Below are 288,358 nucleotides of genomic sequence, written 5' to 3'. Positions count from 1 at the left end.
TTAAAACTGTATTTGTTAAGTTCAATTTAGTTAACATATAGTGTACTATTACTTTCTGAGGTAGAATTTAGTGATTCATCAGTTGCAAATATCAGTTGCATATATCAGTTCCATATTATATCAGGTGCCCTCCTTAATGCCCACTACCCAATTAATTACTCCTTATCCTCACTTACCCTCCTCCAGCAACCCTAGTTTGTTTTCTATAGTTAAGAGTTTCTTGTGGTTTGTCTCCCTTTCTGATTTTTCCCTCTTCTGATTTTGTTTTATTTTATTTTTTCTTGTCTTTCCCTATGTTCATTTGTTTTGTTTCTTAAATTCCCCATCTGAGTGAAATCATATGATATTTGTCTTTCTCTGACTTATTGTTTCGCTTAATATAATACTCTCTAGCTCTAGCCATGTCGTTGCAAATGGCAAGATTTCATTCTTTTTGATGGATGAGTAATATTCCATTGTATATATGTACCACATTTTAATTTTTGGAATATTAATACTAGTGACAATTGTGAGGAATGTGGAATTATCTTATAATTCCTTGGTTTTGGAATTTCCTTGGTTTTCCTATGCTTTTAACATCTATATATATTCATTTACCAAAGAGTATGCCTGATTATCTTTTCCCAAGCTACTGTTATTTTATCATTACTAGTTAAATAGTTATTATTGAACTAATTATTGAATATATCATTAAATATGTATTATGTGCAAGACACAATGTTGCTTCCAGTAGATGATATAAAAGGCATATTCTCTGCAGGAACATACAACATTTTAATACTCAATTTTGTACCCCTTTCATGAGTTTTGATTATGTATTATTTACTTTAATCAGATGAAGAGTTGAAGATTTATAAAATGTATTTAATTATTTTATCAAATCCACGAAATAAAATATTTGAGAATAAAACAAAAACTACAATACAATGCAAAGTGAAATCATGGCATTGTTTATCAATGTAGGTAACATTTGATTTTGTTATAGTCTATTTATGTTTTCATTAAAGTAATTTGATAACCTAAAGAACTTTATAATAATACTTATATATCAGAGAACACACATTAAAAAAAACTTCTGTTAAGTGAACTTGCATTTATTTGTAGCAACACAAATTCACATGGTTAAAAGTGTAAAAGATAAAATTATTAAATTATCAATAAAGGTTTCAAGAAAGTGACAAGCATAAATCCGGTCATGAGATTGTAGAACCAACATATGTACATCATTTATTCATTTACACGAACCCTTTCTGTGAAGAAACTAAGTGCTAATATGGTTTTACAGAAAAAAGATAATATTTACCTTTAATACTTACTAATATTACAAACCTTATCCAGCTCAGGAGGAGCACAGTTGTCCAACTGATCATTTTTCACAGGAGACATTGAATACATTACCTAAATTATTACCTTAGCTGTGATGTATATATACATACATATATGTATATACATACATATATATAATCACAGTAGCATAGGTGGCATTAAGTAGGGCTTTAGGGAAGGTGTTACTAAGTTTGAATGATACCTGGAGACAAATCAGGTCAACTGACTTTTATTTTTAAAGGTCAGTTGCATCTTATATAGCCACAAACATCACCAGGGACCCACATATAAAAAACTCAAGGAATATCAGGGTGTGGATGTATATACATTATCATAAAACTCTTAGTACTCTCCTGTGTACAGTGAGAATGAACATACTTAGTAACATTAACAAAATTATTCCCCATAAATAACCAGACTCTAACTTTTTATATTAAATATAATTAAATTTGTTGCACATCCATTTTTATGTCACCAGCATGCCCTGATGAGGTCAGCCTTTTGGAGAAGTGAAGTAGGCAGCAAGTTTACATACCTGCGTGATGAGATTTGGGGGATATTTTCTCTTCGGGCCAATCAAGGAATTCAATTGTTGGAGTCACATTTTCAATGTTAAAATGTGTCTCTCTCTGGATAGGGTAGGGCTTGTTAGATATTGCCACCCTAGGATGAATTTGTGTATCAAATCTTTTCCAATTAATGGCTGGATAAAAACAAGGTGTCAACAGGCATATGTACCAAGGTGGGCCCAGGGCTTGAGGAAGAACAAGGAGCTCTCGTAATATGGAGACAATATGGTAAGGACAGAACAGCGCTGAAAGGGAGACACTAAAGACGAAATTGGCTTACGTCACGTCTACTAAGGCTGACCTTGGTTTTTACTAGCTTGTACTGTCATTACTTCCTTATGATGCCATTGATATATATGAGGTGGTCTCTGTGTGAGTAGGCACCATCTGCAGCTTGAGAGTGTAAACTTACCTGTGTGTCCACATTAACCTATTTCATCAATGCCGTGAAAGCATCTGTGGGAAAACTTGGATCTTCACAAAAGTATAATGAGTGACTTCCCATGTACTCTCAGGACAGCTGCTTGGACTCTTAAAGATTTTATCTTTTACACCTTTTGAATTTCATGTTTCTGTTATGGAAAGCTGCCTATAGCATCAATAATTTTTTTTAATATATATTAAACAAAGGAAGTGTAACCTTTGTGATCATCTTAAATGGTGAGTCATCAAATTACAAAATAGGACAATTTGATGTTGACCATTTTGACTATGGTATATTTTAATGTAGCCATTTTGGTGCAACTGTCTTGAGGCACAGCCTCTGTTTTCTTCTTCTATTTTTCGATCAGTAATAATATGTTCAGCAGACATTCCCAGCCATATCCCATCTCTAACCTCTTTTCAATTTCGATAGACTTCCTTTTTCCACTTTATTTTGTACTATTTAATGTTTATGTAATGAATATATATTCATTTCATACTAAAAGAGTGTTAAAATTTCACTGTAAAAGTAAGTTAACCTCTATGATCATTATCAGTTTTTCTTCCAGCACTACCATTCTAAAAACATTTTGCGGGGTTAAATACATGTGTGTGACTTTGGGAACAATCAGAAATTTAATTGAGAATTAAATAGTCTGTGTGTAGTCTGGAGCTTAAAATAAGGGACCTAATTTTGGCCTACTTTGCCTAACTGGTAATAACATGCTTAGGAAACCTATAGAATGCAGAGTGGTCTATTCCCTAAATCAGTGTTTTTGACATTTATAACTTGATACCCTTTTTTGAGAAACAAAGTTCTCAGTCTCCCATTCTACTCTTTCTGAGATTTTTAGGTCCATCCATCAAGAATATTTTTATGGATTTCACTTTCAAAAATTTGTGATAGAAGAACAATAGCTGGATTTTCCTTTTTTAACTTTTTGTAAAGATTTTATTTATTTATTTATTTATTTATTTATTTATTTATTTATTTGACACAGAGAGAGGGATAGAGAGAGCACAAGCAGGCAGAAGAAGAGATAGAAGCAGGCTCCCCACTGAGCAGAGAGCCCGATGCCAGGACCCCAAGATCATGACCTGAGCAGAAGGCAGACACTTAACAGACTAAGCCACCCAGACACCCCACAGTAGCTGGATTTTCTATGGCCTAATCTCAGACAGGAGTTTGTTTCTGTAAAAGAAAAACTTCAAATTCATATTTTGTCTTCACTAGTCTAATTGTTCTTATTTATGCTACTTTATTTGATATTTATTTAATATAAAGTCAGGGTGGTGATTAAACACTTTGGAAAGGTTGTCTGCTTAACACATTATTTGGTAATAAAATAGGCTAAGGTTTTTTTGTTTTTGTTTTTTTTTTTATTAGGTTCCACTAAAATGTTGTGTATCAATTAAATAATTTTCTTTTCCAGATATGGTAAGTGACTAATGGAAATTTTTTTTTTTTAAGTTCAGGTATAGGTCCACATTACCAAAATAATAGGAATCCCCTGACTATAATGGTTGAATATTACAGCAAAATGAGAGTCCTGGAGCATGTTTATAGGTATACTTACAATTATTTTTGAAGGACGGCAATCATTGGCCTATAGATGCTCATGGATATTGGATGATATCCCTGAAAACAAACATTTAGAAAAATGCAATGAGAACTCTATAAGAAAAAAGCAGTTTAGGATAACTATTTACACTATTCATGTATAAAGCATAACTGAATAGTAATGAAGCTGATATCTATAAGCACCAGAAGACAGTTTCATTTATATAAAATTAATGTAAAAAATCTCCAAACATCTCCAATCTCAAACATCAGCAGCTTAAAGAGAAAGTAAAATATCAATAAGCATTGTAAATGAACTGGCAAAATTATGATTCAAATATCAAGTTAAAACATTATTTCACATAAAATCATTACAAACCAGAATTATTAAATTGTTTTTTACCCATAGGTACAAAACGATACTAGAAGGTGGAAAGGGAAATTTGAAAAATCACCATTTCATATCAATTATTTTAAAAGTATCAATTGATATTTATTTTGTGATTTGAAAACAAAATTATTACAAATATTAGCTAGTTACATTTTTGTAGGACAAAGAAATTTGCCATAAGAACATTAATATTTAACATGTTTTAAACATAAGAAATGTCCTAAAACACATAAGACATGGCCAAAAATTTTAAATACACATATTTTCTTAAAATATAAATCTGGGAACCCACTCAGAACCCCAGGGTTGGTATAAAGATTATTTTAAGTTAAAGACATTTTGAGATTCAACATATAGAGAAAAAGAAAGCCTCCTCTGAGCGTCTCTTATTGAATAAAAGCTGCAATTTCTGAGAAGTGAGGCTATCAGAAATCCTCTCTTCGTAGAACTCTATGGCTCTGTAGAAGATGGAAAGACCACTCATACCTATACCTGTAGAGACAAACACTATCACAAACTAATCTCTTGTCTGTTCTCTTAAAAACCCATCTATCTTTTCTAAAGAAACCTATTTGTTTATCCCGGAGAAGTTGTTCCTAACTCCTCCCTTTTCCCCACTAAGTTAGTTATAGAAGTCTTTAAATTTACAATTAAACAAGCCAGCTGCTTTTTTTTTGTTGTTGTTGACTCCATATGTATATGAAAGAAACTTTTTCTCCTGTTAATCTCTCATTTGTCAGTTTAATTTGCAGTTCTCGGGTATAGAACCCAACAGGGTAGAGCAAAGGTTTTTCCTCCCCTACAAAATTAGTTCTTCCTTTCATCCAAGTAAATAAAATCAAGCAATGTAAAGACCATTAAAGTTATAAGAAATATGTAATAAATATTAATTATACTATTTGAAGACATTAAAATATTTTCTTAGCTCACAAATTTATCAATATAAGTTAACATATTTGAGGCATAATATCAAATACTCATGCAATAAATTTTAAAGTCACAATTTAAATATTTCAATGTGACTATGCTCTTAATCATTCAAGAGATAACAGACTATAACAGAAAATTGTTATATTTTTCATTCCTTTAATGAAAGAGCAAAGAAAGTAAATAAAAGTAAAAAAAAGTAGTTCTGATTTCAAATTAGTGAAAAACAACATGGGTAAAAGCTGTTATTTTAATATAAACATCAGAAAACACATTTGATATTATAAATTTGCTCTGGCATTTTCTTCTCTCCTATAGCTCTAAATAATACAAAGATTTATGAAATAAATATGTGAAAGCACCTCTTCATGAAATGATAGGGGATCTATAGTAAATAAAAATAATAAAAAATAAAAATAAAAGTAATTTCTTCATGAAAAAGGATATAAGACTGGTCCTACCTAGTATATTTCAAGAAGCAGAGGCACAAAGTTAATAATTTTTGAGCAATGATGAGACTCCATGCTAGCTGAAGCAAATGGCCAAGCTATTCTCTGTACAATAAAAATTAAATATATAATTGCAGAAAAGCATGAAATCATTTCAGTACATAGTAATGAGCTGTTCTACCTGCTGTAACTCCCACTTAATTTTACCTAACTGTAGAAGTGCTCTTGCAGGGAATAAGACATTTGTGGTCAGAGAACTACTGTCAATGGAATTACAGCCCCCTAGTGGTTAACTGTGACGATTGCAGTCAGAACAATGTGAGCTATGACTGGGATTGTGTCATTTATTCATGAAGGATTTATTGTGGGTTTCCACACCCTCTTGGCAGGAGAATTGAGATATAATGAAGCATTTATACTCCTTTATTTAAAAAAATAAATCTTATAGTTTAAAAAATGACTTCTATATCTATCAACCTAAAATATATTTTCTGGCATTCCCAACATTTTCATGTACATTTCTAAAATTTTAATTAATTTTGAAGAAGTCTGGAACACACTAGGCAAAATTAAAACTTTTTTCAATTTCTGTCTCTCTCTTTTTTTTTTTTTTTTTTTAATTTTTTATTTATTTATGATAGTCACAGAGAGAGAGAGAGAGAGAGGCAGAGACACAGGCGGAGGGAGAAGCAGGCTCCATGCACCGGGAGCCTGATGTGGGATTCGATCCCGGGTCTCCAGGATCGCGCCCTGGGCCAAAGGCAGGCGCCAAACCACTGCGCCACCCAGGGATCCCTCTGTCTCTCTCTTTAGCCATTGCCTCTGCCTCACTGCCATAGCACCCTTTACAATAATATTTTGCATCTACCATATATTCTCAATCTTTTTCTTTCAGTTATTTAGACATAAATCTGAGATAGATTTTATTATCAATATCTTGTCATTTCCAGTTTCTATCAATCTTACTGAACTGTTTTTTAAATATTTTATTTAAATTCAACTTGTCAACATATAGTACTGAACTTTTATCTTACTGAATTGTTACCTTTAAAATTCTCACATGACTTTCATAAGTTTTTCTCATTTGTAGGCTAGTGACTCCAGATAGAGAAGAAAGATGGTCACAACCTATATCTACTTACTAATCCCAACATTACGTCATTCTCTCCTACAAAAACAGTGCATACACTGTCTTTCAATTTCACACCTGTAATCATATTACTTCCAGTGCTATTTATAACTGATTTTTAAAGTGACATTAAGGGTAATTTTGTGAATGTTCAAGACAGGTTTTATCTTACTTTTTGTACAGAAATTATTTTTATTTTGCTTTCAGCCTACCCTCAGAAAGAATATTATAAAACAGTAGTTTCAGTTCAAAATTGTGCTTTAAAGGTCAAGAATCCTGTGAAGATTTAATGGATAAGTTTGCTGCTTTATTTCTCTTCAGCTGAAATTACAGGGAAAAAGCAGGCATTTAAAGCAGCCTGTCTATCAAAGAAATGCCTATCTTACTGTGGCTAAGAGTCATCATTAAAATGCCAGTACTCAATCCTGAGCAGAGGGAATACATTACAAAAGAGATTAATGTACTCCTTTGGAATGGCATGGATATTTCATATTTAAAAAGAAGGATGTCATCTTTCATTCAGGATTAAAATACAATCACATTCAAACACAATGGTCACCCTTTACTGACTACTTTGACTTCTACAAAATCTACTGTAATGAAGTATGACTTACATATAATAAAATGTACATGTTCCAAATATATTTTGCCAGTTTTGATGAAGATAATACATACCAGTGTAGTCCCTATGCCAATAAAGGCATAGAATGTTTCTGTCCTTCTGTTCCTTTATGGGCACCCCCCACAAACCCAAAGCAACCATTTTCTTACTTCAATCACTTTAGATTATTTTTGCCAGTTCTAGAAGTTCATATAAATGGGACCATAAGGTATGCTCTTCTCCTTTTGTATTTCTTCTACCCTTTGTTCAAAACATTTTTTTTCAGTCTTTCACTGAGTCTTATTAATAGACTATTTAAAGCACACATACCACCTTGCCTTATCCTGTTGATTTCTTCGTTTAAATTTTCTTAACTTTCTCTTCAAGTGCATTGAATTTTCTGATGTCTAGTATACTAGACAAAGATTTGTCTAATGTGATACTGCCTTTTAAACCTACTGTATTGTGACAAAGAAAGCAATGGAGTGGGCTATTGGTCACACTCGGAAGAACAAATCCCAAGTCCAACAGAACATGGCAAGCCAGAGGAGGAATTACAAGAGACAAAAATCACTGGAAAAGCTTTCAAATACAAGATAGTGCATTGTCTATTACATCCTCATATTTAGTGCAATGCAAATAACAAAAATGGTTATTTTGCATAATGTATAAAGCATATATGCTTCAGAAGAAGATTAAAGCATGCATATGGGGATGTAAATAGGATCTATTTATATATGTTATTAGATATGAGATTGCTTTAAATGGGAAGCATATTAAATAATATCATATTTTGGGTAGAAGGCCCCAGTTTTTATACTCAGGTTTCATGTCCTTAAAATTATTTGTTTGTTTGTTTTTTTGACATTGGCAGCTAAAATGGATACCAGTTGAGAGTTCCTACTAATGTGTTAGGCTATACCATCATTGTAAAAGAATAATGCAAAGCCAATCAGAATGAAAGACAATTTCGCCTTCATAAAAATCCTCTAAATAGGTGTGATTTTAAGAAGTGTTCCATATTAGAGACTTAGGAAAAAAATAAAAACAGATGGCAAGCTGTTTCTTAGGGCATTCAATGGCAAATAGCACATACCTAAAACTTTTCTGATGTAAATGCGTCCTTTCTGGAAAGGATAGTCACGTTTGGTAAGTGTTGATTGGATACAATGGTGAAAAAGAAAGAAATGGACTAGAAATGGAACTTTACTGAGCTTGAAACTAAAGTTTTCTGAAATCGACTGATTTTGAACAGAAGAGCTTTGAGCATGTCTTCCTTTTTATTGATTTTACGATACTAAAATATAGATGATAGAAAGTAAGATACAAAATTTTATTACATTCAGAAGTGTAGAAGAAATTAAGGATTTGCCCAGACTAATCAAAACCATATTACTAATCACAGATTTTCTTTTATTTGTCAACTCCTCTTAACATAAGACAACCTCTCTGACATTCCTAACAAGTACATCTTTCAAAAGTCTGCAGGTTCCAGAATAAGCAAATCTATAGAGACAGAAAGGTTTTCTGGTTGGCTAGAGCTGGAGTGGCTCGGGGGGGGGGGGGGGGAGGTAAGGTAGTCAGGAGTGACATGTAGTCATGTACATGTACACAGGGTTTCTTTTGAGGATGATGAAAACATTCTAAATCATGGCAATGGTTATACGACTCTGTGAGTATACTAGAAACCATTGAATTGTATACTTTAAAATGGCAACTTGAATAGCATGCGAATTATATCTCAATAAAACTGTTAAAAAAGATTTGGGGTTGAATCCATTACTTTCATGAAAAAACAGATCTTAAAATAACTTTGAAAGGTTGATTGTATTGTTAAAAATATACTGGGAAATACATTAATTTCACATAATAATCGTGTGATACTATAACATTTATACATCTAAGAATCATAAAAGGCCAGGATTTCATTAAAAAATAATAATGCTACTACCTTAAGCTCTGTATGTGTAAACAAAATGTGTCAACATTTTGTAGCATGTGGAAGCTATGACAAAATAGTAAGACAACTGAAGCACTATGAAATATTTTTAATTGAATAAGATAGACTCAAAGGTCAATTTTTATCTGGCCTCTACCTCACATCAGCAAATATTCAGTGTTTATGTATAATCAAAATGATGTAAACTTTTCTATTTGAGATGACTTTATTTATTTATTTATTTATTTATTTATTTACTTATTTATTTATATGAATATTTTATTTATTTATTCATGAGAAACACAGAGAGGCAGAGGCAAAGGGAGAAGCAGGCTCCATGCAGCGAGCCCAAAGCAGGACTAGATCCCAGGACTGCAGGATCACACCCAGAGCCAAAGTCAGATGCTCAACCGCTGAGCCACCCAGGCATCTTGAGATGGCTCTTTCTAAATCATTGATCTTTACACCAAATCATACATTCCAATGACTTCTCTGGTGGAGAAAGTGCCAAGTCTCTAAGAATCCAATAAATGATAAGTAGAGCTCTATACTTTATGTTTGGCAAAAATTGTGTTCAAAACTTCATTTTAGCTCCCCCATTCACAGTTGATATTCATTACAGGTTATTTGGGGGAGTTGTATACTCCGTCATGCAAGCTTATGGCTTCATTTCAGCCCTCTTTGTATTTAAATTATACTGGCATATGTACAACCTGTGATTTTCATTAACTTTTTTTAAAGCAAACAAAATCAGAATTCAGTTAAAAACTAGTGTGACAGATTCTGAATACTCTATAGGCTTTTGCTCTGAATAGCATTTGGAAACTGGTTCTTAAAATATTCTTAGATCACAGGTGGATTTGTTTGGTATACTTTATTTTTATTAAAAACCATTTAGTCACAATATTTACTCAACTGGAAGTGACAGGCTTCACTGTAAAAATTACAGGAAAAACTCAGTACAAAACATATTATCAATATACCAAAAGAAAATATTTTGAAGTTATAGACAGACATGAAATGGGAGCTTTAAACATTGACATTAATATGCTTTGCATTTAAAATGCAGATGCCATGTTTAAACTTAAGCTTGTTGAATTATGAGAATATATAACTTATATATGAAATTAGATGAAAAAAGAAGCACTTATGTTATGAAGCTATAAGAGCAGAATGGAATGTCACGGAATCTGTACTCAAATGTTTCCTGTGTTATTATGACTGCTTTTTTTTTTCCCTAGTAAATGTGATTTGGGGGAGCTTAAAGTAAATTTGTCTGGTCTTTTTTTTTATCATCTATTGAGAGTTTATCATGTGTTAATTTCCATGTGTACATTGTACATTATATTCTTAGAACAATATTGCAAGGTACAAATTATTATCTTCATAAACGAGAATGCTCAGATCCTAAAAACTAAACTGCTCTTCAAACTATTCCCCAAACTAAGCTTAGAAAACTTGCTTACTGTTTGGTAAAGAGTATCTAGATAACAATATTAACTAATATTGACCAAATATAATAATACTCCTCATTTAATCTTAAACTCCTTCTTCAAAAGCTTTATTTTATTTCCTTTACATACTCCAAATGTTCTTAATCACAAAGACCTCTAGTTAAAAACTCTGTGTCAGTTTTTTAATATTATAATTCATTTCTACCATTTTCCTATTTCATTGCCAATTACTATTATTAGATAACATTTTGCACGCGTTTTCCATCTTTTTATTCCTACTAGTAAATAATTATTCCTCACCACTAAAAATAAACTGAAATCTTTGAAAATACACATACTTGATTTGTAGAAGTTGATATATGGCTGGTGCCTCCTGACTTGTTTTCCATCTATTTAGTTCTTTGCAAACGTTGTCAGTGGCTGAGTAAATGCTACACTGATAGAATACTTTGAGCATGAGCACTTCGCATATTTTTAAAACTTAAGGCCGTTAATTCAAGGTACCATGGAAAAAGTTTACCCAACCTCTATAGTGAAACAGCCTTGGGCTGTTTCCTGGCTGCATCTTGCGTTAGCTATGTGTTTGGGCATGTGGCTTAAATTCTCTGTGTCTCCATATACTATTTATTAGGGCTGTTGTAAAAATTACATGAGGGATATACGTACTTTGTCAAAGCGGTGACTAGGATGTGGGTGGGGCTCAATATTTGTTAATTTCTTTTCCTTCTTCTCCTCTTTTTAGGACAGGTACCTGGCAACTTCTTTCCTGAACCACATCCTGACTCAGAGGTTCTGCTCTGTATTTACTAGATGGAATGGTAAATATAAGTAACAATTTTAGTAACACTATAGTTTAAAAGTAACAATGGCAGCAACATTATAGTTTAAAAATTCTGACAAAAGGTTGAATCAAGAGAAAACTGAAATCAATCAACAAAACCTACATTGCAGATTTTTTTGGGCTATGCATTTTCCTTCTGGTTACTGTTTCTGCCCGGGGAACTCCCAAATGAAAGTTAGCTGCTTAAAATTTGCTTACGAGATATACAAATGTTTCAATTTGGTTTCAAATCAATCCAGTATATGCAAGGCATACACGCAAGTGAATAATAGAAGAAGAATCACAGAAGTAAACAGACTTCATTCTATAAAATGTACTTTTTTTTTTACCTTTTAGATCATACCATTGAACTCATTTGATTGTGTTATGATCACATCTTTCCCATACTCTGTAATTCGCAAATTCATTGTCCTTAAAACCATATGAAGGTCACCGGTTTGTTTCCTTATAAAAATGACATAATGGGTTAAAGCTGGAATTCTGTAGCTGGTGACTCATGCTTGCATTTGTACATTTCAAGAGATGTAATTTATAGAAAGGAATCATCCAGCCTTGTGCTGTTTCAGATTTCAATTGCTCTAGCAAATTAAAACATAAAGGCTAACATAAATAAATGCACACAGCCTGTCAACTGGTCAGTCATCTAATTTGTACCTCAAAAAGTACTCTTATTTGTCTTTTACATGATTCTTTTTCTCTTGTTGTGAGTCATATATCATATACACATAGAATCTTTTACCTATGTCAGTAAGAATAAAAGTCATAATCTTGAAAGTATGCACATACTAATTTTCTGATTATCGAAACCAATAAACTATAAATTCAGTTTCTGTTTATTCTGGGTGAATAAAGCATGAAGCATGATGTGATTCTCAAAGACAGTACGATGTAGTCAAAATGTTAAGGGCTTTTATTTACTATGCCACATAGCCTTCAAGAGGCAGTAGACCATAGTGGAAAAGAACCTGATTTCAGATTTAAGAGATGTGGTTCTCTTTGTAAAGCTTTGCCAATAAATAATTAGGTGTGGGACCTGGAACAAGTCAGGGGCCCCCTCTAAGCCTTAATTTATTTATCGCTGGGACGCAAGCAATAGTAAGTCTGTTAGAAATGTTATCAGTATACTTAGGTTCTATTGCTTTACTAAAATGCTTAGTAAAAAAATAAATAAATAAATAAATAAAATGCTTAGTACCTAATGTGTTAATGCTTTCCTAACGTCATCCTTGTATTTTCAAATTGTGAAGTACTTTGCTAAGTACTTTCCTAAAACTATCAAGCTTTATAAATTATCTAATAATTATTAATGACTCTTTTGGTATCGAGAATTAATAATCACTTGATATTCAGACAATTGATTTTATCTGAGAGTTAAATCTACAGCTCATCATTTACTTTCTTGCAGTGTATGATTCAGGTATCTAAGGGCTTGCTAGTAAGAAATAATTCACATGACTCCTACTTGTAAGAATCTTACTATTTCCACTTGCATTGTTTGAACTAGCTTAATCCCTTACTGGACAAACATAAGGTGCTGAACTCATGTTTGCTAATTTATTTTTAAGTATTTATTTTTTAAGTAAGTTAAGAGCAACAAGATTGAGCATGAATGATTCCAGACTCATGGAGTTGTTTTTGTTTTTGTTTTTACAAAAATATTATGCATCTGAAAAGTTCTGTGAGTCAGTTAAAAAGAGATTTGTTCATGATATCTTTAGACAATACTGAACAAGGCACCTGAGAAAGTTTATCCAAATTCATAGTCCTTCTTTGGGCTTTGGGACAAAAAAGTTTTTATATCAGTAGTTTAATCCCATATAATTTATTTTTTGTCTGCTCTGTCCTCTGAACTTTCTCTATATTTAATTTATTTTCCCCAAATTCTTTATGTAGCATTCATATATTGGATCTCCAACTGGACTCCAAATTACTGGAGATCACAACTTTAGTGTTGTTTCCTCTCCTGGGAGGCCTTGGAGTACTCAGTCAAATGTACTGTTAAACAGAACCTTAGCAATAATTGAATGTAATAATGTATAAAGTTGAGGGAGAAAATCAGAGTGTTTCATGTTGAAGAATCTGAGAAAAATATGACTCTTAGATATTCCCCAAAGCTTTATGTAATCAATGTTTACTGTTTGGACCTCTGTTCTTTTCTCTCTACAACCTTCTCTCCCTTGGAAATTTCTGAAATTCAGCTAAGCCAGAATAGTATGGGTTGGTCCAAATTCTTTTACCTCTAGGCTTGATCTGTCTCCAGAAATCCAACATCATATTTTCAGCTGTCTGAAGAACACCTGATGGTGTATGTATATATTTCCTCTTGCCAATAAAATGTAAGTTCCTTCATGGTAGGAACCATAACAAACAAAAAAATATTCATTAAATAGTAACTTGACAGTTCTGTGACTCCAAGAATAAATGGTATATTCTCTGCCATTTTTTCTTACAATGTTGGTGTAATTAAGCTTCAAAAAATATTTTTAAAGTGATGATGATAGAAATACATGATTATCAATCATGTATTAATAATCTACATGATTATTCAGCTAAATCTAGGGTAGGCTTAAGGGAGGACCAAAGTTTGAATAATTCCTTTAAAAGTACTTTATGTCTACAGAAATGGTGTATCTTTAGATTCACTAAAGATGGTAATAAAGAAGCTAGATATGATTTTCAGGAGAAAGTAAATAGAAATAAAAATATAACACAGAAAAGAGTTTGGAACAAGCTATAAATGACCTTTCCTATTCTCTGTCCGACCATTTGGGGCCACTCTCAAAGACTCAAGAGTTCTGAACACAGATACAGTAAATTGAATACTCCTCCAAAAACAAAGGTTCTGATATGGGGGGAAAGGATAAGATGAAATGTAATTAAAGGCCTTGAGATGAGTATCTGCTCACAAATGTCCTTTTCTTTTGAAGCTCTTTATAGAGCTTATGTACCCAATTACATCTAGGAATATATTAAAGGAAAAGACACTTTGTAATCATGAAACTCAGTAATAAACTAAAGCATTGACAACACTGATTTTCAGCAAGATATTAATGACTTCTTGGGGAGGGACTGTAGCTTCAGACAGTTTAATTTAAACTCCCTATAAAGGGTTATGTTTAATTTGTGATTGAGAGCCAGTGATGTCTTAAATTTGCTTTAAGTAATAAAAGACGACAAGAAGGGACATTTCCACTCATTTAGTGATCTTTAAACACTAAGTCATTTCAAATTTAGGCCCTGGAGTGAAAGGGAAAGGGCAAGCTCAAGCTCCTAAGTGAGGTTTGGCTTTAAATTGTTTAAGGAATTCTTAAGTAGTTGAAGCAGAGTTATGACAATTATCTCCTAGACTATAAAAGTCAACTATGCGAGCATTATTATTTGAAGTGGATTTTCAGAACTACAAAACTGCTGGTATTTTCATAGATTGTAGCATTGGAAATGACCTTAGTAAACCATTCATCTGATTTACTTTTTTAACAGGTGAGACCATGGAGGCTTATAAAAGACTAGAATGCAAGTCATTTAACTCTAAATTTGTACTCTAAAAACCATTCTCCACAGTGCTCCTGTGATTTGAATATTAATTATTCAGCAAATATATATTGAAAGAACCCACAATGTGTAACGATGTATGAGAAGGGTAGTTGGGGTGGAGGTATAAACATGAATAATATATAATTTTGTCCTCTGTGAATTCATAATCCAATAGGAAAGATAAGACTCAAATTAAAAAGTGAGATGATGTGTATAAGACCTTGAACACTGTGCCTGGCACATAGAAGACAGACCTTGAAACCTAAAAAACAAAAAACAAACCAAACCAAACACAAGACAATGTGCTAAGTGCCACATAAGTGGCACAATTAATAATATCCATTTTTGTTCAGATTTTAAATTCAAATTTTAATAGTCTTATGTATGTGGGTGTCAACCTAGATCATATTTTTTAACAGATTTATTTAGAGACATAGAAGGTGTGAGCTGGGGGGAGGGGCAAGAGGAGAGGGAGAATCTCAAGCAGACTCCCTGCTGAGTGTGGAGGTTGACTTAGGGCTCACTCTCAGGTCCCTGTGATCATGACCTGAGCTAAAATCAAGAGTGGACACTTAACTAACACTCAGGAGCCCCAAACTAGATAATTTTTTGATATGACCAGTAGTCCCCTTACATTGTGTATACAAAATCATAACACATTTAAATTTTACATGTTGTGTCTTGGCTTTAAAATCTGTGTAATGCCCTTAGTCTCCTCCATAACCCCACCTGAATAACAGTACATCTTTCCCTGAATTAAGAATGTGACTGTTTGCAATCATTTCCTAATGTGACCTGTAACCTGGAGTTCATTATTTCACAATCCACCTTGCAGTCTCTTTATTTCACCTTGACATTTGGCAGCTATCTTGGCATCTGATTGCTATTAACCATACATCTGTTTTGCCCAGAAGTTGGGTAGCATGATTCTGTGGCACTGTGGTGCATGTGGGAGATGTGCAGGGTTCAAACATGCAATGGGGAGTCATCTGAAGTGAGCCTTAAGGCACTAACCCTAAGATTCTATAATCAGGATGGGAATGAAAAGAGGGGAAACTTTTGAGAAGCATTTTGTAAAAATAATTTAGACGCTTAAATTGATGGAATTAACTGAATATATATGGAGAAAGGTGATCCAAGAATGTCTCCAAGGCAGAAAGTACAAGCATTATTTAGATTTTCATGAAAAAATAAAGAAATATGAGAGGAGGGCTAGAGTATTTTTTGAACAATGTAAGTGTTGCCATAAATGTGTTCTGTATTGTGCTACAGTAATAAATGTACTTTTATTTGGTCTTGTTGCTTCATCTGAATCAAGAGACTCAGAATATCAACTATAGATATGAACAAATTTGGCTGCTTTTCTGAAAATTGTACTTACCCAAAAGTACAAAAGTAAGGTAAAAAATAGCAAATTATTTTATTTTATTTTTTTTAAAGATTTATTTATTTATTTATGATAGAGAAAGAGACATGAGGCAGAGACACAGGAGGAGGGAGAAGCAGGCTCCATGCCGGGAGCCCGACGTGGGACTCGATCCCGGGACTCCAGGATCTGCCCTGGGCCAAAGGCAGGCACCAAACCGCTGAGCCACCAGGGATCCCAGCAAATTATTTTAATAACAATATATTATCTTCTTAGGTTTTCAAGGTTTTTAACTATTAAATTCTATTTTCATTTGAATGGCAAAATCTGTGGGAGTTTTCTTCATATTCTTTCTCCTATATATATTCATCTAATTTATGCCTCCAGATTTGTAACCTTAGGGATGTATGTTATTTAACTTCAGTGGTTTCTGCATTCTTGTCTGTAACAAAAATGTTAAGTTTGAAGGATCCTTATAGAAAAATCACCTAGTACACCCTCTCATTTTATAGTTGTAGAAACTGAGGCTCAAGCAGAACAAGAAACTGCTGCGTTTTTTACCTTCATTTTTCCTGAATGGGAAGGTAGGAAGAGAAGAAGTTGATGTTATCTATACCATAAATTGCACAACTGTATTATTATTATTATTATTATTATTATTATTATTATTATTATAGGTAGAACGCAAGCAGGTGAGGAGAGGCAGAGGAATAGGGAGAGAGAATCTTATGCAGGTTCCATGACCAGTGCAGAGCCTGACACGTCTTGATCTCATGACCCTGAGATCATGATCTGAGTTGATATCAAGAGTCAGATACTGAGCCACTCAGGCACTTTGCAGAACTGTATTATTATATGGAATTGTCTTTTTGGTCTCATAAGACTATTAGCTTCTTCAGGGAAATACTGTGTAATATGTGTATCACTTCTCTAACCTCCAGTGAAATGTCAAGCATACAGTAGGCCCTCAACAAATACTTGCCAAAATTCCATAATTGTTATAAGTTTTTTATTCACCTTCATTATGTAGTTCACTAATTTGACAGATACACATTGGTCATGAATTTTGTCAATCTACTTACAAAATAATTGGCTGAGGTTTGGTAGTATAAGCAGGAAAAGTTGAGGTAGACCATTATCCAATGAGAGGAAGGTAATGAATATTCAAGGTAATGAATCAGCATGAGCTAACTTAAGATTTTGGAGAGCAAGAGTTATTGTATTAGACAGAAAGTATAACAGTGGTTGCCGGGGGTTGGGGTGGAGGAGAAATTGTTTAAGGAATATAGAGTTTCAGTTTTACAAGATGCAAAGTGTTAAAAAGATGGATGGTGGTGATCGCTGTACAACTGTGGAATGTATTTAATGCTACTGAATGGTACATTTAAACATGGTTAAGGAGGTAACTTCTATGTTATGTGTACTTTACCACAATAAAAATAATTTAAAGGAAAAAGAAGTAATCATCCTAATAGAAGATATCTTCCACAGTGGGAAAGAGGGGCAGCCCCGGTGGCTCAGAGGTTTAGCACCCCCTTCGGCTCTGGGTGTGATCCTCCCGATAGAATCCCATGTTTGGCTCCCTGCGTGGAGCCTGCTTCTCCCTCTGCCTGTGTCAGTGCCTCTCCCTCTTTGTGTCTCTTATGAATAAATAAATAAAATCTTTTAAAAAAAAAGTGGGAAAGACAGTCATTGTATCCATGAGTAGTTTGGGGGCTTATAATTTCTACCATACTTCATCAATTCTATCCATTTATTAATCGTGATTTAAAAAATAGGAATAGAAGCATGGTGGAAAGACTAGAGAAATAAGTCCATTGAGAAACCAGCTCATTTGTGCTTTCTTAAAACTTGGTTTAAAAAAATTTTATTGGCAAGACACCAGATCCTTCTTGTTTTACTTCCACCAAGATTAAAGTAATCAATTTCTCCCCTCATCTATTTTAGACTGATATTACATTTAATAATGTAAGATATGGGGCTATTAGGCCCTTGGGAATTAGTGACTAATCAACCAAACAAAAAAAATTCCAGAACAATCTATCTATAAACCACAAAGCATTAAAATAATTTTAACTGTTTTTCTAATCTAAGATTTTAAAAAAACCTGACAAATTCTTGATTTTGTCACTCATAGCAATTCACTAATAGTAACCTCTGATTATAAAAATTATAAAATCACATTATAAAAATGAATCAATAAAACTCTTGTATACAAATTTATTTGCTGCAAAGGCTTTTGGGAATTGTTATTTTAAAAAGAAAAAATTCTGCTCCACTCTGAACCATCAACCAATACTACAAAATGGGTGTAGACATTTGAGGGGCTACTAATTAAAAGCTAAAAACCGAAATTCTACAGCCAGAATATGGAATTTATCCTAATCACTGATCATGACTTTTACCAGACATCTATGTGGCCAATAGAATGGAGTGTCTCTTTCTCTCCTTTCTAGCTATCTGTCCACTATCATCTATTTTATATAATATTCATATATATTTATAGTTATATATATTTCACTCTGAACTAAAAAAATAAAACTGTATGTTATAGGGCTAAGCTTTAGCTATAAACTAGTTTAAGATTAATAATTTCTTAATTGTTGGAAAATATGTTGAAAGAGATGACATCACATCATTTCAGAGAAATCGGTTATTTTGTTAGATGCTTTGAGTTCTTAAATGTTATTGTGCAGGTGTGCTAGAAATTCTACTCTATTTCTTTCTTTCTCTCCTTTCACTTTAACTATTGAAACATACATTCCTAGGGGGATGGATGGATGGAGGGATGGATGGATGTAGATATAGATTGATAATATATATTATATAAATATATATAAGTATATATATAATATATAATATATATATATATATATAGCAATACAATTAATCAAGGTATGTTAATTGGTAACTTACTATGGGCAAGGGATTTGTCATATATGTGGGCTAGTCAGCAAAAGCTTTATGCAAGAGGTGGGGCTTAAACCAGACTTGAAGACCAGGTAGAACTTAGAGGGGGAGCACCACCCACAGTACTGAACTTCTGCATTTTGCTCTCTGTTTCTAGCAATAAATCATTGTTGAATTGCAAGTCACAGTTTTTATGTCATTAAAATGGAAGTAGTAAATGGAAAGGTTTTTTTCACCAATTAAAAAAACAAAGCCTTGGGACCCCCTGGTGGCTCAGCAGTTGAGCATCTGCCTTTGGCTCAGGGTGTGATTCTGGAGTCCCGGGATCAAGTCCCACATGTGGCTCTCCGCGGGGAGCCTGCTTCTCCCTCTGCCTGTGTCTCTGCCTCTCTCTCTCATTCTGTGTCTCTCATGAATAAATAAATAAAGTATTTATAAAAAAACAAAGCCTTTAAGCATACACATTTTTTTGTGTGTTCTTTTCAACTTTTCATTAACTATAAGTACTATACTCGGATACAGTCTTTCTACCTGAGTTCAGATCAGGTAGTCAGTTCAGACTAAAAAACTGACAATGACTTTCAGCAGTACCTTTTATCCAAGCCATGATTATCAAATTATTTCTCCTGATACCAGTGTGGAAAGGTACTACATGGCAAATGGGATCAGACAGTCCTCTCTGATACATGAGAAACCATCTTTAACAATCATTCTGTTCCCTCCAATCTCAGATCTCCAGGATGTCAATTTTCCTGTTTGAATTCCACATAGGCAACTGTATATAAAGGATTAAATTGGAATGGCCTTTGTTGTGATGTCACACGTGGGACAAAGCACACTCACTTATGTGTCTAACTCACTGTCGTGACTCTTCCCAGTCATCCTTTGTACATAACAGCATTATTTCCCTGATTTTATTTCAGTCTTGAAATGATCTAAGTCCCCTGAGCTTCACTCAGGCTTCCTGTCCTTCAGTCCCTCAGCATTAACAAGACTTTCTCATTTACTTTATTTTTTTCTTGGTAACAAATCTCCAGATGAACTGTTACATGCCTATCTTATTACTTTGCCAAACAGCACATTAATGATTAATGGGCACTGTCAGTAATAATATCCTCATGCTCACAGGCAAATCTGCTCTATCCAAAGACTAGTGGCTAGCATTAAAGATAAATTAGCCAATTCCTAAACGGAGGCAGTGAGTTTACTGCTTAACAGCATCGTCTCTCTGGAATCAAAACTGCTACATTTCAAGCTTGGTTTCAGTTAGTTTAAGTGGATTATTTAATCTCTTTGTGATGCCTCAGTTTCCTCATCTGCAAATTGTGGATATTAGTTGTACCCTCTCATGGGGTAACTATGAAGCTTATACATGTGAATAGAGGTGAATTTTTTATAAATCTGTCATACATAGTAATTTCTAATAAATAACAGCCATTCCTATCTTCTTTTATACCTCTTTTGTGAAGAATAATTACTTGTTAACTTGGGCAGGTCTTCCTTACCTCGATTATAAAAAGCTGGACCTGGAAGTATTAAGTCTTTGACTATTGAGATAAAATGAGAGATCTGGGAGTTTAAAATATAGTTATAAAAAATGTGAACGCTGTGACATTTACTCATAGGCATTCACTAATGACTTTAAAGACAGTCATTTTTTAGAAAAAAAGAAAAGATTAAAAGAACTCTGGTCAGTGTAGTGGTTGCTACTCTTCTCTAGATATTAGTTGACCTTGCCTTTGGTTTCAGTAGTGTTTAATTTTTATTTTTAAATTTTTTGTATTGAGCTCACCCCCATATCCTGCATTATAACACTGATTCCACTCTGAATGCTCACCCTCCCTTCCTCACTCCCAATCAAGCTGCTTCATTTTCTTGGGAAGGCTACCTTCACCTTTCACCTTCATTCTTCCCAGGCTCAGCTAGCCACCTTGTACAGTAGTTCAGGATGCACCAAGTTGCCTTGAACTAACTCTCCATCCTGATTCTTCTGTTGCTCACTCCTTTTATCAGAAATCTACTCCCTTATTGTCCTCCAGAGGATATTTTGTTCTTATAGTCACCTGCACTGAATAATGAGAAATGTGTAAGAATTTAGGGCAGATGAAATGGCCTTTGTTGACCACCTATATATCCTCAACATTTTTTCATGTGCCAAAAGAAATTTTGATAGAGGACTATCATTGGGGATGGGATGGGGAATAGGCTCGTGAGAACACTTAATGGAAAATGGGTTAGAAGGCAAGTGTGGTTATTTTAATAACTAATTTGAAATGTATTAGTAACAGTAGCCTGTCACAAAGGACCAATTTTTCAACATAAAGAAGATTAAAGAAGTTTGTATGTGGAAGGCAGGGAGCATGTAAGATATTGCAGAAAAGAGAAGACTATATCATGGATGAGATCTTTAGGATACAGAAAGCAGGATCCGGTACACAGAGGGAGAAGTTAATTTTGGAGAACAGGGGTTCTTATTTTTCCAAGGCAAAGCAAAAGAAGTAAGCACAGAAGTAATACATAGATATCTAGAGGTAGAGGAGAGAGAAGGTAATAAAGATGACATCTTTCTTATACATCTCCTTAGTTTCTGTTTTCTCTATGCAGTGTGAAAGTAAAATTACTGAAATTAATTTTCAGGGGATACAGGAATGGAATACAAAAGTTGGCAAGAGTTGTAAAAGTTTGGAACATGTATCTAGGAGTATAGGAAAGGGAGTTAACATGTAAACTTAGCATGTAAAAGGATTGCTGAACAGTATTGAGGGCCCAGCAGACGTAGGAGACTGTAAAATGTGTAGTTTTGTTAGTTTTCTCCAGTAGTGTTCAGCAATCAGAGTAGGAAATAGGACAGATTAAACCAAAAGGATGAAGGTAAAAGGCGGGGCAGTGGAAGGGCAATGAGGAGTGTATTGAGTATTGAGTGATGATGAGAAACATCGTAACTGGCATAAGGGTCAGACTAAGAAGAAAATGAAGCCAAGAGGGGGCCTGGCAAGTCTTGACGAGGTTGAAGAGCAGGTACAAAAGAAAGGTGGGGAATGGGTGGTTACTGAGTGTCATAATCTGAGCATAGTCTTTCTTTTTTCTTTTTTTTAAAGATTTATTTATTTATTCATGAGAGACACAGACTGAGAGAGAGGCAGAGACACAGGCAGAGGGAGAAGCAGGCTCCACGCAGGGAGCCCATCGCGGGACTCCATCTGGATCCCAGGACTCGATCTGGATCCCGGGACTCCAGGATCACACCCCGGGCAGAAGGCAGTGCTAAATCGCTGAGACACCCAGGCTGCCCCTGAGCATAGTCTTTCTGAACTTAAAATTTTGGAAAGGGGCATATTTTAGGTGTGTCAGGAGGCCTGAAGACAATGGAAAAATAAGAGGTCAAGGAATTATGAGGAGAGACTGTTATTTGGCAATAATCATAAATAATGGAGTCTCTAGAGAGTGGCAAGATTAAAAATGGACAGTAAGAAAGAACCAGGTGCCAAAAATGTCAATGAAGGCATAGACAGCAGAGACAAGAAAGAAATGTTGAAATGCTGTAAGCATCAGTAAAACATTATTTAAATAACAACAGAAGAGACTGTTTCTAATGTGTTGGAACTTAAAAAAAAAATGGCACTGGTAGAGATTCACCCATAGTGTTAAGCTCTTACATATGGAAAAGTAATAAGACTCATGAAGTGAGGAGAAGCAGAGGATAAGAATTAATGTATCTCCACTTGAGGGATCTGTCAGAAAGCAGGAAAGCTTCTGTAGGAGTAGTCCAAGTAGGAAAATTACAGATTCTGGTTAAGGCAAGGAGGTGAAGGAAGTGTTCAGTGAAAAAGCAGTGAAAATCCTTACTTTCCAAAAGAACTTTCTACAGTGATGGAGATAGTCTGTATCTGCACTGCACAATCACTAGCCACTTGTGATTTTTGAGTAGCTAAAGTGTGGTCTGTGAGAAAGATTAAGTTTAAAATTTTATTTAATTTCAGTTAATTTAAATTTCACTAGCCATATGTGGCTGGTGGCTGCTGTACCTTGCAGTTCTAAAGGCTGTTCGACAGCAGTCTATAAATGTATGCTTAGTTATTAATAGATAATGACAAAGGTAAGTTACCCCTCTAAGTGGATGTTTGTATTCAAAGGAGACAATGACTAAGGTTAAATCAGGAAATTCCTGAATATAGAATTTCAAGTGCTGTGGAAAACCACGAAAGCTACTAATCTGGGGGCCAGAAGGCCCTTCTAGTGCTTCTCAAATTCGATCGTATAAGTGGTCCTCTATGAATGAAGTTAAACCTAATGAGTAAGATTGACTTTATGAAATGCCAACTGTAGGTACAACATTGTAATAAACAAGTATCTTAGTAAACTGCAGATGGCACAGTCTTACACACAGCTGAAGGGAGGAAGGATTAGCTGAGTTGAAGTAGAGATGCTGGGTACAGGGAGAAAAAAAACATAATTAAGATTCCAACTCATGTACATCTCATTTAAACTCCTGCTTTCACTCTATCATTTGTGTATAAAAATGTCAGAAATGACTGCCAAAGAGTTGTTGCAGGTGAGCATTAGATTAAATCTGCTTGTGACTCGCTAAATGACAGTGCATTTTAACCTCTTGGTGGGTTTCAACGTTACTTGTTTAAAATGGAGATTACAAGGCTGTTTTGCAGCTATGTTGTCAGTGTACGAGGAGGCCTTAAAATGCGTTGAAGAAAGCCACCGATGGATGCATCAATTTAATGAACACTCATTGTGCTGGTGATTGGAGGTTTCTGAGACTCAAGAGTATACAAGTTGCAGATAAAATCACATAGGTATACTGGAACAGTGATAAATAAATAATAATAAACACATATGACTTTGTGCAATAACAAAATTTTTAAATGCTTACTACCCATGTGCTTCTTAATAATCATGTAGGATTAACATATTATTACGTGAATGCATAACATATTAATATATGTCATATATTACAATAATATATGTTATTAACTCTAACTTACAGTCAAGTTTTCCAAGTTTGCTCATGGCTATCCAGGTCGTTAGTGGTACCAATTTACATATTTTTCTCCACTAGACAACACTAGTCTTTACCAGATGCTCTAGTAAAATAATCTCAATACAAGCACTGTATATTCTCATTTTGTGAGGTATTCTACTTCTATAAGAATTGGGTGGTAAGAGGTTCTTTGATGATAATGGACAAATAGTCTGAAGCTTCTAGAGCCATTGTAACTCGGGATTTATTTGCCTGAAGGCTCAGAAACCAGCCACCTTCTTCCATCTCAGGCCTTGAGCAATTGGATATGTGTAGCTAAAGATACTTAATGTTGGTTTCTGACAATCTCACTCGTAAATTTTGTTTTAATTTTTGTGTGTCCCTTAGGTAGAGAGAAATAACTGTAACTTGAAGGAAATAAATGGAATAGTAAAATAACTGAGAATTTATGCAGGCTTCAGATTATTATTCAGATATAGGTATTCACCAGCTAAATTCAGAAACATTTCTAAATAATTAAATTCCAAATGGTAGTGATAATCTTGCAAATCTCCCATGATTTTAGAATTTATTTTCCAGAGCAGAAATCTACTACCAGTAAACTGCTAGGGGTGAAATACCCATGTTGCTTAAACCCTTAGTGGAATCAGCCCAATATTATATCAGAGATGCTAGGTTTTTAAGATTTTACTCGTATTGTTAAAAAACAAACATCTTTCCTCCAGGTAGTCTTGAAAGCACAAGTATTTTTTATTCAGTTGCTGTAAATTAATCTACAAGAATATCTTGAGAGATGGGAAGGAAAAAAAATCCAATGTTACCAGTAAAATGGGAGTATTTTCCTCATCCAAGGCTTATTATGAAGACCATGTGAAATAATGCATATATGCAATGCTCCTGGCTCCATGCCTGGCGTCTAGTAGGTTCACAAAAATGTCAGTTTTCACCCCTCTTCCCATGAATTCATACTGCACCAAAGCCTGTCATGTTATTATCTGAAAATGTCATCATCCTCATCCATGACAGCTCTAGATATAGACCACTCAGGAAAGCATAGGAAGGGTTAATAACCTATTCTATTTTATGCAGATAGAAAAACACTGCCAGTGTTGGCTTAAGCACCCCAGATCCTACCTTGACATTGCAATCACAAGCCTTATCCACCTTCAGAATTTCAGGACTTACCTTGGGCTTGTTGCTGTAGATGATAATAGCTAGTAAGAAAGAAATTACGTGGATAAAATAAATAAATATTTTATTTACTCCCCCAGAGGATTAGAAGAACATACTTAAGGGATAAAAAATTTAATTAAGTATTCTATAGCCCACCTTCCCAAAATAGGGGAAATAATTCCTGTAACCAGGGGCAGGGGTGAGGTGTGTGTGTGTGTGGGGGGGGGGTAGGGAGATAACTCTCAAAGATCAAGGTATCGTGGTGCAAAGAAATTAATAAATTATATTCTTCTTAGAGGATGATATTCAGGGGGACTTAAATACTGCAAAGGAAAAGCAATGATCATGGTAGAAATGCCCGCCCCCTCCCCGCGGTGGCCCTTTTCACTGTGTCTACACATATGTGGTCAACTACCTTGTTTCTACCGTGTTCATGTTTTGTTTGTCAGAATGGCTGCTATGTGGATAAACTTCTCAATCAAAATTTAAACTCTAGAACCCAGATGTCCTTTTGCACCATTATGTGTTACTCACTGAGCAGTGTCTCCCCCAACCCTAATCATTTTAGCTAAGTGCTAGGCCCCCCTCTCCCCCAGTGAGGTTCCCTCCGTTAGCCTGCCTAAAAGGTATGTGGTGAGGGGCATATGCACTTAGTGGCTCGGCAGCCAGAGGTTTCCTTGGACGGGACTTGTGATGATAAATATTAATGAAGAAGCTGCGTGGTACTGGCAGTGATTCTCGACCAAATTAGATATTCTCTAAGTGCCAAATGTCGCCCTCTGACTCTGAGTAGAGGAGTGCTGTCGCCTAAAATAAAGGGGTCTTGAACACAATATAAAATGTTGGTCACCTCAAGTCGCTTACTACCCAACAGGAAGCAAAAGGCAAAGGGCACGGCGCAAAAAAGAAACAGACACGCAGACACATTTTTTGCAATGACGAACTTTATGTGGCTTCGGGAACGGCAACCTGTTCTTACGCTTAGCAATTCCGAGGTACACTGTTAGGACTGCTCGTCAGGTTAAAGTGAGTAAAGGAACCAGAAAAAGAGGCAGCACAGGAGATTTTCCGCAATCGTCTTCAAAATATAGTGACTTAGGTAAACTAATAAAAAGGTTCGTTGAATGCCCTTATACTCTCATCTTAAACTTACGTGACCATTAGCAGCGCTGTTCGAATTCAGCCCACAGCTGTTAGACCCAGACACAGATCCGCAGTGTTCATCTCCCCAGTTACTGGTGTTCACTTAGACCCTCCGAAAACTGGGCTCGGTTTTCAATGAGAACATAATAGAGGATCTTTCTCCCCACTCTGCTGCCACTGTTCCAAGCCTCGTGCCCCCTCCCACTTGCCCGAAATCCGGTTTTCTTCAAAACGTAGCCCGTACCCCCAATTCAGTTGCACCTTCCGCAGCCCGAACCTCTACACGGAGACACCCACGTTCACTCTCCCCCCGCTCTCCACTTCTTGAGACCCCACGCCCGCCTCCCATTTTTCTCTCAGCAATCCGGGCGCTGGATTCTCGAGCGCCCCCCGCCCCACCCCCCCCCCCCCCCCCCGCCAAGCGCCTTCGTCTCAAGTCCCTGCTACCCAACCTCCTTTGAGGCTTCGGTGCCCCTCCCATGGCACTAAGACCCCCTCTCCACCCAGAGACCCCAACGTCTCCTGGAGCTGCGCGTTCAGAGTCCCTCCCTCCCCCCGCCCCCCACCTCCCGCTCCGGCCAGCGCAGTTCTGCAAGCTGCAACCATCCGGGACCTGGCCCCGCTCCCCACCCCATCCCCCGCCTAAACCGTTAGGGTCTCGGCTAGCAATGCCGTCCGGGGCTCCAACTTACCACAAGCGTCCGGGAGGAAGACAAGGCAACGGTCGCCGCGGCGGCAGCTAGACGAGAAACGGACTCGGCTGCAATCGCCCAGCGGAGCCCGCGGCAGTCAGTGCGCTGCGCTGCGCTGCGCGCCGCAATCTCGCGCCTCGGCGGAGTGAGGGGTGGAGGGAGCTCGGCGCGATAGTAAGCACCGGCGAGTCGACCTCCTCTGGGCGACCGTGCGCCCCCGGACAGGTTTGGCTGGTCTTGCTCCACTATCTTACTCTAGCTTAGTAACTGACCACCTCCAGCATCTCTGCACTATTCGCGTCTTCTTTCTTCTTCGATGGCCCCTAACTAACTACACTACTCTAAACGGACGAAGGCCATCACGCGAGCGCCACGACGATCTTGACGACTCCGACGACAACGGCTTGCAAGAAGGAAGAAAAGTTCATATGCAATCGCAGGTAAGGGGCAGCAGGCCGATGGAGCAGCCAAGGTTGGCAGTCTAGCTGCTCCAAAGGCAGGATCGGAAAGATCGGTGCGCATGAGGATGTGAGCTTCCTCCGCGAGCACCAGAGCGCCTACCCCACGCTGGCGATGCTGCACCGCTCTCTTGGGCCAAAACCGGAGGAGGGGTGGAGCCAAGAGCGACCAATCAGCGCTCAGCGTTACACTGCCCCCGGCCTGTTCGGGCCATCTCTTAGTGCCTCTGGAACCTGCTGGCAGGGGGCGCGAGACCCCACGGTGGTGGCGGTGGCGTTGATGATTAACTTGATTTATGAGGCTTGGAGGCTGGGGGGAACTGGGGCCAGTCTTGGGGGGGGTGTCTTAAGAATGTACCCTTAAAGATTCAAAAAACACCTCCTCCCAAATACACGCACATGCACACACACACAGACACACACACACACACACACCTTAACATTTCATAAGTCTCAAAAGTTCCAAGCTTTGAAACTCCCTCTGAGTTTCTCGGCTGCAACTAGTAACCCTTTCCCCAACAGGAGCAACTGAGGCATTCACAAGGTCAACCATATTTAGTGAGCAAAGGATGTGGCTCTAAGGCCCTCTTCCCCCCTTGTTCCTAACCCCAAATGCAGAGAAGGAAGAAAGGAAAGCTCTTGGCCTTCATGCCCCAGGAGGGCACAGCGTGGTTTCCTTCTTGACCCCACAAGCTCCCCTCTAGGTCCTCAGAAAGACACCCCGAGAGCAGCTTCTTTGGGTTTCTGAGGTGGGGCTGCACCTATTTCTCTGGTACAAAGCCCGAGGCCCACAGCCAGTTGGTTGCCCAGCCGTTGTGAGGGCTGCCTTGGCATGCTCAGGACAGCAGGGCAAGGAGCGAACTACAAAAGCTCCCTTTTGGCAACAAACGGGATGCCGAGCTGCAGCCCCGCGCGAGCAGAGCTCTTCGCCACCGGCTCCCCGGCGCCGCCACCGGGCAGGTGCCTGCGGTGTCCTGACTGCCCCTCAGAGAAGGGTGGTGGGAGCCACCTTGGCCAAGACCCCTGGGAGGCACCAAGATCAAATTTCGTAATGGGGAAGATCCCACTAAGAAGGGGGCAAATCAGATTCCTTCTAAGAAGAAATGAGCAAATGGGAATGGGGGGTGGCGTTTCTGGTCTTGGCTCGGTGGCGGTCTACCGAGGGCCGCCGGAGAAGTGGGGACTGGCTCCCTTCCGGTCCCAGGTAGCTACACCGAAGAAAGATCGAGACTCGGGGTCAGCTACTTGGGGCCGGATGGTAGAGCGCCGATTATATGAAACAGGCTATGCGGGAGGCGGTACAGCAGCTAGGAGGATCGAACCCCAGGGAGCGCAGAGGGAAGGAAGCGGCTGGCCGATCTGGGGACCTTTTGTCTCAGTAGCATCAAAAGTTAGGGTTGGGGAAGGAGGTGGGAGCCGTGATAAGAGTTGGGTCCTTTCCTTATTTCAGGTCACTTCTTTCTGTGCCTCGGTTTCCCAATTTGTAAAAGGAACTTACTGGTCTATTTCAGTAGGGGCTTTCGGGAATGCTAGGATTCCCTCCATTCCCACTGAATTCCGACACTCTTGCAGCGTTCTGATTTTAATTTGGCAGTAAACATACTGTCCACACCCAAGTTCTGTTTCACAAAGCTAAAACCGATCGCAATTTTCTTGAAGCATCTGTTGAATGCTACTGTATGAGGCCGCGCAGGTGGCGGCGACAGCGCTGCCAAGCCCACGGACTGCACAACATTCGCATCTTTAGAAATGCTTTGTTAGCGAACAATAATTTATAGATATCAAAGAGAAAACGTATGCCTTCTTTTTAAATAATTAAGCATTCATCTTTAAAAATTCCCCAAGTGTCCTCTTTCTCTATCCCCGTGAGCACAGAATGCTTCGTTCTGGCTTCTCTGGCGGGACTTACTTATTTTGTTGGAAGCTGAGACATTAGTTTTACTTAAAAAAAAAAAAAAAAAAGTAAATATAAACCCCCGTGATACATGCACCCAGGCCAAATGGACTCTTCAGAGCGAGAGCCTGGGAGAGCATCCACCAAAGCCCAGGACCTCCTGGAGCTCACCGGCTCCCTGGGGAGCTGGCTTAGCGCGGCTGACCACAATAACAACAACGAGGAGAAGTGTGTTCGTCATAATCGTAATCATAATGATTGTCACGGTTATTACTACTACTGTTACGTATCTCGCTCTTGAGGCTGTTCTCCTCTTCAAGAAAAGCAAAAGTGCCGAGAAGGACCCGAGGTGAAGCCCACTCAGGGCTGGGAAAGGTTCCCGGTTCATCACGGAGTAGCTAACCAGACGGCGGGCCGAAGCGCGCCTGGGCTTCCGTGTGCACACGGGCAGGCGGGTGTGCCTTTGAGCTGCGCTCGCCCAGTGGCCGGGAGCCGGTAAGGCTGAGCCGGAACGGGGGACGCCGCCGAGGTCCGGGCGCCGGTTCAGTCAGGAGCGCCAGCTCCACTCTCCGGGCACAGGCGGCGCGTACCGCCTCTTTGGGTTCTCTAGGTGGCGGCCTGGCCCAGGGCTGGCGGATCTGATGGGTTTGGGGGTTTGGGCAACACTAGCCCGGAGAGTATAGTGCAAGGAGTAATTGAGGGTGTACTTTTAAGATCAGGAAAGCAAACTCAGAACGAGTACGTGCCGGCGCGCTCTGCGGTCGCCAGAGAGGTTTTCTCGAATTCCTGCCTAAACTGTTCTGGGGGAATCAGCAGAGGATTTTCCTGGCTTTCCCTTCCCTTCCTTAGGTCTACATAAGTTGTCCCTGGAAAGAGGAGTCATTTACTGTGAAATCCTCAGCTTTGATGCAAATCCCCAGCAGTCTCCGGAACAGTTTCCAAAAACTTGCCCAGTTTCCTAAGGATATAGACATGCTTTTGCAACTTTCACATCAGGGGTATTCCCCTCACCTCAACTATGTACCTTTCCAAAACTCCAGATTTTACAATTCAGGAAGGATTTAAAGAAGATGGTTACTAGGTAGATAAAAGTTCCTTGTCATTTAAGACTTTGGGAATGTTCTTATAAACAATAGTAACCAACTGGAAAAGTTTACTGCTTTACTCCTTAGTATTTCTCCTCTTGACCAGAGAACCCTATTATAACAAACCTAAAAGATTATGCATTTATAGACTATGTATATAGTCTGCATACATAGATTATAGATTTATGATTGATTTAATAATAAGTGACCGGGTTCTTGAAAAATATTCCAAGGCAGATATTTTTGCAGAGCTAAGGAAGCTACAGAAAAAAAAAAAAAAAAAAAAAGATCTACCTGGAGATTTTTACCACAAGACATAAATGCAAAGCATTTTTGACATTCCTTCTGCTCATTTTTTTTTTTTTAGGTTTAAAGGAAATCCTGATAGAGCGTTTTTTGTAATTATACAATTGTACCAAATAATATATTCAGCATTTCATATTTTTGCTTAACTGAAAAAGCCCAGGATCATAGCCATAATAACGTCCATCATTGAGGCATGATATACAAAAATATAAACTTTCATATTATTTTACACAGTGAATTTCTCCTTTGCTGCTCCTCAAGCGGGGTCATTGAATAATAAAAAAATCTTAGATACAGATGGCTTGATATACATGAAATCTTTTCAAAGTTGGTAGGATTATTTTTAATGAAAACCAGAGCAGTTGAACTCTATGTGCTGTGTAGGAAGGCAGGGGGCAGTCTCTGATCATGTCAGTCTTTGAGTGCAACTTGTTTTTGGAAAGATCCCTGTTTTAGCGAAAAACAACAAGCAACTCTGGTTCTCTCATACTCTAACCGATGGTTGGAGAAAGAAACTGAAAACCTTTGGGGAAGATTTAGAAGGTCTCGTCTACATATTTTTCCCACTTCTCAGAATTAAAAGGTATATCAAGATTAAGAATCTGTGCTTATTATTATTTTTTGAACAAATGTTACAGAATTAATGTAATTGTATCTGACATTCTTGTGGTTGTGACTTCTAGTAATCAAGTATATATTTTTTAAAAAACAACAATATACATGTTAGTTTGAGTAGGGAGGGGTATGGATTCTAGTAGCCTCACCAAGGAGGAGAAAAAGCAACAAGCTACTTAGATGTCAGTTTTTTAGAGAAACATGTGTTGTCATGGAGCACATTCATGCTATGATAAATGTATTTTATATTAGGGACATGCATTTCACTCTTCCAGCACAGAATGAGAAAAAATGATGATTAGGGCCTTTTGTTTAAATTAAACTGAGATTGAAAGGCCAAGGCAACAGTAGTTTTTCTTTCATTTCTAGCCCCATTCACAACTAGCACTCTTCTATGTCTGTGTCTTATTCTGATTCTTTCAGACCACTCTGATCTCTACTGTGCATTCCTGTAGTAATTAGGACTATTACCATGCATCAGAGTATTTGCTTGTTTGAGAGTGGTCTCTGAAGTTCATGGGCGTGGCTTACCCGGTCTGTAAATCAACAATATTGCATTATTTCAAATGAGTACACCATTGTGTATTGCTAGCTATTTCTTCTTCTCCTTCTTCTTCTTCTTCTTCTTCTTCTTCTTCTTCTTCTTCTTCTTCTTCTTCTTCTTCTCTTCTTCTTCTTTCTTCTTTCTTCTTCCTTTCTTCTTTATTAAATAAGAACTATCTCCTCAACCAAATTATAAGTATCTCAGGGACAATGGTTTAGTCATATTCTTTTCTTCATTGACTTTGTTCCTATTTATCCTAATACTGGGCACAAAGAATTTAAATAACAATGGTAAGCCTTAATTGTTGACACAAAAGAGCTTAAGATGAAAGGCCAAGAAGGGCAGGGCTGGTAAAATCTGAATTTTTAAAACACTTGAGTATAAATATAAAAAGTGTATTGTTAAATTGGCCCATCATGCAAAGAAATCATGACAGTTTGATTGGATCAAAATAAAACTTAATAAAAAAAACTGTGAGATGCTGAACTTCAGGTACCAAAGTTCTGTGTACAAATTTTGGTCATGATGATTTTCAGTTGGCATCTGGATCAACAAGTCCTTATTGTGATATGATTGCCAGAAAACCAAATTTTATCTTGGGCTTCTGCAACTTTTCTGGAAAGAGATAGATACAGTTGGGCCCAATTTGGTGTTTTGAGGCACAATATTTAAAGAATGAAATCAGTAGATTAGAGTTCATCCACAAGAATGCTTGTGTCAGAAGGGGGTTCAAATCATGTTATGCAATGAACTTTGGGTTTGTATCCTCTGGAAGACAAGACTCTTGAGGTACATGTTAGCTGACTTCAAATATTTGAGAAATTTTTTTATGGAAAGGGAATTTGCTTTGTTTTCCAAAGTCAGCATTTGTACCTTCTTTGTGTTTGTTCTCTCAGTGCTTGGCACAATGTCTGACACACTAGACATTCAATGAATATTTGTAAACAGAAGGAAACTATGACACAAGAAAATAAACCTGGAATTAGTGGCAGACCCTACAGATTCTGGCTCCATAGTAGAACTTTATAACATTCAGAACTGGTTAAGGGTAGGGGCGCCTGGGTGGCTTAGATGGTTAAGTGTCTGCCTTCAGTTCAGGTCATGATCCTCCAGTCCTGGGAAAGAGCCCCCAGGTCTAACCCCTGCATCTGGCTTCCTGCTCAGTGGGGAATCTGCTTCTCCTTCTCCCTCTGTTGCCCCCCCCCCCCACTTACACTTGTGTTCTCCCTCTGTATCTGTCTCAAATAAATAAATAAAATCTTAAAAAAAATTGGTCAAGGGTAGAATGAGCTGTTTGTGAAGGTAGTGAGCTCTCCAATATATTGGGGTGTTCAATCCTGTAGAGGTTAATCACAGTGGGGATGTTATAAAAGAGAGTCATGTGTGAGGAAGGGGGAAAAACAGGTAGCTAATGAATATTTAAAGCTTTTTCTAATCCTAAATCTTGCAGAATACATAAATGTGGTCTTAATCTAGTTTTAGAGGATAAAAAAGAATATGGAACTTTTTGAAAAACAGACTGAGGAAGTTATGCACTGTATACTTGCTATAAATTCAACTTTGCTGCAGGAAAAAAACAGCTTCTTACCAAGACCACAAGACAGTTTTGCTGAGCCTGTTACACTTGCTAGCTACTGACTTCCATGAAAAATAAGCTTCAGGAAGCTTATTATCATGAAAACAACAGTATTATGTTAGGATACCAGCATTCATTGTAATTATAGAATACTATTAAAATGATCAGATTTAAAATATCAGGGTATGATTAAAGGATGTAAATTAAATTGAATGTTACTATGGGAATTTCAGGAATACTAATTGAATGTTAGCTTTACCAAAAGGAGAATTTGGTTTTTATTAACTGGCATAAAATGTGTGCATGGACTTTAATATTCTTCAGTACTATCTTTGTCTAAGATTCTTAAGATTTGCAGAAAGAAAATTTTCACTAAGAATTGGTATAGAGAACAAATTGAAGCACAACTGGAGATAATGTTTTGGGCAGCTTTTTGTTTTGTTTTGTTTTTCTACTAATCATTTTATGTGACTGTACAAATTGGCAAGAATTTCAGGCTAACAAGTATACCAAAGAAGCCTTTGAATTAAATCCTGATTATACAATCATTTTTTTTTTGTCAGAAGTGATGTAATTCATCAAGATATGATAAATAAGAGTGAAGGATAAGTTATAGAACATGCTCAGATCAAGCTTAGAACCTGGAGTTCAGGAGTTTCAAAAATACATACCTTATCATGTCGTCTTTGTATAACCAAGTGACATGCTTTTGTTTATTTGACTGTATTCCTTTATTCTTGTCCCAAGAGATGTTATTCATTATTAGTTTAGTGCTGCCAGATTTTTTTAAAGACAGAATTTAAATTAGCATTCAAAAATATTTTCTGGACTTCAATAAATAATTTTATCATCACATAAAGCTGCATTACAAGTGAGGCCATTTGTTCAGTACAATGTAAAGTTAAGCTTAGTTCAGAGAGCTGTTGTTTCTTGGTTTTCCTAAGGCTGCAATTAACTAAACACACTGCACAATAAATGGACATATACCATAATTCCAATATATGTATAAACCAAGCACACATCTAAAAGGTGAGAAAGAGCTCTTTAAACTAGAATTTGTAATTCAAAAGGGGAGAAAATGCTTGAGTTTATAATCCCATTTGAATGTTATCAACTGTTCCTTTACAGATGGGATAGCAAAGATAAAAAGGAATTTATTTATCAGTAATGTTCAAAATATGGCACTTTTTCCTTCCCGAAGATCTTCTATTGAGCTCTTTCAGTATTTTTGAAAAAGTTAAATTCCTCCTCTTTGTGTATTCTCATTAAACAAGAATATGAACAACAGGCTATATTTCACTGTAAGATGCTACCTACCTATCAGAAAAATGTTACACATAAAATTTTAAGCAATAATCAATTTCACTACAGAATTCATACAGCTATATTATTTTCTTGGTTTGATATCCATACACTCCCCAGTAAACAACCTAATCAACTAAGTTTAACTACTTCATTTGGATAACATGGCTTATAAGCTCCATATCCTCAGTTCTAATTCATCCGTGGTATCAAATATGTCATAGGGGTTTTGGTAAACCCTTAACATCTGCCATCTCCTAAAAATAATGTATATTAGAAGCCACTAGATTTAGTGTAGCAGAATCAAACCAGATATCAAAAACACGCTATTACTAACTCCAATCTCATCATCTTTTCCATTATCATCATTGAGAAGCTGGCCAACAAGCATTACATTACTTAGTTGATTAATAAGCATCATCATGTGCTTTGTTAATAGGTACTTCTCTTTATCAGATTTTGCCTCTCTCGCTTCTCATCATGACATGTTTACATAGAATTAAGACCTGCATTATTCCTTTATCCAAGTGACACTTCCTTCTCTCAGAATATCTTCTCTTGTCAGTTTATCAACTTGTGGTAGATTAATGGAAATAGAGCAGATATTTTCCTACCTGTCCTACTATGAATAATGTGTTAACTATGCTCATTTAATAAAATGTCTCAACTAGACTGCATTGGTAAGTATAAAGAAGTCTCTGCCACAGATTGTAACATTATGCCAATGAAATGAAGATTTTCCTTACTCCTTACAACAAGCTTGAAGGACTAAGTCTCCACACATTTCAAAGACTAGAACCATATGAGTTTGCTCAAGATGACACATTGAAAGCAAATAATAGCAAATGTTCTATATTTCAAGACTAAAGAAAAATTCTTAAATATTTTCTTAACACCAAAATTTTATATACTTTAAAAATTATGGACAAGTATAGAAGTCCTTTATTCTCTTGAAGTGGAGTTTAACTTGAAACAAAAGCCTGTATAGCAATGATTAGATGCCTATTGTCATGTAATGAGAGTCCTACAGAAGAACTGCCTGAGTCAAAATTTATTTTCTGGCCTTTTGATTTTTGAAGTGGTATCATTTTTACTCTTTGTGTGTCTTCTGGTCATTAGTAGGACGGTGATAGGTAAAAATCCTTTACTAGGTGATCTTTTAGTAGAGAGTAATGAATACTTACACTGCTGAAAGAGCAAAGCTAGGGGCAAGATTTGCTAGAGAATTCAACTTTGTTAGCATTCTATTTGGCCAGGAATCTTCATTTGCTAAGATATTATACAAAAATAAATTTTTATCTTATAAAGTGGTATACACAAAAACCAAGAATAACTTCTAAATTAAGAACTAAATGGTTTAACTTATCATTGTTAAATTTGTCTATGCATTTCTGACTTTATGATGACCTCAATCTTTTTGTCAATATAACTTGGCTGAAGTTTAAAAGATACAAGGAAAAAAGTTAAAGATGTAGAGAAGTAAAAAAAAAAAAAGATGTAGAGAAGTACTGATCATCATACCATTTCAAGCCAAGTGACACAGTGGGAAGGAAAATCTCTATTGTCTGGTTTGATTACAAATGATTGTGGCTAGATTATATCAGCAGTCTTACCTTGTTGAGAGTTTTTTTTTTTTTTAAGATTTATTTATTCACGAGAGACAGAGAGAGAGAGAGAGGCAGAGACATAGGCAGAGGGAGAAGCAGGCTCCATGCAGGGAGCCAGATGTGGGCCTCCAGTCTGGGTCTCCAGGATCACACCCTGGGCTGAAGGTGGCGCTAAACCACTGAGCCACTGGGGTTGCCCAGTTTTGTTTTGTTTTGTTTTGTTTTTTTTAATTTGTGATCAAGTAACGTGATATTTAAAAATCCCAACAGAGTCATTTGCAATTCCACCTCTCAGAGAAAAAAGCAATCCCAATGGGACATATGCAACTAAAAAGGTGGTTTCAAACACTAGATACTTATTTCAATGATCTTATAATTCATCAAAATAGTTTTAAACATCTCTTTTGATATTGCCTTAAGAATCTATGCAACATTTTTTTGAATTTGGGGAAATATTACAAAGTTCTTAACAGCTATGTCTGGTGATTAATGGTTTATGATCTTAATATTTTGTCAAATCAAGTGAAAGCACAAACACACTGGTAGAACAACAAGAAAAGTGCCTTACTTAGGTAATTTACTGAGTGATAATTTATCTCAGAGTAGTAGGCAAGAGTTTTCTTCCATTTGTTCTACCTTCCATATGTCTGCTCTGGTAGAAACCCAAATATTCCTGGTAAATTTTCCTGGTAACTTATAGTCAACAAAGATGACATTTAGGGCAATATTTCAAAAATTGAAGATAAATTATATTTTCACAGAACTACATATCACTAATCTGGCTATTAATGGTGTTAGTATAATAAAACTTATACAAGAATATCTCCTCACCTCCCCCTTTCTGGAAGAATAGATGGATTAATAATATAAATTAGAAATGCTGAGCCCTACTCAGCATTCACTCACATGCTGTGTAATCTGAAATATTTATAACTTTCACAGTGTAACCATGGCTAGAAATCCTTCAAATTCGAGAGTCTAAAAAATTATGTTGTTGCATATGGTTTACAAATGTGTGGAAGAACCAATACTATGTATATAATCTCTCACAAAGCTAATTAATAAAGTTAATTAAGAAAGCTTTACTTTAGGAAAAAATGAGCACTGGTGATTTAATGACCAAATCCAAAATTAATATACAAACTGACCTGCAATTTTAATCTTGATTATGCTGGTTGTCTACTGGTTATATTTAGAATGGAAAAGAGGTTTAAAGTACAATATTGGATTTATTAAAGAGACATTTTCTCTGAGAAAGTCATCTCTGTTATTGCAGATAGTGTATCACAATTCAATCATCTCTGCTCTTAAATTTTAAGAACTTGACTTCTTACTTTGTTGCAAAGTCTGAGTTCTGACTGCTTATCTAAGGATGCCAAAATATATGCCATGTGGTACAATAAGCTATTACAGAGGAACAGTTTGATCAGGTACTAGATTAAAATGCAAATCAAAGTAGACCCACCCTTATTATAGATGAAATGCAATCTCTTACTTTTTTGTAAAGACTCAGGAGCCTGAAAAGTTGTTAAAGTGAAAAATGCTAGATTATTGAAAAACTTTTCCTTTTTTTTTTTTTTTTTTTTTTTGCTTTTGTTCTGACAGTTGTACTAATGACTACTGGTGTAGACCTTGGCTCTACTGGCTTCATAATGTTTCTTACTACACTGGGAATTGGATTGTGAAATATTGCATAAGTGCAATAATTCTTAGTAATAGAAGACCTTGCTGGAGCCTTCTTATCATTTGAACAGTGAAAGTTTTATGATTTTTTGTGTTTGTTTTTGAAAATAATTTTCAAGTTAGAGCTGTTAGACTTGACAACATTCTCCTGAGCAGAATCTATTAACTGATACAAATGGTTTGTCTGCTCCTCATTTATAGCTAATTATATACTTACATGTCCCTTTGTTTCTTCAAGTCAAACTCCACAAAAAGCAGTAGCAATGTCTCATTTGTGTTCTATTCACTAGTGCATGAAAAGCACAATTAATTTTGCAAATTTAATTTGCAGTTATTGGAAGTTATTGGAAGAAAGTATATTTAAGACATTGCAATCAACCTAGATGAGAACCTAACCTTACATTAACATTATATTTCCATAGAAAGAGGCTAATAAAGTCTGGTACAGCAAAAGGTTTGTACCTCTGTAAGGTCTTTCTCAGAGGAATCAGACATTCATTAATGTTTGTGGAGGGTTTTTGCCTTAATATGAGCAACACCTATAAGATTCAGTGAAAATTCTCAGCTCTAGAATATTCACCAGAAAATGACAAGGAAAAAAAAAAAACATATGGCAGTTTTTCCAACCAAAAGCTCTAAAAACTTGGTATTCCTGATAACCTAAGATAAAGTCTCCATCCAATAACCAGGGCAGAAGTCAAACCTGACCACATTTGGTGGAGAATCAATTGGATGCTAAATATAAGCAACTTCAGATGTATAACTCTTATAATTTAATGGAAGATATGGGTTCTTTTCTGTGTCCAGATAGATAGTGCCAATCACATTTAAAAACCTCTAAGGAGGGGCGGCAAAACTTCAGTATCTTTGCTATATTTTCAAGTTTGAAAATGGGTGACTGTTCACACAGTCTTAACTTGAGATTGATTTCAGGAAGTGGAAATTTCAGTTTAAATTAAAAGTGGTTTCTGTTGATGAGGTCTTCCACTTATCATTCCATTCACCACTGCCTATCTTAAGCATCATGGCCTCTTTGTTTCCACATTGTCCTTTGAGGGTGATTTATGCATTTTCTGTCTTTTTTCCCCCCAGCTCCAGATTTAAACTTAGCAAGAAGAAGGTAAGTAATAAGAGCTCTGGAGACCACCTGGGGCAATGTTAATTTGTTCTTGGTTAATAAAAGTTTGACTCACTATTTTCTCCTATTTCCCCTCTCCTTTGCACTCCTCTTGCCCTCCAAATGATGACAGGGAAGGAAACTGAAGCAGCTGGTCTTCCTATTTTCTGTAATTTTGAAGATACTAACAATTAGGCCTAAATCATTTGTAATCCATCAAGATTTTACTTAAAAAAAATGCCCACATGTAAAATGTCTATAATGTGCTTGAAAAGTTTGTTGAAATAATCCTTATCTTTAAATTCATAAAAAAGCTGACAATTTTAATTTCTTTTGAAACGAGTACTCCATTATTTCTCCCTTGGGGAATATTCAAATGGGATTTTTTTCTATTGTTCTCAAACATGGTTTCTAAAATTTTTATTTACAGCTTTATTGAGATATAATTCACAAATAAAAAATAAAATGAATTTTATTATTGTATTATTATATTATTTATTATGATCTATACTATCATATAAAATATCACATAATTTTATATGATAGTATAGATCATATGCTAGTGGTTTTTTTAAAAAAATATTCAGTTTTGAAACCATCCCCACTATCTAATTCTTGTTTCTGAATTTGAAAATGTCACTTGCAGATGACATGAATTTTGGAAGCTTTCATAAAGATAGTTTATTTTAGTACTCATTTCTTCTTTGTTATACTGATATTCACCTTAGAAAATTGAGCTATAACTAGCAACATCATATTGCCTAAATTATCGAGTAGTGAGAAAACTACTGCAGCAGTTTCTGATGCAGAAAACTGCATAGATACACTGCTGGACCGTTTGCAAATGTACCGAGAAAAACCTGGTGACAAAGTTGCAGACAAGGGTGGAAGCATTTTTAAAAAAAACCTGTTGTTTGTTAGCTGTTTTATTGAAGACAACGAATAGGGCCTCTAGTGTTCGAAGTAAGTCCAAAGTTGTTGACCGTATTTGTAGTCTCTACAAGCTTACAGCTCGTAAACATAAAATGAATACTGAAAGAACACTTTATAAACAAAAGATGAATTCTTCTATAAGTATTCCCTTTATTCCAGAAACACCTGTAAGAACCAGAATAGTTTCAAGACTTAAACCAGATTGGGTTTTGAGAAGAGATAACATGGAAGAAATCACAAATCCCCTACAAGCTATTCAAATGGTGATGGACACACTTGGCATTCCAATGGAAATGATAACATTTTCAGTATGTACCGTAAAAAATACTAAATTCTAGAATAGTACAATCTTTAAGAATATTCAATATTGCAGGAGTTGTCCTTTTTAAAAATATCTTAAGTTTTTATTTAAATTCCAGTGAGTTAACATACAGTGTAATATTAATTTCAGGTGTAGAATTTAGTGATTCAGCAATTCCATACATCACCCAGTGCTCATCAGAAGTGCACTCCTTAATTCCCATTACTGATTTAATGCACCCCTCACCCACTTCCCCTCTGGTAACCATCAGTTTGTTTTCTGTAGTTGAATCTATTTCTTGGTTTGCCTTTCTTTCCACCATGTTTGTGGTCTTCCACTTATCATTCCATTCAGATGTGTTTCTTAAATTCCTCTTGTGAGTGAACTCACATGGTATTTGTCTTTGACTTATTTCACTTAGGGTAAGGATCTCTAGTTCCATCCATGTTGCTGCAAATAGCAAGATTTCATTCTTTTTCATGGCTGAGTAATATTCCATTGTGCATGAGCGTGTGTGTGTGTGTGTGTGTGTGTGTGTGTGTGTGTGTGTGTCTGCGTGCACACAGAGATCTATACGTGCAGGATTTGTCCTCTGGTGCATAGGAATGTAGTGTGTATCAGGTGATAAATAGGAATTTGGAGCATTCCACAGCACTAATGCTTTATCGAATGTAGTATATGGTGACCTGTTGCTTTAATCATGCATCTAGTCCCACTTGTGATTTGTCATTCCTGTCTGTTTCTTCTGGAGTGACACTGAACTAATTTCATCAATATCAGTTTGATATACTGAATAGAAGCAGGAGACACAGGCTGTCAGTCTTTAACAAGTATCACAATTTGTAGGACAGTTCAGAAAATGGTTCAAAGATGCAGTTAATCATTATTATTTTCATAATAGTAAGTACTATGAGCTGTGATAGTTTGGTCATTGTTAAGTGTGATGCAGAATTCAGAAATCTTTTTTTTTTTTTTTAGATTTTATTTACTTATTTGAGAGAGAGAGAGAGAGCACAAGCAGGGGGAGCGGCAGGCAGAGGGAGAGGGAGAAGCAAGAGCTCCTGATGCAGGGCTCGACCCCAAGACCCTGAGGTCATGACCTGAGCTGAAGGCGGATGCTTAACCAACTGAGTCACCCAGGGGCCCCCAGAAATCTTTTTCTTAGTTTACACGGGAAATATTCTCTAAAGAGAATAATATTAGCAGATATATATGGATGTGCTACTAAGACATTATATTAGTATATAGGTATTTATGCATGTGTTAATGTGGGAGTACTTCAGATGTGTGACTAGTGTAGTCAAGAAAAATACAATCATAATGAAACAGTAGAAACTGTACTAAATAAGCCATAACACTAAACTGATTTGTGTGACTGATAAAATAACAATGAAGTCATAATAATTACTGTAGTAATTCAGCATTATGTGCCAGGCATTTTTACATACATTGTAGCATTTAGACAGCACATGACCCTACAAGGTATGCATTAGTATCCTTTTAGAGATGAGAAAACCAAAGATTAAAGTTTATGACTTGACTAAGATCACCCAGGAAGTATACTGTAGAATCAAGATTATAAATGCAGGTGCATTTTATTCTAAGATCAGGTTCTTAGACACTTTTAAAGCAACAGACTTGATAGAGGTCATTTGAGGAGTCCTAGAAATGTAGAGTCATGTAAAGTTTTAGGTATTCTTGCCATGGTCATGTGTTTCTTTTTTTAAGAAATTTTTATTTTATTTTTTTTAACATGTGTTTCTTTGATACATTTTTCTGGTTTTGTTTATGACTCCTCTCTTGTCTCCACAGACTTAGGAAATAAGTTCATATGGCAAATAAGTCCATCCCACACATTTTGTTTTTTATATTGGTGGGGGTATGTGTTTGAGGTCCATGTGGCCTTTTGGTTCATGGAGCATTTTCAAGAAAAGCATTTTTCCTTTATTCACCATCTGCATTATAGTTCAGCCCATTTACAACACTGTAAAGATCACTTACATTTTAAAATAAACAAAACTACTACTTTTGAAATAGATCACCCATAAGATTTATGTTCTCTTATCCATTTCCCCCTTTGGAGTTTAAATAGGTTAAGAGGTTCGAAGTGGCCAACTTTAACTCACAATGACCAAACAGCTGTGTTTTCATAGGAAAAAACCTGCTAGAGATGTTCAAGAAGATGGTGAATGTCGTTACTGAGACTCAGTTAGTCAGGGGTAGCAACAGGGAATGAATAATATTTAAGTCAAGAAATCATTTTTCTCTTGTATTCCGATTTCCTTTTATTACCTATTCTTGAAATCAGTGGGTGTGAGGATGAGCAAGCACAAATAAATATGACCTTTAAGACTGCAAAAAATGATTATGTTCACCCTTTGGAATCATATAAAATGATTATAATTTATTAATATTTCATTTAAAACACATTTAAACCTCCAGCACTGATAAATTGTCTAGGTGGATACAATATCGGAGGTTCTAAAGATTGTGGGTGGCTGATGTTGCAATAAGGAATACAAATAGTGATTTATTTTCATTTTTTTTAGTACTACTCATTTCATTTGAGGTCTGTGTGGCTTAAAAATACTTTCAGATACTTTATCCGAAAATATTTAATCACTTTAGGATTCAAAGAACATCGTTTCAAGGGCAGTGCTTTGAGCTTTTAGTTTTGAGAATTCTGAACACTGTTTTATCACACTTCCATGCAGTTGGAAAAATATCGTGAGGAATCTAGTTTATATTTTCATGCTTTAAATTCATAAATATTGCTAAGTTCATAATTCAGTTAAAATCTAAAGTGTGTATTCAACAATTTTAAATTTGCTGATTTTTCCATTAGCATTAAACAGCTGTTCTCCATTTCCACTAAGGTTAAGACAAGAAAGAACAACACTTCCAGCATGAAGGATGTAGACTAGCATTAGCGAAATCCTCCTATCAGCTTAGTAAGATGCTAGACAACATTATCAAGGGAGTTGTTAGTCATCTATGCCAGAGATTTTAAAGAAGTCAATGGTGTTTCTGGGAATGCATTTGGTGCAGTTATCAATTCAAAACAAAAAGAAGAATGTAATAATTTCTGAAGTTTTTTTCAGCCCTATAATTCTATGCACATTTTCTTATAATAAATATCTTGCTTAATTGCAGTGTGTCATCATCAGAAATGGGAAGTGTAATTCAGGACAGCAAATACATTAACCTATACAGCTCTTTGAATGCACCAACACTACGTAGTTAAGAAGCCATTTTGAGAAAGGAATGTCCAGTTCTAGGTCTATAACCCAAACTTCCTACTGGACACTCACCAAAATACATGCATGTCTTACAGGCACCTCAAAACCCAAAAAGGCTTTTCAAAATCAAAATTATTTGTAATATTCTCAAATCAGTTGTTCATCTTGTGTTGATGTTTTTTCCACAAACCCAATAGCCTCAGAGAGAAAGGTGAGTCATGTGTGACATTGTCCCATCATCCTTTCCCTCATCCCAAATTTTCACTTGTTTCATGAACTCTCATATGCTTTCAGAAACATATCAAATCAGTCCCTTCTTCTTCATCTCTAGTGCCACTGCTTCACTTTAGTAGCATGGTATATTTCTCCCTCTTTTTAAACAAGATTTTATTTATTTATTAGAGAGACAGAGAGAGAGAGCCAGCATGCGCGAGTGAGAGGGAGGGGAACAGGGGGAGGGAGTAACAGACTCCCTGCTGAGCAGGGAGCCTGATGTGGGGCTCAATCCCAAGACTCCGAGATCATGACCTGAGCTGAATCCAGACGCCCAACTGACTGAGCTACCCAGGTGCCCCTAACATGGTATATTTCACCTAGAATATTACCACATAAGTTTCTGAGAACTTTTCCTTCTTCACTCTTACCTCCTAAAGGTGGTTCTCCACATTGCTTCCAAGGCGACTTTTCCAATATAGGAATTTTTTTTTTTTTTGTCTTTTTGCTGCTTAAAGTCTGGCAGTAGCTCCCACTTGCATGTATAGGATAAAGTTAAAAATCATTATTATGAGTTTAAAAATTCCCTTCTTGATCTAGCCTTTGACAATATCTCTGGCCCCATCTCTCACCCTTCTCTGTATAAAATTCACTCACCCAGTAGGAACGACTCATTTTCTTTCAAGGGGTCTGCTTGTTTATAGCCTGTTCCTTCTGTCTAGATCTTCTTTGTCTGCCTGCCTAACCATTTTCCAATATAATCTCTTGGGTAACCAACTTGCCTCACTCCTGTTTTATGCTTACATGCTAACTGCCTCTATTACAGTACATACTGCATCATATTGCCATTAGCAATTTTTTGTCTCTATCACTAGACTGAACTGCATGGGCCATAGTGACAGTCAATATATAGGTCATATTTGTGTTTCCAGTATCTTGGTAGATCTACCACATAGCTGAAGTTTAAAATGCTTATGACTATTATTATCCATCAAGTAGAATTTGTCCAAGAGTAGGAGGGAGCTAAAATATATCAACTCTGGGCCCATATAGTTTCAAAACTTTCTTTAAGTTGTATGTTAGTATTTACCCTTCTGCAAATGATCAAATTGAAGAAAAAATTGACCCCATTGTAGTGAAACTTTCTGAGGTAAAGCTGTAAATCGGGCTAGTTTCTCCCATGCAGTGCTTGCTTGGCTCTGGTTTTAGACATGACTCGCTAGTCTATGTCCAGCAAGCTACGCAATGAACTTTTCTGGAAGAACTTGTCAAAAATTCTAAGTCAAAAAAAAAAATTCTAAGTCAAGAACATCTTAGAATGTTTGAAGACAAAGAATTAAAGTTTCTTACTACTCTACACATTTCAATTTTGAATTATATTATTTAATATTTTTCAGCTTTATTGAGATATGATTGACAAATAAAATTGTAATACATTAAAAGAGTACAACATGATGATTTGCTATATGAATACATTGAAAAAGGTTTCCCACCATTGAATTACTTAACACATCCATAACCTCACATATTTACTTTTATGTGGTGAAACAACTTAAGTCCCACTCTCTTAGCAAATTTCAATTATATAGTATTATCAACTATAGTAAACATTTTATACATTATATTTTCAGACCTGTTCATTTTAAAACTGAAAGTCTGTAGCATTTTACTGGTCTCTCCTATTCCCCCACTCCCCTCAGCATCTATTTCTGAGTTTGACTTTCTCAGGCTTTTCCTTCCTTTCATTTTTTCTTTCCTACCTTGTTTTCCTTCCTTCCTCCTTTTCTCCCTCCCTCCTTTCATTCTTTCCTTCCTTCCATCCTTCCATCTTCCTAAGATTCCATATATGCAATATTTGTTTTTCTATGTCAGGCTTATTTCATTTAACATAATACTTTCCAGGTAATCCATGTTGCTGGAAATGACGAATTTTCTTCTTTTTAAAGGCTGAATAATACTCCATCTCTCTCACACACACATGTGTGTGCACACATGCACCCCCCCCCCATTTTCTTGACCCATTCATGTGCTGACAAACACACATAGGTTGTTTCCATACCTTGGCTAGTATGAATAATGCTGCAATGAACACGGAATACAGATATCGCTTTGAGGTGGTTTTGTTTCCTTTAGATATGTACTCAAAAGTGAAATTGTTTTATCATGTGGTGGTTCTATTTTTAACTGTTTTAGGAAGCTCTATACTGTTTTCCATAATAGTTGTACCAGTTTCCATTTCCATCAGTAGTGTACAAAGGTTGTCATGTCTTCACATCCTTACCAGCACTTGGTATCTTTTATCTTTTCGATGATACTAGGCACCCTAACACTCGAAGGTTGTATCTCATTGTGGTTTTGATCTGCATTTCCCTTATGATGAGTGATGTGGGGCACCTTTTCATGTACCTGTTGGTTATTTGAATGTCTTCTTGGGAAAAATGTCTATTCAAGTCCTTTGCCCATTTGTTAATTGGATTTTTTTAAATTTTTATTTTTGCCATTGAGTTATGTGAGCTCCTTGTATATTTTGAATACTAACCCCTTATTAGATATATGGTTTACAAATATTTTTTTCCCATTTCAAGGTCAAGTTTTCATTTTGTTGATGGTTTATTTTGCTGTGTAGAAGCTTTTTAATTTGATGTAGTACTCCATGTTTGCTTTTGCTTTTGTTGCCTTTGCAACAAAAAATTTGGATTTGGTTTTAAATCCAGAAACTCATTGTCAAGACCAATGTGAGGATGCTTTGGTGGCTCAGTGGTTGAGCATCTGACTTTAGCTCAGGGTGTGATCTTGGAGTCCTAGGATCAAGTCCCACATCGGGTTCCCCACAGAGAGCCTGCTTCTCCTTCTGCCTGTGTCTCTGCTTCTCTCTCTGTGTCTCTCAGGAATAAATAAATATAATCTCAAAAAACAAACAAACAAACAAACAAACAAACAAACAAAAAAACAAGACCAATGTGAAGGAGCTTACCCCTATGATTTCTTCTAAGAGTTTTATGGTTCCAGGTCTTACATTCTAATCTTTAATACATTTTGAATTGATGTTTGTCAGTAGTATCAGGTAGGGGTCCAGTTTCATTCTTTTGCATGTGGCTGTCCAGTTTCCCAAGACTATTGAAGAGACTGTCTTTTTCCCATTGTATAATCTCAACCATTATAATTTTCTTTAAAAATTTTTTCTTAATATAAAGCTAATATAACTAAATTATATAGTTTCATGAACCAGTGGCCTATGGCCTAAGAAGAATTAATCTGAAAAAAGTCAGATTTTACCAAATAAGAATTATAATAAAATTGGGGGGGGGAGTGATTCATGGAGTCATTTTGCAAATTACTTATGCTTATTTTCATAAAATGGACTTGTTACTCTGATAGTAGGAAGGGAATTTGAAATTTTGATAGGTCAATTAACCATATAAGGTAATTTGGTCCCTTTTGTAACAATCCTATAGGTAGTCTGATGAATTTTCCTATTTAAAACAAAAACCACATCATTAATCTCACTGGAGTGTTGCATCTCTGATGAATTGTCTTTATAGTCTGTGCTAGATTGTGGTCAGTGGTGACTTGCTGGCTACCTCAGGAGGCAGCCCATTTGTTTTGACTTTCATAAGATGTTTGCTCACACTGAGTTTGTCATTTCACTTAATACTAGCCTCTGGAGCTTCACAGAGTAAGCATATTCCTTCTCTTATATTGTAGTCAAGTTATTTGAAAATGGGCATCAAGTGTCCCCTAAGTTTCTTTTCCTCACTCTAAACATTGTAGAATTTCAGTCTACTCACAATCTTGGTTGCCTGCTTCTGGAAATACTTGTTTTTAAAATATGATGCAAAAAAATTGCATATGATACTGCAGATGTGATCTGACTATCTTGTGGTACAACTTCGCAACTCATGATCTGGATACTTTATATATGTAACTAAAACCTAATTTTAGATTAATAGTTGGTAATTGTATGAAATTTTCAAAATAAATATTTGAATACAACTTGATTTATGTATGGAAATGTAGGTCACTCTTACTAAGTTCCTATTTGAAGTCCTTTCACACTTTCTTACAAATTTTTTCCTTAAATCTGAAACTAATTAATTTCCACTGTTGCAAGTTCTGACTGTTTTAATCTGCTTTATAAGCTCACTTTAAAACTCCATACGCTTTTTTGATAAACCCTCCCTCCCCACTTTACCCATGTTCAAGATATTTTAGAACAGTTTTTGAAGTATTCCTGCTGAATTAGCACCTAGTAAAAACTTTCCCATTATGGTATCAACAACCTGTAAAGGAGTAAATAAGAAGCTTAAGCAAAAAAGAATTTAAATGTCCAATAACAGTAAGCAAATGGCTACTGTATAAAGAAGTATTACGAGGAGAAGTTTGCTTTCTAATTAAAAATAGAGTGGGGACACCTGGGTGGCTCAGCGGTTGGGCGTCTGGCTTTGGCTCAGGGCATGATCCCGGGGTCCCGGGATAGAGTTCCATATCGGGCTCCCTGCGTGGAGCCTGCTTCTCCCTCTGCCTGTGTCTCTGCCTCTCTCTCTGTATGTCTCTCATGAATAAATATATAAAATATTTAAAAAATAGAGTGAAAAGTAGCTTCCTAGGTTGAAACAAATTGTCATGAGGCAGTTTAATTCTTTTTTTAGAGATGATTTTTTTATTGAAATATAGTTGACATACAATACTATAGTAGTTTTAGGTGTACAACCATAGTGATTCGAGAATTATGTACATTATGAAATATGCTCACCATAAGTGTAGTTGCCATCTGTGACAATACATTATTACAATATCATTGACTGTATTTCCTATGCTATACTTTTTTTTTTCCTTCTCGCTTGGAAATTTTATTGGTCCTGGGGAAAGGAAGGCAGGCAACCCCTGCTTTCTGCTGAGGGTCCCACAACCCCTCATTAGTTCCCATTGCCATGGATGAGAAGGTTCATGTGCTTGGAGGAGGTCAGGAAGGCTTTGAGCTTGGGCTGGGCCCTGAGGCATTGAGGTAGGCCGAGAGCAGAGGGAAGGAGTCCAGGCAGCTGAGCGCCAGGACTTGGTGAGTCAGCAACAAGTCTGGCAGGTTGAAGTGTACGAAAGAGATCCTGTTGCCCACAAGGAGGCTTCCCCGTGGTTCCATGACAGTAGTCTCAAAAGGCTTCAGGTGCCCTGGAGTGCCTTCACATACTCCTAATTGTCTGACTCCTCGTTGGTGTAGATGAGGATGAGGTACTTGCAGTGGATATCATCCATGACAGCATTCACCATGTCCACCAGGGCCACCTCCCACTGGTCTTTCCCCGACAGACCAAGTGAGTGGCCCGAGTGTCACAGGATGGCATTGGACTGGTACAGGGTAAGGTCTCCATCCTGGAACGTGGGCAGTTGCCTATACAGACAGACAGGAGGCCTTGAGTGAGCCCTGCAGCCAGGTCTCCATGGTCACCACCTTCTCCTTCCAGCTCTGGCCCTGACCAGCCAGCAGCATGCACGCAGCTGTGAACAGGGAAGTAGACAATGGAGCAGCATGGTTGCTGTGCATACAGGAGTGGTGATCATGGTGGCAGAGCTCTTATGCTAGACTTTTTATCTCCATGGCTTATTTTCTAAAGATTTTATTAATTCATGAGGGACACAGAAAGAGAGAGGCAGAGACATAGGCAGAGAGAGAGATAGGCTCCCACGGGGAGCCTGATGTGAGACTCGATCCCAGGACCCCAGCATCACGACCTGAGCCAAAGGCAGGTGCCTCAACCACTGAGCCACCCAGGTGCACCTTTACCCATGGCTTATTTATTTTATGTAGTTTCTCTTTGTTAGGTATTTCCATTTTATTTATTTATTTATTTATTTAAAATTTTATTTATTTATGATAGTCACAGAGAGAGAGAGAGGCAGAGACACAGGCAGAGGGAGAAGCAGGCTCCATGCACCGGGAGCCCGATGTGGGATTCGATCCTGGGTCTCCAGGATCGCGCCCTGGGCCAAAGACAGGCGCCAAACCACTGTGCCACCCAGGGATCCCCGCTTATTTATTTTATAACTGAAAGTTTGTACCTCTTAATCCCCTTCACCTATCTCACCATAACCTCTCCCCACCTTCTCTCTGGCAACCACCAGTTGAGGCAGTTAAATTAAGTAGAAACATGTTGCTGATTCAATAATTAAATTAAAAAGTACAATGCCTATGTTTTCATCCTTCCCAGAAAATATTCTATGAATCTCTGTATTTCCCATATTTTTTGAATTTTGATGATAAAATTTCTGGCAAATTTCTCTCCACAAAACACCTTTTTTTTTTTTTTTTTAAAGATTTTATTTATTTATTCATGAGAGACACAGACACAGGCAGAGGGAGAAGTAGTCTCCATGCAGGGAGACTGATGTGGGACTCCATCCCGAGTCTCCAGGATCATGCCCTGAGCTGACAGTGGCGCTAAACCGCTGAGCCACCCGGGCTGCCCAACAAAACACCTTTAATTTGTTAAGGGATATTGTTTTATATGAAAATCTGAACTGACAAGAAAAAAAAGAATCCCAATGTGATTATTTGCCTTAGCAAACAATTTACATTTTATGTACTTCCTCTTGCTTTAAAATGTTTATTTATTTATCTTTTTTCTTCCAAGTTTTTATTTAAATTCCATTTATTTATTTTTTTAAGTAATCTCTACACCCAACGTGAGGCTCAAATTCACAACCCCGAGATCAGGAGTCACATGCTCCACCAACTGAGCCAGCCAGGTGCTCCTCTCTTGCTTTTTTTGAAGTGGGAAATAATAAAAATAAAAACTTCTATGCTTTTAGTTGCATATTTATTACACAAAGGAAGGAATACCTGCATGAGATTTCTATTCATCCAGTAAAGGTCTCTTCTTATCAATTACTGTTAGCTCTATTTAGGCTCTGAGTAAATTTTTTTAAGTTCTAAGAATATAGTGGACAGAAAAAAACAGATATGCTGTTAATTGAAAATGTCTTTATAAAAATTTCGATAATGAAAATATTGAGTAATGTCTACTTTTATTGAAGTATGCTATTAAAAACGTCTTGCCCTATTTGTAACTTGCCTTGTCCTTTTCATATTATACTTTGATTTTTTTCAAGTTCATTAACACATCAGTGGGAAATTGAATTTAAAGACCATGTTTTTCACACAGCACTTTTTATTATTTTCCTGGCAGTTCTGAAATGAAACGTGAACTTTGGTAATGCTAAAATATCAAAACATGTTATTTTTTTCCAGCATATTATCGGAAGACTTTTATCTTTATTTTTCCTTAATTGATATGTGACATATCTGCTTATTACAGGCATTTTCTACTACCTGGGAAAATTGCTAACCTGTGGGAATGACAGATGATTTTGAGATTATAATTTTAATCATTATTTCTTTTGTCACCAGGTATGAAGACCACATTAGATAATGGTAGTGCTTTTTGTGACATTTCATTCTGTCAAGGTTTCCATGATAACCTTTTATATAATATAATTCAGGTTTATTAACTTCATGTTTATTGTAAGTTAAAGTTTCTCCTGAAAGAAAGCTTTTGCAATTCTACTTCAACTTTTCGCTGAAAATGGGGTTTCATTGTACTGATCTCTCACCCATATGTTTATTAGGTTACCTTACTTATTCCCAGGATCAAAACATTTTCTGGTAAATTCTTTTAAGACCATAAATACTGCCCTGATTTCTATATTGTTGAACACTAGCCAGCCTTATACATTTGTGGATACTTTGCTTATAATTAGATGAAGATTGATAAATTATGACTACATATGCAAGCCAAATAATCCTTCTATGTGCACAGGTTGAAAATGAATGTTGATATATATATATATATATATATATATATATTTAGTGACTACATCTCTTATCCTTCAATTCCCCATCCCTCTCCAAAACATACACTTTGAAATACCAATGATTATGGTCATTCTCAAATATGGAAGTGTTCATATTTCCAGATTCTATTCTTCTTAGGTAATGGGTATTTTTCATAGCACATAGAGAATTTACTGCTAGTAATTTAAAGTTTTTAAATTTCACAGGATACTTTGAAACACAAAACAGATTCCTAGTACTCAGTAATTTTTATGCAGTAGAGAATCAAGCTCTGGATGGGTAAAAGAATAATTCTTCTTTTAACAAGACTCAAAATAATTTAATTGTCAATTAATCTGAATTTTCTGTTCTTTTCCAGAAAAATGAATTTAAGTAAAAGGAAAAATTTTACAGAATATTTTGGGGCCAAGTAATATTCAATTAAATATTATGTAAACCTTCTACAACCATAGAACTCTGTCATGAATTCCAAGTTCAGCTTTTACCTACAAAGTGAAAGTAGAGACTAGATCTTACTTTGAATGGTTGCCAAACGTTTGTTGTAGGTAATGAGATAGTTGCTTTAGGTTGATGTTCTTTATGGAGATTGGGGAAGCCTTAAAATTTGAACTGAAATATGGATATTAGTTTCCAGTAGGTAGGTAGGGAAGAGGAAGGAATTTCAATGGAGTATAATAGTACAGATGCGCTAATTGACCAAGATGCAAGGATAGAATTAGGATACGGGTTTGGCTAGACTAAAAGATTCTTATATTAGAGCAAGGAACAGAGGTATAGACACATCAATCAGATTGTGCTACAAAAAGATTAATCTGGTACCACTGTATACAATGAACCACAGGTGAAGAGTGAAGACAGATGGGCCAGTCAATTAGAATACTCTGTATTTGTTCTGGAAACATATGAAAATGTCCAAGAATTGGTTGGTAAAAAGCAATGGAAATTATTTATTTAAATTTTATTTATTTATTTATTTATTTGAGAGAGAGTGAGTGAGTGAGAGAGAGCATGAGCTGGGGAGACGGGCAGAGGGAGAAGCAGGATCCCGGCTGAGCAGAGAACCTGATGTGGGGCTCAATCCCAGGACCCCAGGATCATGACCTGACCAAAGGCAGATGCTTAATCCACTGAGCCACCCAGGTGCCCCAAGCAATGGCAATTTAAAGTGTGATATGGGATTGATTATGACTTGAGAACTGGTTCTGAAAACCAAGGAAGAAATAAACAAAAACATGCAATATTCAGCATCTAAGCAATACTGTGCTTTTGGGGCAGCATGACAAAGTGGTTAAGAATGTAAGCTCTATGTTTAAAGTAACCTAGTTCTTTTTTAAAAAGTAATTTATTTATTTAGTTGAGAGAGAGAAAGAGAGCGAGCACGCATGAGCAGGGTGAGAGGCAGAAGGAGAGGGAGAAGCGGAGGCTCCCACTGAGCAGAGAGCCTAACACAGGACCTGAGTTCATGACCTGAGCTGAAGGCAGCCACTTAACCAACCGAGCCACCCAGGGGCCCATAAAGTACCCTAGTTCTAACTCTCCCTACCAGAGTGTCCTCAACTGTAAAAGGTGGTTTATTGGAAGTCCTACCTCATATAAAGTCTTAAGTGAATCAATATGTATCATGTTCCTAGATGGGCATCTATATAAAAGGGGTGATTGGCAAAATTATTGACTCACTGACAGAAATCAGAAAGTCCTGCAAGACCCTTCACCATATGCCTCCTAGGCGGGAATGTCAACCAGCATATTTCAGAAAGCTTTATAGTTATAAGGCCTCCATAAAACAAATTTTATGCAATTGTCTCTTAATCAGAAATTAATTCAGAGTGCCCTCTTTTCTTAGCTTCCCACTAAAATTAAGTTATTTGACTCACTCCATAAATCATGCTTCCTGTTACATCATTACATGTCTCTGTCCCATACTGATGAATAGCTGTAAGTGTACCTGCAGCTAACCTTTATGAGTGGAGGACACCTAGGCACAAACAATGCCCAGGCAGTGTGCCATGTTCTGAATCAGGCTTGGCATATATGACTCTAGGAAGGCAATTTTCTTCAGTTTATGTGAGGCCTGTTGATATTATTGCAGTTTATTTGCCTGTAGAGTCAATTTACATTGCCAAAAGATAAGTTTGACACTTTCATTTGTACCGACACAGCCAATGAATATACAATATTTTTGTTCTGCATCACCTAGTCTCCTTGATGCAAAGTCGCTCGGTAAAGGAGATTTTTTTCTCAATCAATTTTCTATCTGCAAGCAAACATCCACCTAGCCAGTGGGAGTTTTCCTGCCTTCACAACAGATTTATATCCCCTGGGTTTTCACGATGTGGCATGCTTTGCAAGGAAGGCAGAATACATGAGGGAAAAAGGTAGGCTGCTGCCCAAACAGCCATGTTTTCCAGTCTGGATACCAGAGTGACTGCTGCTGAATATCTTTCGCCTTCCATACCAATAATTCATTTCACACATAAGCACAAAAAGTTCGTCGGAGAACTTTTGAGAAACTTGGCTTGATACCAGTTTTTTATAGAGGTGTTACAACTCCAAATATCTGCTTCCTCTTCTTATGCTTCCATACATCAAAACAAGATTTAGGAAACACTAGTGCCAGAATTGGCTTTCAAAACATGAACCTTTCATTTAGAAAACCACAGAGCTACATATGAATGTAAAATATGAATAAGGCTACGGACAAGAGAAACCAACAGTACTTTCTGAATTACATAACCCTCATGACTTCAGCTATTTTCATGTAATGGTTTGTTTTATATACATCTCACTTTCTAATCACATCCAGCAGTCTTTCTCAGCATATCACGATGGATAAATGTTAGTCAAAAATGTCTTAGAAGCTCAGCAGTTTAGTGCTGCCTTCAGCCCAGGGCCTGATCCTGGAGACCTGGGATCGAGTCCCACATCAGGCTCCCTGCATGGAGCCTGCTTCTCCCTCTGCCTCTCTCTCTCTCTCTCTCTCTCTCTCTCAGTGTCTCTCGTGAATAAATAAATAAAATCTTTTTTAAAAAGTCTTAGAAAACTCACACATGCATCCAGATGCATATAAATATTACTTGTCAAGTTTTGAGTATTAACTAGTGACAACCATTGTAGTGAATTAAATTTATTATAGGAGATTGCTACTCAGGATAGGGTACTCCCCGAGTGACTGAGATAATGTTGGTGTTTCCATTTCAGACTGCATCCATCCTCAACTTTGCCTTATCTATGAAAGCAATTTTGTAGGCTAGTGCATTAAGTAAAATCCAGTGTTCTTGTGGATATAGGAATTTCAGATTGGAGTTTCTTGCTGTTAACATAAGGGAATATTCTATTCACAATTTTAATCTACAAAATTTTTAAAGGAAAAGCCATTCAAATAACAAGAGGGCTTTGGGAATGCTGTATTATATATGATTGGTTTGCTAAAATCACTTAAAAGGAACTTTTGTTAAGGCGTTCCCAGAACTTGCATTATGACATCCATGCTTTGGTAGAGAGGGAATGGTTGACTATGGAACATGACTATGTTATTATTTGAGTATGCATACTAAACTTCCCATCATTAAAAAAGATAATGGTTGATCAGCCAAGCCATGAAGCGGAGTATGTAGGGCCACTCTCAAGTGGATCCTGAAGCCACAAATAATTTGCCCAAGCGTGTTGCTTATATTCCAGTAGCACTTACTCTTCCTGTCTGCCACTTCTTGCTCAGTCTATTCCTATGTCCTCATGAGGAGGTCACCATGATCATTTGGCTTAGGAGAAGAAAACTCGTCTTTGATTTATAGAAGTTTCTGCTATCAGACAGTATGCTATCACAAGGCAGAGATGGATTACTGTCACATAATAGCCCTATTTGGGAATATCCCTAATGGGTAATAAGAAAGGACAATTCTTCATGTGGACAGAGCTCCAGACTCCAGTGTTTATTTGGAGGCCCAGTTTGCCTGTAGAGCAAAATGGCCTGAAGAATGAATCTACACTAATTCACAGACAATAGCTATTAGAATGAACAGATGATCAGGGACTTAACAAGATCAAGATTAAAGGACTGATGACAAGAGATCTGGGAAAAAGGAATTTGGGTGTACCTCTTTGAATGGTCTCATATGTGTAGATATTTGTGTCTTTAAATTCTCCCTAAATGCATTTGCTGCAAAGGTGTCCTTTCAATAATCAAGCAGACAAAATGACTTCTGCAGTGGATGTCAGTCAACCTGTATTCTTAGCTACTCCAGGGGTTATTCAAAATAACTCATGAAGGAAAAAATGGTGTCTTGGTGTTGGGGATGGAAATTATACTGTGCCCAATTATGTAGACATTCCCTCCCCGAGACATTCCTGGCTATCATCACTGTTGGGTCCAAAGTCAATCTATAGCAGTGACCATCCTGATTCCCTCTATATATTGAAGGATCTGTCAGCTACCTGCCATCATGGTTGTGAGGGGTTGTGGACAGAGTTGTCTCCATTGGAATAGAAATTTACTTTGGATATGGACTTTCCTTCATTGTTTGCCATATTTCTTCCAGCATCACTGTCTGTGAACTTAATGCATACCCTAGTCACCATCCTTATTTGACATACAGCACTGCTTTTGAATACGGCATGAATTTATGGTGAGAGCATGTGTGCCAATGGGATGACATTCCCAGGATTCCCTCCTTGTATCTTATCGCTATTCTCAAATCTCTATCTCTAGTTTTTACTTCTGTTTTTCAACACTCACTTTTCAGTTTCCTATCTTTATGTTTGGGCTCATGCAGTTTCATCTGCCTTCATTTACTATTTGTATTCCTTATCAAAATTTCTGTATCTTTTGATACCCACCCCAAGCATTGCAAAATTCTCCCTTGATTCCTTCTGGAAATTTGCCTCTACTTTTCTATTGATACTTAATTTAATCAATATTGTGTTATAGTCATTTGTATGTTTGTCTTATTACTTTGTAGGGTTGGAAGTATCACATGGGCAGGAACTCGATCTTACCCATCCTTATAACACTTTGTGATCCTTGTGCCCAGTGGGTACTTGATAAGTATTTATTGAATTTAATTGTATCAATAACAAGTAGCTTTGTAATACTGAATGCAGAGATGAGTAAGAAGAGAAACACAGCAATAAAATATTACCTTAGTGTAATATTTCTTTTAACCAGTGTGTAGTATATGGCTATACATATAAATTAACCTGGAAAAGAGATAGTCACCCTTTCTTGATTTCATCCATCAAAAGTTGTGGGGAGGCATGAGAATGTGGTAATAGAAGTCTTTCTCTATTAAAGTGACTAGGATTCTCTATATGAAGTTGAAAATATGTGCAGAAAGCATTTGAGAACATTTTTTTCCAAACTATAAAAAATGACGTGGAGTTGAAAGGACACATTTTATTCCAAAATTTTAGTCAAAATATCTAATGTTTGAATATGCAGAAAAAATATTTCTGTCTCCCTGATCATATGAAAGGTTTGTTATTGTAGTTGAATAGATAATATACTTGGCCTATATTCCACCAATATTAGAGGAAGGAGGATTTTTCTTTGTGTTTCTACTATCTAGGGTTGGAAATCGGGTATGTGTTATGGAATAAATGGGCTTTCTTGCTGTTTTGGCCTTTGATTTCCTATATCTTAATCACATCTTTTGTGAACCACCAGGGTTTCTGTGAATATATGTAATTTTAAATGTTTTTGTTCTTTAATGCATGTATACAAAAGAAAGCTTTGAACATCAGAACTTAATAAAAAATGAAAGCAACTTAAAATGTCTATAGAATATACCGTAGGTCTATGAATAGTATGCATTACTGTGACAGCTTTCTTTAAATATGTCAAAACTTGCTCTTGATACTTACTTTGCTTTATTGAATATCTGAAAGCAAGTGGATTCAGTCACATGAACTCTGGCCAAGTAATATACAGCTTCTGCTTAGACAAGGTACACCTCTTATAAAAATATAAGTACAAATATTGGATATTATATGATGAATACTATTCGACTACACCATAGATGCATTTCAGCTTAATGGCTATGGGAAGAAGATGCATAAAGTTAAGAATTTTAGGGTACTGAAGAAGCATTAAACTGAGTAAATGACATCCAGTTTCCATGGGAATTATACAAGAGAAAACCATGATCTAAGGGTAATCACACTGTATTTATGATTCATATTTTTTTTTCTAAACGAAGAATTTCATTTAGGAAGAAAAGCAGATAAGTAATGACATGATGTAAAGTTGCTACTTAGTTACAAGGAGATGCACAGTTTCAAAACAGGAATTCAATTTTGTTGGACCCTCAGTCAGGTTGGTTGATGGATAATTTGCCCTGCTCTTACTATTCAGAGATTGAGTGGTACAAATGCACACTTAATTAGCTGGGATTGCCCATTGACATCTATTGCATTAGCTGGTAAAAAAAAAAATAAAAGAAAGAAAAAGGTTGTTTATAGGTTAAGGTAAACGTGTTCTGGGGATAGTTTATTTTCTTTTTTTTCTTTATTTTATTTTATTTGCCATCAAATTAGAAAGTGTAACTCTGCATCATATACTCATTTGAAATATATTGTTTAGCAAGCTGAGATTCAAATGCCTGCCCTAAAGCTTATCTTAGATTTACCCTCAATTTTTTTAATGAGATTACTTTTTTGGCCCTAATGCTTCATCTTTATTGTATCTATCTATCTATCATATCTATCATATCAAAGTAGGGTGAATTTTTCTTATGCATATAGTGCAATGAGTAATGATATAAAGACTTAAAACAATTATTTGGATAATTCAGTATCACAAAACATGCTTCAAGGGAAAGCAGGTGTGCAGATATTTGTTAACCATAGTGCTGGTTTAGACAGCCAAAATTTCCAGGATGGTGACTTGGATTTTCATATAGCCAATCATAATCTTATCTGTGACTATTCAATTCATTATTTAGGTCATAGGACTAATGAAATGTTACCATGGTTTTAATTTCTACACAACCTCTCTCATTATCCCTCTTGACCATCATCAAATGTTGATTAAGACCTTACAACAAGATCTTGGGGATACTAGATAAAACACGTGGTCACTGTCCTTCAGCACCTTCATTAGGGAGACAAGATGTACACATAAAAATATTAACAGTCACTAGCCATGTAAAACTTGCCAATCAAGTGGTGTGAACATAGCTATCACAGCACTGGACTCCAGGTTGAAGTGAAACTCTGTCCAGCTCCCTTAAAAAGAGATAGCAGGAACAACTGAGCACAAGATTTTCATGAGATAAGTATAAATAATTTATTGCTCTTCACCAAAAGGTCAAAGGGCATGCCCACACAAAAATGGGTCACTAGTGTTTTCTTTGTCTTAGTAGGAGAAAGAGATGTTATTAGGTGACATCACAGAATGCATGACTTCTATTTATCACATTCTCTGATTTTTTTTATTTTTTTAAGATTTTATTTATTTATGAGAGAGAGAGAGAGAGAGAGAGAGAGAGAGAGACAGGCAGAGGGAGAAGCAGGTTCCACCCAGGGAGCCTGACACGGGACTTGATCCCCAGTCTCCAGGATCATGCCCTGGGCCAAAGGCAGGTGCCAAACCGCTGCGCCACCAGGGATCCCCACATTCTCTGATTTTTAACACTAAATTGCACCTTGCCATTTATTCTTCATTCTGCTCTTAATCAAAGTATATGAACTTCCTTCTATCTTTTTCCCTCCCTCATGGATTTTTATGCTTCCAGTCTTTAAGACAAATTCTTTGAGAAGTCTGACACAAAGCTTTATGATTTGCTTTCACTAATTTTCCTCATTGTCTTGCAATTGCTTGACACAATGCTTTTGGGTCATTTCATTATGCATTTTGTCATCTTATTCTTCAACCATTTCTAAATCTTTTAGGAATTATAATCTACATTCTCTGGGAAGGACAAGAGGCCTTTGTCACAGATTCCTCCATACAGGACCTAGATCTCTACCTACTCTAAGGCTAATTCAATTAAGAATTAATTCAATTCTTCCCAGCTGTCATACTCCTTCTTCCACTTTCTAGCTTGGAACTTAAATTGGTTTCTCTTTCCTACATCCCCAAAACTAACTCAGTCCTTGCCTGTCTCTCCCTCTGTCAAATATTCCCAGATACATATTTGATTTTTACTGACACCTTTGTGATTGCTTTTGTGAGAATTTAATGACTTTTCATGCCCTAACCGACTGCTAGATTATTTCTCCCTCAGGATTTGATGTCTCTGACAAAGAAACATGCCTTTGGAACACAGCGAATTTAGACAAAATGTTATGGTAGTAAAATCAAAATAAGTTAAGATTCTGAAGTGACTTCTCACCTCCCAAATGAGTTGTTAGTGTGACACTAAACATGGCATATTTACTCCTAATAAGAGAATGGATTTGCATTTTGGGTTGTTATAATTTAACAAATGTTCGTGTGTGTGTCAAAAAGGCATTATTAAAAAAACAGCTATGCACTGTCAACTCACTAGATGCTCAGAGCCAATTAAAATGACTTTTACAAGTGCCCATAAAATGTGTACCTGTTATCTTTCTCATGTGCATAGAATGAGAATATGAATTTTTAGCCAAATTAAACCAGGATATATGAGTGGGAAAGTGGTGCTGATCTGGGAATAAGTTGAAAAGGGAATTAAAGCAGCATATGGTTATTGGTTACTCAGAATTAAAACATAATTACATACTACTTACATATATTTGAAGTGTTTCATCATTGTCTTTGATAAAAGGAGTGAGAAGTTGAGTGGCTTATAAAAAGTTTTTATTAGAACTTAGCAAATAATGATTTAATGCTGGCAGTAGCAGAAGCAGCAAATATTTTGCCACCTGACATTCATACTGTGTCCTGAGATTCTTGTTTGAAACAGTAGCTACAATTTTGGCCTATAATGCCCTTGATAATCCTAAGGACAGTGTAATTATTTTAAAAGTGACACAGCCTCAGCATATCCTAAGTTACAAATATAAAATCATTCCTAAATTTCATATTCTTAAATATTCTTATAACTATCTGCTTATTTATCACGTGCTAACTGTGAGGATACAAAGGCAATAATGGTGTAGTGATGAGGGGAAATGAAAAGATCGAAGCAAAAATGTGGCTAAATAACAGATTTTATAGGTACTACAGAAGAAATGCATTATCAATCACATACCTTAGGAATTATGTCTACATTTATAGGGCATGTAAATCCATTTAAGCTCTTCAGTAGTTGTGAATCATAGAGATCAGAAAGATTTGAATGATTCTAAGGATATCCTTCAAGCTGCTCAGCATTTCTTCTTTCAATGAATTTTCTATTTTCTCTTGTCATTTTTTTCACTGATCCGTTGGTTATTGAGTGGTGTGTTCTTTAATTTACATGTTTGTTAGTTTCCAAATTTCTTTGTTACTGATTTATAATTTCACCCCATTGTGATCACAGAACATATTTTATATTAGTTCAATCTACTTAAAATTAATCGAGGCTGGTTTTATGGCCTAGCATATGATCTGTCCCAGAGAATGTTCCATGTGCAGTTGTGAAGTGTTTTTATTTGGCTGTTACTGGTAAGTGGTTGTCGGTTTGTGATTGATTGATTGATTGATTGATTGATTCTATTTATTTATTTATGAGACACACAGAGATAGAGGCAGAGACTAGAGAGTGGGAGAAGCAGAGTCCCCGTGGGGAACCTAATTGGGGACTCAATCCCAGAACCCCGGGATTATGACCTGAGCCAACAGCAGACGCTCAACCAGGTGCCCTCTTTTTATTTTTTTAATTGTTTTTTTACCTTTCTCTTTTTTTAAAATGTCAGCATCTACATCAATAAACTGTCTTCAGAAAACTACTTTAGAAGGATTCTAGGGACACCTGGGTGGCTCAGTGGTTGAGTGTCTGCCTTAGGCTCAGGGAGTGATCCCTGAGTCCCAGGATTGAGTCCCACATCGGGCTCCCTGCAGAAAGCCTCCTGCTCTCTACCTATGTCTCTGCCTCTCTCTCTTTGTGTCTCTCATGAATAAGTAAATAAAATCTTTTTTTTTTTTAAAAGAATTCCATATATGCTTTGGGACATTTTATTTTCATTTATCTTACAGCTTTTTAAAAAAACTTTCACTTATCTCAAAAGTTTAGGAAAAGTTTAGATGTTTAAGCATGTGCTGCTCAATTTCCAATTCTCCTTCTATTATTAATTTTTAGTTTCATTCCACTGTGTTCGGAGATAACACATTTTATTATTTTAATTCTCCTAAACTTATTGAGGTTTGTTTTCTGGCGTAGCATGTGGTCTATTCTGGAGAAGGTTCCATGTGAGCTTGAGAAGAATGTATATTATGTTATTATTGGGTGGCATATTCTATAGATGCCTGTTAGATCTAGTTGGTTAATAGGATTGTTTAAAGTCTTGTATTTCCTTGTCGATCTGCTTAGTTGTTCTATTAGTGGGATTGGGTATTGGAGTTCTACACTGTTACCGTTGGGTTGTCTATTTCTCCCTTCCCATCTGCTAGTGCTTACTTCATGCATTTTGGGACTCTAAGTTTTGAGATGCATATATGTTTATAATTGCTATACATTCTGGCTATATTAATGCTTTTATTATTATGAAACATCCCTTTTTATCTTTTGTAGACAGAATGTAGTTGCATCTCTTTTTAATCCAGTGTGGCTATCTCTGTCTTTTTATTGAATTGTTTAAAAGATTCACATTTAATGTCATTCATGATATGGATGGATTTATGGCTGCCATTTTTTTGTTTTTTATGTATGCATTTTTTTCTCTCTGTTTTTCCTTTACTGCTTTATTTGCATTTAGTGAATATTTTCTAGTGTAATATTTTAATTCTCATAGTGACCTTTTCACTGTATTTTTCTTTTTTCTTTTCACTGTATTTTTCAATGGATTTCTTAGTGGTTCATCTAGTGCTCATGAATACATCTTAACTTAAAAGAGTCTACTTGAGATCTATACAAATTCTACTGAGATATAGAAATTTTATTACTATCTAGCTTCCTTCATTTTTTCTGTATTATTATTGCAATATATAGTATATCTGTATGTGCTCCAAACTCAATTACCTTGTTGTCATTATTACTTTATAGAATTTTATATTTCTTAAAGAAGCTGAGAGAAGAATGGAGAAAAACTATACATTTTATGGTTTGTTATAGCAAACTTTTTATTATAAATATATTCTTATTTTGATGCCTTAGAGCTCAAAATACACATAGATAGTTTAATATTATTGGTTTTTATATCAGTTGAGAGAAGAAAGAATAAGAAGTATGCGGTCAGAATGTCTTTTATAGGAACACTTAGGTGGCTCTGTTGGTTGAGTCTGACTCTTGATCTCAGCTCAGGTCTTGATCTCAGGATTGTGAGTTCAAGCCCTACTTTTAAGAAAAAAAAAAAAAGAATATCTTTTATAATTACCTACATGATGACCTTAACCAGTACTCTTTGCTTTCTTGTATGGATTCAAATTACTCTCTGGTCACATGCTTTCAGCTTAAATAACTTCCTTTAGTATTTTTAAAAGACGGGCCTGGTAGCAGCAAATTCTCTCCATTTTTGTTTATTTGATAATCTATTTTTTTATGATTGAAAGAGACTGTTTATTGGATACCATATTTTTGGTTAACAGGTATTTTTTTCTTTTAGCACTTTAAATATATCACCCTACTGCCTTCTTGCCTCAGTGGATTCTGAGAAGTCAGAATATTAATCATATTGGTGTTCCTTTTACATGATGAGTCATTTTTGTGACATTGATTTTAAGGTTTATTCTTAATTTCTGGCTTCTAACACTTTTTTTAGAGAGAGAGAAAGAGAGAGAGATGGAGAGGGTAGAGGGCAAAGGTGAGAGAGAATCTCAAGCAGGCTCTACATACAGCTCACAGTTCAATGTGGTGCTCAATTTCAGGACCCTGAGATCGTAACCTGAACTGAAATCAAGAGTCAGAAACTTAACTGACTGAGCCATCCAGGAGGCCCTGGCTTTCAGCATTTTCATTATGATGTGTCTTGGTATGGGTCTCTTTTCATTTATATTCCTGGAATTTGTTGAGTTTCATGAATGTATAGAATAATGTATTTTTTTAATATGTCAAATTTGGGAGGTTTTTAGCCTTCAATTCTTTGAACATTTCTACTCTTTTTCTCCTTGCTTTCTGTTACTTCCATTACATATATTTGTTTAATGGTATCCCATGTTGTGTCTGATTTTGTATTTGCTTTTTTTCATTCTGATTTCTTTCTTTTGAATTGCATAGTCTTTGTTGCTCTATCTTCATATTTGCAAATTTTTTCTTCTACCAGTTAAAATTGATCCTTGAACCTCTCCATTAAATGTTTCATTTCTCCAAAGTTTTTAATCACCAAAATTTTCATTGGCTTTTTAATATAATTTGTTTTCTTCCCTAGGTTAGGGATATTTTCAGCCACTACTTCTTCAGATACATTTTCTGTGCCTTTCCATCTCCCTTCTCCTTTTGGAACCCCTAAAAAACTGTGAATGTCATTCCACTTGATGTTGTCCTAAAAGCCTCTTAAGCTATCTTCACCCTTTTTCATTCTTTTTATAATTCCTCTTTATTATCTCTAACTGATGAAACATTGCCATACTGACTTCCTTCATTTCCTTGTTTTCTTTTTTTTTAGTTTTTTAAAATGTATTTAAAATGGGTGCCTTGAAGTATTTGTCTGTTACATCCCACATCCTTACATGAAAACTTTATGTTCTCTGCTTTTTGTCCTTTTTATGGTTCATGCAACCTAGATTCTTTGCATATCTTGCAATTTTTGTTGAAAACTGGTCACTTTAGGTAGTGTAGCAAGTATGGATTCTGATTCCCTTCTTTCTTCTCAGAGGAATATTTTTGCTGTTCTTTGATTTTGTTTGTTTTAATTACTTGGATAGAGTATTTGAGCCAAGTTTATTTCCTTTGCTTATGAAGCCTGTGATGTCACTTTCCAGAGGGCACAATGCAGCCACCATGGAATGAGAACGGTTCTAGTTCTGTGTCTTCCTGATCTCCTTTTCCAGCTGTCTGCCACATTTAGTATAACATGCAGTTGTTAAGCTCTGCTAATTCCCAGCTGATTGCTCTATTGTTGACAAGGTCTTGGGGCATAAATTGCTCTATACCTGGGTCCTTTTAAACTTGTGCAGGAGTGTGTTTGAGTTTTTTCTGACCTTGGAAAGGCAATTCTTAGTTGTCTCTTTCCATAGCTCTCTCTAGTGAACTAGCTGACATATAGTCTAGCTTGTTGCTCTTAACTAAGAAGGGCTATTGATTTTCAGAGTGCCCTTAGGCCTGAACTTCCTCAAACTCAGTTCAAATAAAGTCAATTCCTTTAGGGGAGGTTTGGAGTCCTCTTTTCTTAGGGGCTGCCTCTTTCCCTGCACAAAATCTCTAAGCTGCTAGTCTGTTGCTGGCCAAAATTAATAGTCTCTGATCTTCTTGAATTGTTTCATTCTGCGTGGAACCTCTGTTCTACTAGCAAGCTGTGATGATGGCAGTTGGTGCCATAGTATTTCTTGGCCTGTTGTCTTGGGAGCTGGGTGAAGAAGAGTCCTTGGTCTCTTGGCGTCACTCTCTAGAAATTTAATCTATGCAAATTAAATTTGAAGAAGATGAGAAATGTTGGTATCCAGTTCCTCTTGATGAGATGCCCTATCTTTTATATAGGCTCTAAGGGCAAAGGTAACTTCATCCCCTCGGTCACACAGGTTCATATATATGACTCTTTACTAAGTTGAGGTAGGGACAGGTGGAGGGAGCATATCACTACTCAAAGGTGACAGACTTTTGCTATTATTACCAAGGTCTAGTAGCTTTTCCTGAATAAATGTTCCATCATTTGCTGTAGGTTCTTATGACAATTTCCAGAGACCTTAATTTTTTTTAATAGCTTTTAACAATTATGTGTGTTTCACTGGGTAGTGAATCTGTAGACTCCTCATACTGCCACACCAGAAGTGAAACAAAAGTCTTAAAAGTCTTGTCATTTGGTTGCCATATATCTAAAACTGCTCATATATACATACATACATACATATATATATATATATATATATAATATTTATCACTAGAAAAATACTGGTGAATGTAGAAAGACAGCCAATTATAACTGCATTCTTTTAAAAATATTTTATATATTTATTTGAATGAGAGTGAGAATGCAAGAGAGAGTGCTAGAGAGAGAGAGAGAGAGCACAGGAACATGGGGGAGAGGCAGAGGGAGACGGAAAAGCAGACTCCCTGCTGAGCAAGGAGCCTTACTTGAGGCTCCATCCCAGGACCCTGGGAGCATGATCTGAGTCAACGGTAGCCACTTAACCAACTGAACCACCCAGGCACCTCTAACTGCCTACTTATATATCAAGCATTTTACCTTTGATATTAGCAACATGATCATATATTTTTCTTCACAGAACTTATGCTATTTAGCATTGTTCTCTGTCTTTTAATATTTATATTATTGTGCTTTCTCTTGATTTCCTGATAACTTTCAGCAGTTAGGTAGAAATTTACATAGAACCATGGGAAATCAATAATATGTTAAGGTTAGTTTTAGCAATTACCTCAGTAGAAAAGGTTAAAATAATATGCCTAGTGCTACGACATGGCAAACATAATGTTTTAAATTATTAATATGATTGAATTAATTATTTAGGTGGTAAAATGGTGGGGGAGAATTCTTACATTTTTTAAAACTAGTAAACCAACAACTGGGCTAAGGGGATTTCCACAAAACATTTCTTTTGTTTTTTATCTTTAAATATCTTCTATAATCTACAATCCTGACTTTTTTTTGATTCAGGTTCAATTCCAAAGAGAGTGAATTAAATTCCAATTCTTTTACCTATCAAATAATCTTGAGTTTCACAACCTCTCTGAACCATGCTTTTCTCAGCTGCTAATGAGAATGAATGATAATTGTCCTTCCTTATAAGGTTGCCACAGGGACTTGATGAGGTAATGCAAATGAAAGCTCTTGTAAGGTGAGAGACTGATGTTAGAAACCATTACAATATTTCTGCATGGAATATCATAGTGCCTTAGAATATGGACTTACAAATACTTTTTTGTATATACCCCATATGGGACAAAATACATTGTGTTATATTTCAATAAAAATAAACTCTTATAACAGAACTCTAATTTGGGTATTTTTAAAATGTACAAAAACTTCTAAATGTCAGTAGTCTGAAGGTACAAAGAAAAGCAGATTTCTTTAATTAATGCAGTTGCTAGTTACAGACTGTGTAAGAGAGAGAGAGCAAATTAAAATATTTAATATGTCTGGTCCATGATAGAGTTTTTCTTTACCTTTTACTCTTAAAAAAGTGAATTCTAAAGAAAAGAGGAATATTATTTCCAACAGTCTTATTTTCTATTTCTTGCTTTGGGATTCTAAGTTTTCTGATTAGCCACAGGATACTATGTCCAATATCTAAAATCTACATTAATTTCACAGGAGTTAATTTCTCATTTCTGGTAGCTCACCCACCCACACCCACACCCAAACACACACACACACACACACACACACACACAAAATAAAAGAAAAAAATTTGCTACAGCTAATAACAAAAAATGTTATTTTGTGTAATTATTATAAAGCTATGGGTAAATTATAATAATGGCAACACTGTGAGCTATTCTAAGACAATACATATTGAGGCAAAGTCCTTTGCTTGCCATTTAGACTAGGACACATCAAAAATGAAGACTAAAGAGTATTATGTGTTAGATAAAGTAAAATAGCATAATTGAGGTCATGCGCAGACAAGACAAGTTATCTATTATATGAGCTGTGGATGTCAGGAAGGGTTCTTTGACCTCTTTTTAATATCATTGAAATAATCATGTAAGTAATGTCCAGAGAGGACTATGACAGAGACTTACTGCTTTCGATTTTATGAGTGCTGGAAAGAAACTATTTGCAGAGATAAAAAAGAATAAGCTCCAGTTAAGTAATATATGTATTAATTGTTAAATCAATGCCAGTTAAATCAATGCCGGTTAAATCAATGCCAGTTAAATCAATGCCAGTAGAAATGATAAGCTTCTCTGCTTGATAAGCCCACTTGGAGCTTGGAATATTAAACTTAATACTTCAGTTAGCTGTCAATAGAAACAAAACTAGGAATTTATTTTTCAAGGTTTTTTTTTAGATTTTTTCATTCATGATCGACAGAGAGAGAGGCAGAGACACAGAAAGATGAAGAAGCAGGTTCTTCACAGGGAGCCTGATGCAGGACTTGATTCCAGGACCCCGAGATCACACCCTGAGCCCAAGCTCAACCACTGGTGCCCATATTTTTCAAGTATTAAGTAGTCTTTTGGGGGTTGTTTAAAAGAGATTTAAAAATATGTATTAGTATTTTATAAAAGAAAACCAATACATAGGTAATTTGCCCAAATCCTATAAATTTTATCCCAGAAGAATCTTCATTTAGTTAGGAAAGTGGAAAGGGAAAACTAAAGACTGAAAGGTGAGCCACATGCTCTCAGTCACACAGCTACTTTGTGCCATATTTTGGAGGAGGACCCAGGCATTTTCCTTCTGGTCCATTCCCCTTTTCATTACATTATGGTACTTTATTTATCTGGATGAAATAAAAGAAAAAAGTATAAATATATCAGTTATTGTGTCTACAATATATACAGGCTCTTTCAAATATTTTATTAGAAAACTAAGAGTTATCTTATATGTATCCAAAATAATGAATCTCCTATAATTTAGAGCTGTGTTATCCAATATGGTAGCCACTAGGTACATCTGGCTATTAAAATGAAATTTGAAATTAACCAAAATTTGTAAATTCCTCTGTGGCACTGGCTACATTTGGAGTGCTTGATAGTCTCATGTGGCTAATGATTACTATATTGGACTGCACAGATATGGAACATTTTAATCATTGAATAAAGTTCTATTGGACAGTGCTGCTTCTAGATCCTCTGGCAGGAAAGTGGGAAGAGACCAGTAGGGCTAGCCTTCATGCAATTGACTACTACTGTTGTTGTCTTACAGTTCTTAAATACTACTAGATGTCTTTATATCCAAGTCTTCCAAAAACCCCGTGAGGCCAGTATTGTTAAATCTATCTTAAAGTTGAGAAAAGCTAGCATCAGGCTACTATCGTGAAGCTGAAATTCACCAAATGCAGTTCTCTGACCACATGTTTCAAAGCCTTAATTTCCTTATGTTTAAATGGCACTAATAACAGTAAAATCTCATGCAGCTCTGGTGAGGATTACATAGATTATGTCTTGGGCCTGGTGTCAAAGTGAGTAGTTAATAATGGTAACAATTATTAATAACATGTAATAGTAAAATGTCACCCTTTTCCCAAGATGTGAAACTCTAGGAGTTAAAATGTTTTAACCCAAAAGAATAATTAGAATATAGCCTTATGTTTCTGTTGCATTTTACACTGCAAAAAATGATTACATATATCTTCCTTTGAGTCTCAAGTAGATGAGTGAATTTCACGTTTAGAGAGGTTAAATAGCTTGCATGTAATTCATAAATTGTAAATAGGAACTTAAATCCAATTCTTCTGAAGCCCAGCTACGTTCCCACAATATAGAACTGATACTAATGGTAGAATTCGATCAAAATATGTAAAGCCAAACCTTCAATCAACTACCATTTGCTCACTTATATGGTTTGGAGTATACATAGAAAAATGGAATCTGTCAAGAGCTCCTGATTCTTAACTGCAGTGAGAAAAGAGGATTCAAATTATTATTTTTTCTTTTTTCAAATTATTTTCTAATAAATTTTCCATCCTCACTTTTGCCCAAGAAAATAAATTCTTTCCGTAAATACCTTTATGCACTATCAGCATTCCAAAAGTCTTTTTAGACATGCAAATTCTCAAATTGTTCTTTACCACCTGACACATCTTGATTCTCCATAGTTCCCTTCTCTTCATTTACTAAATTCACAATGTTAGCAAAAGGAAATTAACATACTTATTTGTAGCAACAGATGAAGTCATATGAACTTACCTTAGAAGGGTGATTTCTGATCAAAGACCTAAAAGAGGTTATTTAACATCACAGTTCAAATCATCAATCAAAAACCAGGAGATACAGCTTTGTTAAAAGCCTTTATTAAGATCTATTCCTTCACGAACTGTTGAGAAGTACAAATGAAACTCCTTTCAGAATTGTCAACTCCACCCCCGACACACACACACACACACTGCAATTGGCACTCAGCCCAGTATTTGTCTATTTTTTTCTGTTGTGAGTCACACAAGTCCATACTATCAACTTTTACACATACACTAGGAAACACTGATGAGTGCTACTCCTGGTATTGCTAATCACATAGAAGAAGATTCTGATAATTTTAACAACTTTGCAAAAGATTGAACTTCTTTAGAACTATTATATTCATAAGTAGCATGAGGTCATTGCAGATTGATTATTTTGAAAACTATGTGAGTGTTTGAAGGTTCTAGTAAGCCAGAACATAAATTAAGGCTGACTAGAAACAAATTTAGTTGACAGCATTTCACTGAAACGTAATTTGGTGTTGTAGCTACCAATCCATACTGGGTGATTCTGGAGGCAAAACAAAATACACACACACACACACACACACACACATTCACACACACACACAAATAGACCATAAACACTTCATTACAAACAGTGTTAACCATGTTAGTCATACTAACCCAGAAATTGTTTTAAACATATGGAAATAATGTTTGGGGAAAATGGAATCTCTATTTAGAAAACTGGAGGGTTTTTTTTAATATATCAAATTTTCTCCTTCTGTTAGCTAATTTTTAAAATGAACAACAGCACCATTTGCTTCAAGGTGGATGGAACTGGAGGGTATTATGCTGAGTGAAATAAGTCAATCGGAGAAGGACAAACAGTGTATGTTCTCATTCATTTGGGGAATATGAATAATAGTGAAAGGGAATATAAAGGAAGGGAAAAGAAATGTTGGGAAATATCAGGAAGGGAGACAGAACATAAAGACTCCTAACTCGGGGAAACGAACTAGGGGTGGTGGAAGGGGAGAAGGGCGGGTGTTGGAGGGGAATGGGTGACGGGCACTGAGGGGGACACTTGACGGGATGAGCACTGGGTGTTTTTCTGTATGTTGGTAAATTGAACACCAATAAAAATTAATTAAAAAAAAAAGAAAATTAAAAAAAAAAAGGAGTTCCTAGATGCATATTGATTTTGTGGCAGTCTATATTAATTATTCAGAAGATAGCTAGAGATAAACAGGAAAACCTGGTGTTTGATTTGTTTCTATTCCTCCCTCCTGCCTATAGCTCTGACTTGAGTCCCTATGACATCTTCTTGGGGTGATCATTGGCCTTTTCCTGTATAGCCAGTATAATTCTCTTTGAACCAAGCTGAACATTTCAAAAATTTAATGACAAACTCTGAGAGAAAACTGGCCGATTTTCTCTCAAGACATATCTGGTTTTTACCTGGGTTAGCCATTAATGTGAATAATACCAAGTACGATTTAAAAAATCAAAACCCTCTGAGTCCAATTGGTAATATTTGCAACAAGAGTTAATCTTACAGATTCAGTATTGGAATCTGAATTTATATGATCTAGCTTTTCCACATGAAGTCAACATATTCTGACAAAATTGTTTTTTTCTGGCTAATCTAATTTTCTGTCTCGTTTTTGTTTGTTTACCTGGAGCAAAACCAAAGTACTTCAGAGTGTGAACATGACTTAGCCTACTAACGAACATACCAGGTAAAACTTTTGAGGTGTTTTTCTTAATGTAGCATAAATACCGTGAAGCAATTTCCAAATTTGCACTTTAATGATCAAAATCTGTTTAAAAACTGTGAATATCTTCCCCCAATATTTCCTTGCCATGATATAGTCCTGATGATTTTGAAATTATAAACAGGCACCATATTTAAAAAGTACAATACAGGGGGATCCCTGGGTGGCTCAGAGGTTTAGCGCCTGCCTTTGGTCCAGGGCGTGATCCTGGAGACGCGGGATGGAGTCCCATGTTGGGCTTCCTGCATGGAGCCTGCTTCTCCCTCTGCCTGTGTCTCTGTCCCCCTCTTTCTCTCTATCATGAATAAATAAATAAATAAATCTTTAAAAAAGTACGATACACTGAAAAATTTAGAAATTAAAAGAAATATTTTTTAATTTTTAAAGATTTATTTATTTATTTATTTATTTATTTATTTATTTATTTATTTATGAGAGACACAGAAAGAGAGGTAGAGACATAAGCAGAGAGAGAAGCAGGCTCCTTTCAGGGAGCCTGATGCAGGACTTAATCCCAGGACCCCAGAATCATAACCACTGAGCACCCAGGTGCCCCCAAATTAAAAAATTTAGATTTTCTTTACAGTGGGAGCAAATTTAGATTATATACTACATCCAGATAATGTAAGACATTAGGCAATATAATTCAGGAGTAGATAGCTATTGTGCATTAGAGGGAAAACTGTGAGCTACCATAAAGATTCATTCATTCATATGAGCCCCCATAAGTAAGCAATTCCATAGCCATCACAAGATATTTAGACAATATATTTTGAAAGTGTGACATGCAAGATACCAGAATCTTATGAGATAAAATTTACCTACATATGGCATATTAGTGAAGAATATGATTACCTTGATGATCAAACTCAAATAAAATTAATTTTCCTCTCGGTGTATTGCTATGTTCTATAGCAATATGCATATGTAATATGAACTATCTACTTTTCTAAGCTGATTTTTAAAAACAATAATTTTGTTTTAGTGTTACAGGACCAAAAAATAGTGCAAGGAAATATTAAGCTCCCATAAATATCAGAATTATAAAATCCATTCTTACAAATTATTGGTCCACCAATGTGATCATGAGGATGTGTGGGTGTGTGTTGTGCAGTTGCGTAGGGAGGAAGGATGGGAGAGAAAGAGAAAAGAGACATGGAAATTGGTGCTTTTCTTGTCTTTTAACAGTACATTTGTGAACTAGGGCTATTTTATGTAATCAACTTTTCCACATATATGAAAAAAACAGAAGGAAAGCTGTTCAGGTCTTGAGATCAATTTTCACCAGATCTCTGATTTGAGGTTTTTTTTCTGTCTTTTGGTTCTTTTGGTAACTATCTATAAGCTGGAAACAGCAATGAGTTGTAAGGCCTTGCAATTAAAAAAAATTAAGAAAATATACCATTAATTCAAGTAAGTAACTGTTTAAACATAAAAACGATGGCTTTAGCAGGACCCACACCTGTTTTCTGTTGTATATTCCAAAATGAGGTCAGGAATAACTCAGATTCCATATTTTACAAAGTATACTTTAGACCACACAAAGTACGCACAAACATTTTTCTCTTTCAAATGAATTTCATGTGCAGCATATGTTTCCATTCTGTGTGCCAGGCTAGGAATAAATAGAGACAAAATTTGTTCTTCCACCATATAATCTTGGACACAGTTATTGTCAAAATCAGTTTAAGCAAGTGATTCACTCTATGTTGATGGCTGTTTTATTTAGCCTATTAAGTGGAGGAACTAGATGAATGTTTTACTAGTAAGTTCCTAAAATCAATAATCTGATTTTTCCTTTTTTGATTACTAATGCTACAGTCAGGACAGGTCTCTTTGATATTAGAATTGTGGTTTGCTTCCAAGGGGGTTCGGAACAAGCCTCCCTAAAATGTGCCACATTGGCAGGTGGATTATTTTGAGAATTATCTAATGTAGTTGAAGTTAGTGAAGGCCCAAAAGACTCCGAGAGAGTTTTACCCACCCTTCAACTGCCTGAAATGATTTAGATAGACAGCCTGGTTCAGGAAAACTATCACCGGAGGTTAACTGCAAGCCTATATATGGATCAGTGTGGTAAACTGGTGGGAAACTCAGCTGGGCCTGTGTACATTCCTCTCTGTGTCCCATTGTCTCTGTGTGGCATGACAGACATCTACCCACCAAACATCTGCTCTTCTTACTATCCTATGAATTACCCTCCTCCCCCTTGAAGCCCCAGAGTCTTACCCTCTTCTCCTTAGCTTGGAATGCCATATAAACCGCACTTGCCTGTCTTTGGATCTCATATTCTTATGGAGTTCCTGTATGTATGTAATTAAACTTATTTTTCTCCCGTTAACTTGTCTAATGTCAATTCAATTAATAGACCAGATCAAAAACAACAACAACAACAACAACAAACCAACCAACCTAGAAGGCTAGAGGAGAAATTCTGCCACCCTTATCCTGGAGTGAATGGGCATTTCCTCATTATCCAAATGATATTTTCAATTGTAAGATTGCATCTAGTCAGTTACACTAAGTAAGAATCTTCTGAGAACCACTGGTCCATATAGCAGTTCCATGTACACATCAGATCGATTCTCCTTCTTGCCCAATTTCAGCCTTCTATCAGAGATTACTGTCAGCATCTTACACAACACTGGTGATTACGGGGACATATACCCCAGTAAGGAGGCCCGGGAGAAAGCTATTTTAATGTTAACCACTAGTCCTGGGCTGCCATTCTCAGTCCAAGGAAAATAACACCCGATTTTTAAAGGCTGCAATTGAGAACACCACGGGAATGTTGAATTCTCTGTACTTTTTGCTTAGCACTACACGGTAGTGCTCTCTGCCAATTCTTATAATTATTTTTTTTAATTGGCATTACCTTTTCCTCCCTTAGCCAACAACCCTATTAAATACATTCCATTTGAATAATTCTGGCTTTCTCACTGCTAGTCAACCTTGCTGCCTGCATTTCCTGTGAGTGGTAATTTTAATTGACTTTCTTAGCTTTCTGTGTACTCGAAATGAAGGACAGACCTGTCAACATTTCAAAACTCAGCATGGGTGGTACACAGGCTTTCCTTGGGAAAGCATTTGTGGTCTGCAAGTGAATCAACATAAACTCACGATTCAGTCTCCCAAAATGTTCAAAGCAGAGACAAGTGACACATGGGTGGCTCAGTGGTTGAGCATCTGCTTTCGCTCAGGGCATCATCCCGGGGTCCTTAGATCAAGTCCCACATCGGGCTCCCCACAGGGAGCCTGCTTCTCTCTCTGCCTATGTCTGTGCCTCTCTGTGGCTCTCATGAATAAATAAATGAAATCTTAAAAAAAAAAAGACAAAATGGAGTTCAATAGATTTGCACAAACTCTCCACCACTAATTTCTATGGATTACTTTTTAATGCTTTCCAATTAATCTTTTTTTATCTTTATCCAAAAAACTTATTAATAAATATGCCTTGAATCTTTGTAGTGAATGATATATACAACTTCATGAAAGAAGTCATGAAACCTGTAGAAAATAGTTTTTCTTTATTCTTCCACTGCCGGGCAGTGTACAGCTATCATTAATGACAAATGCTTAAGTGAATGAGCTATATCCGAAAGTCTTTTCGAGCATGCAAGAACAAAATATTTGCAAATAGAATAACAGAAAAAGTAGGAAACTAGGAATCAGAATGTCTAACTCGTCAGCCATGTGATTTTGATACATAAATTGATGTCAAGAGGCTCCAGTCTCCCCAATTGTCTAAATCAGAGAGTAATGATTAACAAATTTTATGTTTAGTTTTTAAAACATTTCACAATAGATAGACAAAAGATTACTTCATAGAGTACCATTTGGGATGATTTCGAGTTTCTCTATGGGGACCACTGTACGGTATTATGAAGAGAAATATAAATAAAGGAAGCCAAGCAGTATCCACTTCCATATTCATCAGTTGGGTGTGGAACTGCCTGGTGATCTTATCTTGTTTGTTCCGTTTTGTTTTTGCCTAATCTCTTCTTGTATTTTAACTTGCTTCATTGGAAACTTACTGGAATAATTCTTGAGTGGATGGAGCATAAAGTTTTAATAGACACCTATGAATTACTATTATGATTCATTCAAGACTAGGAAATTCATTAGCGGCATATGGCATGCAAGCCCCAAGATTCTGAGAATCATCCAAACATGATTTATTCCCAATGGGCCTGAAGTAGTTACTGCAATCAAAATTCAAATCCAATTTCCAATTTACTACTCCGATACAGGCTCATCTTGTTTAGAGCATTTCCAAATGATCATTTCCTACTGGACAGGACAATGTGATATATCGTCAAGAGTTCAAGATCTTAGAGATTGGAGTAAATGGACAGTAAGGTCAGTGAAATACCTATTATTTCAAACCATTACAGCCAAAATCAAATAAATTGAGGTTTGAGTGGAAAAGAGGGAGAACATTCTCACATCTTATATTCACAGGAAATCAGTTCAGCAGAACTAACCATGTTTGGGGTTTAGCATATTAAAACCATTCTAATAAACTAGAGTTTTCAATTAATAGCAATGGAGATTCCAAGATATAAACTCCACTTAGTGGAGCCAAAAATATTTTAAGCATCTCTTGGGAAGTAATAATCCTCTTTTCCATGTTGCAATAACAAGATGCTTTTGCAGATTATCTGCTAAAATCTTGAAGGCACAAAATCAGAGTGACTCGGGTGAATTACTTTTAAATGTTCTATGTTTAGGAAAATGATTACTTTTGGTCACATTTTTGATGGATGTGTCTGTCCCAATGTTCTTGTTCCTTCTTATAGGGAGAAGTCTTGGAATTGTGAGCCTTCTCTCAATCCTGTAAAATCAGGCCAGGTGTTGAGAGCCTCCCTGTTCCTTTCCCCCAAGGTAGTACCCTGAAGTGTTTAAGGTTGTGTGCCTTCTCCTGATCCTACAGCATGCAATTGATGGCCAATGTCAATGTGCTTTATACCACCCTTTTTTAAAAATAAAATTTTCTTTTTATTTACTAGAGAGAGAGAGAAAGAGCTAACATGAGCAAGCTGAGGGGCAGAGGGAGAAGCAGACTCCTTCCTGAGTGGGGAGCCTGATACAGGTCTCAATCTCAGGACTCTGGGATCATGATGGGAACAGAAGGCAGACGCTTCATGGAGTGAGCCACCCAGGCGCCTGTCCAACGTGCCTTCTCTGGGAATTTGTGTTTCCCCCTCTGTGGAGTTCATTCTCACTGTCTGTGAAGGCCTGTGGCAGCATGTGCACACAGCATGTGGAAGCTCATGTGTGCTACCTCAGGGGCACACACAGAGTGCTGGAGCACTTGGCAGCCTGTTATGGGGGACTACAGGTAAGGTGTCCCATTGGATTCCTGGGAGAACCTCTTGGTGGAGTCTGTGAACCTACCTAGAAGGACTTGTGGTTGGCTTTTCAGATTCATGTTGTGGTTGTTGTGACCCTGTCCCTTTTCCCTGCTCCTAGCTCCTGCCTCAGGCTATTTTCAGCCTTGGGCAATCCAGAGTGATCTGGGTGGGGTGAGCCAGAAGTAGCTCTGCAGGCAGTGAGGTTGGCAGTGAGGTTGGTGAAGCCCTGAGCACTGAGCTATGTTGCCTTGGGAGCCAGGTGACATGGGTTAAGTGAATTTGTTATTTTTTTCATGTTCCTTGAAGTCTTGCATCTCGTCTTAAAATTTTTGCTCAAACGGGGTGCTGGAATCTTTTTTCTTTTTTTTAAAGATTTTATTTATTTACTCATGAGAGACACAGAATGAGAGAGAGAGAGGCAGAGACACAGGCAGAGGGAGAAACAGGCTCCATGCAGGGAGCCTGACATGGGACTCGATCCTGGGTCTCCAGGATCAGGCCCTGGGCTGAAGGCAGCGCTAAACCGCTGAGCCACCGGGGCTGCCCGAGGGTGCTGGAATCTTTTCACTGCACTCTTGGGTTCCCACAGGGGTATTCTTGTCCCCAGATGGTTGTTAAAATTGACATTTCTGTGGGAGTATGATGCCTGGAATCTCTTATTCTGCCATCTTGTTGATGTCACTGCTGCACAGTGATTTCCTCACTTGCTGTATGCCTTTAGGATAATTTTTAGAGTTTCTTAAAATTTTTGTCAGTTATGCTTTTTTCCACTGATGAAAACATCTGTGATGTTCTTTAGGATACTATGATGGAAATCTTTTCCTTTTGCTTTCTTTTGATTAATGTATTCATGATATATATATTTTTTATCCACTTACTTTTATTTGTTTTCCGTGGTTATGTTTTAAGGGAATGTAATGGAGACAGGAAATATTTTAATCTCTTTTTATTGGTGTATTATGTCCATTTACTTTTAATGCATTTATTGATATGTGAGAAATTAAGGTTGTCATTTCATTGTTTTCCTTTTTTTTTTGGTTCCTGTTTTCCTTTGTTAACTTGAAGGATTTTTATTTTTTTATTTTTTTATTTTTATTTATTTATGATAGTCAGAGAGAGAGAGAGAGAGAGAGAGAGAGAGAGGGGCAGAGACACAGGCAGAGGGAGAAGCAGGCTCCATGCACCGGGAGCCCAATGTGGGATTCGATCCCCGGTCTCCAGGATCGCGCCCTGGGCCAAAGGCAGGCGCCAAACCCAGGGATCCCTTGAAGGATTTTTAGAATGCTATTTTGATTGATATGTAGTGTTTTAAATTTGCATGTTTATATAGCTTATTTTAGTAGTTGCTGTAGGTATTCACTTTATTTAATAACTTACCATATTCTACTGGTGTCATTGACAAATTCTAATGAAATGCAGAAATCTGACTTCTCTTTACATCCATCTTCGCTTCCTTGTTTATGTTTGTCTTAAAAATTTCCTCTACCTACATTTAGAATGACATGAGATAGTGTTATAATTTTTGCTTCGACCCTTAAACATATCATAGAACTCAAGTGGAGAAGGCAAGTCTATTCTATTAAACCTGTATTTTTGAATACTGTATTCTTTTTTTCCTGTAAACTTCTAGTTTTTTCCTTAGCATATTAGAGTGTTTCCTTTAGACATTCTTCATTCTAGGTCTGCTGGTGACAAATTCTTTTAGTTTTCCTTTATTTGAAAATATCTTCATTTTCAATCATTCATGATGGATATTTTTACATGCTCTAGAAGGCTGGATGGACAGTTTTATTTCAGTATTTGAAAAGTGTTGTGCCATTTTTTTCTTGTCTCCATTGTTATCAATCAGAAATCCATTGTCTTTCAAATTGTTTCCCCATCCTAGTTGTAGCTTCCCCCCTCATTACTTTTATTTAAAATTTTTTTTTATTTGTTTATATGAGTGAGAGAGAGAGCGTGCAGAGCATGAGAACACTAGTCGGGAGATGGAGCAGAGAGAAAGAGACAAGCAGGTTCCCTGATAAGCAGGGAACCCAATGTGGTTCTCAATCCCAGGACCCCAGGATCATGACCTGAGCCAAAGGCAGATGCTTAACCACTGAGCTACCCAGGCGCCCCTCCCCTCATTACTTTTTAAAATTTTTGTCTTTAGTTTTTTTTTTAAGTTTTTATTTATTTATTCATGAGAGACACACACAGAGAGAGAGAGAGGCAGAGACAGAGACACAGGCAGAGGGAGAAGCAGGCTCCACGCAGGGAGCCTGACGTGGTACTCTATCCCGGGTCTCCAGGATCACGCCCTGGGCTGAAGGCAGCGCTAAACTGCTGAGCCACCCGGGCTGCCCTTGTCTTTAGTTTTTATTAAATTTACTATGATGTGTCTTGATGTGTCTTTCTTTAGATGTTTTCTGTGTGAAATTCACTCACCTTCTGGAATCTATAGGATTACATCTTTTGTCCAATTTTGGAGGCTCTAATAAATTATTTCCTGGCCTTTTTTAGCCTATCATTTATCTTATCCTTACATGACACTGATGGCATAATCTCAGATATCAGTGAGATTGACACATAACGAGAACTTTTCCTTTTAGCCTCAATATACCACATACTTAATTGGAAAATAATTTAAGGGAAAAATATCCTGAGAATTCAGGGATCACCTTCATGTATTTTTCTTCTCTCTGGGATGTGACTCCTCAAGTTGTAGTTTTATTTTTTTCGGAAGCCTTCAAAAAGCTGTTTATATTTCTATCCCACTCTCATTGTGTTTCATGATAAAAGAGTTAGTTTCATTATAGCTACTCTAGTATAGGAAAAAGCCAAACACTTCAACTAGGAGTTTTAGAAGCTTCCAGAACATTAATTTTTTTTCAATGCACTTAAAAAGCTAGTGGGAAAAAAATGAATGAAGGAAGCAAGCATTTCATTTCCTATTAAAAGTACATAGGGCAGGAGTATATGCCTTGCTCACTCTTGTATCAGAAACATCTGTCTCATAGATAGTGGTTTAACAAATATTTGTGGCATGAATAAATGAGAAAATTGGCAAGTGCTTCCACTTAATAAGTAGCCTGAGGGAAGTCAGACTGAGAGATGTTAATGGAATAATATGTTTCCTGAAAATTTCATGAATTCTAAATTAGTTAACTGCCAAATACTTTATAATGGAAAATAATGTAATGAAATGAGTTGTAGACTAGTTGCCAGAAAACTCAGTTTTTCTCTCTGTAACCTTAGGAAGATCATTTGGCCTCTTTTATTTTTATAGTTTCAAGTTTTTATTTAAATTCCAGGTAGTTATCATACAGTGTAATATTGGTTTCAGGAGTAGAATTCACTGATTTGTCACTTAATACAACACCCAGTGCTCATCGTAACAAGTGCCCTCCTTAATGCCCTCACTTGGCCTCTTTTAAAGGAAGTTGTTGGACAGCAACATCTCAAAACCCAAACTTTCTATGACATTACATGTTTCATCACATCAATAAGAAGAGAATTACCATGACTTAGGTGCTATGGTGACAACAGATATATCAATACAGGAATGGGGACATTTTCTTTCTTCTTGCTCCTTCTCAGGGATGAGAAGAGTACTGATATAATGCATATCTGTTTACATAGATACCGACATTGTATACATGCTATTTAATTTAATCATCGCTCTTAACATCCATGGTGTGTTCTAGCTTGCAAATAAGGTAAAGTATTCAGTTAAGAATTTATAAATTTGTTTTAAGGGAAAAAATGAAGCAGAAAGGGAACATTGTATTTTAATAATCTTTGCTTTACTTTTGGGCTTCTTGCTGTACCTAGGGATTATATATATATATAAAAAAAATCTAACATTATGCGTTATTAGTTTCTAAGTTTAAACAATAGCCAGCCCTTTAGGGAAGCAGTAGTTGGAGATAACTGAGCTGAACCTTTTCTTTTTAAAAAAGAATTATGGGGCGCCTGGGTGGTACAGTCAGTCCAGTCTTGGTTTTAGCTCAGGTCAAGATCTCAGAGTTGTAAGATTGAGCACCTCCTGAAATGGAATCTGTGTTGGGCTCTGCATTCAGTGTAGAGTCTACTTAAGACTCTTTTCCTCTCTTTCTGTCCCTTCTCCTGTTCTCTCTGGTTATCTCTCTCTAAAATAAATAAATCTTAAAAAAAAAAAAGAATTACAACTGCAGAACTGGATACACTTAAAAAATTTTTGTTCAAGAAGTGCCTGGATGGCTCAGTTGTTAAATGTCTGCCTTTGACTCAGGGTCCTGGATTGATCCCCACCTCAGGCTCCTTGCTCAGCAGAGAGGGAGACTCAGACTCAGAGGGAGTCTGCTTCCCCCTTTCTCCTTGCCCCTCTCCCCCACTCATGCTCTCTCTCTCTTAAATAAATAAATAAATAAATAAATAAATAAATAAATAAATAAAATCTTAATTTTTTTTGTTCAAGACTAAAATTTAAGTAAATCAGAGAATCTCTAAACTGAGTGAGACAAATTCTTTTGACAGGGAGGACCCTTTCTTAACACTTCTAAAATTTTAGTTATGTTCTGCTTCTGAAGAAATAAGTCATGTCTCTATAGCTTTCTTCAAAAGTATATCATCAATTTGAAATGTAATTTAATTTCTGTTGTGCTGTTTTGTCTGTGAAGATTAGACAGTTCAAAACAAAAATCAGTGTTCTCTCACTTCAGTTGGGAAAACATGACTCCATCAGCAGGTAGTAACACACAAAAAGAGGATTCAGTAAATACCTGCCTGTCCTGGACTTTTCCTAATAAGTGGGCCTAAACTTTGCCAAATATAACCGAAATTCTAATGGGATCACCTTTGATGAAATCACCTTTTGCTAAGGAGATAGAATCTGCACCTGGGCTATGGTGCTAACTAAAGGATTATTTCAAGGTGGTGAGAGATGACTGCCTAAGAGATATCATTCACGAAGTTTGCCCAGCTTATTTTATTTTATTTTTAGGGTTAGGATTAGGGTTAGGGTTGGGGTTTAGGATATGTGCCTGAATTCTTGCAGTTCAGAGACCTCTCCAGAGAATAAAACCCCAGGCTTCTGCTGGGATTAGAATAGAAATGGCAGCTACCTACTGAACTGAGGAAAGTAGAGGAGATGGGGCTCTAAACTTATAAAACCCCACACCCAAAAAATGAATAATCTAATTTTTTAAAAATGGGCATAAGACATGAATAGATATTTTTCCAAAGAAGACATACAGATGGCCAACAAATATCACTGATCATCAGGGAAATACAAATCAAAACTACAATGAGATATCACCTCATACCTGTCAGAATGGCTAAAATCAACAACACAGGAAACAACTGATTTAGGGGAGGCTGTGGAGAAAGGGGAACCCTCCTGCACTGTTGATGGGAATACAAACTGGTGCAGCCACTCTGGAAAATAGTATGGAGGTTCCTCAAAAAGTTAAAAACAGAAGTATCCTATTATCATCCAGCAATTGCACTGCTAGGTATTTACCCAAAGAATACAAAAGTACTGATTTGAAGGATACATGCACCCTGATGTTTATAGCAGCATTATCAACAAGAGCCAAATTGTGGAAATAGCTTGCGTCCATCGACTGATGAATGGATAAAGAAAGGATGGTATATACATATAATGGAATATTACTTAGCCATCAAAAAGAACGAAATTTTGCCATTTTCCACAATGTGGATGGAGCAGAGAGTATTAGGTTAAGTGAAATAAGTCAGAGAAAGACAAATACCATATGATCTCACTCATATGGAATTTAAGAAACAAAAGAAACAAGTAAAGGGAAAAAAAAAGAGATAGAGGCAAATCAAGAAACAGACTCTTAACTATAGAGAACAAACTGAAGGTTACCAGAGGGGAGGTGGGTAGGGGGGAGGGGGAAATAGGGGATGGGGATTAAGCAATGCATTTGTTATGATGAGCACTGGATATTCTACGGAAGTATTGAATCACTATGTTGTACACCTGAAACTAATATTAGACTGTATGTTAACTGACTGGAATTTCGAATAAAAACTTAAAAAAGGAGTATTTAGATCCCCAAAGAGCCTTCTTTTTAAAATTTTACTCTTGTCCTAAGCCTACTTGTTTAACTCTTTAAGAGACAGCATTTAAGAAAATGTGAAGTATTTCATTTAAGAAAATGTGAAGTATTTCATTTACCCGTCCATCTGTGGGTACTAACAAAAGCTAATTATCAATATGAACCAAAGTGTGGTTTACCATTTTTTCCCAGATAGAGAAGACAATCTGCTTTTTTTTTTCTTAACACACAAAAATGAACCAAGCTACTTAAAGATAGTAAAACTTTTCTATGCCTTGTAATCATTGTTTACTCTGGCCTCCAGTGTTTGTATACTTGATACCATTACTTATTTAGGTCTTCACAAAAGAATCTACTTCTTTAAATACATAACCTTTCAACTTCTTGAGTTGTCAATCCATTTCCTTTGAGCAATCCTTGGGACAAAGAGATTTATTTTCTGCTCTATGCTTTTCTCTTACACGTATTTACCTTCTCAGCTTTATGAATATCATTTGTGCTTCCTTAGAGCTCCAACAGAACTTATGGTTAGTACTCACTCATCTAGGTACTTGGCATGAAGCATCCAAAATTATAAATATCCTTTCAGAGATGTTTGCATCATGATCTCACCCAGAACGTAAACTCCTGGAGAACACTACATCTGAAATTCATTTTGTACCACTCGACTTCAGCATTTGGATCAATGTTTTCCACCTAGTAGACATTCAGTAGTTACTCGTTTCTGTGCCCAAGGCCTTTAAAAACTGCCACAGAGACTGAGAAGTATACTGACCTGGAATTCAATAATTCTTAAATTGTCACTGATGTGACACTCTGGACCTCTTCCAACAAATCCATAGAACTGTAAGCATTTGTCTCAGTATAACAATGAATACAATCTAAGTTAGAAGAGACAGTGATTTTAAAGAAGATACGTAAGCTTCTCAGAAGCTATTTCTGCAACATCTGTCACTTTAAATTTTAAGCATTTTAGTTTCAAGTTCTGGCAAAACAGTACAAAGGAGATGAAAAAAAATGTATCCTCTCTCAAAGAGAGGCCCTGACCTAAATTCAGATTGTTCTGGCTATAGCTCGTGAGCCATCGGATGCTTGGAGGCGTTTAAAGTTTAGAACATACATTCTTGAAAGCCTGGGTTTTCACACAAGTTGAAATGAAAGCACCTATAAAGTAGCTTCTACTGGAAGTCTCTGCTCTCCACATCTCTGTGGTTTGTAGCATCAAATGACTTCGAAGTTATGTTTGGGCCACAAGACTAATATCCATTCTGTATTTGTCTCCCTTTGGCCCCTCTTCTTCCCTTTTGTGCTGAATGTACTACACTTCTATCCAAATAAACCTGTTCAGAATTTTGGAGTTGTACTATTTGAAAACCAGGCTTCAGAGTATGGAGTTAAATCGAAGAAAGGAGGTGATCAAATAGGCCCATGCACCTGATGTACACACGTAGACTTAACACACACACACACACACACACGTGCAGTGAAGGCTAGTAGCATTTGTTGTATTCTCCCACAAAATTCTTTGACCTCGAAACTAGAATAAAGTAAGTCATATTAATTTACCTTTAAAAGAGTGGCACAGGGCAGCCCGGGTGGCTCAGCGGTTTAGCGCCGCCTTCAGCCCAGGGCGTGATCCTGGAGAGCAGGGATCGAGTCCCACATCGGGCTCCTGCATGGAGCCTGCTTCTCCCTCTGCCTGTGTCTCTGCCTCTCTCTCTCTCTCTGTGTGTCTCTCGCGAATAAATAAATAAAATCTTTAAAAAATAAATAAATAAAAAGAGTGGGACAAAAGTATATATGCTTTAGAATAGGCTCGTGCTTACTGACTATATTTGTAGAATGACAGTTTTTCAAAAGGATGATGCAGAATAGAAATAATAGAAAATGAGATCTGCCTGAGTTCTAAGCCCAATAGCCTGCAAGATGAAACACAATTAATCATGTATAGGATATCATTTAAACTTCAGTCAGATGATTTCTTTCCTCTAATTTTGGCATGGCCTGTTTCACTTCAGCGAAGGAAACTTTATTGCATGCCAGAGGGCAGAATGACTAGGGCTCCTGAGTTGCAAACTGCTTCAGAAAATCTATGCCACTAAGTATTAATTAACCTAAGAGGGCTAACAAATTTTAAAATAGCAAGGACAGGAAATGATATTCTTAACCATATACTTGACTAAATAACACTCAATGTGATTTAACAATTTTTGCCATGGAAAATTGATTATTACACTTTGTTTATACAAAGCATTTCTGGAATTTCAATTGCCTCCACATACTTACCTTGTTTTATGGACATTACACTTTGTTGTTGAAGGACTAAATAAAAAAATTGGTTATTATGCAAAAATTTGCTTTTATTTTTATAATAATGAATTCTGAATGCCAAGTAGAGTTTGTTTTAAGTAATTAGTGAAATATATACAAATAAAGATGGACATAGGAGTGCCCAGGAAAATTGAGTACACTCGGTAGGGAATCTCTGAGTTAGAATCCACAAAGTAAAAAATGCTGCTTCCAATAAAACATAATTACTCTCACTGCCTTCAATTTCTCACTCTGATGACAATTTCAACACACTAAAACCTCCTCAGCATCCCAGGAAGTCCTCACAGGTTCCTGCCCCTTTTCCTCTGTGTACCCAGTTCCTGTCTGTTTTCTTCTCTACTTTTGGCATATATAAACTGTTTCAAGACCCAGCTCAAATATCGCCTTCTCCACAAAGCCCTTAATAATCACATTTGCTGAACAGAACCTCTTCCTTTTATTTACTTCCATAGCATCTTATTTCTACTTGTCTCTTGATGCTTATCCTCTTTTATCCTCTGTTAGAAATATATTTATTTCTATATTCCTATAATATTCCTCTATTGTATTCTACTAAGTAAGCTTCCCCAAGGGAAGGATCTGGGTCTTATGCATATTTTGTTTTCTTTATAATATCTATCACATAACCAAACATATAGTCAATTTTTAAAAGATTTTATTTATTTATTTGAGAGAGAGAGTTGAGGGAGGGGGCAGATGGAGAGAGAAAAAGAGAGAGAGAAAGAGTCTCAAGTGGACTCCATGCTGAGCATGGAGCCCAATGTGGATCCTGATCCCACAACCCTGAGATCATCCTGAGCCAAAACCAAGAGTGGGACGCTTAGCTGACTGAGCCACCCAGGGGTCCCTAGTCGATTTTTAAGAAGTATGTTCAGGTAAAAATCTTCAAGCACATGGATAATAGAGCAGACAGGGCCTTATGAAAAAACATGGCGTATTTTCTGTCTTAGAATTACCAGATAGGATATTATCAAACATAAAGATTACCAAACTTATAAAGTTTTGGAGATCCAGCTGTTATTTTCCAAATGCAGAGCATCAGGCCCTGAAGGAAATCACTGGCTTAGGGTCAAAAAGCTAGCTGGTAAAGACCCCATGGGTAGAATGTTGAGTTGCTGACATAGACACTGGTGCTCTAACATCAATCTTCACTCCCTCTCTCAGGACTTGCTCCTCTTTTTCTTCCATACAAGACTATGTTCAATTATAGTCATGTTTTGCTTATATTGTTGTTACTTTATATTCAGTGGTTTGACAAAGTCAATGCAAGAAAAAACTTCATAGAAAATTCATAGTATTGATATTCACGGTTACTAAAAGCTGCAGACTGAGATATGTTACGGGAGAAATTAATCAAAAGGGAATGAATTTTTAAAAGTGCAAAACTAAAAACAAAGGGAATGAATAATGTGCTGAAAAGAGATTTGTACTTTAATCCATGGATTAGCATTTGTCACATTAATGTAGATGATTTGAAACAAATCTAAAAGCTACAAGATCTATTTTCTTTTTAACTATTTCACACTAGAGGTAAAACAGGCTGACAAAGAATCTGAAGTACAATAAACAAATATTGATTAGAAAATTTTCTGCTTTGATAACATTGCATGGGATGAGTTGAATGTCACAGCATTTGTTGCCTTCGGTAGGGGAAGACTTTTAACCTAATTTGCAATTTTGCTATAGTGAATGGATTGGCATGGGGTTCAAGGGCCCAGAGATACCTGAACTCACTGCAGAACAGCCTATGTGCCCAGAATGGAGATGTACATATTCAAACTGGAACCAATATCAATGATTGCTAAGTATCGTTTCAAATTTATATATTTATAATGTGGTAATTCTTTTACTCCACATTACACAGTTGGAGGATAATAGGAATGCACTAACCAGAGATGGCAAAGTACATTGAAAGAATATGAATAATTAGAGATATTATTAATTGAGTAATCAAGATTGACTTCTTGAGAGTACTAAACGTGCAATGTATGTATGAGCCCTACATCTTTTGGGAGAAAGAGATGAGTGTACTTTACTCCTCAGAGCCTTTGCTGATCCTTTAGAATTCCTTTTCATAAACTTAGTGCCCTTTTTTGACTCTTCTGTAAGGAAATCAGATCATTTCTGTAGTTGACAGTAGTTCTTTAGCTAGCTCTCTCTAGGTTTAATCAAAAATATGACTTTATTTACCATAGTAGAGGTCACTATTGCTATGTCCATCTTTTACTTAGGGAACACTGAGTCCTTTTACCCCTTATATTCTTTTCTTTCCCTTTTTGGGTTTTTCTTACTGAAAAGAATCTGTTTCCAAGATTGTGACTTCCCTTGGCACCCCATCCCTAAGACTCTGGCTACATTGGTGTTCTTCAGAACGTAAAATGGAAAACTTCATTCATCACTGTAGCACAATGCAGAAAATTGCTAGAAATTAAATTCTCTATGGAAATAGGACCAGAGTGACTCAACATCTTCAAAAGCTACAACCATTCTGGAGGAATCATTCACTCAATGCACAGATCAGAATGTCTTATTCTTTAATATCCATACTAGAATTATTTCTGCCACAAGCAAGACAATAAAGAAGAGTTCACATCTTGATAAATGTTCTTAGCCAAATATTCAAACTTCATTATGAGAAAAGGATGCATTTCTCTCTACTACAGGATTTGAAATATGATTCAGTTGAATTTGGCTCTGTAATGAAAATGCCACCACAAGCAACATTTTCTTGTCTTATTCTCCCTGTGTGATAGACTGGCATAGTTTTCCTGAGTTTCTTTGTTTTTAAGATTTTTATTTATTCATGAGAGACACACACAGAGAAAGAGAGAGAGAGAGAGAGAGAGAGAGAGAGGCAGAGACACAGGCAGAGGGAGAAGCAGGCTCCATGCACGGAGCCTGACGTGGGACTCGATCCCCGGTCTCCAGGATCACACCCTGGGCTGAAGGTGGTGCTAAACCGCTGAGCCACCGGGCTGCCTTTTCCTGAGTTTCTGAAAAGAATATGATCTGGGTGATTATGAATGGCTTGGGTCTAGGTCCTTTCATAACCCCAACAGCATGGAGATTATGCTTTCAAGTGGCAGTGTTCTATAGTAAAAGAAGTTCCAATATAGCTTTTTGTTATTTGCTTTTTGAAGCAAAATCCAGACATTGTATCTTTATACCCCATAAGTATTTCAGTATGGATCTTTAAAGAAAAAAACATTTTTAAACCTAAAAAAAAGAACACTATCATAGTTAAATATTTTAACAATAATTCCTTGGTATAACCAAATATCCAGTGTTTAAATTTCCAAATTGTCACTAATGACATAAATTTATTTTTGTTTGAATACACATGTAAATAAGGTCCATACAATGTAAATGAAAAATACATCTTTAGACTCTTTTTTAAAAATTATGTTTTTGTTTAAATTTTGAAGTAATAGAAAAAAAAAAATTTTGAAGTAATAGAAAAAAAAAAATTTTGAAGTAATAGTAGACTCACATGCAATTGTAAGAAATAATGCAGAGAGATCCTATGTTTCCTCCATTAGTAATATCTTGCAAAGCTATAGGATAATTTCACAACCACAATTTTGACATTAATACAATTAAGATACAGGAAGTTTCCAGGGCATCTGGGTGGGTCAGTCGGTTAAGTACCTGCCTTTGACTCAGATCATGATCTCAGGGTCCTAGAATTGAGCCTCGCATCTGGCTCCCTGCTGAGCAGGGAGCCTGCTTCTCCCTCTGTCCCTTCCTCTGCTCAAGCTCTCTCTCTTTCATTTGTTCTCTCTCTCTTCCTCTCTCTCAAATAAATAAATAAAATCTTTTTGAAAAAGATACAGAAAGTTTCCATCACCATAGGATCCCTCCCCTCTTGCATGTTTACAGCCACATCCACTTCCCTCCTGCCCCAACACCTCTTTAACCCTTCACAACCAGTAATCTGTTCTACATTTCTATAGTTTTGTCATCTCAACACTGCTGTAAAAATGGAATTATACAGGGAGCGTTTAGAATTGGCTTTTGTCCACGCAATATAACTCTTTGGAGATTCATCCAAGATGTTGATTTTATCAATAGTTTGTTCATTTTTTATTACTGAGTAGGACTTCATGGCCTGGATGTAAGAAAGTCATTTATTCATTTACTCATTGAAAGACATCTGGGTTATTTCCAGATTTTGGATATTGTGAGTAAAGCTACTATTAACATTCATGTACAGATTTTTGTGTGAACATTAGTTTTCATTTTTCTGGGAAAAATGCCCAGGAGTGCATTTGCTGAATCGTATGGTAGTTGCATGTTTTGTTTTTAAGGAAATTGCTGAACTATTTTCCAGAGAAACTGTACTATTTTATATTCCTACCTGAAGAGGAATCCAGTTTCTTTACATCCTCACCAGCGTTTGGCATTGTCGCTAATTTTATTTTAGTCATTTATTTATTATAGGTGTGTAGAGATATCCCACATGGTCTCCATTTGCATTTTCCTAATGGCTAGTGATGTTCATATGCTTATTTACTACTGGCATATACTTATTTGGCTAAATGTCTGTCTTTTTTTCCATTTTTGATTGGATTTTTAAAAAGATTTTATTTATTTATTTGAGAGAGAGAGAACAGTGAGAGAGAGAGAGAAAGAGGGAGAGAGAGAGCATGAGTGGGGAGGAGGAGCTGAGGAAGAGGGAGAAGCACACTCCTAGCTGAGCAGGGAGCCTGATGGGGGCTTGATCCCAGGGTCATAGAATCATGACGGGAGCAGAAGGCAGACACTTAACCAAATCAGCCACTTAGGTACCCCTTGATTGGATTTAAAAAAACATATCAAGTTTTGAGACTTTTCATATAGTCTAAATACTACTCTTTTGTTGGGTATGTGGTTCACAAATATTTCCTACCAGCCTGTGGGTTTTTTTTTTTGTTTATCTTCACATCTCTTGATGGGCAAAAGTTCTAGATTTTCATGAGGTTCAATTTATCAACTTTTCCTTCTTTCATACATTTTAGCATTAAGTCTAAGAACTTTATGCACAGTTCTCAATCTCAAAGATTTTCTCCTATTTTTTCCTAAATTTTTTATAGCTTCTGTTTTACATTTAAGCCCATGATTAACTTTCAGTTAATTTTTGTATGATGTGTGCATGGTAGATCTAGTTAATATTATTTGTTCTATTTATTATGACTTTATCATTGCTTTCAGAAGCAATATATTTTTGTTGAACTTTTAATTTTCTAAGATCAATTTGTTAAAAAAATCTTTTCATAGCATTTTTATTGAGGTATAATTCACATATAAAATTCACCCTTTAAAAATCACAATATATATAAAAAAAATAAAAAAAAATAAAAAATAAAAATAAAAATCACAATATAAATCACATAATGAAATTTGAATTGTACAATATAGTGCCTTTTAGTATATTGAAAAAGTTGTTCAACCATCACCAATGCTTAATTTCAAATTTTTTAATATTCCAGTAGCAGTCTTTCCTACTCATTCTTCCAGCCTCTGGAAAACACTTAATTTACTTTAAATCTCTATTTATTTGCCTATTTTAGAAATTTTCCGTCTATGGATTCATACAAATTTGACCTTTGTTTTCTGGCTTCTTTCATATAACGGGTTTTCAAGATTTATCCATATTGTAGAAAGGAAAAGTACATTCTATTCCTTTTTATGACTGAATAATATTCCATTGTATTCACTGATGGACATTTGGGTGTGATAAATAAGGCTGCTATCAACATCTATGTACAAGTTTTTGTATGGACATATGTTTTTAATTCTCTTATGTATATAGCAAAGAGTGATGGTTCTATGTTTAAATCTGCCAAACTGTTCTCCAACATTAGTGACACTATTCTACCTCCCTATTGCTGATGTAAAATGATCCAGTTTCTTCCCACAACACTTGATTTCATTATTTTTATTATGGTCATGCTAGTGCGTGTGAAGTGATATTTCATTATGGTTTTAATTTGTATTTTACTAATGAATAATGTGTACTTTTTCTTTCTTTTAAGATTTTATTTATTTATTCATGAGAGAGAGAGAGAGAGAGAGAGAGAGAGAGAGAGAGGCAGAGACACAGGCAGAGGGAGAAGCGGGCTCCACGCCAGGAGCCCGACGTGGGACTCTATCCCGGGACTCCGGGATCGCGCCCTGGGCCAAAGGCAGGCACCAAACCGCTGAGCCAACCAGGGATCCCCTAATGTGTACTTTTTCATGTGCTTGTTAACCACTTGCATATCTTCTTTGAAGAAATGTCTTTTAAAATCTTTTGTCCGAGCAGCCACGGTCAAGCAGCAGCCTGCTTCTCCCTCTGCCTGTGTCTCTGCCTCTCTCTCTCTGTCATGAATAAATAAGTAAAATCTTTAAAAAAGAATCCTTTGTCCATTTTCAAATTGGGATCATTTTATTTTTATTTTTGAGTTGTAAGAGTAGTTTATATATTTCAGATACAAATCCTTTATCAGATTTATGATTTGACAATATTCTGTTGTATATCTTTTCCATTAATTGACAATGTCCTTTGAAGTACAGAAGCTTTTAATTTTATCAGATTTTATTCATCTATTTCTTTCTTTTGTTGCTTGTGATTTTGGTGTCATTTCTAGGAAATAATGACCTAATTTGAGGTTATAAAGACTTATGACTATATATTTTTAATAGCATTACACACTTTTTACATTAAGGTCTTTGATATTACAGTTTCCATTTCTGTCAAAATTTTGTAGTAATTTTTGTACAAGGTGTGAAATTGAGGACAAACTTAATTCATTTACATGTTGATATGCAGTTGTTCTAGGACCATTTTTTGAAAACACCATTCCTCTGCCCCCCCGCCCCCCACTGAAGAGCCTTGACACCCTGGTTTAGAATCTATTGACCATAAATGTCATATTTTACTGCTGGAATCTTGACTCTACTCCATTTATGTGTGTGTGTGTATATGCCAGTACAATACAGTCCTGATTGCTGCAGCTTTCTAGTAAGTTCTGAAGTCTAGATGTTTGAGTTCTCTGACATTGTTCTTGTCTATCAATATTGTTTTTGTTATTTGGGGTCATTTGCATTTCCACATGAATTTTACAATCAGCTTATCAATTTCTGAAAATACAGCAGCCAGAATTTTGATAAGGATTGTATTGAATCTGTAGTTTAATTTGGATAGCTTTACTATCTGCAATATTAAATTTTCCAAGCTATAGACGTGGGATATCTTTCCAATTATTCATAACATGTATAATTTCTATCCACAATGCTTTGTAACTTTTAGTGTACAAGGTCACTAAAGTTATTGCAGTTATTCCTATTTATTGTTTTTAATGCTATCATAAATAAAGTTCTCTTGAATTTCATTTTATTTATTTTATTTTATTTTTTTTAATTTTTTTATTTATTTATGATTGTCACAGAGAGACAGAGAGAGAGGCAGAGACACAGGCAGAGGGAGAAGCAGGCTCCATGCACCGGGAGCCCGACGTGGGATTCGATCCCGGGTCTCCAGGATCGCGCCCTGGGCCAAAGGCAGGCGCCAAACCGCTGCGCCACCCAGGGATCCCTTGAATTTCATTTTAGAATTGTTCCTTACAAGTCTATAGAAATACAATTAATTTTTTCCAACTTCATTGAGATATAATTGACTTATAACATCATATAACTTTAAGATGTACAACATGTGGATTTGATACACTTATGTATTTTGAAATGATTACCATAGTATTGTTTGTTAACACCTCTAACACCCCATATAATTATCATTTCTTTTTTTTTGTGTGGTGAGAGCACTTAAGAGCTAGTCTCTTAGCAACTTTAAGTATATAATAAAATATTGTTGACAATAATCACCATGGTGTACATTAGATTCCAGAACTTATTCATTTTATAACAGGAAGTTTGCACCCTTTGACCAACATATTCCCATTTTCCACACACCTAGTCATTAGGCTGCTGCTATTCACTCTGATGGTGGGGTTATTTGTTTTGAAGGTTACCATGGTCTTGGGAAGAGGAGGATGAAACTAAGACAAGTTAAGTTCCACAAAATGTTCTGTTCTTGAATAAACAGTCCCTTGATTTTGCAAGCCTTTGGTTAATATTAAGAGTTCTGGAAAAGTTGATTTTGACAACTTTTGCCAATGTTTAAATTTCTTTTAATGAGGAGAAAAGTTTTGGAAGTTCATCGTCTGCCTTTCCTGCTGACATCATTCAAAGGTTCATATTCTTGGCTATGGGTATAGAATTGACATATTCTTTTTTCATTTTCACTCAGTTCATTGTATGTTTTGATTTCCTTGAGACTTTCTTTTTGACTCATGTTATTTATATGTATGTTGTTTAGTTTTCTAGTGTTTGGAGATTTTCCTCTTTTTTTGATTTCATTGTGGTTATTATATATACTTTGTATGATTTCAGTTCTTTTAAATATATTGAAGTTTGGGGATCCCTGGGTGGCTCAGTGGTTTAGCATGTGCCTTTGGCCCAGGGCGTGATCCTGGAGTCCCAGGGATCGAATCCAACATCAGGCTCCCTGCTTGAGGCCTGCTTCTCCCTCTGCCTGTGTCTCTGCCTCTCTCTCTCTCTCTGTGTGTGAATAAATAAATAAAATCTTTACCAAAACAACAACAAAAAAATAAATATATTGAAGCTTGTTTTATGGCCCAGTAGGTACTCTATCTTGGTATGTGCTCTCTGGGGACTGGAAAATAAAATGTGTTTGGGCAGCCTGGGTGGCTCAGTGGTTTAACACTGCCTTCTGCCCAGGGTGTAATCCTGGGGACCTGGGATCGAGTCCATGTTGGGCTCCTTGCGTGGAACCTGCTTCTCCCTCTGCCTGTGTCTCTGCCCCCCTCTCTCTGTGTCTTCCATGAATAAATAAATATAATCTTAAAAAAAAAAAGAAAAATAAAAGAATGTGTTTTACAGTTATTTGGTCAATTGTTTTATAATTGTCAGCTACATTGTTGGTTAATGGTATTGCTTTCTTTTATATCCTTGCTGATATTTTTGGGTTGTTTTATTAATTGTGAAGAAAGGGATGTTGAAACCTCCAATTATAAATGTGCATTTCCTTTTTTCTCCTTTCAGTTATGTTTTGCCTTACATATTTGTAACTGTCATTTAGTGCTTACACAAACTATGTCTTGCTATACCTTCTCAGTAGGTTAACCCTTTTGCCATTATACAATGCCTCTCTATGTCTCTGGTAATTTTGGAGTCCCCTTTATTTAATATTAATTTTACTGTGCCTGCTCTATATTTATTAATGTTTGCATAATATGTATTTTTGCATCACTTTACTTTCAATTTGACTATATCATTACATTTCATGTTTATTTCTTATGGACAGTGTATAGTTCACTTATTTTTATAATACACTCTTTTAACCCCTGTCTTTTAATTGGTTTATTTAGATCATTTACATTTAGTTTAATGTTATGTTAGAGTTTACATCTATCCTTTTATTTTTGTTTTCTGTTTGTTTTCTCTGTTTTTCATTTATGTTTTCTTTGTCTTGCATCAGAAAACCTCTTGGTTTTCTGAACAATTTTTATAATTCCATTTTGATTTGCCTTTATATTTTTGAGTGTATCACTTTGTGTAGATTTTTTTAGTTGTTGTTTTAGGAATCACATTACACAAACATAACATATCACTGACTAATGGTGTCATAATTCTACCAGTTCAAGTGAAGTATAGAAATCTCATTTCCTTTTAAGTTCTTTAATTCTCTCTAGTTTATAATAAATTGTCTTCAGTACTTCCTCTATATACATTTGGAAATACCTTTGATTGTGTTATAATATTTTCTTCCATCCATGAGATACAATATGTACAATTCAAGAGAAGAAGGAAAATATATTTACTGATACTTTTGTTTACCATTTTCTTTCCTTTTTCCTGATATTTCAGAATTCCTTATTTTATCATTTCTCTTCTGTAGAGAGAACATCCTCAGAGCTATTCTTTTAAGGCAAATCTGCCAGTGAAAAATTCTCTGTTTTATTTATTTATTTTTTTCATTTGAGATGTCTTGATTTCCTCTTCATTCCTGAAGGATATTTTTGCTGGATATAGACTTTTTGGATTGATAGTTTTCTTCCAGCATTTCAAAAATGTGGTGCCATTTCCTTGTAGCCTCTGTGGGTTTTAATGAGAAGTTCAAAGTATTTCAATGTTTTCTAACTAAAGTATTGTTTCTCTATAGTTGCTTTGAAGATTATTTTTCATCTTTCAATTTTCAGATTACTGTTTTCTATACCTTCTATAAATTAGCAGTTACAGCTAAAAACTTTATCAAGATTCCATTTTGTTTTCACAAACACTTTAAAGGTGTTAGAATATTCTTCCACCAAGAGCACATAATGGATTTTAGGTTGTTGTTAGTGTTATTGTGATCACTTATGACATCAGTTTTCATCAATGTCCAATGCCTGGGTCCAACAATTCATTAGGGGTTTTAAAATGACAGTATTCTATCCTTTATTCACTTACTAGCAGGAACAATTTTATAAACAGAAATTTCTCCTCATCTCTTACTTGTTTACTGAATAGCTCATTTCATACAAGAAAAGTAAGACATATATTTGTGTTTTCAATTTCCTGTTTTCCTAAATAATTTGTTTCCCCAATGGTGATTGATTTTATTCTTATTCTGACCACTACAATAAATCAATTATCACATTCACATGTGATAATTCACATTCACAATCAATTATTCACATTTCACAATGAAGTGAGTCAAATGAACTTTTATTTCCCAGTGTGTATGAAAGTTATGTTTATAGTATAGTCTACTAAGAGTGCAATAGCATTATATCTAAAAAATTAGTGCATATTTATATACCTTAATTTAAGTTCTTCATTGCTAAAAAATGCTAAACCATCTGAGCTTTCAATCAGTTTTAATCTTTTTTGTTGGTGGAATGTTTTGCCTTGATGTCTATGGCTGCTGTCTGATCAGGGTGGTGATTGCTGAAGGTTGGGGTGGCTGTAACAATTTTTTAAATTAAGAGAAAGTTAAAGCTTATGGCATCAATGGACTCTTCATGAATAATTTCTCTGTAGCATATGATGCTATTTGGTAGCATTTTACCTGCTGTAGAACTTCTTTCAATATTAGAGTTAGTTCTCTCAACCTTGTTGCTGCTTTATCAACTATGTTGATATAATATTCTAAATTTCTTGTCATTTCAACAGTCTTCACAGCATCTTCACCATGAGTAGATTCCACCTCAAGAGTTCACTTTCTTTACTTATCCATAAGAAGCAACTCTCCATCCACTCAATTTTATCATCAGATTGCAGCAATTCAGTCACATCTTCAGGTCCTACTTCTAATTCTAGTTCTCTTGTTATTTCTACCTCATGCAGTTATTTCTTTCACTGAAGACTTGAATCCCTCAAAGTCATCCATGAGATTTGGAGCCAACTTCTTCCAGACTCTTGTTAATGTTAATATTTTGACTTCTTCCCATGAATCACAAGTGTTTTTAATAGCATCTAGAATGTTGAATCCTTTCCAGAAGGTTTTCTTTTTTTTTTAAATAAATTAATGTTTTATTGGTATTCAGTTTACCAACATACAGAATAACACCCAGTGCTCATCCCGTCAAGTGTCCCCCTCAGTGCCCGTCACCCACTCACTCCCACCCCCCACCCTCCTCCCCTTCCACCACCCCTAGTTCATTTCCCAGAGTTAGGAGTCTTTATATTCGGTCTCCCTTTCTGATATTTCCCACACACTTCTTCTCCCTTCCCTTATATTCCCTTTCACTATTATTTATATTCCCCAAATGAATGAGAACATACACTGTGTGTCCTTCTCTGATTGACTTACTTCACTCAGCATAATACCCTCCAGTTCCATCCACGTCGAAGCAAATGGTGGGTATTTGTCGTTTCTAATGGCTGAGTAATATTCCATTGTATACATAAACCACATCTTCTTTATCCATTCATCTTTCGATGGGCACTGAGGCTCTCCAGAAGGTTTTCAATTTACTTTGCCCAGATACATCAGAGGAATCACTCTTTATGGCAGTTATATTCTACAAAATGTATTTCTTAAATCATAACTTGAAAATTGAAATTACTTCTTGATCTATAGGCTGCAGAATGGATGTTGTATTAGCAGGCATGAAAACAACATTAATTTTATTGTCCATCTCCATCTCTTGTATGACCAGATGCATTGTGTATGAGCAGTAATATTTTGAAAGAAATCTTTTTATCTGAACAGTAGGTCTCAATAGTGGACTTAAAATATTCTGTAAACCAAGCTGTAGCCAGATGTGCTATCATCCAGGTTTTGTTGTTTCATTCACAGAATACAGGCAGAGTAGATTGAGCATCATTCTTAAGGGCCCTAGGATTTTTGAAATGGAAATGAGCATTGGATTCAATTTAGTCACCAGCTGCATTAGCCCCTACAAGAGAGTCAGCCATCCTTTGAAGCTTTGAAATCAGACACTAATTTCTCCTCTTTAGCTATGAAAGTCCTTGGTGGCATGAAAGGACCTGTGAAAGTCCTTCTTCCAACATAAAGCTGTTTCATCTAGGTTAAAAATCTGTTGTTTAGTGTAGCAACCTTCATTCATTGTCTCAGCTAGATCTTCTGGAGAACTTGCTACATCTATATCAGCACTGGCTGCTTCACCTAGCACTTTAATCTTACAGATAAGATAAGCTTATCTGGCTTCTTCCTGTAAACTTCATGAACCAACCTCTGCGAGCTTCAAATTTTTCTTCTGCAGCTTCATCACCTCTCTCAGCCTTCATAGAATTGAAGAGGGTTAAGGCCTTGCTCTGGAGTAGGCTTTAGCTTAAGGGAACGCTGTGGCTGGTTTGATCTTCTATCCAGACCATGTCAACAATAAGGCTATTTGGCTTTCTTATCATTTGTGTGTTCACTGGAGTAGTACTTCTAATTTCTTTCAAGAACTTTTCCTTTGAATTCACAACTTGGCTAACTGTGTGGTGCAAGAGGCCTAGGTTTTGCTTATCTCAGCTTTCAAAATGCCTTTCTCACTAAGCTTAATTCCTGGCTTTAAAAAAAAAGATCTATCTATCTATCTATCTATCTATCTATCTATATATATATAGAGAGAGAGCACAAGCAGGGGGAATGGCAGGCAGAGGGAGAGGGAGAAGCAGGCCCCCTGGTGAGCAGGGCTCAATCCCAGGACCCTGCAATCATGGACCTGAGGCAAAAGCAGGCATTTAATTGACTGAGCCACCCAGGTGCCCAATTTTTAGCCTTTGTTTTAAAGTGAAAGACATAAGACACTTCCTTTTACTTGAATATTTAGATGCCACTGCAAGGTTATTAATTGGCCTAATTTTGATATTGTTGCATCTCAGGAAGGCTCAAGTAGAGGAAGAGAGAGAGATAGGAATGGCTGGTTGGTGGAACAGTCAGGATACACACATTTATCAATTAAGTTCACTATCATATGTAGTTGTTTGTGGTACCCCAAAGTAACAAATGGTAACATTAAACATCATTGATCACAGGTCACCATAGCAATTATAATAGTAATGGAAAAGTCTGAAATATTGCAAGAATTATTGAAATGTGATGCAGAAACATAAAGCGAGCCACTGTTGTTGGAAAAATGGCACTTATAAATTTGCTCGATATGGGGTTGTCATAGACGTTAAATTTGTTAAAAAAAAAAAAAGAAAGAAAATACAATACCTGTAGAGGGCAATAAAGCAATGCACATTAAAATGACATATGTCTGTATTAACAAATGATGAGTTTGAATATGTTTCATGTTTCAATCCATTGAAATTACGATCCATATTGATGTTTAATTTATTTTTGTGTGTCTTTGGCCAGTAGGAAATTCTTCAAGTTGACTTGAATTGTGATACTATTTTTTGCCACATCAATAGCTATCTTTCTTTCCATTTTGTCACACCACTGATTGTCTCTGATTATTTTTATTCTATTTGTTAAGACAAGTTGTTTCAGGGTCGTCTTGTACACTTCCTGCCTCTCAAATGGAATTACATATTCTTCACATGGTCCTTGTTCTTTTGAATGGGAAAAGCTATTTCAAGAACACAATTTGGGCACAACATTCACTGATGTTGGGTTTGTCACTGTTTCTTGGCTTTTACCATCGATGAAACTGGTCTACAGAATTTTTACCTGGCCTTGTAATCTCACATCTTTATTTCTCCCATGCCAACAATTTCAGTTCTCAAGGACACAGAGGGTGACAAAATTAAATATCCCTCATTTGTTTTTACCACAGTATCCACACACCAGTCTCAGAATAACAATACCAACATTATTGCTCACAGTATGATTGCTGAATACAATATAAGATTTGTCTTGCAGTTATATTTTTACTTAGGCTATATCTCACTAGGGATGCTCAATCATATTACTGTCTTGTAATGTCACTTGGTTTAGCATTTTAATGTACTTTACTGTGTGGTGAGAGCACCAATTGGGTAAAAAATATAGTTTCTTCTTTAAAAAGTTTATTTATATGGGTTTAAAAATTATTTCTGGCTTGTAGCTATATGAAATATTTACATGATTTTAAAATTAAATACAGAAAACAAGACATACTTAAAAAGATCACCTTTTATTTCTTCTCCCTTATCGTATTTCCTACCTCCTACTGTGTGTAACAATGTACTACATTATGATTTTCTCTTCCATTGTTTATTTTTATTTTTTTATATACATTTTAAAGTAGACTGCACACCCAGCATGGAACCCAACATGGGGCTTGAGCTCACGACCCTGAAATCAAGACCTGATGGACCCTGAGTCTCCTTCCAAAGATGTGGTCTATGTATACAATGGAATATTACTCAGCCATTAGAAACAACAAATACCCACCATTTGCTTCGACGTGGATGGAACTGGAGGGTATTATGCTGAGTGAAGTAAGTCAATCGGAGAAGGACACACATTGTATGGTCTCATTCATTTGGGGAATATAAAAAATAGTGAAAGGGAATAAAGGGGAAAGGAGAGAAAATGAGTGGGAAATATCAGAGAGGGAGACAGAACATGAGAGACTCCTAACTCTGGGAAAGGAACAAGGAATGGTGGAAAGGGAGGTGGGCGGGGGAGGGGGTGACTGGGTAGAGGGCACTGAGGGGGGAACTTGATGGGATGAGCACTGGGTGTTATGCTATATGTTGGCAAATTGAACTTCAATTAAATTTTTTTTTTAATTTTAAAAAAGGGAAAAAAAAAAAAAAAAGAAATCAAGACCTGAGCTGAGGGACACCTGAGTGGCTCAGTGGTTAAGCATCTGCCTTCAGCCCAGGGCGTGATCTTGGGATCCTGGGATCAAGTCCCACATTGGGCTCCCTCCATGGAGCTGCTTCTCCCTCTGCCTGTGTCTCTGCCTCTCTCTGTGTCTCTCATGAATAAATAAATAAAATCTTTTAAAAAAAGAGACCTGACCTGAGATCAAAAGCTGGACACCTATCCTACTGAGCCACTCAAATACTCTCCATTGTTTGTTTATGTTAATATAAGATATAAGTAGAGTATATTTTGAGTATTTAAGAATGTTTGATCTTAATATCTTTTTATCAGTGCTTTTATATAATACTGTTAGCTTACTCTTATTTTTGGTTATAGAATATTGGTTATCTACTATGAACAACTCAGGAATTAGCTAATCTCTTTTGTTCTTCTCTTTTCACTAGAATTTAATTTAAAGTTGTGTCATTTTATTCATGATCACAACTATTTGGGAATCAGCATGTTTATTAAATTCTCTATTTTTCATAGGCTCTGCCCATTGTCTTCCTCTTTTTTATAGTTGTATTATATCTAGGTTGTTTCAGCATATAGCTATTGTAAACTATATTCTATTCTTGTACAATATTATTCAGTCTTAGTTCAATGGTCAAAGTAAGTTTAAAGCTCAACATCAGTCTTTATATTAATGCCTTTACAGTCATAGGGTTCCGTATAATAGTTCTGCATAACAGATTTCTAAGTTGAAAAATCCATTTGATTAAATATAAAATCCTAAATTTACATTTTCCCTTGAGTATCTCTTTTAAAAAGATTATCTATTTATCCATGAGAGACACACAGAGAGAGAGAGGCAGAAACACAGGCAGAGGTAGAAGCAGGCTCCATGCAGGGAGCCTGATGTGGGTGGGACTCTATCCCAGGACTCCGGGATCACGCCCTGAGCCAAAGGCAGATGCTCAACCGCTGAGCCACCCAGGCATCCCTTCCCTTGAGTATCTTAAGTATGTTACTCTTTTCTCTGTTTGATATTTAGTACTGCTGTTGAAATGGCTGATAATAACTCAATTTGACTTGGTGATTTTTCCTGGATGTTTTTCTTTTTCTCACTTCTTTGAGATAGAATAATTTTACTAGTAAATGTCTCAGGCTTGGCTGTTTTAAGTCAATATTCCCAGAATCATAACATGCCCTTTCAATACATTGTCCAGATCTCTCTTCCTATTTTAAAGAAAGGCTCTATCGAATTATAATTTATGATATCCATGATGTTTTGTTATTTTAGTTTTTTAAAGAACTACTATTCTATAGATATTGAACTATCTTCGCCTTTATTCTATATCCAATGAGTCTATTATTCTGTGACTTAGGGGAGTAATTATTTAATGATATCAACTATGAGAAATCTGGCATGCCTGGGTGGCTCAGCAGTTCGGCACGTGCCTTAGGCTCAGGTCGTTTTCCCGGGATCTGAGATCGAGTCCTCTTTGGGCTCCCTGAGAAGAGCCTGCTTCTACTCTGGCCTATGTCTCGCCTTTCTCTCTCAGTCTCTGTCTCTCGTGAATAAAAAAAAAAATTAAAAAATATTTAAAATATATTTTGGCTTGAGAGATCAAGCTAAAAACATATCCGTGCTCTGACACATGTGTTTTGGGTTGGCTGCTCAAAAACAGTTTTATTTAATTATTTGTTTATTTATTTATTTATTTAGGGGGGTTGTGTTTTTTTTTAAATAAATTTATTTTTTATTGGTTTTCAATTTGCCAACATATACAATAACACCCAGTGCTCATCCCATCAAGTGCCCCCCTCAGTGCCTGTCACCCAGGCACCCCAGCCCCCCGCCCACCTCACCTTCCACCACCCCTAGTTCATTTCCCAGAGTTAGGAGTCTCTCATGTTCTGTCTCCCTCTCTGATATTTCCCACTCATTTTTTCTCCTTTCCCCTTAATCCCTTTCACTATTTTTTATATTCCCCAGATGAATGAGACCATATAATGTTTGCCTCCTCCGACTGACTTATTTCACTCAGCATAATACCCTCCAGTTCCATCCACGTCGAAGCAAATGGTGGGTATTTGTCGTTTCTAATGGCTGAGTAATATTCCATTGTACACATGGACCACATCTTCTTTATCCATTCATCTTTCGATGGACACCGAGGCTCCTTCCACAGTTTGGCTATTGTGGACATTGCTGCTATAAACATCGGGGTGCAGGTGTCCTGCCGTTTCATTGCATCTCTATCTTTGGGGTAAATCCCCCGCAGTGCAATTGCTGGGTCGCAGGGTAGTTCTATTTTTAACTCTTTGAGGAACCTCCACACAGTTTTCCAGAGTGGCTGTACCAGTTCACATTCCCACCAATAGTGCAGGAGGGTTCCCCTTTCTCCACATCCTCTCCAACGTTTGTGGTTTCCTGCCTTGTTAATTTTCCCCATTCTCACTGGTGTGAGGTGGTATCTCATTGTGGTTTTGATTTGTATTTCCCTGATGGCAAGTGATGCAGAGCATTTTCTCATGTGCCTGTTGGCCATGTCTATGTCTTCCTCTGTGAGATTTCTCTTCATGTCTTTTGCCCATTTCATGATTGGATTGTTTGTTTCTTTGCTGTTGAGTTTAATAAGTTCTTTATAGATCTTGGATAGTAGCCCTTATCTGATAGGTCATTTGCAAATATCTTCTCCAATTCTGTAGGTTGTCTTTTAGTTTTGTTGACTGTATCCTTGGCTGTGCAAAAGCTTCTTATCTTGTGAAGTACCAATAATTCATTTTTGCTTTTGTTTCTCTTGCCTTCATGGATGTATCATGCAAGAAGTTACTGTGGCTAAGTTCAAAAAGGGTGTTGCCTGTGTTCTCCTCTAGGATTTTGATGGAAATTTTGTGGACAAGAGTCTCACATTTAGATCTTTCATCCATTTTGAGTTTATCTTTGTGTATGGTGCAAGAGAGTGGTCTAGTTTCATTCTTCTGCATGTGGCTGTCCAATTTTCCCAGCACCATTTATTGAAGAGACTGTCTTTCTTCCAGTGGATAGTCTTTCCTCCTTTGTCGAATATTAGTTGACCATAAAGTTGAGGGTCCACTTCTGGATTGTATGTTCTGTTCCATTGATCTATGTATTTATTTTTGTACATTTTTCATTGGAGTTAGGTTTGTCAACATATAGTATAACACCCAGTGCTCTTCCTGTCCAGTGCCCCCCTCAGTGCCGTCACCCAGTCACCCCATCCCCCCACCTGCCTCCCCTTCCACCACCCCTTTTTCGTTTCCCAAAGTTAAGAGTCTTTTATGTTCTGTCACCCTCTCTGATATTTCGCACTCATTTTCCCTCCTTTCCTCTTTAATCCCTTTCACTATTTTTTATACTCCCCGAATGAATGAAACCATATAATGTCTGTCCTTCTCTGATTGACTTACTTCACTCAGCATAATACCCTCCAGTTCTATCTATGTTGAAGCAAATGGTGGGTATTTGTCGTTTCTAATGGTTGAGTAATATTCCATTTTATACATATGTCACATCTTCTATATTCATTCATCTGTCGATGGACACTGAGGCTCCTTCCACAGTTTGGCTATTGTGGACATTGCTGCTATAAACATTGGGGTGCAGGTGTTCCAGCGTTTCACTGCATCTGTATCTTTGGGTTAAATCCCCAGAAGTGCAATTGCTGGGTGGTAGGGTAGTTCTATTTTTAACTCTTTGAGGAATCTCCACACAGTTTTCCAGAATGGCTGCACCAGTTCACATCAGAAACACTTTAAAAGAGTTGAAGACCGGGATCCCTGGGTGGCGCAGCGGTTTGGCGCCTGCCTTTGGCCCAGGGCGCGATCCTGGAGACCAGGGATCGAATCCCATATCGGGCTCCCGGTGCATGGAGCCTGCTTCTCCCTCTGCCTGTGTCTCTGCCTCTCTCTCTCTCTCTCTGACTATCATAAATAAATATAAATATAAAAAAAAAGAGTTGAAGACTACTTCAGTTGGCCAAGTTTCCTTGTTTTTTTTTTCTAGCAAAAATCACCTTTAGGGTTTTTTTTTTTTAAGTTTTAAAGTCATACAATTAGAGAAGAAAGTCCTTCTCTTATTTATTTGTTTCTGAACCTTTCTTCCTTACCCCAATTGTCTTTGTCCTTGTTACTTTGGAATCTACTTTCAAAAATTTCTTCTAATCTGAATTTTTGCCCTTAAGAATAGCTTTAGCTGGTTGTTTTCTAGAGTTCATAAGTTTTAGATTGTTATAGCAATTTCAGATCTCACCAAGGATCCCCTTTGCTCAATATGTGAATTGGAGTGTACAAAAATCATTCTCATTTTCTTTTCTTTTTTAAAAAGAATATATATATATTTATTTATTTATTTATTTGAGAGAGAGAGAGAGAGAGAGAGAGAGAGAGAGAGAGCGCACAGAGCATGAGCCAGAGGGGCAGAAGGAGAAGGAAGGAGAATTTCAAGCAGACCCTGTGCTGAGTGTGGAGCTCTAGGCAGGGCTCAGTCTCATGACCCTGAGATCACAACCTGTGCTGAAACCAAGGGTTGGACACTTAACCATTTTGCCACTTAGGCTTGTCATTCCCATTTTCAATACCTGTTCTCAAATTGCCTATCATTCTTTCTAGTGAGAACCTATTAGTGATTGGGAGTTCTTCTCTTACGTCTGTCATGTGTTTGTCTCCACTCTTTACTGTATTCATACAATGTAGGCCTATACCTATAGGTAGTCTGTCCTTAACTACTCATTTTGGGCTATTTTAAAAATATTTTTCAACCTACTTTTGTAGTAATTGTTATTCATAGGTTTTAAATTTTTCTATCCTATTTGCTCTGGCACCATCACTAACTTCCATACCTTTTCAGGGGCTAAAATGTGTTTCTACCTCTGTTTGGGTAGTAGCCTTACTAGATTGCTATTTCTTCCTCTCATACAGATTTTTTCTTGATTGACTATTATAAAGAAATTATTTTATAATTCAGCAGATAAATTGATTTTTTATGTATATCTATTTTTATACCTGTTTAAAAATAATCTATATCCTAGAATAACAAATTTCAAAATACCTTTAATTTTTATGAATTACTTATTTATACATATTTATGAGAAAGAGAGGGAGGGAGAGAGAAAGACAGAGGGAGGGAAGGTTTTACTTTGATCATTAAACATCAAAAACATAATGGGTCAAGATTCATAATCTGAAAACTTTTTAGAAAGTATGCTAAAGGGAAATTTGGAAATGCCTTTAAGTTGTGCTAAAATTTTTAGTGGAGAAACTGCTTTTTCTATGCGGATTAAATAGTTAACCAATAAACATCTAGGAGCAGTGTCTTAGAATAGTATTAACCCAACCCTTTTAGTAGGTAAAATTTTCCCTAATTGTGGAGAAAATGGTCTTCATATATACAATGAGCCCACGCCTCTCTCACCATTGGATTTTTGAAACTTATACAGAGCAAAAAGTCAATTTCTACATTAGCTAAATAAACAGAGGATAGTTCATTATAAGGTAAAAGTCAAGCACCAGTTAGCAGTAAAAGAAAGCCTATGGTAGTCAAGAGACTTCTGTTAATAGTAGAAGAAATGTTGTAGTGCTTTCAATATCCCAAAGAGGTACAGTCAGAGTGTCCAGGAATAGAGTGATGTCATGGAAAACTCAGTATAAAATCAGGATGACTTATTTTCTAGTTTAGATATAAAGCCAGTGTTGCATTTTGAAGATATTATTAACTTCTACATATATGTGTTTCTTTTAAAACACTACATCCTCATCTATCATGTAAACAAATTAAGAAAATATAAGTAGCCAACAGAAAAATACAGTGGTTCCTTCTGAGGAGTAAATAACTATTGCTTCTTATTATAAGCTTTTATATATGAGCAAATATGTTAAATTTTTGAGAAAACATTTTAAAAATAAATTAACTTAAATCTTAATCAAAACTGGCTGCTACTCTTTAATGTATAATATCAGGGTTGAATTTGTTTTTAGGCTTTTTTAAAACATAGCTGTAGTTCATGAGGTCTCTGGGGAAACATGATATAATCTCTTTGACTTAGTTGCCTAAAATTCATTTGAAATTTTGTATTTCAGCCATATGATTACTGCCACCCACATGCCATCTGGTGGCATATCTCCAGATGGCACATAGGAAATCATAAGCCTCTAGAATTTTGCCCTATAAATCCAAACCAACAGCTTCACATTGGTGAATGATGATGTAGAATTTTCTTTCTTTTAGGAAGTATTTTAATGTTAGTGAATTAAACAGCACTAGCTACAACAACAGAGGCCTAGGCTTCTCCTTAGTGTTATTTGATTGCAATTCTAGGTCTTCTAGGAAAATGACCAGATTCAATGTGGACAAAATTCATCCTCCTAACTTCAATTCCTGTTTCTGGTGGATCCATAAAATGTAAGAGCTAGTAGGACAATATTGTTATATAATATCTTATTAGTCATGATAGTAGCTACAGAAAATGTCCTCTGTTTAATGTAAACTCCTAGAACAGTATTTCTGAACATTGGTTGTGGGTTAAAATCACCTGGATTGCTATGAAAAATCCAGATACCAAAAAACCACACACCACACAGATTATATAAAATTCTCTGAGAGTGTGATAAGACTGAATGTGAATGAAGCACCTAAATGTTTAAAGCTTTCCAGATGTTGACAATGTGCACCCAAGTTTGCAAAAACCTGTCCTAGAAGATTGCCTGTTTACCATAAAACTGCATACTTGAGTAAGTAAAGGACTTTGAAGACTTTTAAAAACATAAAATATATATTGGAATTAACTACGTCAAAATTTGGGAGATTGGAACAACGACAAAGAAGTATGACACATATACTTTGTTGGTACATAGAAATGTAAACTTCTATGTCTTTTATGTGGCTTAGATTTAATGTTATTTTCTAAGCAGTGTTAATCATCCAATCCTAAAAAAAACAACACATAGCCAAAAAGGATATGAATGATATAAGCTATTTCATACAAAAGAGGAAAACAAACCTCTTTTGTAGGAAGAATAAGTTTTATTTCTGGAAAGCCACAAACTACCAAAACTGGAACAGGAAGAAATAGAAAACCTGAACAGGCCAATAACCAGGGAGGAAATTGAAGCAGTCATCAAAAACCTCCCAAGGCACAAGAGTCCAGGGCCAGATGGCTTCCCAGGGGAATTCTATCAAACGTTTTTTTTTTAATTTTTTTATTTATTTATGATAGGCACACAGTGAGAGAGAGAGGCAGAGACACAGGCAGAGGGAGAAGCAGGCTCCATGCACCGGGAGCCCAACATGGGACTCGATCCCGGGTCTCCAGGATCGCGCCCTGGGCCAAAGACAGGCGCTAAACCGCTGCGCCACCCAGGGATCCCCTATCAAACGTTTAAAGAAGAAACCATACCTATTCTACTAAAGCTGTTTGGAAAGATAGAAAGAGATGGAGTACTTCCAAATTCGTTCTATGAGGCCGGCATCTCCTTAATTCCAAAACCAGACAAAGACCCCACCAAAAAGGAGAATTACAGACCAATATCCCTGATGAACATGGATGCAAAAATTCTCAACAAGATACTAGCCAATAGGATCCAACAACACATTAAGAAAATTATTCACCATGACCAAGTAGGATTTATCCCCGGGACAAAAGGCTGGTTCAACACTCGTAAAACCATCAATGTGATTCATCATATCAGCAAGAGAAAAACCAAGAACCATATGATCCTCTCATTAGATGCAGAGAAAGCATTTGACAAAATACAGCATCCATTCCTGATCGAAACTCTTCAGAGTGTAGGGATAGAGGGAACATTCCTCAACATCTTAAAAGCCATCTATGAAAAGCCCACAGCAAATATCATTCTCAATGGGGAAGCACTGGGAGCCTTTCCCCTAAGATCAGGAACAAGACAGGGATGTCCACTCTCACCACTGCTATTCAACATAGTACTGGAAGTCCTCGCCTCAGCAATCAGACAACAAAAAGATATTAAAGGCATTCAAATTGGCAATGAAGAAGTCAAACGCTCCCTCTTCGCCGATGACATGATACTCTACATAGAAAACCCAAATCCTCCACCCCAAGATTGCTAGAACTCATACAGCAATTTGGTAGTGTGGCAGGATACAAAATCGATGCCCAGAAATCAGTGGCACTTCTATACACTAACAATGAGACTGAAGAAAGAGAAATTAAGGAGTTAATCCCATTTATAATTGCATCCAAAAGCATAAGATACCTAGGAATAAACCTAACCAAAGAGGTAAAAGATCTATACCCTAAAAACTATAGAACACTTCTGAAAGAAATTGAGGAAGACACAAAGAGATGGAAAAATATTCCATGCTCATGGATTGGCAGAATTAATATTGTGAAAATGTCAATGTTACCCAGGGCAATTTACATGTTTAATGCAATCCCTATCAAAATACCATGGACTTCCTTCAGAGAGTTAGAACAAATTATTTAAAGATTTGTGTGGAATCAGAAAAGACCCCGAATAGCCAGGGGAACTTTAAAAAAGAAAACCATATCTGGGGGCATCACAATGCCAGAATTCAGGTTGTACTACAAAGCTGTGGTCATCAAGACAGTGTGGTACTGGCACAAAAACAGACACATAGATCAATGGAACAGAATAGAGAATCCAGAAGTGGACCCTCAACTCTATGGTCAACTAATATTCGATAAAGGAGGAAAGACTATCCACTGGAAGAAAGACAGTCTCTTCAATAGATTGTGCTGGGAAAATTGGACATCCACATGCAGAAAAATGAAACTGGACCACTCTCTTTCACCATACACAAAGATAAACTCAAAATGGATGAAAGATCTAAATGTGAGACAACATTCCATCAAAATCCTAGAGGAGAACACAGGCAACACCCTTTTTGAACTTGGCCACAGCAACTTCTTGCAAGATACATCCTCGAAGGCAAAAGAAACAAAAGCAAAAATGAACTATTGGGACTTCATCAAGATAAGAAGCTTTTGCACAGCAAAGGATACAGTCAACAAAACTAAAAGACAACCTACAGAATGGGAGAAGATATTTGCAAATGACATATCAGATAAAGGGCTAGTTTCCAAGATGTACAAAGAACTTATTAAACTCAACACCAAAGAAACAAACAATCCAATCATGAAATCAGCAAAAGACATGAAGAGAAATCTCACAGAGGAAGACAGACATGGCCAACATGCACATGAGAAAATGCTCTGCATCACTTGCCATCAGGGAAATACAAATCAAAACCACAATGAGATACCACCTCACACCAGTGAGAATGGGGAAAATTAACAAGGCAGGAAACCACAAATACTGGAGAGGATGTGGAGAAAAGGGAACCCTCTTACACTGTTGGTGGGAATGTGAACTGGTGCACCCACTCTGGAAAACTGTGGAGGTTCCTCAAAGAGTTAAAAATAGATCTGCCCTACGACCCAGCAATTGTACTGCTGGGGATTTACCCCAAAGATAGAGATGCAATGAAACGCCGGGACACCTGCACCCCGATGTTTCTAGCAGCAATGTCCACAATAGCCAAACTGTGGAAGGAGCCTCGGTGTCCATGGAAAGATGAACGGATAAAGAAGATGTGGTCTATGTATACAATGGAATATTACTCAGCCATTAGAAACGACAAATACCCACCATTTGCTTTGACGTGGATGGAACTGGAGGGTATTATGCTGAGTGAAGTAAGTCAATCGGAGAAGGACAAACATTATATGTTCTCATTTATTTGGGGAATATAAATAATAGTGAAAGGGAATAGAAGGGAAGGGAGAAGAAATGTGTGGGAAATATCAGAAAGGGAGACAGAACATGAAGACTCCTAACTCTGGGAAACGAACTAGGGGTGGTGGAAGGGGAGGATGGCGGGGGGTGGGAGTGAATGGGTGACGGGCACTGAGGGGGGCACTTGACGGGATGAGCACTGGGTGTTATTCTGTAAGTTGGCAAATTGAACACCAATAAAAAATAAATTTATTATAAAAAAAGGAAGAATAAGTTTTCCAGAGACCTAGTAGAAGATCTTAAATTGAGTGCAACAAGTCTTTTTAAACACACAATAAAAGAAAATAAACATCATAAGAAAACCAGATTATTCTTGTTATGTTTCCCTAAACACTATTACACTATTACACTATTTGATAATATATTGTCCATATATCTATTTGTGTGTAACTCTTGGTTTAAAATTTACTTAATTTCAAATAGTTTTATTTGATGTTTTCCATTATTATTTTAAGTTCTTATTTATTTTATGTCATTTTCTAGTCTGACCTAGAGTTTGGTATAAAAAGAACATGGCTCTTGATTACAACAACTGAAAAAACACAAGATTTATTTTCTTTTTAATTTATCTATGCATGTTCTCATTATCTCTTTTTAGGACCTTACAGTCTAAGCAGAAAATAACAGCACTTATGTTTCAATTTATGCTGTGAATTTTGCACCTGTTATATATTTATATCATTTATATATAATTTCATTTGAAATTAAAATGTTATTCACTCAATAAAGATTAGAAGATGCCTCATATGATACCATCACCTATGAAAACCTTTCCTTAAGACCAAGGTTAATAGCAATTAAAAAATTGAAATCTAATTTCCAATTATCAGAATAAGAGTCATGTTCATGTGAAACATTCTGATGGATTCATGTATTTGTACAGTGATTATAGTTTGCCCTTTAACATGTTTATGTAAATGTATGTCTATATTATAAATATATTGATATATATAAAATATGTAATATATAAATATATGAATAAAATATATACATTTAGAAATATAAAATATGGGCAGCCCCGGTGGCACAGCGGTTTGGCGCCGCCTGCAGCCTGGGGTGTGATCCTGGAGACCCAGGATCGAGTCTCACATCGGGCTCCCTGCATGGAGCCTGAGTCTCCCTCTCCCTCTGCCTGTGTCTCTGCCTCTCTCTCTGTGTCTATGAATAAATAAATAAAATCTTAAAAAAATAAATATAAGATATGTATATATTAGAAAATTTATATATATAATATACACACATCCTATGCCACCTAGAAGGAAAAAAAATAGAAAGTTAATTAAAAGTTCAAATTTTTAGTCACACATAATATTCCAACTCTACTTTTTATTATACCTTGAAAAGAATCATAAATCTTAACATCACCATTTCCAAATTTGACCTACATTTTTCTATTTAAGTGTTTAAAAAATATTATTCCCCTTTCAATTGGAATTTGAAAAGTCACACTGACTTACTTGGAAAAACAAACCCACCACGAAAACCACCACAATGCTGACATAAATAAAACAACAACATAGTACATCTATACAATGGAATATTATTTAACATTGAAAAAGAATGGAGTACTGATATATGCTACAACATGGATGAACCTTGAAAACATTATGCTAAAGTGAGATAAGTTAATTACAAGAACACCATGTTATATGATTCAATTGATATGAACTGTCCAGTAGAAGGAAATCCATAGACAGAGAAAGTAGATCTGTGGTTGCCTAGGGCTGAGCACTTGTGGGAGATAAGGGCTGACTCTTAATTGGTGCAGATGGAGTTTCATTTTGGGCTGTTGAAAATGTTCTAAAATTAGATTGTGGTGATAGTTGTCCAGTTCCATAAATACACTAAAATACATAGAACTGTAGACTTTAAATGGATAAATTTTATGGTATGAAAATTTAAAAACTTTTATTTAAAGGATAAATCCTGGATGGTGCTAAAAGGCTAGTTTGGGGTTAATTCTTCTTATGAGGTAACCTACTCACATAGAATATGAGACACACCTTATGTCAACAGCGCTGAAGTCAATAATGTGGGCAAGTAAAATATGGTGTGGGCTTCCTAACAAAAATTCTGATAAGTTCAGACAGAATTCTTGCCGGGCTGCTGTTGTGATGTGAGACAGAGCCCCCAAATGCATGAGATAGAAGAGGTAAAGTGCCTTGGATGGTGCGGTGCCTGTCCATTAACAATGTGCATAATGAATGAGTTACTTTTAATGTCACTACCATCATTATCACAACATTTTAGAAAACATATGGACACACAGACCTTGTATCACTTCTGGAAATTATACTCAGTTGAGTATAAATTTAATATTGGTGTCATTTATCATCTGGTGTCAGCTACCACAATTACAGATAGTGTGGCTCTGGGAAAATTAATAATTTCTATTGGGCTTATCTTTAAAATTCAATCCAATTAAGTTGGGGCAAATCTCACTCTACTTGCTCATGGTTGAGAAAATTTACATTCCTTTTAAAAGACAGAAATTACATTCTTCATTATGGAAATCAGCATCAAGCAACTTTCCTTTTTAAAGCCAGTTTGCTGATAAAGCTTCAAGAGGAATACTATAATACAGAAAGAAATTTTAAATCCTAGAGGTAAGTCTTTTGTTTTGAGGGAACGGTGGTCTGGAACTTTGTGACATTATTTTAATAAATGCTCCAAATTCTATGCACTGCATTTAGTAGGTTGGAAACACTCAATGAGTGTATATGGAAATTATATAAAGATAATGCCATTCCTAGTTATCTTAGGAAATAGAAACTAATGGACCATGGTATTGTGGAGTATGAAAATAAATGCCATGATAAAAAAGTAAAAACTTTCTTTATATGCAGTCACAATTTGATTTATTTCAAAAACTTGAGATATCCACCCCTGATGATGATCCACCCCCCCCCACACACACACACACAACTTACAGAATTTTGAAAGCATTTTAGTGGTGCTTTTAATGGACGACTTGCCTGTTTGGGGCTTTTGTGAGAGGAAAGTTCTGGAGAAGCATTCATTGTAGTACTGAAAAAATAATTGAAAGGTCATTTAACTTTTTACCTGTTCTCTGTCAATATTGAATATTCATGAGTATTGGATATTCTAAATATTCTGCCAATATTGAATATCTTATCTGAGATTTAATTCTACAGGATAATATTTTCATATGAAGAGCTCCTTTGCCTTCTCCTTTAGCAATCTTTTCCAGGATTTACCTGCCACTAATTTCACATTAAATTCTTTCTTAAACCTGCTTCACTATTTTAGATAATTGGTCTCATCGTCTTTTCAAGAACCCAGACTTGGTATTTCAGTTATTTCTGACCCCCTCATTAGCTGTAAAGCTTATCTGAGAAAAAAAGAGCATATCTTTTCTTTAAAAAATATTTTATTTATTTATTCGTGAGAGACACAGAGAGAGAGGCAGAGACATAGGCAGAGGGAGAAGCAAGTTCCATGTAGGAAGCCAGATGCAGGACTTGATCCCCGGGCTCTGGGATCATGTCCTGAGCCAAAGGCAGACACTCAACCACTGAGCCACCCAGGCATACCAGAAAGAATATTTCTTAAAGGAGTACTAGGAAAGTAAAAAAAAATTATTCTCTCTTATGTTTGGGGAAATTTGCATAAGTTATTATTCCCTATTTTCTACTTTTTAGAAGAGATAAACACCTTGACGATAAAGGGAAGGTTATTAGTATCTATTTGTCTAAAACATATTGACTCTTATTCTGCAGATGAGTGACACACAGGAGTATACAACAACCAGTGGCCTATCAGCTGTGGGAAGAGTGTCCCTAGTCAAATATATTTCGGAAGATGCCCTTTCTGGTAAGAAAGGGAAGCAACAAGAAAGGGTAAAAGAACCTTGCTTCAGACCCAGAATAGTCAAAACAATTTCCTGGCAGCCAATTAAACATAGTTAAGTTTTTCTCAGAAAGCAGAAAATCAGAATGTAATCATGTTTTTCCAACAGCTAATGTAAGGCTAATTTTAGAAGTGGAGTTTCAACTATTTACTAAATGAGATCAGACATACCAAAAAGGAAGTCAACTTTGCACAGCCACTCTGGAAAACAGTATGGAAGTTCCTCAAAAAGTTCCTACAACCCAGTAATTGCACTACTAGGGATTTATCCCCAAAATACAAATTAGTGATCTGAAGGGGCACCTGCAACCCAATGTTTGTAGCAGCAATGTCCACAATAGCTAAACTATGGAAAGAGCCCAGATGTCCGACAGATGAATGGATAAAGAAGATATGATATATATATATTAATAGAATACTACTCAGCCATCAAAAGAGTGAAATCTTGGCATTTGCAAGGACATGGATGGAACTAGAGGATATTATGCTAAGTGAAATAAGTCAGTCAGAGAAAGACTTAGTATATGATCTCACTCATATGTGGAATTTAAGAAACAAAACAGAGGATCATAGGGGAAAAGAGGAAAAAATAAAATAAGACAAAATCAGAGAAGGAGACAACCATAAGAGACTCTTAATCATAGGAAACAAACAGGGTTGCTGGAGGGGAGGTGGGTCAGGGGAAAGAATAACTGGGTGATGGGCCTTAAGGAAGGCACGTGATATAATCAGCATTGAGTATTAAATAAAACTGATGAATCAGTGACTTCTACCTCTGAAACTAATAATACATTATATGTTAATTAACTTTTTAAAAAAGATTTTATTTATTTATTCATGAGATACAGAGAGAGATCACGCCCTGGGCTGAAGGCGGCGCTAAACCGCTGAGCCACCCGGGCTGCCCGTTAATTAAATTTAAATAAAAAATTATATGGTAATGTAAAAAGAGAGAGAGATGTGACCACTGTTCTCATGGAGCTTATAGCCCTGGTGGGGAGGTGGGCACTCATCTACTAATAAATTCATAAATACAAAAAATAAAGGAAGCTAACTTCAGAAAAGAAATAATGTTTAGATCCATGCCTATATGACTCATATTTCTACCCATCTAGCATGGCTTAACATTGAGTGGCAGCCAGTAGGTACAAGCTACAGTACTTGGGGACTTGCTCAAATTGGGAGCCTTTAGAGTTTCAAGGTGACTTCATAATGAGTCGTCATTTCGAGTAGACACATTTAGTTTTTTCTGAAAGCATGTTTAGTGAGGTAGAAAATTCATCAATACTAAACACATTATTTTTCTTAAAGTTTTTGCTCCTTTTGTTATTTTTATATTCAATCATGTCCTAGACTTGAGTACTTACTAATTGGTTGCTTAATCATTGGTTACAATGATACTTAGTATAATACAGATAAACAGTATACAGTCTGATGAAAAAAATCTGTTGATGGAAAGTGGTTGTCAGAGACCTTACTGAAGTCCTTGCTCCTCAGCATCACCATCTAGTGGTGAGAATCTCAAAAAGACTACGGAGGCTTCCAGTTTTCTAAACCTAATAGGAATATGCTTGCAACTGATTCAACCATGTTACACAGTGACACAAATGCCACAGTTTTCCTAAAAACTAACTTATATTTTTGTCCAAATCAAATTACCTAATAAAATATTTCTATGCTGTGTTAGAGGGAGATAATTTACACTGTCACTGTAGGTTGTTTGTGTTACTTGAATATTCTTAGCATTTAGAAAAAGAGTAGACCCATGATATACTCTGTTTACATATATTTGCACTTTTACAATAGTCATGTTTCCAGTGGAAAGATCAATGTTATTACTTCACTGGTTGTAAGACTGATCCCTTCGTTCTCCAGGGACTTTAAAAAAAATTATTTATTCGTGAGAGACAGAGAGAGGCAGAGACACAGGCAGAGGGAGAAGCAGGGTCTCCGAGAGGAGCCCGATGTGGGACTCAATCCCAGGACCCTGGGATCCTGCCCTGAGCCAAAGGCAAACGCTCAATCACTGAGCCACCAAGGTGCCCCCACCCCCAGGGATTTTTTTATACACAGTGCTCAACAAGCACAGTCTCTGGATCCTTGCCCTCCTCTCCTTTTACTATTAGTAAAGTTTCAGAGAAGAATCTCTACTACTTCCCAAGGTAAATCTGTTTCCATATGGAACTGATGTACCATCTGGGCTCACCAAATATCACTTAGGATCTGAACTTTCTTGTATTCATAAGTTTCAAAACCATTTCTTCCCCTCAGCCTAGACCTACGTATTTGTTTTAAAAATCCCTGCCTTGCCTTTGCTACCTTCTAATTGTAGAGACTCTTTTGGACTACACTTCTAGAAAACTAAAATGTACTCAGTGCCTATACTTCCTTACCTTGATGTCTTCCCTTCAGCTCTTCACAAAATAGCATCTGGTCTATAATTCTGTGACAATTTCTCTCTGAAAAGATCACCAGTGACCTGGCTAAATTCAAGTCTACCCTTAATCCTAAACCTTACAACAAAGTCTCACAATTTATACTTAAGTCATATGTAATATTTTAGACATTTAAAAAGATATAACGAATAATATAATGAGCATCTGAGTTTCAACTAAGTGTGGTTTGATACATAACATATTCCAAAACTCTGGTGTACATATCTCTTCTCCAGTCAAATTCCCCTTTTCTCCCTTATTGTTCCTCCTTCTTCCAGCAAGCCACTATCCTGAATTTTGTATTTATCTTTTTTTTTAAGATTTTATTTATTTATTTATTTATTCATGAGAGAGCGAGAGAGAGGCAGAGACACAGGCAGAGGGAGAAGCAGGCTCCATGCAGGGAGCCTGACATGGGACTCGATCCCGGGTCTTCAGCTTCAGGCCCTGGGCTGAAGGCAGATACTCAACCGCTGAGCCACCCGGGCTGCCCTGTATTTATCTTTAATATTCATTTTCATACTTCACCACATATATGTGTATCCACTAGTAATATTATAATATTGACCAAAATGCTTTAAATTTTATTTAGATGGGGTTATATCATATGTATTTTTATTTGTAATAACCATCTTATTGATGGATGCAGATGTGTAATATCCATTTATAGTGGGCATAATATACACTTGCATGAATGCAGCCACAAATGATCTCTTATTCTCTTAAAGGGCACTTAGGGTTTTTAAAAAAATTTTTCCCCACGTCTATTGCAATATAATTGACATATAGCACTATATAAGTTTAAGGTATACACCATAATGATTTGACATACATATGTTGCAAAATGACTGCCATGGTAAATTTAGTTAACATCCGTCACCTCATAGAGTTACTTTTTTTTTTTTTTTTACTTGAGATGAAGACTTTTAGGATTTACTCTCTTAGCAATTTTCAAATACATCATACAGTGGTGTTAACTATAGTCATCATGTTGTACATTACATCCTAAGTACTTATTTGTTTTATAACTAAAAGATTGTAACTTTTGACTGCTGTAATCCAATTCTCCCCATCCTCTACCTCTGGTAACCACAGAGCTGATCTCTTTTTCTATGAGTTTGGATATTGATTATTTTTTAGATTCCACAAATAGGTGAAATCATACAGTATTTGGTCTTTGTCTGACTTACTTCAATTAGCATAATGTCTTCTTAAAGCCCATCCATACTGTTGCAAATTGCAGGATTTTCTTCTTTTTATGGCTGAATAATCTTCATATATATATGTCACATTGTAATTATATTCCATTATGGATAGATATATACATAATTCCAGAACTTCTATGTCCAATAATTTGTTGATGGACATAGAAGTTCTGGGACTATTGTTTCCATGTCTTGGCTATTGTAAATAATGCTGCTATGAAGATGGGGTGCTGATATCTCTTTCCTTTGGATATGTACCCTGAAGTGGGATGACTGAATCGTATGGTAGTTCTCTTTTTAATTTTTTAAAGAGCCTTCTTACCATTTTCCACAGTGGCAATTTACATTCCCCCCAACAGTGCACCAGGGTTCCTTTTACTCCAGATTCTTACCAGCATTTTTTTTATCTCCTGTTTTTGATAATGGCTATTCTAACAGGTATGAAGTGATATCTCATTGTAATTTTGATCTGCATTTCTCTGATGATTAATGATGTTGAGCATCTTTTCATGTACCAGTTGATCATCTGTACGTCTTCTTTGGGAAAATGTCTATTCAAGTTCTCTATTTTTAAAATTTGATTCTTTGGGTTTTTGATGTTAAGTTATGTGAGTTCTTTCTAAACTTTGGATATTAGTCCTTTATCAGATATATGGCTTGTAAATAGTTTTCCCCATTACATAGGTTGCCTTTTCATTTTGTTGATTGTATCTTTCCTGTGCAGAAGCTCTTTAGTTTGATGTAGTCCCTCATTGATTTTTGTTTTTGTTGCTTGTGTTTTTTGTGTTATATCCCTCCCAAAAACTATTACCCAGACTGAAATCACGGAGCCTTGCCTCTCTATTTTCTTCCAGTCTTGCATTTAAATCCTTTTTTTTTTTGTTTTTTTTTTTGTTTTTTTTTTTTGTGTTTTTTTTTGCATTTAAATCCTTAATCTATTTTGAGTCAATTTTTGTGAGTGGTGTAAGATAGGGGCCCAATTTCTGTCTTTTGCATGTGAATATCCAGTTTTTCCAGCACCATTTATGGAGGAGACTGTCTTTTCCCCACTAAGTATTCTTGGCTCCCTTGTCAAATATTAATTGACCATATACATGAGGGTTTATTTCCCAGTCTTCAATTCTGTTCCATTAGCCCATGTGTCCATTTTTATGTGAGTACCATACTAGTTAAATTACTATAGCTTTATGATATAGCTTGTATTCAGGAAGTATGATGCCTCCAGCTTTTATCTTTCTCAAGACTGTTTTGGTTGTTCAGGGTCTTCTGTATTTCCATACAAATATTAGGGTAGTTTTTTCTATCTGTGAAAAATGCCATTGGAATTCTGAAAGGGACTGTGTTGAATGTATAGAAGACTTTAGTAGTATGGATATTTTATCAATGAACTCTTCTGATCCATGAACACAAAATCTCTTTCCATTTAGTTGTGTCTTCTTTGTTTTCTTTCATCAATATCTTAGAGTTTGTTTTCACTTGCCTGGTTTTATATATAAAATCTATTGTGTTCTGTATCTTAATTTTACAGATTCCTACGTTACTTATTTTTATTATTTATAATATTTTCCCTCACTTCTTTTGGGTTTTCAGTTTTATAATCATATCATCTGCAAATAGAGATAGTTTTACCTCTTCTAGACTTATATTTTCAATTGCTTTATCTTTTCCAATTATGGTGGCTAATAAATCTAATGCAACTTAAGTAATAGCAGAGAGAGTGAGCATAGTTTAGAGGGGGAAGTCTATGACATTTACCAACTGAAAAATATGCTGGTTTGCAGACTGACACTTTTACTTATGGAAGTATACATAGATTCTTATTTAATTTAATGTGTTTTAAAAAATGAATGGTTGCTGAATTTAGCAGAATGCCTTTTAGGCATCTTATAAGATGATAATGTGTTTTTCCCCTCTTAGCTCTATTAATATGGTAATTGTGTTCATTTGCTCTTTATGTTGAACCACTATTGCATTCTCAAATAAATACCAATTAGTTATGTAATCCCAAATCATATGTTATTTTTTAATGTGTTCCTGGATTCTGTTTGCTAATGTATTATGTAAGGTTTTTGCATTAGATATTTATAAGTGATACTAGATTGTAGTTTTCATTTGATTATCAATGTTATAGTTGCCATATAAAAATAATTTGGAAATTTTCTTCCTTTTCATATGCTCTGTAAAAGTTTTAGAAGCATTAGATTTAACAAATCTTTAAAAGTTTTGAAGTTTCCTTGCAGTGGCTAACAAGTCTAGTGCTTTTCTTGTAGGTGAATTCTATACATTTGTTCCTATTTTTTTCTACAGGAAATAGTCTGTTTAGAATTTTTATTTTGACCACTGTCAAATTTTGTAAACCATATTTCCTACGGAATTATTTTTCTAGATTTTAAAATTGAACTGCATATACTTGTGCAAAATAGTCTAATTTAAAATAGTCTAATTGATGGTTTCTTTCCACTTGTCATTTCTGATTATGTGAATTTGTAGTCTTTCTTCTTTTCATTAGGTTAATGATGCATCATTTTATTTGTATTATTTATTTGTTTTTGTTTATTTATTTTTATTGGGGTTCAATTTGCCAACATATAGCATAACACCCAGTGCTCATCCCATCAAGTGCCCCCCTCAGTGCCCACCACCCAATCACCCCATCCCCCTGCCCACCTCCCCTTCCACTGCCCCTTGTTCGTTCCCCAGAGTTAGGAGTCTCTCATGTTCTGTCTCCCTTTCTGATATTTCCCACTCATTTTTTTTCTCCTTTCCCCTTTATTCCCTTTCACTATTTTTTATATTCCCCAATGAATGAGACCCTATAATGTTTGTCCTTCGATTGACTTACTTCACTCAGCATAATACCCTCCAATTCCATCCACATCGAAGCAAATGGTGGGTATTTGTCGTTTCTAATGGCTGAGTAATATTCCATGGTATATATAGACCATATCTGCTTTATCCATTCATCTTTCGATGGACATCGAGGCTCCTTCCACAGTTTGGCTATTGTAGCCATTGCTGCTATAAACATTGAGGTGCAGGTGTCCTGGTGTTTCACTGAATGATGTGTCATTTAAAAAAAATTCTGTTATTGGGCAGCCCAGGTGGCTCAGAGGTTTAGTGCCGCCTGCCGTCCAGGGTGTGATCCTGGAGACCTGGGATCAAGTCCCACATCAGTCTCCCTGCATTTAGCCTGCTTCTCCCTCTGCCTGTGTCTGTGCCTCTCTCTCTCTCTGTTTCTCATGAATAAATAAAATCTTAAAAAAAAATTGTTACAATGAACTGGCTTTTTTGTTTATGTATCACTTATACAGTTTTCTATTTTCTAACTCTTTAATACTGATTTTATTTCTTTATTTTTTATTTTGCTTTATTTTAAAAATTCTTTCCTGGGTATTTTTAGTTGAGTAGTTCATTTATTTTGATTTTTCACTTTTGTCTATGTGGGTATTTACTTCCATAATTTTCCACTGCTAACTGCTTTTGCATTTCCATTATTCTTATTCCATTATTCCATTATTGTTATTTACAAGAAATTCTTCAATTTTTGTTTTATCTTCTTACGTTGGCTTAGAAGATGTTCACTAGCAAGCTTTTAGACAATTTTCCAGGTAGAAAGATCTTTATAAAATTGTTTAAAATTAATTTCTAGTTTTATCACACTGTAGTGAGAGAATTCTGTCTCTAACATTTCCATTTTGGGGGATTGAGATTTTTCACAACAACCAAACATGTAGTCAGTTTTCACAATTGTTTGTTAAGCACTTGGGGGGAAAACAGACATATTCTTTATAACCCAGGATACCAGGAAAATATTTACCTATGCAATATTGATATCATTGTGGGTTGTAGATGTAGCATTCTTTTAATGCTTCTTAGTCTGAATTCTACCTTGTTAGAAATCAAGATCTTGGCTCATGCTCTCTTATTACTTGCTGTTTTGGTATGAAAATGAGTAGCCTTTTATTGTTAACCTTTTGAAGCTCTCTATGTTAGATATGACTTCTTTGTATAAAGTTTGGATTCTGCTTTCTCAGTCTATATAAACAATTTTTTCTTTTAATCTGTGAGTCAACACTATATTAATATGTGTGACATATTTAGTCTTAGTTCTGCTTTCTATCAAACTCTGTATCTAAAGGTTTTCCTATAAGATTTCTTCTCTCTTTCATATTAATGTCGATATTTAGGAAATTTTTATTTTTTGTTCTGATAATTGCCATTTTATTAATCCTTTTATTTAATATCCTTAATGTCTTCTTTCTTTTAAGGACTTTCTTACTATAAGCATTATTAAATAACTACAAACCTTGTCTTTTTTTTTCTTTTCTTACCCTAATCATCTAAATTAAAGCTATATCCCTGTACTCCCAATAAAATATATCTAAGGCAATCAGCCAGCTTATTTTACTCACGACTGATTCTCCTTCTCCCCACCATTTTTGATAGTCACAATATATATAAATACTTCTAGGGCAGCCCCAGTGGCGCAGCGGTTTAGCGCCGCCTGCAGCCCAGGGCGTGATCCTGGAGACCCTGTATCGAGTCCCACGTCAGGCTCTCTGTATGATGCCTGCTTCTCCCTCTGCCTGTGTCTCTGCCTCTCCCTCTCTGTCTCTATGAATAAATAAATAAAATCTTTAAAAAAAATAAAAAAAAATACGTCTAATCATTCACCCTTATCCTCATCATTTATACTTAGTAATAAGGCTAAATATATTTAATGCTTGGGCACCTGTTTGGCCCAGTCAGATAGGTAGCTGACTCTTGATTTCAGCTCAGTTCATGATCTTGGGGTCATTAGGTTGAGCCGTTCTCGGCTCCTTGCTCAGCAGGGAATCTGCTTCTCTCCTTCTCCGTCTGCCACCCCCACCCTTGCTCTCTTTGACTCTGTCTCTCTCTCTCAAATAAGTAAAATATTAGAAAACATATATATGTGTGTACACATACAAATTTCATATATATATTTATTTAACTTTCTTTCCAAATTTAAAAAAAATACTTTTCTTAATACATTTTCAATTTGTCTTTGCTTTTTTCTCTATTAGTTCCCTTACTGGATGGATCTTAAGTACATTCACTCACTTTGTGTTCCTTGTGGCTTTTCTTAATTTACAGTCTTTTCTTATTTACCATTCTGACCTGAGCTGTTTACTCCAGTTGCCAAGCTGTTTTATTTATTAACTTTCCTCATTCTCATTTGGGTTGTTCTGCTCTAATTAATAATATTTCATAATTGCATTGAACTTGGTTTGAAATAAAATTTCTCTATTTTGTAAAACTAGTATGTGTGATAAGGTATTATTCAAGTCCTTTGGTCAGTACAGTGCACTGATTTATTCAGTATCTGTTTCTTTTCTTTCTTTGTTTCTTTCTTTGTTTTTTTTTTTTTTTGTAGTGGTTGTACCACTTTAAAAATTTTTTAAATTTTTCTTAAAATTATTTTTATTGGAGTTCAATTTGCCAACATATAGCATATCACACAGTGCTCATCCTGTCAAGGGCCCCCCTCAGTGCCCACTTCCCTTTCCACAACCCCTTGTTCGTTTCCCAGAGTTAGGAGTCTCTTGTGTTCTGTCACCCTCTCTGATATTTCCCACTCATTTTCTCTCCTTTCCTCTTTATTCCCTTTCACTATTTTTTATATTCCCCAATGAATGAGACCATATAATGTTGGTCCTTCTCCGATTGACTAACTGCACTCAGCATAATACGCTCCAGTTCCATCCACGTCGAAGCAAATGGTGGGTATTTGTCGTTTCTAATGGCTGAGTAATAGTCCATTGTAAACATAGACCAAATCTTCTTTATCCATTCATCTTTCGATGGACACTGAGGCTCCTGTCCTTTGGCTATTGTGGACATTGCTGCTATAAACATTGGAGTGCAGGTGTCCTGCCGTTTTACTGCATCTGTATCTTTGGGGTAAATCCCCAGCAATGCAATTGCTGGGTCATAGGGCAGATCTATTTTTTTTAATAAATTAATTTTTATTGGTGTTCAATTTACTAACATACAGAAAAACACCCAGCTCATCCCGTCAAGTGTCCCCCTCAGTAGGGCAGATCTATTTTTAACTCTTTGAAGAACCTCCACAGTTTTCCAGAGTGGCGGGACCAGTTCACATTCCCACCAACAGTGCAAGAGGGTTCCCTTTTCTCCACATCCTCTCCAAATTTTGTGGTTTCCTGCTTTGTTAATTTTCCCCATTCTCACTGGTGTGAGGTGGTATCTCATTGTGCTTTTGATTTGTATTTCCCTGATGGCAAGTGATGCCAAGCATTTTCTCATGTGCTTGTTGACCATGTCTATGTCTTCCTCTGTGAGATTTCTCTTCATGTCTTTTGCCCATTTCATGATTGGATTGTTTGTTTCTTTGCTGTGGAGTTTAATAAGTTCTTTATAGATCTTGGATAGTAGCTCTTATCTGATAGGACATTTGCAAATATCTTCTCCCATTCTGTAGGTTGTCTTTTAGTTTTGTTGACTGTATCCTTTGCTGTGCAAAAGCTTCTTATCTTGATGAAATCCCAAAAATTCATTTTGCTTTTGCTTCCCTTACCTTCATAGATGTGACTTGCAAGAAGTTGCTGTGGCTAAGTTCAAAAAGGGTGTTGCCTGTGTTCTCCTCTAGGATTTTGATGGATGCTTGTCTCACATTTAGATCTTTCACACATTTTGAGTTTACCTTTCTGTATGGTGTAAGAGAATGGTCTAGTTTCATTCTTCTGCATGTGGCTGTCCAATTTTCTCAACACCATTTGCTGAATAGACTGTTTTTTTTCCAGTAGATAGTCTTTCCTGCTTTGTCGAATATTAGTTGACCATAGAGTTGAGGGTCCACTTCTGGATTCTCTATTCTGTTCCATTGATCTATGTGCCTGTTTTTGTGCCAGTACCACACTGTCTTGATGACCACAGCTTTGTAGTACAACCTGAAATCTGGCATCGCGATGCCCCCAGCTCTGGTTTTCTTTTTTAATACTCCCCTGGCTATTTGGGGTCTTTCTGATTACACACAAATGTTAAGATGATTTCTTCCAACTCTCTGAAGAAAGTCCATGGTATTTGGATAGGGACTGCATTAAATGTGTACATTGCCCTGGGTAGCATTGACATTTTCACAATATTAACTCTTCCAATCCATGAGCATAGGATATTTTTCCATCTCTTTGTGTCCTCCTCAATTTCTCTCAGATGTGTTCTGTAGTTTTTAAGGAAGGTATAGAACCTTTACCTCTTTGGTTAGGTTTATTCCTAGGTATCTTTTTGTTTTTGGGTACAATTGTAAATGAGATTGAATCCTTCATTTTTCTTTCTTCAGTCTCATTGTTAGTGTATAGAAATGCCACTGATTTCTGGGCATTGATTTTATATCCTGCCACACTGCCGAATTGCTGTATGAGTTCTAGCAATCATGGGGTGGATTCTTTTGTGTTTTCTACATACATTATCATGTCATGTGCGAAGAGGGAGAGTTTGACTTCTTCTTTGCTCATTTGACTGCCTTTTATTTCTTTTTGTTGCCTGATTGCTGAGGCTCGGACTTCTAGTACTATGCTGAATAGCAGTGGTGAGAGTGGACATCTCTGTCGTGTTCCTGATCTTAGGGGAAAGGCTCCCAGTGTTTCCTCATTGAGAATGATGTTCGCTGTGGGCTTTTCGTAGATGGCTTTTAAGATGCTGAGGGATGTTCCTTCTATCCTTACACTCTGAAGACTTTTGATCAGGAGTGGATGCTGTATTTTTTCAAAAGCTTTCTCTGCATCTATTGCAATAATCATGTGGTTCTTGTATTTTCTCTTGTTGATATAATCTATCACGTTGATTGCTTTATGAGTGTTGAACCAGCCTTGCATACCGGGGATAAATCCCACTTGGTCATGGTGAATAACCTTCTTAATGTACTTTTGGATCCTATTGGCTATTATTTTGTTGATAATTTTTGCATCTGTGTTCATTGGGGATATTGGTCTAGAATTCTCATTTGTGGTGGGGTCTTTGTCTGGTTTTGGAATTAAGGTGATGCTGGCCTCGTAGAATGAGTTTGGAAGTATTTCATATCTTTCTGTTTTTCTGGACAGCTTTAGTAGAATATGTATTGTTTCCTTTAAACGTCTGACAGGAGGAATCTGATATAAAGATGACGGAAGAGTAGGGTCCCCAAATCACCTGTCCCCATCAAATTACCTAGACAACCTTCAAATCATCCTGAAAATCTACGAAATCAGCCTGAGATTTAAAGAGAGACCAGGGATCCCTGGGTGGCGCAGCGGTTTAGTGCCTGCCTTTGGCCCAGGGCGTGATCCTGGAGACCCGGGATCGAATCCCACGTCGGGCTCCCGGTGCATGGAGCCTGCTTCTCCCTCTGCCTGTGTCTCTGCCTCTCTCTCTCTCTCTCTCTGTGTGACTATCATAAATAAATAAAAATTTTAAAAAAAAAATAAAGAGAGACCAGCTGGAACGCTACAGTGAGAAGAGTTCGCGCTTCTATCAAGGTAGGAAGACGGGGAAAAAGAAATAAAGAAACAAAAGGCATCCGAGGGGGAGGGGCCCCGCGAGGAGCGGGCTAAGGCCGGGGCGACTGTCCCCAGGACAGGAGAGCCCCCCTCCTGGAGAAGCAGGAGCTGCACCAACCTGCCCGGGCGGAGAGGCCTCGCAGGGAGTTAGAGCAGGACCCAGGAGAGCGGGGGGATGCTTTCGGGCTCCCTGGGACACTAACAGACACCTGCGCCCCAAGGAGAGCGCGCCGAGCTCCCTAAGGGCTGCAGCGCGCACGGCAGGACCCGGAGCAGCTCCGAGGGGCTCGGGCAGAGGAAGAGGCTCCGTGCGGAGGGGGCTGCGCGGCCGGCCGGGAGCGCGAATCCAACAGCACAGGCTCCAGAGCACAGGGCGCCGGGACACAGCCCAGGATCCGGCCTCTCCCTGGGACAGGCAGAGGCCGGGAGGGCCCAGGACAGCAGGGACGCTCCTGCCCGGAGCTGAGCAGATCAGCAGCCCCAACCCGGAGCCTCCAGGCCCTGCAGACGGAGAGCCCCGGAGTTACTGTGGGAGCTGTTGACTTCAGGGCTCCAGAGCTGCCGCCGGCCACTGTGGGCCTCCTGGGGCCTCATGGGGTAAACAACTGAGCCCTGCACCAGGCAGGAGGCAGAGCAGCTCCCCCAAGTGCTAATACCTGAAAATCAGCACTGCAGGCCCCTCCCCCCAGAAGACCAGCTAGACGGACAAGTTCCAGGGGAAGTGAAGGGACTTAAAGTACACAGAATCAGAAGATACTCCCCCGTGGGTTTTTTTTTTTTTTTTTTGCTTTTTGATTTCTGTTTGCTTCCCCCACCCTTTTTTTCCCCTCTCTTTCTTTTTCTTTCTCTTTTTCTTCTCTTTTTTCTTTTTTCTTCTATTCTTCTTTTTTCTTTTTCTCTTTTCTTTCCTTCTTACTCTCTTCCCTTTTACTCCTTTTCCCAATACAACTTGTTTTTGGCCACTCTGCAATGAGCTAAATGACTAGAAGGAAAACCTCACCTCAAAAGAAAGAATCAGAAACAGTCTTCTCTCCCACAGAGTTACAAAATCTGGATTACAATTCAATGTCAGAAAGCCAATTCAGAAGCACTATTATACAGCTCCTGGTGGCTCTAGAAAAAAGCATGAAGGACTCAAGAGACTTCATGACTGCAGAATTTAGATCCAATCAGGCAGAAATTAAAAATCAATTGAATGAGATGCAATCCAAACTAGAAGTCCTAACGACGAGGGTTAACGAGGTGGAAGAACGAGTGAGTGACATAGAAGACAAGTTGATGGCAAAGAGGGAAACTGAGGAAGAAAGAGACAAACAATTAAAAGACCATGAAGATAGATTAAGGGTAATAAACGACAGCCTGAGGAAGAAAAACCTACGTTTAATTGGGGTTCCCAAGGGTGCCGAAAGGGACAGAGGGCCAGATTATGTATTTGAACAAATCCTAGCTGAAAACTTTCCTAATCTGGGAAGGGAAACAGGCATTCAGAACCAGGAAATAGAGAGATCCCCCCCCCAAAATCAATAAAAACTGTTCAACACCTCGACATTTAATAGTTAAGCTTGCAAATTCCAAAGATAAAGAGAAGATCCTTAAAGCAGCAAAAGACAAGAAATCCCTGACTTTTCTAGGGAAGAGTATGAGGGAAGCAGCAGACCTCTCCACAGAGACCTGGCAGGCCAGAAAGGGCTGGCAGGATATATTCAGGGTCCTAAATGAGAAGAACATGCAACCAAGAATACTTTATCCAGCAAGGCTCTCAATCAGAATGGAAGGAGAGATTAAGAGCTTCCAAGACAGGCAGGAACTGAAAGAATATGTGACCTCCAAACCAGCTCTGCAAGAAACTTTAAGGGGGACTCTTAAAATTCCCCTTTAAGAAGAAGTTCAGTGGAACAATCCACAAAAACAAGGACTGAATAGATATCATGGTGACACTAAACTCATACCTTTCAATAGTAACTCTGAATATGAACGGGCTTAATGACCCCATCAAAAGGTGCAGGGTGTCAGACTGGATAAAAAAGCAGGCCCCATCTATTTGCTGTCTACAAGAGACTCATTTTAGACAGAAGGACAGCATGATATAAAAGGTTGGAGAACCATTTACCATTCAAATGGTCCTCAAAAGAAAGCAGGGATTGCCATCCTCACATCAGATAAACTAAAATTTACTCCGAAGACTGTAGTGAGAGATGAAGAGGGACACTATCTCATACTTAAAGGATCTATCCAACAAGAGGACTTAACAATCCTCAATATATATGCCCTGAATGTGGGAGCTGCCAAATATATAAAACAATTAATAACCAAAGTGAAGAAATACTTAGATAATAATACACTTATACTTGGTGACTTCAATCTAGCTCTTTCTATACTCGATGGGTCTTCTCAACACAACATCTCCAAAGAAACGAGAGCTTTAAATGATACACTGGACCAGATGGATTTCACAGATATCTACAGAACTTTACATCCAAACTCAACTGAATACACATTCTTCTCAAGTGCACATGGAACTTTCTCCAGAATAGACCACATACTGGGTCACAAATCGGGTCTGAACCGATACCAAAAGATTGGGATCGTCCCCTGCATATTCTCAGACCATAATGCCTTGAAATTAGAACTAAATCACAACAAGAAGTTTGGAAGGACCTCAAACACATGGAGGTAAAGGACCATCCTGCTAAAAGATGAAAGGGTTAACCAGGAAATTAAGGAAGGATTAAAAAGATTCATGGAAACTAATGAGAATGAAGATACAACCGTTCAAAATCTTTGGGATACAGCAAAAGCAGTCCTGAGGGGGATATACATCGCAATACAAGCATCCATTCAAAAACTGGAAAGAACTCAAATACAAAAGCTAATCTTATGCATAAAGGAGCTAGAAAAAAAACAGCAAATGGATCCTACACCCAGCAGAAGAAGAGAGTTAATAAAGATTTGAGCAGAACTCAACGAAATCGAGACCAGAAGAACTGTGGAACAGATCAACAAAACCAGGAGTTGGTTCTTTGAAAGAATAGGATAGATAAATCATTAGCCAGCCTTATTATAAAGAAGAGAGAGAAGACTCAAATTAATAAAATCATGAATGAGAAAGGAGAGATCACTACCAACACCAAGGAAATAGAAAAGATTTTAAAAACATATTATGAACAGCTATACGCCAATAAATTAGGCAATCTAGAAGAAATGGATGCATTCCTGGAAAGCCACAAACTACCAAAACTGGAACAGGAAGAAATAGAAAACCTGAACAGGCCAGTAACCAGGGAGGAAATTGAAGTAGTCATCAAAAAACTACCAAGACACAAAGAGTCCAGGGCCAGATGACTTCCCAGGGGAATTCTATCAAACGTTTTTTTTTTTTTAATTTTTTATTTATTTATGATAGGCACACAGTGAGAGAGAGAGGCAGAGACACAGGCAGAGGGAGAAGCAGGCTCCATGCACCGGGAGCCCAACATGAGACTCGATCCCGGGTCTCTAGGATCGCGCCCTGGGCCAAAGACAGGCGCTAAACCGCTGCGCCACCCAGGGATCCTCTATCAAACATTTAAAGAAGAAACCATACCTATTCTACTAAAGCTGTTTGGAAAGATAGAAAGAGATGGAGTACTTCCAAATTCGTTCTATGAGGCCGGCATCTCCTTAATTCTGAAACCAGACAAAGACCCCACCAAAAAGGAGAATTACAGACCAATATCCCTGATGCACATGGATGCAAAAATTCTCAACAAGATACTAGCCAATAGGATCCAACAACACATTAAGAAAATTATTCGCCATGGGGATCCCTGGGTGGCGCAGCGGTTTGGCGCCTGCCTTTGGCCCAGGGCGCGATCCTGGAGACCCGGGATCGAATCCCACATCAGGCTCCCGGTGCATGGAGCCTGCTTCTCCCTCCGCCTGTGTCTCTGCCTCTCTCTCTCTCTGTGTGACTATCATAAATAAATAAAAAATTAAAAAAAAAAAAAGAAAATTATTCGCCATGACCAAGTAGGATTTATCCCCGGGACACAAGGCTGGTTCAACACTCGTAAAACCATCAGTGTGATTCATCATATCAGCAAGAGAAAAACCAAGAACCATATGATCCTCTCATTAGATGCAGAGAAAGCATTTGACAAAATACAGCATCCATTCCTGATCGAAACTCTTCAGAGTGTAGGGATAGAGGGAACATTCCTCAACATCTTAAAAGCCATCTATGAAAAGCCCACAGGAAATATCATTCTCAATGGGGAAGCACTGGGAGCCTTTCCCCTAAGATCAGGAACAAGACAGGGATGTCCACTCTCACCACTGCTATTCAACATAGTACTGGAAGTCCTCGCCTCAGCAATCAGACAACAAAAAGATATTAAAGGCATTCAAATTGGCAATGAAGAAGTCAAACTCTCCCTCTTCGCCGATGACATGATACTCTACATAGAAAACCCAAATCCTCCACCCCAAGATTGCTAGAACTCATACAGCAATTTGGTAGTGTGGCAGGATACAAAATTGATGCCCAGAAATCAGTGGCACTTCTATACACTAACAATGAGACTGAAGAAAGAGAAATTAAGGAGTTAATCCCATTTATAATTGCATCCAAAAGCATAAGATACCTAGGAATAAACCTAACCAAAGAGGTAAAGGATCTCTACCCTAAAAACTATAGAACACTTCTGAAAGAAATTGAGGAAGACACAAAGAGATGGAAAAATATTCCATGCTCATGGATTGGCAGAATTAATATTGTGAAAATGTCAATGTTACCCAGGGCAATTTACATGTTTAATGCAATCCCTATCAAAATACCATGGACTTCCTTCAGAGAGTTAGAACAAATTATTTAAAGATTTGCGTGGAATCAGAAAAGACCCCGAATAGCCAGGGGAACTTTAAAAAAGAAAACCATATCTGGGGGCATCACAATGCCAGAATTCAGGTTGTACTACAAAGCTGTGGTCATCAAGACAGTGTGGTACTGGCACAAAAACAGACACATAGATCAATGGAACAGTATAGAGAATCCAGAAGTGGACCCTCAACTCTATGGTCAACTAATATTCAATAAAGGAGGAAAGACTATCCACTGGAAGAAAGACAGTCTCTTCAATAAATGGTGCTGGGAAAATTGGAATGCAGAAAAATGAAATTAGACCACTCTCTTTCACCATACACGAAGATAAACTCAAAATGGATGAAAGATCTAAATGTGAGACAAGATTCCATCAAAATCCTAGAGGAGAACACAGGCAACACCCTTTTTGAACTTGGCCACAGTAACTTCTTGCAAGATACATCCACAAAGGCAAAAGAAACAAAAGCAAAAATGAACTATTGGGACTTCATCAAGATAAGAAGCTTTTGCACAGCAAAGGATACAGTCAACAAAACTAAGAGACAACCTACAGAATGGGAGAAGATATTTGCAAATGACCTATCAGATAAAGGGCTAGTATCCAAGATCTATAAAGAACTTATTAAACTCAACACCCAAAAAACAAACAATCCAATCATGAAATGGGCAAAAGACATGAAGAGAAATCTCACAGAGGAAGGCATAGACATGGCCAACAAGTACATGAGAAAATGCTCTGCATCACTTGCCATCAGGGAAATAAAAATCAAAACCACAATTAGATACCGCCTCACACCAGTGAGAATGGGGAAAATTAACCAGGCAGGAAACAACAAATTTTGGAGAGGATGTGGAGAAAAGGGAACCGTCTTACACTGTTGGTGGGAATGTGAACTGGTGCAGCCACTCTGGAAAACTGTGTGGAGGTTCCTCAAAGAGTTAAAAATAGACCTACCCTACCACCCAGCAATTGCACTGTTGGGGATTTACCCCAAAGATTCAGATGCAATGAAACGTCGGGACACCTGCACCCCGATGTTTCTAGCAGCAATGTCCACAATAGCCAAACTGTGGAAGGAGCCTCGGTGTCCATGGAAAGATGAATGGATAAAGAAGATGTGGTTTATGTACACAATGGAATATTACTCAGCCATTAGAAACAACAAATACCCACCATTTGCTTCCATGTGGATGGAACCTGGGGGTATTATGCTGAGTGAAGTAAGTCAATCAGAGAAGGACAAACAGTGTATGTTCTCATTCATTTGGGGAATATAAATAATAGTGAAAGGGAATAGAAGGGAAGGGAGAAGAAATGTGTGGGAAATATCAGAAAGGGAGACAGAACATAAAGACTCCTAACTCTGGGAAACGAACTAGGGGTGGTGGAAGGGGAGGAGGGCGGGAGGTGGGGGTGAATGGGTGACGGGCACTGAGGGGGGCACTTGACGGGATGAGCACTGGGTGTTATTATGTATGTTGTTAAATTGAACACCAATAAAAAATAAATTTATTATATAAAAAAACAAAAACAAAAACAAAAAAACGTTTGACAGAATTCCACTGGGAAGCCATCTGGCCCTGGACTTTTGTGTCTTGAGAGGTTTTTGATGACTGCTTCAATTTCCTCCCTGGTTTTTGGCCTGTTCAGGTTTTCTATTTCTTCCTGTTCCAGTTTTGGTAGTTTGTGGTTTTCCAGAAATACGTCCATTTCTTCTAGATTGCCTAATTTATTGGCGTATAGTTTCTCAAATTATGTTTTTAAAATCGTTTGTATTTCCTTGGTATTGGTGCTGATCTCTCGTTTTTCATTTCTGATTTTATTAATTAGAATCTTTTCGCTTTTTTTTTTTTAAATAAGGCTGGCTCATGGTTTATCTATCTTATTAATTCTTTCAAACAACCAACTCCTGGTTTTGTTGATCTGTTCCACAGTTCTTCTGGTCTCTATTTCATTGAGTTCTGCTCGAATCTTTATTAACTCTCTTCTTCTGCTGGGTGTAGGATCTATTTGCTGTTCATTCTCTAGTTCTTTTAGGTGCAAGTTTTGCTTGTGTATTTGAGTCTTTTACAAATTTTTGAGGGATGCTTGTATTGCGATGTATTTCCCCCTCAGGACTGCTTTTGCTGTATCCCAAAGATTTTGAATGGTTGTATCTTCATTCTCATTAGTTTCCATGAATCTTTTTAATTCCTCTGTAATTTTCTGGTTGACCCTTTCATCTTTAGCAGGACGGTCTTTAACCTCCACGCATTTGACTTTCTTCCAAATTTCTTCTAGTGATTGAGTTCTAGTTTCAAAGCATTGTGGCCTGAAAATATGCAGGGTTCAATCCCAATCTTTTGTTATCTGTTGAGACCTGATTTGTGACCCAGTATGTGGTCTATTCTGGAGAAAGTTCCATGTGCATTTGAGAAGAATGGGTATTCAATTGCATTTGGATGTAAAGTTCTGTAAATATCTGTGAAATCCATCTGGTTCAGTGTATCATTTAAAGCTCTTGTTTCTTTGGAGATGTTGTGCCTAGGAGACCTGTCATTTGCAGAAGGTGCCGTGTTGAAGTCTCCCAGTGTAAGTGTATTATTATCTAAGTATGTCTTAACTTTCGTTATTTGATATACTTTGCAGCTCCCACATTTGGGGCATAAATATTCATGATTGTTAGGTCCTCTTGTTGGATAGATCCTTTAAGTATGATAGAGTGTCCCTCTTCATCTCTTACTACAATATTTGGGATAAACTTTAATTTATCTGATATGAGGATGGCTACCCCTGCTTTCTTTTGAGGACCATTTGAATGGTAAATGGTTCTTCAACCTTTTATTTTCAGGCTGCAGGTGACCTTACGTGTAAAATCAGTCTCTTGTAGACAGCAGATATATGGGTCTTGCTTTTTTTTCCAGTCTGAAACTCTGCGCTTTTTGATGGGATCGTTAAGCCCATTCATGTTCAGAGTTCCATTGAAAGATATGAATTTAGTGTCATAATACCTATTCAGTCCCTGTTTTTGTGGATTGTTTCTTTGGACTTCCTCTTTCTTTTACAGAGTCCCCCTTAATATTTCTTGCAGAGCTGGTTTGGTGGTCACATATTCTTTCAGTTTTTGACTATCTTGGAAGCTCTTTATCTCTCCTTCTTTCTGAATGATAGCCTTGCTGGATAGAATATTCTTGGCTGCATGTTCTTCTCATTTAGGACCCGTAATATATCCTGCCAGCCCTTTCTGGCCTGCCAGGTCTCTGTGGAGAGGTCTGCTGTTAATCTGATATTTCTCCCCATATAAGTCAAGGATTTCTTTTCTCTTGCTGTTAAGGATAGCCTCTTTATGTTTGGAATTCACAAGTTTCACTATTAAATGTCGGGGTGTTGAACGGTTTTTATTGATTTTAGCTTTTTTTTTATTTTAGCAAACGTTTTTTATTGATCTCCCTATCTTCTGGATCTGAATGCCTGCTTCCCTCCCCAAGTTAGGGAAGTTCTCAGCTATGATTTGTTCAAATACACTTTCTGGTCCTCTGTCCCTTTTGGCGCTCTCTGGAACCCCAATTAAAAGTAGATTTTTCCTTCTGAGGTTGTCATTTATTTCCCTTAACCTTTCCTCATGATCTTTTAATTGTCTTTCTCTTTTTTCCTCAGCTTCCTTCCTTGCCATCAATTTGTCTTCTATGTCACTCACTCTTTCTTCTACCTCATTAACCCTCATCGTTAGGACCTCCAGTTTGGATTTCATCTAATTTAGTTGATTTTTAATTTCAGCTTGATCAGATCTAAATTCTGCAGTCATGAAGTCTCTTGAATCCTTTATGCTTTTTTCCAGAGCCACGAGTAGCTTTATAATTGTGCTTCTGAACCGGCTTTCTGACATCAAATTGTAATCCAAATTTTGTAACTCTGTGGCAGAGAGACTGTTTCTTTTCTTTTCTTAAAAAATATATTTATTTATTTATTTATTTATTTATTTATTTATTTATTTATGAGAGACACTGAGAGGGAAGGGGGCAGAGACACAGGCAGAGGGAGAAGCAGGCTCCATCCATGGAGCCTGATGTGGGACTCGATCCCGGGACACCAGGATCGTACCCTGGGCCAAAGGCAGGTGCCAAACTTCTGAGTCACCCAGGGATCCCCAAAATACAAATAGAATTCTTTTTTTTCTTTTAAAGATTATTTATTTCTTTATTCATGAGAGACAGAGAGAGAGAGAGAGAGAGAAGGGCAGAGACACAGGCAGAGGGAGAAGCAGGCTCCATGCAGGGAGCCCGATGTGGGACTCGATCCCAGGTCTCCAGGATCACGCCCTGGGCTGGAGGTGGCACTAAAACCCTGAGCCACCCAGGCTACCCTAGAGTACTGTTTCTGATTCTTTCTTTTTTGGGAGTTCTTATTTCTCGTCATTTGCTCAGTGCAGTCGCTAAAAACAAGTTGTTCTTGTTAGAAGCGTGAACTGTTTTCTCTGTAGCGTTCCGGCTGTTCTTAAAATCTCAGGCTGAATTCATAGGTTTTCATGATGATTTGAAAGTTGTCTACGTAAGTTGTCGGGGACAGGTGACTAGGGGACCCTACTCTTCCGCCATCTTGCCCCGCCCCCTGGTTCATTTGTATCCTATGAATGACAGATGCTGGAAGGCTAAAAGTAATATTTCCAAATCCCCTGTAGCTAATCTTTCTGGTTTCCACCAATCAGAGGTATTTACCCAACACCTACACTCATAACTGCATTAAATGTCAGGAGGCACTAACATAAGAAACCTCTATTTTGATGGTATGACTCTGGCAAGCATGGTATGATTCTGCATCTACCAGTTCTGTCAGTGGCTCTTCGTTGTCCAGGTGATAGCTCAAGTGGTATCACATTTTTGTGCAGCACTTTTTACAATGGCTTCTTAATTTCCCTGATTGATGATTGTGGTATAGATAGCTCCTATGGAGAGACAATTCTGTATTGTTCTGGGAGTTATTCCCGGTTTCCAGGCTAAATTTTGCTTACTCAGCCCTTCTAAAAAATTTGTAAGAACAAAATTTCCTGTATTAAAAATCTATTTCTGTTCAAAATAACCAGAATGATTTGTTTTATAGATGGATACATCCCATAGCCATTTTTAAGTTCTACATAATTAAGTATGTCATGTATATAAAATAAATCCAAGCATCTTAATTTCAGTATATTATTAAGAACTGCATTTTCATCCTATTTCAAGTTCCATGAGCCTGAGCCAGTTTTCCAAAAACAATTGTATTACTTGGTTAGGATGGCCTCAAGTTGGTATTGTGAGAAGGTATACATGTAAATCTCTATTTTATTTAAGCTTTGTTGTCTTGCTTGATCAGAACTATTTTAATATTATTATTATAATAAAAGCATCCTGAAGAGAGAAAAATTGAAAATAGTTACAAAAATACTAAAAAACATAACCAGTAAACAATGAAGGAGATAGATATGAAGACAAAAAAAATTGATTATAACATCACTTCAGTATGGTTAGCCTGTCATGTGACCTTCCACTTTTTTCACAAATCAATCTTGCTAAGTGTCGAAGAAGAGTTTCTGCAACAGGAAGCATAACTAAGCTGTTTGCCTACTGTTTGGGTCATTTATGTCAATGATGAAATGGACAGTGATCAGAATGTCAGTCTGTGCACAAAATCTTTGCGAACATCTGATGTTTTGCACATGCTTCTTCATGCTCAATTAGGCATGCAACAGTGTGTACAAAATCTTGTTGCAAATCGCACTCAACTGTTTAAATAGCTCTTTTGAAATCTATTTCTATTTGTTTCCATGTAAGACTTCACCTTATCCCATGCCAAGATGCATTCTTAGAAATTTTCTCTCAGCAAAATTGGCAGCAGTTTTACAGGACAAGGGAGAATATGCATCAATTTTCCCTGAGGGGTGGACCAAGCAATGCAAGTGTGCAGGTTAGGCAGAACGGAACTTAATGAGTTAAATTCTTTCTTGAGAGAGCCTACTTTTTATGCCTCCTCAAGAGCCTTAATAATCACAGGCAAATAAACTCACTCAAAATCCTTGACAAAAAAGAGCACCACAATGGCTCAGAATGGACTGATGAACTGTTTTAAAGCCTTTTATTAGAATTCTGCAAATTGGGAACACTTCTGTGAGCAAACCTTCCAAAAGAAGGAATTTTTCATTTGACTGCCAGAGTAAGCACAACAGCATTAGACTCGCTCTGTGTAAAGTCACAAAGAGATGCCTTTTGATAATCTGGAAGCCTTTTTAGTAGCTTTGCTTATTTTATCTTTGATCCTTGTGTTTAGCCCTGATTGGGCCTTGCTCTAATCTAGTTGAGCTACCCAGCTAAAAGGAAAGCCAACTACACAGGAATCTGAAAACCTGCATAAAAAAACCAGCTTTTGCTACTTAGCTGGATGGCTTTGGGTAGGTTACTTATGCACTTGAGCTTCAGTTTCCCCTACTATATCATGAGAATAATAAAAGCACTTATCCCACTAGGTTGTTTTGTGGATTACATGAGGACAAATTGTCTCTAAAGCCCCTCACACATTGATTGGCATTGTAGTAAAAGCTAATTAATGTGATTTTTCTCCCATTTTCATTTTCTCTTTCTATAGGCATCATCTTCAGTCTACGATATGTGACTGGATAAAAGTCTTTGGGTGGGGGGCTGGCTGGAGACATTTATTATATGATGCAAATTCATATGATGAAGCATCTTTAATCATAATCAGGTAGTTGATTTGAAGTCTTGAGCAGAGGAAGCTAATCATCAGAAAGATATGTGGCATATATAAACCCCAATGCATGAGGTGGGATTTTTCTAGGAATGGCATTGCTTTCACCAATTTTCACATAAAGACAAAGAATCTCTGTGAATGTGAATCTATCAACTGTTGTGGCACCAAATAATTCTCAATCCTAAAATTTATTTAATGACCATAAAATTTTAATAATGTAGGTGCAGAAATGTGTGCAGGGAGCAGTTTCCCTTAAATCACTTTCTTTTTTGTTCACTTTCTCTTCCAATATTTCTAGCTCAGGTGCTAAGAGATATTTATTAAAGACAGTCCACAGTTTAAAATCACCTCAGTAGATGTTGCAAATTATACTTTCAACTGTAATAAAGGAGAGATTTGGTCACAAATCACTTCTCTGCAACACATTTTTATGGATTCTAAACTAATTAAGTCAGAAAGTTTCATCTTCTCCACAGATCCATAGAACGGGGAAATACTTCTTCAAAGACAAAGCAGTTCTTAAAGTTTAAAACCAAGTTAAAAAACCCAAACTTGCCATTTCAGAGTGACTTCACCAAATAAAGTACTCAAGTGGAAAAGCCTCAAGACTGAGAGATCAGAAGGGGACTGGGTTCTAAGTCCATGGTAGTAAACTCATAGGCCCACAGAGGCCAGTAAAATAATGTAAATGAGTGAGCTGAGCCAAATGCATGGTCACAGTAAATGGTGGAACTGACAGCAGAACTCATGGGATGGCAGTTACTTGGCTCCAATCAGTTGTTGCAATGTGTGATTTCAGTCCAGTATTTCAATGTGTTCATATTTAAGGAAATTCAGACATTCAGATTTGTCTATGAATTTTCCCAATTTTTACATACAAAAAACAATTCAAATTTTATTATAACCTATGTGGAACCAAACAAAATATATCTTCTGGGTTGGCCACAATATCACTACAGCTTTTGATTCAGCTAATCATCAATTAATTTTGTGATCCTGGGAAAGACATCTCAATTCTTTGAGCTCCAACTTTCTTATTTTATATATATGAGATTAGGGACAGATATATATATATATATATATATATATATATATATATATATATATGATTAGGGACAGATAAACTATGACCTGCTTTGTAAATAAAGTTTTAATGGAACATAGTCATACTTATTTGTTTACATACTGTCTATGACTTCTTCTATGGTACAAGAACAGACTTGAATAGTTGTGATGGAGATCATATGGCAAACAAAGTCTAAAATATTTAATATCTAGGCCTTTTTGGAAAACATTTACTGACTCTGGGAGTAGATGTTTGTTTATGTATTAAAAGTGTTTCTGGAAGTGAGAGAAAGTAATGTGTTCTAAAAACAGTGCACACATGTGACTACTTCTCAAAAAGAAAGATGAAGAAAACAATTGTACTAGGTCACATTATTGGCCCCCAATCAGTTCACCTCCTCTGCATCCATACTTTTTACAAGGTAACTTTGCAGGACTTTGCCCCTTGACTCTGGGCTCAGGCATGTGACTTACTTTGACCAATTGGGTATTACCATATGTGACACAGAGGCTCAAAATTGGCACATGAGTTGATGCCTACTCTTTTCTATCATTTTCATCACCAGGAGAACATGTAGCACTAGCCTTTTAGAGCAGGAGTAGGCAAACTTTTTTTGTAAAGGTATAGATGGTAAATATTTTAGATTTTGCAGGACACATAGCTCTGCTACAACTACATCATACTGCTGTTGTAGTGCAAAAGCAACCATACATAGTATATAAACCAATGAGCAAGTCTGTGTCCCAGGAAAAATTCATTTACAAAAGCAGCGGTAGGCTGAATTTGGCCTGCTAATCCTCCTATTGGAGGACAAGAGATCTGTGGAACAGAGCTAAGTCACCCTATCCATCCCAGCTGGTACAGTGGACCAGCTAGCTAACCCACAAACATATGAGCAAACTCAGGCAACATATGCAGAAGTGCCTGGCTCAATCCCAGATACATAAACAACAATTCCTTTTTGTTGTTTTCCCTTTGAGGTTGTTTGCCTTGATCTTGAGGTTGTTACACAGCAGCAAATGCTGATTCAGTGATTAGTTTTCTAAAACTCCTGTGTAAGAAGTTTGACAAAACTCAGACACACACACATGAACTAAATAGTATGTATAGATATCTTATGTCTACACTAGTAAAAGGAGCTGCAGTTTCCAGACTGCCTACTACTATGGGGGATGTGCTAAATTCCATACATCATCAGTAATCCCTGAAACTTCCCTGAAATATAAATTTTTAAAATTATCTAATTGTTTTTTCAGATGAGGAAATAAGCTGATTACACAGAACTTGTTCAAGTTCATAGATATGTGAAGTATCAGAGCTAAATCTATCTCCAGCTTTCTTAACATCCAAATGTTTGGAGATGCTACAGATATCTGAAAATTCACATAACATTTCCCAATTCAGTGTAATCACTTTATTTCTTTCCAGTATAATTTTTAAAATTATCTTTTAAGTAAATAAAGTGTTTTCAAACATCTTGATGGAAAAATCCCATTAAAACACATCAATTAAAACATTTCCTATTTTGCCTGATGAACCTTGGGCATAAATAAAAACTGACTAGATTTTCACTGGAAGTCCAGAATTCTGTCATAAATAGAACTTGACCAATCTGTGCCCAAATCTTGTCTTCTACTGTAAAATGATAGGTCAATTTCAATTTGTATGTGATAGTTTAGTACATTTTTTCTGTTATATTTTTAAATATATGGTAATAATGATATTTGCATATCTAGAATTTGTATATTTGTGTATTTTTTCTTTCAGCTAAATATAAAAAAATCAGCTCTCTCCCAGTTAGTCTGATTATCCTGGCCTTAGGAAACAAAACAAAACAAATAAACAAAAACGCTGCTGAAATTATCAAGGAGAACAAATAAATCAAGGAGTAATGAACTCTTTCATCCTTGATTAGAGCAAAATTTAATTACTTAAAGCAGCTGAGTCTAAAAATTCAGCAGATAATACTAAGGTATCAAAGCCAAGGATACCTGGGTGGCTCAGTCAGTTGAGCATCTGCCTTGGGCAGGGTCTTGGGCTCACCCTGTGTCAGGCTCTCTGCTCTGTGGGGAGCCTGATTCTCCCTCTCTCTCTCTGTTGTTCTCTCTGCTTGTGCTCTCACTCTGTCAAATAAATAAATAAATAAAATTATCAAAGCCCATTTTGTAACTTTTTTTTTTCCCTTTATTTGCTCTCTCTGAACTTGAACTCAGTTTCTGATGTGAGTAGTGGCTATTTCTGTTCTTTTTAAAAAATTTATTTGTTTATTTATTTATTTATTTATTTATGAAAGAAAGCCCACTCTCAAGAGCAGGGTGGGAAGGAGAGGGACAAGCAGACTCTGGGCTAAGCTCAAAGTCTTGATTCAGGGCTCCATCCTGGGACCCTGAGATCATGACCCAAACCAAAACCAAGATACAGATGCTCAACAGACTGAGCCACCCATGTACCTCAGTAGTGGCTATTTCTAAAAATATATGTATTTCCACATGTTCAAAGGATTTCACTAAATTCTAATTTGATTCTACAATTGAGTTGTTTGATCTCCAGCAAATAATTTGACCTCTCCGAATTGGGGTCATCCTAATCTGTAAAATAGAATAATAGGACCTACTTCTTTAGGATTGCTATGAAAATTAAAATGCTGAAGGATGCAAAGTTTGAACTAGAGTCAGTGCCTGGCATACACATAAAAGTTGCTTATTAGTAGTTTGTGGAATCTGATTCTGTTGCTGAAATCAATGGTACTCAGTGTAGCTGTTTAATCTTCATTTACATACTATTAAAAAGTACTTCAAGTGAAACAATAATTAAATATATGATGTAGTGAATGATATGTGAAACTGTGTATTTGATTATATTCGCTTGCGGAGAGGAGTTGAGAAGTCAAGCATCCATGAATCCATTTACAGAGGGCATTGGTTCCAATCATGAACTGATCAACTTATTTTGGTGTCAATAAAATGTGGTTTTGGAGACAAATGAAAGCTTATATTAGGACTAATTTGACCTGTCTTTTGAACAGTAAATTATGATATATGGTAGCTGGTTTGAATTTCTAAGAAATAATCATAGTGATGTAATAATATTAATATGCAAGACAAATCTTACAATTTTAAGATACACCAAATAAATGATTTTATACAGTTAAGATATTATTACTTTTTACCTAATGACCACATAATAAAGAGGCAGTGTATAGTGAAGTGTTCTGGAAAAATCTGGAATATTCTGAGCATCACTTACGACTATAGTCCACCCTTACTAGCTAAGAAATCAGTTTTTATTCATTCATTTAACTAATATCAATTGAATACCACTGTATAACAGACTGCAAAGAAAAGGTGGACAAAATTGACAAGGCATATCTATCTATCTATCTATCTATCTATCTATCTATCTATCTATCATCTATCGCTCTCTATCTACCCATTTATCTCATATCTTCTACAGAAAGCTTTTACCACCGTGTCTGGTAATTATTTTGTTCAAGAAATCGTTTTATTCTTGTTAAACTATCTGCAATTAATTTGTTGAAACCTCCAGGACCTCTTTGTGTAAAGAGATCAAAATGGTTTGTTGTCATTAAGTATGTATTAATAAAGTACTCCCCAAATAGTGTTGGAGACCTCCAAATCATTTATTTTCAGCACATAAAAGTGTCCATCCATGGGGCATCTGGGTAGCTCAGTCAGCCAAGTGTTTGACTCTTGGTTTTGGCTCAGGTCATGATCTGAGTCATGAGATCAAGCCCCACATCAGGCTCCATGCTCAGCATGGAGTCTGCTTGGGATTCTCTCTCTCTCTCTCTCTCTCTCTCTCTCCCAGCGCAGAGTCTGCCTTGGTTTCTCACTCCTTTTCTGCCTCTCCCCATCTAAAATAAATAAATTAAAAAATATATTTTTTAACGTGTCCATCCAAGAAAGAAGTTGTATTACATATATTCTTCTGCTGCTTATTCAAAGATGGCAACCACCAAAGCATTTGAATCAGCCACATCACTAAAATGTACTTTGTAAGGGAGCCTCAATATGGGGCCATAATTGCCCCCTGCCAACAACCTCTCAATTGCTGCCGTGTTTTATTTTATGGAACAACAAGAACACTTGATGACAAATTCTAGAAGAATGGACTAATACTGTTTTTTTTTTTTTTTAAGTATATCTTCTTTCTGGCTGTAATGGGCCATCATCCTATCAGATAGTAAGATTAAGGAGGTTTTTCTTCAAAAATAAGTTCTTTATTTGTGAATTGGCATATTTGTTAATTTATATCTGATTAATATATCTATACATATTCTACTTAATTAGTATCTACTCTATCATCTATCTATCATCTATCTATCTATCTATCTATCTATCTATCTATTTATCTATTTATGTGTATCCTGAGGGTATAATAAATTGCAACTGGAATTTAGCCTACGGTTAAGAGATCTGAAGGGTAAATCTGAGATCTGAAGGGTAAATGTTAACCAGCTTTGTTTTGGAGGAAGGAGAGGCAAAGAGAGACAACTTGTGCAAAGGTACTGATGTTCATCATGGCGAGGATTTTTGAGTGGGAGGAGGAAGACTAGCAAAACATAAGATTTAAAGAGGGCCAAAGCATGCATAGCCCTGTGTGGGGAGCCACTGAAGGGTTTTAGGAGGGGCACGGTGTGATGTAACTTTCTGTCTTATCTTTTCTCTTCCTATCAGCTCAGTTTTACTTTTAAATGTGTTAAGGCTTTTTGCTGAACCAATTTTTTCATTGTTATCAGTTTCACTGTTAACCACGAAATGGGCCTTTTCTCCTTTGTCTTCTAGTGTTCCCCTGTACACGCAATTCTGAAACCTACCAGACATAAATTACTTCTGATAAACATCAGTAATTATTAAATCCTATGGCTACTGATAAACACTGTTTTTCCTAGCTATTAAAACAGGTTGATCTTTTTACTTTTTTTCACATGATGTACCAGGGCATTAAAGGATGTATCCAAGGTGCAAAAGCCTTTTTAAGAAAAGCACGCTAGGGGATCCCTGGGTGGCTCAGTGGTTTAGCGCCTGCCTTCAGCCCAGGGTGTGATCCTGGAGTCCCACGCCAGGCTCCCTGCATGGAACCTGCTTCTCTCTCTGCCTCCCTCTCCCTCTCTCTGTGTCTCTCATGAATAAATAAATAAAATCTTAAAAGAAAAGCACGCTGATGCAGAATTAGATGAGTTAAAAAGTGAATGTTTTCATGTGCAATATAATGCTGCCGAGTTCTTTTTCATCTATTGCTTTTTAAGCTGAAGTGACTATTTTATGTAATTCTCTATAATAGCAAAAATTTTATGATTCTGTCGTTTCTATCTCTACCTTTCTCTTTTAGTTTTTGTTCCTTCTTGAAACAGTGAAGAATACTCTCTTGTTGTCTTTTTTTTTTACTCTCTTGTTGTCTATGACCCAGTGACCATTTTTCCCATGAGTCTCTCCTCTATGTTGATTGAGCTCCACTCCTCCTTCTTACCACTCTAAAGCCATTTCCTCTGCTCTTCCAATGACAGAAGTCATATCATAAATATTTTCATTCATTCTTCACTGAGGGTCAAAGTTTTCATCTGAAAGTTCAAGATGAGTCAATGGGAGAGTAGATATATGTGTGACACCTGCTATATTTTTCTCCTAAGATGATTTTCTTATCAGGAGTGTCTTCATTTTTAAGGTCACTTTTTGAATGCCTTTGATTTGTACAAATTCAATTTAGAGTTGTTTTGTTCATTTTATATAGTTTTGTTAACTTAGAATAAATGAAGGTATGTGGTGACTTGATGAGGAATAAAAACAGGGAAAGGGGATGGTATCAATACATGGGCAGGAGGAAGGATATCACCATTGACACAAACATATTCAATGTTTTAATGATTGTAATGGCAGGAAGAGTATCCACCTCAATTCTTTTTTTTTTAAATTTTTTTTATTGGAGTTCAATTTGCCAACATATAGCATAACACCCAGTGCTCATCTCACCAAGTGCCCCCCTCAGTGCCCATCACCCAGTCACCCCAACCCCTGCCCACCTCCCTTTCCACTACTCCTTGTTTCCCAGAGTTAGGTGTGTCTCATGTTCTGTCACCCTCACTGATATTTTCACTCATTTTCTCTCCTTTCCCCTTTATTCCCTTACACTATTTTTTATATTCCCCAAATGAATGAGACCATATAATGTTTGTCCTTCTCTGATTGACTAATTTCACTCAGCATAATACCCTCCAGGTCCATCCACGTCTATGCAAATGTCCACCTCAATTCTGGAGTAAAAGGATGGGCTTGATAGAAGGAGGAATTTTCATAAATCTTCTTTTTTGGAATATCCCTCTGGGGTCTTCCCTCCTCTCCTCCCAAACCCCTCCTACAGTAAGACTCACTCTCCTTCCCTTTATCTTATCCTTTTAAATATTTACTAGGTTACTGAACTGAGATGCTTTCAGAATGGAGGTATTAATGCCCGATGATGCATAATTGTTTCATTTGTCTCTGATAATGTGTCTATTTCAAGCAATTACTTCAATGTGTTAACTTACAAGGGATGAATAAAGGGAAGAATTTAGGCATAGTGGCAAAGGTAGATAAGTTGTCTTTAAGGTCAAAACAGCCTTTCAGATGCCTTACAATTTCTAGCATGTGTTATCGCATGCACAAATAGAAAATTGGATTTTATGCACTCTGTTCATAAGGAAAAAGGAAAAGTTGGACTTATTCAGGTAAGTCAAGTATAATGGTTAAGATGAAAATCATCTCTAAGGCAGGAAGAACATAAAAGTTTTCAGAATAGATAAGAAGTGAAAAAGAGTAGCTAGTAACCAGGGACATAGGTAAATCCCTGATTAGCTATTGTTATTTCCTAGTGTTTAGTCAAGAGAAAGAATATTAGAGTGGACAATCACCAATTCTTTTTGGTGAAAAACTAATCACCGTTTTTTCAGTCCACACATTATTAATTTCCCTGTGTATGTTTAAATTTTCATCAATCTTACCAATATTTACATTAAATGCATATTTTAAATGTGCACAGGTCATGCAGATTTTAATTTCATTCTATCCGGTGAATGTCCTAAAGCTCTAAAAATGGAATAAAAAGTAGATCAACATCACAAAAGAACTAGCTCTTAAAGTATGGTCTGGAAGTTTGACTTTCTAAATAGGGAAACGTAGTACTTTATACTAAAAAATTATAGTAGGTAAAATACACGATAATGTATAAAAGGAATTTATGCAAGGAATTCCCATTTGTGACTTTTATCTTCCCAAATTTATTCCCCAATTAGGGGTGCACTATTGAGATTGTTAAAAAGTTTTAATGACCTGATAAGTGAACTTCAGGGTAACTGGGCACACTTTCATTGAAATCAAAAAGTACATTGTACAAGATTCTGTTCGAAATGCAATGAGGCATTGTAGGTCAAATGTAATCTAGTTCGGTCTCTTCTGTTTCTCCATAAGGTCTGATAGGAAAAAACATTCCTCGGGGAGTGAAGTGAAATTGCTGCAGAGAGGTACTGGTGTTATTTTAACTTAAAACTATGGCCAAGCAGTAGAAAAGGCTAAGTGAGGGCATCAAATAGAAAGCAAGATGAGGGTAACAAGATGAGAGAAAGCAAAGTAAAAAGAGAACAGGGATGAAAAAATGAGAGGAAAAGACGTAGGGAAAAAAAAAAAAAGATATTCCCTGTCATCATGATTTCCCTGGACTTCAATGTGCTGGAGACTTTGCCTTTTTCTTAATGGACCAAACAGCTTCTTTACCTATAGATTTTTTTTCTGAAGCCTACCTGCCTAGATATCTGCTGGTCCCAATTCCGATGTTCACCTTATGGTAACCTGAGTGCACAACCTTGCACTTGTCCTCAGGACCCATAATGTCCTCTGTTCTTGCTATTTTGATATTCCTGATATTTTATTTGAAAAAGGGACTCAGGAATCCCTGGGTAGCTTGGCAGTTTAGTGTCTGCCTTCAGCCCTGGGTGTGATCCTGGAGTCCTGGGATCTAGTCCCACATCGGGCTCCCTGGGTGGAGCCTGCTTCTCCCTCTGCTTGTGTCTCTGCCTCTCTCTCTCTCTCTCTCTCTTGAATAAATAAATAAAATCTGAAAAAAGGGGGCTCAGTGAGCATTCTAGTTTTCCAAGGAGCAGAGATCTTTAAAAAATTGACAAGAGCCAGCACCTTTTAGGATGCTCAGCATACAAATTAAAATCTCTGTGCTCATTACTTTATGCTTTTACCAATCTTTCAACATTTTATTTTATTTATTTTTTTATTTTTTTTTCTTTCAACATTTTAAAAGAAAGAAAAAATAAAATTAACTCTGAAGGTGTTTAGAAATAAAAGAAGATCTGCTTCTGAGCTAATGCTGAAAGAGAATGAAATAACAATATCTTAAAATTAAAATTGATAAAGTTTGACATTATTTAAAACAACTATTAAAACAAGTCTCCTACAGTGTAGATCTATAGAAATATGTGACAGGATTTGAAACAGCTTAGCAGGGGCTAATATACTCATATTAAACTCTTTAAGTAGGAATTTTTTTTGTTTTGCAAATCAGCTTAATTGCCATAGGAAAGAAGAAAAATACCCCACAACTTTTATTTCAAAGTATTTAATTCACGTGGTCACCTAAGGACACCATTTGTGTAATTACTCTGCTCTCTAAGAAACTAGGATATTTCCATTAAATTTACCATGAATTCCACAAGGCAATATGGCTAACTTTTCCTGCATAGATTATCCATTTTATAATAAAAGTAAGGAATGGCAATCTTTAGGAAAATCTGACGCCAAGGCTCACCCAAACTTCTCTTATAAATAAGGTCTCATTGATAGAATCTGTTGTAATTGGGAAGGAGATCTACACTACATTTAAAAAAGATTTTATTCATTTATTTGTTTAGAAAGAGAGAGATCATGCAAGTGTGTGTGCATGAGCTGGAGGAGTAGCAGAGGGGGTGGTGAGGGAGGGGGAAAGAATCTCAAGAAGACTCTGCACAGAGCCTGGAGCCCCTGGGCTCGATCTCATGACCTGGGCTGAAAGCAAGATTCAAATGTTCAACTAAGATACCCAGGTGCCCTTGCACTACTTTTTACTATGAACAAATATTTTAGGAGGTATAAATGAGTACAGTGATTCAATTATTTATACATTTGGGGTAGCTTAGGGTTGTTGGACTTGTCAAGTAAAAACACAGGAGGACCAGTTAAATTTCAATTTCAGAATAAACAAATTTTCAGTATATCTCCCAAATGTTGCATAAGATATACTACTTTTAAACTTTTTTATCTGAATCCAAACTACTGGGAACCCAAATTTTATCAGGGTATAGTATGTAGATCCTTCCAAAGGTTAAAATATTATTTGTTACTACATGCACATTCTTTCAAATAAATCTGGCTGTTTTGTTCATGAGCTCCTTTGCTTTTAATTTTTCTGCATGTGATTCCCTTCCTCCTGAATCTCTTTTCCTAAATAAATCTCTGGATCCAATGGTAGAAATTGGAGCTATGCTGGAATATGCATGATTTGAGGTTGCCTTTTATATATATAGGTGTTTTTTTTTCTATACATAGGTTTTAAAGAATCTAGTAACTGGGGAAATAATCAAAACATTGATGATTTTTACTTGGACCCAAACTGTAGATCTATCTATCTATCTATCTATCTATCTATCTATCTATCTATCTATCATCTATATCTATCTATATATTGTGTGTAACTTATGGTTTCTACTGCAGTGTTTGCTTAAAAACTAAGATGATCCTAAGTCAGTCATTTGGTTTTTATTTTTATTTTTTTATTTTGTAATATTAGATGCTTCTTATTTCTTTCCTTTGTGATTGCTTTCTTCATGATTATTGTGCAGTGAACTTTTGAATTTTCATATTAATTCACAGGGATAGCTAAAATAGTTTTAATTTATTATTTTTAAAAATATTTACTTATTTATTTGAAAGAGAGAGGGGGGAGGGAAAGAGGAAGAGAAACTTCAAGCAGACTGGTTGCTGAGCAGGGTGCCCAATGCAGGGCTCAATCCCATGACCCATGAGATCATGACCTTAGCCGAAACCAAGAGTTGGATGCTTAACTGACTGAGTCACCTGGGCACCCTGCTAAAATAGTTTTAGACACCAAGTAAGTTTGTATATGGATTCTTAACTGAATATAAATCAGCTAAAATATTTGGGAAGAAATAGCAGCCTCCAGCTCTCCATTTGACTTCTCAGTTATGACATGGATTCCTTCTTGAAATAGTGAAGGGTAGGAGAGGGAGGGAGAAGATAACAGTAGGGAGAGATCAGTTTGGTGGTACTTAGGTTTTGCAATGGTAAAATTGCCTAAATGATTTTCTATTCCTGCAAAAAAATACATATTTCACCACAGAAATTCAGTATATTTGCAAACTTTTGTCTATACAGCTTTTCTAAAGTCACAATATTGGTTTAGGAAGAAAGTGTTAAATATCTATGAATCTGGGATGCCTAGGTGGCTCAGCGGCTGAATGTCTGCCTCTAGCTCAGGGTGTGACCCGGGATAGTGGGCTCCCCACAGGGATCCTGCTTCTCCCTCTGCCTATGTCTCTGCTTCTCTCTGTGTCTTTCATGAATGAATGAATGAATGAATGAATGAATAAGAATCTGTTTATAGTACATTACTATAAGCTTTGATTGAATTCCTTCATCTTGAGATAAAATTGTATATAGAGAATTAAGAGAAGTAATTAAAAATTAAAAACTATTTTAATTATTCAATAATTTTAGTTTTGAATATTTTTGCTAGTGAATTAGAGAGTTAGCTTAAAATTGATAGACAAGGTGACTGCCTATATCATGACATTAATGGTATATGTAGATATCAATTATCTTTCTGGAAGGCCACTAGGACTGCAATTCTTCCTATTAAAATTAGAATCATTGGTTACAAAATGTTCCTGTTAGAGATTGTATAGTCTAGTGCAAACATTATATTTTTTTAAAGTTGGAAAATGGGGACTTGACATTGAGAATTTTGCGTCTTCAATAAAAATATTCTTATTGGTTACCTCACTCTTCTGAGATCAAGCTATTTTTCTTACGTAAAGGCTCCCTAGATTGCTACAAGGCTTTGATTCATATCCAGAGTTCTGAAAAAGTTGTTTTGCCATTTTTTGATTGTGAAAAAGAATTTTCAGAGGTCCTTATGCTGCCATTTTGACTGACATCACTCCCAACACATTTTTTAATTACAGAACTTTAAGCTACTAGGCAAGGGACAGAGAAACTTCTCTGCTGTGGCTAGGGGAAGTGTAGAAGAAATAAAACTGGATTCCTAGAGCATGAAACAATTCTTGACCCAGGATCCTGTATCAGCACCATGAGATCCCACCTATAACTGTGGGAGGGGCAGGAAATTATCCCCTGCATAGAACCCACTTCAAATAAAAATAGAGTTTGGCTTTTTGCCATTGTGGTTAGAGGCAAGAATGCTGAGAAAGCTTCACTTTTGAGCCCAGGCATACATCTGCTGAGAAATGATGCTAGATCAGGGTAACAGACACTCTTCCCTGTGGGCTCTACTATGAATCTAGCACCTGATAATAAGCTACAGTGGGCTGTTGGTAGGGAGTGGAAAAAATCAGAAGAGTGGGCAACTCTCCACCAGGTGTGCATAAAAGGTTGAAATAGGGTTGAGCACTAAGAGAGAAAAATACTAACTGCTGAACTTCTTTCCAGCCTAAGTACAAATTAATGGCAGCTCATGTACATTGCAGAAAACAGTAATAGCAACAAAACTCAAACATGGATAAATTCCTGATGGGATACTTTCAACTTCCTACATTTAACAGCCTGAAAAAAGAAAATAAGCCTCTTTTCAAGCAAAAATAACATTTATCTCAGTCCCTAATGTTCCACATATGATTTCAGGTATTAAATCTAAAGAAATTAAAACACACAGAAAGGCAAGAAAAATAATATTAATAAGAGGCAAATCAATCAATAGAATCATACAGAGAGAAGACGTAAATACAGAACTTTGAGGTCAGAACATTAAAATAACTGTAATTGACTTATTGGAGGAATCTAGTGGAAAAGGTGAATGATTTCAAGAACTGATGGAGAATTTTCACAGAGAGATAAAACTAAGAAAAATGTCAAATGGAAATGTTAGACATAAAAAAGTCTATATCAGAAATAAAGAGTGTCTTCAGTGGGCTCATCAGGAAGTTGAAGATAGCCAAGGAAATAATTTTTATACTTGAAGATGGTTCAATGGAAATTACCCAAACTGAAACACAAAGAAGAAAAGGAATAAGGAATAATAATAATAAATAATAATAATAATAATAATAATAATAAAAAACAGGGGCTTCTGGGTGGCTTAGTCAATTAAGCTTTTGGCTCAGATTATGATCCAAGGGTCCTGGAATGGAGCCCCATCTGGGGCTCCCTGCTCCGTGGGGAGCCTGCTTCTCCCTCTTCTTCTGCCAGCCACTCCCCTGCTTGTGAATGCTCTCTCTCAAATAAATATATCAAATATTAAAAAAAACAAAACAGAGCACCTGAGCCATGGGACAATATCAAATGTTTTAACATAAAAAGAAGAGAGAAGGAACACTGCAGAAAAATAAAGACATAGTGATTAATAACTTCCCCCCCCAATAATAAGTGACATTAAACCACAGATCCAAAAAGCTCAGAAAACCCCATGTGAGACAAATAACAAGAACAAAATCTCACATTTAAACAAATTCTAGTTGAAGTGTTGAAAAGTGAAGATGAGAAAAATTTTGAAGGCAGCTAGAAGAAAAAAATTAAATAAAAAAATAAAGATTATGGTAGACTTCTTGTCAGAAAATATGTATGCCAGGAAACAAATGTACTGAAGGAAGTAACTATTAACCCAGAATTCCATACCTAGTGAAAATATATTTCAGATATAATGGTAAATCAGTTTTTTTAGAAAACAAAATCTGGGGCAATCTATGAACTGTAGACCTGTATTACAAAAAATGCTAAATTCAGTTTTTTTAGACAAAAAGAATAAGATACCAGACAGAAATGAAATGACAAGCTGCAAAAATGGTAAAATGAGAGCAAATATAAAAAAAAAAATTCTTATTTTTAACCCCTGTAAAAGATAATACACATTCTAAAATAAAAATTTTAAAAATAAATTGTGGGGTTAATTACAATATAAGAAGTAAAGTGCATACCAGTGATAGCACAAGAAGAGGGAAGGAAGAATTAAATCCTGTCTTAACTTTCTTACACCAAAAATGAACTATATAACATTGAAGGCAGATAGTGATGTATTACAAAAGTATTATAAAGAATCAAGCAACCATAAAAAAAATTTTAAAGAGGTATACATAGTAAGCTAATAGTGCAGATAAAAAAGAATCATGCAAAGCTACTAGCTTTTCCAAGAAATAAGCAGAAAAAATAGAATATGTAGAGAAGAGTTAGTAAAATAGTAGATTTAAATCCAACCATATTATTAAGCCTTGAAATACATGGCTTAAGTGCCATTTTATGTTTTATATTCTTTTCATATTTTTTATTCACTTGGAATATAAAACATAAGGAGGCTAAAAGAAAAAAGATGAAAAGTGATATATCATGCAAACACTAATCCCTATAAGATTGTATTGCCTATATTAATATCAGATGATGTAGAAATCAGTACAAGGAAACTAGCAGGGATATTGAAAACCATTATGTGATAACAATGGATTGATTCCCCAGGAAGACATTATAATTTTTAAAATGTAAGTTCCTAAGGACAGAATACATGGAGAAACAGGTAAACCCACAACTATAATTGAAGAAAGTTTTCTTAGTAATTGATAAAAAAACATAGAAGACTTGAAAAACCTATCAATCATCTTGACCTGATTGACATTTATGGAATCCTTTACCCAACAAAAGCAATGAACACAATCTTTTAAAGTAACACTTGGAGCATTTGTAACACTCATGAAGATAGAGCATATTCTGGGCCATAAAACAGATATCCTGATATTTAAAACAAATAAGACCATGAAAATGTTTTCCTAGACGTCAACAGAAATAAACTAGAAAGTAATAATAGAAAGTTATTTGGAAAACCTGAAATACTTGGAAATTAAACAACACACTTTTAAGTAACTCATGAATCAAGGAAGGTAATTAGATAACTTAGATAAATATTTTGAATTAAATAGAAATGAGAATGAAACATATCAAAATTTGTGGGAGGCAGCTAAAGTAACTCTTAAAGGGAAATTCAGAGCATTAAATGCTTATATTGGAAAGGAAAAAGTGTCTCAACTCAATATTCTGACATTCCAACTTAAGAAACTAGGAAGAGAAAAATAAACTAAATATAGCAGAAAGAAGAGAATAATGTGGATGACAGAAGATATCAATTACACAGAAAATTGAAACAAGATAGAAAAACAGTTAAAGTCTGAGTCTTTGAAAAGGTCGATAAATCTAACATATCTTCATGCAAACTAACTAACAACAGCAACAAATAAAGATACAAATTATAAATGTTAGGAATGAAAGAAGGAATATCTCTGTAGATCCCATAGTCATTAAAAGGTAATACAGGGATATTATGAACAACTTTGTGCCAATGAGTTTGATAACTTAGATTAAATGGGTCAATGCCTTAGAAGACACCAACTACCAGAACCTACTCAAAAACACAAGTATATATAATATTTTAATATATTAAATAAATTGAAATTTTAATTTTAAAATTTCCAAGAATAAGAACTCTAAGCACATATGGTATTCCTGATAATATGCTTATATTTATGAAAGAAATAATGTCAGTTATAACTGACATTATATATATAATATATGTATATTATATATTTTTATATATTTTATATATTTTTATATATTTTATATTATATATATATATATAAAACCTTCTAGAAAATATGAGATCATCAAATATTTCTAACCTCATTACTTAAGGCTACTGAAGCCAAAATGAAACCAAATCAGACAAAACCATTGGAGTAAATGTATTCTTCTGGAACATAGATGCAAAATTTTTAACAGAATAGTAGTTAATTGGACCCAGGAAAATATATTTACACTAGGCCATTAAATACTATATGCATTATACAATATATATTATATTATGACCAAGCGTTGCCTTTCTCAGAAACAATCTATTTGTTTTAACTTGAGAAAATCAATTTTATATATTATACACTAATAAAAAAAGAAATATGATTAACTTAAGAGATGTAAAAAAGTACTTGACAAAATTAAATGTCCATTCATCATAAAAATTTTGATAAAAGGAATAAAAGTTAGTTTTTTCATCTGGACACAGGTATCTACTACAGTCAATATCATATTAGTAGTAAAAGACTGAAGAGTCTTTCCCCAAGGTTAGAAACAATAAAAGGGACATCTCTCACAATTTTTATTCAACATCATAATGGAGGTCCTACCCAGTTGAAAAACACAGTAAAATAACAGATTGTAAAGGAAGAAATAAAAGTCTTTATTTGCAGCATGCAATCATCTTTGTAGAAAATCCCCTAAAGAATCTGACACAACTATTAGAACTAGTAAGTATGTTTAGCAAGGTGGCAGGATATAAGGTAAATTAGCAAAAACATACTTTTATTTCCATATCTTAGAAATAAAAAATAGGCAATTGGAAACCAAAAAAAAAGTATCATTTGCAATAGCACCAAAAAAAATAAACCTCAACCCATGTCTTCCAAAAAATTAACTTAAATGGGTTATAGATATAATATAAAAATAAAAAAAAAAAAACTCCTAGAAGAGCATATGATAAATTCTTTGTGATCTTTGGTTATGCAGTTTGCTTTGATAGGAAAGAAAAACAAGAAACCATTTTAAAAAATGATAAATTAGACTTCATCAAAGTTAAAATCTCTTGCTCGGGATCCCTGGGTGGCGCAGCGGTTTGGCGCCTGCCTTTGGCCCAGGGCGCGATCCTGGAGACCCGGGATCGAATCCCACGTCAGGCTCCCGGTGCATGGAGCCTGCTTCTCCCTCTGCCTGTGTCTCTGCCTCTCTCTCGCTCTCTGTGTGACTATCATAAATAAATAAATAAAATTAAAAAAAAATAAAATAAAATCTCTTGCTCTTCAAAAGTGCCTGTCGAGGAAAATAAAGTAAGCCACAGACTTGGAGAAAAATATTTGCAAAACAATTATCTGATAATGGAGTGTTATTTTATATATTTTATATGTACTTTATACACATACATATACATATATGTCTATATAAATAGGTGTTTTAAAAAGAACTTTAGGGATCCCTGGGTGGCGCAGCGGTTTGGCGCCTGCCTTTGGCCCAGGGCGCGATCCTGGAGACCCGGGATCGAATCTCACATCGGGCTCCCGGTGCATGGAGCCTGCTTCTCCCTCTGCCTGTGTCTCTGCCTCTCTCTCTCTCTCTCTGTGACTATCATAAATAAAAAAAAAAATTAAAAAAAAATAAAAAAATAAAAAGAACTTTATAACTCAATGATAAAAATCAAATAATCCAGTATAAAAATGGGAAAAACCTTTCTGACATTACAATATGAGAAGGTCCTCAAACCTGCTCCCTAGGTAAACTGGTAAAACTTATTAACTACTTAAAGTCTCTGGAAATAGTCTGAACTAGGGTCACAGAACAAATGAAGGAGGATGAACTATATATAGTACAGCCATTATAGAAGGCAGTATAGCAGATTCTCAAAAATGTAAAATATAAACTATCATATGACCCAGTAATCTCTCTCTTGGTTATATACAGTCAAAGGAAAAGAAAACAAGATATCAAAGAGATGTCTACAGAGAGCTGTTCACTGCAGCATTATTCACAATAGCCAAGACATGAAAACAACCTAAGTATCCCATAATGGATAAATGGTTAAAGATGTCACACATGCAATGGGATATTATACACTCATGAGAAAGAAGGAAATTCTGCCATTGTGACACCATTAATGGACATTGAAAGCATGATGCTGAGATAAGTCAGAGAAAGACAAGTGCTATATATTACATATTTGTACAATCTAAAAAAGCTAACTTATAAAAACAGAAGGTGGAATGGTGGTTACCAGGGGCTAGGGGATGGGGGAACTGAGGTGATGTTATTCAAAGTACAAAGTTGCAACTAGTAGATAAGTAACATTCTGGAGATCTAAGGTACAGCAGATGTTTATAGTCAACAACACTGTATTATAAACCTCAAAGTTGCTAAGAGACTAGACTAGATCTTAAGTGTTCTCATCACAAAGAAGAAATGATAATTATGGGACATGATAAAGGTGATACCTAATGCTATGGTAGTAATCATATTGCAATATAAAAATGTATCGAGTTAACACGTTGTTTACCTTAAACTTACACAATGTTATATGCCATTTATAATCTCAATAAAAATAAAAATTTTTAAAAAGATTCTATTTATTTATTCATGATAGAGAGAGAGAGAGAGAGAGAGAGAGGCAGAGACACAGGCAGAGGGAGAAGCAGGCTCCATGCCGGGATCCCGATGTGGGACTCGATCCCTGGACTCCAGGATCACGCCCTGGGCCAAAGGCAGGTGCTGAACTGCTGAACCACCCAGGGATCCCCAAAAACAATTTTTTTAAAAAAGAAAATGAGCTAAAACTCACTAAGAATAGTGAGAATGTGGGCCAAATGAACAAAAGCCACTTCCTTTTCTCTCCCCTCCCAGCTCAGCATGACAGATGAGACCTGGCCTCAAAATGACAAATAGTAGCCAACCAAATGGTTGTAGCCCAAAATACAGGACTCTATTACTCACTCTCCCAGCTTAAAGATTGAGAACGTTAGCACTTCCCGGTAGAGACAGGACTTCAGGTTTTCTCATCCTCCCCCAGCTGCAATGTGCAGAGGCTAACTGTTGCCAAAAGGTAAGGGTTCTCTTTTTTTTTTTTCATTAACTTCCAATTGTAGGGCATAGGCTTTCCTTGGGTGCAGTGCAATGAGAATACTGGGGCCCTGACTGATCACCTTCATCGTGGTTCCTTCATAAAGCAAAGTTCCCCACGGAGCAAGGCTGATTGAGAATGCTAGAGACTACAACTCTCCTACACCCCTGGCTGAGTGCTCATCAACTAAAACATGAATTACAGAGGAGTCTGCCACTCAGAAAGGAGTCTGCTACTGTCTGCACCCCTACCTCTAAGGGCTAAGTCTCTAAGCTTTTGCCTATAGATTGAGGCAGGCTGAAGCTTTCCCAAAAGGAACTTATTTCATTTGTCACAGAGCAAATGTGTCTAGCCTAAGGATTCTCTCAAAAACAATGGAAGTTGTGATGAGAAACAATTTAGAGGAGACAGATTCATTAGAAATATAGACTCAACCATAAGCCCAGCTAGTCCACCAGAGAGAACCAGGGAAGAGCACAGCTAAGAAGAGCCTTCTTAGGTTCAGAAACAAATCACAAACACTGACTTCAAAAACTGTACTTTTAAAGGAGTCTAAATTTAATTGGGTCAGTCTGTGGAGCAATTTGTGTCCTAGATATTGTTAAAAACAAAAAGCAATCAGCCAGCAAATACTGGAGCTTAACAGCTGAGTGTGGTAAGAGAAAAAGATAGTAAAAGAAGATGTTATTCCATAATTACTGCACTCATGCCCAAGACTGCACCTTCCAATGAGCAAAATCAAAGGCTTCACCCTGGGGGGTAGAGGGGGTATAAATAGGTTTCACTAAAAACAATCTGGCCAGTCAATACACAAATAAACAATCAAATGACAACAAGAAGTCCCAGAAGTGGGGAGATGAGAACAAAGAGTTGCTACGATGTTATTCTCTAAAGTGTCCAGTTTCCAACAAAAAAAAATCACAACACACACAAACAGCAGCAACAAACTCCAGGAGAGTCAGACTTATACCTGGAGGCAGGGGATGCAAACAACAGAAACTGCCTATGAAAGTGAACAGATTTATTAGATTTCACAACAACAACAAGAAGACCTTAAAGTCGCCAGTATAACAATATTCAAAGAATCTGAAAGAAAAGAAGGCACAACAATAAAGTCTCAGGAAATAGAGAGTATCAATAATGAGATATAAATTATGAAAAAGAATCAAATGGAAATTCTGGAGCTCAAAAGTACAATAAGTGAAATGAAAATTCATTCAGGGGCTCAATAGTAGATTTGAATTGCATTTGAATCAAAGGAATTGAGAATAGATCAACTGAAATTACTCAGTCTGAGAAACCAGAAAAATGAATAAAGAAAAATGCATCAAGTGTCAGACAAATGTGGAACACCATAAGTGCAGCAACATCTGTGTAATGGGTGTGTCAGAAAAGAGGAGGGGCACCTGGGTGGCTCAGTTGGTTAAGTATGGTGTCTTGGTTTTGGTTCAGGTCATGATCTCTGGGTCATGAGACCGGTCTGCATCAGGCTCTGCACTCAGTCGGGAGTCTCTTTAAGATTCTCTCTCCCTCTCCCTCTGCCCCTGCCTCTGCCCTTGCCCCTGCTCGTGCACACTCTCCCCGCCATAAATAAATAAATAAATAAATAAATAAATAAATAAATAAATAAATAATATTTTTTAAAATGACGAGGAGAAAAAGAGAGAAGGAAAATACTCAACAAATTAATGGCTAAAAATTTTCCAAATTTAAAGTTAAACTTTAATCTGCACATTCAAAAACCTCAGTGAACTCTATGTGGAATAAATGCAAAGAAATTAAAAAATAGATACCAGATTTCATTAAACTGAAAAAAAGGCACTTCAAGTAAATAGGCATCAATGCTTATCAATCAGTAAAATAAATTGGACATTTGAAAAAATTAAAAGAAAAGAGTAATTACATGTAAGGAAACCCCATTAAAATAACAGTTGACTTTTCATTAGAAACAATGAAATCCAGAAGGCAGCAGAACAACAAATTAAAATTGGCCAAAATAAAAAAAAAACAAACTGTTAACCGTGAATCCCATATCAAGCAACTGTGTTGTTCAAAATTAAAGGTGACATGAAGGCAATCTTAGATAGACAAAAACAGAGAATTCATTGCCAACAGACCTGCCTTATAAGAAATACTAAGATGTGGAGAAAGGGGAACCCTCTTGCACTGTTGGTGGGTATGCAAACTGGCTACTCTGGAAAACAGTATAGAGGTTCCTCAAAAAGTTTAAAATAGAACTATCCTACAATCCGGCAATTGCACTATGAGAGATTTACCCAAAGAATACAATACTGATTCATAGGGATACATGCACCCCAATGTTTATAGTAGCATTATCTACAATAGCCAAACTATGGAAACAGCCCAAGTGTCCATCAGCTGATGAATGGATAGAGGATGTGGTATATATACAAAGGAATATTACCCATAACATGAGAATGAAATATTGCCATTTGCAACAATTTGGATGGAGCTAGAGAGTATTATGCTAAGTGAAATAAGTCAGTCAGAGAAAGACAAATACCATATGATTTCATTCATATGTGGAATTTAAGAAACGAAACAAAGGAGCAAATGGGGAAAAAAGAGAGGCAAACCAAAGAAACACTCTTAACTCTAGAGAACACACTGATGGTTACCACAGTAGAGGTGGGCTGGGGAGATAGGGGAAATAGGTGATGGGGATTAAGGAGGGCACTGGTGATGACAATAGGGTGTAGCATGGAAGTATTGAATCACCCTATTGTACACCGGAAACTAATATTACATTGTATGTTAACCAACTGGAACATAAATAACAACTTTTTAAAAAGAACTTTTGTCTTTAGTTCTTTTATTTTCTGTATCTGCAGTCCCAAATGTTAGGATTCTTAAGAAGGTATTAAAAATTCAGTGAGCTTGAAGTGTCTCAAATAAAATGGGGGCAACATATTCTGAAATATTATGGATACCATGCACCAGCCGTAACTACTTGAAATGGTTTTCCGTGTAAAATCAGTGTGATATAGACAAAATCAACTTTTGGCAAATTGTGTGCATGTGGCTTATCACCAAAGCTCCCCACCAGCATTTTCTGTTCAGTCCTCAGCAAAGCTAGAGGTATCCTTCTTCTCCCTGCATTTTAGATTGCTTGTATCCCCATTCTTTGTTTCATCATCTTCTTGCTTCGACATTAAACCCCACAGAATTGTTAAACTAAAACTTTGGGTATCTGGGTATTATAAGAGTTATTATTTTGTGTCTGATTGACTATTTCTTAACAATGAAGACCTAGCGTTGAAAATGAATAAATAATGGTAGAAAAGTAAGGAAAAGAGAGATGGAGGAAGGAAAAAGGGAAGATAAGAAAAGCAATCATGAATGCATGGGGATTAGCCAACATATTCTTTATATGTAATATAGCTGTATATGGTAAAAAAGAGGACAGGGCTGTCATTGCTCTGAACTCAGAGAAGGGAAGGCTGGCTTCAGGTTGGAACAGAGCCATCCATGTCTATGACTCATATCCATCCATCCATTTATATACATTTCTCAGTACCTACTATGAATCAAACATTGCAGGGAATCTGCAATAGGTCCTGGGAACACATAAATGAAGGCAACATTCTTATCTCCCTGAATTTCTATGTTTATTTTTTATTAGAAAATGTAAGAGAAAAGGCATGTAAAGGATATAGAAACATGTGATTAGAATGCTGGGGGAAGAATTTGAGACTATGGGCATGCTTTCTTGAATTCTATGAGGAAAGATTAAACTTTTCTAATGACTTTCTAGAAAAAGGACATACTATTCAACTGTAACTAATCCTTACCGACATTTATTTGATATTAAAAGAATGTCTGACAGAACATAAAGACTCCTAACTCTGGGAAACGAACTAGGGGTGGTGGAAGGGGAGGAGGGCGGGGGATGGGGGTGAATGGGTGACGGGCACTGAGGGGGGCACTTGACGGGATGAGCACTGGGTGTTATTCTGTATGTTGGTAAATTGAGCACCAATAAAAAATAAATTTATTTTAATAAAAGGAAAGAAAGAATGTCTGAGCCGCAAGTGTCACGCAACAATAAAAACTACCCATTATACTGAAATTTAAAAGGTGGACACAATGTTATTAACTTGTCCTTTTTGCTCAGATTATTAGGTACCATATTCAACTCTTCATTTAATGTTTCTTTTAAAGTGGCTGTATCTATTTCACTTATTGGATCAAATGGATTGTTTAGAAAGTCACAGTTAGAGGAATGCCTGGATGGCTCAGCGGTTTAACATCTGCCTTTCAGGTCCTGATTCTGGGATCAAGTCCCACATCAGGTTCCTTATGGGGAGCCTGCTTCTTCCTCTGCCTGTGTCTCTGTGTCTCTCATAAATAAGTAAATTAAAAAAATTTTTTTAAAGAAAGAAAGTCACAGAATGTCAGGCTTTGAAACATTTAGGAAAATTTAAAATATCTTAAATGTGAGGACTTTGTCTTCTGATATTTTTGTTCAGCATGGCATATGACGAGAATTGTTAAACATTAATACTTGGAAATAAGACAAAAGGGAAAAATGTCTTTTCTTTTTATTTTCTTTAAATTTTAATTCCAGTGTAGCTAACATACAGTGTTATATTAGTTTCAGGTGTACAGTATAGTGATTCATCAGTTCCATACATTGCTCATGCTCATCAAAATAAGTGTCCACTTAATCCCCTTCACCTGTTTCACCAACCCCCCCCCCCCAACCCTCCCTCTGGTAACCATCAGTTTGTTCTCTATAGTTAAGAGTCCTTTTTTTGGTTTGTCTTTCTTTTTTCCTTTGTTAATTTGTTTTATTTATTAAATTCCACATATGAGTGAAATCATACTGTCTTTGTCTTTCTCTCACTGGCTTATTTTGTTTACCATTATACTCTCAAGATCTCTCCTTATCATCACAACTGGTAAGATGTCATTCTTTTTATGGCTGAATAATATTCCATTGTATATATGTGTGCATACATATATACATATATAAATACATATATATATATATGTATATATACATACATACCACATCTTCTTATCCATGTCATCGATAGATGGACATATGGGCAGCTTCCATAATTTGGCTATTATAAATAATGTTGCAGTAAACATAGAGATGCATGTATTCCTTCAAATTAGTGTTTTTGTATTTTGGGGGTAAATACATGATTCTTGGATCATAGCATAGTTCTATTTTGAGTTTTGTTGAGGAAGCTCTATACTGTCTTTTCAATGTTTTTCAGACTGATGCAAGAATTATTTAAGGTTATGTACTTTTTTTAAAAAAAGATTTTATTTATTTATTCATGAGAGACACAGAGAGAGAGGCAGAGACATAGGCAGAGGGAGAAGCAGGCTCCCTGCGGGGTGCCTGATACCCTACGGGATCCCAGGACCCCAGAATTACGACCTGAGCCGGAGACAGAGGCTCAGCCAGTGAGCCTCCCAGGTGCCCTATAGTTATATGCTTTGACTCACTGCTTACTATTGGTTCAAGGTCCCAGAGTTAGTGAAGTTACATGTTAACATGTAAATTTTTTTCTGATAGAAATATAAATAAGTTCTTGTCAATAGAAAATAAACTCCCCAAATTTATTTTTATTAGCTACTTAAGAAACTACTTTTATTTATTTTTTATTTTTTTTAAGATTTTTTTTTATTTATTCATGAGAGACAGAGAGAGAGAGAGAGAGAGAGGGGGAGACAGGCAGAGGGAGAAGCAGGCTCCATGCAGGAAGCCTGATGTGGGACTCCATCCCCGGACCGCAGGATGACACCCTGAGTCAACGGGAGACGCTCAACCACAGCCACCCAAACGCGCCCAGAAACTACTTTTATTTTTAATCTAACAATTGTAACCTAGCTTTCTTTTATTAACTTTACAAGGGAGGAAAAAGTTTTCCTCAACCCTCTTAGGGTCCCTGGCTGGGTCTAACAAAGACAGATTAGCAGGGAAAAAAAAATTAAGTTTTATGTGGCATGGGGAGATTTCATAAAGAAATGAAGGCTCCCAAGAAAAAAGACCTGAGTGGGGATCCCTGGGTGGCTCAGTGGTTTAGCGCCTGCCTTCGGCCCAGGGTGTCATCCTGGAGTCCCGGGATCGAGTCCCACATCAGGCTCCCTGCATGGACCCTGCTTCTCTCTCTGCCTGTGTCTCTGCCTCTCTCTATGTGTCTCTCTTAAAAAAAAAATAAAAAAATCTTAAAAGAGAAAGAGAGAGAGAGAGAGACCTGAGTATATTAATGGTAGGCTTGATGAAGAGTAGATAGTTGAGGAGGAATGTGATAGGTTAAGAAGTATGAAGTAGGTGTACTAAACTGGAGGAAATTTAGCAAGATTTGCTTGTTAAGATTCTTCTTGTCTTTGCAAGCAAGGATGTTCCTTTCCTCCAGGTAGAAGGAAGGCACCTCTCACATGAGAATATTAGGACCTGCTTCTGGGGAGATGCGCCAGGTGAGAGGGATGAATAGTGGGGAAAAGGTCAGAATGACCTTCCTGCTTCTGCTGCTTTTTTTTTTTTCAAACTCCTCCAGATTAAAATATTCATCTACACCAACGTGCCATATTTTGGTGGCAGGGGGAGGGGGGGGTTCCCCTGAACCTTATCAACTTGCTCATAAATATCTGGCTTTCCAGATTCTTTTAGAACTAGTTCACCTTCTTACTGGTTCCCACAACAATAAATAATTTGACATATATTGAATTTATATTTGTATGAATTATGTTTTTAACCTTTTGAAAGTTCTACTTCATCAGAAAAATAAGGGAAAAAAACATATTATTTCAATGAACCGCCCTGTAAAATTATTTTGTTAAAGAGCTTTACTTGTTCTAGAATGTAGTCACTGTCAAATCTGCATATTTATGTCTGAAGAAGAAGCAAAATTTAATTTGTCTCCTGTTCTGCATGATGAACTGTAAGTAAACAGATGTATCATGCAGAAACACATCAGAAAATAAAATGATTCCTCCTTGCCATGCTGATGTCAAGAAAAGTGAATCACATTTGTCTCAGGGGTGAATGATATTATACCAAACTTCTCTATTTTATAGGAGTTAAATTTGGAGAGTAGCATAATCAAATCGAAGTTCCAACCAATGATATTATGAAATAGCTCTATAGGAATTGAGTGCTTCAATTTTAATGAAAACGCAAGAAGACAAATGCAAAGGTAAACACATTCTACATTATCATAAGATGAAAATGAAATTCACAATGATAAGAAAAACATAAGAAATATTTTAGAATGTTGATACCTTATGAATGTTTTTAGATTTCTTCATGGCAGCAAGAGTTGGGCACAAATTTGCTTCTATTATAGAAAAATCAAGACAAAAAAAGAAAAAATGCTATTGCCTAAATATATATATAGTAACTTGGTCTTAGAAAACACAAGTTATTTAGCAAATGTTATAGCTGCCATATTTTAGTTTGAAATAACAGGGTGATATCAAGTCTGTTATACCAGAAGCTAGTGGGTTGGTTGTTAATATTTACCTTGAACTATCTTATTTTTTGAGATAAGCCACTTTTCTAATTTAAGAAAGTCAACTGCCTGTCTGAGGGATAAAAGCCTGACATTAATACAAAGAATTCCTTACTGTTAAATTTTACATTTTTGGCAAGAGAGGTAGACACTTTCACTTATAAAACAGGAGAGAAATCCAAACAAAGAAGAATCACTGACATTTACTCAGTATTTGCAAAGTTGACTGGAAACTATGGTATCACAATAGATAAATATGATACTCTGTCTTTTCCAACCATATTAAGTGAAAGTATAGCCATTCCGATTTGTATAATCAGAATTAATTATGCCATTGAAACAAGAAGTCCTATAACTGATTATGATATCCACTTATATAGCTTCCAGCATCTGTCATTAGAATGAACTTGGTGATAATATGCTTTTTAAGATTGCATCATTGAATTGAAACTACCAATACAATGACAGAAGACAGGAAAAGAGCAGAATTTCCCATATAACTGAAATGGTTGCATTCATTTGTTTTATTCCATTCTCTCATTTAAAAATAACCCAGGGGTGCCTGGGTGGCTCAGTTGATTGTCTTACTGTTGGTTTTGGCTGCAGTCATGATATTGAGTTCATGGGATGGAGCCCCACACTCAGGGCAGTCTACTTGGGATTCTCTCCTTCTCTCCCTTTGCCCATCCCCCTGCTCACACTCTCTATGTTTCCCTCAAATCAATCAATCAATCAATCAATCAATCATTTTTTTAAAAAAATTAAAAAAATTCGTAATAGCCTAAAATATAGCCCTTTGCCCAAAAAAAGATGACAGCATTGATATTACTATCTTGAAGTTAAGTACCCCTATACAATACTTCCTTGCTTCGGAACATTTAGAGTTTGCCAACAGTGTACATTCCTACCCATAGACTCCATGCTTATAGTAAGGGAATTGTCCTGTATTTCCTGATTGATTAAATTCTACCACTACATTTTGACTTTATTGCTTTTTAGCCTGGTGAGAAACCTACATGGATCCAGCGGCAAAATAATATTGAAGTCTCTACCCTCCTACTTCGATTTTTTTATTTTGAATATGACACTTTGACTTTACTTTAAAGTTGAGGTTTTCACTCTTTCCCACCTCTGTATTTTTAAACAGTGTGATGTCTCAAATTTCTTTTTATAACCAGTATGGAAACATTCATTTTGCACATGCCAGTAAAACCTGGAGTTTCCAGCAAGGCTGTCTTACCCTATAAGTGTCACGTTTCATAACTGGCACAACATTAGAGGAATTCAAGTTATAATTTGTTCCTCAAACCTCACACCAAGATTTTCTGCCTCCCCGAATAATACTATTCCATGACGATTTACTCAGCTGTAGTTGTCACTGTAGATATGGTACCTATGAATAGAAAAACATTATTCGTTCCTTAAATCATTTATTTTACTCATTATCATCCCATACATATGCCATCAGACTGGATAGGATTTTTAAAGACATTCAAAATGCTAATGACAGCTTTTTCTAGCAGCACTTTGAGAATGTTAAATAGCTTGAAGTTTGCATCCCATAAAATGCAAAGCAACAAAACTTACTACATTGAAAAAAATCTTTTTCAGTTCCATTATTAAAAATACCAGTTATTTCTAAGGTATACAAGTGTCACAAATACCAGGAAGAGACAACTGGGCTGACCTAGGAAAAAATATCATTCATGATAAACCTTTAACTCCCCCAAAAGTAAACTTGAAAAGATTTCTAAAGATATACACAACGTATTCCCTTTCTTGAATCTCTCACTCAGAATAAATTGGTTCTAATGTAATCTTAAAGCATCAGAGTACAGCTGATGTTTCTCTACACATAAGTGCATTAAATCTCAACATAGCTTCTTCTACCTGGAATTTAAGATCCTTATACCAAATAATCCATCTACAATCCATTGTTTCTCTCCACCAAAACAAGCAAAAAAAAAAAAAAAAAAAAAACCAACCCCACATTAGGTATAGAAAAGATACAATGATAATTATCTTTAGTGATAATTTTTTTTGTTAGAGTATTTTTAGGAAGCAAGAACATCTGATACCTGTGATTGGAGACTTTAAAGAGCTTGCTTTTGCTTTGACTGGGGTGGGTAGGTTTGAAAACTCATGATTAACATTTTGTATTTATTTCAGCTCCCTAAGGGAATTATTTAAGACACTACATATTTTTTTGGTAGACATTACAATCACAAATGTTACTTTTCATGGTCTTACATGATTTAAAAAATAAAATGAAGAGAAATTTTTCTTTTAATATTATCTAATATGTTTATTTATGTTTACTCTTTCATCCTTCTGGTTTTTCTTTCCCTTGGAATAGTTGTTCAAAATTTGTTTTTGTTATTGATAGAACTTTATTTCAAGCTTCAAATGTTTTTATTTAATTCTTGTCACATTTGGAAAGTCTGTATAGTTTCTTTCCTACATGAGTTATAAGGGAGAATTTTCTGCATACTAGCTTTTGTTGTGCCACCCTTGTCGATATATCTCTGGTACTGGGAGAAATAATCTCTGTTTCTCACCTTCATTCATATTATGATAGGTAGCAGGATGAGCAGGAGAATTCATGGAAGCCTTCCTAGACTGGGACAGCTAGCACTGATTTAACCATTGGCCAGAATGATTGGCAAACACACAAACATATCCTGCTAAAACCTAACTAAATGTATCACTTTATGTGTTACCTTTCCCTTCCTTACTGGATCTTAAAATTACCTGGAGCCATTCCAGTAGGAGGGAAAGTGTGACAAATATGTGAAATCACAAAAATAAAACAATTTAGTAATTAGTTTGATGTCCTTTGTTTTAGGGAAACAGCCCAAGGACTGGGGGGTATCATAACTCACAAGCAGTGAGTGGAGCACTCTTCCCTAAAATTTTGCACAAGAGAGAGTTTTACAGAGTATTAGAAGCAGCAAAGCAGGAACAGGGCATGATTGGCTTTAGGAGGTCAGGGGTTTCCTGGTAAGGCTAGCAGGTTCTGTTTTCTAGGGTCAGGTGAATTAGCTAAAGCTGAGTTGGAGGATTGTGATTGGTGTATGTTACATTTTCTTCACAAGGTTTCCCATAAGTATGGGCTGACATAGGTGTAGATTTGTGATGTGGGCCGTGCCACTGGGCCAGCCTCTATTTTCTTGGTCCTGATATATGAATTTCCTCTATCAGATAGAAATTCAAAAGAACCATGATTTTAGACAATCTGGGTTAAGTTATCATCTTTTAGATGCTGTCATTTACTAACTTTGACTTTGAACAGCTAGAGTTATCAGTGCCTTTTCTTGTCGAAGTTAACTTTTCCTTGACAAAGATACACCTTTTATGTCTATAAATATGCATTGTCCTATATGCTCTAGATTTGGACTTCTTTGGTTGGATGGAAGATTTGTCAGACACCAGTTTCTTGTTTGTGCTCTTTTGCTCATCTCCATCTTAGATTTTTCCTACCAATAGGTGAGTACTAAAATAATATCCCATAGGTTGGCTTTACTTGGGTGTTGCTGTTCAAATTATACATGTGTTACTTCATATCAAGCTGTGGCACCTCACTGTATACAAAAATTACCTTTTAACTTTGAGATTAACTGCTCAATAGATAGGGTCAATGGGGGTAGACTTTCCCAGGTAAAGGGTTCAAAGTACTATCAACAGTGAAAAAATACAAACTACAAACAATTGTCTGATTGGATAACCTAGATAACATAGGGCCTGAAAAGCTTATAAAGTTTTATTTGCTTTATAATTGCTTACCAACGGTATCTAAGAGAGAGTGGCCACAATGTTTTTTTAATCAACCATAAAATGTGAAGTTCTGTTCATGACTCTCCCAAAGGAGTATCATAGCTCCCAATCAAATTTAAAAATGAATTCAATGATGGAGCTTCTCTCCTTGGCCAAACTCTACTCAGGCTCTTCCGAGATCTTTTTCAATTAGACTTCAACTTTTGGACTTTAGTGTTTGTCTGTGCATTGTCCTATTTTAGCAAGAATCTTGCTAACTCAGTTTAGCCACAGTCCTCCATTCTTTATATTTGGTCACTCTTGATATCTGATTGGGTTTCTTATCCTCCACCATCTCCCACGTGATGCCTAATCACCCTGGCCTGCCTTCAGTAAGAATCCTGCTAGATCAGTTTAGCTAGAATACACCACTTACCCTTGATGCTTCCGCTCAGCAATTTGCCATCCACTGACCACATCCTGCTCCTTGGCTATAAATTCCCACTTTTTTTTGTACTTGTTGCTGAACCCACCAATCTCTATCCCTCACTGTAAGATCCCATTACAGGGGTCCCTACACCTATGATGATAGTCTTCCTTTGAATAAAATATTTAACTGTCTGTAACAAGTGTCATAAATAATTTTGTCTAACCCAAGTACGATGGAAAAGCAATGAGATTTTGTGAGTATTAGGAAGAAAAAAAAAAGAACACATATGTAACAAGGGATTGAAAAACATTTTTCCAATCAAGGAAAATACTATTTCTCTAAGGCTTTTGCTTCTGTAATAGTGTTCAATCTCTATTCCAGACTTTTCTACACACACTGCAATGATTCTCATTACTATTCTCTTTAATGGCATTGGAGACTAGCCTTTAGCCTTTACATTTCCACAGAATTTGAAATAACTTCAATCAAACATTGATTCAAGAGGTTTAATGTAAAGATGTTGAATCAGAGTTTTAGAGCTGAAGTTCAGATTCAACATTGTAGAACTAGGATTGCATTTAATTGCATTTTCTAGCATATATGTTTCAGAGTATATTTTAAGCATGGGTATCCTCCTTATGATTGTTAAATTTAAGAGTAAGTTAAGTAATAACCAAATTACTGGCAGAAATGTTTCCCATAAAATCTTTATAACATCTATTTTTGCATATTTCAAAAACTACATTTGTTTCAAAATGCACCAGTAAGGATTCTTGGTTCTGACTTTTTCTAAAATGATCTGATTAGGCTAGCATAAAAAGCACATATTCAATGAATCATAATATTCACACACAGTTATAGCAATTATACTACTTAAAATCTAGTAACTTCTAGTGCATTATCTTACATTTGGCTATTATAACAAAATAAAATGATATTTTCTGAAAAATCCTAGAGAAAACATCACAGTTTAAAACACTTTAATTGGGCAGCCCCAGTGGCCCAGGGGTTTAGCGCCGCCTTCAGCCCAGGGCATGATCTTGGAGACCGGGGAACGAGTCCCACATCGGGCTCCCTGCATGGAGCCTGCTTCTCCCTCCGCATGGGTCTCTGCCTCTCTCTGTGTCTCTCATGAATAAATAAATAAAATTTAAAAAATAAAACATTTTAATTGATCTTTTTGTCTACTTTTTTCTGAAACAAAAGTGATACACATTGATTATGAAAATTTAACTTGACACAATAAAGTAGTATATAAAGCAGAATATGAAAGTGATCTGCATTTTCCTTCCCAAGTAACCACTTAAGATAGTATATCATACTGGCTAACAGAAGTAAGTAGACAGAGCTTGGATAGGGAATTTTTTAAATTAAAACTTTCTGATCAGAGAGGGTGAAAGAACATGAAAGACTCCTAACTGGGAAACAAACAAGGGGTGGTCGAAGGGGAGGTGGGCAGGGGATGGGGTGACTGAGTGACAGGCACTGAGGGTGCACTTGACAGGATGAGCACTGGGTGTTATACTATATGTTGGCAAATCGAACTTCAATTAAAAAAATACAAAATTAATTAATTAATTAAAACTTTCTTGGTGAGACTATCTTTAAAAGAATGATAGCATGGGAAACAAAAGCTTCTCAAACAAATCAAAATCAGAATTTGTTATTTAGTTAGCATATTAAAATATATCCTATTATTTGAGGAATTTCTGCCCTTGACAATACTCCTTGTGTTCTAAATATGTCAATTCAGAAATTACTTACCAGGGACGCCTGAGTGGCTCAGTGGTTGAGCGTCTGCCTTTGGCTCAGGGCGGGATCCTGGAGTCCCGGGATCGAGTCCCACGTCGGGCTCCCTGCATAGAGCCTGGTTCTCCCTCTGCCTATATCTCTGCCTCTCTCTCTGTGTCTCTCATGAATAAATAAATAAAATCTTTTTTTTTTTAAAAAAGAAATAATTGCCATAACATTTTTTAAGCATTAAAGTTGTGCATAATATAACTTAGAATATACTTTTGTTGTAGCGTAAGTTTTAAGATAATATAGGGGATTTTCTAAGGGAACTTTCAACTATATATGATAGTAGAATTTAGCAAAATATCTAAATCTTGCAGGGTGCCTGGGTGGCTCAGTCAGTTAAGCATCTGCTTTAGGCTCAGATCATGACCTGGGATCAGCCCCGTGTCAGGCTCCCTGCTGAGCAGGGTGTCTGCTTCTCCCTCTGCGTCCACCCCTCTGCTTGTGTGCTCTCTCTCACTCTTTCTCTCTCTCTCAAATAAATAAATAAATAAATAAAGCCTTTAAAAAAATAAAGCGGAAAATGGATCCACAAATTCTTTCTCAGCTTGATGTTATGGTTCCTATGCTTGTTTATATAGCTGATATGTAAATAGTAACTACCCAGTGATATTCTACTGGATTGTCTCATAGCTTCTCAAAATTTAAGGTCTGAAACAAAACTCATCTTCTTTTCTCCAGTGCAAGTTCACTAGTCACTAATACCCATATAGATAGCTTATAAACCACCCAGAAAATTCACTTCAAGTTTTCAAGCTACATAATATACATTTTAAAATTGCTTTCAGTAAATATTGAGCAAATAGTACAATAAGAACTCTATGTAAATTATAAAGAATTATGCTATGATTATCACCTACATACCTACTACCCAGGTTAAGAAAAAGAACATTGTGTCTACATTTTCTTCTCTGATCCCATACCTTTTTTTTTTTTTCTTAATTTTTTTTTAATTTTTATTTATTTATTATAGTTACAGAGAGACAGAGAGAGAGGCAGAGACAGAAACAGGCTCCATGCAGCGGGAGCCCGATGTGGGATTCGATCCCAGGTCTCCAGGATCGCGCCCTGGGCCAAAGGCAAGCGCCAAACCACTGCGCCACCCAGGGATCCCCCATACCTTTTCTTCTTCTGAGGTAACTCACAACCCTATGTTTTGTGTTTATCCTTACTTCTCATTTATTTATAGCTTCACTACCTGTTGGCATCCCTAAACAATACTTTATTTTACGTGTTTCTCTACTTTCTACATAAAGACTCACACAGTATGCATTCTTCTACAATTTCCCTTTTTCTATCACTTGAGCTTTAACTGTTTTTATGTATAAATAATTCATTTTCACTGTAGCAAAGTATTCGTGATATGAATATACCATAATACATAATTCGTGGTATGAATATACCATAATACATTTATTCATCCTGATGGATATTCGGGCTATCAATACTTTTTCTATTTTAATAGCCCTACTTTGTGCACTCTTCCATGTACGTGTAAGGTATTTTTAAGAACAGAGATTTTAACTGGGCCATGGACCTTTTTTGAAGTCTGGTGAAGCCTACTGGAATCCTTTGCAGAATAAGTTTTTAAATGTGTAAAATAAAATCATAAAGTTACAAAATAAATCAATTGTATGGAAACATAATTATGAAAATGTTAATAAATTTGTGATATGGTATTAAATATCTTTACTAATGCATTAAATAACAAGATCTGGGGGTAGGTGTAATTACTTATTTGATTTTGAAGTGGCAATGAGTATGAAGAATATTTATACTCAGTTATCTGCCATAACTGTAATATGATATGAAAATATCTTTGTTTCTTTGGTGACAAAGTCATAGGTACTGTTCATACTATTTGTTTGTTGTCTACATTCATACACAAAGGAAATGTTAAATTTTATTTAAGGATTACTGAATATAAAAAAGTAATTTTTTCCCATCCAAAATCATATGACCTTTAAATTTTATCCATGAATCTCAGGATAAGAAAGCCCTATCCTAGGGTATAGTCAAAAAACAGGAATTATTTTATTGCAAGTAAAGGGATCTTGAATAGATTTTACATGCTGTTGTGCCAATTTATACACCTGCCAGCAGTGTTTGAGTTCCCATTGATCTATATTATTTTTGTCACCACTTGGTATCAATAGGTTTCTTAATTTCACCAATCTGGATAGTATAAAATAGTACTTCATTATATTTGTATTTAGATTACAATGGAGATTAAATATATTTTCATATATTTATTCATCATTTGTGTTTCTTCTGCTGTAAGATGTCTGTTAAAATCTTAGACATTTTTTTCCCTCCTAGGCTTGTCTTTTCTTTACTTAAAGCATTTTTTCATATATATATTTTTTGGACATTAATCCATTGTTGGTTGTATATATTGCAAATACCTTGTTCCATTCTCTGCCTTATCTTTTTTCTCTCTATGCTGTATTTTGAACAAATGTCTATAATTTTAAGTGGCTGAATTTATTAATTTTTAACTTGATTTGCAAATTTTGTGTCATGCTCAAAAAATGTTTTTTTTTTACCCACATGGTCATAAAGATATCTTCTGCATTGTTTTAAACAGTTTTGTAGTTTAGAATTAGGAATACTTTTTACTTTAGTACTAATTTTACTATATCATGCAAGGTAGAGGTCTAATTCATGTTTTCTACATGTTTAATCAATTTTCCCACTTTTGGTGAAATCTGGTTTTCTTTCTCACTGATCTTAATGGCAGGATTGTGATAAAATATTTCCATTAATGGGTGGGTCTGATTCTAGGATCTCAGTTTCTTTTTTTTTTTTTTAATTCCCTTTACCTAATTCAATCATTTCCCCACTCACCTTCCTTCTGATAACCACCAATTTGTTCTCTATATTCAAGAGTATTTTTTTGCTCATCTCTTTTTTCTTTGTTTTGTTTCTTAAATTCCACATATGAGTGAAATATGGTATTTTTTTCTCTGACTTATTTCACTTAGCATTATACTCTTTAGCTGCATCCATTGCAAACGGCAATATTTCATTCTTTTTTTATGGTGAAGAATATTCCATTGTATATACATACCAAATCTTTATCCACTCATCTATGGATGAACATTCAGGTTGCTTCCATAATGTGGCTGTTGTAAATAATGCTGCAATAAACGTAAGGGTACTTATATCATTTCAAATTAGTGCTTTCATATTCTTTGGGTAAATACTTATAGTGGAACTACTGGATCATATGATAATTCTATTTTTAACTTTTTGAGGAACCTCCATATTGTTTTCCACAGTGCCTGCACCAATTTGCATTCCCAACAGTGCATGAAGATTCCTTTTTCTCTACATCCTCGCCAACACTTGTCATTTCTTGTGTTTCTGATTTTAGTCATTCTGACACCTAGAAAGTGATAACTTATTATGGTGTTGATTTTCATTTCTCTGATGATTAGTGTTGTTGAGCATCTTTTCATGTGTCTGTTGGTTGTCTGTATGTCTTCTTTGGAAAGGATCTCAATATTACTATTTTGGTCAACTTATCATTCCTGCATTAAGACTCAAAAAAGACCAAAAATTCTTCTTGTATTTTTATGACAATAATAGATACATTGTTCCTCTTCAACAATACCTTGACTATTCTTAGCCCTTTGCTCATCCACATACATTTAGAATTAGCTTATCAGTTTCACTACCCAAACACCACCAACACCACTACCACCACTACTTTGGGGACCTGTACTGTCATTGCATTAAATCTATAAATCAATTTGTAGAAAATTGACACCTTTAAAATATTAGGTCTGGACGAATACCCACCATTTGCTTCGATGTGGATGAAACTGGAGGGTATTATGCTCAGTGAAGTAAGTCAATCGGAGAAGGACAAACATTATATGCAAGATACATCTATGAAGGCAAGGGAAACAAAAGCAAAAATGAACTATTGGGACTTAATCAGGATAAAAATCTTCTGCATAGCAAAAGAAACAGCCAGCAAAACTAAAAGACAACCTACAGAATGGGAGAAGTTATTTGCAAATGACATATCAGAGAAAGGGCTAGTATCCAAGATGTATAAAGAACTTATTAAACTCAACAGCCAAGAAACAAACAATCCAATCATGAAATGGGCAGAAGACATGAACAGAAATTTCACACAGGAAGACATAGACATGGCCAACAAGCACATGAGAAAATGCTCCACATCCCTTGCTATCAGGGAAATACAAATCAAAACCACAATGAGAAACCACCTCATGCCAGTGAGAATGGGGAAAATTAACCAGACAGGAAACAACAAATGTTGGAGAGGATGCGGAGAAAGGGGAACCCTCCTGCACTGTTGGTGGGAATGTGAACTGGTGCAGCCACTCTGGAAAACTGTGTGGAGGTTCCTCAAAGAGTTAAAAATAGAACTGCCCTGCGACCCAGCAATTGCACTGCTGGAGATTTACCCCAAAAATACAGATGCAGTGAAAAGCCGAGACACTTGCAACCCAATGTTTACAGCAGCAATGTCCATAATAGCCAAACTGTGGGAGGAGCCTCGGTGTTCATCGAAAGATGAATGGATAAAGAAGATGTGGTCTATGTGTACAATGGAATATTACTCAGCCATTAGAAACGACAAATACCCCCCATTTGCTTCGACGTGGATGGAACTGGAGGGTATTATGCTGAGTGAAATAAGTCAATCGGAGAAGGACAATCATCATATGGTCTCACTCATATGGGGAATATAAGAAATAGTGAAAGGGATTATAAGGGAAAGGAGGGAAAATGAGTGGGAAATTTCAGTGAGGGAGACAGAACATGAGAGACACCTAACTCTGGGAAACGAACAAGGGGTAGTGGAAGGGGAGGTGGGCGGGGGGATGGGGTGACTGGGTGACGGGCACTGAGGGGGGCATTTGACGGGATGAGCCCTGGGTGTTATGCTATATTTTGGCAAATCAAACTTCAATAAAAAATGGGAAAAAAATCAAATATTAGGTCTTTCTAAGAACAAAGGGTATCTCCCCTTTTATTTGGGCCCTTATTAGTGTTTTAAAATAAAGCTTTCTAATTTTCTCCGTAAGATTTTCCATCTTCTATAATACTTGTACCTTGAAATTTTATATTTTCATACTATTTATAATATTTAAATGTATATATTCTGTTTGTTGTCAAAGTGTAGAAATTCAACTTTTTATATCTTGAATTTTTAAAGCTAGCAGACTTGCTCAAATTTTGTTCACTTTAATAATTTATAGTGGAATTTTTTGGCTTTTAAAGTGGGTAATCATATTTGAAAACAATGACAGTGTAATTTTTTTCTTTCAAATTCTTGCATCTTCTATTGTAAAGTGAGTCTATTTATTCTTTTTTTGGAGTATATTTATTCTATATTATCTAAGACCTCCTGTACAATGTTAGATAAAAGTGGTATTATTGAAGACTCCCGTCTTGTTCCTGATCTCAGAGGGAAATTTTCCAAAGTCGAACCATGAGATATATTTGCTGTGAATTTTTGATAGATAACCTTCATCAAATAAACACATCCTATGTGTTATTAGTTTCCAAAGAGTTGTTTTTACAAATAGATACTTAATTTATTGAAATCCACCCCCCTCTATTGAGTTGATCATACGATTTTTTTCCTTTGACCTGTTAAAGTAGTAAGTTATATTACATGATTTATAGTATCGATGTCCCCAATGAATATTCTCACTGTATCCCTATTCTTTGTCCTCTGTTTTTCTTTTCATAACCACTCTGATTCTGAACTAGCTTTGTTACTTACTTTGTTCAATAGGTGTAGCAGAAGTTACAATATATCAATTATAAGCCTAACACTCAATAGGTTTTGTGTGCTTCCACTCACTTTCTTTCCTTACTGTGCTTTCTCACTCTTGGACCTCAACCTCTACCATGAAAACAAGCCCAAGCTAATGTGCTGAAGAATGAGATTCTTCCTGGAGCAAAAACAGTCTCCGCTGAGACAATCCTATACTAACATCCAATAGATATGCCAGGCACAGAGATGTGAAGGAGTTCAGGTGAGATCAGCTAAACTTAATTCAGAGCAGAAAAACCATCTAGTGGACCTGTAGACTCATGGAAAAATAATAAAAGTTTGTTGTGCTAAGCCACTAAGTTTTGGAGTCAATTTTTTGCACAGCAATAGGTAACTGAAAGACGTCTAGGTTTAACACAACTTAATCTTAGTGTATTAATTTTTTTATTCATAGATACCCTGATTTGCTGACTTTTTTTTAAAGTATTTCAACACCTATGTAATTTATATCAGTCAAGAATTTCCTGTGGCTTTTGTCTCATCCACATACAGTTAGAATTAACTTGTTAAACTCATTGGACTAACCCAGTAAACGTTTATAGCTTCTTCAGGTAACATTCTGTTTGGGTATTTATCCAGCAATCTTCCATGTATTGATTCAACAAGTAAGCCTTCTTCCATGACATAGTTCTCAGGTCCAAAATGGTGGGAAAATGTAATTTCTGACTGCTCAGAAAAGGAAAATGATTTTGGTGTGCAAGTGAACGATTATCTAGAAAAGTTAGGCTTAAGACTGCAATTAAATGTTCTGTGAATGTTTATTAGAACTTATCAGTCAAAAGTTTTAGGATTGGAAACATTTTATAGGAATATTTTAAACAATTGGTTCAATATTTTTCATTTTATAGGCTTCAGTTCTTTTTTTTTTAATTTTTATTTATTTATGATAGCCACAGAGAGAGAGAGAGAGGCAGAAACACAGGGAGAGGGAGAAGCAGGCTCCATGCACCGGGAGCCCCATGTGGGATTCGATCCCGGGTCTCCAGGATCCCGCCCTGGGCCAAAGGCAGGCGCCAAACCGATACGCCACCCAGGGATCCCAGGCTTCAGTTCTTTATTTCTTCTTCAGTCAGCATTGGTAAATTATATATTCTAGGAATGTTTATATCTCCTTTAGGCTTTTATTTCTTTGAATGAGGTTTAGAATAGCTCTTCTTTATCCTTCTAATATCAGCAACATTTTACCTTATGTCCTCCTCATGTCTAATCTTACCTCTTAGTATCTTCTGTCTTTCTTCCTATATCTTATCAAACATTTACCAATTTTATTCACTTTTTATAAAGAACAACATTTAGAAGGTTAGAATTGTTATAGTTTTGTCTTCAAGTGAATATTTTATCATTAAGTGGTGATCTTTTCAACTCTAATAAAAATATTTAAACTCAAATTTATTTTGTCTGATATTAATATAGCCAACCCAGGGCTTCTTTTATTTGCCTGGTAACACTTTTCATCCTTTTACTTTAAACTTTCTGTATCCTTATGGCTTTGGTACATATCTTGTAGACAATACATAACTGGATTTTGTTTTATTATACTCTTTTCAAATCTTTGTCCCTTTTTACTTATTGTGATTACTAATATGATGTTCCTATCACTTTCTTTGTGCTTCCATTTATCTCTTCTCTCTGTATCTTTCCTCCCTATTTAGCCTTATTTTCCATCAGTTTTTTAAGTTTCCCTTGTCATATTTTGGGATACATTCACTCTGTTTCTTTTCCTTTAGTGGTCACATTATAAATTTTAAAACTTATTGGGCTTTCAGTTTGAGATATTTTTATCTTCTAAAATAACAAGGAGGCTGTCCGCCCGCCGCCCCGCACGGCGCAGCCCCGCGAGCGCGCAGCCAGGCCGGAGCCCCCGCGCGCGGCCCGGCTCCCTGCGGCCGTGGGGGCGTCCGCGCCGCTGCTGCGCGCGGTGATCCTGGGGGCGCCGGGCTCCGGCAAGGGCACCGTGTCGTGGCGCATCACCAAGCACTTCGCGCTGAAGCACCTCTCCAGCGGAGACCTGCTCCGGGACAACATGCTTCGGGGCACAGAAATTGGTGTGTTAGCCAAGACTTTCATTGACCAAGGGAAGCTTATCCCGGATGATGTCATGACTCGGCTGGCCCTTCATGAGCTGAAAAACCTCACCCAATATAGCTGGCTATTGGATGGTTTTCCAAGGACACTTCCACAGGCAGAAGCCCTGGACGGAGCTGATCAGATAGACACAGTGATTAATCTGAAGTCATTAAGCAGCGTCTCACCGCGCGCTGGATTCATCCGGCCAGCGGCCGAGTCTACAACATCGAATTCAACCCTCCCAAAGCCGTGGGCATTGATGACCTGACAGGGGAGCCTCTCATTCAGCGGGATGATGACAAGCCAGAGACGGTTGTCAAGAGACTCAAGGCTTATGAAGTCCAAACACAGCCGGTCCTGGAATATTACCGGAAAAAGGGAGTATTGGAAACCTTCTCTGGAACAGAAACCAACAAGATCTGGCCCCATGTGTATGCTTTCCTACAAACAAAAGTTCCCCAAATAAACCAGAAAGCATCAGTTACTCCATGAGGAAAAGTGTACATCACCAGTAAGATGAGCAGAGACTCCTCGCCTGTGCATTTAGAAGCTCCGTGTTCTGAGACTGGCATGTATGAATTCTTTGAAAATTATATTAGTTTCACTTCTACTGATTTCATTCTGGAAATTAAGAATGGGCCAAATGAGTCCGATACTAAGATTCATCTTTTTGTCTACCCAGGGTATCTTCTATGGGTATGTAATTTAAAAACATCAGATGTCCTAATTAAAAGAGCAATTGGTAGTAATATTAACTTTTGTTCAGAAGAGTAAGTGGTTGATAAAAATTTTTCTTATTCTTTGGAGAAGCTAAAAACATTTCCATGTCACTCGGTAAAGTATCTCATCAGAGAAATGTGTTGTAGACTGATGCCAAAACCCAGCATCGTTAGTACTGTGGTACATGGTTTTGTGAAACATATCAAATTCTAGAAAACAAGCCACCAGATATGCAGATTAGTTTCAGGATGCAAATTCACTGTTGCCTTTACACTAAGAAACTTAAAAACTTAACCGTATATACTGTATTTATTATGTCATAAACAAACTTTCGGTTTATTCAGAATTTTCAGTCTGCTATAAAATTGTGTTAAATTAGCATATAGGAAAATATTACTTTCCTATGACAAGTTTTGAGAACATGTGTATTGAAAAAACTGATTTATTATAAATTGACATTGGAAGTTCTTACAAAAGCACTGAGGTTGAATTATCAACAGAAAATGTAATTAGTCTTGTGTTTTCAGATTATTACTCAGGTTAAGAAGCATAAGTATGTGCTTTAGGATCTACTTGCCAGGTTCTCTTTTTGATCACTATGTAAAATCTGCTGTGATGAGTGACAAATTAAAATAAAAGAAAAGCAAACCCATGGCCCTACATAAAAGCAAGCATACTGGGTCCTCAGGAAGTAGAAATAGATCAGTTATGCCTGGGGAGAATTTCCCTGACACGCTTAACAATCATAATTAGTAAACAATCAAAATTAGTAAACTAATCAAATTAGTAGCAATTAAAAGGATTTACATGAGAGGTTAAAAAGGACCAGGAAGGTAACTGAGTTTGTTGAAGGACTTTATTCCTAGTGTAAGCGGTGGGCAGCTGCTGGCTTTCCTTGCCACCGTCAGCAGGGCAAGAACTCCACCTGTGTGTGTAGCCTGAGTAGCCCTTTAAAAGCGAAGAGAATTTGATTTCTTCGTAGGGCAACAAGGATGCGTGCTTATGTCCTGTGGCCTGGCACGAAGAGTGGGGCGATGAGAGGTGGATGAAAAAAATCAGCTACATCTTCAGTGGGATATTTACTCTTACTTGGTGCTAAATCAGATGCAATGAGTCCTGGTACAACCTGTTATGAACTGCCTTTGAACACCGGCCTGTTATCCCAGGCACTCAAAATATAAATGCCAGCAAGTGGTTCTTCGTGTATTTTTGTGGGAAAAAACTTTTCTTTTGATTTTTAAAAATTCAGTGTTGATCTTTCAGAATGGACCAAGGCTTTTAAAAAGGATTGCAGGACACATTTAATTCTTTTTTTTTTTTATTAATTTTTATTGGTGTTCAATTTACCAACATACAGAAAAACACCCAGTGCTCATCCCGTCAAGTGTCCACCTCAGTGCCCATCACCCATTCCCCTCCAACACCCGCCCTCCTCCCCTTCCACCACCCCTAGTTCGTTTCCCCGAGTTAGGAGTCTTTATGTTCTGTCTCCCTTCCTGATATTTCCCACACATTTAATTCTTTACAAAACTTTCTGTAATGCCTTATTTGAATGTATTATTATGTGCTTTCTAAAACTGTGGTGAACTACTAAGCTTATGAATAATTACTGGCTTTCCTGGTATACATGACTCTTAATGTACTACAATAAAATTAAGTTCTAGAAAAAAAAATAAAAATAAAAAAATAAATAAAATAAAATAACAAGGATTTTCTGTTTTGTTACCAACCTTTCACTTGACATATGGGCTTTTGTTATAATATACTATAGTTCTATTTTGTTTTTTAACCTCACAAGACACTTTTATTATTCATTGCAGATTATAATCTTGCTGCTCTCCTATCAAGAAGTGATGTTCACTTACCAGCACTTCAATTATGTGGTAGCATTACGAACTTGCTTGACCAATATGTGGTAAAAGTAACATTCTATGACACACCGGCTTAGCTTTTAAATGTTTTCAAGCTTTTCCTTTGGCCTCTGACATACTCATTCTCCTGCTGTTCCCTCGTGGGACACTTCTCAGAATCCACATGTCATGCTGTGAAAATCCATGACACATGGAGAAGCTACAGGCATTCTCTATGAAAGGTAGTCCCAGATGAGCTTGGCTTTTGAATCATACAGTTCTGGCAACAGACATGCGAGTGAAGGTGATTTCATGATTTCACTCTCCAATTATTCAGGTTACCCTAGCCATTTAAGTCTTTCAAGTTGAAACTCCAGTTATCTTGGAAGAGAGACAAGCCATCCCTAACGTACGTTGTTAAAATTCTTGGCCTACTGAATCCATGAGCATGACAAAATGTCACCACATTCTGTCACCATGCTTGGGGGGATTTTTATGCATAATTGAGAACCATAACATCTTTTTAGATTTATTCACATAGTTAATAATTTCTCTGTTAGTCTAAAATTTTACTTCTCTCACCTGTCATCCTTTTACAAAAGTATATTTTGCATAATTCCCTTTAGTTAGATTTAGTCAGTAGCAAGTGTTCTCAGTATTGATTTTTTATAAAAAATATCTTTATTAAAATGTTTTTTTCCAGTTATGGAGTCCTAGGTTATCATACATCTTCTTTTAGCATACCGAGTTCACTATTTCACTGTAATCTGGCTTCCTTTTCTACTTTAGAGAAGTAAAAATTATATTATCCGTATCTCATGTTCCCTATTGCCTTTTTGTGCTACAAATCTGAATAATCTTTTGCGATCTATATTCCAATTTACTAATTCTCTCCTCTCCTGGGTCAAATCTCTTATTTTTCCTGCCTATTGAGTCATTATTTTGTAGAACTGTGTTTAACTAGAGGTTGTTTTTCTTTTTCTAGTCTATTTGACTAATTTTTGTAGTCTTATTCAATAACCACATTTTCAATACTTTCAAAAGAAATTTCTTTAAAAATATCAAATGTATAGCACTTATGATTTGAGCCTGAGAATTCCAGTATCTGAAAATGTTGCAGGTCCCATTTTCTGTCTGCTATTTCTGCTCATAGTATCTTGTTCTTATTTTTTGAATTTTTGTTTTGTTTTGCATGTTTTGTAGTTTTAGTGATTTTTCCTTAGAAATATATCCGTTGTGTTTTCTTAGAGCATGCATGAACATGGATTCAGAGATAAGTTTATGGTTGCTTCTGATAAGGTTATCTGTGAGTACAACTGGTCCTAGAGAAATATAAACTAATTCTAGGAATGAATTGTTTTTGGATCAGCCAGGTAATGCAAATTCTTGTTAAAACCCATATATTGCAAGCTTATGGTTATACATTTTTTTAATATTTTCATTTGAGAGAAAGAGTATGACTAGGGGCAAGGGAGAGGCAGAGGAAGAAGCAGACTCCCTGATGAGCAGGAAGCCCAATGTGGGGCTCAATCCCAGGACCCTGAGATCATGACAGATCAAAGGCAGACACTTAACTGAGCCACGCAGGTACCCCATGGTTATAAATTCGAGGAGAAGTTGTTTTCATCTTCGCTCAATACACTTTTTCTTGAAGATATCTGAACAAACTGGTTTACTTTTTTTTTCAATCTCCTTTCTCTTCCTCCAGGCTGGATTATTTTTGCTTGGTTATCAAATTTATTGACCCCTGCATACATTATCTTCAAACTGTTATTAGGCCTCTTTAGTGAAGTTTTATTTCAGCTATTGTATTTTTATGTTTTAGATTTTCCATTTGATTCTTTTTAATAGTTTCCCTTCTTGGTTGAGATTTCCTAGAGTACTACATTATGAACATGTTTTTATGTCCCTGAGTACAAGTGTAATTGCTGTTTTAAAATATTTCTCTGATAATCTAAATTTCTGGTTGCCAGTGTTGGCATTCTTCGATTATCTTTTTTTTTTTTTTTTAGTGTTATGTTTACCTGTTTCTTTATATGCCCTAGTAAATTTTTGTTGCATCTTGTACTTAATAGTTGATATATTAGACTCTGGATTCTATTTTCTTTCCTCTGAAGGGCACTGATTTTGTTTTGTTTTGTTTTTAGGTAAATAGTTGATTTGTCTAAATTCAAACCTCAAACTTAGAAAGATTAGTTCAGTTTTTCTAGCTCTAGCTTGGCTGCTTGAACTATGTCTTCTGTAAACATGATTCAAAAATCAGCCAAAGTATTCCTATTAACTTTTACTGTAATTGATATCATATAATCAAAAGAGAAAATTTAAAAAACAAAACAAAACAAACCAGTTAACTTGTCATGGCCAGAACTACAAGTCTGTGGAAGGGCTTTTAAAAAACAAAACAAAAACTTTATTGAGGTCTAACATACCTATCATAAAATTTAGTTGTTTTATGTTTACAATTCAATAACTTTTAGTAAATTTACCAAGTAAATTTACCAAGTAATTTACCAAATAAATTAACCATTACTATAAAAAAAAAAGTCAGCCAGAGATTTAGGCTGACTCTATGTACATAATTGGCGCTCCCTATCTGCGACTTTATTCTTTATAATCTTTCCTCCTTCACTTTCCAGCTGCTGTGACTGACCCAGACTTTGTTCTCTGCTTGTTCAAACCAGTAAAACTGTCAGGTTTCTATCTGTATTTTGGTGTTCCAGTATTATAATTGGGACTTACCTTCAGGCTAAAAGACATACAAAATGGGAAACTCACTCATTCTTATTTCCTCTATCCAGCTATCAACTCTATTATCTTCATTTGTTCATTTGTCAATGTCTTCAAGTAGTTGGTTTTTCAAAATATATATTTTCCAGAGATTATTAATTTTTATTTTCAGGATGATTAGTCCAGTGTCTTTTATACAACACAGAGCTTACATGTTAATATGCCAGTTTATTTATAAACCTATAAAACTGGCTTTCTTTGGGGCTCAAGATTTTTGTGGGAATCTTTTTTTTAATTTTTATTTATTTATGATAGTCATCAGAGAGAGAGAGAGAGAGAGGCAGAGACAGAGGGAGAAGCAGGCTCCATGCACCGGGAGCCCGACGTGGGACTCGATCCCGGGTCTCCAGGATCACGACCTGGGCCAAAGGCAGGCGCTAAACCGCTGCGCCACCCAGGGATCCCTTTTGTGGGAATCTTATATTATTCTCTAACCTGAGTGGAACCTGAGATTTCTGACCTGTCTCTTTAACTCCGTGAGGCCATGAAAACTGAAGTCAAAGTTCATCATATTTGGAAGATTCCCCCTCATGTATGTCTATTTCAGTGCTTTGATCATCTTTTTCAGTTTCCTCCTTTCCTTAGTTTTTTGACTTATTATTTTTTTTCTTGTATTTCTTACTTCCTCATCAATGTATGTAGAAAAAATAATTCAGCACTTTTAATTGGTATGATTATAAGGGTCAGTCAACTTATGTAGTCCACCAGTCTATTGGAAGAAGAAGTCTGAATGTTTTTTTTTAAATGATTTATTCATTTATTTTAGAGAGAAGGGGAAAGGAAGATAAAGAGGGAGAGCGAGAGGGAGAGAATCTAAAGCAGACTCCCTGCTGAGTGAAGAGCCTGATGAAGGGCTCCATGCAGGGCTTGATCTCAAGACCCTGAGATCATGACCTGAGCCAAAATCAGGAGTTGGATGCTTAACTGACTGAGCTACCCAGGTGCCCCTGAGTGGGTTTTTTAAAAATAATAAACCAAATCATATAAACTATTTACTGAACTCCTAAAACCCTCCTATAATTTCTGATAACATTACAGATAAAAATAAGTTTGAATGTCTTGTAAGATCTTGTGTGATTTAGCTTTAATCTTCCTTTCTGATATCTTGAATAATTTTCCTTTCTGATCCATCATAGAGAATATCTTTCAGTTCTTTGAACATGATACGATCTCTCCCATCTCAAGTCCTTCTTATATATTATTTTTTTCTGCTTGGAGTCCTTCTCTCTTTTACCCTTCATTCTAGCATCCTTCTATTCTTCATTTATTTGTAACCTCTTTCAGAATTTTTTCTTGGCCTTTTAGACCAGCAAGTGACCCTCATTTCATTTATTTTTTCAACCATTTCTTCCACTTTTGTAAGACATATATTTTTCAGATTATATTTACTGTACTCCATGGAGATAAGAATCTTGTCCATCTTCCATCACTATTTTTCAATGCCTAATATGATTCCTGATGTTGAGTAGGTGCTCAAAAATATTTGCTAATTGATCATTTAGTTTGAGTCAGTCACAAAAGAATCTTAAACTTGCACAAAGATTCTTTTTAAAGATTTTAATTATTTATTTTGGAGAGCGAGAGCATACACAAATGAGAGAAGGGGAAGAAGGAGAAGGAGAATCTCAAGCAGACTCCCCACTGAGCATGAAGCCCAATGCAGGGCTTGATCCCATGACTCTTCGGGGCACAAAGATTTTCCAAACCTTTTGGTATAAGAGCTGGACCTTGGACACTAGTAAAATTACCACAGTTATACTGGCCTAAAAACCCCAGCTGGCTGGAAGTTCTCCTCATTCTTGACTGTGCAAATGCCCTTATATTAAATTTTCTAAGAGTTATCTTATCATGTCACTCACTCAAGAGCCTACTTTGTTCCTACCCCTTCTTGTTTAGTCCAAACTCCACATTTTGACATTCAGTCTTATCTATAATCTTCCTCTTTACCTATCCAAGTCCATTTTCTACTACGTCCCAATATAAACACTCAGAACAACATCAGTTATATAATTCTCTTAATTGTCTTCATAAAAATAATTTTTTGTACATCATGTTCTGTTCTTCAGCTCATGTCATGCCTCATAATAAGGATTCTATAAGGATGCTTTTCTGCTTTGATGCTTTAATTCTCAGTCTTATCCATCTTTCAATGGACAGCATAGATCCTAATATGATATAGCATAGAGACAATATGATTTAGTACTTAATAACATTTTCTTTGACCCTTCCAGATGTGTATAACCTTGAACAAATTACTTAAATTTGTATGCTTCTATTTCTTTATTTGTAAAATGAGGTAAATAGTAACTTTTAATGTCGTTGAGGTGAATTCGTGAATTATTATATAAGAACAGAATGGGACCCAGTATAGTAAGGCATCAATTTTCTTTAGGTATATTTAACTACTTCATAAGATCTTCCAAACCCATTCATTTATTTAACATCCCAATATTCATAGTGAACTTATTTCATGCCAAACTCTTCACTAAACACTGATTCAGACACCATCTCTTACATCAAGGAACTTCTAGAAGAATTCATTAAGAGATCAGTGCAGGATGCTCTGGAGCACAGAGCAGGGCACCAAAGTCAACCCAGAGGAAGGGTAGGACACTGAATTGTCAAAAAAAAAAAAAAAAGACGTGTTTAAAGAATTGTGAAATAAAATAACTACAAGTGCTGTTGATCCTTGAACAGTGTTGGAGATCGGGGCACTGACCCATTATGCAGTCAAAAATATAAAAATAATTTTGGTCTCTCCAAAAATATAACTATTAATAGCCTACTGTTGACTGGAAGCCTTACCAATAACATAAACAGTTGATTAACACATATTTTGTATGTTATATATACTATATACTGTATTCCTTATGATAAAAAGCTAGAGAAAAGAAAATGCTAAGGAAATCATAAGAAGGAGATAATATATTTACAGCATTGTACTTTATTTATTGAAAAAATATGTGTGTAAGTGAATCTGTGTGGTTCAACGGGTATTGTTCAAGGGTCAGTTGTAATTATTTGTGACTGTGGAATATAGTGTAAAGAAAAGAGAGATAGAGAAGCAAACTTGAAGAGAATGTACATAAGATGATCATGAATGATCTCATAAACTTGAGATAACAGCATGTTTGACTCATTAGTCCAACTTACTAGGTGGAGCATTTTTAAAGAAATCTGTTGGCAACTTATTTTTATCAAGATGTTATGATGGTAGAAATGCCCCCTGACACTGATGCAGCATTCATTTCTTCCTCATTGTCCTTAAATATTATTTTTTTCTTTTTTTCTCTTCTACTTTTTTTAATAAATTTATTTTTTATTGGTGTTCAATTTACCAACATACAGAATAACACCCAGTGCTCATCCTGTCAAGTGACCCCCCAGTGCCTGTCACCCATTCACCCCCACCCCCCCCTCCTCCCCTTCCACCACCCCTAGTTCATTTCCCAGAGTTAGGAGTCTTTATGTTCTGTCTCCCTTTCTGAGATTTCCCACACATTTCTTCTCCCTTCCCTTATATTCCCTTTCACTATTATTTATATTACCCAAATGAATGAGAACATATAATGTTTGTCCTTCTCCAATTTACATACTTGACTCAGCATAATACCCTCCAGTTCCATCCACATCGAAGCAAATGGTGGGTATTTGTCATTTCTAATGGCTGAATAATATTCCATTGTATACATAAACCACATCTTCTTTATCCATTCATCTTTCCATGGACACCGAGGCTCCTTCCACAGTTTGGCTACTGTGGACATTGCTGCTAGAAACATCGGGGTGCAGGTGTCCCGGCGTTTCATTGCATCTGTATCTTTGGGGTAAATCCCCAACAGTGCAATTGCTGGGTCGTAGGGCAGGTCTATTTTTAACTTTTTGAGGAACCTCCACACCGTTTTCCAGAGTGGCTGCACCAGTTCACATTCCCACCAACAGTGTAAGAGGGTTCCCTTTCTCCACATCCTCTCCAACATTTGTGGTTTCCTGCCTTGTTAATTTTCCCCATTCTCACTGGTGTGAGGTGGTATCTCATTGTGGTTTTGATTTGTATTTCCCTGATGGCAAGTGATGCAGAGCATTTTCTCATGTGCCTGTTGGCCATGTCTATGTCTTCCTGTGTGAAATTTTTGTTCATGTCTTCTGCCCATTTCATGATTGGATTGTTTGTTTCTTTGCTGTTGAGTTTAAGAAGTTCTTTATACATCTTGGAAACTAGTCCTTTATCTGATATGTCATTTGCAAATATCTTCTCCCATTCTGTAGGTTGTCTCTTAGTTTTGAGACTGAATCCTTTGCTGTGCAAAAGCTTCTTACGTTGATGAAGTCCCAATAGTTCATTTTTGCATTTGTTTCTTTTGCCTTCATGGATGTATCTTGCAAGAAGTTACTGTGGCTGAATTCAAAAAGGTGTTGCCTGTGTTCTCATCTAGGATTTTGATGGAATCTTGTCTCATATTTAGATCTTTCATCCATTTTGAGTTTATCTTCGTGTATGGTGCAAGAGAGTGGTCTAGTTTCATTTTTCTGCATGTGGATGTCCAATTGTCCTAGCACCATTTATTGAAGAGACTGTCATTCTTCCAGTGGATAGTCTTTCCTCCTTTATCGAATATTAGTTGACCATAAAGTTGAGGGTCCACTTGTGGGTTCTCTATTCTGTTCCATTGATCTATGTGTCTGTTTTTGTGCCAATAGCGCACTGTCTTGATGATCACAGCTTTGTAGTACAACCTGAAATCTGGCATTGTGATGCCCCCAGATACGGTTTTTTTTTTTAAATTCCCCTGGCTATTCAGGGTCTTTTCTGATTCCACACAAATCTTAAAATAATTTGTTCTAACTCTCTGAAGAAAGGCCATGGTATTTTGATAGGGATTGCATTAAACGTGTAAATTGCCCTGGGTAACATTGACATTTTCACAATATTAATTCTGCCAATCCATGAGCATGGAATATTTTTTCCATCTCTTTGTGTCTTCCTCAATTTCTTTGAGAAGTGCTCGATAGTTTTTAGGGTATATATCCTTTATATCTTTGGTTAGGTTTATTCCTAGGTATCTTATGCTTTTGGGTGCAATTGTCAATGGGATTGACTCCTTAATTTCTCTTTCCTCAGTCTCATTGTTAGTGTATAGAAATGCCACTGATTTCTGGGCATTGATTTTGTATCCTGCCACGCTACCAAATGGCTGTATGAGTTCTAGCAATTTTGGGGTGGAGGCTTTTGGGTTTTCTATGTACAGTATCATGTCATCAGCGAAGAGGGAGAGTTTGACTTCTTCTTTGCCAATTTGAATGCCTTTAATGTCTTTTTGTTGTCTGATTGCTGAGGCGAGGACTTCCAGTACAATGTTGAATAGCAGTGGTGAGAGTGGACATCCCTGTCTTGTTCCTGATCTTAGGGGAAAGGCTCCCAGTGCTTCCCCATTGAGAATGATATTTGCTGTGGGCTTTTCATAGATGGCTTTTAAGATGTTGAGGAATGTTCCACCTATCCCTACACTGTGAAGACTTTTGATCAGGAATGGATGCTGTATTTTGTCAAATGCTTTCTCTGCATCTAATGAGAGGATCATATGGTTCTTGGTTTTTCTCTTGCTGATATGATGAATCACATTGATTGTTTTACGAGTGTTGAACCAGCCTTGTGTCCCGGGGATAAATCCTACTTGGTCATGGTGAATAATTTTCTTAATGTACTTTTGGATCTTATTGGCTAGTAGCTTGTTGAGAATTTTTGCATCCATGTTCAACAGGGATATTGGTCTGTAATTCTCCTTTTTGGTGGGGTCTTTGTCTGGTTTTGGAATTAAGGTGATGCCGGCCTCATAGAACGAATTTGGAAGTACTCCATCTCTTTCTATCTTTCCAAACAGCTTTAGTAGAATAGGTATGGTTTCTTCTTTAAACGTTTGATAGAATTCCCCTGGGACGCCATCTGGCCCTGGACTTTTGTGTCTGGGGAGGTTTTTGATGACTGCTTCAATTTCCTCCCTGGTTATTGGCCTGTTCAGGTTTTCTATTTCTTCCTGTTCCAGTTTTGGTAGTTTGTGGCTTTCCAGGAATGCGTCCATTTCTTCTAGATTGCCTAATTTACTGGCGCATAGCTGTTCATAATATGTCTTTAAAATCGTTTGTATTTCCTTGGTGTTGGTAGTGATCTCTCCTTTCTCATTCATGATTTTATTAATTTGAGTCTTCTGTCTCTTCTTTTTAATAAGGCTGGCTCATGATTTATCTATCCTATTAATTCTTTCAAAGAACCAACTCCTGGTTCTGTTGATCTGTTCCACAGTTCTTCTGGTCTCGATTTTGTTGAGTTCTGCTCAAATCTTTATTAACTCTCTTCTTCTGCTGGGTGTAGGATATATTTGCTGTTTTTTCTCTAGCTCCTTTAGGTGTAAGGTTAGCTTTTGTATTTGAGTTCTTTCCAGTTTTTGAATGGATGCTTGTATTGCGATGTATTTCCCCCTCAGGACTGCTTTTGCTGCGTCCCAAAGATTTTGAATGTTTGTATCTTCATTCTCATTAGTTTCCATGAATCTTTTTAATTCTTCTCTAATTTCCTGGTTGACCCTTTCATCTTTTAGCAGGATGGTCCTTAACCTCCATGTGTTTGAGGTCCTTCCAAACTTCTTGTTGTGATTTAGTTCTAATTTCAAGGCATTATGGTCTGAGAATATGCAGGGGACGATCCCAATCTTTTGGTATCAGTTCAGACCCGATTTGTGACCCAGTATGTGGTCTATTCTGGAGAAAGTTCCATGTGCACTTGAGAAGAATGTGTATTCAGTTGAGTTTGGATGTAAAGTTCTGTAGATATCTGTGAAATCCATCAGGTCCAGTGTATCATTTAAAGCTCTCGTTTCTTTGGAGATGTTGTGTTGAGAAGACCCATCGAGTATAGAAAGAGCTAGATTGAAGTCACCAAGTATAAGAGTATTATTATCTAAGTATTTCTTCACTTTGGTTATTAATTGTTTTATATATTTGGCAGCTCCCACATTCAGGGCATATATATTGAGGATTGTTAAGTCCTCTTGTTGGATAGATCCTTTGAGTATGATATAGTGTCCCTCTTCATCTCTCACTACAGTCTTCGGAGTAAATTTTAGTTTATCTGATGTAAGGATGGCAACCCCTGCTTTCTTTTGAGGACCATTTGAATGGTAAATGGTTCTCCAACCTTTTATTTTCAGGCTGTAGGTGTCCTTCTGTCTAAAATGAGTCTCTTGTAGACAGCCAATAGTTGGGGCCTGCTTTTTTATCCAGTCTGACACCCTGCGCCTTTTGATGGGGTCATTAAGCCCTTTCACGTTCAGAGTTACTATCGAAAGATATGAGTTTAGTGTCATCATGATATCTATTCAGTCCTTGTTTTTGTGGATTATTCCATTGGACTTCTTCTTAAAGGGGAACTTTGAGAGTCCCCCTTAAAATTTCCTGCGGAGCTGGTTTGAGGTCACATATTCTTTCATTTCCTGCCTGTCTTGGAAACTCTTTATCTCTCCTTCCATTCTGAATGAGAGCCTTGCTGGATAAAGTATTCTTGGTTGCATGTTCTTCTCATTTAGGACCCTGAATATATCCTGCCAGCCCTTTCTGGCCTGCCAGGTTTCTGTGGAGAGGTCTGCTGTTACCCTAATACTCCTCCCCATAAAGGTCAGGGATTTCTTGTCTCTTGCTGCTTTAAGGATCTTCTCTTTATCTTTGGAATTTGCAAGCTTCACTATTAAATATCGAGGTGTTGAACGTTTTTTATTTATTTTATGGGGGGGGGGGAATCTCTATTTCCTGAATCTGAATGCCTGTTTCCCTTCCCAGATTAGGAACGTTTTCAGCTAGGATTTGTTCAAATACATATTCTGGCCCTCTGGCCCTTTTGGCGCCCTCGGGAACCCCAATTAAACGTAGGTTTTTCTTCCTCAGGCTGTCGTTTATTACCCTTAATCTATCCTCATGGTCTTTTAATTGTTTCTTTCTTCCTCAGTTTCCCTCTTTGCCATCAACTTGTCTTCTATGTCACTCACTCGTTCTTCCACCTCGTTAACCCTCGTCGTTAGGACTTCTAGTTTGGATTGCATCTCATTCAATTGATTTTTAATTTCTGCCTGATTAGCTCTAAATTCTGCAGTCATGAAGTCTCTTGAGTTCTTTATGCTGTTCTAGAGCCACCAGGAGCTGTATAATAGTGCTTCTGAATTGGCTTTCTGACATTGAATTGTAATCCAGATTTTGTAACTCTGTGGGAGAGAGGACTGTTTCTGATTCTTTTGAGGTGAGGTTTTCCTTCTAGTCATTTAGCTCATTGCAGAGTGGCCAAAAACAAGTTGTATTGGGAAAAGGAGAAAAAGGGAGGAGAGAAAGAAGGAAAGAGAAGAGAAAAAGAAAAAAGGAAGAAAAAAAGCAAAAAAGAGAAACAAAAGAGAAAGAAAGGAAGAAAAAAGGTGGGGGAAGGAAATAAATCAAAAAGCAAAAAAAAAAGGGGGGGGGAGTATCTTCTGATTCTGTATACTTTAAGTCCCTTGACTTCCCCTGGAACTTGTCCTGTCTAGTGGTTTTCTGGGGGAGGGGCCTGTTGTGCTTATTTTCAGGTGTTAGCATTTGGGGGAGCTGCTCTGCCCCCTGCCCGGTGCAGGGCTCAGTGCGGGTTGTTTACCCCGTGAGGCCCCAGGAGGAACAACCGCAGTGGCAGCAGCCAGCTCTGGAGCCCTGGAGTCAGCTCCCAAAGTAACTACAGAGCTCTCTGTCTGCAGGGCCTGGATCCTCCGGGGCAGGGCAGCTGATCTGCTCAGCTCGGGGCAGGAGCGTCCTTGCTGTCCTGGGCCCACCCAGCCTCTGCCTGTCCCAGGGGGAGGCCGGATCCTGGGTTGTGTCCTGGCTCCCAGTGCTCTGCGGCCTGCGCTGTTGGATTTGCGCCCCCGGCCCCCGTAGCGGCCTCTGTGTAGCTGCCGCCTGAGTCCCTCTGAGCTGCTTCCGGAGCCTCTTCCTCTGCCCGAGCCCCTCCGAGCTGCTCCGCGGAGCAGCCGCCCGAGCCCCTCTGAGCTGCTCCTGGGTCAAGCCGTGGGCGCTGCAGCCCTTCAGGGAGCTCGGCGTGCTCTCCTTGGGGTGCAGGTGTCTGTTAGTGTCCTAGGGAGCCCGAGGGCATCCCCGCCCTCCTGGGGTCCTGCTCCAAATCCCTGCGAGGCCTTTCCGCCCGGGAAGGTTGGTGCAGCTCCTGCTCCTCCGGGTGGGGGCTCTCCTGTCCTGGGGACACTCGCACCTTAGGTCGGCTCCTCGTGGGGCCCCTCCCCCTTGGATGCTTTTTGTTTCTTTATTTCTTTTTTCCCCGTCTTCCTACCTTGATAGAAGGGGGAACTCTTCTCACTGTAGCATTCCAGCTGTTCTCCCTTTAAATCTCAGGCCGAATTCGTAGATTTTCAGGATAATTTGAAGGTTATCTAGGTAATTTGGTGGGGACAGGTGACTTGGGGACCCTACTCTTCGGCCATCTTGCCCCTCCCTCTCCTTAAATATTATTAATTTCCTAATATACATTAAGTCATGTAGTAGATACCAGATATAGTAATAAATAAGGCCTGTTTTTTCCTTTCAAGGAATTCGCATTTTGTTGGGGTCCACAGACAGGCAATTGTAACACAGAGCAGGAACAGAGCCACAGGCAAGCACAAGATGGTCAGGGATCACAGAATGGGTATGTTACCCAGTTGTATAAGTGCATTGTTGTAGAGATGGAACAGGTCATAGTTTGGACACAGCCTTCCAGAGGTTCTAACAGTGAAGAGGCCTGATATTATCCAGGTGCAAGGAGCAGAAAGAATAAGGGAAATCCAAGCTCTGAGAAAAACATGTGTGCTGTGGCCCATCTTTATATTTCTTTTTTGCTAGATACTGATGCTATTTATTGTCTAAGCTACTCATTTTGGGATTGGATCTTAGTGCATCTTTTATAGCCTTATTTTGTTTAGAATGACTATGTTAATTTTGTCTTCCTAGTGAAAGCGTATTGTGAGACAATGTCACGTGGTTTTCCCTAGCATAAGCAGCATTGGATAGGAAATAAATATTTACTGCATTAATTTACTGAGTTAGTTGGTCAACATTCCCCCTCTTATTTAGTCAGTCCCAGGTTATTTTCTAAAGCAAATAAACACTTCTGTCACTCTCTCTCTCTCTCTGTTGTGTCTGTTTGTGCACACATACACACTGCCCCAAAGAAAAGGGTGCTTTAAACTTCCCTGTTCCTTAGGTTTCTTTCATCTTTTTTTTTATTTGAACTCTTCTAAACGACTGTAAACACCTACATTCTTTTCCAAATACAGAATCCTAAACTAAATGTGGTTTCTTGTGCCATGGTAAGGATTTAGTCAATGCCAAGCACAGAGTATTGGTTGTTGGGTTTTGCAGATTGCTTACTTTTGTCATCATGTTTTATCATCATATTCTCAAATTCTCTAAGTTTTACATTCCATAGTCTTAAGTCATTTTCTTTATAATTTTGTCTCTTTTAATGCTAATATGTAAAAATCCTGATAAATTCCTAGCACACAGATGCACTGTACTATGTTACCCAATATTTGTCTCATCATTGCTTTCCTTGCAAGCCATTTTCCAATGTAATTCTTGCATTCATTTATTTGTGTTTGTGTCACAGTATTTGCATGACTTCTTGTATTTAATGAGTCAGTTTGAAGTGTTATCTTGAATTTGTAATTCATTTTCAGTAACAGATCAAGAGGGTTGTAAGAGAGCTTCAATTTTCACAGATACAGAAACAAAATCAGAGAAGTTTCTTAGTTTTCTCAAAGTAACACAGCTTATTAGTAGTGTCACAGAGGCTTAAGCCAAAGAAGTAAAGTAGTCAATATTAGTATATTGCTTTGGAGGCCAGCAAAGTCTTCCTAGAGTCTCTGATATAACATCATAACTACCTACTCTAAAGAATAGTCTTAGAGAAAAATATGGAAAAGACTGACTCCGTAATATGGAAACATTAAAATGGTGTTTGCAGCCATGTAATGATCCTTTCCTCCCTTTCTATAAATGATAACAATTTGGTAGAGATGGAAACAAAATGTGCCTGATGTTATTTGTTCTTTGTGAAGCCATGTTGCTTATTATTCAGCATTTTGTGCCCGTGTAGGCATTTTCAAGTTGGTAGTGTAATGACTTTTTCCACTATCATCCCAGGTACTGAAGTTAAGCTAACAGGTCTACAATTTTCCAGGATCATCCTTTTAGTAAAATTGGGCATTGAACTCTATTTCAGACTTCTGGCACTTCTGCTCTGAGCAACTTCCTCAAAATAGCAGCAAAGAGCTTTGCAATAACATGCACTATTGCCTTGGTCGCCGGTCATTAGGACCTGCTGATTTAAATGCCATCCAGAGTTTTCAAGTTATCTCTATTTCCATCCCCAACTTATTTTGTCTCAATGCAGTTTCTCATAAGTAGTTATCTAACTACTTTAGACATAAGATACAAAAAATGAACAAAACTGAAAGCATTTCTAAGCAATTGATCAAAATTTATGTTTTAAAAACTTGTAATTTCAGATTTACTTGTTTTCTTGATTTCTAAAATTCTTCATTTCTATAAAGTGTTCTTTTTTGTTAACTTTTGAGATTATTGCTCCAGATCCCAAAAGGAACAAATATATATTCTCTTACGTTTGTGGCCTTCAGATAGGGTATAAATTCTGTCCCTGTTCCTGGTTGGCATAGGGAAATTGTTATATGACTCATCTAATGGTATGAATGCAGATTGGGATGACAGAATATTGGCTAAAATAAAAGCAAAAGCAAATATTACTTTCCAACTATGCAGCAAATCACTTTAGCTCCAAGGATACAAAATATTTCCTTAGCAGTTGGGGGAATTTCGTGATGTTATTTTAGCAATAGGTGGGCTCTCCTAGTGTTACTCAAATCCAATTATATCTTAAGTGATCAATTTTAATTATATCTTTTCCCATTTTCATAATGTTTCCGTTATGATCATATAGGAAATAAAAGCATTACACATTTTTTAATCAGATCAGGCTATGAAATTTCAAGGTATCTAACAACATTTATTATCCTCTCCACCAGAGAAGAAAATTTCAACTGTAGTTCCAACCAGGGAATATTTGCATGAAATAATTAATGTAAACTTAGTGATGAAATTGGCATTGAAGAATTAAATGGATTTTAAGAATTTCTAGCAAAAGGATTTAGTAAATACCACACCAAAATCTAGGACATTACTCTGCATAATTATTGAAGCTTTTTTATCTCACTATGTAAAAGCCTTAAAGAAAGAAGAGGTAAGTTAAAGGGGAAAAAGATCTGCCTGAAGAGCCATAAAACCTTTACTAGTTAGAAATACTTGGACTAAATCTTTGCATAGTAATCAGTGACATGATGATAAAGTTTCTGTAAAAGATGACTTACAAAATTAAATCAGGAAAAGTTCACAATCAACAAAAAGAAATTCTATTATAATATCCTGACCTCTGAATCATTAAGTTGGTAGATAATTGTAAAGGAAAGCTCTTTGCAAAGTCAGGTTGACAAACGAAGCAAACTTTTCCTTGGAGTGGCCAACAGAAAGGAATTGATTTAGCAATTTGAGGATGGTGCAACTTGGCCTTCTAATATAGTGAGTTACAGTTTATCTCTTAGTTCAGGCTGCTATAATTAAATACCATAAACCGGGTGACATATGCACAATATAATTTTATTTCTCACAGTTCTGGAGCCTGTAAGTTTGAGATTAGTGTGCCAGTATGGTTGGGTTCTGGTGAGAAACCTGTTCTAGGTTGTAGACTGCTCACTTGTATCCTCACATCAGAAAAAGAGAGTTAGATAGCTCTTTGGTATTTTATTCATGAGGGCTCTACTCTCATGAGTTAATTACCTCCTCAAAACTCCAAATACCATTACTTTGAGAATAGGGTGTCAACATATGAATTTTGGCAAAAACACAACATTCAGTCCATTGAAATCCACATTTCAGGCTTTAATTTTATAATCACAAAGCCCATTATAGTTATTTCTGGCCAACTTGACAGTTGGAATTTGCATGATGATCCAGAGGGGAAAGTAGCTCTTATTTGGCTTTCTGTTTGTAACACAATCCATTTTTTCTTCTACCATTTGAAATGAAATTCATTTTTATTAATAATCTTTTTCTTTTTCTGAATATAAACTATTAAAAGATAAATGAATTAATGTAATTAATCTTATTTTTATTATAAACAACTTCAAGCTTCAATGTATGTTTTAATATCTTATTCAAAAATTAAAATATGCCATTACATGTATGATATCTTAATTGAAATCACACACTTTCCTCTTACTCATAATTTATTTTTTTTAAGATTCTATTTATTTATTTGAGAGAGAGACAGAGACAGAGCATGAGAAGGGAGAGGGAGGCAGAAGGAGAGAGAAAGAGAAGCAGACTCCCCACTAAGCAGGGAACCCAATGTGGGGCTCAGTCCCAGGACCCTGAGATCATGACTTGAGCCAAAGTCAGATGCTTAACTGACTAAACCACCCAGGCTTCCCTACTCATGATTTCTTGATGAAGAACACCATACCACCTCATGCACTCAACTGTTAGCCAATTATAGATTTTAAAATTTACTTCATTTAAATTATTACAAATTGCCTAAAACAGGAAACATAAAATTATTAAGATATATCTTAGAATTATTAATAATATCTTCTAAATAGAGATGTCTGGGTAGCTCAGTCAGTTAAATGTCTAACTCTTGATTTTGGCTCACATCATGATCTCAGGCTTGTGAGATCGAGCCCCAAATTGGGCTCTGCATTGGGTGTGGAGCCTGCTTAAAATTCTTTCTCTCTCTCTCTATCCCTCTGTCCCTCTCTCCCTCTTTGGCCCTATCCCCCTCCTCTCTTACAAAAATATCTTCTAGATAAATACAGTAAGGGAATTGTCTTACTTTGGCATTTTTATTAGATTTCTCTTTGGTTATATACAGTGATAGTCATAATTATAGTTTTTGAAATAGTGAAGAAATAAAATTAAAATACTTCATGGGTGGTCAGAAGAACAGAGTGTAATGGCATTTTATATATCTATATCTATCTGTATGTCAGTTCTATGAATATGTAGCAGAGCTATATTTAAATTGATTTGTCAAAGGGAATAGCTTATTTATTTGTGGTTGCCTCACAAAAAAAGAATTAATGTGAAATAGCTTAACTTCAGGTGAGTTTCCTGTGGCTCAAATTTGTGTTTAGTTCTATTTTCTCTACGGACTTTTCCTTGGAAAGTATATTCCATGAAATGCCAAGGATTCATAATCAAATAAATTTGAGAGATGCTGCATACTCTACTCTCCTGATTATCAGTGCACATTAGCATGGTACAGGCTTCTATAAGTGTCCCAGGAAAGACATGTGGTCTTGATTAAAGAAATGTTTCCCAAGCTTATTTAATCATGATACCATTTTTCTATAATTTATAATAGCAGCCAACAAACTAGAGTCCTACATAAGTCAGTATGGGAAATGAAGTAGTGAAGGAAATGGTAGACTTGATGTTAATTTGAAAGAGATCTCTGAGATCATTTAGACTAGCACATGTATTTTATTGAGTCTCATGAGAGATAAATATATCTTCCTGGCACATAAGCACATAGTGACTACTTGAATATTGTCATATAAATGAATAGGTAAATGAGCAATAAGGCTAGGGTTAGAGCTCAAGGCTCATGTGGCTTAGTCCATTGAACTTTTTAAAGGACTTACCCTATTTTCTCTTAAGGATAGTGTAATCAGATCATTATGGTCTTTTATAAAGGGAGTTATTAGTTATATAGCCCTGGGCACATATTTTCTTTGAGAATCAGAAAAATACCTCTCTCTCACAAGGTTATTTATCAGTATTAATTGAGATGTCACAAATGACAAAATGCTTACTACACAATGTACATTAGGTATTCAGTAAATGTTAGTTTATCTTCATTTCCTTGGTAGTAGTATTTATGAAAATGATTGTGTTTATGACAGTATTACCCTATTTGCTAAAATATTTTACATATTTTTAAAATAATACCATGACATAAAGTACATGAATCATAAATATATAGATTGCTGAATTGTTTTTTGAGGGCGGGGTGAAGGGGCAGAGGGAGAGAGAGAATCTCAGGCAGGCTGTATGCTCAGCATGGAGCCAGATGTGGCGCTCAATCTCACAATCCTGAGTTCATGACCTGAGCTGAAATCAAGAGCTGGACCCTTAACCAACTAAGCTACCCAGATGCCTTCAGATTACTGAGTCTTAATAAGCTGAACAAACCAGGATAATCATTACCTAGGTTAATAAACAGAATCACAGATGATATCCCTATGTCTCCTCCCATTCACTATTCCTTATGGGTATTTTATATAAATAAAATCATGCAGTAGGTAATTTTTGTTTTATTGTTTTGCCTCAACATTATGTTTGTGTGATACATCCATGTTGTATGTAGTTGTAGAGCATTCTATGTCATTGCTATATTGTATTATGTTATATGAGTATACTATTGTTTATTTCACCACTCTACTATTGATGGGCATTTAGATAGCTTCCAGTATGGAGGCATAATGAAGAGTTCTGCAATGAACAGTAATCTGCATGTCTTGTGGTAAACACATACATGTGTATTTCTGTTGGATTAAGCTTCAGAGTGAAATTTCTGGGTCATAGAAAATGTATACATTCAGTTTTAGTAAATACTACCAAATGGTTTTCCAATGTTTATAACAATTTGCATTCCTACCAGCAGTGCATGAGAGTTCCAATACTTTCCAAAAGATTAAAATTATAGCCACAGATTTAAGCCAGAAAACAAAGTACAAATTACATGAATTAGAGGTAGCAGGTATTAAAGAATACTGGATTCACTGATTTCTTGGGTTCTAGTAGATTCTTCCAGCAACTCTATGTGATCTTGGGAAAAACCTATTAGAACATAGTTTTAACATCTGTAGATTCAGACATTTGATGGGCTATGGCTCTTCTCTTTAGAAAAATGAATAATTAATTCATACACAAACACAATTTTGTATATAATTTTGGGGGTGGGAGTCCTGGAGTCCATAAATAGGGGTGGTGACTAGGACAAATCATGAATTTTAGTTAAAAATATCTGAGCTAGATGATGCTTGGATTTTCTTTCAGTGGAACATCAGTAACGAGATTTTTTTAAAGCCAATACATCAACTATTATTATTTAAGGTTGTATTTCAAACATATATTTGGTATAATAAAATATTTCCCAGGTAAATTGCAACTGATGGTGCCAGCAGAGAGGAGTATTTCCAAATTTGTCATCATTTAAAAAATTGTTTAAAATCTTACTTAACAATATGGTTACAAAATTACTAAAAAACCTTTTGATAAAACCTGAAACATATGATAAGGTGCTATTATTATTGAATATCAATTCATGCCATCGTTCCAACAAAATTACGGGGGCATGGAAATAGTTTGTTTTTTTTTTAAGTCCTGGTATTATCCATTTTTTAGAAAGGGTGGATTTTATATTGTTTCAAACCAAGAAAAATTTAATGTTATTTAAATCAATGCAACTAACTGGGTATTTATGGAGAAGTACTTTATGATATATTCAAAAAGGCAGTTTCTCTGATAACAGTACTGACTTATGTTTATTATGCACTTTAATATGAAAATATTCCCTTTATGGAAGCTACTCTAAGTTTTTCATCTTAAAATGTGATGATTTGAAAAGCAATCAGAGGTCTTATTATACAAAGTTTTATACCACAGTTCTTTACATTATTGTCAGCATTCATCACTCTTTAAGGACTTCAACTGTGCATTAAAAGGATGAAAACAGGGGATCCCTGGGCATGGTTCTGGAGTCCTGGGATCGAGTCCCGTGTCGGGCTCCCTGCATAGAGCCTGCTTCTCCCTCTGCCTCTCTCTCTCTCTCTCTCTCTCTCGTTAATAAATAAAATCTTAAAAAAAAACTTTTAAAAAAGGATATAAACACTAAAGGTGCTACTTAGCTAATCATCACATGAGCCAGGATCCATTTTTCTGGTCATCTCATTATTGCCCATCCTCATGTTGCTGGACAACAGATCTCTGGAAGGAAGGGATGCGAGATGGGAAAATACCAAAAGAGAAAGTGTTTGGGAGCATAAGACATCAAATTGAGCAGAAGTTTACCATCGTAATGGGTTGGTAATATAGAGAGGAAACAACCAAAATAGGGTATAAAGAAGTATGCTGAAAAGAGATGTGATTTCCAAATTGCTGAGTAGAATAGTTAATCTGAAACAAATACCTAAAAAGAGAACCATATCCTGTTTTCTCAGAAACAATAAGAATAATCTGCATCATTATTTTTTAAAGATTTTATTATTTATTTATTTATTTATGAGATAGAGCGAGCGAGCGAGAGAGAGAGAGCACAAGTGGGGTGAGGGGCAGAGGGAGAAGCAGGCCCCCTGCAGAGCAGGGAGCCTGATCCCAGAACTCCAGGAACATGACCTGAATTGAAGGCAGACGATTAACCTACTGAGGCCACTCAGGCGCCTGTGTCACTATTTCTTGCCCCCCAAATAAGCATATTACAAGTATCCCCTTCCCATGTAGTGTTTAATAATAGAATTGATAACTCTAGTTTGGTGCGGTCTTACCTAGGAGCAGATGGCTAGACTATTTGAACTTTCCAATTCACTTCTAGCAGTAGGACTCTAATATGTTTTGCTCCTGGGAGACAAAATAAACATTATGCACTTGGAAATGTCAGTGAAAAACACTTGGAATGTTTTTCTTCATTATTTTAATTGAAAGATAACATTATGTCATATGAAACTGCTAAGACATGCTTGCCTTCAAAATAGATATCCCTAAAGAATGGTGGTTATTCAGATTCCCATCATCTTCAAGGAGTCAACCCTAGAAATCAATAGAAGCCAAAAAATAATTTCATATAAATTTACTATTGAGAAAAATCACTGTCCATTTATAACCAAGAGAATTTACCAAGAACTAAATTGTCATGTTTTCTCTCTTACATAGCTTTTGATAATGAAAACATTATACTGTGAAATTTTCAAAAGTAGATAACTCACTGTAGATAGATATTTTAAACAAATAAGAGCTTAATTAAATAGAAAAATGGGTAAGTGGAATAAATCTTAGATACAATGATAATAAAAATTTGTGACTGAACATTTACTGCTTAAAGAAGGAATGAAAAAAATTTTAAAAAAATTAAAGAAGGAATGGCCTTTCTGTTGTGGAATAATAAGTAGTATATCATATTGTGTATGTAAGACTATATATATTTCATGTGGTATATATGAACTATAGAAACAAAACTTTGATCTGTCCTTAAGCTGACTCTAATCTTGTACATGATTATACCTGTTTTTACTATTTGTCCTGTTCCAACCAAACTGATCAGCTACTATATGTATTAGAATGTCTTATCTTCCCAGCTATGCTTTTGTTCACATTTTGTTCTCAATATTAGATGCTTTCCGTTTATGATTTGCGCCTGCCACTATAATGTTTAATTTCCTGCTGGTTCATATAAACGCTGTTATATTCATTTCTTTTAAGTATTTCTTTCCATTTCAGCAAATATTTGTTTTTCTTTTTCAAGTTTTTATTTAAATTCCAGTTAGTTAACATACAGTGTAATATTAATTTCAGGTGTAGAATTTATTGATTCATCACTTTTATACAACACCCAGTGCTCATTATAACAAGTGCCCTCCTTAATCCCCATCATCCTTTTAAACCATCTGTCTGGCCACCCCCCTCCAGTAACCCTCAGTTTGTTCTCTATAGTTAAGAGTCTGTTTTCTGGTTTCCCTCTTTTTATCAGCAAACATTTATTGGGAATCTACTTTGTACTAGATAATTTTTAAGATACATTTGGAGATACATTGAAAAAAAGTATTTTCCACCATAATAGAGATTACAATCTAGTGAGGGAGATAGATGTTAAACAAAAATAAACATGCAAATAAAAATATAAATATGTTCTAGGAAGGAAAAAAACTGGGTGTAATAGGAAATGACAGTAGTGTGAGGTACTTTAGGTTAAATTGTTAGGAAAAGCTCTCTTGTGGGTAACTTTTAAATTGTAACCAGAAAAAATGAATAGGCATCAATCAAGGGAAATGTAAGGAGAAGAATAGGTAGATGGAGGAGCATGTACAAAGTTGATGTGGCAATGTGCTATATGAATTTGGACAAAAATAATAAAAATAGCCACTGTGACTGGAATATAGTGAGGGGAGAAAGTGGCACAAGATGAGGTTTCAGAAGCAGACAACTATCAAGTCATACCAGATCTTATCTAAGTGTTTAGTGTTTAGAGCAATAAGATCATAAGAGTGTCAGAAACTGTGAAGTGCTTTACTTGTATCATCACACTGAATCCTCATGAACACCATATGAGGTAGGTATTACCAATACTCTCATTTTAAAGATAAATAAGCAGCACAGAGGTTAAGTGATTTGCCCATGGTCACTAGTATGTGATACAAACAAGATTCAAACTCAAGAGTTCTGGCCCTGGAACCAGAGTTCGTCATCCCTCAGTAAGTGTGGTAGGAAGAAATAGAGGGGTTTTAAACAGGAGGCTTATCTGTTGAAATTTACAGATTCTAAACATAATACTGATTGAATTGGGTGGAGGTTGGGGGTACTGCTTGAAAGTGAGCAAAAGGAGAAGTGGGGAAAATATTAGAAGGCTGTCACAGTAGTCCAAGGAAGAAATGACAGTGGCTTGGCTCCTGATGAAATGAGAAAAAAAGATAGATTAAAAATATATCTTTTAAAAATATTTTTTGAATATATAGATAAAATGGATGGGACTTGATAATGTATTGAATGTGAGGAAGGAGGAAAGAGTGCAAAGTGACATGTCTGGTACATGCTCCTTTTGCAGATAGATCATCATGATATCCTTAGTCTGCTTGCAGTTTTAGTTGGACTCAGCCAATCATTCATTCTGTGGTAACTGTGAAATTGGTTCTTTGTGTGTGTGTGTTTGACAATGGACCTTTTGCTAATATGTTTCCCCCAATTTCTTCTGTGTAAAACCAAATGTGGTTAATTTAATTCATCAGAATTTCATTCATTACACCACAATCAACTATAAAAAACAAGAATAGTTTTTTACTCACAATGTCATAAATATTAAATCCTAAGACTCATAAGGTTTGAATTCAATTGAAGAACATCAACTACCTCACCTAGATCTTTAAGAGTTTTACATTGAATCCTTGGTAATTATGATACATCATGGATTTATCTATCTACAATCCTTTTGGATACTATCAATGTCAAACAGGATTTTATATTTTGTGGCAAAAAGATGACCACATTTACCACATAATTTTCATATCCATTATCAGTGATCAGTGGGTAGGGTAAAGTAAGACATGATTATTTCCAACTTGATTCTAGCTAGAAATTGGATGTTAAAAGTCACTATGTGCATGTAGAGATGTCATGTTTCTCTACACTCCTGGGTCTGTCTTCATAGTATCACATATTGTCCGTGATTACTACTTAATATATAGGAGAGCTCTGGCATGTTACTTGCTTTCTTAGCATCTTTTTATAAAAGGGTATTGCACATTACCATATGAAACAATACTAGAGTTGCATTTTTTGTACTGTTTACAGTACCAGAGATTGTTTTAGTTTCTCCTTTGATCCTCTATTCATTAAAAACCTGGCTTTCAATATTATATGTTCCTGTAATCTGTGGCATTTTATGCTCCCGGATTTTACAAAAGCATATATACTACATATATGTTATGGATATAAATGGGTATGAATGCTGACCAATGCTTTCGTTCATTTGAAAAATCACTATTGTTTTAGAACTTGAGTATAACTTTTTCTAAAGATCAGGATCCATGATCACTACAATAAATATCACTGGCTTTGGGGGGAGGGGGTTGAGCTATATACAATATGAGACAGATGGAAACCCCTCTACCAAACTGTTACTATTTTCAGGAACTAGAATTACCCCTGATTGTGTCCCATATTTGTGTAATGTTATTGAAAGTTAATGGTACAAATAGAGAAGTAGTATGTGTGAAAATTAACAGATTCATCCATCTGCCTATTGGATTCACATCTGAGGAGGATGCTACACATCACTTATTTTACCTAACAGGAAGCTATTTGTTAACCGGTCTCTCCAGTGCTGAGACAATATTCAACCTTTATAACATGATTTTTGATACCTATATATAATCTAGGACCCCTACTTCTCTAGCCTTACCTTTTCTTGTACTTTTCATGCACTTTTCTTGTACATGAACCTCTTCTTCAATTAAGCCAGGCTGCTGTTGACTCCTGAAACCAAATGGGTATCTATATGAAGCAATTACTATATGCCCAGAATATTTTCCTTTTGCTCATAATACTGGATGATCTTATTTGGCCAATTCAATTTCATTCAATAACTGAAAACTACCTGCTATGAATCTGATTATGAATGAGATATCCCGATAAATAAGTCCTAAGATATTTTAAAAATATAATTCTATTTTTTTGACATCGTAGAAACAGGATTCAAGGACTCCCAACTCAATATTATTATTTTTTTCTATTTTGCTTAGATGATTTCAAACTATGTCTTTTAGTAAGAAATACACACATTTTAGGGCAAGTTTTGTTATTTTCAATCTCAGATATCTCCTTCCTAATCTCTTTTATTATAGATGGTTTCACATTTTAAGTTTTGGGGAAAAAATGGGCTCTTAATGTGAGCATTCGTGGTCCCCTAGGAATCATTGGGAGGCAAAACTGTGGGTAGTATGGATCCAGAAGTGACTAAATTAGGAACCATTTAAATGATCTCAAATTGATATTCATTTTGAGACTATCATGCAATCCACAAGAGCAATGATTACATGCTACTGTTAAGAATATAAATTCTCAGCCACCCCTGTTAATTTCTAAAGTATCTGAGTAATAGCAAAGACATGGAAGCTAACAATGACACTACCAACCATGGACAATGAAGTCAAAAGTGCCAAAAATACTTATTTCACTGAAAATATTTTTCTCTAGGCTCATAATTACCTTTAAAAGCAATAGTTTTATCTAATATGGCCTGTTCTAAAAATAATCCTTTGATTTTGAGTTTATTGTAGATTGATATGAATCTATAAAAAAGAGATCCCATGTACATTTATTCAGTTTCCCTGATCATAACATCTTGCAAAACTATAGTACAATATTAAAACCGAGATATTGACATTGATATAATCTGTCTTATTCATCTTTCCCAGTTATACTTGTATTCATTTATGTGTATGTTTGTGTGGTTAGTCCTATACAAATTTATCATATGTTATCACTTCCTTAATCCATACAGTGATTGTGAGATTTGTCCATATTGCTCATTATTTTTCATTGCTATATAGTAGTCACTTATATAAATATCCACAATTTATGCATTTTACTATTGAGGATATGTTGTGCTCATTTCAAGTTTTAGTCTATTACCAAAAATATGGTTATAAGTATTTATTTCTTTTGGTAGACATATGTGTTTCTGTTGGGCATATACTTAAGAGTAAATTTGCTAGTCATAGAGTATTATTCAGCTTTACTTAGCTTTTTAAAAAGATTTTATTTATTTTTTCATGAGAGACACACAGAGAGAGAGAGGCAGAGACTCAGGCTCCATGCAGGGGAGCCTGATGTGGGACTTGATCCCAGGATCTGGGATCACGCCCTGAGCCGAAGGCAGATGCTCAACCCCTGAGCCACTCAGGTGTCCCTTTACTTAGCTTTATTGCTAAAAGTGGTACCAATTTCCTCACTCACCAGCAGTGAATAGGAATTCTTACCACTCCATATAACATTTGATAATGCCAGTATTAAAAGTTAGTAATTCTGGATGCTGTGTGCTATTATTTCATTGTGATCTTAATTCATATTTGCCTAAGGACTATATTAACATATTTACATATATTTATTGGACATTTGAATATTCTTTTTTTTTTTTTTAGTGGGGGGTAGGGAGAGCAGAAGGAGAGAGAGAGAAAATCCCAAGCAGGTTCCACATCCAGCATGGGGCCCCACATAGGGCTCAATCCCATGACACTTACACCATAATCTGAGCCGAAATCAAGAGTTGGATGCTTAACTGACTGAGCCTCCCAGGCGCTCCTGAATATTCTTTTTGTTGAGTATTGTCTGTCCTTTTCTTACTGATTAATAGAAATTCTTTATGCATCCTGGACATGATGTTATAGAACATTTTAAGTCTTTTTGTCTTCTGTTTTGAGATACTATGATGCATCCTGTTTTTCCTTCTACTTAAAAAATTGACTTTTAATTACTATTAATTAGTACACAACTTTTCAAAATATGAAAGTAAAGGTAATTTATCCAGTTACTTCTAAAAAGAACATTAGTATAAAACAAACTTTAAAATAAAATACAAAATCTCTGGTATTATGCATGTAACTGTCACCTGGGCATCTTTTTTCAAAATATTCTGTAAAAGGAAATAGCATGTAGAATTTCCCTTTATATTGAAACCCTACTGATTTATATTCTGTTCACTAAAAATCTGTGATAATATATTTAACTGAATTGATTTAGCAATTCTACAACATGGCAGTGTATATAATATTAAGTTATAAAAATCTCAGATTTTAGAAACATCTAATTACATATTATTTTATGTAATTCAACATCCCTTTTTACATCAGTCAATAGTACTGTTTGATTTCCTTTAGATCTCAAAAGGCATACATGTGTGATACAAGCATTTACTTAAGTCAGAGGCTCAATTTTCCATTTAGGTAAATTGAATGAAGCCCTAGAACATTTCATTTCCTACAGTAAAAACTGTTAAATAGACCTGTGATGAAGTATCTTATGCTTCTCTATATATGTTATTCAATTCAGATGACCCCTGCCTTACTTGTACTCATCTGTGTGTATGTACATGTGTATTTAGCTCCATACAATTTTATCATATATGTAGGTTTGTGTATCCACCACCACAGTCAAGATACAGAACAAAGCTATCATCACAAAAACTCCTTGTGTTGCCCTTTTATAAAGATGATGACATCCCTACAGATGCTCACCCCTAATCCCTGACAATCACTAATCTGTTCTCCATCTCTATAGCTTTGATATTTCGAGAATGTTATACAAGTGGAATCACTGAGATATATATAACCTTTTGAGGTTGGCTTTTTTTTTTTTTTCACTTAGCACAATATTTGTGAAGTTCGTTAAAGCCATTGTGTGAATCAATAGTTCATTCCTTTGATTTATGAGTAGCATTCCATAGTAAAAATAAACTTCAATTTATCTATTTTCCCACGGAAAGACATCCAGGCTGTTTATAGTTTTTGGCTATTATATATAAAGCTGCAATGGACATTTATGCACAGATTTTTGTGTGAACATAAAATTTTATGTCTTTGGTCTAAGCAACTGCTGTCTAATTCAAGGTCATGAAGATGTTTTCCTGTTTTGTTTTGTTTTTTTCTTAAGAGTTGTATACTTTTACCTTGTACATTTAGGTCTATTTTGAGTTAATATTTATTTATGATATGAAATAGATATCCAAATTCATCCATTTGTATGTGAATATCCCATTGTCCTAGCACTATTTTTCAAAGTATATTCTACCATCATTAAATTTTCTTGGCACCTTTGTCAAAATTTCATTGACCATAATATAAGGGGTTGTTTCTGGGCTCTCAGTTATGTTTCTCTAATTTATAGGTCCATTTCTGTGGCACTGCTACACTGTCTTAATTACTGTAGCTTTGTAGGAAGTTTTAAAATCAGGAATTATAAATATTCCAACCATACTCTTAGAAAAATGTTTTAGCTATTCTGTGTCCTTTGAGTTTTCATATCAACGTTAGGATCATCTTGTCAATTTCTACAAAGAAGCCAATGGGGACACTAACAGGAACTTCATGGAACCTGTAGATCAATTTACTGAGTACGACCATCTTAACATAATTAAATCTTATAATCCATAGAATACAGGAAGTTTTTCCACTTATTTAGATTTTCCTTATTGCTTTCAACAATGTTTCATAGTTTTCAGCATACAAGCCATGCACTTCCTTTGTTAAATTTATTCTTAGTATTTTTATTTTTTGATGCTATGCTAATGAATTTAATTTTTTTAAATTACATTTTTTTGATATTTCATGGCTAGTGTATGTAAATACAATTAATTTTTGTACATTGGCCATGCATCTTTTAACTTTGCTGAAATTATTTTTAGCTTTGGCTAAAACCTCAATCCAATGTTGAATAAGAGCAGCAAGAACAGACATCCCTGTTTTATTTCTAATATTAGTGGCAAAGTTTTCAGTCTTTCATAATTAAGTATGATGCTAGTAGATTTTCTGTAGATGCACTTTATCAGGTTCTATTCATAGTTCTGAGTACTGTTTTGATCCTGAAAGCGTTTTGAATTTCAGATGAAATATGTTGTTACTTTTATTGAAGATGCCTTGTATGAGATAAGTCACCCTGTTCCTGCTGCTTTCAAGGTTTTCTCTTTATCTTGCAATAGTTTAATTATAATGCGTCAATTTGGGGGCCCCTTTGAGTTTATCCTACTTGGAGTTTGTTGAGCTTCCTGGATTTATGGATAATTTTTATTCATCATATTTGGGACTTTTTTTCATGATTAATTCTTCAAATATTCTTTCTTCCTCTTTCTTGCTTTTCCTGAGAATCGAATTATGTGTATGTTGATATGCTTGTTAGTTTGCCACAAATTTCTGAGACTTTATTTCCTACATTATTTTTTCTTTCTGTTCTTTGAGCTGGATAATGTTTATTGACCTATCTTCAAGTTCACAGCTCATTTATTCTGCCAGCTCAGATCTGAAGTTGAGCTCCTCAAGTAAATTATTTCACTTATTGTACTTAAAGTCCTAGCATTGTGTGTCAGCTACACTCAAATTAAAAAAAAATTAAATAGAATTTCTATTATTAAAACAATTTTATATATGTGATAAAAGTCAGTATTATCAATAAAAAACAAATAACAAATTAAAAAATTGGAAAGGATTTGAATGGACATTTAGCCAAAGAAAATAGAGAAATGGCCAATAAACATTGGAAAATATGTTGTATGTTAGTACACATTATAGAAATGCAAATCAAAGCCATAATGAGATAGTATTTCACAGCCACTACCATGACAATACTATAAAAGATTGACAAAGATGCTCAAATAGCCTTTTCAGTAAATGATGCTGAAACAATTGAACATCTATAGCAAAAAAAAAAAACTTCAGCATAAACCTCATACTGTACACATTTAATATACGCACAAACATCAACAAAATATATTAAACCTGTATTTTAAAGACATTTATTTTTAAGAATCTTCAAGATCTATAGATAGGGCATAATTCTTAGACATGATAATGACAAAATGGACAATCAATCAAGAAGATACCACAATTGTAAATATTTATGCTCCCAATATTGGAGCACCTAAAATATAAAGCAAATACTAAAAGGAGTAATAAACAGCCTTACAATATAGTTGGGGACTTAAATATACCGCTTTCAACAAGAGATAAATCATCCAGAGAGAGTCAATGAGGGAGCAACAGATTTGAACAACACTATGGACCAAAAGGGCCTAACAGACATATAAGAACATTTCACCTAACAGCAGAATATATGTGCTTCTCAAGCACTTTCCAGGATAGATATACATTAGGCCATAAAATAAGTCTGAACAAATTCAAGAAGAAAAGAATTATATCAAGTATCTTTTCTGATCACAATGGAATAAAACTAAAAATCAATAAAAGGAGGACAGCTTATAAATTCACAAATATATGAAAATGAACTCCTGGATAACCAATGGATCAAAGAAGAAATCAAAAGATTTCTTAAAGAAATTTTGAGGATCTTGACATAAGTGAAAATGAATACACAGCATACAAAAATTTAGAGATGCAGTACAAGCTACTCTTAGAGAAAAATTTATAGAAATAAACACAAAAATGAATATATCAAATAAGCAACTTGGCTTTATATCATATGAAACTAGAAAAATGAACAGAGTAGCCCAAAGTTATCAGAAAAAGGAAATTAAGATCAGAGCAGAAATAAATAACATGAAGAAGTACCTGAATCAAAAAGGAAGAGGTAAAATTGTCTTTGTTTGCAGGTTACATGATCTTTTAAATATGTAAAAAATCCTGAAGACTCCATGAAGAAAGTATTAAAACTAATGAATGAATTCAGTAAAGTTGCAGGCTATAAAATCAATATACAGAATCCAGTAGCATATCTATAAACTAACAATGAATTATGCAAAAAATAAAGAAAAAAATCCCATTTGCAATAGCATCAAAAGAATAAAATACTTAGGAATAAATATGACCAAGTAAGTGAATATCTGTACACTGAAAACTATAAGACATAGATGAAGAAAACAAAATAAATGGAAATATATCCCATGTTTATGGATTAGAAAAATTATTTAATATTGCTAAAATGTCCATTTAACTAAATGTTATCTATAGACTCAATGCAATTCCTATCGGGATTCCAATGGCATTTTTATCAGTAATGGAAAAAGATGACTCAAATTCATATGGAATCACAAATGAACCCAAAGCAATCTGGAGAAAGAAGAATAAAGCTGGAGACATCAAACTTTCTGATTTCAAACAATATTGCAAAGCTATACTAATCAAACCAGTATGGTACTAGCATAAAAACAGACACATAGAGCAATAGAACAAAATAGGGACCCCAGAAATAAACCCATGCATGTATGGTCAACTAATATTTGCCAGTGGAGTCAAGCATAAACAGTGGAGAAAAGATAGTTTCTTTAAAAAATCCTGCTGAGAAAACTGAATTTTCACATGCAAAAGAATGAAACTAAATTTATATCTTATACTACTTACAAAAATCATATATATATACATTCTAACAAATGTGAGATTATATATATATAGATAGATAGATAAGAGATAAGTGTTGGTGAGAATGTGGAGAAAAGGGAACCCTTGTGCACTCTTGGTGGGACTAGAAATTCATACAGCCACTGTGAAAAAGAGTATGGGGTATCCCTGGGTAGCTCAGCGGTTTAGTGCCTGCCTTTGACCCAGGGCATAGTCCTGGAGTCCACGGATCCAGTCCTGCGTGGGGCCTGATTCTCCCTCTGCCTGTGTCTCTGCCTCTCTCCCTCTCTCTCTGTGTCTCTCATGAACAAATAAATAAAATATTTTTAAAAATTAAAAAAAAGAAAAAGAATATGGATGTTCCTCAAAAAATTAAAAATAAGACTGTCATATGATACAGCAATTTTACTTCTGAGTAGACATAAAATCACAAAGAGATATCTGCTCCCCATGTCCATCACAGCATTTATTTATAGAGTAAGTTTTATTTTTTTTAAAGATTTATGTATGTATAACTCATCTGGTTTAATTCATGTTTGTTTGGTTAGTAGTGAAATCAAATAAGGCTATACCATTTTTTTGTTGTTTGTACTTTTTCTTATATTTTGTATAATTATCTGCACATGCCCTTTGCGTATTTTCCTGTTGAGTATTTTTTTTTCTATCTTGGATTTATAACAGTATAGTAGATTTTTACATGTACAATATGTAGCCACTTTGTCATATGCAAATATATCTGTCATTTGCATTTAAATCCTGCCTATTTTCATTTTGAGGTATATAGCATATAGGTGCTTAACAGGTTTATATAACGTGTCCTATCAGTCTTTTTTATAATGGTTTCTGCCTTTATTGCCATACCTACAAAGACCATTGTTCTCTTCTTTATATATATCCATCAACATTTTCTGGTTCTTTACATTTTGTTTTATTTTAGACCTTTTTTTTATGCTGCAGAAATTTATCTGGATATGTTATATGAGGAAAGGATTTAGCTTTTTGCTAAATTATTAACTAATTTTTCCAGCACCATCTACTAAAAGAGCCATCCTTTCCACACTGACTTTAAGCTACCTTTAGCATCTGCTAAAATCTTGCATATACTTGACTATTATTGGCTATTCTATTCTATTCCAAAATTTTGTTCTTGCAGCAGCAAGATATGGTTTTAAGGGTTTTTTTCCTGCTTTTATAGTATATTTTTAATGTTGGTCACTAATTTTTATTATATTTAAAAGTATTTCCTGATTCTTGTCATTTTTAATTTCAAATACCTAATTGTTTTAAATATTTAATGTCTTTGAATAAAATTGTTAGGTCTTCATCATGAGTCTCAAACATTACCTAATTAGGTTTATATCTAGGTACTTTGTGCATGTATGTTTAATGTGAAGATTTCTTTTATTTGTTTTACTTTATAAATTTTATTCCTGATGTACAGGATAGTTCATTTTTTATATTTAATTTACATAAACTACTTAAATATATTAATTTAAAAGCTCTTTTGATTTTTCTTGTTTTCCATGTATGCACTTATATATCTGCAACTAATGGTGATTAATAATTATACCTCTTATTTATTTGACTTTATTGCATTGATAAATATCTCCAACATATACTTTTATATAATAATCAAAGTGCTATATGGGGCGTCCAGGTGGCTCAGTCAGTTAAGATGCCTTCGGCTCAGGTCATGATCCCAGGGTCTTAGGATCGAGTTCTGCCTCAGGCTCCCTGCTTAGAAGGGAGTCTGATTCTCCCTCTATTCCTCCCCCCTGCTTGTGATCTCTCTCTCTCTCTCTCTCTCTCTCTCTCATGCTCTCTCTCCCTTTCTCAAATAAATAAATAAAATCTTTAAAAAAATAAAGTGCTTTTGGGCACCTGGGGGGCTCAGTGGTGGAGTGTCTGCCCTTGGCTCAGGTTGTGATCTTGGGGTCCTGGGATTGAGTCCTGCATCAGGCTCCAGGCAGGGAGTCTGCTTCTGCCCCTGTTTCTGTCTCTGCCTCTCTCTCTGTGTCTCTCATGAATAAATAAAGTAAATATTTTTAAAAAATAAAGTGCTATTATATCCCAGTATCTTTTTTCCCTTGACTTAATGAGAGTGACCATAGTACTTTTTTGAAGGGGGGGCAGGGGGCTCTAAATACTCTTTATTTTTCCTTATGCTTCTACACATATGTGTGGAAACTCTTATATTTTTCTTTTTTAAATTTTTATTTAAATTACAGTTAGTTTACATATAAAGAACAAACTGATGGTTACCAGGGGCAAAGTGGTTGGGGGGGGGGGTTGGGTTAAATAGGTGATGGGGATTAAGGAAGGCACTTGTGATAAACACAGCATGTTGTATGGAAGTGTTGAATCACTATATTGTACACCTGAAAGTCATATTACACTGTATGTTGACCACAGTACTTTTTAAACAATTTTTGTTTATGTTTCAAATAGGTATTTTTATCATGTCAAGAATTTTTTAAAAGTAAAAATAGATTTGCAATTAACAACTATATTTTTAGTATCTTTCAATATGATCATGTGTTTTTTCTTCTGTGATATGCTAATGTAATTAATCCTATTAAATCAGGCTTCCCAATACTTTACGTTTATGTTCTTTTTCTACTGAGTCGTGAAGAAGTTTTCCTAATTTTTAAAATTAATTGTGAATTTTAAGGACTGCAAAGGGATAAGTTTAACTTAAAAACATATTCTGAGACAGCAGATATGGAAATATAATTGCTACTGTATTTTACAGAAACGCATAATCAGATTATTTGCCAAGTGTGGTTGATCTGCAAAATCATGAGGGAACCTGGAATATATTGCCACTTCTTACTCCTTCTTTCTTCACTTTTTTTTTCTTACCTCTAAAGAAGTACTTTGTTAAAGTATTTTCACTCATTTAGATGGTTCTTTGCAAGTGCTCTCAGGAATTTGTATGCATATTTTTATCCCCGTTTATTGCCCATTTATGTGCATACTATATATAATGTTTTTTTATCCCTTAAAACATAAATTTTCTCTCTTCCTCTAGCCTATCAGTGCTGTTGTCCAACTGATTCCAGGCCCCTACTGGATCTTTTAGGGTTTCCTAGGTTACATGTCTCTATTTATCTTGTTGAATGGCTGTTTGTACTTCTTTTTCTTAGTCTTGGAAAATAAGAGAATCCAAAAACCAGTAGAAGCTACTGTATTAAACACAATGAATGTTTCTGTGGGAACATAGGACTCTGTCCCTTACCATTGACTCAGTTCCTTTTCAACTCTGTCCCACTCTGATCTGTCAATCAGATACTCAGCCGTTAGCTCATTTATTCTTTTGTAATAAGTTAACTGAGATAAAATAATTAAATGATTCAGTTAGCTTTCTAAGCCTTATTCAAGCACCATGACCATCCACATTTTTAGGTTGTTTAAACAGTAAGTTTCTTAAGTGTTCTTAAGAAAGTTTGCATAAAAACTGGTTAATTTTATAAGGAAAATAAACATCATGCCATGTATCATAGTACCACAAAACATCCTTGTTGCTTTTTCTCCTCCTAGATTCTTTTCAAAATGTCCACTTTAATAATATTTTGTGAACTTCACCTAACACAGTAAATAGTTGTATTATTAGTGTGGCCAATCTTCCAAAAGGAAGAAGTTTCAGTGTGGTCACCTGTAACCATCTATGCATTTTCTTATTTTAAACAGTGTTGTTTGTTAAGTTCTTTTTAAGAGTTTCAATTACAAATTATTAGTCATGAAATATTTTAGAGATAAATGCAACAAGTGTTAATATACATCATTGTCATGTTCATAAAGCAAAACAAAGCTGTTTCTAAAGGCCAAATAAAAGGAAAAATAATGCATTACAAACATATCATTCATGAATGTTTAAGTCTACCTGTAATATATGCTGCAGTACTATAATCCAACCAGGTAATGACTCAGACTGAAAATACCTTTTCGGCCTCTTTTTTTGTTCTTGTTATTTTTCTATGTTACGTATTTAGAACTGCAAAGACAACAGAAATAATAAGTCACTATGTAGACAGCAATTAGTGTTCTTTGCTTCCCATACTTTCTAAGACTATCAAGCAGTATTAAACTAAATTGAATCAGTAACATTTTTTGATACCTTCTTATAGCACAGTTGATTTCGTTAATAAAGTGGGATTGAAATAACATTTAGTTAATGGCAATGTGCATCAAATTTGAAAAGCATTCTTGTTAAGATGGCTTTGTTTAAATTTGACTTTGGTTTGAAAAAATTGAGAGCTACCTGGAAGCCATTTTAAAAAAGATTTTATTTATTCATGAAAGACAGAGAAAGAGGCAGATACATAGACACAGGCAGAGGGAGAAGCAGACTCCTCACAGAGACCCCGATGCAGGACTCAATTCTGGAACCCCGGGATCATTCCCTAAGCCAAAGACAGATGTTCAACCACTGAGCCACCCAGGCATCCCTTATATGGTACTTTTATCAGTAGACTGGAAGACTGTTTTGTTGTTGTTGTTGTTGTTGTTAATATTTTCAATGTAAGAAGAGTCATTTAATTTCAAAAAGACTCTTCTACAGCTTACTGGCCCTGACAGAGATTACTTCTGAATTTAATTAATTCCTATCAAAGAATGATCATAGAAATTAATTCTGCAACATCAGTATCAATTGCTTTTTCTTTTTAAAGGCTAGTTAGAATATTAAATGTAAGTCATTTGTTATAGCATTACCATTGTTTTTCCAAAGAATGGGCAGAGAACAATATGAATATAAATAAGCAAAGTACTTTTCACTTATTGTTCCTAGCAATTCCTTATTTCTTTTATATGCTTAACCTTTTTATGTACTGTTTCTCAAACTGTGTTCTGTGATTCATTTGCATTAGAATTTTTTAAGATATCAGTTAAAATAAAGCTTCTTGGGTTCTATCTCAGATGGACTAAATCAGAATCTCTAGGAGCGGGCCTGGGAATATGCATTTTCCATTTCCAGGGTGATTCTGAGACTCTGAAGTTTGTGAACCACTGTTTTAAGAGTAAGGGATTTTTGTTTTTGTTTTTTTTTTAAATAATATTTATGTTTATTTTTACTTTTTTAAAAATTTAAATTCAATTTGCCAACATATAGTATAACCCCCAGTGCTCATCCCATCAAGTGCCTTCCTTAGTGCCCATCACCCAGTTACCCCATCCCTCTGCCCACCTCCCCTTCCACAACCCTTTGTCTCCCAGAGTTAAGAGTGTCTCATGATTTGTTTCTCTCTCTAATTTTTCCCCCTCAGTTCTCCTCCTTTCCCTTATAACACTTTCACTATTTCTTATATTCCATGTATGAGTGAAACCATATGACAATTGTCCTTCTCTGACTTATTTCACTCAGCATAATATCCTTCAGTTCCATCCACATCAAAATAAATGGTGGGTATTTATCTTTTCTGATGGCTGAGTAATATTCCTATATATATATATATATATATATATATATATATACACACACATATATATACCACATCTTTTTTATCCATTCATTTGTTGAAAGACATTGTGGCTCCTTCCACAGTTTGGCTATTGTGGGCATTGCTGAACATACACTTACACATGTATACACGTACACACGTATATATGTATACACGTACACATGTACACACATATACTTGCACACACGTGAGACATTAAATAAACTAATCCAACCCCCCCTTACCCCCCATTAACTCATGTTATTTACTATATACTTATTTATGTCCCGCCAACCCCCCAAAACAGGACTAAGTCTATGTAACATCCATAAGCCTCATCTAAATTTTATACAAGTACATCACAACCTTAGTTAATTCAACAAAACGACTTTATATGCCTATCTCGCAGTCTATCTATAGATAGGGTTTCCTTAACTTTATCTCTTCTATTTAATACAAAAAACCCAAACCCACACACTCACTAACATAGCATGCAATACCATAAACATTTGTTAATGTAGCTTAATCAGTAAAGCAAGGCACTGAAAATGCCAAGATGAGTCATAAGACTCCATAAACACAAAGGTTTGATCCTGCCTTCCTATTAGTCCTTAGTAAGCTTACACATGCAAGCCTCCATGCCCCAGTGAGAATGCCCTCAAAATCACTAATGATTTAAATGAATGGAATATTATTCAGCCATTACAAATGACAAATACCCACCATTTGCTTCAACGTGGATGGAACTGGACAGTATTATGCTGAGTGAAATGAGTCAATCGGAGAAGGACAAATATTATATGTTCTCATTCATTTGGGGAATATAAATAATAGTGAAAGGGAATATAAGGGAAGGGAGAAGATATGTGCGGGAAATATCAGAAAGGGAGACAGAACGTGGAAGACTCCTAACTCTGGGAAACGAATTAGGGGTGGGGGAAGGGGAGGAGGGCGGGGGGTGCGGGTGACTGGGTGACGGGCACTGAGGGGGGCACTTGACGGGATGAGCACTGGGTGTTATTCTGTATGTTGGCAAATTGAACACCAATAAAAAATAAATTTATTATTAAAAAATAAAAAAAATAAATAAATAAAGGAGCGGGTATCAAGCACACTCTAAAGTAGCTCACACCACCTTGCTAAGCCACACCCCCACGGGATACAGCAGTGATAAAAATTAAGCCACGAACGAAAGTTCGACTAAGCTATACTAAAGAGGGTTGGTAAATTTCGTGCCAGCCACAGCGGTCATATGATTAACCCAAACTAATAGGCCCATGGCTTAAAGCGTGGTTAAGATACTACAATACTAAAGTTAAAACTTAACTAAGCCGTAAAAAGCTACAGTTACCATAAAATATGCTACGAAAGTGACTTTAAAATTTTCTGATTGCACGATAGCTAAGATCCAAACTGGAATTAGATACCCCACTATGCTTAGCCCTAATCATAAATCATTCTATAACAAAATAATTCGCCAGAGAACTACTAGCAACAGCTTAGAACTCAAAGGACTTGGCGATGCTTTATGTCCCTCTAGAGGAACCTGTTCTATAATCGATAAACCCCGATAAACCTCACCATCTCTTGCTAATGCAGTCTATATACCAGCATCTTCAGCAAACCCTTAAAAGGAAGAATAGTAAGCACAATCATTTCTCATAAAAAAGTTAGGTCAAGGTGTAACTTATGAGATGGGAAGAAATGGGCTACATTTTCTATTCCAAGAATATCTCACGAAAGTTTTTATGAAACTAAAAACTGAAGGAGGATTTAGTAGTAAATTAAGAATAGAGAGCTTAATTGAATAGGGCCATGAGGCATGCACACACCACCCGTCACCCTCCTCAAGTAAAAACTTCACACATAATCATATTAGCCATACTAAAACACGAGAGGAGACAAGTCGTAACAAGGTAAGCATACAGGAAGGTGTGCTTGGATTAACCAAAGTGTAGCTTAATTAAAGCATCTGGCTTATACCCAGAAGATTTCATACCCCATGACCACTTTGAACAAAAGCTAGCCCAACTAACCCTAAACCAAAGTACCATAACTCTACAAAATAAAACATTCAGTTAAACCATAAAAGTATAGGAGATAGAAATTCTAATTGGAGCTATAGAGATAGTACTGCAAGGGAATGATGAAAGACATTTTAAAAGTACAAAACAGCAAAGATTACCCCTTTTACCTTTTGCATAATGAATTAGCCAGAAATAACTTAACAAAGAGAACTTAAGCTAAGTCCCCCGAAACCAGACCAGCTACCTATGAACAATCTAAAAGCATCAACTCATCTATGTTACAAAATAGTGAGAAGATTTATAGGTAGCAGTGAAAAGCCTAATGAGCCTGGTGATAGCTGGTTACCCATAAACAGAATTTTAGTTCAACTTTAAATTTACCTAAAAAAATTAAAATTTTAATGTAAATTTAAAATATAATCTAAAAAGGTACAGCTTTTTAGAATAAGGATACAACCTTCATTAGAGAGTACATGTTAATATCATCATAGTTGGCCTAAAAGCAACCATCAATTGAGAAAGCGTTCAAGCTCAACAAACAATATGACATAATTCCAACCACATTCAATCAACTCCTAATATGCCACTGGGTTATTCTATTTAAATATAGAAGCAATAATGCTAGTATGAGTAACAAGAATTATTTTTCCCCACATAAGCTTATTTCAGAAACGGATAAACCACTGTTAGTTAACAACCTGATAAAATTAACCCAAAAATAAAATACTTATCAATTCTATTGTTAACCCAACACAGGTATGCACCCAAGGAAAGATTAAAAGAAGTAAAAGGAACTCGGCAAACATAAACTCCGCCTGTCTACCAAAAACATCACCTCCAGCATCCCCAGTATTGGAGGCACTGCCTGCCCAGTGACATCTGTTCAATGGCCGCGGTATCCTGACCGTGCAAAGGTAGCATAATCATTTGTTCTCTAAATAAGGACTTGTATGAATGGCTACAGGAGGGTTTGACTGTCTCTTACTTCCAATCAGTGAAATTGACCTTCCCGTGAAGAGGCGGGAATAACATAATAAGATGAGAAGACCCTATGGAGCTTTAATTAATTAACCCAGATTCATGGGCAATATATACCTATTAGTCATAACATTTCACCATTATTATGTGTTAACAATTTAGGTTGGGGTGACCTCGGAATATAAAAAAACTTCTGAGTGATTAAAATTTAGACTTACCAGTCAAAATATTATATCATTTATTGATCCAATAGTCTGATCAACGGAACAAGTTACCCTAGGGATAACAGCACAATCCTATTCAAGATATCATATCGACAATAGGGTTTACAACCTCGATGTTGGATCAGGACATCCTAATGGTGCAGCAGCTATTAAGGGTTCATTTGTTCAACGATTAAAGTCCTACGTGATCCGAGTTCAGACCGGAGTAATCCAGGTCGGTTTCTATCTATTTAACAATTTCTCCCAGTACGAAAGGACAAGAGAAATAAGGCCCATCTTACAAAAGTGCCTTAAAACTAATAGATGAAATTAAGCTCAATCTAACCAGTTTATCTCCCCATAAGCCCAAGAAAGAGGGCTTTGTTAGAGTGGCAGAGCCCAGTAATTGCGTAAAACTTAAACCTTTATCCCCAGAGGTTCAACTCCTCTCCCTAACATCATGTTCTTTATTAATATTATCTCATTAATTGTTCCAATTCTTCTCACCGTAGCCTTTCCTACCCTTGTTGAACGAAAAGTCCCAGGCTACATACAACTCCGAAAAGGCCCCAATATTGCAGGCCCATACGGTCTTCTTCAGCCCATCGCCGATGCAGTAAAACTTTTCACAAAAGAACCCCTATGACCCCTCACATCCTCTATATCTATATTTCTTTTAGCACCCATCCTAGCCCTATCACTAGCCCTAACCATATGAATCCCCCTTCCTATACCTTATCCACTTATTAATATAAACCTAGGAGTACTATTTATGCTAGCAATGTCAAGCCTCGCCCTATACTCCATTCTTTGATCAGGATGAGCTTCAAACTCCAAATACGCCCTAATCAGAGCCCTCCGAGCTGTTGCCCAGACAATTTCATATGAAGTCACACTAGCAATTATCCTCCTTTCCGTATTACTAATAAATGGATCTTTCACACTATCCAACTTATCATTACTCAAGAACATATATGACTAATTTTCCCCGCCTGACCCCTGGCTATAATATGATTTATCTCTACCCTAGCAGAAACCAACTGAGCCCTTTTCGACCTAACCGAAGGGGAATCTGAGCTAGTTTCTGGGTTTAACGTAGAATATGCAGCAGGCCCATTTGCCCTATTTTTCTAGCAGAGTACGCAAACATTATTATAATAAATATTCTTACAACAATCCTATTTTTCGGCGCATTTCACAATCCACTCATACCAGAGCTCTACTCCATCAACTTCACCATTAAAACACTCCTCCTAACCATTTCTTTCCTATGAATCCGAGCATCATATCCTCGATTCCGCTACGACCAACTAATACACCTCTTATGAAAAAATTTCCTACCATTAACCCTAGCCCTATGTATATGACACGTCTCCCTACCCATTATCACTGCAAGCATTCCACCCCACGTGTAAGTGTATGAACATTGGGATGCAGGTGTCCCAGTGTTTCACTACATCAGTATCTTCGGGGTAAATACCCAGTAGTACAATCGCTGGGTTGTAGGGTGGCTCTCTTTTTTAACTTCTTGAGGAACCTCCACACTGTTTTCCAGAGTGGCTGTACCAGTTTGCATTCCCACCAACAATGCAAGAGGGTTCCCCTTTCTCCACATCCTCTCCAACGTTTGTTGTTTCCTGTCTTGTTGATTTTTGCCATTCTCACTAGTGTGAGAAGAGTAAGGGTTTTGAAAATATCTCCTATGCATTCTTTTTGAAGAAGCTCAACCACATTCATTAATATGCTAATAGCAAAAAAATATGCTAATAGCTCCAAAGCTGTCTCTATAACTCTCTTCTGAGAGCCAGACCTGTATTACTACTTATCTCATATAACTGAGACATGTCACAAAGTAACCTCTTGATGATTCTGCCTGTCTTCACACACACACACACACACACACACACACTCTCTCTCTCTCTCTCTCTCTCTTTCTCCTTTGACATGTACTCCGTTCTAATGCCAACCAATCACCACAGCATTATGTCAACCACAACCACTTAATCACCAAGTCTTGTCAATTCGTTTTATGTATTTTCAATCCATCCACTTCTCTTTTGGTAGACAACATGAACATCTTCTTTACTGATTTCCCTACTTCTTGGTCCCTCACAAGAACTTTCTCTAAGCAACAGCAGTAGTAATCTTTCTAAAACACAAATATGATCATGTAGCCTGCCTCCTTAGAACCCTCCTCACTGGTCCCCACCAGAGATAAGATAAAAGCCCACATTTATTAAGATCTCATAGCTATTCATCATATTCTTCATGATATGATTAGTCTTTATCTAATTATCTTACCACTCCTCTCCCCATTGGCACATTTTGTTGCCATTTTGCAGAACTAACAATTTGCAATTTTAGGAATAAGTTACACAGTCTTTTTCCTCCACGGCATATATCAAGTCATTTTTAAAAATTTCACTTTATTTATGTGTCTCCTCTTCTATACTTAGTTTGCTCACCTCTCTATCCTTGGTGTCAAAACACAATTCCTAATACATAGCATAAGGTAAAAAATTATTCTGGATTGAATAGATAAATAATAAGTAACATAGTATTTTATATCTATTAATAGTATGCAATATAATATAGTATTTATACACACAGGCTCTGGAAACAGAATCTCTGGGTTAAACTCTGGCTATGCTACTTATGTGACCTCAAACAATTCACTTAAATATCCCTGTTTTAGGTCATTAATCCTTAAAATGGTTATAATAATAGGATCTCTCCCCTAAAATTTTCATGAAGATTAAATGAGAAAATACATATACAATTGTTAAAATGTTAGGCACAAAGCAGATACTCAAGAAACATTAGCTACTACCTTTACTTCTTTCATGATTCAAGAATTATTCCCTATCTTTAACATATCTCATCATTTTACACATTTTAATTTTCATCTCTACTCTCAGATGTCATCTTGGAAGAGTCATAATTTTTTTTGTCTAACTGTAATGGATGCCTCTCCATACCCTCTTTAATTTTAGAGGTTTTTCTCTTGTGTTTTCCCTAACTCTGACACTGTTAGGTGTGATGACTGGAATTTTAAATAATATTCTTGATGAGATGATATACTCAAAAGAAAAATATTTTTAGTTTCTATAGAATTTCCGGATAACATGCAGTACTTTTCTTGCCTCAGTAACCCTACCAACACTGTGAGACAATATCTTTAGGAACAGTATATGAGAATATCACAATCATAATAATTTCCTAGAGGCATAATTGATAGCTCTAAACCCACATTTCAAAACCTGTGCTTGAATAAGAGTTTTGCAGACAACAGAAGGATTTCTTGTTATTTATTTTAAGGAGAATCAATGAATGATTCAGCCCTGGAGCAGACTTATACCAATATAGTATTATTTTTAATCTGGTCAGGTCTTAGAAAGATTTAAGGCCTAGAAGTTAGTTTTACAAGATGAGGGAAATGAAAATTTTACAAAAATTTGTATATAAAATTTTATAAGATTTGAATTATTTTTTTCTTTTGCTGTTAGACTGCAAATTATCATTTTACAGAATTCCAAAAGAATAGTTTCTTAAACAAATGCTATATCTTTTTTAAGTTTTGCAGCAATACTACAAACAAAGTTTTTAGGGACAGTTTAATTTTTTTCCAGTAGAAATCAAAGAATCAGCAACTTAGACATGGAAAAAATGACAAAAGTTATATATGCTACTTCACAGATATATGGAAACTGGGGAACCAGAAAGTATATGTAACAGAGCTGATGTCACCCCGCTGGACAAGTGTCAAGATAGAACTTATGTGTGCTGATTCAATTTATTGTTTTTACTAAAAAACAATAATCAAATTAACTTATACCAATATAGTATTATTTTTAATCTGGTCAGGTCTTAGAAAGATTTAAGGCCTAGAAGTTAGTTTTACAAGATGAGGGAAATGAAAATTTTACATAAATTTGTATATAAAATTTTATAAGATTTGAATTATTTCTTTCTTTTGCTATTAGACTGCAAATTATCATTTTACAGAATTCCAAAAGAATAGTTTCTTAAACAAATGCTATATCTTTTTTAAAGTTTTGCAGCAATACTACAAACAAAGTTTTTAGGGACAGTTTAATTTTTTTCCAGTAGAAATCAAAGAATCAGCAACTTAGACATGGAAAAATGACAAAAGTTATATATGCTACTTCACAGATATATGGAAACTGGGGAACCAGAAAGTATATGTAACAGAGCCGATGTCACCCCGCTGGACGAGTGTCAAGATAGAACTTATGTGTGCTGATTCAATTTATTGTTTTTACTAAAAAACAATAATCAAATTAACTAGAATAGGGAAATATAATGAGAAAACAATGACAGAGTTGAAATGGAGGAAAGAATTCTATAACACAAGTTAAAATGATAAGAAGTGAATAATTATATTAATGGGATATAATGAGGTAAAAAGGTTTATATCTTGCTAAGGGCTTCAAAGTTACAGGTAAGGGGCACCTGGGTGGCTCAGTCTGCTAAGTGTCTGTCTTTGACTCAGGCCATGATCCCAAGGTCCTGGGATTGAACCCTGCTTTAGGCTCCTGGCTCAGCTGGCAGCCTGCTTCTCTCTCTCCTCCCTGTTTGTGCTCCTCCCTGCTCATGCTGTCTCTCACTATCTCTCACACTATCTTGCTCTCTCTCTAATAAATAAATAAATAAATAAAATCTTTAAAAAAAGTCACAGGTAACTTAGTCGGATGCAAAATGATACTCATATACCTTGAAGGTTGTACTGAAATAGACCTTTTATTGAAGCAGACAGCGATGTATATGTAGGGGCAATAAATAAAATTAATTTTGAAACTTTAGAAGGTTTGTTCTTTAAATAAATCTTGTTAAAATGCCATAGTAACAATTATCTTATAAAATGAGCAAAGTACAAATGTATATTTATTAAAATGTGGTTTGTTGACCATCTGTATTAAAATCAGAGAGGATTCTTTTTAAACAACCAGTCCGAGACCCCCATACTGGACCTCTCTCAGAACTGCAAATCAGAATTTATAGGAACAGAGCCTGGAATTGCATTTTATGGTCACCACATACACACCCACACCATGCCCACATACACAAAACCACCACCACACTACCACCTTGATTCTCTAGTAGTATAATATTTTGTCATACATTAGTTTAAGAAACATTTACAAACATTCATACTAAAAAATAGAGGTGACATAAGAAATTTCTCTTTATCCCCCTGTTTTAACAACAACAACAACAACAAAAAGAGACATATATCCACACACAAAAACACTTTTGCAGGTACTATGGGATCTAGCACCTTATGAAAAGAAACTCTGGAAGAGTCTTACCCACCTGTGCATCTGGTATACTGAGAGAGACCTCAGTATATCTGAAGACCAGCAGAGCCAGCAAACCTGAACATACCCTTCATGTCATGGCTGAGGAAATGTCTGGAGAGTGCTGATCTGGGCAGATACCCATGCAGGAGAGAGAATTTGTAGAAGTCTAGACTTCCTGAGGAGAGATTCCAGCAGGTGAATGGGGAAAAAAAAATTGAGCTTGGTGGCAGTGGAGACAGCAACAAGAGAGATTTTCCCAGCACCTCCTTCCCCGAGGAAACTCTGCATGGAGCTGATCTATTCAGTGATAGTGTCTTCCACCATGGGGGAAAGGATGCCAGTAAATGAGTGCCTGGCTACATCAGTTGTGCAGGTCAGCTGAAGAAACCTGTTTCTCTCTAACAGCACCCAGAGCATGGAGCTAAGACCTCCAAACAGGGCATGGAGGAGATTGGGAAAGAGGCAGATAAGAATTTCAAAGGAAATGAAAGGAATTGCATTCAGCATGAAGTCAACACAGGAGCTTCTGAGAGTACCACAACCAGTGATCTCCTTAACTGAGTACATGGGTACCCCAACGCTCTGAGTGCTAAACCCATACTTCCTCCAACTCTGTGGATGTCTCTTTGTGCATGCTTCTGTGTGTGATGCTGAGAGAGTTCTAGTAGACAAGAAACATGCCCAGAAAAAGGCATAGCAAGGGGGAAACCACAAACTTAACCTATAGCGCCATCTTCTGGAAAACAAAAGGGGAGTTTCCAGTAGCCAAACTGGTTAGTTACAATAAGGAGAAAGGACATAAAAACTTAATAATTTTGCCACAAGAGAAAGCAAGAAAAGTCGAGCAGGTGTGCCTATGCAAAGGTGGAGAAAATCCCAGAAAATAAGAAAAAGAGAATACTTCATCTGAAAGCGACTAGCAAAGATTTAAGGAAGTGTCTGCTACTTAAAATGTGAAAGCAACAACACAAATCTACAGGGACCATGAAAAAAATCAAGGAAACATACCATCACAGGAAGTACTAATTGTTCTTCAATAATCAAGTTTAAAAGCATGGAATTTCATGATCCAGTTGATAAAGAATTCAAAATAGCTGTTTTGAAGAAATTCATTGAGCTATGAGAAAAATAAAAAAGGCAATTCAATAAAATCTCAAAAAGAATTACCGTAACGAAAATGAGTTTTTAACAGAGATAGAAATCATGAAAAAGAACTGAACAGAAATTCTGGAGCTAAATAACTCAGTGAATAAAATAGAAATGCAATACAGAATGTCTGCAATAGCATAGAACAAATGGAAGATAAAATAAATGAGTTAAAGGATGAGAATTTTGAAATAACTCAGAGGAGAAAAAGAATAAATGAAAAAGAGCAAAGAAAGCCTACATGATCTATGACAATATATCAAAAGGACAAATATTAGAATAATCAGGATTCCCAATTAAGAGGAGAAAGGAACAGAAAACCTATTTAACTAAATAATAGTTGAGAACTTCTCTAACCTGGAGACAGAATTGGCTATCCCAGTTCACAAAGCTAGTAGATCATGTTATTATCTAAATGCAAAAATACCTTCTCCAAAACACATTATAATAAAACCATCAAAAAAAATCAGGGATAAAGAAATAATTCTGAAAGCAACCAGGGAAAAAAAGATTAAAATCTACAAAGAAACCCCCAAAAGGCTGTCAATGGTTTTCTCAGTAGAAACTACACAGGCTAGGAGAAAGTGGAATGAATATTTAAAGTGTTGAAAGAAAAAAATTGCCAGCCAAGTATACTCTGTCAAGCAAAATTATCCTTTATTTGTTTATTTAAAGATTTTTTATTTATTTATCCATGAGAGAGAGAGAGAGAGAGAGAGAGAGAGAGAGAGAGAGAGAGAGGCAGAGAGAGAATCAGGCTCCATGCAGGGAGCCTGACGTAGGACTCGATCCCAGGACTCCAGGATCATGCCCTGGGCTGAAGGCAGGCTGTAAACTGCTGAGCCACCCAGGCATCCCTATCCTTCATTTATGAAGGAGCAATACAGACTTTCCTGGACAACAAAAGCTGAGGGAGTTCATCACCACTAGACATGCCTTGTAAGAAATGCTGAATGAATTTCTTCAAGGTAAAAGGAAAAGATGGTGATCAGTAGCATGGAAACATATAAAAATATACAATACATTGGTTAAGGTAAATATACAGTCAGACTTAGAAAACTTAAAATTTGTAGTAGGATGTTATATTAACCACTTAACTACAGTATAAAGGTCAAAGTAAAGAGTATTACAAATAAGTATAGCTGCTACTATGTGTTATCAAATGCACAATGTAAATAGAAGGAAATAATAACATTGAAAATATAAAAGGGGGGAGTAAAAGGATGTTTTGTAGATGGTCAAAGATTAGTTACTATGAGTTGTCTTACATAAACCTCAAGGTAACCACAAGGCAAAAATTTACAGCAGATGTACAAAAGATTTAAAAAAAGAGAGAGAGAGAGAGAAGAGAGAATAGAGCATACCACCATGGAAAATCACCAATTTATTACATAAAGGTAATTATATAATGATAAAGGAGTCAATTCATTAAGAAGCTATAACAACTATAAATCTATATGCACTCAATATTGAAGTCCCTAAATATATTAAGCAAATAGTAACAGATCTGAAGGGAGAAATAGACAATATACTAATAGTAGAGGACTTCAATAACTTACTTTCAGCAATGGATAGATAATCCAGATAAAATCAACAAGGAACCAATGAACTTGACTCATATGTTAAACCAAATGGACCTAACAGACATTTACAAATATTCATCCAACATCCAACAGAAGCAGAAAACATGTCCTTTCCCAGTGCGCACAAAGCATTCTCTAAGATTGACTAAGTCTTAGCAAATTTAAAAGATTAAAATAATGCCAAGCGCCTTTTTGACCACAACAGTATGAAGCTAGAAATCCACAAGAGAAAAGCTGGAAAATCTACAAATATGTAGCAATTATGCAACACACACTTGAACAACCAATGGGGCAAAGAAGTAATCAAAAGTAAAATCAAAAGGTTGCTTGAAACTAATGAAATAAAACATGACAAAACAAAACCAAAGGGATGCTGCAAAAGCAATTCTGAGAGGAAAATTTATAGCAATAAATGCATATTTAGTAAAAATAAAAAGATCTCAAACAACCAAACTTTACACCTCAAGGACCTAGAAAAAGAGCAAACTAAGCCCAAATTTAGAAAAAGGAAGGCAATTACACAGCCCAGAGTGAAAATTAATGAAACAAAGACCAACAAAACAATAGAAAAAATCAACAAAACTAAGAGCTAGATTTTGGAAAAGAAAAACAGAATTAACAAAACATAAACTAAGAAAAAGAGAAGACTCAAATAAAAATCACCAAAGGAAAAAAAATGAAATGAAAAAAGAGACAATAAAACTGATACTATAGTGGGACACCTGGGTGGCTCAGTGGTTAAGCATCTGCCTTTGGCTCAGGGCATGGTCCCAGAGCCCTGGGATTGAATCCTACAAGGGGCTTCCTGCATGGAGACTGCTTCTCCCTCTGCCTGTGCCTCTACCTCTCTTTCTCTGTGTCTCTCATGAATAAATAAATAAAATCTTAAAAAAAAACGGATACTACAGAAATGCATAGAATCATAAAAGACTGCTGTGAACAATCATATGCCAAAACGTGGATAACCTAGTAAAAATGGATAAATTCTAGAAACATGTAAACTACCAAGACTGAATCAGGAAGAAATAAAAAATCTGAGTAGATCAAAGATGAATAAGGATATGGAATCACCAATCAAAAGCTTAACAATACAGAAAAGCTCAGGACCAGATGGCTTCACAAGTGAATTCTACCAAATATTTCAACCATTAATGTCAATTCTTCTCAAAACCTTCTAAGAAATTGAAGAGGAGGGAACATTTCCAAAACTCATGAAACTCATGTTACCCTGATACCAAAGCAAATATCCCTGATGATTTTAGATATAAAAAATTCTCAACAAAATACTAGCAAGCCAAATTCAATAATACATTGAAAGGATGTCCAGGTGTGATGTGTCCTTAGGATGCAAGTTTGGTTCAACATACACAAATCAATAAATGTGAAATGAAGACAAAAATCATATGATTATCTCAATGGATGCAGACAAAGCATTTGATACAATATCCTTTTATGAGTAAAACCATCAACAAATTGAGTATAGAAGGGACAAACCTCAAAATAAAAAAAAGACATATTTTTTGACAAGCCCATGGCTATTTTCATACTCAATGGTGAAACTTGACACTTTTCCTCTAAGATCAGGAACAAGACAAAAAATCCCCATTCTTATCAGTCCTCTTCAACATAGAACTGTAAATCCTAGCTAGAGCAATTAGGCAAAACAAAAACAGAGAAAGTATGCAAATCAAAGAGGAAGAAGTAAAATTGTCTTCATTTGCAGATGACATGATCCTCTCTCTCTCTCTCTCTCTCTTTTTTTAAATCTTTTTCTCCTTTCAATATTTTTTGGTATATTTTTTATGAGAGTTCAATTTGCCAACATATAGGATAATACCCAGTGCTCATCCCATCCAGTGCCCCCCTCAGTGCCCGTCACCCAGTCACCCCAGCCCCCCACCCACTACCCCTTGTTCGTATCCCAGAGTTAGGAGTCTCTCATGTTCTGTCTCCCTCTCTGATATTTCCCACTCATTTTCTTTCCTTCCTCCTTTATTCCCTTTCACTATTTTTTATATTCCCCAAATGAATGAGACTATATAATGTTTGTCCTTCTCCAACTGACTTACTTCACTCAGGATAATACCCTCCAGTTCTAAATACATTGAAGCAAATGGTGGGTATTTGTCATTTCTAATGGCTGAGTAATACTCAATTGTATACATAGACCACATCTTCTTTATCCATTCATCTTTCGATGGACACCGAGGCTCCTCCCACAGTTTGGCTACTGTGAACATTGCTGCTATAAACATTGTGGTGCAGATGTCTTGGTCTATCACTGGTTCTGGATCTTTGGGGTAAATCCCCAGCAGTGCAATTGCTGGGTCATAGGGTAGTTCTATTTTTAACTATGAGGAACCTCCAAACAGTTTTCCAGTGTGGCTGTACCAGTTTGCATTCCCACCAACATTGCAAGAGGGTTCCCCTTCTCCACATGCTCTCTAACATTTGTTATTTCCTGTTTTGTTAATTTTCACCGTTTTCACTGGTGTGAGGTGGTATCTCATTGTGGTTTTGATTTGTATTTCCCTGATGGCCAGTGATGCGGAGCATTTTCTCATGTGCATGTTGGCCACGTCTGGGTCTCTTCTGTGAAATTTCTGTTCATGTCTTTTGCCCATTTCACGATAGGATTGTTTGTTTCTTTGCTGTGGAATTTAATAAGTTCTTTATAGATCTTGGATACTACCCTTTACCTGATAGGTCATTTGCAAATATCTTCTCCCATTCTATAGGTTGTCTTTAGTTTTGTTGACTGTTTCTTTTGCTGTGCAGAAGCTTTTGATCTTGATGAAGTCCCAATACTTCATTTTTGCTTTTGTTTCCCTTGCCTTCATAGATGTATCTTGCAAGAAGTTGCTGTGGCCAAGTTCAAAAAGGGTGTTGCCTGTGTTTGCCTCTAGGGTTTTGATGGATTCTTGTCTCACGTTTAGATCTTTCCTCCATTTTGAGTTTATCATTGTGTATGGTGTAAGAGAATGGTCTAGTTTCATTCTTCTGCATGTGGCTGTCCAAATTTCCCAGCACCATTTATTGAAGACAATGTCCTTTTTCAGTGGATAGTCTTTCCCGCTTTGTCTAATATTAGTTGACCACAGAGTCGAGGGCCAATTTCCAGGCTCTCTATTCTGTTCCATTGATCTACGTGTCTGTTTTTGTGCCAGTACCACACTGTCCTGATGATCACAACTTGTAGTACAACCTGAAATCTGGCATCATGATGCCCCCGGTCTGGTTTCCTTTTTCAATCTACCCCTGGCTAATCAGGGTCTTTTCTGATTCCACACAAATCTTAAGATGACTTGTTCCAACTCTCTGAAGAAAGTCCATGGTATTTGGATAGGGATTGCATTAAATGTGTAAATTGCTCCGGGTAGCATACACATTTTTGCAATATTAACTCTTCCAATCCATGAATATTGGATATTTTTCCATTTCTTTGTGTCCTCCTCAATTTCTTTCAGAAGTGTTCTGTAGTTTTTAGGGTATAGATCGTTTACCTCTTTGGTTAGGTTTATTCCTAGGTATCTTATGTTTTTGGGTGCCATTGTAAATGGGATTGACTCCTTCATTTCTCTTTCTTCAGTCTCATTGTTAGTGTCTAGAAATGCCACTGATTTCTGGGCATTGATTTTATACCCTGCCACACTGCCCAATTGCTGTATGAGTTCTAGCAATCATGGGGTGGAGTCTTTGGGGTTTTCTACATACACTATCATGTCGTCTGCAAAGAGGGAGAGTTTGACTTCCTCTTTGCCCATTTGAATGCCTTTTATTTCTTTTTGTTGTCTGAGTGCTGAGGCTAGGACTTCTAGTACTATGTTGAATAGCAGTGAGGAGAGTGGACATCCCTGTCTTGTTCCTGATCTTAGGGGAAAGGCTCCCAGTGTTTCCCCGTTGAGAATGATATTTGCTGTGGGCTTTTTGTAGATGGCTTTTAAGATGTTGAGGAATGTTCCCTCTATCCCTACACCCTGAAGAGTTTTGATCAGGAATGGATGCTGTATTTTGTCAAATGCTTTCTCTGTATCTATTGAGAGAATCATATGGTTCTTGTTCTTTCTCTTGTTGATATGATCTATCACATTGATTGTTTTACGAGGGTTGAACCAGCCTTGCATCCCGGGGATAAATCCCACTTAGTCATGGTGAATAATCTTCTTAATGTACTGTTGGATCCTATTGGCTAGTATCTTGTTGAGAATTTTTGCATCCATGTTCTTCAGGGATATTGGTCTGTAATTCTCCTTTTTGGTGGGGTCTTTGTCTCGTTTTGGAATTAAGGTGATGCTGGCCTCATAGAACAAGTTTGGAAGTATTCCATGTCTTTCTGTCTTTCAAAACAGCTTTAATAGAATAAGTATTGTTTCTTTAAACGTTTCGTAGAATTCCCCTGGGAAGCCTTCTGGCCCTGGACTTTTGTGTTTTGGGAGGTTTTTGATGACTGCTTCAATTTCCTCCCTGGTTATTGGCCAATAAGGTTCAGGTTTTCTTTTTCTTCCTGTTCCAGTTTTGGTAGTTTGTGGTTTTCCAGAAATCCATCTATTTCTTCTAGATTGCCTAATTTATTGACGTATAGCTGCTCCTAATATTTTCTATATGCTCCTAATATTTTTTTAAATCATTTGTATTTCCTTGGTATTGGTCATGATCTCTCCTCTTTCATTCATGATTTTATTAATTTGAGTCTTTTCTCTTTTGCTTTTAATAAGGCTGGCTAACGGTTTATCTATCTTATTAATACTTTCAAAGAACCAACTCCTGGGTTTGTTGATCTGTTCTACAGTTCTTCTGGTCTCTATTTCATTGAGTTCTGCTCAAATATTTATGAACTCTCTTCTTCTGCTGGGTGTAGTTTTTATTTGCTGTTCTTTCTCTAGTTCCTTTAGGTGCAAGGTTAGCTTGTGTATTTGAGTTTTTTCCAATTTTTTGAGGGATGTTTCTATTGTTATGTACTTCCCTCTCAGGACTGCTTTTGTTGTATCCCAAAGATTTTGAATGGTTGTATCTTCATTCTCATTAGTTTCCATGAATCTTTTTAATTCTTCTCTAGTTTTCTCGTTGACCCTTTCATCTTTTTGCAGGATGCTCTTTAACTTCCATGTGTCTGAAATCCTTCCAAATTTCTTCTTGTGATTGAGTTCAATTTTCAAAGCATTATGGTCTGAAAATATGCAAGGGACAATCCCAGTCTTTTGGTATTAGCTGAGACCTTATTTGTTACCCAGTATGTGGTCTATTCTGGAGAAAGTTCCCTATGCACTTGAGAATAATGTGTATTCAGGTGCATTTGGTTGTAAAGTTCTGTAAAGATCTCAGAAATCCATCTGGTCCAGTGTTACATTTAAAGCTCTTGTTCCTTTGGAGATGTTGTGCTTAGAAGATCTGTAATTTGCAGAAAGTGCCGTGTTGAAGTCTCCCAGTATATGTGTATTATTATCGAAGTGTGTCTTAACTTATTAATTGATTGATATACTTGGCATAAATTAGGGGCATAAATATTCATGTTTGTTAGGTTCTCTTGTTGGTCTTGCTTTTTTATCCAGTCTGAAACCCTGCATCTTTTGATGAGATCATGAAACCCACTCACATTCAGAGTTACTATTGAAAGACATGAATTTAGTGTCATCATGATACCTATTCAGTCCCTGTTTTTGTGGATTGTTACCTTGGACTTCCTCTTTCTATTACAGAGTCCCCCTTAATATTTCTTGCAGAGCTGGTTTAGTGGTCACATATTCTTTCAGTTTCTGCCTGTCTTGGAAGCTCTTTATCTCTCCTTCTATACTAAATGAGAGCCTTGCTGGATAGAATATTCTTGGCTGCATGTTCTTCTCATTTAAGACCCTGAATATATCCTGACAACCCTTTCTGGCCTGCCAGGTCTCTGTGGCAAGGTCTGCTGTTAATCTAATACTTCTCCCCATATAGGTTAGGGATCTCTTGTCTCTTGCTGCCTTAAGGATTTTCTCTTTATCTTTGGAATTTGCAAGTTTCACTATTAATGTTGAGGTGTTGAGCGGTTTTTATTGATTTTGGGGGGGGGGTCTCTCTATTTCCTGGTTCTGAATGCCTATTTCCCTTCCACAACTCGGGTGGAAGCAGCAGGAGAGTCTTCGCTGTCCTGTGCCCTCCCTGCCTCCACCTATCCCGGGGGGAGTGCAGGATCCTGGGTTATGTCCCCTGGCACCCTGGGATCTGGGGTCTGTGCTCCTGGAATCGCACTCCCGGGTGGCAGGTGGGCAGCTCCAGAAGGCAGCAGGGTACAGCCCCCTCCACCCTGGAGCCACCACCTGACCGACCGGCTTCTTCCCCGAGTCCCCACAGGTGCTCACTCCAGCCCTTTATGGAGCTTGGCCCGTGGTGTGTGGCATACTCTCCCCCGGGTGCACTTCCTCTATTAGTGTCTCTGGGAGACTGGAGGCTCCTCCACCCCTCCTGCGATTCTGCCTGGTTTCCCTGCTAAGCGCCTTTCCATCGGGGAAGAATCCAGTGCAGATTTTTAAAGTTCCTGCTTCTCCAGGGCTGGACTTTCCTGTCCTGGAGGCTCTCCCCACAGGCCTTAGCTCAGCTCCTCGGGGGGGGGGGGGGCTCCCCCACTGGATGCTTTTTTATTTTAGTTTATTTTTCTGTCTTCCTACCTTGTTAGAAGTGCAAACTCTTCTCTCTTTAGCATTCCAGCTGTTCTCTCTTTAAATCTCAGGTCGAATTCGTAGGTTTCCAGGATGCTTTGAAAGTTATCTAGGTAAGTTGGTGGGGACAAGTTACTTGGGGACCCTACTCCTCTGCCATCTTGTCCCGTCCCCGACATGATCCTCTTTATATAGAAAATCCTCAAGACTCAACCAGGAAACTGTTGGAACTAATCAATAAATTCAGTAAAGTTTCAGGGTATAAAATCAACATACAGAAAGTAGTTGCTTTTCATTACACTAACACAAAAATAGAACAAAGAAAAAGAGAAAATTACACCATAATCCGTCCATTTCTTCTAGATTGCCTAATTTATTGGCGTAAAGCTGCTCATAATAAGTTTTTAAGATCATTTGTATTTCCTTGGTATAGGTGGTGAGAGATTCCCCCTAAAATCAATAAAAACCACTCAACACCTCAATATTTAATAGTGAAAATTGCAAATTCCAAAGATAAAGAGTAGATCCTTAAAGCAGCAAGAGACAAGAAATCTTTAACTTTTATGGGGAGAAATATTAGGTTAGCAGCAGACCTCTCCACAGAGACCTGGCAGGCCAGAAAGGGCTGGCAGGATATATTCAGGGTCCTAAATGAGAAGAACCTGCTGCCAAGAATATTCTATCCAGCAAGGCTGTCATTCAGAATAGAAGGAGAGATAAAGAGCTTCCCGGATAGGCAGAAACTGACAGAATATGTGATCACCAAACCAGCTCTGCAAGAAATATTAAGGGCTACTCTGTAATAGAAAGAGGATGTCCAAGAGAACAATCCACAAAAAACAGGGACTGAATAGGTATCATGATGACACTGAATTCATATCTTTCAATAGTAACTCTGAACGTGAATGGGTTTAATGAACCCATCAAAAGGCGTAGGGTTTCAGACTGGATAAAAAAGCAAGATCCATCTATTTGCTGTCTATAAGAGACTCATTTTAGACCTAAGGACACCACAGCCTGAAAATAAAAGGCTGGAGAACTATTTACCATTCAAATGGTCCTCAAAAGAAAGCAGAGGTAGCCATCCTTATATCAGATAAATTAAAGTTTATCCCAAAGACTGTAGTAAGAGAAGAAGTGGGACACTTTATTACACTTAAAGGATCTATCCAACAAGAGGACCTAAAAATCATCAATATTTATACCTCAAATGTGGGAGCTGCCAAGTATATCAATCAATAACCAAAATTAAGACATACTTAGATAATAATACACTAATACTGTGAGACTTGAATGTAGCACTTTCTACAATCGATAGATATTCTAAGCACAACATCTCCAAAGAAACGAGATCTTTAAATGAAACACTGGACCAGATAGATTTCACAGATATTTACAGAACTTTACATCCAAATGCAACTGAATACTCATTCTTCTCAAGTGCACAGGGAACTTTCTCCAGAATAGACCACATACTGGGTTACAAATCAGGTCATAACCGATACCAAAAGATTGGGAAAGTCCCCTGCATATTCTCAGACCATAATGCTTTGAAATTCGAACTAAATCACAAGAAGTTTGGAAGGACCTCAAACACATGGAGGTTAAGGACCATCCTGCTAAAAGATGAAAGGGTCAACCAGGAAATTAGAGAAGAATTAAAAAGATTCATGGAAACTAATGAGAATGAAGATACAACCGTTCAAAATCTTTGGGATGCAGCAAAAGCATTCCTAAGGGGGAAATACATTGCAATACAAGCATCCATCCAAAAACTGGATAGAACTCAAATACAGAAGCTAACCTTGCACCTAAAGGAGCTGGAGAAAAAACAGCAAATAGAACCTACACCCAGCAGAAGAAGAGAGTTAATAAAGATTCGAGCAGAAATCAATGAAATTGAGACCAGAAGAACTGTGGAACAGATCAACAAAACCAGGATTTGGTTCTTTGAAAGAATTAATAAGATAGATAAACGATTAGACAGCCTTATTAAAAAGAAGAGAGAAAAGACTCAAATTAATAAAATCATGAACATTCTCAGTTTGTATCCTCAGCTTTATGACAGGTACTGTATCTGATCTCTATTTGTGTCTTTCATAAAATCATATCCAATACATAATAACCACTCAGCCTATATGTGTTAAAAATTGAATTCATGCATTCATGAATTCATTAATAAATAAACAAATAATTAAGGATAAGTGAACAACCATGGTTAGCAAATATCAGACTTTTTAAAAAGAATATATTTTCTGAAAGGAAGACATTGTGCTAACATTAATTTTACAGTAATTTACTGTAAAATGATATGAATAATGTAATGGAGATATGGGTGTGGTCAACATTAATGTATAATCTAGATGCAGGTAGTTAACCTCTGAAGTATTCTCATGCAGGGATTCACATTCTTGTGGTAGAGAGTCATCCAAGGATATGTTCCAAGTTTTTCCAGTATTTATATCTAAATGTACAACATAGGGTTTTTAAATTTAGCATAAGACATGGGTTTTCATGGTGATATTAGAATAGTTCAAATTTTTAGTTCACTGGAAAGTTGTATAGGAACTTCCATCCTATCTTGCAAGGATCTTGCAAGCTCAGGCAACTAACAACTTTAAAGAAACTCTCGAGATCCAAGATGCTGATCAATGCCAATCCTCTACCTTCAGTCTCAATACTTAATATGGGAATCTGTTGTCCAATGCAACTAGAAGCTTGCTGATCTTGCTATCAGAACATTGGTGCACCCATTTCTTTTTTTTTAATAATACATTTATTTTTTATTGGTGTTCAATTTACCAACATAAAGGATAACCCCCAGTGCTCATCCCTTCACGTGCCCCCCTCAGTGCCAGTCACCCATTCACCCCCACCTCCCACCCTCCTCCCCTTCCACCACCCCTAGTTCGTTTCCCAGAGTTAGGAGTCTCTCATGTTCTGTCTCCCTTTCTGATATTTCCCGCACATATCTTCTCCCTTCCCTTATATTCCCTTTCACTATTATTTATATTCCCCAAATGAATGAGAACATATAATGTTTGTCCTTCTCCGATTGACTTACTTCACTTAGCATAATACCCTCCAGTTCCATCCACGTGGAAGCAAATGGTGGGTATTTGTCATTTCTAATGGCTGAGTAATATTCCATTGTATACATAAACCACATCTTCTTTATCCATTCATCTTTCGATGGACACCAAGGCTTCTTCCACAGTTTGGCTATTGTGGACATTGCTGCTATAAACATCGGGGTGCAGGTGTCCCAGCGTTTCATGGTGCACCCATTTCTAAGTGAAACTCTGATGTAAAGTGTTGTCTAAGTTTCCAAGAAGACAGATGATGACAGCTTCAAAGATTATAAAGAGCAGACTATATGTTTTTTTTCTTTTTGCCTGTTAATGTTTTTAGGTGTGGCAAAATTCAACCCAAGACCAGTTTTATTGTAATATGCCACCTGATGGTGGGTCTATCAGAAAATACATCTATAACTCCTTCCTATGTTTGCTCTAAAACTTTTTTGAAAAAAATCTGAAAGTGAACAAAAGTTTCGAGAATAATATAATGAGCTACCACATACTCTTCATCTAGATTTATCCATTATTAACATAAAGTGATTTCACATTTGTGCATGCTCTGTGTGTGTGTCCCCAGCCTCATATGTACTTAACTTTGAAAGTGAGTTACATATTTCATCAAAATTCACTCCTTTTTAAAAATATTTTATTTATTTATTCATGAGAGACAGAAAGGGGGAGAGAGAGAGAGAGAGAGAGAGAGAGAGAGAGAGAGAAAGGCAGAGAGAGAGAAGCAGGCTCCATGCAGGAGCCCAACCTGGGACTCCATCCTGGGTCACCAGGATCACACCCTGGGCTGAAGGCAGCGTTAAACCTCTGAGCCACCAGGCTGCCCACAATTCACTCCTAAATACTTCACCATGTATCTTCTAAGAACAAGGGCATACGTAACCAAAATGCAAAGATCACATTGAAGACCATCAACATTTATATAATACCATTGTCTAATATACAATCCATACCTATGCTTCCTCTGTTGTTCTTTACAGATCTTTATTTCCTGATCCAGAATCCAATCAAAGATCATGAATTGCCATTGTTTCATTTGCCTCTTTAGCTTCTTTAATCTATAACAGTTCCCTAGCCATTTTCTCTTTTTTATTTGTTTTTAATGAAACTGACATTTGTGAGGAGTCCAGGCCATTTGTTTTGAACAATGTCTATCAATTTGGACTAGTCTGATTATTTCTGCATGATTGGATTTAGGTGTAAAATTTTTGACAAAAAGACAACATAGATGCTGTTCCACCCTCCTTAGTCCATCACATCAGGAGGGTAATTTTGTCCCACTATTGGTAATTTCAAGTCTGATCACTTGGTTAACATGTTATCCACCAGATTTCTCTTGCAGAGGTAACTTTCTTTTTTGTAATTAATAACTAATCTGTCTGGTGATTTATTTAGACTATATGAATGTCATATTCCTTAAGCCTTTGCTCTTTGATGACTCAATATTACTAATTGAAACAATTATTATTATGGTGGTCTTCCAATTCTGTTATTCATTTCAATGTTGGCCTTCCAATTCTATTATTCTTTTTATATTTATTAGATAGGCTTTTCTACAGAAAAGAACTTTCCCCTCACCTTACCTTTTTAATGTCACTATGCACTCATTATTTTTATTCAATGTGTTTCAATCCATTGCTGTTACTATTTTTTAATAGATTTTTTTCAAAACTGATCCAGTGAATTTTTATTCAACCTGGTCCTCATATCCTTTTGATATTTTTTTCTTTTGTACCTCAACAAGATACTTCTAGTTTGTCTTATACTTTCTCTCTCATATCTGAAATTAGCTGTTTCTTCAAGGAGCCATGATTCTTTTATAGACAATAACATTTAAAACCAAGATCTGGGTAATAGGTTTTCTTATTGTTCCTGGAATATCATTGCTTCTAGGACCTTTCATTGAACAAGGCTTTTGACACGAGTTCATACTGTTAACTCTAATTCCCGTCCATTACATTAGATTTTTTTCTTTGTTACCAAGTCCATATTTATATTTTCCTTTTCTCACTTTTAGAACCATTTCCAACTTAAATATCAATATATTTTCTCATATGCTCAATTTTATAGATCGCACAAAATAGTTCTTTAGTTACTATTACATATCACTACTAATAAAAAAATAAAGTTTCTTAATGTTTTTGCAGTTCTTTATGTCTTTAAAATATATCCCAGTGAGGATATATGCTCAGAGTAATATGTTCAAATGCTACTTGATTTAAATCTATGTGTAGTTTTATTATTAATTTGATTAATAAGTACATCTATTTATTTTAGTATTTGATTTTAACTTTTTTCTACTCTTGTTAATTAAATTTCAGTTTTTGAATATGTAAAATATTAACATGGTTTGAAAATCAAAACTATATACTAACAGAGTACTTGGAGAAGTCTTATTGTCTTCTTTATTGCTTTTACTCCATGACCACCCATAGTCTGTAGATGTCAATTTAGCTTCTGGTTTGTCTTTCTTGCATCTCTTTTTCTAAAAGTAAACACACATACACACCCCTCATATTGTCCTTTCTTTCTTAGACAAAATATAATATATAGTCTTTTGCAAGTTTTTTTTTTCATTTAATGATATATTCTGGAAATTACTTAATATTAGTTAATTGAGATTCTCTTTGTTTTTCTACCTTTTTGCCAGATTTTACTCAAGTAATCTCCCAAGTATGGGCATTTCAGTTGCTTTCAAAATGTTGTGATTATAAATAAGGCCAGAGCAAATAAATTTTTGCATATGTCTTTTCCCCAAAATTGGTTGAGAAATGTCAAGAAGTGGTATTGTTGATTCAAACGGTAGATACATATTTACTTTTGTTAAATATTATTGAATCTCCATCATAGGATTGTACCATTTTGCATTCTCATTGGCAATATATTAGAGTGAACATTTCCTTCAACCTTGTAAACAAGCTCACTGTTAAGCTTTTGTATTTTTGCCAAACTAATAATTGATAAATGGTATTCAGTAGAGTTTCGATTTGCATTTCTCTAATTATGAGTGGAGTTTACCATACTTTATATGTTTAGGGACAATTGGTACATCTTTTTTACAAACTATTTGTGCCTTTTGTGCATCCCCCTTTTTCATTGAGATTTTGGTGGTTTTCTGAATTTTCTGTTGTGAGACTGGCCCTTTACCTGATATCTCACCTCTCACCTTCTTTTTATTGTCTGATTAAATAAGATACCAGTAGTATTATGAATTCCCTAATTTACATAGGCTGATGCACAGTAAATTAATTTCTGCTCCTAGTGCACTGTGATTTGAGTTCATACTCAAATAAAAGGTGGATACTTCATGTGGAGTTATTATTGATAATCTGAATTTAGGTCCTCAATTTCTTATCTGAAACTCTTAGGGATAGGTGTTTCTTACAGCTTATAATTTTTTGAATTTGAGAAAAGTAATGGGTGCATATACTGTATACTATAATAAAGATCATTTATCATCCATTGGATAAGGGCAAACACCACATAATTACTTAAATATTTCTGAAACAAAGCTTACAAATATTTACACTAGATACGATAAACAGAGACCATAAATAGATTCACATCAGCTCAGGTCATGTTTTATGGTCAGATTAGTAAGTTAAATTACATTAGATTTTTAGTAAAATCTTTAGTAAAATCAGGTTTTGCCACAAAATTCTTTATATATAAAACTTTCAGTATTTAGAGCTTTTTTGGATTTTGGAATTATGGATAGCATATTTTAGGCCTGTGGCTCATTTTTTTTTAAAGATTTTTTTTTACTTATTCATGAGAGACAGAGAAAGAGAGAGAGAGAGGCAGAGACACAGACAGAGGGAGAAGCAGGTGCCATGCATGGAGCCTGACGTGGGACTCGATCCCGGGTCTCCAGTATCACACCCTGCGCCAAAGGCGGTGCTAAACCGCTGAGCCACCCGGGCTGCCCAAGGCCTGTGGCTCATTAAACCAATCATTTTTGTGTACTGTTTATTAGAAAAAAGTTGTATATTATTAAATAAAACTTTAGGAAAATCATTTAAAACTCAATATATGAAGGAGATTAAGGAGGGCACTTGTGGTAAGCAACAGGTGATATATGGAAGTGTTGAATCACTATATTGTACACTGAAACTAATTTTACACTGTAACTTAACTAGAATTTAAATAAAAGCTTAAAAATGTCTTTAAAAAAAAGGAAAATTACTTCTATTTAGCTGACAATACCAAATAACTTCCTTAAACTTCATAAACCCTACATAATCAATATGTATATGCAATTAGGTTCAAGGGTTGCTTGGGACTCTGCATAAATTTTTTTCTTATTTTGGACACATTTAGTGTGAGTTTTTTGAAAAGATACATGAATAACTTTCCTCCCAAATTATATATTTATTTGGTTATTTTTGTATTATTGTTGTCCCTTAATGTCTATTTCATTCACTACTGTGTCCCCAGTACCTAAAATGTCTGATGGGCTATAAGTGCTTGATAATTATTTTTTTAAATAAATTCATGAATGAAAGGAGATCACCAGGAGGAGAATAATAAAAGGAAACAAATATAATTGTTCACCCATTTGCAATAAAAATACAAGTTGAAAACAATAATCTGAAGGGTTATACTACTTTACTTCTAATTCTACCCAAATTCAGATTTATCTAGAAATAAACTTATGTATATGTAGAGTGAGTGAATACTGCTTTTGCAAAGAGGAAGAAGTTAGCTTTGTGTTTGAATAGAGGGAAGTTAGTTACCTCCAGATGCCTTTACTCCTCTTTTCCCCCAATTTTCACCCCAAAAGTGGATTAGAGAAAAATTAAAATATGCAAAACCTGTCTGTATTTTCATTCTGCTCTCAATTTGTTGAACTGCTTTGGTCTAATAATACTTTTTCTCTTTTTAAACAGTTACCTATTTTTTGCATTATAAAGCAATTCATGTTTATGTCAGACCATTTAGGGATCCCTGGGTGGCACAGCGGTTTGGCGCCTGCTTTTGGCCCAGGGCGCGATCCTGGAGACCCAGGATGGAATCCCACGTTGGGCTCCCGGTGCATGGAGCCTGCTTCTCCCTCTGCCTGTGTCTCTGCCTCTCTCTCTCTCTCTCTGTGTGTGACTATCATAAAAAAATATATATGTGTATATATATATATATATGTCAGACCATTTAAAAAATTATGGACCATTAGAAAATAGGGAAAAATAGGAAGAAAGAAAAATAATCCACAAATTCATTACTCAAAGACAATTTAAAAAAAGGACAATTCATAATATTTTGGTATATTTTCCTACAGTCATTCTCCTAAGCGTAGTATTTTTAAATATATTACATAGAGATTAAAATCTTATTTTCTAACCCTTTACACTATAAATATATTCTGGATTATTACGAAATTTTAATGAACATAATTTTATTTTTTTTATTTTTTTTTTTTTAAAATAGAGTCTTTATTTTTTTTTAATTTTTATTTATTTATGATAGGCACACAGTGAGAGAGAGAGAGAGAGGCAGAGACATAGGCAGAGGGAGAAGCAGGCTCCATGCACCGGGAGCCTGACGTGGGATTCGATCCTGGGTCTCCAGGTTCGCGCCCTGGGCCAAAGGCAGGCGCTAAACCACTGCGCCACCCAGGGATCCCATGAACATAATTTTAAACAAAGGCATAAGATTCCATCACATGGAAACACCAATAATCTCTTAATTTTGTCCTATTACCAGATGTTTCAGTTGTTTCTGATGTTCAGATAGTATAATGCTTTAAAGAACAGATTGTAAATATTCTTTCTGTACTTGGCATTGTTTGCTTAGTATCCCAGGTGTGGAATTACTAGGTCACATGGAATGAAGATATATAGGCAAGTTAGACATTCTTATAAAATCTTTCCATAAGGCTATGGAATCCTGATAGATATCTAGCCCTATGAGATCATTTTAAATTCCAAGTATCTGGTAACATGAATCTGGAAACATATCCAAGAACTCCATTACCCACTTGCAGTATATGACTTTCGTTCTGAACTATATAATTATACTCTTTGACTTTGAAATTGAGGTAGTTTTTGTCAAGCCATGAAGGAGTCTGAATGCTTGTTTTTAAGAATGTATTAACAAATTGCCAAGGAGACGTCTCCATCATGTTTGCATTTAGTGTTGTTCAATTGACTCCTTATTTCATGGATACAGTCATTGCATTATGTTTTAATACATCTTTATTTCACGGATACAGTCATTGCATTATGTTTTAATACATCTATATTTCACTTTTTATGGACTTAATCCCCACATTATTTGAATTCCCCCTGGGGGTTCTGAAAACACAGCAGCAATATGACTTATTGTTTCATATTTGTCATCTAGTGGTTTAAGTGGGAAATTGCAGATTTACACCCTCTCCAGTTGGGGGAAGAAGACCCTTAAGGCTTGTTTTCAAAGGAAATGCATAGTGGTGGAAAGCACAAACAGTTGGTGATAGTAGGGATGAATAGGATAGGAGTGCTTTATTGGGTAGTAGGGTGTACCCATGCTCAGTTAGAAGAGCCTACCTTAAAAGGAGGTAAGGCTCAAAATCATACATAGGTATTCCTCAGCAAATCTATCACTTCATCCTTATACCCAAGCACACATTCTTCTCAGTGAAATCAAAAGGATATTAAGGGAAACTTTCAAGTGTAAAACAAATTATTAAGGGCATCATGATTTCATGTATGAAATAAAGGAAAGGTAGGTGCCTCAGAGGCTTAGGTTTGGATATTGAGTCTTTATTATATGATTGTTTTAAGATGAGCCCAGGTCTTTTATTTACCCTCTTATAAAATGTCCTCCTTTCCCTTTTTTGTAGTCTGAGGCAATTTCTAATTAAATGGAATGTGTGGCTAAAAAAGCAAATTTGCCCAGATTTACTGTACCTTAGAATTAGATGTACCTGGTAACTTTCTGCTCTTAAAGTTTTTCAAATTATCCCAACCTAATCAACTGATATGTAATTCTGAGAACATGGCCACACAAATTATATGAGATTCTTTCTAAAGATAAACAATAAAGATGCTCAGATTTGGGGAGGGAGTACATAAAGTAAATAAAGGTAAGGGGGTAAGCAAAGTAAATAAAGTTAATAAAAGAATTCAGTGTGTGTGTGGGTGGAAGGGCATTTTTTAAAAAAATAAGCTGCAAAAAAGGCTAATACCTGAGCTGATATTCAAATATTTCAAGAATTTTCTTTTGCCTTCAGACACATAGAACTCAGGAAAGATGAAGAAAATGCTAAAGTGTGAAGTTAGAGGCAGTAAAATATTTTTAATAACAGCAGATTTATCAAGCAATGTTGAGTTTGAACCATTTCTGGATAATCAGTTACACATGGCATTTACACAAATTTGCAAACATAAATGCACATGCACACACACACATTAAAATGTAGCAAATACAGAAGTCCTCCCATCTGCACCTGAAAATCTTTTGATACATGTATCCAGAATCATTCCTTCACTCATCTATTCATTTGACAAGCAACTACTGAGTGCACTTCAAAAATAAAAACAAAAATACGTACCTTTGACTCAACAAATCTATTGTTTGGAATTTACTCATTGTTGATTTTTATTTTTTATTTTTTGTATATTTTTTAATTGGAGTTCAATTTGCCAACATATAGTATAACACCCAGTGCTTATCCTGTCAAGTGCTCCACTCAGTGCCTGTCACCCAGTCACCCAGCCCCCTGCCCACCTCGCTTTCCACTACCCTTTTTTTTGTTTCCCAGAGTTAGGAGTCTCTAATGTTCTGTTACCCTCACTGATATTTTCACTCATTTTCTCTCCTTTCCCCTTTATTCCCTTTCACTATTTTTTATATTCCCCAAAAGAATGAGACAATATAATGTTTGTCCTTCTCTGATTGACTTACTTCACTCAGCATAATACCCTCCAGTTCCATCCACATCAAAGCAAATGGTGGGTATTTGTCATTTCTAATGACTGGGTAATATTCCATTGTATATGTAGACCACATCTTCTTTATCCATTCATCTTTTGATGGACACCGAGGCTCCTTCCACAGTTTGGCTATTGTGGACATTGCTGCATAAACATTGGGGTGCAGGTGTCCTGCTGTTTTCACTGCATCTGTATCTTTGGGGTAAATCCCCAGCAGTGCAATTGCTGGGTCATAGGGCAGATCTATTTTTAACTCTTAGACGAACCTCCACATAGTTTTCCAGAGTGGCGGCACCAGTTCACATTCCGACCAACAGTGTAAGAGGGTTCCTTTTTCTCCGCATCCTCTCCAACATTTGTGGTTTCCTGCCTTGTTAATTTTCCCCATTCTCACTGGCGTGAGGTGGTATCTCACTGTGGTTGTGATTTGTATTTCCCTGATGGCAAATGATGTGGAGTTACTCTTTGATTATACTCAAAAAAGTATGAAAAGATATGGTTTTCAATTTATTTATTGCAACATTGTTTGAAATAGCAAAGAGCTCTAAATGATCCATTGATGGTAGTGAGGTTAAACTAATTAAAAATAAATAAAAATAAAATTCATCACTACAATGGAATAGTATGCATCCATTAAAAAGAATGAAACGGAGTTCTATATGCTGGTACATGAAACTCTGCAAGTTGTAATAATTGAAAGCAAGGTAATTAATACAAATACACCACACACATACACACAGATATAACTCTATGGTGCTAGACATTTCATTATGATAATTTCCCACTGGTGGAGGTTAGTTAAAAATATAATTACAACTAAAACAAAACCTTCCTAAGATTATGAGATTCTCCATGGCCATCAAAGTCTAGTTTATGAAAGCCTGATGTATGGTGTGGGTTTATCCAATCTGTTCCATTTCTAAAAATGGAGGAATAAAGAGAACTATCATGTATTTATCCTTACTGTTTCTAAATGAATCATATTTAAGTTAATCATGTCTGAAAGTATGTTAATATTTTGTGTGGATGACCTAGGACTCCAGGATCATTTTTAGCATTCAAAATGAGACCCTAATTCAGGGGCTGGAGTTTGTAGCCAAACTTCTTAAAAAAAATACATATATATATATATATATATGTATATATATATTTATTTATTTATATGACAGAGAGCACAAGTAGGTGGAGCAGCAGGCAGAAGTAGAGGGAGAAGTAGGCTCCCCACTGAGCAGAGAGCCTCATAGTGGGCTTGATCCCAAGATCCTGGGATCATGACCTGAGCCAAAGACAGATGTTTAAGTGACTGAGCCACCCAGGCACTCCAGTAGCCAAAATTCTTTTACATACTTTTGGACTTCTTCACTTGAGTACCTAATTCCATTATGTTGCTTATACTCAGTACAATTAATATTCATTGAAGGAAATTGAGTACATAGCATTTACTGATGGCTTACTTAGTTACATACAATTGTTGGACCCTGGCTCACAGGTGCCAACGTGTCGCCCAGAACGCCCCAGAGACTCAGACCCCAGACAGGCAGATGCAATTAGCAAGAGGGTTTATTGAACGTTTGCGCAAACGGGCTCTCCAACTCCGAGGAGGAAGAGAGCCCCGATTAGCAATTACAGGTATCTTTTAAAGGTAAAAGAAACCCCCCCCCCCCCCCCCCCGCTTAAAGACAAAAGAACCGTGGGGGTCGCATAGCATTCAGGTTATGGATTTCTCAGGTCAACATGAACCTATTCAGGGACATTCCAATCAGGGAGTGTGTGGGGGGGAAATGGTTTTCTTATCACAAACAGAGTGCTTTTTGTTGCTAAAACTTCAGGAAGGCACCTGGATGGGCTGCCTCTGGATTAGGGCTGATCCTACTTATGGGGGGGGGGGGGGGTTCTTCACAATATCTTAAGTACTCATCAATCTTCACAACTTTGCTATGAAATAGGTATTAGTAGGTTTCTCATTTTACAAATGAGAAAACACATTTTGATGCCCTGCCTAGTGGTGATCTCTTTAAGTAGCAGATCTATGACCTGGATTCACTTGTCTCTTCCTTCTTTCATTAAAATATTTCATTCCTCTGCATTTTTATTTCAAGAGCATTTACTTTTTCAAAGGTGATAATCTATTTAAAGATTTTTATGCTTGACTGGAGATTAACATATCACCCTTCTTTGAGAATATTTACTTATTTAATAGGAGAGTTTACAGACACAGCATATATTCAATTATTCATTACTTGACCAATTTACATTATATGTACTAGAGATCTCTGTTCTCTTGGAACTTACAGATTTGTGGAACATTTAGATATTAATCAAATAATTCATAGAGGCATATAAATTTAAACCATGATAAATGTTATGAAAATAAAGCAAAGTGATTAGTGCCAGTCTAGTGAATTAGTTAGAACTTTCCTGATGAAATGAGATTTAGCTCAATATGAAGGATAAATAAGAGTTAATTAAGCAAATTGAGGATGGGGACATTCCCCTCATCAGAACAGCAAGGGCAAAGGCTCAGGGGTAAGTTGGGAGCCTACTGATCTGAGAAAGAAAGCCTGAGTGGCTAGAATTACAGCATCACACTGTCAACAGTGAGTGAAGAGACTGGAGAGTATTAAAAAGAAAACCATAGACTTAAAATGGTGTCACTTAGGCCAAGTCACCAAACCATGGTTTATTACCTAATCTAATTGCCATTTCAACCTCTCTCAGAAATGTAAGTGTTGGACACCTGAGTGGCTCAGGAGTTGTGCATCTGCCTTTGGCTCAGGTTGTGATTCCAGATCTATTCCCACATCAGGTTCCCTGTAGGGAGCCTTCTTCTCCCTCTACCTGTGTCTCTCATGAATTAAATAAAATCTTAAAAGAAAAAAAAATGTAAGTCTTAAACTGAGCAGTCAGAAATTTTCTGATCAGCACCAATGAGGAAATCTGTCTCCCCACCCCAAAGGAAGATGAAGGCATCTATATGATAAGACCCCCGTCTCTTCCTCCTGAGGGAAAATGACCTTACTTGGAACAATTGTTTTCTTTTGTTAATAACTTTATTGTCCCACCCTCCTTTCTGTTAAAACGTTTTTTGCCCAACTCCTTGGAGCTCTCCTCTACTTGCTAGATGGGATGCTGCTCCATTCATGAATCATTTAGTAAAACCAATTTGATCTTCAAATTTCCTTGGCTTATTTTTTTTTAACAAGAGGTAGGCAGAGACCAAAAACCACATGCAACCTGAGAGAAATAATGACAAGAAACAAAGCAATTGAACAGGTAAAAATTGTATTAAGTGCCATAAATGAGATAAATGCTATGGAAATATGTAAGGGAAAGCTCTAAAACATGTTTTGAGATTCAGGAAATATTTCCAGAAATGTGAGCTATGCAGGAAGACTAGACATTAGCTAGAATACGAGGAAGTGGAGGTGGTAGTTAATAGTGTTCCAGACAGGAGGGACAACTAAGATGTGGGGATGAGAGATATCAAGGCATATCTAAGGAACTAGGGGTGGCCTTATTAAAATGTAGATTTAGAACACTGACTCTGGCTGGCAGTGGGGGAGGATCACTGGGATAACAGTGGATATGGGAAAAAGGCTATTGGAGTAATTCTGGCTAAAACAAGATGAACAAAGCAAGTGGCAGCAGGCTAAGAAAAAAAAAGGACTGATTATATACATATTAAGAAGGAAGAATGACTGTGTGGTAGATTATTGTAGAGAAAGGCAAGGAAGACAAAGAAACCAGGTCTCTTTTTTTTTTTTTTTTTCACTTTAGGTATCCTAATAGTTTCTTTTTTTAAAAAATTAATTTTTATTGGTGTTCAATTTACCAACATACAGAAAAACACCCAGTGCTCATCCTGTCAAGTGTCCACCTCAGTGCCCATCACCCATTCCCCTCCAACACCCGCCCTCCTCCCCTTCCACCACCCCTAGTTCATTTCCCCGAGTTAGGAGTCTTTATGTTCTGTCTCCCTTCCTGATATTTCCCAACATTTCTTTTCCCTTCCTTTATATTCCCTTTCACTATTATTTATATTCCCCAAATGAATGAGAACATACACTGTTTGTCCTTCTCCGATTGACTTACTGCACTCAGCATAATACCCTCCAGTTCCATCCACGTTGAAGCAAATGGTGGGTATTTGTCGTTTCTAATTGCTGAGTAATATCCCATTGTATACATAAACCACATCTTCTTTATCCATTCATCTTTTGATGGACACCGAGGCTCCTTCCACAGTTTGGCTATTGTGGCCATTGCTGCTAGAAACATCGGGGTGCAGGTGTCCCGACGAGAAACCAGGTCTCTAACTGGGGTTACCAGGTGCATTAAAATGCCATTCATGGTATTACAGTAACAGAAGAGGAGCAAGATAGGAAGTAAGAGTTGAAGGAATTTAATTTGGGGCAAGTTAAGTGTTATGAATCTTTGGAGCACTCACAGGAACACATCCAATCGTGAAATGTGTATTTGGCTCTGTAAAAGGACAGATATGTAGGCCAGAGTGAAAGATTAGGGCATTATCAATATATTGAAGGTGTGGAAATGAGAGTATACAGTATAAAAAAGGACTTAGAATAATACTTTAAAAACAAAGGCATTTAAGAGGTGGGGAGGAAATAGGGAGCCCTTGAAGACAAGTGATTAAGCAGCTAGAGAAGAAAAAATAGAAAAATGCGATACCATAGAATTTAAAGAAGGCATCATAAGAAGGAGGAATAATCAACATTGACAAATGGAAGAGCAGTCTAATATGGTAAATACTGAAGAGTATCTGTTAGGTACATGACAAAGAATTTCTAAGTGATCTTTGTAATGTGGGAAACACAGGCAGAAGGAAATGTAGATTAAATTAAATGTCCCTATAACCTGCAGCCTATTGACAAATACTCTGAGGATGCAGAGTATAATGTTCTTCCAGGAAGCTCCTGTCTTAATGTCTTGCTGGAGGGAAAAACAACCTCGGTTTGACAATAGCAAGGCCTCCAGTGGCCCCGAGTCTTCTTTTGCATATGAAAGTCCTTTTGAAACTTCCGGCTTTACCTCCTCCAACCCTAAAATATTTAATCAGTTGTTCCTCACAATCCTGGAGCAGCAGGGAGCAGCGGGCTGTAGCAACCCTTTCTGCCCACAGGTTCTGTCCCCATGCTTTAATAAAACCATTTTGCACTGAAGATGTCTCAAGAATTCTTTCTTGGTTGTGGGCTCTGGACCCCACCAAACCTCACCAAAACATTCCCCCAAAATGGCCTCATTTGCATAAGAAATTTCACAGAAGTGACTAAAACAAGGGGTCGGTGGGATTAGGAATAAGGAGGGGGTAAAATCGTTAAAATAGTGAGAATAGATAACCCATTCATAAAGTTAGGTTATAAAAATTATGATTCAAATGTACAGAGTGCAGTTCCTCTCTCCCTCCCTCCTTCACTCTTGCTTGCTGGAAGACGCTTCAGGCTCTTAGGTGGGAAGGAGCCAGTATAGATGAAGTAAACGTCAAGGAAAGTGATAATAAATAAAGATAAATTACTAAGAATGAGGGAGTAAATAGGAGGCAGATTATACGTGAAAATATTATTGCCAAGGATGCAGGCTACTGTTTTGATGCTGAAATGTGGGGAGGAAATGAATACACTGACAATATTTTAGGAACTTATGGTAATATTTCAACGGAATATCTTTCTTATATTTTCTTAATGAGGAAGAATTCATTTTCATCTGATCAAAGGGAGGATGATAGGTCATAACTCAGACTTTGGAGGGGATTGAAGAATAGCTGCTATGGAGAATGGGAGAGAGAGTGGATAAGTGACAGAAGAGAGTGGTAGCATATATTGCTCAGGTTAGGTTGAAGATTGTAAATCTCATGGGAAGCAGTTGGCAGTTGGTGTGATTTTTATCTCATGTTCAGCAATCAAAAGGTAGTACAGAGAATCTTAACTAGACACAGGTATGGAGGCAGCAAATGATTACGAAGGTGTTGCATTGAACTACCATAGAAAGAAACAAACAAACATTCACTTTGTAACTAAACCACACAGCCTGTGACCAACCTGTGTGAGTACTCACAGTAGCCCTAGCAAGACTGGCTTCTTGCACGGTGAATGCAGTGAAAGAATAATAAAGAGAGGGGGCTGAGAATACTGTAAAGATGTAGAATGATAGTCCTTGGAAAATAAACTGGACAGTGAAGGAATTAATGGCAGGAGGGAGTGTTGGACCCTGGCTCACGGGTGCCAACGTGTCCCGGTGGACGCCCCAGAGACTCAGACCCCAGACAGGCAGATGCAATTAGCAAGAGGGTTTATTGGACGTTTGCGCAAACGGGCTCCCCACCTCCGAAGAGGAAGAGAGCCCCGATTAGCAATTACAGGTATCTTTTAAAGGTAAAAGGAAAAAAAAAACCGCTTAAAGACAAAAGAACCACGGGAGTCGCATAGCATCCAGGTTGATTTCTCAGAAGGTCAACATGAACCTATTCAGGGACATTCCAATCAGGGTGTGGGGGGAAATGGTTTTCTTATCACAAACAGAAGGCTTTTTGTTGCTAAAACTTCAGGAAGGCACCTGGATGGGCTGCCTCTGGATTAGGGCTGATCCTACTTAGGGGGGGGGGGGGTTCTTCATTCCCTCCTCTTTGTTTGGGCTGATTTTAACCTTAAAATCTTAGGGAACATTTATTTTTTCAGTTTGGAGGGCCTGACATTGTTAATACCAGAGCTTGGGTAATGGACAATTTTTCTCGGATGACCTGGAGCAGCCGGTTAAGGATGCAGGGGCCGAAAGTTAGCAGCAGGAGCAGGATAACTAGAGGGCCCATAATGGTAGAGATTAGGGTGGTCATCCAGGGAGACTGGTTAAACCAGCTTTTAAACCAGCCCTGCTGGGCCTCCCGGTCCCTTTGTCTATTATTTAGCCTATCCCTGAGTTTGGCCATGGAGTCCCTGATGACTCCAGAATGGGCTGCATAGAAACAACATTCTTCTCCTAGGGCCGCACACAGTCCTCCCTCTTTCAGGAATAGTAAATCCAAGCCTCTCCTGTTTTGAAGTCCTACTTCTGAAAGTGAGGTGAGGGACTGTTCTAACTTAGAAACGGACTGCTCTAGTGCCCTGTAGATCCTCATCTACAGCTGCCTGGAGTTCTATATAACGTCGTGAGCCCTGGATCAGAGCAGCTGCGCCAGTACCCACCCCAGTAGCGACCCCTAGTCCCAACATAACGACTAGGGTTAGGGAGACAGGTTTGCACTGAAAACGGGTGGGATGTTCATCATACTGATTTTCTAGAGTTTCAGCAGGGTGATAGAACACCCTGGGTATGATCTGCACCATGACACAGAAGTCATTTGAGCTATTTAGAACCTTAGCTGACACACAGGGGGTGAGGACTTTGTTGCATGCCCACCAAGTTCCTGGCTGGGGCACCAGGTAAGAGTCAGTCCCTAAAATCGGGGCGGTAGTACTGCAGAGTTCCTGGTAACCCCGGGTGAGTATAGTTAGCCTTGACAGTGATGTAATCCCAGGAGGAGGAGGGCCTCTCATCCTGTGTCTCCCTAGTCTCGCACCCCCAATTTTTACAATAGAAGTATTCCCCTCCTCCACAGGTGGGATTTAGCCTGCGATCTCTGTGGTACCCGGGACAGACATAAAAGGCGTGCCACATCCTCCCCATGGGTTTAATCCCAGTCGCCCTGGAGGGCTTTCTTGGTTAGGGGCTCTAGAGGTGTCGAAGTATCCCTCTAGGTCCCATGGGCTAGGGGCCCCTATGGTTAGTTTGCATAGGTCAGGATATAGGTTAGGCCACCAGGTTCCCACGGGGGCGGTCTTAGTTATAGACCAGACCTCGTCACCCCCAGACGTTAGTACCTGCCAGGTTAACCTTTTGAGGGCATGAGGGTCACCTTTGGCGGAGGTGAAGAGCGCTAGGAGAGGTAGGAATATAACAACTGTCATTGAACAATTTTTGAAAGTCTTATCTTGAGCGGGTTTTGGGTGCGGTGGAGCTTCCATTGGGGTGGCTCACCCGGTCCGTCCTGGCTGGCGTCAGCGGTGCTCATTGATGGGGCGCGCTTGACGTGTGAGGCGTGGACCCAAGCAGCAATGCTGTCTACCTTTAAGGCGGTTGGGGTGGTTAGTAGTACAGTGTATGGGCCCTTCCAGCGGGGCTCAAGGGTCCTGGACTGATGTCTCCTGATGTAGATGGAGTCACCGATCTGGAACGGGTGTGGGCCGGTTGTGTCTCCGGGGCGGTAGACAGCTGCAAGGGGTTTCCAGACCTGGCGCTGGATAATCTGGAGCGCCTTTAGCCTGTCCTGTAAACCGGGAGTGTTAGCAAGAGGGTCAATAGCAGAATCTAGTAAGTCCATCACTGGTGGGGGACCTCCATAGAGAATCTCGTAAGGAGTTAGCCCATGGCACGCGGGAGTGTTCCGGACTCGGAACAGAACCATAGGGAGGAGTTGGACCCAGTCTCTAGTGCCAGTCTCCAATGTCAGTTTGGTTAGGGTCTCTTTAATTGTTCTATTTATTCTTTCTACCTGCCCTGAGCTCTGGGGTCTGTATGTGCAATGTAATTTTTAATTTATCCCCAGTAATCTGGCCACCAGCTGACTTACCTGGGAGACGAAGGCGGGGCCGTTGTCCGACCCTATTACCTTGGGCAGTCCAAACCAGGGGAAAATTTCTTCTAGGATTTTCTTGACAACCACCTGGGCAGGTTCTCGTTTGGTGGAGAAGGCTTCTGTCCATCCTCCTGTGGGCCTAGTGCAGCGGCTCGTGCTGTTTCATCGGCCATCCTGTTCCCCTCTGCTACTGGGTCGTTGCCTCGCTGATGCCCCGGACAGTGAATTATCTACCACGGCCGCCCCGGCTTTAAGTTCACCATTTCGTAGAAAGCTACTCCCCTCGGTGTACCAGGTTGCTTCAGCATCTGGCAAAGGCTGGTCCATCAAGTCCCTTCTGGTGCCATGGACCTCGGCTAGGATCTTTTACACAATCCTGTTCTGTCTTAGCTGCTATGAGCAAATCATCCACGTACTGCAGGAGAACGAGGTCCGGATGGCCAACTCCGAATTCTGCCAAGTCCTGATGCAAGGCTTCGTTGAACAAGGTGGGGGAGTTTTTGAATCCCTGTGGTAGCCTTGTCCAAGTGAGTTGTCCTAAGAATCCTGTCTCAGGATCTTTCCATTCAAAGGCAAAAATAGGCTGGCTTTGAGAGCTTAACTTTAGGCAAAAGAATGCATCTTGAGATAGAGCTCAAGGGTCCTTCTGCCTCAGTTAAAACTGAATGTTGAGTTCCCGTAGCAACCAGGAAGGTCACTGGTTGACCCCCCCACTTTAAGGGTTATCCGAGGCTGGGGGGGGCTCCTGGCCCTGACATCCCTAATCTTCATCCTCTAGGGACAGCACGGGAATGGGCTTCTTCTTAGGTCCCTGCGTTTGGCCCTTCTTTGGACAATCTTTAACCCAATGTCCTTTTTCCTTGCAGTAGGCACACTGGTCTCGTTCAACCCGTGGTTTTCTTTTGTCTCCCAGGTCCTTACTCTGTCCTGACTTACTCTGCCCTGAGCTCTGTACTACGGTGGCCAGTATCCCAGTCAGTTCTTTACTGCGTTTCCTCTCTCTCTCTCTCTCTTTAAGTATACATACAGTAGCCCTCCAGTAATCTTTCCAGAAAACCTGCCGGCGTCTCATCTTTTCCCTGCACTATAGCACGTACCTTTGCCAAATTGGTGGGGCATCGCCCTGCCCCTTTGAGACCCGCTAGGAGTACCTGGCGATAGAGACGGAGCCGCTCCCTCCCAGCAGCAGTGTCGTAGTCCCAGGTCGGGCCAACCAAGGGGAAAACATCCTCGATTTCATTAGGCAGCTGGGGCGGCCTCCCATCGGCCCCGGGGATGTTTTTCTGTAGACGCGCTGTCTCCTCCGTGGTGAGGAGAGTCTGCAGGAGCTGATCAGGGTGCCCATTGGGTCCTGGCTGAAAGACCGGGGCCTTCACCTGCAAGACAATATCAATATTAAAAGTTCCATTCCTGGGCCACCCGACGTTGAGAGTCGGCCACTCTGAGGAGCAGAAGGTGACCCATTTTCGTCTTCTGACTTTGACCGAAAGGTTGTGTGCCCGGCCAGCGACTTCTTTCCAGTGATCTAGAGTGAGGCTTAAAGGGGTGGTTAAAGTTTGCCCCGCGGGTGTAGAAAAGAGGTGAGTGGGGAGGAGGAGGACAGGAAGAAAGACACAGAACAAACAGATGCACACAGATGACAGGGCCGGCGGGGCAGATTCAGATGGGAGCGGTCGCGAACAATGACCCTCCCCGAAGAGGAGGGAGTGCCGGGGCTCCGTTCCTCTTCCAGACCACTCCGGAGTCCGACTCCGGAGGGGGACCAGGGGTCTCGGGCACGTCTGCCTCCCCCGCTGGTCCAAATACAGAGTACAGCGTACTGCAGGCACAATACAGACCCAGCACAATACAGACCCGGCCAGTCAGACAAACGGACGAGACAGATATGACATTTAGCGAGCTCGGTCTTACATCCTACTGGTCTTAGGATTGAGCCTGGGGCGTCTCGGATCCCGGACGAGCCCCCAAATGTTGGACCCTGGCTTACGGGTGCCAACGTGTCCCGGTGGACGCCCCAGAGACTCAGACCCCAGACAGGCAGATGCAATTAGCAAGAGGGTTTATTGGACGTTTGCGCAAACGGGCTCCCCGCCTCCAAAGAGGAAGAGAGCCCCGATTAGCAATTACAGGTATCTTTTAAAGGTAAAAGGAAAAAAAAAAAAACGCTTAAAGACAAAAGAACCACGGGAGTCGCATAGCATCCAGGTTGATTTCTCAGAAGGACAACATGAACCTATTCAGGGACATTCCAATCAGGGTGTGGGGGGAAATGGTTTTCTTATCACAAACAGAATGCTTTTTGTTGCTAAAACTTCAGGAAGGCACCTGGATGGGCTGCCTCTGGATTAGGGCTGATCCTACTTACAGGGGGGGTTTCTTCAGGAGAAAGTAAAGGGCTAAAAGTACAGAGTATGCCTGTAAGCTGATGAACAGGTGATATGGGAAACAAAGGCAGAATAAAAATTATTAAATTTCCTTATTAACTACAGCCCATTGATAAGTCCTTGAAACAGGCAAAGTGACATTCCTTTAGGGACTCAGCTGTTTAGATGTTGATACTTTGCTGAGGGCAAAAGGCAATCTTAGCCCAAACCCCAGTGATGAAGTTTTAGAATATCGGCGGGGTCCAGAGCCCAGAACCAATGACCAAGAAAGAATTCTTGAGATGTCTTTGGTGCAAAATGGTGGTTTTATTAAAGCACCGGGACGGGACCCCTGGGCAGGATGAGCTGCTGCCCTGGGCCTGTGATTAATGGCTGATTACATACCCAGGAGTTGGGGGAGGTAGGCAAAAGGGAGATTCCAAAAGGATTTCATATGCTAAGGAGGATCTACAAGATACTGGAGGTCTTGCCACCATCAAGTTAAAGATTGCTTTTCCCTCTAGCAAGACATTTACATTAAGACTTGGCGGGGAGGAGGATCCCTGGGTGGCTCAGCGGTTTAGCACCACCTTAGGCCCAGGGTGTGATCGAGTCTCATGTCAGGCTTCCTGCATGGAGACTGCTTCTCCCTCTGCTTGTGTCTCTGCCTGCCTCTCTCTCTCTCTCTCTCTCTCTCTCTCTCTGTGTCTCTCATGAATAAATAAATAAAATCTTTAAAAAAACATAAAAATTCCTTTGGAAATTTCCTCCATCTCTAATCCCCAAGATCCATGTTGGCAATCATCCCTCAAGTATATGACCCACAGATACACATCCGAAGTGTCTCATGACTAGGGTTTTATTAGAAGGTAATAAATGATCATTTCCCAACAATACCTAGCCCCCTCAAGGTCCTAGAAAACTTGCTTCTAAAATTCCGTAGAGACTTATAATACCCTTAACCTCCTCCCAACTTGAAAATATATAATGCGACACTCCTCATGACCCCAGTGCAGCTCTTTCTGCCCACATGTCCTATTCTTGTGTTTTAGTAAAATCAGCTTTTTGCACCAAAGACATCTCAAGAATTCTTTCCTGGCTGTTGGCTTCAAGCCCTAACATCTTTTCCATCATACCTATGATGTAGGTCTTACGCCTCCCAAGAAGGAGATTTTGATATTCCCTCCAAAGGCCCTAACACTATCCTCTGGAACCACAGCATGGATGTATGGCCTGGCATCATCAAACTAGCTGAGGTCTCAAATAAGAAATTTGCTGGATACCAAGTAAGCTTGCAATTGCTGATGAAAATGATGTAAAGCGTGTGGCTTCTGAAGAGGGGAATAAATAAGCAAGGAAGCAAACAACCTTAAAATGCTTCTTAGCCTCAAGTTTTGGAATACAGTATCTACATAAATGAGAAAAAGAATCCTAAACTTTGTTCTTTAGTTCTCTTATTTCCAAATGTGTAATTCCTATTGTTTCAGAGCTGCTATAATTTGGCAAATGCTTCATTTGTCAAACATATCTCCCAGATAAAATTTGAAGTTCAAGAGGTAAATGTTGAACCTAGTAAAAATAAATGAATAAAAACAAAATATCTGAGTTGATTTGTCAGGAAGACAAATATAAAGCTATTAATCAAAATTTATGATTAAGTCATCATTTACCAGCCAAACTGAGGGCAATTATATTCTCGGTGTATTGTGATTGATGAGTTAATTTATTTCCAGAATTCAAATTCTCAGTATGATGGGGAAGAGCTATAATAGATCTTGCACATATATAATTTAACATATTATTTTTTTTAATTTATGGTCTAAAATGTTTTGAGTATGTGCCTAAATCTTTTTGCTATTTTATTTCTTCTGTATTTCTGTTGTATGCAAATAGACTATCAATCAAGGATTTCACAGTCCATTTCTCTAGGTTCAGTGGTTCTGGAGGGCTTAAGATCAGACTTTGGCCCTTGTATCTCTACTCAAACCATATAAATTATATCTGTGGATCATTTCCACTATTAATCCTAATTTGGAGCCATAACAAAATAATAATTAAGAGTAAACAGTTTGGCATAAATCACTTATTTGATTTCACAGAGACCAGAATAGACAAATTAGAACTTCTCTAAAAAGAGTAATTAACCTTGTGTGTGTTTGTGTGTAGACCAAGATAAAATTTATCTTCCCACCCTAAGTCTCTCTATATCTTGACAATGGCATGAAAAAAAAGCCAGCAGCTCTCTCTAAGAAGGTAAAATATTATATTTGGATGTGCTACTGAAGGGCCAGTGAGACACCCTAAATAAACTTTTTTTTGTAAAGAATTTGATCTCAATACAATTTTACGGTATTCCTCAATATGTGTTAGAATAAGTTGACTGTATGAACAGTCAAGTTTCCTGAAACAATAATTATCCTCACCTGTACCAAATGAATCTAAATATCTGGTTGGGTTGGGTTTGGAAATAATCATTTAAGAACTTCAGATGGTGAGTTTTATATACATTGTTTGCCAATTTGTGTATGTGTGTATGTGATATTAGTTTTAAAAAGGATAGGAAAACAGAAAACTATAATCTCCAGTGTCTCATTTTTGCAGATGCTTACTTTTATAGCTTACCATGAAATTTTTATTGTTTATAATTTTTCAAGATGAACAGTTTTCTTTCATCAGAAAAGATGAACATCTTTTCTTTCATCTTTCAGTTTTGGGGTTTCACAGAAGTATCTGAATATAGAAGTCATTGACTATATGGTAAAATTGAAGAAAAATTGTTCATCATATATGACAAACACGTTTTTTCCCTCTCCATGACTCTAGAGTATTTTCTTCTGATTTAAATTGTCACCTACATAGAAATATATCTATTTGATCGCCTTATATATACTTACGCATACACACCGCACCCCTTCCATTAACTTTAGTCTCCTCTGAATTTAAATCTTGGTTCTGAGAATATACAACACTAGTGCTTCTGATTTGAAAACATAAGCTAGTAGAAGGCAATTGTATTGAAAATTCTGGTGGGAAATTCTACCTTATTAAACAAATTTCTGGTTAGGCATCTTTGGCTTGTTTATACTTTTGTCCATATGTTTATATGGCATTGTGCCATCTTATAAAATATGCCAGTTTTACAGAGGTACTAACTATTCAGAAAAGATGGATCTAGATGGGTTATCTGGATAATGGCATGAGTATTATGACCTTGGAAAAATGCCACCTCTCTGTGATAGACTCACATTGGTAGCCTATGTTTTTGTAATTAGATCTGTGGTGTATCAATGACCACATATATAATCTTTCTTCATGTGGTGGGGGGGAACCGCCTTGGGCTTCATGAGCTTTTCAGAATTCCTTTTTCTAGAATACCAAAAAGTGCATGGCAAAACAGTACAGAAATAATTTATAGTAAGAAAACCTTACGACTTTGAGGGAAAGCTAAACTGTATTTTCCACAAATCAGACAATAAAAGTAGACTGCTAGCAATAACAACACATGGTGTCCATACTGATACTGCATTCTTAAGTGGCTTTTCACTTGGGTAAGAAACAAGAGAGGAATAACCACAGATGGACTTTATATTTGTACAATTTATATGAGTCTAAAAGATTAGCAGAAGCAGAAAGTGAGTTAAGTCCGTTTCATTATGAAGCTGGAATACAATGGCCCTGCTGACTTACAAGCAATACTACTATTGAATCCCACATCTTTCTCACAGGCACTATATCAGATCAATGAAAGTACTGGGTGGTTTGTTTTCCAATCTCTCCTCGAATTGAATGAGAGTTCAGGATTATGTTGAGAGAGAAATGCCTTTATTTCTTATTTTCTAAGGAGTTAGTTTGGTTAGTCTTTGCTTTGGTAAATAAATGTATAAAATTGCTGTGACCTTTTCACATCAAATACCATGTATATCCAAATCAGTCTGAAAACAAATATAACAATAGACTTAGGTTAAGCTACTCATTACTAAAAAACAAATGGTTAATAACTGGTCATACACTGGCTTCTTGACTTAATTTATCTTTCTACACTCATTCTAAGTGAGCTTTTTAATGTAGATGATTAAATTAGCCCCAACATGTCTAATACCTTCTAAGGTTATCTTCTTGGAGTAAAATGTCAGGGTACGTATTTGTATAAATTAAACAGGCTGCTTATATCCTCAATCACTATGACTTCTCAAAACTGTAAAAATGTTATATTTATTAAGAAATCTAAGATGCATCTGGCTGGCTCAGTCAGTAGAGCCTGCAACTCTTGATCTCAAGGTCATGAGTTTGAGCCCAATGCAGAGATTTCCTAAAAATATATATATTAAAAAATAAAATAAAAAAATATTTAACATCTTAGGGTAGTCACATCTGGATACTATTCTCCATTTTGTTTTTTTTTTTTGTTTGTTTTTTTTTAAACATTTTATTTATTTATTTTTTAAAGATTTTTAATTAATTTATTCATGAGAGACACATATATAGAGAGAGAGGCACAGAGGCACAGGCAGAGGGAAAAGCAGGCTCTATGCATGGAGCCTGATGTGGGACTTGATCCTGGGTCTCCAGGATCACGCCCTGGGCCAAAGGCAGGTGCTATACTGCTGAGAAACCTGGGCTGCCCCTATTCTCCATTTTGTCTAGTCTGGAATCTGTTCCTCTTGTTTCTTTGAAAAACTTTCCTTTAAAATGTTCCTCATCTCCATGCTAAAGACAAAATTGCCACCTTATTGTGTAATACATAAATATAATGATATAAGGGTGTGTACTATCGTTTGTAATAAAATTTTATGAAATAATCCCTTGTACCAAGGACTATTATGACAAAAACAACAGTTGATGATTAAGTGATTGTAAAATTATATGTATTATGTTTTTTATATTCATTTTATTATTTATGCTAATAACTTGACACAGTCAAGAAAAAATTGTTGTGGAAGCATGGACGAGAGTTTCATAGAGAAATTGAAACTTAAGGAGTAAGTAGAAATTTATCAAGCATAGAAAAAGAATATCATTTTGATTACTCAAACATATTTGCCTTAAGAGATTATGAAATGGTTAAATTTGGGGCTTGACTGTTTATAAAAGACATTGATTTTATTTTATTTATTTATTTATTTATTTATTTATTTATTTATTTATTTTAATTTATGATAGTTACAGAGAGAGAGAGAGAGGCAGAAACACAGGCAGAGGGAGAAGCAGGCTCCATGCAACCGGGAGCCCGACGTGGGATTCGATCCTGGGTCTCCAGGATCGTGCCCTGGGCCAAAGGCAGGCGCTAAACTGCTGCGCCACCCAGGGATCCCAAGACATTGATTTTAAATTGATATATGAGCTTATTACATAAATTTCACGAACTGGTCTTCAGATAATAATTGGGAGAACAATGAAGTGAAAATGATAAAACTGCTTGAAACAATGATTTAAAAGTCAGTGACCTAAAAGTCACGTAAAAGAAAAAATACAGTGACTTAAAAGACTACAACTTAACTGCTATTACACAATAAAAATGGGGTCACCACCAAGTATCTCTGAACCTTTTAATTTTGCTGTAAAATTGTGTCTGGGGCAAAAATGTTTTCAAGTTAACCAAACATAAAAAGATTAGTGATTCTCAACTATGGCTGCACATTAAAAAAATAATAATCTAATGGGCTTTTCAAAAAATAAGATACTGGAACCCCATCAACAGATAAATTCTTTTTTTTTTTTTTTTTTTAGGATTTTATTTATTTATTTGAGACTAAGAAGGAGCAAGGGAGAGTCAGAGCAAGCACGAGTGGGGGGCACAGGGAGAGAGAGAAACAAACTCCCCACTGAGCAACAGGTAAATTCTAATATATAGTCAAGTTGAGAAATCCTGGTCTAGATGATCCAAGAGTGCTTCTATTTTTAATGATATAGTATTCTGTGCTATGTCAAACTAACTTTTTAAATATTAGTAAAAGCTATTTAAAGAAAAATTCAATTAAAAATGCTTCTAAAGTAGGTTCCTCAAACATGATCAAATCACTCAGATGGCAAAGGTGGTAACTGGTAGTGTTTCTTAGAAAAATAAAACAGGCATATGAAAACAAAAAAGGCACATGAAAGTTGGGGATAAATCCAAATCATATTCTATTAATTTTAAAATCATTATTAAACTTCTCTTTTGGGAGTATGAATTTTGGCCTTGTAAGAGGTATAATCTGAAATGATTATACATTATATAAATATTTCTATAATACATTATTAAAGATATTAAAACATTAAATTAGAATTAGTCATAAGAAAACATTTTTATAATGAGTAAAATCATTTTATTTAGTGAAAAAGTACTCTGACATGGTTTTAATATTCTAATTTTCCTCTAACATGGTAACAGAGTGCAGCATCCAAAGCTTTTTTAAAAAAGTGCATTTCAAAAAACCTGATAAACTAACATCATTTTGGTACTCTTAGAGGGAAAGCATCAAATAATTCTTTCAGATTGTCGTCTCTACTTCTGATATATAGAGGCATATTCATCAAAATGCTTGTATAGCCAACCTTTGAGCAACATGGATTTTAACTGTGTGTTTCCACTTATACGTGGATTTTTTACAGTATAATACGGTAAGTGTATTTTCCTTATTGATTTTCTAAATGATGTTTTCTTTTCTGTGGCTTACTTTATTGCAAGACTACAGTACACAACACATATACTATATGAAATATGTGTTAATCAACTGTTTCTGTTATCAGTAAGCCTTCCAGGCAACAGTAGGCTATTAGTAAGTTCTGGGGTAGTCAAAAATTATATGGATTTTTGTCTGCATGGGGGCTTGATGTCCCTAACCCTTGTGTTTTTCATGGGTCAACCATACTCTTATAATCTGCTTTGTTTATTTAAAATCAAGTGATATTGCCAAAATTTAAATGAAATTAGATTACACTGGGAACATTAGAACACTGAAATTTCAGTTCATCCTTTATCAAAGAGTTGGAAAGGTTAACACAAATGAAATACAATTAAATATTTAGTTCTTTGTGTTTTACTTCACAGTATGTGTTCATCTCTGTTGCATTTGGGCAGTAGAGTCACAGGGTTAGTTTTGTCTTCGAAAACATAATACAGATGTAGAGAAAATGACCTACAAGTCATTATGAAAATGTCAAAACCTAAAAATATGATCATACAAAATTAATTGTTTCTTGGGGCCACAGTTCTAAATAGAAAAGAATCCTAGGATAGCTTTCAATTTGGTTTCCCATAAATATTTTCCCAGTTCACTTGGTATTTGAAATGATTTGGGTGGTATGGAGAAAAATAAACTGTAAGTAATTTTAGCTTTTAGTCCAACTCTGCTTTCATTTTAAATAGTTGTTTAATCACTGGGATTTTAGGTAGAGAGATCTCTAAAGGGGATTTTCGGGAAGATTCACTGAGTCAAAATCTCTTCTCTCCCAATGCCAGGGATTAGACTTCAATAAAATTTGGGAATAGGCAATATTTACCTTTAATGTTTTCAATAGCATTTTATGTCTTCCTGTCCATCTCTATTCCACATTCAGTGTCTTACCTCCTCTGTTCTAACATCCAGTCTTATCATTTTGTCTTATCTTTTGCCTTGTTGAGAAGCAATATTAAAAAAAAAAAAATAGGGCACCCCGGGTTGCTTAGTGGTTGAGCATCTGCCTTTGGCTCAGGTCGTGATCCTGGGGTCCTGGGATCAAATCCCACATTGGGCTCCCCTCAGGGAGCCTGCTTCTCCCTCTGCCTGTGTCTCTGCCTCACTCTCTTTGTCTCTCACAAATAAATAAATAAAATATTAAAAAAAATAAAGTGCTTCATGTAGTTTGCTTTCTAGGATAAAAGGGGGATACAGAGAAGAAGGCTAGTGTAACTCAGAGGTGATAATTACTGAAGAGATATTTTCATATACTGTGGGTGGAGTATTTTTTGTGCTCACCAAATCAACCAAAGAAGTAATTAAATGCCATTATGCATAAATGCATTCCTTGGGTTAATAGAAGTTTAACTGGTATTTTATTTTTCAAAATTTATTTTGATGTTCTTGGTTCTTTGAATTTCTGTATAGAACTTGGTTTATCAATTTCTCCAAAAATTCCTTCTAGAATTAGGATTTAGGATTGCAGTTTGTATGGATAATACAGGAAATAGTAATGTCTTACCAATATTGAGACTTCTGATCCATAATCAAGGTATGTAATTCAGTTTATTATGATGTTCTCTAGTTTCTGTTAATATTTTACCATTTTCAGCATAGAGGGCTTATATATAATTTTTCAGTTGATCATTACTTTGTTTTTTATGACTTTAAATAACATTAACTTTTCATACTTGATTTGACATTTGTTTATTGACTTGTATCCTTTTTCTTTGCAAAATTCACTTACTAGTACTGTGGCTGTAGATACATACATGATCGATAGGACAATAGAGATAGTTTTATTTCTTCCTGTCTAGTGATTTTTTATTCCTTTTTTTTTCTGCTTTAGTATGATGGCCTGGACCTCCAGGGTAACCTCCTTGTTCCTAATCTTCAAAGGAAAATATTCACAATTGTACCATCAAGTATGATATTAGGTTTTCTATAGATGTTCTTTATCAAATTGAGAATAATTTGCTGAAATTTTTTTTCCCAGAGATTTTGCTTGGGTGGCAGTTCTTGTTAACTTGTCAAGTTTGATCTGCCAGTTTTGGGTTGTTCAGATATTAAACTACCCTTTTGCTTAGGTATTTTTCTCTTTTTCTCCTCTGATTTCTATTTTGTTGTAATATGTTCTTGTTTTTATTACCTTCCTTCTATTTACTTTAGTCTATTTTGGTCTTTTTTAAATAATCTAGTTTATTAAGGTAGGACTTTAAGTCAGGGATCAGAAAACTTTTTTTGTAAAGAGATACAGAAAATACTTTAGGCTTTGCAGGCCATATGATCTCTGTTGGCAACTACTCCACTCTGCCATTGTAGCACAAATGCAGCCAAAGACAGCATATGAACAAAGCTATGTCCCAATAAAACATTATTTACAAAAATAGGTGGTGGTCCAGATAAGGCATAAGGGCTATAATTTGCTGACCCTTGCTTTAGGTCATGGTTTTGAGAATCTTCTTTTTTTTTATTTTTTCTACTGTTAGGTATTGAAACCTACATATTCATCTATAAGCATTTGTTTAGTTATATCCCACAAATCTTGGTATTTAATGTTTTAACAATTATTTGGTACAAAATATTTTTTTCTATTTTCTCCTGTGAGAACTTCGTTCTCTGCAATAAACAAGTATATTGTTTAATTTTCTAATATGTAAGGTTCTCCCAGATATCCTACTGTTATTGATGTCTAACATAATTCCTTTGTGGTCACAGAACATACTCAGGTGATTTCAACCTTTTTAAACTTCTGAAGACTTGTTTTATGGCCTGAAATATGTTCTATTTTGTTTGATGTAACATATGCCCTTGCCCTCGAAAATAATGTATATTCTGCAATTGTTAGGCATAGTTATCTGTAAATATCAATTTAGTCAAGGTGGTTGATAATATAATCCATATCATTTGTGTGTTTACTGAGTTTTTGTCTAATTGTTCTACCTATTGCTGAGAAAGAATGTTAACATTTCCAAATGTGATTTCATATTTGCTTATTTATCACTTTAAGTCTGTCAAATGTAGCTTAATATATTTTTATTTGTTATTAGGCATGTACATATTTATGACTGTTATATCCTCTTGATGAATTGATCTTTTATGATTATAAAGTGTCCTTTACTGGGGCACCTGGGTGACTCAGTAGGTTAAGTGTCCAACTCTTGGTTTAGGCTCAGGTTGTGATCTCATAGGTCCTGAGATTGAGCTCCACGTTGAGCTCTGTGCTCAGTGGGAAGTCTGCTTGAAGATTCCCTCTCCCTCTGCCTCTCCACTTGTTCTTTAGCTCTCTCTCTAAAATAAATAGTCTTTAAAAAAATAAAATGTCTTTTATTTCTAGTAATACTTTTTCTTGAAATCTGTTATATCTGATATTAATGTATTATCTTCAGATTTCTTATGCTTACTATTTATATTAAATATGTTTTTAAATTTCAATGTAATAAATATTTTACAGAATAAAATGAAGGTCCTTTCTGGCCGACTTGCAGTGCCAAGAAGTCAGTGATTTAGTGGTGTTGCCTATGTCCTGAGGAGGCACTAGGGTTTTTTGGAAAGCTTTTACTTAATAGCCTATAGGTTGTTGCCCAGCTGAGTTTTCAGCCCTGTGAGCAATTCTACTCTGTGGTTAATGAAGGAGAGAAAGAATTAGAAAATAAGGGAAGGGAAGAAAGGGGGAGAAAAAGAGGGAGTGGGACAGAGCAAGGAGGAAAGGGAGACTGCGATCTGTAAGTGCCAGTCCTGCACTTTGGGGGAAACTCAGGGAAGCAGGTTGTAGGGGGGAAAAAGACTATGATTCTGTCAACCAAGATTTCCTTAGTTATTTACCCTCCATCAACACTAAGTTTTGGTATATGCTTCTTCATCTATTTACTATCAACTACCTGTGATTAATATATATATATATCAAAATCAAAATGCATCTCTTTTAAACAGAATATTGCATCGGCATTCTTTAATCCTACTGACAATCTCTGCCTTCCCTTTGTTTTTCTTTTCTGTCTTTTGTGTTAAACTGAGTATTGTCAGCAAGCAGACCAGTCAGGAAGTTATTGCAGTAATCCAGGCAAGTGGTGAATGTGGCTAAAATCAGGTGGAATTGGAGAAAGGGATCAGATTTTACATATATTTTTGTGGTAGAATTGACAATTCTTATATATGGATTATATATGCTCAGGAAATGATACCTAAAAAGTGCATAGCTTCTGTCTGGTACATAATAGTCACTCAAGAGATGTTAGTTTCCTCTTTTATATATCCCTAAAAACATCCTCAGATCCAGTTAGACTAGTCTCCTCATTGTCCCCTCAAACACACTATATTTTCTTATACCTTTATGTGCCTTTGCTTATGTTCAATTCCTATATCTTCCATTAAGTTGTTTATCCTAGAAAATCATTAATAAATAACATCTTCTTAATACATAAAAATAATAATGTAAACTCCACAGCATTCTAAGAGGGGCTTTCCTAACAAAAGGGTCTCAATATGTTTTCTATTACCTCATTCCTCAAACACAGGCTACTAAGCAACAGCAGGCTGTAGGACCACCCCCTACACCTGCAAAATGTGAATTCTTCTCAATGACTATTGTAGATGTTCTCATGGAGAGCAATGGACAGCGGAGATTCTCCCATAGAGTTGAAACAGGACATGAAGAACAATGGAAATCCTTGTAATTACAGGTACAACATTGTCCAATGAATTCAATTTGTGAGGATAGCGAGCCCTTGGTATTCCCCTCCAATGGCATGTGATATATACTATGAATCATTATATTGTTTACTATTTATTCTCTTCTCTGAATGGGAATTTTTATTAGTTATCCCATTCTTTTCCACCATTGTATATTGCATGCATTGAGAATGGATAAATTATCATTTTTAAAATATGTCACCACACTATGAGGTAGTTATCTCTGGACTTGATAGCGAGGACAGTACATAACCCTGAGATACTGGACTTGGTCCAGCTTTAATAACTGGATGAAATATTGAACAGTTTTCTTTGGATGGGGGTAGTGAGTATGCTTACTGCACAGTTTAAGTTTATAAAAAGGGAGTAGGTATTCATGTTGGATAGAAGGTAGTTCTTAGTTGATAATGTGATTGCCTCCCAAACATTCATTTCCTATACCCAATGGTTTAGCACCCATGTGGCTTCTCTGACTGGCCTAATGCTGTAGGATAACTCCACTTCTGTCAAAGGTGGTCCAATTGGAATGACTTGAAAACTGTTATGTATGTTTTGGGAAGAAAGTTCTCTCTGCCCTAGATGTAAGTACAAAGAAAATGTAGTCCAATTTGCTACTGGTAGTTATCATGTGAGTCCATGCATTTGAAGATAGTAGTTTTTGTATCCTTCCTACCTCTTCTCTCAGTTAAAATGAGTATCTCCTTTAAAGTCCTGGTAACTCGTTTTGTGACAATCTAGTTTGTTTGTGTTTAAGAGTGCAATACTCCATGCATAGTCTAACTAGGGCAATACAGAACAGGACTGTCTATCTACAGAGAAGGTAGTCCCTGATGGAAAGAGATCAGGCTAGTATCTTAATCTCATAGTGACTATAGCAGCATGCCACACCTTTTGGGGGGCATATGCAGCACAGTGTGGATAATTCAGGCAAATATACTTTACTTCTACCCATGGCTATGTCTTCAAAATTCTATCTGGTACAATCCTGATTAAGTGACCTGGACTACACATGAATTCAAAGCTTTCTTTTGCCATCTAGCTGGAGGCTTAGATGACAGGCAGTCTAAAACCAGTTCCTTGATCCTTTTCCCCATAGCCCTTGTCTTGACACAGTGTCATAGAATACTGACAGCAAGAGGATGCATGGAAAAGAACATGAGCTCATTTTTAAAAATACTGCAGCTTACTTAAATCATTTCCCCCCTTTGGTGCTATAGTTCTGCTTTACCAGCCATAGATAGAGGGAGTGTTTCTCAGATAGAAAGCAGATTCAAGTCCATATTCTATCAAGAACAACCATGCTTAATGGAGAAATAGCATTAGGAATTTCAAAACAGTCAAGAAATAAGGCAGCTTCTCTTTCATTCCCTCACTTTCTAAAATCACAGGATCCCTTGGCTTCTCTCTCTCTCTCTCTCTCTCTCTCTCTCTCTCTCAGTTCTAATTATGTTTTCCCTGCTCTACTTAAACACTGTCATTGTCATTTCAGTCCCCAGTTTACATATATTGCAACAAACTCAATGCCTGATGCTCACTGATCTACTCTCTCTAGTTACAAACTCCAAATTCCAAAACAGAGAATGCAATTGGGCCAGACAAGACTTAGGATAACTCCTCCTGAAATTAACAAGGCAGGAAACCACAAATGTTGGAGAGGATGCGGAGAAAAGGGAACCCTCTTGTACTGTTGGTGGGAATGTGAACTGGTGCAGCCACTCTGGAAAACTGTGTGGAGGTTCCTCAAAGAGTTAAAAATAGACCTGCCCTATGACCCAGCAATTGCACTGTTGGGGATTTACCACAAAGATACAAATGCAATGAAACGCCGGGACACCTGCACCCCAATGTTTATAGCAGCAATGTCCACAATAGCCAAACTGTGGAAGGAGCCTCGGTGTCCATCGAAAGATGAATGGATAAAGAAGATGTGGTTTATGTATACAATGGAATATTACTCAGCCATTAGAAACGACAAATACCCACCATTTGCTTCAACGTGGATGGAACTGGAGGGTATTATGCTGAGGGAAGTAAGTCAATCGGAGAAGGACAAACATTATATTGTCTCATTCATTTGGGAAATATAAATAATAGTGAAAGGGAATAGAAGGGAAGGGAGAAGAAATGTGTGGGAAATATCAGAAAGGGAGACAGAACATAAAGACTCCTAACTCTGGGAAACGAACTAGGGGTGGTGGAAGGGGAGGAGGGCACTTGACGGGATGAGCACTGGGTGTTATTCTGTATGTTGGTAAATTGAACACCAATAAAAAATAAATTTATTTAAAAAAATAAATAAAATAAAATAAAATAAAATCTTTAAAAAAAATTTTTTAAAAAAAAGGATAACTCCTCCTGGCTGAGATGTCAGTTCTTGTCCAAATATGCTTCCCTATAGAGGCTACCCCTTGTGGGTGAGGAAGAGTTATCAAAAGACAAACTGTGATTTATTGTAGCTATGTAGTTCTGATCACTGTCAGTTGTCAGAGCAGCTTCTTTTTGCAAAACAAATGAAGATGGTGAGAAGAATGAGAATCTGCAATTATTACAATAGCCTACTAAACAAGGATTACGACACATAAAATCATCCCGAGTTTGATTTACTTATCAAAATAACCCTAGAGGAGAATGCATCCTCTTAAGAATAGAATGTAGCTCCAGAAAATTCTGATAGGAAACAAGGGGCAAACAAATACCTTAATTAAATACTATTACCAAGAAAAGTTTTGGTTAGTTGTGTTCTGCTTTTACCTACTTTCATGCTTTCACATCACTAATATATCTGAGGCTTCTAAGTCTATATTGCCAACAAAATTCTCTCAAGAGATAATTTGCTTTTGCATTTATAAACACCATCAGTCTACAATTGTTTGACAGAAGAGAACATAAGTTATTTACTTGTCTGTTGCCAGAATCTTTCTTTTATTTTTTTTATTTTTTTTTGGGGGGGGGGTTTAAATTTTTATTTATTTATTATAGTCACAGAGAGAGAGAGAGGCAGAGACATAGGCAGAGGGAGAGAAGCAGGCTCCATGCACCGGGAGCCCGACGTGGGATTCGATCCCGGGTCTCCAGGATCGCGCCCTGGGCCAAAGGCAGGCGCCAAACCGCTGCGCCACCCAGGGATCCCTTTCTTTTATTTTTTAAAAATATTTTATTTATTTATGAAAGACAGAGAAAGAGAGAGGCAGAGACGTATGCAGAGGGAGAAGCAGGCTCCCTGTAGGGTGCCCAATGTGGGACTCAACCCCAGGACCCTGGGATCATGACCTGAGCCAAAGGTAGATGCTCAACCACTAAGCCACCCAGGTGTCCCTAGCATCTAACTTTCTGTTTGGATCATAGAAATCATTTGCTGAATGAATGAATGAATGAATGAATGAATGAATGAATTGAAAGCCTGATTAGCTTGGAGAGCATTCTGAGGATGCAGTGAAAGGGAGGGGAAGAAATCAGAAAAAGACATTGATGGTGGGGGAGGTTTGGAGCAATGGGAAAACATCAATTTTGCTTACTTATTATTTGGCCAAAAGTTGATCTCAGGAGTAAGATGAAGAGAACTGGTGTGAAAAGGTGTGTGGCTTTCCAGAAACTATCTTTAGCTAAATGGACTCAACAACCAAGGTTCTAATACCATGTCATTCTAGCATATGCTGCTGCTTTACATTTTTAGTTAGTTTTAGGTGTCTTATTTCCATTCAGGCAATTTGCATCCACATTGGATATCTACTTTCCAGCAAAAGGTGAAGTCTTGTGTTTCATTGCATATGCTCAAATGTGAGTCTATTCCAAAAAAGAAAGAAAGAAAAGAAGAAGAAAGAAAGAAAGAAAGAAAGAAAGAAAGAAAGAAAGAAAGAAAGAAAGAAACGTAGTTCATATTTAGCCACCTTTGGTTTACTTTTCTTTAAAAATACTCATTTTTAATAATCAGTATGGATTATTTAGCAACTCATTACATAAAGGTGATATTCATGATCAGATAAGTTTCTATGAGGCCAATTTATAATCACTATTTCACCAAATTTCAGCTTTCATTTTCTTAAAATTTTATTTTATTTTACTATTTTTTATTTTAATTTATTCTTAAATACATATATACTACTTTAAGTACGTTTTAATGTAAAGATTCTGAAATTACAGCTAAAACTGAAGTCATTTTTGACCACTTGAATTTTGTTTCTGCTGTGATAATAACCACTTTCAATCCCTTATGCTGTGATTACTAGCTCTCCCCTTGCTTATCCTGCCTGCTCTGGGTGAAGGTTCCTCACAGCCAGGCTCCACTCTCTCTTGAAAATCCAGAATTTCCTCCCCCAGCAATCTGCTTCAGCAATTTGTGTAGAACACACTCCTCTCACTCGCCTGACCCTGCTAGGTGTTTTCCTATTTCTGCTTGTGCTATACTTTTTTTTTTTTTTTTAAGATTTATTTATTTATTTGAGAGAGAAAGAGTGAGAACGAGAGCAGGGTGTAGGGGCAGAAGGATAAGGAGAGAGAATCTGAAGCAGACTCTGCTGAGCCCTGAGCACTTGGCAGTACAGGGCTCCATCTCGTGATCCCTAGATCACCTGAGCAGAAACCAAGTCTCACACTTAACTGACTGGGCCACCCAGGCAACCCTGCCTGTACTACTCTTTTAGCCTTCATTGCTTTCTTCCTCTCTTCCTGGTGTACTCCAATTTTTCTTTCCCTGGTGTGATCAGATGGCATCTCAATTCTGAAGTCTCTCCTGTGTCTGTAAATGGTTTTTGTATATTAAAAAGTCCTTAGAGAAATTAATCCCGTGAGATTCGGAGCTAGATTTTGTGGGTATGACTCTGGGTTTTGTCTCTTACAAGCTGCATGAGACCTTAGACCAGTTCCCGCATTTGTAAAATGAGAATCACATTAACACCTACTTCATAAAGCCTGTTAGTAGGATTAAATGAGTTATTAATGTATTTGAAGATCATTGGCACTTGATAAATGTTAGTTATGATTAATATGGGACTATCCTTAATTAAAATGCTTTCCACATTTTATTATAACTTTTTCCTGTCTGTCTACCTTCTCTAATCCTTAAGGGCTGCCGTCATGTTATTGTTAACTTTGCTTTAGTCCCGTTTCATCAGGCCCCTATCTTAAACTCCAAAGCCTAGTGACGGGCACTGAGGGGGGCACTTGATGGGATGAGCAATGGGGGTTATGCTATATGTTGGCAAATTGAACTCCAATAAAAAATATATATATACAAAAAAGAAAGTACTAAGCACGATGCCTGCCACTTAGCAGGCACTCCATAAAGAAGAATGCACCTATCGGCAGCAAGTTCCTTACTGACAGAAATCTTCAATCTGGGGTATAAAACAGCATGCTTTCAGGGGATTCTTTATTCTAGCTCTCAGCCTCCAGACTCTCTTGCTTTCCCTTTTCCTTGAGGCTAAATAAAAAGAGAGGCTTTGGCTTTTCTATTCGAGAGATGCAGCCAATGGTCTCAAGCCCACAGCATAGCTCAGAGAGAGGCTTCTTTGGCCCCCTACTTCTCTTCATTCCTTGTGTCTCATTTTCTCATTCCCTACAATTCCACCTTATTGATCACTTTCTACCATAGGAGGGTTTCTTAGAGAAGCAGTCTTCTAAGCAATTTCAACAGAGTGCTTCAGACTTCTGGCCCCAATTGATCCGAGATTAAAGGTCTATGCTTTCATTCTTTCTTTCCCTTGGTACAATTTTGAAAACAATTGAATCAAACAAAACAGCATTTTTTGCTGGATTTCACCTCACAGTTAACTTGAATCAAGCCTTGTAGCTTTTAACCCAAGGGAATGACATTTTTAAAAATTATTGGTGCATTTCAGTTGAGTGAATTCTGTTCTCTAAGAATTTTTAAAAATAAAAATGTACCTGCAAGAATACAATTAAGATAAAAAGATATATTGAATTAAATGCTTCTGTTAAGTGATGTAAACAAATAGATTCATAGCCTGCATTACTTCTTGATTCATTAGCTTTGGAGGAAACCATTGGAAAATTCTTCTGGGAAAGTACTGAGATATTTATGGGGAATGTTCAGAGAAATGGACCTGGTTAATACTTAACGAAATGTGTGTTACTATAACATTAGTTTAGCTTATGGGAATGTTTTAGAATGAATCTTCCTTTATAATGGCCAGTAATTCAAAAAGTACACTTTATTAAAAGTCCAGTGATGTTTTAAACTACCTTATACACAAACTAATGCTCTTTTCTTTTCTACTTCAGTATTTATCTATTTTAGTATTTCCATTTACTGTGAAGGATTGTTTGGTGAGAATCTTGGAAGATCTAATAAAGCACTTAAAATAAGAAGCAAAATGAGAAACAGAAGTATTGTTTTGTTTCAGAGCAAACACCTGGCAGTTTTGAGCGCTCCTAGTAGTTCTCATTTCAGCTTTTCCTGGAACATACTACTTCTGACCTTTCTCAACTCACCTGACTTCTAGAATGAAATGTTTATCTCAGAAACTACTGAGACGATTTTAGGATTCCAGGCTGTTTGTGAAAGTAGCTGTGCAAAACTTTTTAGCAGACAGACAAAAACAAAAAAGCATTCTACTGAGCTGGGAGTCAGGTCTGCATTTTACCTGTTAAATTAACGCCTCATCACTTAACTTCACCATAAAATGAGGATAATGAAAGCTTTTATTCTTCTCACAGGATTGTACTCTCAAGTGAGAAAACAGGTGTGTAAAAATAGTGAAAAATCATTTATGAAATACTACTTTTATAATCTACAATATCATTTGGAACCATACCATTAGTACCCATTCTTAAAGATTATAGGGTTGGCATGTGCTCAATACTATAAGTAGGTTCCTATGGAAAATTTTTATATGCAGGGATTTAAGAGTTGATGGGTATTGACCTAAGCCAACTTTGGCATTTAGCATATGACAAGTTCTTTTTGTAACTATTGGTAGTGTCCTATACTTAACTTACAGGTAGCTTGGACCTTTATATCTCCGTCTCTGCAAATTTGCTGAATATGCCACTGCTCTAGGCTTTCCAACTGCTACCTTACATGGCAGACATAATGATATTCTGGCTAAAGGCAAACATAATGATATTCTGGCTAAAGGATGTAAGAATAATGGGACTCCAGACCTCAAGCACTGCACAAATGGTCCTGTGCTGCCTTGTTTGTTAGATTCATATATGTTGGTCATGCAAGGGCAATGGGACTTGTACAAATCTACAGATCAACTGCTGATTTGGAGCACTATGCATTTTACCAGTTGAAAAACATCTATAATATTCTTTGTGCTTAATTATTAAATTGTTTCATGTAGATTTCACTTATGGTATCTGAGGTGCCATGTGACCAAGTCTCAAGTATGAGCCTCTAATTAGGATACCCCTAAGATGTATAATAGAGGTTTTACACATTTATATATTACATGGCATAATGTATTTAATATACATAATATACAATAAACTCCAATGCCAACTACATAATGAGTGTCATTTTGTCATTAGATGAAATAAGTCTATATTCTACTCTAAGTACTATTATAAAGGTCTGATACATGTTTTTCCCTTTCAAAATAACAGCACTTTAAAGAATACCTAACATTTATATAACATGACAGATGTTAAGTAAACTTACTGTGGAAATCGTTTTATGATATATGTGAATCATACTATTGTGCTATACATGTTAAACTTATACAGTGTTGTAGGTCAAATTTATCTCAGTAAAACTGGAGAAAAATAGGGGTGTCTGGGTGGTTCAGTCAGTCAAGCATCTGCCTTCTTCCACTAAGGTCATGATCTCAGGGTCATGGGATTGAGCCCCATGTTGGGCTCCATGCTCAGAGGGGGGAGTCAGCTTCTGCATCTCCCTCTGTCCCTTCTCCTGCTTATGCTGTCTCAAATACATACATACATACATATGTAAATGTTTAAAAAACTGGAGAAAAATAATACTTAAGACATTTTAAGACAGAAACATCATTCATTTTAATAAATATTTCCTGAGTACTTAGTATGTGCCAAGCACTATGCTAGGTTATCGGGTGATTAAAACAGGGCATAATTTAAGTTCTTATAGTCTAATAAGGAAGCAGGTATTCAATAAAGAAGCCATCAAAACTACAGTGTGATATTTGCTATAAAAAATAAAAAAGAAATCTGAGATCCTTTAAAATATGACATTATCTAGAAAAAGCTTATGGAAAGAGGTAGAAACAATTTATCTTATGAATTAGAATTGCAGATATCGAGTTATCACTGTTAATTTCTTTCCCTTTTAATGTTCTTACATTAAAGATGAAGATAAAGAGCAGAAATACTTCAAACTAGGAAAATAACTTTACGTGCTGTTGGATGGTGTGGCTGACTGAAGCCATAAAGCAGGTTAACAACTGAATGTTACAGGAATTAAAGACACTTTCATTGAGTCAATAAGTCAATACATTACTTCTGTTCCCCTGAGGAAATCCACTTGCTACGTGGACAGTTCAAGACACAATAACATTCTTCTGTGGCAGCTGAGCTAAACAACCACAACACAGAGAACTAAGTCTAGGGTTTTAAATTATTTTCTCTGATTTTTTTTTCACTGTAGTATTTTATACATTTCCACAGAAAACATCAATAGACTTCAGGTGGAAAATAATCTGAAAGGCAATTTCTGGTTGTGTGGAGTGAATTCTGATTATGCTGAGACCTGATTCATTTACCCATTTCATTTTTTCAGGATTGATTTGAATTTACTTTTGCTATCACTTAGTATTGTAAGTGTGATGCTTTTCACTGCAGTCTTAGAACTGTTAATTCTTACATGCAACTTTATAGAATGCATATAGTACATGTTATTATATATACATCATTTGAATATTTTATGTTTAGCCATTGAAATAAAGTATAAGAAACAGAGTTTACTAATTAAAAGGAAGTTATTAGATGATGTCTATCCATTTTACTTTTTCATAAGATGTTGAATAAATGAATAATGCAGTTCTCAATAAAAGAAACTACATTCACGTTTTTCTTCTGGTCTTTTTTTTTTCTTTTTTTCTTTTTTAATTAATTCTTATTGGTGTTCAATTTACCAACATACAGAGAAACACCCAGTGCTCATCCCGTCAAGTGTCCCCCTCAGTGCCCGTCACCCATTCCCCTCCACCCCCCGCCCTCCACCCCTTCCACCACCCCTAGTTTCTTCTGGTCTTTAATTACTAAAATGCTTTTTCATAGACTCTGATTCATTTGTCCTTTAACGATCCTAACAAACAATATTGAAATCACCAAATACATACAAAAGAAAAGCCAGAAATTATTTTTTGATTGCTTCCGAACCCCTTCTTATCATTTTTATCTCAACCAGTATTTTAAAGTCCCAGTAGAATAAGAATGCATTGAAAATTGTCATAGAATTCGAAATATTTAAGATACCAATGCAGACATGTATAAACACAAACCCCAAAACAGCATGCGCATGCAAGACTCAAGTACCTCATTGTTTGGTACATTTCCTTAACACCTAAAATAACCCCACTGCAGCACTGACATCAACAGTTTCAATGTCTCCATATTTTGACAGGTCTGATGATTCAGCAAACTAAATGGCTCAAAGAATCTGTGTAACTCTTTTATTGTTTTGGTTTTGATCTCTTGGTATATTGAATAATATTTATTGAGTGTCATGTGCCAGGAACTAGTCCAGATGTTGGGGTTAGAACAATTAACAAAACAAGCACAGTTTTTTCCCCTCACGGAACTCAGGGATGTTTTTTATCCCACAGAACCACAGATAGATAAATCAATACACAGATACATAGATGGATAGGTAGATAGATGAATGATGGATAATAGATAAAAGTATAGATGTAGATATAACTATAGATAATTTGATACACACACACAAAGAATGTTGATTGATATTTTTTCTATTGTTTGATCTTTCTGTATCCACAGAATTGGTGATAAAGTCACTGAACTGGGGTGTCTCAATCAGTTAAGTGTCTGCCATTAGCATCTGTCTTCGGCTTGGGTCATGATCTCAGGGCCCTGGGATAGATCTCCTCAGCAGGCTTCCCTGCTTAGCAGGAAGTCTACTTCTCCTTCTTCCTCTGCCCCTATTCCCTGCTCATGAGCTCTCTCTCTTTCTCTCCCAAATAAATAAATAAAATCTTTTAAAAAATTACTGAGCCAAAACAAAAATTGCTAATTACCCTCATAGTTTAAAGAAAATACCCTCTTTGGCCACCGATTTGGGAACAGGCTGTGAAACCATTTCTATCTTCCTTCCTGGTCTATAAGAGAGAATTAAACATGGAGAAAAAATTTGTGGGGGCCTGTGTAGGGTGTTTGTTAGTGACAGAATGAATACTCTTTTCTCTTCCTTGGTCTTTTCTTTCTATGCCAAGCAAAAGGGAAATTCCAAAAAGGATATCTGAAGACTTGGAAATGCCTTTCAAAAAGGAAACACTAGCATCATGTTCCTTTGCTTAGATGCTTAATGAGATGAGAACAGCAGATGGACCTGCTGTTCTCATTAGAAACATGCACAGAAACAGATTTCTTGAAATTGCTCTTGAAGTTTTGGAGCCCACAGGAACACAGAAATGGTGTCCATCTCTAATCTAGAGATTTCTTAAGACAAGGACATTGCTGAGGCTGCCCATGTTAGCAGTGTGTGAAGAGGTCATGGTGTAATGAGCTGGGGCAGAAAAAAATAGTAAGAGGCTCCATTCTAGTTTGCCTTGGCTTTTAGAGTCATGGAAGTAAGGATGTTGGTGATTCTCAGGATTCCTCACAAAAACATATGAAGATTAGATGTGACCCTGGCACAGCAATTACAAATCCTATTGAGATAAGGAGTTGGGGTCTGATAGAGGGGCTATAGTGAAATTTGGCTGCCTTTCCCTGAGGGTGGTCTTTAGATAGAGAGAATGAGCAAAAAAACTCTGCTTACATATGTTTTCAGGTATATTGAAAAGAATCACTCACCCCTTAAAAAAATTCCATCTTCCTTATTTACATTTCAAGTCCCTTTCCATTGAATCAGCAGATATTTATTGAATACTGACTAGGTACCAGGCACTATTCTAGGTGTTGGAGGTGTAACAGTGAACAAGACAGATAGAGGGAGAGACTATAAATTGAGCCCACTATCAGTCAATGATGCTAGCACTGAGATTGCAAATGGTAATGACCACAGCATTTGGTACAAAGTGAGTCCAATATATATTATAAAGAATGAATAAGTGAAGGTAAAGTAGATGACCTCTATGTTCATTTCTAGTTCTAATACTTTGTGTCTCCCTTACTTTCTCAGACTCTTCAGTTGTATATATCTTATTTAACTATCTTAATTTTAATATTTAAAAATTTTAAGTGCTAACTATGTGCTAAATAATGCTAGAGTTGTCATATACTTGCATATGCTATCTCATTTAATCTTCATAGTAGCACTAGGAAGTATATTATATTATCTCATTTTATAGATGACATGTTTTACCCAATTAGCAGAGCTAGAAGTTGAAGGCAAGGTATTTTTGCTCCAGAGTCCACAATTTTTCCACTAGATTATAGTCTCTCCTATTCTTATTGGACTGTATTGTACTACAAAGTGTTAGATCATCATATACTTAATATTTATAGTGAAAACTTAATTTGTTTTCTTAAAAGATTTCATTTATTCATGATAGAGAGAGAGAGAGAGAGAGAGAGGGAGAGGGAGAGACACAGGCAGAGGGAGGAGCAGGCTTCCTGTGAGGAGCCTGATGTAGTACTCAGTCCACAAACCCCAGGATCATGACCTGAACCAAAGGCAGACACTCAACCACTGAGCCACCCAGGTGCCCTTACTGAAAACGTAATTCATATAAAACTTAACAGTTTTCAAACTCTCATATATATCACCTCCCTTGGCATAGAAATCTTGTTTTTTCTTATTTATACTCTATATACTCTGTTTTACAGGTTTACAAACTGAAATTTATAAATTTAAAATGACGTAATTTATATTTGTTTTTATTATTTCAGATGTCTATTAACAGGTGCTTGCCCTTTGTTGACATTTTTGAAAAAAATCAAATTGTAGGGCAGCCTGAGTGGCTCAGCGGTTTAGCACCACCTTCAGTCCTGATCCTGGAGACCTGGGATCGAGTCCCACGTTGGGCTCCCTGCATGGAGCCTGCTTCTCCCTCTGCCTATGTCTCTGTCTCTCTGTGTCTCTGTCTCTCTCATGAATAAATAAATGAAATCTTTAAAAATATCAGGTCGTAAACTTGTGTTACAAATTAAAAATGAGGGATTGAAGAACCATTTACCATTAAAATGGTCCTCAAAAGAAACCTGGGGTAACATTCTTCATATCATATAAATTAAAGTTAATCCCAAAGACTCTACTAAGAGATGAATAGGGATACTATATCATATGTAAAGGGTCTATCCAACAAGAGGACCTAACAAACATGAATATTTATGTCCTAATGTGGAAGCTGCCAAGTATATCAATCAATTAATAACCAAAGTAAAGATATACTTAGATAATAATGCACTCATAGGAGGAGACTTCAACATGGCACTTTATGCAAAATACAGATCTTCTAAGCACAACATCTCCAAAGGAACAAGAGCTTTACATGTAACACTGGACCAGATGGATTTCACAGATATTTACAGAACTTTGCATCTGAATGCAACTAAATACACATTCTTCTCAAGTGCACATGGAACTTTCTCCAGAATAGACCACATACTGGGTCACAAATCATGTCTCAACCTATGCCAAAAGATTGGGATTGACCCCTGCATATATTCAGACCATAATGCTTTGAAACTTGAACTCAATCACAAAAAGAAATCTGGAAGAAACTCAAACATGTGGAGGTTAAAGAGCATCCTGCCAAAAGATGAAAGGGTCAACCAGGAAATTAGAGAATTAAAAAGATTCATGAAAACTAATGAAAATGAAGAGACAACTGTTCAAAATCTTTGGGAAACAGCAAAAGCAGTCCTAAGAGGGAAATATATAGAAATACGAGCATCCCTCAAAAAACTGGAAAAGACTCAAATACACAAGCTAAACTCGCACCTAAAGGAACTGGAGAAAGAACAGAAAATAAAACCTACAGCAAGCAGAAAAAGAGAGTTAATAAAGATTCGAGCAGAACTCAATGAAATAGAGACCAGAAGAACTGTAGAACAGACAAACAAAACGAGGAGTTGATTCTTTGAAAGAATAAGATAGATAAACCCCTAGCCAGCCTTATTAAAAACAAGAGAAGAGACTCAAATTAATAAAATCATGAATGAAAAAGGAGAGGCCACAACCAATACCAAGGAAATACAATTTTAACAACATATTATGAGCGGCTATATGCTAATAAATTAGGCAATCTAGAAGAAATGGATACATTTCTGGAAAACCACAAACTACCAAAACTGGAACAGGAAGAAATAGAAAACCTGAACAGGCCAATAACCAGGGAGGAAATTGAAGCAGTCATCAAAAACCTCCCAAGACACGAAAGTTCAGGGCCAGAAGGCTTCCCAGGGGAATTCTATCAAATGTTTAAAGAAGAAATAATACTTATTCTACTAAAGCTGTTCAGAAAGATAGAAAGAGATGGAACACTTCCAAATTTGTTCTATGAGGCCAGCATCACCTTAATTCCAAAACCAGAAAAAACCCCACCAAAAAGGAGAATTATAGACCAATATCCCTGATGAACACAGATGCAAAAATTCTCAACAAGATACTAGCCAATATGATCCAATAGTACATTTAGAAGATTATTCACCATGACCATGTAGGATTTATCCCCAGGATGTAAGGCTGGTTCAACACTTGTAAAGCAATCAATGTGATAGATCATATCAACAAGAAAAAACAAGAACCATATGATCCTCTCAGTAGATTCAGAGAAAGCATTTGTCAGCAAATATCATTCTCAATGGGGAAACACTGGGAGCCTTTCCTCTAAGATCAGGAACACGGCAGGGATGTCCACTCTCACCACTGCTATTCAACACTGTACTAGAAGTCCTAGCCTTAGCAATCAGGCAACAAAAAGAAATAAAAGGCATTCAAATTGGCAAAGAGGAAGTCAAACTCTCCTTCTTTGCAGATGACATGATACTGTACATAGAAAACCCAAAAGACTCTGCCCCAAGATTACCAGAACTCATAAAGCAATTCGGCAATGTGGCAGCATACAAAATCAATGCCCAGAAATCAGTGGCATTTCTACACACTAACAATGAGACTGAAGAAAGAGAAATGAAGGAGTCAATCCCATTTACAATTGCACCCAAAAGCATAAGACACCTGGGAATAAACCTAACCAAAGAAGTAAAGGATCTATACCCTAAAAACTACAGAACACTTCTGAAAGAAATTCAGGAGTACACAAAGAGATGGAAAATATCCAATGCTCATGGATTGGAAGAGTTAATATTGCAAAAATATGTATGCTACCCAGGGCAATTTACACGTTTAATGCAAACCCTATCAAAATACCATGGACTTTCTTCATAGAGTTGGAACAAATCATCTTAAGATTTGTGTGGAATCAGAAAAGACCCCGATTAGCCAGGGGAAGTTTGAAAAGAAAACCAGACCCGGGAGCATCACAATGCCAGATTTCAGGTTGTACTACAAAGCTTTGATCATCAAGACAGTGTGGTACTGGCACAAAAACAGACACCTAGATCAGTGGAACAGAATAGAGAATCCAGAAATGGCTGCTCAACTCTATGGTCAAATAGTATTCGACAAAGCAGGAAAGACTATCCACTGGAAAAAGGACAGTCTCTTCAATAAATGGTGCTGGGAAAATTGGACAACCATGTGCAGAAGAATGAAACTAGACCATTCTCTTACACTATACACAAAGAAAAGTTCAAAATGGATGAGAGATCTAAATGTGAGACAAGATTCCATCAAAATCCTAGAGGAGAACACAGGCAACACCCTTTTTGAACTTGGCCACAGCAACTTCTTGCAAGATACCTCTATGTAGGCAAGGGAAACAAAAGCAAAAATGAACTATTGGGACTTCATCAAGATCAAAAGCTTCTGCATAGCCAAAGAAACAGTCAACAAAACTAAAAGACAACCTACAGAATGGGAGAAGATATTTGCAAATGACCTATCAGATAAAACGCTAATATCCAAGATCTATAAAGAACTTATTAAACTCAACACCAAAGAAACAAACAATCCAATCATGAAATGGGCAAAAGACATGAACAAAATCTCACAAAGGAAGACATAAACATGGCCAAAAAGCCCATGAGAAAATGCTCCACATCTTTAGCCATCAGGGAAATACAAATCAAAACCACAATGAAATACCACCTCACACCAGTCAGAATGGTGAAAATTAACAAGACAGGAAACAAGAAATGTTGGAGAGGATGTAGAGAAATGGGAACCCTCTGGCACTGTTGGTGGGAATGTGAACTGGTGCAGCTACTCTGGAAAACTGTGTGGAGGTTCGTCTAAGAGTTAAAAATAGATCTGCCCTAAGACCCAGCAATTGCACCGTTGGGGATTTACCCCAAAGATACAGATGGCAGGACACCTGCACCCCGATGTTTATAGCAGCAATGTCCACAGTAGCCCAACTGTGGAAGGGGCCTCGGTGTCCATCAAAAGATGAATGGATAAAGAAGATGTGGTCTATGTATACAATGGAATATTACTCAGCCATTAGAAACGACAAATATCCACCATTTGCTTCGATGTGGATAGAACTGGAGGGTATTATGCTGAGTGAAATAAGTCAATCGGAGAAGGAAAAATATTACATGGTTTCATTCATTCAGGGAATATAAAAAATAGTGAAAGGGATTAAAGGGAAAGGAGTGAAAATGAGTGGGAAACTGGTAACTGCATGGAGGACCCCTGTGCCGTGGATAGCGTCTATAACGGTTATGGTGTGCTGCATATTTACTGCCTTGCACTGGAACTCCACCAGGGTCTGTAACATTTACTGCCTCCACACCCTTTTTTCCTTCAACAACATCAAGATCCAATCTGTCCATCTCCTACCCTGTGAAAGTCCTTCTTGGGGTTATTCTTCTTTGTGGCAGTCTGGTGTACAAATACATCTTCCTTGATGTCATTCCTGTTGATGAAACCATTCTTACATTAAATCATTTTACTGTTCCCAAAACCTTTGTGGATATGACCTTGTCCCTACCAGCATTCACCGCTGATGTGAGGCCACCAGGGACCCCACTCCCTGGGCTGCTGTCCTTGGTGCTGGGCTTTGTGTCAACAGAGCTGAGGGTGGGGTCAGAGGGTGGTTGCTGGTTCTAGGCCTTGCTGCTCGTGTTTGCAGTGATGGTGACTGGAGCTGGCTACGGCAGCTGTGGGTCCTCCTGGGGCCACAGTGGGGCTGATCAGGGTTCTCTGAGGTCCTCTCTCAACTCCTGCTACCCATTGGACTAGTAAGTGGCAATACTGACATTGAAGCTCATATCTTCCAATGCCTTCAATATACCACAGTGTAGTATGCTACTTTCAATATACTACAATGTTTCCATGGGCCTTGGAAGATGCTCTTTCTTCCCCAGTCTTTCTCAAATGCCATTTTAAAATATAACTCTTCTAGGGGTGCCTGGGTGGCTCAGTGGTTGAGCGTCTGCCTTTGGCTCACGTTGTGATCCCGGGGTCTGGGGATTGAGTCCTGCATCAGGCTCCCAGCAGGGAGCCTGCTTGTCTCTCTGCCTATGTCTCGGCCTCTCTCTGTCTCTCATGAATAACTAAATAACATCTTTAAAAAATTAACTCTTCTAGGAAGTGTTTCCTGGTAATACCACTTGACCTCAAATCATGCGTATTCTCCAAGTATTTTTTGTACTTTTTTTTTTAATTTTTTTTATTTATTTATGATAGTCACAGAGAGAGAGAGAGAGGCAGAGACACAGGCAGAGGGAGAAGCAGGCTCCATGAACCGGGAGCCTGACGTGGTATTCGATCCCGGGTCTCCAGGATCGCGCCCTGGGCCAAAGGCAGGCGCCAAACCGCTGCGCCACCCAGGGATCCCTTTTCTGTACTTTTGTGTTGCACACAGTAACAATGGTGGGTATTTGCTAAGAACCTATGAACTATCATATTATCTGGCATTTCCTCTTCTGGCTACATATCTAAAAGAAACAAAAACACTAACTTGAAAGATATCTGCACCCCCAGGTACAATGTAGCATTATTTGCAATAACAAAGACATAAAAGCAACCTAAGTGGCCATCAATGGATTAATGGATAAAGAAAACTGGTTTTATATGCATACAATGGGATGTTATTCAGCCATAAAATAAGAGGATATTCTGCCATTTGTGACAACATGGATGGACTTTGAGGGGTTTATGCCAAGTGAAGTAAATCAGAGAAAGAAGAATACCATTAAATGTCACTTATAGGAAGAATCTCAAAACAAAACAAAACAAAAACAAAAACTTAAAAACTTAAAATAATCAAACTTAACTCACAGATACAGAGATCAGATTTGTGATTGCCGAGTGTGAGGGTGGGATGGGCAAAATTGGTAAATGTGATCAAAAGATACAACCTTCTAATTATAAAATAAGTCCCAAGGATATACTGGATAGCATGGTGAGTACAGTATAATACTCTATTGTATATTTAAAAGTTGTTAAGAAAGTAGAACCTAAAACTCCTCATTATAAGAAACTAATTTTTTAACCTATGTGTGATGATGGATATGACCTAGACTTATTGTGGTGATCATTTTGCAGTATATACAAATATCATTTCATTATGTCAGACGTTGGAAAGTAAAATAATATTGTATGTCAATTATATATCAATTAAATAAGAAAATAAAGACACTGAACACAGATTAAATAACTTTTTACAACACAGATCAGTGGGTTCCACTCTAGGAATTTCTGATTTACTAGGTCTGAGATGGGGCCCTAAAATTTGCATTTTGATCAAGTTCTCAGATAATGTTGATGTGGTTGCTCCATGGAACACACTTTGAGAACCACTGCCCAACAGAATTACTCTGCTCCATGAATGTTTTGAAATCCTTTCTAAAGGCATCTAGTTACTTACATTTTTCATTTCTTATGGATTACTAGAAGAGAAAATGGCTCTACATTGTGATCATCTCCTGACTTTGATTAACGATCTCAAGTCTCTATACCATTAGTTACTACTAATAATGATCAACTTTCAATAAATGTTAGTATTATCAAATTGTTATGTAGCAGATGATTTCATTTTATTATAATCTATCAACTAGGTAATATTATTATTTCTGCTTCACAGATATGAAAACAAAGCCACACAATAGTAAGAAGTAGAGCCAAGATTTTATAGATGAGGACACTGAGGCACAGAGAGGTTACCTGACTTGTCCAATTGTCAAGAAGTAGTAGGTAGAAAAACTGTACTATCAATGCAGACAATCTGACTCCAGAGGACCTTCATTCCTACCCAGTTGACTGTACACTCCCTGTGAATTATTTTACTTTGCTTTTGGTTAGATATTGTTTGATGTGTTGTTCAATCTTTCTTCATATTTCACTCTCAATAGGCAGGCTGCAACTTGAGTCTTTCTCTACTTCTACATAAGTAAGTTTTGGTATATCATTCTACAAATGGAGGGAGTTTAGCAAATAATTTGAAAGACAATTGTAGGTCCTTAAGCATGGAGACTACAATTTAGCAATCTTTTCCAGAACAAAGGTCTGACTCAGCTCCTTTTCCTTTTCCTTCTTCTTCTTTGTACCCCTCACGGCAGGAAATATTGGACCTTAATGTGAAAAAATATCATGGTGTTTCTTTTTGTACATTAAATTTGCTTTTCTTTTTTTTTTTTTTAAGATTTTGTTTATTTATTTATAGAGACATAGAGAGAGAGGCAGAGACACGGGCAGAGGGAGAAGCAGGCTCCATGCACCGGGAGCCCGACGTGGGATTCGATCCCGGGTCTCCAGGATTGCACCCTGGGCCAAAGGCAGGCGCCAAACCACTGCACCACCCAGGGATCCCTAAATTTGCTTTTCCAAACTGATGTGGAAATTGTTTTCCAGGAATGAGAATGACTTTGAGCTGAAAAGCCATAACCTTTCCATCCAATGTCCCTGGTCATCGAAACACTGATTCTCAAGTTAGTGCTAGAGGGGAGGGTGACATTTTATAAACAGAGATTAAAAGAAAATAAAGGATTCCACAGAAGAGCTAGGCTCACTTCTAGTCCCTCTCTATGTTACACATGCATGTTATTCCATGTTACATACATATAGTTACCAGAGTGGAATCTTTTAAGCAAACATTATTCCTCCATTCTGCTGATTTCAAACATTCAATGGCTCCCCTCTGCCTGCAATAGTGTTTTTCAAATCTGGCTTAAGTCAAAATAATCTGGAAAATGGAAAAAATATAGTTTCCAAGGCCACAGATATTGTGTATTTACCAGGCTCCCTAAGGAATTTTGACGCTCATTCAAAGCTGTAAAACATAGACCTTCGAATCAAGGACAGTCTTTTCAGGTTTGTATTTAAGACCCTCCTTCACATTGTTCTGTTTTGGCATTTCCAGGTTTTTCTTCTGATAAGTCTATATTTGAATCATCTTTATATTTCCCAAACCTTTAGTACATGCTTTACACAGGGCATTCAGTATGTTTATAAATTGACCTTGCTATTTTAGTGTTCTAGTCCACTAAGCTAAGTAGCCATCAAGGTGTTGTGGGAAGTGATATTGGTCCGTGTCCTTTGCTTACTCTGCT

General features: G+C 36.5%; 2 pseudogenes; one reads left to right on the top strand and one right to left on the bottom strand.

The window, feature by feature from the left end:
- Positions 1-49,210: 49,210 nt before the first annotated feature.
- On the bottom strand, positions 49,211-49,779 carry LOC121482623 (annotated as a pseudogene).
- A 27,403-nt stretch (positions 49,780-77,182) lies between these two features.
- On the top strand, positions 77,183-179,706 carry LOC121482622 (annotated as a pseudogene).
- The last annotated feature ends 108,652 nt before the right edge of the window (positions 179,707-288,358 follow it).

This window comes from Vulpes lagopus, chromosome X (assembly GCF_018345385.1).
Source record: "Vulpes lagopus strain Blue_001 chromosome X, ASM1834538v1, whole genome shotgun sequence".
In the NCBI taxonomy this organism is placed as follows: domain Eukaryota; kingdom Metazoa; phylum Chordata; class Mammalia; order Carnivora; family Canidae; genus Vulpes; species Vulpes lagopus.
The sequence above is the reverse complement of the archived record's forward strand: the minus strand, read 5'-3'. Positions and strand labels throughout refer to the sequence as shown.